At 50.7% G+C, this 283,880-nt stretch overlaps 4 protein-coding genes, 1 non-coding gene and 1 pseudogene across 20 annotated transcripts; 4 read left to right on the forward strand and 2 right to left on the reverse strand.

The window, feature by feature from the left end:
- The first annotated feature begins 3,737 nt into the window (after positions 1-3,737).
- COPS3 (COP9 signalosome subunit 3) lies at positions 3,738-27,129 on the forward strand. Of its 4 annotated transcripts, XM_032841250.1 has the most exons (12): positions 3,740-3,905; positions 7,202-7,331; positions 9,394-9,506; positions 9,600-9,649; positions 11,395-11,487; positions 12,798-12,977; positions 15,362-15,502; positions 17,196-17,369; positions 19,303-19,389; positions 25,324-25,437; positions 26,413-26,493; positions 26,806-27,129. In XM_032841250.1, exons 1-12 carry the CDS (start codon positions 3,851-3,853, stop codon positions 26,857-26,859), a joined length of 1,272 nt encoding a protein of 423 aa, XP_032697141.1. In that variant the 5' UTR covers positions 3,740-3,850; the 3' UTR covers positions 26,860-27,129. The 4 variants fall into 4 exon arrangements, 3 of the variants coding, with proteins under 3 accessions (XP_032697141.1, XP_032697142.1, XP_032697143.1); XR_004380731.1 differs by lacking the exons at positions 26,413-26,493; positions 26,806-27,129 and adding an exon at positions 23,439-23,594 and having other exon boundaries at positions 3,738-3,905; positions 25,324-25,411; XM_032841251.1 differs by lacking the exon at positions 7,202-7,331 and having other exon boundaries at positions 3,806-3,905.
- Positions 27,130-32,078: 4,949 nt separating this feature from the next.
- On the forward strand, positions 32,079-51,164 carry FLCN (folliculin). 8 transcript variants are annotated; one of them, XM_032841241.1, is made up of 13 exons: positions 32,141-32,259; positions 33,495-33,654; positions 36,975-37,247; positions 38,633-38,779; positions 40,255-40,476; positions 41,701-41,861; positions 43,369-43,460; positions 45,010-45,200; positions 46,708-46,821; positions 47,617-47,740; positions 48,695-48,826; positions 48,931-49,036; positions 49,883-51,164. In XM_032841241.1, the coding sequence occupies exons 3-13, from the start codon at positions 36,999-37,001 to the stop codon at positions 50,082-50,084; spliced, it is 1,740 nt and encodes a 579-aa protein (XP_032697132.1). In that variant the 5' UTR covers positions 32,141-32,259; positions 33,495-33,654; positions 36,975-36,998; the 3' UTR covers positions 50,085-51,164. The 8 variants fall into 8 exon arrangements, with proteins under 8 accessions (XP_032697135.1, XP_032697134.1, XP_032697132.1 ...); XM_032841244.1 differs by lacking the exons at positions 32,141-32,259; positions 33,495-33,654 and adding an exon at positions 32,079-32,098; XM_032841243.1 differs by lacking the exon at positions 33,495-33,654 and having other exon boundaries at positions 32,138-32,259.
- A 13,185-nt stretch (positions 51,165-64,349) lies between these two features.
- Positions 64,350-67,463, forward strand: PLD6 (phospholipase D family member 6). The gene is made up of 2 exons (XM_032841302.1): positions 64,350-64,889; positions 67,127-67,463. The coding sequence occupies exons 1-2, from the start codon at positions 64,448-64,450 to the stop codon at positions 67,372-67,374; spliced, it is 690 nt and encodes a 229-aa protein (XP_032697193.1). The 5' UTR covers positions 64,350-64,447; the 3' UTR covers positions 67,375-67,463.
- A 1,569-nt stretch (positions 67,464-69,032) lies between these two features.
- Positions 69,033-69,201, forward strand: LOC116857357. The gene has a single exon (XR_004380737.1). It is a non-coding gene; the product is annotated as a U1 spliceosomal RNA (small nuclear RNA).
- A 1,842-nt stretch (positions 69,202-71,043) lies between these two features.
- Positions 71,044-72,184, reverse strand: LOC116857333 (annotated as a pseudogene).
- Positions 72,185-80,913: 8,729 nt separating this feature from the next.
- MPRIP (myosin phosphatase Rho interacting protein) lies at positions 80,914-222,165 on the reverse strand. 6 transcript variants are annotated; one of them, XM_032841273.1, is made up of 24 exons: positions 221,490-222,165; positions 191,574-191,651; positions 189,461-189,526; positions 139,627-139,778; positions 136,137-136,221; positions 129,783-130,002; positions 128,144-128,657; positions 117,262-117,403; positions 116,275-116,388; positions 114,671-114,727; positions 113,350-113,418; positions 110,730-110,819; positions 107,836-107,945; positions 104,224-104,788; positions 102,365-102,481; positions 95,851-99,717; positions 92,159-92,306; positions 91,266-91,383; positions 90,245-90,404; positions 89,099-89,218; positions 88,269-88,355; positions 87,043-87,205; positions 85,989-86,074; positions 80,914-81,408 (listed from the first exon to the last, which is right to left on the reverse strand). In XM_032841273.1, the coding sequence occupies exons 1-24, from the start codon at positions 221,610-221,612 to the stop codon at positions 81,337-81,339; spliced, it is 7,323 nt and encodes a 2,440-aa protein (XP_032697164.1). In that variant the 5' UTR covers positions 221,613-222,165; the 3' UTR covers positions 80,914-81,336. The 6 variants fall into 6 exon arrangements, with proteins under 6 accessions (XP_032697164.1, XP_032697165.1, XP_032697166.1 ...); XM_032841274.1 differs by having other exon boundaries at positions 128,498-128,657; positions 221,490-222,163; XM_032841278.1 differs by lacking the exon at positions 95,851-99,717 and adding an exon at positions 85,370-85,435 and having other exon boundaries at positions 80,918-81,408; positions 128,498-128,657; positions 221,490-222,147.
- Between the last annotated feature and the right edge of the window lie 61,715 nt (positions 222,166-283,880).

A 283,880-nucleotide genomic window follows, 5' to 3' on the forward strand; every position in this document is an offset into this window, starting at 1 on the left:
GGAATTGCACACCAACTCTTAAAACTCCCACCCCAAAAGCATCACATACCACTTCTATGTGTGTTTCATTGGCCAATGAAGTTACACAGTCACACCTAACTTCAAAGGAGAGTGGAAGGAAAATAAATACAATATTTGTGAATAGCCCCTATGTCTCCCACAATAAAATCTGCCTCGAAGGATTTTTGCGGGGACCATTAAAGTGCTGTATCAGGATGCTTGTGGCTACACATAAGAGAAAATGCCATGGGAACTTAAATAATAAAAGTTTAAACAATCAAGGGAATTTTTTGACTCATACTTTTTGGCAAAATATCTAGAGGCAGGATTATTGCAGGTAAGACATCCAGTTACTCAAAGATGCAGAGGACTGATTTCTTTGCCTCTCTTCCCCATATTTTGAGATATTAGTTCCATCCTAAACCTTGCTCCCCTCAGAGCTCCATAGTGGTTGCCAGAAGCCAGAAGATTCCCTACTCAGTCAAGCAGGGAAGAGCGGTCACAGGAGTCCTAAGCTTTCCACTGACTGGATCAGCCTAAGTCATATGCCCAAGATGCCTTAAAGCAAATGGTGATGGCATGTAAGGATTGTTTCCCCGGGTCATTTGCTCAGATCTCCGAGTCATTTTCCCCAGAAACACATGGATCTCCAAGTAGAAGTGGAGTATGTGGATGGTGCTTACACAAGTGCCTGATATTGTTTTTTCTCAGTATTATCTGCTATTCCTTTCCTATTTATTTATTTATTTATTTATTTATTTATTTTACTATTCCCTTCTTTGAAGTTTCTTCACTTGATAAAGCTATTTTCAGTGAAGGTCATGTGGCTGGCTCAATTGGTGAGTGACTGATCAAGTGACTCTTGATCTTTGGGTTGTGGGTTCAAGCCCCACATTTGGTGTAGAGATTACTTTTAAAAATTAAATAATTTAAAAGGCCATTTCAGTAATGAATTTGCAAATATCTACTGGATTTGAAAATGCTTTGCAAATTGAAAACACTAGACAAATCTCGGAGATTATTACTATTGTTATAGACAAGCAGTATTCAACTGAGATACACCAGCACCTTCCTCATTCACCATATTTTAGGCACAGTGGCATTTTTTTTTCTTTTCCAGAAACACACCAAGCTTATTTAGGTATTAAGATCTTTGTATACCATGTTTGTTTCTCTTTCTTTTGAATTCTATTCCCCTGGGTTTCTTATAACTGGCTCCTCTCATCCTTCAGACTTCAGAATATTTCCTGACCTTCCTGTATTCAATCACTATGTGACTTTCTTCATAGCATGTATCAATTACCTGAAATTATTTTGTTCATTTGCTTGTTTAGTGTCTTACTCTTCAAACCCGAACTTTGGGTAGGCAAGGACTTTCTGTCTTGTTCAGGACACATCCCCCCATCTAGCACAGGACTTGACACATATTAACCACAAAGGAGATGTGTGTTCAAAGAAAAAAGGAACAAATGATTAAATGTAACATCTCCACCAACTGCTGGGCCTCTGTTTGTTGTAAGGTGCGTCTCAAGTAATTGCCAGATTTTACAAAAGACTAGCTTAAAAAAAGACACAAAGAACATATTCAAGGCTATCCTTGTAAGCACATCTCTTTTAGTCACTTCATTCTGGAGAGGAAGAGAGATGGGTAGAAAGTCTTAGGCATTTTGAAATGAGTGTAATTTGTCTTGTGGCTCCTCTGTTTCAATTTAGCGTACATCAAAATTATCTGTTTATTTACCACCTCAGAGTTTCTGGTGCGTAAATCTTGAGTGGGGGTTCAAGAATTTGCATTTCTAAGAAGTTCTCAGATAGTGCTGATGCTACTGGTTGCAGAACTACGCGGGGGAACAGCTACCACAATCTAAATGGACAACACATTTTAAAGTAGGATTAGTATCTGCGGCTATTTTAAATTACTGTAGTGCTTTACTCCTCTGCAACATTTTTTGACTTTCACTAAAATCCATGTACATCCACAGACGTGTGTCCTAAAAGTCAAAATATCTGTCTTGTGTGTTGCAAGATCAAAGATTCAGGGCCAAATGCTGCCATAGAACATTCAGGGTCATTTCCATCTTAGAGAGCATGTGTTAAAACCATTCATCTAAATATGTCCCAAATTCACCAATTTATTTCAATCCATACTTTCAAGATAAAATTATTATTATTATATTTCATGTTGACTACTACAATATCTTCCTAAATGGCTCTCTAGCATCATCCATGTGAAGCCAGACAACTTTTTCTAAATACAAATCCAATGATTCTACTTGTTTATATAAAACTCTAATTTCCTGATCTTCTCAAGGAGAAGCCCAGTATCTTTAAGACAGCTGACTTAACATGGTCACTGTCTACCGTGTAGCCCCATCTCATACCACTCCCCTTCAACTCTCCTGAGCTCCTTTCAGTTCATTGATGTCAGATAGCAAACTGCCTCCCACAACAAGGTCTGACCATATGCTGTTTTGTCAGGAAAATTCTATTTCCCTTACATTACTAACTCCTAGTCTTTTTTTCAGAGCTCAGCTGGTATCATTTCTTCAAGAAAGCCTTTCCTATTGTTCCCAGGCTAGGTCAGTTTCTTCTGTTGCCTGATCCTATGGAACTTTGTTCCATTCTTTCAGAGCACTACCCTCTTTTTTTTAGGTCTTTATTTGTTCATTATCTTCAGGGAAGAAGGATCATGTCTGTTTTTACTCACCAGTGTATCCCTAGCACCTAGCACAGCACATTGCTTATGCTCAATAAATGTTGGATGAAATTTATTTATTTTTAAAGATTTTATTTATTTATTTGACAGAGAGAGATCACAAGTAGGCACAGAGGCAGGCAGAGAGAGAGGAGGAAGCAGGCTCCCTGCCAAGGAGAGAGCCCTATGTGGGACTCTATCCTAGGACCCTGAGATCATGACCCCAGCCGAAGGCAGAGGCTTAACCCACTGAGCCACCCAGGCGCCCGATGTTGGATGAAATTTAAAATGTATGCTTATTTGCTCAGTCCCTACTATGCACGAAACGCTATGGTAGGCCCGTAGAGGATACAGAGATGAGTAAGACAGATGCTCGAATTTAAGGAACTCCATGACAGTTAAGAGCAATTGATATGGTGTGGACTTTGGAGACAATTTTCTGCTACAGACTGGATGTGCCTATATGAGAGGAACAAAGTGCTTTGGGAGTCAACTGGAGGAAGGATAGATCAATTCCAGACGGGGAGACTCATTCATTCAACATATACCTTAAATGAAAACGCAGTTCTCACTCTGTGCTGTGCACCGTTCTAGGTGTTTTCCGTGGCTGAGGTCATTGTAAGAATCTTACAGATGAGGAAAACAGGCAGAGGACGGCCAAGTTACTTGTCCAAAAGCACACAGCCGGTAAGTAGTAGGAAAGGGATTGAATCCAGGCTACCTGCCGGGTTCCAGTCTTCATGACAGGAAGAGCCTCATGGAAGAGGTGGGAGTTAAGCCAGGCTTGAAGGATTTGGCCGGATGGAAAACGGGACGGCCATTCCGAGCAAAATCCGAGAAATATGAGCCTAATTACAAGTTTAATTTCTTCCTTTGCCCATCGCCCCATTAAATACCAGGAGGAATTTCACAAGCACACGGGATAAAAAGAAAAGGAAAAGAAAGAGAACTTCCGGCTACAGGGAGAAGCGGAACTGTTTCCATGGGAACAGTAACTGGTTCCCAGGTAGGTGTGCTCTCGCGGTGCTTGAGCCGGCGGAAGTGACGTCCGGCCGCTGTTGAGGCCCTGTGGAGGATCCGCGCGGCCCCTCCTCCCAGAGCGGCCGCCTTTTCCCGCGTGAGCTGCCTCTGCTGCTCCGGCCGCCGGGGGGAAACATGGCGTCTGCCCTGGAGCAGTTCGTGAACAGTGTCCGACAGCTCTCAGCTCAAGGTGAGGCCCTGGGCCGCCGGGCTGGGCCTGGGCGGGCCCTCCGGTCTGCGGGGACGGACTTGCAACCTCAGCCGCCAGGGCGGACGGCTGGGACCTCCCTGTTCGTCCCGAGCCTCGTCTCCGGGGCCGGGCGCGCTCTCGGTCTCCGTTGCTATCTCGTCTGCCGCTCCGTGCGCTCGGCGACCTGGCCGCCTCCCATCCCTGGGGTTGGCTGGACCCTCCTCCCCCCGCCCCGGGCCCCTTACACTCGGGCGCTTCTCTTGACAGTTTTGGGGGCGTGACTTCCGCTGGCGCCTTCCCGAGCGCCGGTTGGCCGTTCGGCCTCCCTTCCCTGTGGTGATTGGTGCACAGCCTCGTCTGTCACGGTGGCGCCTGGCCGCCTCTGGACTAGGCCTCGGGCAGCGGGCGCGAGACGAATCCTTTCTGGGTGCCTTGGCTCGGAGGCTTGCCTTGGCCGGCCCCTCAGCTGCCCGCCCGCGCGCCCTCGGGAAGCCTCCGCGCCTGTTTTAGTCCGGCAGAGTGCCGAGAGAGCTCTCGCTTGTAGGGCTCCATTTCCAGGGATGGAATGGTGACCAGTATTACTTAAATGTTCATGCCCTTTGGTTCATTCATCTCATCACCTGAATAGAGAATGCTGGACTCAGAATTAATCAGCTGCAGGCTGTGAAGGGCCCTTTAACCACACCTTTTCTTCGTCTCTAGAATAAAAATATGTCCCTACTTCAAAGAGGTGTTGGGATTGAATGAGAGGATGCCTGTACAAGCATTTGAAACAGTACCTATTATATGCGGTGCAGTAGATGCAGTTATAAGTTATGGCTAGCAGCTGTTAACTGTAAAGTTCTAGGAGCTACATGACCTTGGACATGTCACCTTTAATCTCTTGAGTCTGTTTCCCTTTGTAAAAACGGGGGAGTGCTCTCACTGTTACTGTAAGTTAACTGATCGGGTATGAAGCCATGCTTAACGAAATATTTCTGCTTTCCCTTATTATAGATAGAAAGGAGGTTCACAGGGAAGGCACAGACTTGCAGTCTCGGGAATGAAGAAACCGTTCTTTCATTCATTCATTTATGCCACCAACTATTTGGCTTCTGCTTCCTGGGATGTACTATAGCTACTTAGATTTGGGTTGGAATCGTGTCAGTCACTTCCTGTGTGAGCCACTTAATTTCCCTGGGCCAGTTTTCTCACAGAGTGGAACTACTTAGCGTCAAGTGAGATTTCTTTGAAAGCTTTGTATGCTTGCTGTGCAAGTCACTGCTTTAGGCACAGTCTGCCAGGCAGAGATGAACATGATACTTCCACTGCCTGTGGCTTCTGTGCCTCATGCTCACTGCATAGTAAATGTTTATGTGGTTTCTGTTTTTTCTGTTCTTACTCAGAATTTTCTAATGTGGACCTTAAGCAAAGGGAATTTCATAATATCCAGCTTTCTTTGAGTAGAGGAAATCTCATTGGCCACCTCTCTGATTGGGCTCATGTCAGAAGCATCCTGAGGCAACATTCTGTTGCCTCTCTCTTTGGCCCACACTAGTTAACTATCTTGGGATTTCATAGTGACCCAGCTTTTCTTTTAAGTCTCAATTCTGCACTGGTTACTTAATGGGGGGGGGAATAATGGACTGAAATGCTTATTTCTGTGTGTTTCATATCATCGCAAGTTTATTTAGAGTAGTGAGTAAAAAAAGGGAGGCAAATTATTTGACTAGAAGAAGCTATTTCACATTTACCAGTGAGATTTGTGATAAAATGATGGCATTTCCCCCATTCAACTTGTGTTATCTTGAAAGATGATAATTAATTAGATCACAGATTTTTTTTTTAATTTTGCAGTGCATGTGATATAATATTTCTTTATTTTTGGTGAAAATGTTAAATTATAGTAGGGAAGCCACAGAAACAAAATTACCAAAGTTCCTAGCTATAGTCACTTGGATTTTAAGTATTATACTATTTAAGTGCTTTTGGGGTTTTTGATAAGGAAAAAAAGTCCCTTGGCTACTAAGTACAAATAGCTGATATGTATAGCTTCAAGTTCAAAATGCAAAAGAGAACTATAGAGGAGGAGACAAGAGGTTGTTGCCCGTAGACTTATATAAACCCCATACATGCCAACCCCCCCCCCCGGGAAAGACAGCTAGTAGTGTTTGGAAGTATAGAGTGTGGGCATGGTGTCTGTTATCCGTATAACCCATCGAAATCAGTGAGTCTCCCGCAGAATACCAACTCAGGCCTAGTTAGATTCTATACCTTTTGTTAAAACATAACATTTTGGGGTGTGAGAAAAATTAGTGGATCAATTAGGAGATTAATTAACAGGCTGTTGATTGACAGGCTAGTAAGCACTGTATTCTGAAACTGGAGAAATGACACGGCCCATCGGCCTGACTTTATGTTAAATTACTTCACCTCCACAACCCCAGGTGATGCAGAGAGGACACAGAGAGAACACATTTTCAAGTTAGCTGGGAGAGAGGGAATGAGATGAGGGTCCAGAGAAGGCCCAGACTGATTGTTGAATGAAGTGTATGAGTTGGTAGAGGAAGACCCAGGGGAAGAGTGAAGGAGGGAAGACCAAGCATGTAGAACAGGATGTGTAGAGGCATAAAGGTTAGAGAACATGACACGTTGTGTGAATTTTCCGAGCTTGGTATGACCAGAGTAGGTGTGTGTGTTGAAAGGGGGAGAGCAGCAGGGGGTAAGGCTGGGGAGGCTCTGGGCCCTGTTAGCCAGCTGAGGGATTATACTTCTTAAAGCATTTGGAGTTATTTGATTGAATTTTACATTTTGGAAAGATCCCACAGGTGCCAGTATAGAGAATGGGTTGGAGGAGAGAAAGAGAGAAGCAGGGGGACTGTTTCAAAGATTTATGATATAGTGCAGGCAAGAAATGATAAGGGTCTGAATTAAGACAGGGGAGAGAAAAAGGAATGGAGCTAAGAGACTTAGGAAGTAAAATTAAAAGTAAAATCAAATTTGATGACGTTTTGGATACAGAGAGGGAGATGAGAGTAGTGGTGATAGTAATGTGTACATTTTTGACTTGGGGAACGGAAGAGAGAACGGACAGAATGGGCAAACTTTGAGGGGCCAGAGGGAAATCGGAGGTCTGGTTTTGAGGTCATAGTCAAGGCCATTTCACGTCTCTGGCCTTTCTGAGTCCTCATCGGAAATGAGGGAGCTACAAGAAATCATCATTAAGTTATTTCTTGCTGGGGTATGAAGTCTGTGGTTAGAGTTTCTGTAGTTTCTTAGTGCCGTAACTGAATGATAGTCTTATTCCTGTTTTCCAGGGCAAATGACTCAACTTTGTGAACTGATCAACAAGAGTGGGGAACTCCTTGCAAAGAACTTATCCCATCTGGACACTGTGCTCGGGGCTCTGGATGTACAAGAGCACTCCTTAGGCGTCCTTGCTGTTTTGTAAGAGGCATCTTCTTTTACAGTTCTGTGCTTGCTAAACCTGAGCGCTCTGCACTTTCTGGCTGTCATTTTTTTTGGTGTAGAAAAGTAAACCGTGTAAACAACATTGCGCTCTTTTGCACAAGTATGCATTTAAGTCACTTCACCGTAGTTAACATTTTCCTCATCCCAGCCAATCATGGTGTGTTGTATTTTCAGTTTTATAATTTTTCAATTGTTGTTTATGTTTATACACATTTTGAAATTTATTTTTAAAAGTCAAATGGCTGTCTCAATTGTGGGCTCTATGGTTTGCATGTATCTGAATACTTTTCTTCACGTAATCTGTCGAATTGTCCACATTTTCTACCTCAAAAAGCAAATAGGGAAGAGTGATGGCACAGGGCACAGTGGGACGTGTTGAGTGAAATTACCAATGATCCAAAGCAACATTGCTTCCAATTCCCTTCAAACAAGGTCAGGCTGGTCAAGACCAAATTAAATAGATCTTACTTCATTTAGGGTTCCTTGTAACTCTGTGTGCTTGACAGAATTCTTTTTCTCTTGATGTTTTAGTATTACAAATTGGGATGTTATGGTTGTTGTGAAAGTTGAAAATACTGTAAATAAACCCAGAGGAAATGGACTTCAAGCAGGGGTCTGGCTCCACTGGCCCAGCAACTCTTAGGCAAAGATGTGTTAGAATAGAGTTTAGAGAGGAGACCATCAGAATAAGTCTGGAGCTGTGGGCTACAATATGGTAGCCATTAGCCGCATGTGGCTCTTGAAATGTAAATTCATGAATGTGAACCCTTCGGTTCCACTGGCCACTTGTCAAGTACCCAGTAGCCATATGTAGCTGCTGTGTTGGACAGCACAGGTAAAAGAATATTTCTACCGTTGCAGAAGGTTCTTTTGGGATGGTGCTGGCAGGTAAAGATTTCTACTGTGTGTGTTTGCTGGTTAAAACCAGATAGCACGCGTGTTTTATGCACACACACACTTCCATGTTGATGCGTATCAAGGGAAATCAAGTACAGGAAAGCATTTCGAAGCTCGAAGGTATATCTTAAAAGAAAACCTGGAGAGAACCCTGAACTTGTTTCTGAGTACCCTGGATTTGAATTATGAGCTTTCATTTACAAAGTGTGGGGCCCTGGGCTTCATATTTGTACTTAATAAAATGGAAATCACAGGGCCATACGGGCCAATTTTGGAGCCCAAATGAGATCGTTTGAGATACATTTTGACGAGACGTTCGGTCACAGATGCGTGGTGACACTGTTAAGTCAGGTAATAAACACATAGACAGGAGGACAAATGGAAACATGTAGAAGCAGGTGGGTTCAGGCAGTAATATCCATTTCATTTTTCTTGAAGTTAGTTTCAGCAATTCATTTATTTGCAAAAAAGAAGAGCTTGTAGTTTACTTGTATGCAGTGCAGGAGCAGTAATAGTGTATCTGATTTCCTCCCCAAACCTGTCTCTGACCCCCTCAGAGTGTCGTTGAAAGGTCCCATCTGCCAAGTGACTCAGGGTGGATCATCCGTGTCCCCCCCCCCCCGCCCTTTTCTGGCTGTCCCATCAGCTGGTTCTTTGTTCCAGATGGACCACAGCACCCTGTGACCCAAGGCCGCAGCCTCCAGCCAGTCTGGCGCTTTTAGTCCTTGTCCCCCTTTGGTCTGTCCTCAGAGCAAGAACAACAACAACTGCTTTTCAAATGAATGAATAGCCCTAAGTGCCTTGGAGCTCCAAAGAAAAATGGTTTTGAAAATTTGGGGGTAGAAATTTATATTCAGTTCCCTCGTGAATATTAGACCACATGGTGTTTGGCCTCATTTGAGGGAGTTTTCTATTTTCAAAGTTCTTTTTTAAGCATATTTTTCTCAACCTTTATTTGTGCCTATGTTCTGTGTCTTGATTGTGCCAAGAATTAGGTCAGTGCATTTCTTAGTTTTTTAAAAGACTGTGGCTCATTTACCTTCACCGAGCACTGGAGATAGGCTCGCCTTCTGGCCTCAGTTGCTTCTTCGTTTCCCCAGTGAAATATCAGGTTGGATTGATGCTTTTCTCTTTCTTCCAGATTTGTGAAGTTTTCCATGCCTAGTGTTCCTGACTTCGAAACGCTATTCTCACAGGTTCAGCTTTTCATCAGCACCTGTAATGGGGAGCATATTCGATACGCAACAGACACTTGTAAGCTCAGTGACACTTTGTTTACTTCCCACCGAATGTATTTTGCCTGACTAGCCACTGATGTTGTCAACATTTTGTCATTGCTCTCTCTAGTTGCTGGGCTTTGCCATCAGCTGACAAACGCACTTGTGGAAAGGAAACAGGTAAGCAATGTTATTCAAGTATTTCTGGTTACATTTTTTTTTAAGATTTTATTTATTTATTTGACAGAGATCACAAGCAAGCAGAGAGGCAGGCAGAGAGAGAGGAAGGGAAGCAGGTTCCCTGCTGAGCAGAGAGCCCAATGCAGGGCTCAATCCCAGGACTCTGGGATCACGATCTGAGCCGAAGGCAGAGGCTTAACCCACTGAGCCACCCAGGCGCCCTCTGGTTACATTTTAAGATCTAACTTACACAGTGAACTGAATTGTTAAAGTTCCAGCTTAGTACTGAGCACCCTGGCAAACGTGTGTAGTAGCCAAGCATTGGCTGTGGGGACAGCTAGCTCCTCCATCAGGTGAGGCTCTGAGACCCAGGGAGGAGGAGTACCTCAGGGCAGCCTGCTGCTGCAGGTGGATGTTTCTGGAATTACTATCCTAGCGCCCGTGTCGTTGTAATATACTGGGGTTTTGTTTGTGCGCCCATTTTGTTTTAATATACTCGGGCTTTGTTTGTTTGCTAAAACTCTTAACTTTTGGTTATGACATTTTAGCTTTACAAAAAGTGGCAGGAATAATATGAAGAATCCCCATGTACCTTTCACCCAGATTCTCCAGATGTTAGTATTATTTTACCGCACTTACTTACCTTTTCTCTCTCTGGTTTTTTGGGTTTTTTTTTTTTTGAGCTATTGGAAAGAAAATTGCAGATAACGTTGCCACTTACTCTAAATACTTCAGTGACTGTTTCCTAAAAAGTAGGACATTCTCTTATATAACCAGAATACAGTGATCAGTATCAGGATCCTTTAAACAAATCTACTGATCTTATCAGATTTTGCTGCTGGTTTCCCTGACGTCCTCTACAACAAAAGAAAATCTCAGATCATAAATCGCATTGGGTTGTCCTGTCTCTTTCATCTGCTTTAATCTGAAACAGGTCTTTGGTCCTTACTTAACTTTCGTGATACTCACAAGTTTTCATTTGGGTTTTTTTTTTTTTCTTTTAAATTATTATTTGAAATTGAACTTTCAGATAGTGCTTGGAAGGACATCAGACAGAAAGAACCATTTGGTGTTTTGTCAGAATATTAAATTGTGGTTTGAAAGAAATGGTTAAAAAAAAAAGTCTTTATTGAAAAACCCACATAAGTTATTTAGTGATTTTAGTCACATCTCTTGTCCAGAAACTGACTACCTTACTTGAAACTCGGTCTTGTTATTTATAATCCAGGCAGGAAACGGTCTGTTTATAAGTTATGGTATCAGTTTCAATAGGAATTTATTATCAGGTAAGAGATGGTGGTGTTGGGCTGATCACTAGACTGCCTTGTGGGAAGATGCCGACATCTTTCTCCACAGCTAAGTTTACTAAGCCATAGGCTCTTTATTATAAATAACTTGGAATTTTTTGTTTGTTTCAGTATAAATATAATGAACTGTTGATAAAGTAATACTCCTTTTTTTTTTTTTTGGTAATACTGCTTTTGATTATTGATCTGCGTTGACAAAAAAAGCTTTATGATTTAAAAAATGGTGCCGAATTACTCTAAAATAGCATAAGAAACAGCTTAAGAAAACGTTTACTGATTGAGTAGGGACAGAAATTTCCTGAAAGAGTGTGGAAACCTCATATTGCTATTTAAAGGAACCTATCAATTAGTGTTATTTTTTATTTGTAAGTGACAACATAAGATCCAATGTGCTGCCATCTTTGAGAACTTATCTGAAAGAGATGTCATTTCTGACAGCCCCTGCGAGGAATTGGCATCCTAAAGCAAGCCATAGACAAGATGCAGATGAATACAAACCAGCTGACCTCAATACACGCCGATCTCTGCCAGGTGAGCCACCGAGGAGTTCGAGTCACCCTGAGGCAGAGGTGGGAGGTTGGTCACGGGGCATTATTGGTGGAGACTGTGATAGATTCTAGAAGTTGAAAAATATACTCACTAACGTTGTTAGGAAGGGAATTTTCAGCTGGCGGCTGCTGAACACATGCTGTAGAGTGGGGCTCAGCCAGTAGGTTTGTGATGTGAGGAAACTGAGTCATTATTGGGTTTGATGTTAAGAATATCCCAAGTCATTTTCTTTTTAAGGCATAATGGACCCTGAGAACAAATACAGGTAACTTCTTGCACCTCGAAGTGTCACTCATTTTATTTTGTGTGGTTACAAGCCCAGAAGGCAAAAGGGAAGATGTGGAATGAAGTCTTCCTGCCACCCTGCTCGCTAGCCACCCATCTCTTCTCTGCAGAGGAAATCCGTGTTAGTTTTTTGTGTATCCTTCCAAAGATATTTTGTGCACATATAAGCAAATGCGTGCACTTTTTCTCTCTCTCTTTTTTTTAACTCAAATAGCAATGACCTGTATGAACTCTTGTCTTTTTTCTACTCACTGTGTATTAGAGAGGACTCCACTTCCATGCTTTACAGCTCTAGAGTATTCCATAAGACCAGGGTGGGGGGGGTTTCAACCAACCCCACAGGTTGTAGATTGTGTCTTTAATAACATGGCACCCAGATTATTCCAAACACATGGTCTAGTATCACATCAAGGTGCTTTCCTTTTTCTTTACTTTTTAGCTTTTAAAAGCCTGTGCTGATTGAGGTATCACGTACACACAGTCAAGTGCACTGGTCCTAAACGCACAGCTCTGTGTCTACACCTAGATCCGCCCCTGTGCCAGCATCGCGCAGTCACAGGACGTTGCTGTGTGCTCGCCTTCTTGAGTTCGAGTTGAACTATTCCCTCTAGTTACATACAGGATTCAGCAATTGAAAAGAAATAATTGAAGAGAAACTTCCATTTTTATCATTCCGTACTGATCTCTTTCTCTTCTCTTCAAAGAGAAAAAGGACTCACTTGTCTGGGCATCTGTGAACAGAATGGGTGCTAGGTGGGCTCTGAATAGGTGCTTCCATTCATCTGTGGAGTACTTTATCTCATAGCTGCTTTGTCCTTGTATAAAGAAGTGCTATTTTATCCTGAATTCTTAAGAAAATGGGGTACTGTGTCAACAGTTAAAACATTTTTAATCAATAAAATGGTTTAAAATATTTTCTTGACCTTTCTGGAATCATGAATTTGCTCCTTCTGCTACAGCCTGCCAAGTACAATTAAAATGATGATGTAATATAAAATTTGTCACAGCTTTGTTTGCTGGCAAAATGCTTTAAGCCTGCCCTTCCATACCTTGATGTGGACATGATGGATATCTGTAAAGAGAATGGAGCCTATGATGCAAAGCACTTTTTATGTTACTATTATTACGGAGGGATGATCTACACCGGGCTGAAGAACTTCGAAAGAGCACTGTACTTTTATGAACAGGTAATCATCTCTCTAAATGCCCCGAAGTTGTGTTGAACTTGTGTGATCAGAGATGTGTACAGCTGCAGTGGATTGACCTTAGGCCTCTGAGTTTCGGGTGGAGGTCCTTTCAGACACTGTTTCTCTGTCTTCAAGTAAACAGTGGTAAACTGTTCCTTAAGTTGAAGGGCAGTGGCAGTGGAGGGAGGAGCTCTGCTGCGTGGGGTCTGATAGAGGCTTGCCGTTCACACCCTGTATGATTCGGGTTAAGTTCTGTACATCACCTGACCTTTATAGCTTTGCAGAAAGGGGAGAGAGCAAACTGAATGATCTCCGAAATGTCTTTTTGTTCTAAAACCATGTGTGGTGTTCTGTTGAGTTTTATTTATTCTCATAAGTAAAACATACTCTTTTTTTTTTTAAGGTTTTATTTATTTATTTGACAGAGATAGATCACAAGTAGGCAGAGAGGCAGGCAGAGAGAGAGGGAGAAGCAGGCTCCCCGCTGAGCAGAGAGCCCGATGCAGGGATTGATCCCAGGACCCTGGGATCATGACCCGAGCCCAAGGCAGAGGCTTTAACCCACTGAGCCACCCAGCTACCCCATAAGTAAAACATTCTTATGTGGAAAACCCTTTCCTGCTTTGTGTCTTTGTAATGGCCACTGCTGTGTGCAATGAGATACATTACAGAATTTGGTAGAATTTTTTAGATTCTGAGAAAGAGACACAACATTGGCTAATACTAGTATTTTAAGAAATTTGTCAGAAGTTTATATTTCTTATTATATTCATAGCACATATTAAGGTAAGAAAGGATAAAGGAACTTAAAATTTAGTTGAAATGTTAACACATAAATAGGCATGCATGGCATGCGTCTCTGATGGAACACTGCCTCAGTGAGTGGGGGGTTGATTAACACTTAAGGGGACTGAGGGAAGAGTCACAAGAAGGTGCTGTTGGGCTTAGATGGTGTCCTTAAAGGATGTGTGTTGTCAGGGGCAGCTGGCTGACTCAGTTAGTAGGACGTGCCACTCTTAATCTCGGGGTCTTGAGTTCAAGCTCCATGTTGGATATAGAGCTTATTCAAAAAAATGACATCTGGTCAGGTAAAATCTTCAAGGTAGGGGTGGCTGGGTGGCTCAGTGGGTTAAAGCCTCTGCCTTCGGCTCGGGTCATGATCCCAGGGTCCTGGGATCAAGCCCCGCATTGGGCTCTCTGTTCAGCAGGGAACCTGCTTCCTCCTCTCTGCCTGCCTCTCTGCCTACTTGTGATCTCTGTCTGTCAAATAAATAAATAAAATCTTAAAAAAAAAAAAAAAAAAAGATACTCACCATGGCTAGTGGTCAAGGAAATGCAAATCAAATCCACAGTGTGGTATCAGTTCACACCCCAGTAGGACGGCTAGAATGAAAAAGAGACAGCCAAGAAGAACTAGCGTTGACCAGCAGGTGGGGAATTTGGGATCCTCATAACTGCCTATGAGAGTGTAGAATGGTGCGGCCACCGTGGAAAACAGTCCGGAGTTCCTCAAAATGTTCAACCTAGAGTTACCACCACAACCCAGCAATTGCACTCTTGGGAATATACCTGAGGGAAGCGAAGACAAAGGGCTCCAGCAGAATCTGTACACTGATGTTCACAGCTGCCTTATTCTCAGTGGCCAGGCGGTGACACAACCCAAATACCCATCAGCCGAGGAGAGTAAACAAAATGTGGTCCAGCCATGCAGTGGCGTATGATTCTGCCACCAAGTAACCGCTACAACATGGACGAGCCTTGACAACAAGTGAAAGAAGCCGGTCCAGTCACAAAAGCCCCTATATAGGGCACCTGCGTGGCTCAGTGGGTTAAAGCCTCTGCCTTCGGCTCAGGTCATGATCCCAGGTTCCTGGGATCGATCCCCGCATCAGGCTCTCTGCTCAGCAGGGAGCCTGCTTCCTCCTCTCTCTACCTGCCTCTCTGCCTACTTGTGATCTCTGTCTATCAAATAAATAAAATCTTTTAAAAAACCAAAAAAACAAAAGCCCCCATATTTATTATGATCCCCTTTCTACGAAATGTCCAGAATGGCAACTCCATAGAGACAAAGTAGAATGATGGTTGCCGGGGGCTGGAGGGAGGAGGGAATAGGGAATGACTGCTGAGGAGCGTGGGGTTTCTTTTTAGAGAGATGGAAGTGTACTGAAATTACGTAACAGTCATAAATCGTCGGACAGCACGGTGAATATACCAAAAGCCACAAATAGTATACCCGAGAAGGGTCATTTTACAGCATAAGAATCATACCTCAAGAAAAATGCTATTTAAAAATACAGGACATGGAAGAATTGTTATTTAATTCAAGTGATACTTGTGGCTGATTGCCCTTTCTGCTGTGTTGTGCTCTCTCTCCTATTGCTCAGGCTATAACTACTCCTGCCATGGCGGTCAGTCACATCATGTTGGAATCCTATAAAAAGTATATTCTAGTTTCTTTGATATTACTTGGAAAAGTACAACAGCTACCGAAGTATACGTCTCAGATTGTGGGTAGATTCATTAAGGTGAGTTTTTTGAGTTGATGTCTTAGGTGGCTTGTTAAGTCTATAAGGAGATTATAATGATACCTAATTCTGCAATTTTCTTTCATAATGACGTAGCTCTCCCAGCAACTTCAAGTTAGCAGACTTTTGATAAACTTAATAGTAGACACTTACTGTCTGGAGCCATACGCCCTCTGATCACCTGATTGGGGTGGAATGTTTCTTAGAAATTTGTTTTCAAACTTTAGCTTTGAGTGATTATTGCCATAGATGTTTAGGCTTCTATAAAGGTTGTTTAATTGTTGTCATTGTTATTCTTCATTACTGTTTAGCAGAAATGCTAAAAAGGCAGTTTTGATTTTATTGAACGCAATCTGCCCAAGCGTGGGAAATCTTTCTAGAGCCCCTACATGAAAAACCATAAGTTCTGTTCACTGAACTTTTGTTTCCACTGAGGACCCAGGTTTGGAATCACATTAAAAACAATTATTTTAAAAAATTTTTTTGAAATACATACTCATGGGTTATAATAAAATTGGGCAGTTCAAGAGGTCGTGAGGTCACAGTCATTTAGATAACAATTTTAACCCTATTCTTTGTGGTATAGAACTCAAAAAAATTTCAGGATATCAATTAGAAAATCTTCCCAATGAGAAGATTTTTATGCTGTCCTGTTGAAGATAGCCCAGTGTTCTTTGCTAAAGACCCTTATTGTGGTTCTTAGGGCTCTAGGCTGCCCAGTCACAGATTGGGATGGGGGAAGAGGTGGTTAAGAGAGGTTCCTCGAATCCCACGGAAGAGTGATGGGCAGGGTAGGTTTAGGGTAGCCATTCTCAGATTGTTTTGGAGAACTACATGGCCCCTTCAGGTGGCCCTTGAGCTGGCCTATTTTAGTAAGAGTGTTGTTGTTTTTTAAAGATTTTATTTATTTATTTGACAGACAGAGATCACAGGTAGGCAGAGAGGCAGGCAGAGAGAGAGGGAAGCAGGCTCCCTGCTGAGCAGGGGGCCCAATGCGGGGCTCGATCCCAGGACCCTGAGATCATGACCTCAGCCAAAGACAGAGGCTTTAACCCACTGAGCCACCCAGGTGCCCCAGGAAGAGTGTTTTTATAAAGTGATGTCTTCATGACTGCAGGATGTCATTCATAGGCATTAGTAGTTTTTTTATGAGGCTGTCATTCTCGGTAAAGAACACAGACTTCAGAGTAGAGACAGAGGTTTGAACCCAGCTTCTGCCTGTGCCCCTCATGACCACCCCACATTCTCTCAGACCTCTGCCCCGATTTCTTAATATTTCAAATAGAACATAATGTTTGTAAAATCCCTAAGGCAGCTCAGGGTCTTAGTAGGCCCTCAGCCGCTGTTAGTTCTCTTGTTCTGTCTTCTTTTCTCTTATCAAAAAAGAACAGATGGTCCTGTTGCATCCGGTGAGGGCTGTGTGTGTGTGTATGTGTGTGTGTGTGTGAGAGAGAGAGAGAGAGAAAGTGTGCAAGAGATTTGAGAGTGCTGGAAGATTCTGCCTTCTTTTTTTCCCCCAGTGTAATCACGTATAAAAACTAGGCATTCGCCTTGGGTAAATTATAAGTTGTTAGGGAACAGAAAAGGATATTGAATGTACTTGTTCAAAACATAGTAGCGTGTCTTCTTTTGCTTCCTATATGAAGTGTATATCTCTACTGCTTTAATCCGATTTTTTCCTTTAAACCTGTAGCCTCTTAGCAATGCGTACCACGAGTTAGCACAAGTCTATTCAACCAATAATCCTTCAGAACTCCGCAACCTGGTGAACAAGCACAGTGAGACTTTTACTCGTGACAACAACATGGGCCTGGTGAAGCAGTGCCTGTCTTCTCTTTATAAGAAGAATATTCAGAGGCTAACGAAGGTGAGGCAAGTGGCACCCTCAGATAGCCTCTCCTCTTCCCCTGGGGCCTCTCCTTCTTCTCTCCTCCTCTTCAGGGCTGAGGAAGCAGAGACAGGGACAAAGTGTGGCAGGACGTCTCTCCTAAGCAATAGCTCGCACAACTGATGACTTAGAAAGAGTTTGATTTATACCTTTTGGTCTTTCCAGGGCTAGAGCAGGGTATTTGAGAAGAGGAACAGGTGACGAGGAAGACAGGTAGGAGATACGGCTCCATGGGGAGGCAGAGAAAGGTAGCCTGAGAGGTAAACAGTGCCGTGGGCGGAGGGCATGGAACTAACAACGTACACACGAGTACCCTGCGACCAGCGTGGAGCCTGTGTGGGCTGTGTGATCTCTGTTCGAACTTCTTACCTGGACGTGGCACTGCCCTGACATTGCCACTTAGGCACAGCTGAATGGGCTCTGCACAGAAGGTAGGCCAGTCACGCCGTATTTGGTTTGAAAATGGAAGTAAGCTGATGGTTTCGGATGGTAGGAAACATGCTGATTACCAAGCGTTGAAACAGTACAAAAAAGTATAGAAGAAACACTGAATCTCAGGTGACCTCCAAAGGCCCAGGCTTACAGGTAATAGGAAACGGAGAGCAGCTTCAAGCTACAGGATTGCTCTTACCTCCCAAGGAGTCTAGTCAGATGCAGCACTGGGATGGGGTGTCGAGGCAGAGGAGCCAGAATAGGGGTGTCTTTTGCTAGGCGACCTAGTGGTGGGAGGGCTGCTGGGCTCTGGGTGGAGGATATGACAGTGGGAGGACCTGGACAAGCCAGAGAGTGGTAAGGAGGGACGGTCGTGGAGGCAAGTAGGCCAAGCAAGGATATAGGAAATTTAAGTCTTCACTTGGGTTAAACTACTGTGTACTTCTTTAAAAATTAACAATAATTTCATTTTCTTGGATGCTATTCTCTGAACTAAAGTAGATGTAGATTTAAAGTAGATGTAGATTGGCTTATTACAGATTCTCAACCTTAGGGTTTTAACATGCCCTGCTCTGAAAAGGCCATTGCTATAAATATTGCCAGCTTTCCTTAAAAAAGAGCTCTCTTAATGTCTTCCCAAAAGGGGACATTTTCCAGTCCCCAATGGAGCAGAGGTAAACACTGACTTCCTCCTAATCCCCCATGTGGTTCACACATTTTAGCTTTGAATTTTGAAGAATGACTGTGATATTGTCAATTACATTTAATAGGTAATACATTTACAATACAACATTCAAAGATACAAAAACCTCCATCCAGTTCCCATACCCTAGCCCACCCCTCTTCTTTCTTCAACCTGCATTACCAGTTTCTCGGGTGGCCTTCTAGAGCTTTTCTGTGCAGAACACACACACGCGCACACCGCCCTCTCTCACAGATACACACACTCTCTTTCCCTTCATTTACATAGCGCACCTTGCACACTATTCATTCTCCTTTTTTATATTTAATGGTATACATTATCATCTGAGATTCTCTTTCAGTCCGTGAGAAGTACCCTTGCTTTTTCTTTTTTTCTTTCTTTTTTTTTTTTTTTTTTAACAAATGTGTAGGAGTCTGTTGGTGCCATTGTACCAGACTATACCAACCTGCCCTCTGTTAGTGGACATTTAAGTGGTTCTAGGCCTTTGCTCTCACAGACGGTGCTGCAGTAAATAACTGAGTGTGTACGAGGGTGTACGTGTCTCAGGCACAGAGGGAAGTGTGTGCAGGACACATATCTGGAGGCCATGACTCCTCTAGGAAACTGATGACCACAGCCACAGGCTTCATCAACTTCAACTCATCTTCATAACAAAAAATTACTTTGCACAGTAACGGAAAGCAAGTTTTCAGTGATTAAGTAGAGCTCTGTACACATGTAGTAAAGTGTACGTCCTCAGTTGTTTTACCTGTGATTAATTCTACTTCTGAATTTCAGACCTTTTTAACATTATCGTTACAAGATATGGCAAGTCGTGTGCAGTTATCTGGACCTCAGGAGGCAGAGAAATATGTCCTACACATGGTGAGTGTGCTTTCACTTTTAAAAACTGAATTAGTGAATTTTTGTCCCTATAAAGGTCATAGATATTCATTATAGGAAATACTGAAAAAGAGAGAGAGAGATGCCTGTGGTTCAGTTGGTTAAGTGGCTGCCTTCCGCTCAGGTCGTGATCCCTTAGCAGGGAGTCTGCTTTTTCCTCTGCCTGCCACTCCCCCTGCTTGTGTGCTCTCTCTCTGGCAAGTAAATAAATAAAATCTTAAAAAAAAAAAAAAGAAAGAAAGAAAGAGAGGGACATCCAAAAGTCAGAGTCGACCTCTGGACATTTTGGTTTACTTCCTTAAAAGCTATGGGGTTTTTTAGTCTTATGTACTCATATGATACGTGATATGATACACATGGAGTGTCCTATTAAAATTTTAAAACACTTCTGAAATAGTTCATGTGTACCAGGAGTCCTAAAGCAGTGCTGCTGAACGAGCTGATCCATGAGGAAGTCATGAACTTGTGCCCCTGTGTAGGGCAGGGCATTGCTGCCCACATCAGGGATGTCCTGTTCAGCTAGAGGGTGACAGTCGTTGACTGGGATCTGACTGGAGCCCCTCCTTGTGGGCCGTCATCCGTTCATGACCACACTTAGAGCGATGGCGGCAATAAAGGGGGCTAAAGCAGGCCCCATCTCAGTACCTGCCTTCAGAAATCAGATATTACTGTTATCCCTGCTGGTAACATCCCAGTTACATCTCTCCACTCCCCAAATTCGGATAAGCATCATTTAAATGAGTACGTGGTAGGGGCGCCTGGGTGGCTCAGTTGGTTAAGTGTCTGCCTTCAGATCTTGGGGTTCTGGGATTGAGCCCCAGGTTAGGCTCCCTGCTCTGTGGGGAGTCTGCTTCTCCTCTACCCCCATCCCCGCTCATGCTCTCTCTGTCTCTCAAATAAATAAATAAAATCTTTAAAAATAAATAAGCGAGTACATGGTGGCCCAGCAAGTGGATACTTTGTAATCCACCTCCCTGTTCAGTTTTGAAGATACATGGCTCTGATCTGATCCATCAAACCAGACTGGCATCGTCCGCCCAGGTCAGGCAGTCTTGAGTGTAGCCGGACAGCAGTTCACATTTTTCTGCTAATGGTCTCCCCTCTGATTTCAGGAGCGTTGCCGTATCAGGGTTAGGGTAATGGTCATAGTAAAACTATTTTCCATTGTGATAATGGAGTATTTTACTTCCATAGTGCGACGTACAGATGTTGAGGTATTTTTCTTCAGCCCAGTTCTCAGAGCACACACACTCGTTCCAAACAGACAAAATCTGTCTGACATGACCAACCTTGGAGTGCCTGTCAAGAACACCTTGCTAAGTAAACCCTGCAGGGCTTACACAGACTGAGTGTGCAGAGTGCCCCCAGGAAACTCACTCTTGGGTGAGTGAGAAGAAATGCACGAATGTGTATGACACCTGCACGGACTCACGAGCTAGGGACATGCTTTGAGGGATCAAAGGAGAGGGATGGGTTTTGAACCCTGTGTGACCAACCCAGACAGAGCCTCATAGGCTCTGGATCAACCAGGAGTGTTTTGTCTGACAGGGGACATTTGCCAGTGTCTGAAGATATTTTGGCTGTCACAGTTAGGGGTGCTAACATCTAGTGGATAGAGACCAGAGATGCCACTTTCCATCCTGCAATGCAGAGGACTGTCACACAGCAGACAGCGATCCGGCCCAGGAGATCCATACTGCCGAACAACCGTGTGAGCCCAAGACTCGCTCTAGAGTATAAAGTCTATGAGGGCGGGGATTTTTTTTTAAATAAGACATAATTTTTCTAAAGCAGTTTGAAGTTCATAGCAAAATTGAGGGGGAAGGTAGAGATTTCCCATATGTGCCCCACACGTTCTCAGCTTTCCCCGTTAGCAGCAGCCCTTACGGGAGTGGTGCATGTGTTACAGCGGCTGGACCTCTCCAGTCGCATGGTCATTCAGAGTCTCTACGTGAGGCTCACTCTTGGAGGTGTACATTCTGTAGGTTTGGACAAGCGTATAATGACATGCATGGAGCCATCGTTGCGGTGACACACACAGCTCTTGTTTACTGCCCAAGAAATCTGTGCGCAGCCTTTCCATCCCACCCCTGGCACCCACTGATCTTGTTTATTGTCTCCACAGTTTTCCTTTTTCCAGAATGTCATGTAGTTGGGATCCTACAGTATGTAGCCTTTCTACATTGGCTTATTCCGTTTAGTATCAAAATTTAAGGTTCCTCGGTGTCTCTTCATGGCTTGATAGCTCACTTCCTTTTAGTGCTGAGTGATGTTCCATTGCCTGGATGTGGCACAGTTTATCCGTTCACCTCCCGAAGGACATCTCGGTTGCTCTCAAAGTTCGGCGATTATGAGTAAAGCAGCTGTAAACATCCATGTCAGGTTTTGTGTGGATGTATGTCTTCAGCTCGCTTCGGTAAATGCAAGCAAGTCTGATTGCTGGGTCATGTGGTAAGATTATGTGTAGTTTTGTAAGAAGCTGCCGAACTGTCTTCTGAAGTGGCAGCACCATTTTGCGTTCCCACCAGCAAGGAAAGAGAGGGCCGGTTGGCCTCTCAGTAACATTTGATGTGCCTTCTTTGGTAAGGTATCTCTCAGGGTCTTTGGCCCATTTTTTAATCTATTTGTTTTTTTTTGTTGAGTTTTAAGAGTTCTTTGTATATCTTTTTCTTTCTTTCTTTCTTTCTTTCTTTTTTTTTTTTTTTTTAAAGCTAATCTCTGTGCCCAGTGGGAGGCTCGAACTCACGGCCCCTGAGGTCAGGAGTCACATGCTCCACTGACTGAGCCAACTACGCCAGTTCTGTGTGTATTTGTGTATAACAATTCTGTGTCAGATGTGTCTTTTGCAAATGCTTTCTCCCCATCTGCGGTCTGTCTTCTCATCTTGACATGTGTTTTTCAGAGAGAAGCTTTTCATGTTAATGGATCCCAGCCGATCAATTCTTTCTTTCATGAATTGTGTCGTTAGCATTATATCTAAAAAGTTACCATCACACCCAAGATCATCTAGGTTTTCTCCTACATTTTCTTCTGGGAGTTTTGCAGTTTTGCATTTTACCTTTAGATCTGTGACCCATTTGAATTAATTTTTGTTAAGGATGTAAGGTCTATGTTTTGCACATGGATGTCCAGTTGTACCAGTATCATTTGTGGGGAAGGCCACCTTTGCTCCGTTGTCTCGCCTTTGCTCTTTGTCAGAGATCTGTTGACTATTTACATAGGCCAATTTCTGGGCTCTCTATTCTTTTTTTTAAAAGATTTTATTTATTTATATGACAGAGAGACAGAGATCACAAGTAGGCAGAGAGGCAGGCAGAGAGAAAGGGGGAAGCAGGCTCCCTGCTGAGCAGAGAACCCGATGTGGGACTTGATCCCAGGACCCTGAGATCATGACCCGAGCCAAAAGCAGAGGCTTATTAACCCACTGAGCCACCCAGGTGCCCCTGTATGGTTCTTTTTGATGCATTGTTGGATTTGCTTTTATTTTGTTGAGGATTTTTACATGTGTGTTCATGAGAGATACTGGTCTGCAATTTTCTTTCCTGTCATGTCTTTGTCTGGTTTTAATATTAAGGTAATGCTGGCCTCATAGAATAAGTTGGGAAGTATTCCCTTTGCTTCTGTTCTCTGAAACAGACTGTACAGATTGGTATAATTTCTTCCTAATCATTTGGTAGAGTTCACCAGTGAGTCCTTCTGGGTCTGGTGCTTTTTGTTTTCGAAGGTTATTAATTATTGATTCAATTTCTTTTTTTTAAAGCTTTTATTTATTTATTTGACACAGTGAGAGAGGGTAAGCAGAAGCAGGGGGAGCAGCAGGCAGAGGGAGAGGGAGAAGCAGACTCCTCACTGAGCAGAGAGCCCAATGTGTGGCTCGATCCCAGGACCCTGAGATCATGACCTGAGCCAAGGGCAGACACTTAACCCACTGAGCTACCCAGGTGCCCCAGATTCAATTTCTTTAATAGATATTAGCCTATTTAGATTGTATGTTAGGGATTTTTTTAAGGAGACATTTTTTTGAAATACAGCCTGCACAGAGAAAAGTTACACTGCAGTGTATAGCCAAACACATTCCACAAAGAGAAGACATCGGTGAAAGCAACACCTAGGTCAGAAAGCAGAGTGTTTCAGCACCCCAGGAACATCTCTCCTTTCTGCTTCCAGCCCTGCCCCTGGCTAGAAAGGTATTACCCTAACTTCTCACATCTTAGTTTGTATTTGTTTTTGAGCTTTATACAAAAGGATGCATACAGGACATACTTGTTTGGATCTGGCTTTTTTTGCTTGATGTTATGAGCGAAATGTTGCATGTGGTTTCCTTCATTTTCAGGGCTACAGTATTTCACTGTGTGAGTATACTTTCCTGTTAATTAGATGGACATTTGGGTTGTTTCTAGTTCTGGTTACTATGAAAAGAACTACTGTGGTAAACCTAGGTTAGTGTTTCATTCGGGTATAGTCTACCCACGTTTTTGTTTTTATTTTGTTTTGTTTTTAATATCTAATGTATTGTTTGCTTCAGGGGTACAGGTGTGTGACTTATCAGTCTTACATAATTCACAGCGCTCCCCAAAGCACGTTCCCTGCCCCGTGTCCCCCACCCAGCCACCCCCTCCCTCCCACCCACTCCCCCAGCAGCCCTGTTTGTTTCCAGAGATTAAGAGTCTCTTACGGTTTGTCTCCCTCTTTAGTTCATCTTGTTTCAGTTTTCCCTCCTTCCCCTATGATCCTCTGTCTTGTTTCTCAAAATGCTCGTATCAGTGAGATCATGGGATGATTGTCCACCTGTGTTTTAAAGAGGTGTCTGTCTGTGATCACACAGAGAGTGATGTATTCTGTTGACTACGTGGGCCTGGTTGCCATTGCATAAGTAGCATCTGTCCTTTCCAAAGCTAAAATGTGGAGCAGTGTGTTAAGAATCCTAATAATACCTTCGTGAGACTTCCTGGCTTCTCACTGTCTAACTTCCTCGACAGGATTTAAGGGCCAGTCAAATAAATCCCCAGTCACTGAGGCAAATAAACGAACATAGACCTTGAAACTACCTTGGAATCAGCGTTAGCAGAAAAATTTTTCTGAAGGATCCAAAGAGAATTTATAGTGGGGTGAGACAAAAATGTCTTAGGTTTTCGCAGTTGAAGATGCAAGGCCCTTTACCAGCACTGTGCTGGGTGATGCGGGAAACAAAAGAAGCATATGCGGTCTGGTATGATATGTCCATGTGTCTGATACAAAATGTCCAGAGCAGGCAGATCCACGGAGCCACAAGTAGATTGGTGGTGGTGAGGAGCGAAAGAAGATGGGAAAAGGAGACACTACTCCAATGGATAGAGGGTTTTCTCTTGGGTGACGAAAATGTTTTGGAACTAGATAGAAGTGGTTGTTACACATTACAAATTACACTGTATTGTTCGCTTTCTTATTTTTTTAAAGATTTTATGTATGCATTTGAGAGAGAGCATAAGCAGGCAGGGGTGGGGGTGGCAATGAGAGAATGAGGGAGAAGCAGACTCTCTGCTGAGCAGGGAGCCTGACGCAGGAGCCTGACACAGGGCTCAATCCCAGGACCCCAGGGTCATGACCTGAGCCTAAGGCAGACACTTAACCGACTGAACCACCCAGGCACCCCTGAATTGTTCACTTATAAAATGGTTATTTTTATATTATGTGAAACTTACCTCAATAAAAAAAATTGCAAGGGCAGATGTGTGTGTATGTGTGTGTGTTTTGTACCCCTTAGCATCTATAATGGTGCTAAGCACATAGTAGGTGTTCAATAAATACTGAATGAACAGATAGTGCTTAAAAATTCATACAAATTTATTGCTATTTGTCCTTTCCCCTGATTATATTGAAACACTGTAGATCTATAAAGTGGGCCTAAACTACTTTCCTGATTTCTTTTTTTTACAGATAGAGGATGGTGAAATTTTTGCAAGTATTAATCAGAAGGATGGTATGGTCAGTTTCCATGATAACCCTGAAAAATATAATAACCCAGCCATGCTTCATAACATCGACCAGGAGGTAAATACGAACACCAGGTTTTGATTTGTTTGTTTTGATCGATGTTTGAGATGCTGTATTTGAAATACTGCCTCTGTGCTCCAGGACAATTTTAGTTTTAACTACAGGTGGTTCCCAACTAGTTTCTAGGAACATCTTCGTTCCTAGAAAGTTACTTTGAAAACAGGCATTGCTTCAACCTCTCCCAGATTGTATGATTATGAGTAAATGGTGGGTTGGATTTCCCGTCAGCTCACCAGAGCCTAGTTTAGCTACTAAAACACTTTAGGGTCTTACAATGGGTACAATTTTATTCATACCCAACCACCATTTATGATGTAGAGCCTCATTCCTGCAGGAAAGTGCACTGAGGTTCCTGGTCCAGGTGGGAGGGAGTGGGGCGGCTGGGAGAGGAGGGCCATGCCGCTCTTCCCAGGCAGCAGCCGAGGGCTGGAGCAGGGTCCCCTTTGCGGCTCCTGAGATCGTGCTGCTCTGAGTGCTCCTCTGGGTTCAAGCCATGAGTTGGGACTGTGTGGCCAGTCTGCGTTTCTTACGTCTGACATTAAATCTCAGAAGCCTAAAAGCAAGGAAGAGTAACACAGTATACTCCCACACTCCCTTTTTTGCAGTTTAAAATGCAAAAGCTCCTGAAAACTGAAGGTTTTTGGTAACTCAGTGTGATGGCGAATTTCACCCGAAATGATGTATGGTCTTTATCCTGCTTAGTGTGCATATTTGTAGGTTTCACGGCACAAAATATTAATGTGTTTGATTATGGGGTGCCTCCATAGATCCTGCTGGGGTGTTAGTTAATATATAGAATTTATATTCTGTTAACTTTCTGCATTCAAAAAATTCTGATTCCAAAACCTGTGTAGCCCCAGTGTTTCAGATCATGAGACTGTGAACCCGTAGGACCCATATTAATACTCAAGGTTAAAAAGGAGGTAAGTGGACCTAAACTCACTAACCACCTTCAAACGTGTCTCTCACCAGATGCTGAAGTGCATTGAGCTGGATGAGCGACTGAAGGCCATGGACCAGGAGATCACCGTGAACCCCCAGTTCGTACAAAAGGTGACTAGGGCTCCCGTCATTAAATCGAAGTGGCTTGGGTAGAAAAGGAGAGGTATTTCCTCATCAGGAATGTGAACTTGATTTGAGGTTAAATGTTGAATTGCCCAAAGTTCTTGAAAATCTTTGTCACTAAGTTCACAGAGAGATTCACTGAGAGCATTTTCAAACTACGGTCTGGAAGTTTGCAAACTACAGCCTTTTCATTTGCACACAGGGTGACTGTCCTTGGGAAGGAGTGGGTGTGCTTGTTCGGGGCTGGTGGGAAACCTTTGACTAGAGCAAACATAAATGCATTGTCTCTCTCCTTTACAGAGCATGGGATCACAAGAAGATGATTCTGGAAACAAACCATCTAGTTACTCTTGAAACTAACATCCATCCTGAGTTAGATGAGAGAAATTTATCACCTTGGCCAGTGGCACGTGTTAGGAGGGCAGCAGGGAGGACCAAGCCTGTTTGACCTGGACATTAAGAGATTACATTTTGTTTTGACATCTTCAGTCCTATGTGCTTTAAGAAAACCATTCTCTCTGCCACGAAAGGAAAAAAAATCCAAACTTCAAAGTCTGTTGTGGATTTATTTATCCTCAGATTAATGTTGTATTGCATTAAATCTACCTTTTTGTTTTAAATTACTCGAACATTGATGTGTCTTCTGTATCACTTTTCCCCCCTCTGAAAGTTTTTAAAGGATATATTCTGAAAAGTTTTTTTTTTTAAAGATTTATTTATTTATTTGACAGAGATCACAAGTAGGCAGAGAGGCAGGCAGAGAGAGGAGGAGGAAGCAGGCTCCCCACTGAGCGGAGAGCCCGATGCAGGGCTCGATGTGGGGCTCGATCCCAGGACCCTGAGATCATGACCTGAGCCGAAGACAGAGGCTTAATCCACTGAGCCATCCAGGCGCCCCTATTCTGAAAAGTTTTTAAAGGATATATTCATTGTGAACAGAAATAGTTTAACTTCAGGGATTTTTGGAAGATTTGAATCTAAAGTTTGATATTAGTTGCCTTTAAAGAGAAAAAACAAAGTCTGGGAGAGTTCATAACACAGAAGCTAATTTTTCATAAATAGAATCAACATGCATTTTGGTGACAATGAACCGAATTCAGGAGATGCTATTGCGCTCTTTCTAACCTGTGGTGTGTGCTACTCTTCTGTAGTCTTGGGAATGGCTTTTTAAATTTATTTATTTATTTATTTGACACAGAGAGAAAGATCACAAGTAGGCAGAGAGGCAGGCAGAGTGAGGGAGAGGAGGAAGCAGGCTCCCCACTGAGCGGAGAGCCCGACGCGGGGCTCGATTCCAGGACCCTGAGATCATGACCTGACCCGAAGGCAGAGGCTTAACCCACTGAGCCACCCAGGCACCCTGGGAATGGCTTTTTTTAATGAGATCAATGCCGGACTTTCTTGCATTTTCTTCCAGGAGCATTTTCAGTTAAGCTACAGGGCTGCCTTTTGATTATTTTGTTCAGAGTCTCTTGACAAAAGTCTGAAAATGTGTCTGACGAGGACTCACTGATTAAGCCGGGGAACGGTGTGGGGTCTTCGTAAAGTGTGATCAGATTAAATTAGAATTTGGTCCTTAAAAATGTCTCTCTCTTGCTAGAAACATTCACTTTTTAAAATGTCAATTTGTCTAGTCAGTCACCTTTTCATTTTTCACAGAAAGAAAGTGACACCTCATGAGTCGTGTAAAAAAGTTGTCCCTAAAGAGGCTTTGGGGTCATATGGTCTGGGGTGGCACCTACTCTGCTTTGCAGCAGGAAAGCAGCCACAGACCGTGAGTGCCAATAAATCAGATTCAAAAAGAGATAGATGGCTGGATTTAACCCTTCATCAAAACTCAAATTCTCTAGCTCAAATTAGTGCCGCTTGTGGGCCACATCATTCCCGCTTAACATTTATGTGGATCTATAGTTAGGAAAGGAAGAATATTTCACGAATTTTTCTTTTTATCAGCATAGTGAATTACAGACTTTTTAAAAAATAAATTGGACAACTTTCTAATTTACCTGGATCTAAATTAAAATCACCTAAAATGTGTTTGAGAATCCTAGTAGTTATGAGTCATGACTACTTTAAGAATAATTCTCTTGTGGGATTCTAATGAAGTGGTCACGGTTCATTTTTTCCTAAAATAATTCATTAAAACCCCACCATCTGTGAACCACACATCCTTGCCCCTCCTCAGTGCTGCTCTTAGCTTCATACCCACCTTAACGTATTTTCTGATTCTGGGGCAAGACCTCTGCATACCATGTCTCTTGCCAGCAAGAGGCAGACTGGAAGGCTAGGGAAGAAAAAAGCATGGGCTCCCGCTGTCTGCTTCCCGTTGAAGAGTAAAACCCCAGCAACAGCTCTTTGCCCCTAATAAGGATGGTTCGGTGCAACAGTGAGGCCCCTGTTGTGTTTCCTGTGCTCCTAGAATTAGGCTCCTCATACCCACTGAGAGATGCTGACCTCAGAAGACGCGCCTCCCTCACCTGCCCATGTAGCTTGGGGACCCAGCTCTACTGGGCACCTCCAGCCTTCTAAATGCTGTTAATGCCAACCTCTTCCCCCTGTCCCGCAAGCCCTCCAGGTGGGATCTACTTCCTGCAGTGTCTACCTCGGTGAGATGCTTCCCCGATTCTCCAACACCTGGTTAAGGCATCTATTAAATTATTTCTGTTAAAGAAACTAGGGAATGGTTTCTCTTGACAGAAGTTACTCCTGAAAATCTTGGATCAAGGAGATGAGTGGCCTCATTTGTTACTAAGAGAAGACTTCACACATGCTGCCTCTGGAAAACATGTGGCCTGGCTATGCCTGTGTTTTGTTTTTGAAGAGTTAATCGGAATCTGTTTGCTAAGAAGTCAGCTTGCTGAAACTGTTTGCAAGAATAGTTAAGATACCCTTATCTGTTTCTCTGAGTTAATTCTCAGCAGCAAATTACTTTGTGAACAGGTTTGCTTAAGAATACCTGTTGTGTTTTGATGGCACCAGAAGATAGTGAGTTTGCACCCAGGGAAGTAAGGCAGGAATGTAGCCTTGGGTTGGTGTCTATTAGCAGACCTACCAGGTTTCCGCGGACTTTTCTCAAGTCCGTCTTTTCATGGTCATATCAAATGTTAATACTCTGGCTTAACGAGAACGATTGCCCTCAGATGTCAGTATTTGCTTTAGGTATTTAGGTTTCTATTTCTACTGGTACCAAGTAAATCACCCAAAGGGATGAGGTTTAACTTTTAGTATAGACTTTCTTAAATGTGTATGCTTGATCCGCATTAGCTCCAATTTGGGATATACTAGCACAAGGTATTATTTAAAGAAACACCTGGTTGCATGTTTTTTAAATGGTGGGAGAAGTTTTCTGAGCGTCAAAATGGTACCAATGGGCAATAAAGCAGTGGGATTTTTCTGCCTTGTATGGATGGCACCTCCTTTGTTTAGCAAATTAAAATCCCAAACAAACGTAGGTGATAGAATAGTACTGTAAAAGGTGCCTTAATAACAGAGAAGTGCCTTGTAATCTAATCATGGACAAATACTTTTCTAACAAACAATTTGGGAGAGGGGGAAACCTAAGTCGTGGGTTTTTAGGAGCTGAAATGTTGGTGTTCATTCAAGTTCCCTCCTCAAGTTATGCCAAGGGTCCGTTGTATTCTAATTCTCTCCCCCCTGCTTGCTTTTCACAGATGCAGTTTGGGCTTTCTACATTCTAAGTTTCTGGGCTGCGACTTGAAATGGTAACCAATTTGTAGAAGAAAACATTATTTGTACACAAGTCTGAGCAACTGCAAAAGGCCCAGAGAAAATAAATGAATGGGTTAATGTGTGGGTAAATCAATTATTGTGAAAAGAAAAAATTAGTGGTAGCTTTATAGGCAGGTGAATTAACGGTGGTAAACAAAGAATAAATCCTACACTTTCCTAAAATCAAAAGTTGAGAGCAGAGAACTTCTGCTAATTGTAAAAGGCATTTAACAAGCTTGAATCCATAATGAAGTCGTAAAGTTTATTATCAGATGGAAAGGAAGCGCTTGGTATTTAATATTTAACAAGCAACTAGTATTAAATTAAAACACCAAAGCAGATTTGGATTTAGCAGTGCTGCTGTGGTCATTTTCAAGGTGAATCCTGTACACTCTGACAGATGTTGAAATGATGTTTTCTCTTAGAAATTGTAAAGGCACAGCCACACCAGGAGGCTGCAAACAGTTTTTGCACCTTTCCGCTAAGGCTTTCAAAGAATTTTGCAAGCTCAGTAAAATTCAAGTATCTGAACTGTTGACGGCAAAAATAAAAAACAGAATTCCAAATCAGTATATCCTTGCGGGTTTTCTTTGGTTCAAAAATTATCTTGCGACTTACAAGCCAATATTAAGTCTGTGCTGTCCAATATCACGAGGAATTGGGTTGGTAAGACTAAACATATAAAGGCAACGACTAGCCGCCTAACTCCCACACTCCTTAATCTTTTATCACACCACTAAAGGAAGACAGAAAACAAACTGCAATTTCATTCTTTGCTCTCTTCAGTGTAACGCGGAAATTCAAAGAAAGAAGTGACCGCGGTGATTAAAAAACAAAACAAAACATAACAACCGGCTACTTCTACTTCCTAAAGGTGGGGGCTTATTTCCCCAACACTCGACGACGACCACCTTCCGGACACCGCCTGCGGGAGCCACAGGGACCAGGAGTCCGCGGACAGGCGCCCAGAGCGGAGGTCAGCGGTCTTTGATCCGACCGGACACAAGGTGGCAGCACCGACTCGCAGCGCAAACGAATTTCCTGCTGTCCGGGGTGCGATTCAAGTGCCTGTGGCTCTTCCCTCAGAGGGCCCACATCACATCATGCATGCACCGAGGGCTTCAAAATTAATCTTTAAGTGGACAGGCTGACTAACAGGCGCCCAGGTGTTATGTACTACTTAATAACCGACACATAGTTTTAAAAACCTCGGACGGATTATTGTTCGGGTAGGCGAGTGTGCCACGCACATGCGCAGTCAGCCGGCCCCCCCAACCCGAGTTACCCACCTAGCTTCCCAACCGCGTCGCCCGGTAGCCTCACATCACGTGACGGCCCCTCCCGGCCACCTGCCCGCACGTCCCACAGAAGACGGGTTTAATCGGCAATTTAATGAAAGCCAAAGGTGAAACCACAAGCTGTTGCCCCGCTCTTTATAAAGTCGAGACGTTATGTTTCTTTTCCTATTCGATGTGGACCTCGTGTACTGGGCTGGCTACATTTTCCCTCAAATCTCTTTTTTAAATGTTTTTTAATTTTAAGTATTCCACCCCCCGCCTTGAAATGGTTTCTTCCACTAGCCCGGCCGGTGCGGCTGGAACCATTCCGTACTTCTCGGTGGGTGGAGGCGCGGAAATCCGGCGGCGGAAGAGGCGGGTGTCGGGCAGCCGCTTCAGGTTCTCCGCCAGAGTTCGGAGTTGTCCGGCTCTCGTGGTCTTCTTAGGTGTGCGGGCTGGACAAGGCCTCCCCTCGCTTTGCGGTGCAGAGGCGCGCCTGGCCAGCCCGCGGGCCCCCCCGTGGGGTAGGCGGATGGTACGTTCCGTTCGAGTCACGCGCTTCGGGCTCAGCGCCGACGCGGTCCCGGGTGAGTGAGGCGGCCGGGACCCGAGCTGAGGCTTCCTGGGCGGACGGGAGGTGCGGGGTGCTCGCGAGGCCAGGCTGGCGTTCCGGCGGGGCTGGGCGCCCGGGGAACGACAGGCTCGAGGAGGGCACGCAAGGCGGGTCCTGTGAGGAAGACGCTGTCAGGTGCGCCGCGGCCGGAGCACCTGAGCCGGCCTCTGAGCTCTCCCCGCAGGTGGGAATTCGGCTCTGCCGCGCCCAGGGGGGGTTAGTGCCCGTGCGGGAGCGAGTCCCTGGTGCGGCCACCTGGCTTGTCCAGGTCGTTCGAACCCGGGCTGTGGAGCGGCTTCGTGGAGGTTGAGGAGAGCCTGGCTTCCGGGAGGAGGGTTTAGGAAGGGACGGGTCGTGGCGGCGGGCGGGAGTCGCTGGGGGCGAGGAAGGGGAATGGTTAGGGCCTGAGGGCCTTGGAGAAGCCTGACAGCCTTCGGGGTAGCTTTGGGGCACCACCGCTCTTCGAGCTGGTGTGCGGTGTTGGCGACCGGGTTGCTTAGGGGCCAGAGTGGAAGGGGGTGGCTAAGAACCTGAGATGTAGGGTGGGGGGCAGATCCACGGACGGTAAAGGGATGAGGAACGTGACCTGGGTTCAGACCCCGTCAGCGTCGTTGATTCGTTCCTTTTTTTTTTTTTTTTTGAAGATTTTGTTTGTTTATTTGACAGACAGATCACAAGTAGGCAGAGAGGCAGGCAGAGAGAGAGAGGGAAGCAGGCTCCCCGCTAAGCAGAGAGCCGGATGTGGGGCTCGATCCTAGGACCCTGGGATCATGACCTGAGCCGAAGGCAGAGGCTTTAACCCACTGAGCCACCCAGGTGCCCCGATTCCTTCCCCTTTAATGTTGCCAGGAGACTGCACCCTCGGCTGTCGTCGTGGTCCCCCCACCCCCACCCCACCACCCAGGTTTTGCCTTGCCTCTGGTTTAGGGAAGAGGGTGTGTGTCGGGACTCCTTTTCTCCCAGGCTGGCGTTCTGAGGCTGGCACTCTGATGAAGTGATAGGCCCAGATCAGTGCTCTCTGGGGCAGGTAGGAGACCACATTTCTCTCCAGTTTGTGGGTCTTGTTGGACACAGCCTTATCACCTGGAGGAAAGTATTTACCCAAAGACTGGCGCATTGTGGATTGAGGTTCCAGGTGATCCCCAGCAGCCACTGGAGGCAGAGAAGTAGGAGGAAGGAGTTTGCTGAAAAGAGGTGCTGCTTCTCCAGCCGGTGGACAGCTGGCACCACCCATGGTGTCCAGCCAGGGTGGCAGTAGGGACTCCCTGGCACAGCAGGGAAAGTGCTCCCGGCATTGGATTATCAACGTTGTTATGAAGAGATTGAGAAATAGTGGCACGTGACCGTGTTTGCTCTTCGCGTGTCATCAGGGAACTTCGTGAACAGAAATCCAGGTGAAGCTGGTAGAAATATTGGAGCCACCGCGGTGTGAATGGGTTTGAGTTGGAAGTCATGCCCTGTGGAACGTTTACCCTTGGACTTGCTGGGATCCAGCTGCTGACCTAATGAGAGTCCCCTGAAGAAGACTAGGTAATGAAGCAGCGGGGAATTTCGGGGCTCGTTGCTGGCTAAGAGCCGTTGTGATGCTGTGTTTATTGGCAAAGTACTCTTTGAGCCTCCATGGTCCTGTGAGAAGACCACACAGGAAGTGAGAATGAAACAGACCCAGGACCAGGCCAGCACCATGGAAAGGGCCCCACCCCTTTGAGGTATTTGGGTCTTGCTTTGGGTATAAAGTTGAAGGGATGGGGGCAGATTGCTGCTGCTGCTGCTTTGGATTCTGGAAAGCTCGTTAGAAGGAAGGGAAGCACTGTTAGGTGTACTCAAGCCAGTTCATTTTCTTCCGTAAACATCTGGCACAGATTGGAAGTGGGCTGGGTAGAGGAACTGACCACCTGCTACTCAGAATTCTGTTGCACCTGTTGTGGGGTTAACCTGACAGAGGTGCGGGTTGGCCTCTGTTTCTCAGCTTAAGGGTAGTTGTCAGGGTAAGAAAGATGTTTGACATCATCTGGCACGTAAAGGCTGGAGACAGGCTTTTTTCCGTGTGGTTTTGGAGGTAAGTGATACCTCCCTGTCTTCCACTAGCTGTCTGGGGCTGTGGTACTCCTGATTGGAACTGCTTTTCTTTAAAAAAACAAAACAGAACAAAAAAACTATTAATGAAAGTCTGCCGTGTTAACCATGGATGCTGAGAGGTAGCTTAGCGACCTCACCTCTGGTCTGTCCATCCCATTCCAGGAGGAGGGAAACTTGTAGGCCTAAGGTCTGAAGGGTTAACTTGGCATGGTGCTGCCAGGGCAGTCCCTCGTAACCTGAAGTAGGAAGGATGAGGACCTAACGTTTGTCAATATTTTGTATCTTTAAAAGAAGTCAATATATTTATGTTTAAAGAAGTCCTTTATGAAATAACGCTGTAGGGGTGCAGAAGTTCAGCTCAGACTTCGGCTGCAGTGCCAGTTTGCTGTCACTGTGCAGAAAGCAAGAAGCCTGCTAAGCCATTCGGAGCCTCGGGAACCCCCAAACCGGGTCTGATTTTAAGTTGGCAGTAAGCTGCTTGATGGTGGCTCTTCAAGTAAGCTGCTAAGTGCGTTGCTCTTAGAATCTGTTTTTTTTTTCCCTCTTACCTAGAAAATGTCAGGCCTTAGAGCTGCAGTGTGGCCGCTGCTGCCCTGCACGACGCATTTGGACATGGCCTTGTGCTCTTGTCTAGGCGGGATGGTATACACATAATTTTGCTGAGCATAGAGGCTCGTGTGGGTACTCTATGGTAAACAGGGTGCGCCCTTTGTCTCGTGCCATGTTCGCGCGGGTGTTTTGCTGGAGGGAACCTTATTTCCCTTTTATGCCTCTGAAGGGAAGACGCGGCCTCTCTCCAGGGTTAATGCTCTGCCTTTGGGTCTCAAAGCTTCTTCCTCTGGGATTCCTGCTCCATTGTTGGTTGCCTCGCTCCTCTTCCACAGCACATGCTTAAACCATCATTTTCCGTGATCTCATCAGAGTGAGCCTGGTGGAACCTCTGTTTAAATTTGGCTCTTTGATAAAATCTTAAAAAAAAAAAAAAAAAAAGAAGTGAATTTGGCTTATTTGGGTCTCATGACACTAGGTGCTCAGAATCCGGTGTTCCCATGCTTGTGCTCTTGAAGCTGTCCTGCCCATAGATATCTTTGAGGACCTCTCTGCTTTCTGTGGCAGCGACTGTCCTCTCTCCGCGGGCAGCTCCTAAACCCACTCATCTTCAGTACACACCCCCGATGTGTGTCAGGAACTAGACCCCCATCCCCACCTTAGGGAAGGTTCATGCAGGGGAAACACGGGTGATACAGTTTCCAGGAGAACTGACATAAAGCGGAGGAGGGGAGAGAGTGATGCGGTGTAAGTGGGCAGCTGTTCTGGGGAGCTGGTTTGGGAGGCCCGTCAACAGGGACGTGCGAGGAAGAAGTGAGTGGTGAGACGGTGAGTCAGGCAGGTCTGTGGAGTGTCCTGGACCTTCGTCCTCCGCCAGCCCTCTCTGCTTCTGTGGTCCAGAATCTCCATGGAGCTCTCAGGACTTTCCAGCTAAATGTCCTGCTGTCTCTCAAACTCTGTCCTCTGCCCACCTCTCTCTAGGAGTATCTTGTGCCCCAGCTCTCCCTGCGTGCTAGGCACCCGCAAGTCCCCCTCTGATCCACCTGCCTGACTCACATCAGCCCAGCTGACTTTGTCTTGAGTTGTCTGTTTTGTGTTGGCCTCTGCTGTTCCCATTGTCACTCGAGCTCCAACCCCTTCCTCAGGAGCACAGTCGGGAGCAGCGGTGGTCATGTCAGCTGAGCGGTGGTCTGCAAGATGCTGCGTGGGTGGCAGAGTTAGTGAGCAGCCTGGAGAAGGGAGTCTGCTGGGAGGATGCGGTGACGGACAGACCATGTGGGGTTTTGAGGATGCGGTTACCTGCGACTCGCTCCCCATCATGGGAGCACTGGGTTCGGGTTTCTGGGCAGGTGTGTCTGACTGTCACGCCTTGGTCACACCCATGTTGGAGAATGAGGACAGAAGATATCTTCTTTGGCTGCACAGTGGGGGAGAGGGTCCCCAAAAGAGAAGGGTTGAATCCTGGCCACTGTCTAGTACTCACATTTATCATACTTTTCATCAGAAGTATCAGAGACTCTCCAGTCTGAAGAAAATCAGTGTTCACTGTGGCCTAGAAGGGTCCCTAAAGTCCACCTCCTTCTAGTCTTCTGCCCTTATCCCCCAGCTGTAGACACACCCCTTGACATGCCCTCTCCTTGGCCCCATGGCTCCCTTCTTCCCTTCAGCTCTCACTCAGAGAGCTCCTGCGTCCAAAATCACATCCCACCTCCTCCAGTGAGTCTCCCCCCACCCCCACCTGCCATACATTTCTTCCCAAAGCTGTCACCACAGGAGAGCAAGCAGTTTGTCATGTGTCCCTCCCCTCCTAGAAGGTAAGCGCCATGAGGGCAGTATCATACCACCCAGCACAGCAGCTGTTGATAGAGTAAATGAGTCTCTCCAGACCCCCTTGATATGTGTCATATTTGCCGCATTGTCCTCATCCTTGTGTCCTTCTCTGGACTGGCCACCTCCTAGCCCTGTCGCAGTTCTGACAGAAGGGTTTTCTGTGTGATCTTTGATCGTACTCTCCCTCCTCCACTGCAACCCCTGGTAGGCAGGCACCATGTTCTGTCTGCTGAGGCCGGCCGGCTGGCTGGCCGTCCGGGTGACCCGCCTTGCTGGCCGGGAAGCCTGCTGATGACACCCGCCCAGTCCCTGTGCTCCAGAGCAGCGGGTGCATTCTGTGGCGTGAACAGAGGCTGGCCGGCTGATGGTGTTTCCTCTCCTCCCCCACGCAGGCCTCCTGCTGTCTCCAGGACACCATGAATGCCATTGTCGCTCTCTGTCACTTCTGTGAGCTCCACGGCCCCCGCACTCTCTTTTGCACGGAAGTTCTGCACGCCCCGCTTCCTCAGGGGGCTGGGAATGGGGACAGCCCTGGCCAGGGCGAGCAGGCCGAGGAGGAGGAAGGCGGCATTCAGATGAGCAGTCGGATCCGCGCTCACAGTCCGGCGGAAGGGGCCAGCGCAGAGTCCAGCAGCCCAGGACCCAAAAAGTCAGACATGTGCGAGGCAAGTGCCCCTCAGGGTGTTGGAGATGTTTCTTTCTTGCCTGGGATTCATGCTGATGTTGTGAATTTGACCTGGAGGGTGGGCAGAAGACCCTGTGGAACTTAACCGTGGACATGACCTCACAGAAAAGTGTGCACTTCCCGTGATGTGTGCAGACCATTCTTCGTGGGCCCTGTGGAATGTGATCACTTCTCTCCGTGTCCCTGTAGTTCTTTCCCGTGATCCCAGCTTTAGCTTTTTCCACCCGTCCTGTGCCAGCAGTTGACGCAATTGACAGTTGCCATTTGCTTTTTGGCCCTTCCCTCTGCATGCTCCAGTCTACACACTGGCCCATCCTGGGCTCCACTTCCCTCAGTCCAGTGTCTTGGAAAGCGTCCTCCTCGTGGGGGCCTAGCTATTACTTTCGGTGTCATTGTGTGAGCTTTAGGGAATGAAGTTGAAGTTCCCTTAACAGGCTGCTGCTTTTCGTGACAGACCTGGGTTGGGCCCTGAAATCAGGAATGGTGTTAGACCTGCCACTGCAGGGTGGACGGGAGTCTAGCTGCTGTAGCTCGGTTGCACTGAGAAGCAGACCGCATGCACAAGATTGCTCTTTTTATTGCTGGACACACCTGTGAGGCAGTAGAAGGTGGGGAGAGCCTTGCCGCTTTGAGCCAGTCTGACATCTGTGCAGGAGAGGAAGGAAGGAAAGAGAGTGCTGGATGGAGAGAGTCCTTGAGCTCGCATTGCCACAGGAAGGGTCCCGCATCTCACAGCGAGGGGCTGGCCTCATCCCATCTTGTGCGCTCTCTGGGTGGGGGTAGCCTCTGGGATGTGTGGCCTCGGTGCCAGTGTGGTGGTGGCTTCCAGGGCGGGGGGGGCAGCAGCCAGGGCCACCAGTCCAGTCCTAGCACAGGCTCTGAGTTTGTGTTCTCAGGGTGCCACACCCCAGGGAATGCAGGCAGCCTCCTGAGGCCCCTGCGAAGTGGTTGTGTCAGGACCAGGGACAGAGGCTCACACACTCCCTGTGTGAGCCGCTTTGCAACCCTGGTCCTGAGCTTTGCCTTCTGTAAAGTGAGGCTTCTTGCTGTAATTATCACATAGGGTTGCGCTGTGGGTTAAATGAGACTGTGTATGCAGAGCCCTTCATAACAGCTGCTACGTAAGTGTCCAGGAGATCCAGTCTCTTCCTCATATTCTGACATTTCATACCCGTACGTTGACGGTCTTTGTGATCTGTGTGTTCGGTTTTCCTATTCGGGAAACATTGAAATCTTGAGAAGCGTAACTCTAGAAGGCAGTTATTTTTATGTGAAAATAGATTGGTTTTTTTTGTTCAGGTGTGCATAAGAAAGTTTGTTTCCTGCTTCTTGACTAATTGGTTTTCTTTTCCTTCTCGGTGGCAGGGCTGCCGGTCCCTGGCTGCCGGACATCCTGGGTATATCAGCCATGATAAGGAGACCTCGATTAAATACGTCAGTCACCAGCACCCAAACCACCCCCAGCTCTTCAGCATTGTCCGCCAGGCCTGCGTGCGGAGCCTGAGCTGTGAGGTGAGCCCCGTGACCCTGGAGGGAGCTCTGTGGGAACGTCACACACTCTCCCAGACGCCCTGAACAGGTTCAGTACCAGTTAGGGGAAAGAAGGCAGAGGTCAGTCCTTCACTAAGAGGATGGGGTGATCAGTGAGTAGGGAGCGCGCAGCAGCCCCGGTTCTCTCGAAGTAAGTTGGGCTAGACGTCCGTGTTCTGAATGGTTGCTAGCTTGTCATTCAAGCACCAGACTTTCGTTATCTCAATTTTTTTTTTTTTTAAGATTTTATTTATTTATTTGTCAGAGAGGGAGAGAGAGCGAGTGAGCACAGGCAGGCTGAGTGGCAGCAGAGGCAGAGGGAGAAGCAGGCTCCCCGCCGAGCCAGGAGCCCGGTGTGGGACTCGATCCCAGGCCTCTGGGATCATGATCTGAGCCGAAGGCAGCCGCCCAACCAGCTGAGCCACTCAGGCATCCCTCGTTATCTCAATTCTTGATGAGTATATTTCTAAGACGTTAACTGTTTCTAGGTTATGTGGTTATCGTCTCCATCATCATCATATGCTTTAGTGGGTCACCACGTATACCTTCTGAAGGGTGAATCAGTTTGTTCCCTAACTACCTGGGTCCTCTTGTTGAATTCAAGTCTTAGCTTTTATATTTTTTGATTTTCTGGGTTTTTTTAGATTGATTGATTTATTTTAGAAAGAGAGAGGAAGTGCACGTGTGTGCACGCATGATTGGGAGGGGAGAGAGGGAGAGAATCTGAAGCAGACTCCGTGCTGGACATCAAGCCCGATGCAGGGCTTGATCTCACAACCCTGAGATCACGACCTTCGCTGAAACCAAGAGTCAGAGGCTCAACTGACTGTGCCACCATGGTGCCCCTTAGCTTTTCTGTATCTATCTGTCAGGAAGAATTCATGATTCAATTACAAATCTTCCCTTCTCCGTACTCACCTGATGGGACACGCTGAGCCCTCCTCTCAGTTCTAATGTATGGTGGCAGGGTGCCTGTCTTCAGCTGGTTCCCTCTGGTTTCCTGCTGCTAATCTGCTAGAAGCAGATAATTGTGTGACTTGTGTGTGAAGAGTGAACGTGTCATGAGGGAGACCTAACTTCTGTCCTGTAAGTAAAGTATGCAGATTTTACAGTGACTACTCTGATCTTCTCCAGTGTATGCTGAATGAGTGATGTTGGCAGATTGGAGTCCAGAATAGATAACAGTACTTGAACAGGAGTTTTTCATGGCTCAGGGTAGGAAAAAAGTCATGAACCTACTTGACTGGCCCTTGCAATCCATGGTAATAAATGTTATCTTTAGAAAGTTTGATTCCAGGAGCAGATGAAAGCAGTTTTCTTGTCTTGTCCCCACCTCCCCCACTCTTCCCATAATTAATGCTAGTTACTTAGTGCAGAAAGCTAGGTTAGAGAAGGAGGGGTTGTGTCACTAGAGCAGGTACAGGACTGTGTCCTGCAATGGCTGTTGATTTTCACAGGTCTGCCCTGGCCGGGAAGGCCCCATCTTCTTTGGGGACGAGCAGCATGGTTTTGTGTTCAGCCACACTTTCTTCATCAAGGACAGCCTGGCCAGGGGCTTCCAGCGCTGGTACAGCATCATCGCCATCATGATGGACCGGATTTACCTCATCAACTCCTGGCCCTTCCTGCTTGGGAAGATCCGAGGGATCATTGATGAGTTGCAGGGCAAGGCGCTCAAGGTGACCCCACGTGGAGGGAGCATGGGTGGCAGTGGGGGAGGAGCCTGGCACTGACGGGGTCAGGGTGCGGGTGGTTTTATGATCTCCAGGTCTGGCGGCTGTTGCTCTGTCTGTATCGTGATCTTCCGACTCCAGAGTCGGGCTGTGGCCATCAGTCCTGCTTGCTTCACTGGGCTCTCTTGAGTCCACTGTTGTCCCCGTTCTTGTTCGGCTCTGGCTTCTTCGTTGAGCTCACATGTCCTGCTTCCTCCCTGGCGTCTTTGCTTCCTCTGACCTTCATCTGAAAGCCTGTGCATGAGTCGTGTTGTAGACCCATCGCCAGCGTAGACCTCTAGCTGTGGCCTCGCGTCACTCAGAACGGGCCAGGTTATGCTATGATGACAAACAGCCTCCAGACCTCAGTGGGTTAAAACCGCAGGATTTGGGGGGTTTTTTGTTCGTTTTATTTTATTTGGGTGTTTTTATTTTTTATGTTTTGTTTTTTGTTTTGATAGAGCAGGGTGGGAGCAGAGGGAGAGAAAGAATCCCAGGCAGCCTCCATTTCCAGCCAGGAGTCTGACCCAGGGCTTGATCCCATAACCCTGAGATCATGACCTCAACCAAAATCAAGAGCTCAACCGACTGAGCCACCAGCGCCGACAGTTTATTGTTGTCGGTGTTGGTTTATTGTTGTCGGTCGTATTTTGGTCCGTTGCAGGGACTGCGAGACCTGCTCATTGTAGTCCGCCCAGCAGGTGGGGCGGCAGCCATGTTGGAAAGTTGCGGATTTCCCTGCGACAGGGCATAGATGGAGCTGGAGGGCCTCATTTCTCTCTCACCTCAGTGCCAGGACAGTGCACATGTCCCCCCAGTCCCCCCCACACACAGAGTCTTACAGTGAAAGCCTCCATGTGCTGGGATGGGGGGAGACTGGAAGTGTGTGGAGAGCAACGGTAGTGACCACGCAAGCATGTGTGCCTCCCGAGTACCCGGCAGGTGCCCGGTGCGTTGGTTGTGGAATAGGGTACAGGAGAAATCGGTGGCTTGTAATCAAACTATGAGGCAGAGACCATTCTGTTTGGAATGAGGGAACCGCTGGCGCTTTCTGTGCCCTGCATCAGGACAGCAGAACGGGACAGAGTCTTCCGGAGCAGGAGCCGGGAAGTTGGCTGTGAATGAGCTGGCTCTGCGCTGCTCCGCTGTCTTTGTTCGGTTCAAAGACCGCCCCTTCCCTTTGCGTTTTAGGTGTTTGAGGCGGAGCAGTTTGGCTGCCCACAGCGCGCCCAGAGGATGAACACGGCCTTCACGCCCTTCCTGCACCAGCGCAATGGCAACGCGGCCCGTTCGCTGACGTCCTTGACAAGCGACGACAACTTGTGGGCGTGCCTTCACACCTCCTTTGCTTGGTAACGAGATTTGCAGTCTTTTAGCGCCCGTTAGAATGAGAGCAGTCATTGGTTGGTTGCTGCATGAATCTGGGGAAGCCATTGCTGGCTGAGTGCCCTGTGCTGTGTACCTACCAGTGGGTGCTGACTGCGTCCTTCTTTTCCTCTGGGCCTCTTCCCCCGGGCACGTGGAAAATGGATTTAGGTGGCACCCCCTTCCCCGTGTGTTTAAGGTGATGCTCTTGCACTGAGAGCAGTGATCCCCCTTTCTTGTCTCCAGCAACAGACTTTTCTCTCACACAGTGTTGTGGGTCAAGGATTTGGGAGTGACTGGCCTGGGTGGTTCTGGCTGAGCTTCTCAGGGGTTTGTCATTCGGGGCTGCAGTGGTCCAAGGTTTGCCGTACCCTGGCAGCTCGGTGTGGGCTGCTAGGGCCCTTCTGGCACAGGCTGTTAGGATTGTGCTGTGGTGCTCTGACCTGCCTAGTCAGGAGGAAGGGATTGTCTCCGTCTTCCGACAGTCGCCACAGTCTGTCCTCTGGCCTCAGATTGTTTCTCTTCCTTCCATTGCAAAATGTACCTCTCCCAGAGACGCCCTCAGATCCTCCTCCTCGTGCAGCCGTGGCTCTACATCGTCTAATTCGGTTCTGGGTGCTTGTCATCTATTTCGGTTCTGGGTGCAGAGGAGGCGCCTCAAACGGAGGTCTTTGAGGGAAGCTCCTGAGGACCTGTGAACTAAAGAGTCTCTGTCTCCCATGCTGACATAAAATCATCTGGAGAGGTTTTCAGACCCAAAATAGAAGAAATAATACAATGAGCTGCATTCCTTCATCATCTAGCTATAGTGGTTGCCAACATTTCACTGCTTTTTCTGTCCCCTTTTTTCGGAAATATTTTTTAAAACAAATCTTAGTTGTAGCATTTCAAACGTAAAACCATATCCGACAAAACTGACAAATTCCTTAGCATCATCCAGCCCAATCCATATTTGGTTTTCCTGTTTTGCCTCAGGATTGAGTTGTTTTTTGTTTTTTGTTTTTTGTTTTTTTAAGATTTCATTTGACAGAGATCACAAGTAGGCAGAGAGGCAGGCAGAGAGAGAGAGGAGGAAGCAGGCTCCCCGCTGAGCAGAGAGCCCGATGCGGGGCTCGATCCCAGGACCCTGGGATCATGACCTGAGCCGAAGGCAGAGGCTTTAACCCACTGAGCCACCCAGGCGCCCCAGGATTGAGTTTTCAGGTGGGATCAGGTCACAGTGCACAGCGCACACCTTGTGTACTTAAGTCTGGAGCAGTTTCTCTGATGCCTCTGCCACGGGTTTCCCCAGGGCTTTTGTTGGAGGACCAGAGTCCTTTGTCCTGTAGAATTGTCCTTTTGGATTTGGCCGATTCTGTGTTTGTGGTGTGTGCAACATGATCTTTTGTGCCCACATTTTCTGTGAACGAGGAGTGCCATCAAAAAGGTGTGATAGGCTTCAGGTTCCCTTTACGTCAGGCAAGAAGACATCACAGGTGGTGCTCTGTTCTGTAGGCTCCTGAAGGCGTGCGGCAGCCGGCTGACTGAGAAGCTCCTGGAGGGCGCGCCCACTGAGGACACCTTGGTCCAGATGGAGAAGCTTGCAGGTGAGCCGGGAGTGCTTGTGCTGCACGTCTCTGCCTGCGGAGGCCGTCCGGGCCTTCTTGCAGCCACCCGGCCCTCTACCCTGGTGACGGGGACCCTAGGATCAGTAACCCAGGGGGAGCATCTGCGAGAGCTTGTCCTTTAGCCTTAGTGTTTTTACTGGAGTTTCCTGGGTCCTTTTCCTTGACAGTCACGTGAAGGAATCTACCACCCTGGGCAACCCGGGAAGGTCTGCTATTTAGGGCCGCTAGGCTGTGGAGAAGATGGGTTGATGGAGGGTTTCGTCCCTGTTTTAGGATCCCCAGGTTTTTGCCCTCTCTAGACACTTGAACAATAAAGTGTTATGCTTTAGGTAGACCCAGGGTTTCCATCAAGGGTGATTCCCAAGCCTCACCAATGTCTGGGTAGTGCTCCCCAGGTTTTTGATCAGAGCTCTGTGTCTGGGGTTCAGGATCCTGTGTGTTTTAAGTAACTGCGCAGGGGTTTCTGCTCTGGTGTGCACAGGCCTAGGAACCTCTGGTCTTGGCCCTGTCTATGGTCTTCCTCCGAAGATGATTTGATTCTTGGTGACCTAGGTGAGCAGCCTCAGCGCTGGGGTTGGGTAAACCAGATTTGCAATGTGCGTAGTGTGTAGTGTGTTACTAATAACACTTGACATGCTACGGGTCGCAAATAATTGGCCTTCTTAATGAATTGGAGCTGTTTCCAGGTTATTCCCGCACTCAGGTGACTTTACGTGCACTTGGATTCAGTGTGCTTTCCTGAGGGCGAGAAATGGAGTAGTTTCAGCGAGGGCAGAGTATGCTCCGAAAGACAAAACCTTTGCAATGTACCTTCATGCCCTCGCAGATCAGCAGGGCCTAGAACCATTTACTGAGATTTCAGATTTCTAGGCTAGTGAAGATGGCGTGGATAGTCTGTTGGTGGGAGCTTCTGGGAAGGATACATGTGCAGGCACGCAGGGCTCTCTGTCATGGGCTGGACTGTATTTTAGGTCGAAGCACACACTTTGGACTTGGACAGATCTGGCTTTAGATCTTGACTCTGCTGCTCTCATGCATTCTGTGTGACCAGACAAGGCCTCCTCCCTGTGGATCTCCTTGGGATCATGGAGAGATGTCCTTATTTGTGGTTGTCCCAGAGATTCATGGGAATAACAAATACTTCTTTCTCTGTAAAATGCGGAGAGTAGTACTGACCTCAGGACAGTTCAAAGGATGAAATGAAATAATGTGTGGAAGCCTTTAGAATAGCGCCTGAGCAAGGAAGTGTGCAGTGACCGAGCTAGGCTCTTGACATGGCTTTGAATCATCCCACGGTCCTGAACAGCTCATCTCACGGGTGCCCGCTTCATAGTGCAGCGTGGGGCTCTGGGCTAGGTGAATAAACAGACTGATCCCTCCCCACTCCCCCCAGGGCTCCGGAGACAAGCGGTCTAGGTAGCTGACCCAAACCAGCAATCAGGAGTGCCTTGGGCTAAGGTGGACAGCACGACACTGTCACATCCAAGGACCGCATGTTTCATAAATGTCTTTGTGGTCTGTCCTGCAGACTTGGAAGAGGAATCCGAAAGCTGGGACAACTCTGAGGCTGAAGAGGAGGAGAAAGCGCCTGTCCTGTCAGAGGGTGCCGAAGGCCGGGAGCTGACCAAGTGCCCGACAGATTCGTCCTTGCTCTCAGACTGTGGAAACTGGCAGCCCCGGAAGTTGTCCGTCTTTAAGTCCCTTCGGCACATGAGGCAGGTAGGTGACCGAGGGGTGGACCCGCCTTCAGAAACTCTGGAGAAGAGCCCGGTCCCCACCTTCTCATCCAGCACACTTTGTCCTTTAGGCCCGTGACGTTCAGATCCAGTGGGGACTGACTGGTTAGGAATAACCAGAAACCCTCAGTGGCTGGCCAAAGACAGCTGGGCCCGTCTGGGTTGCCTTGGCCACAGGCACAGTGCTCCCCTTCTAGTGATGACTAGGTGTCTGTTTTACAAAAAGCCCGCATGGTTGGCTTCTCGTGGTCCTTCCTCTGATCTTGTCACACCGGAACCTTTTAAAGGCAGCACTGCTCAGAGCACTGTTGCTTTGCATGCAGCATTGAACGCTTAGCAGACTGGAAATGCTGGCCCTTCGTACAGTAGATTGGGGAGAATCTGATATCCAGCCATAGGAATTGCACCCAAACAGTGGCGTGTCCTTGAATACAGAGAGGAAAGCATCCAGTGTCATGCAGGCTGGTACGCATGTTCGTATACACGCAGGCTGGAGACACGAGTCTCACACAACGGTTTTGGCCATGGTTATATTTGGTCAGACGGGAAGAGAAGATAAGATTACAAGGGCAGCCCCTTTTCCTGTTTCTCTGTGACTGTTTTTACAATGAGCATGAGTTTTAACAAAAGATAGTTATTTTCTTTTTGAAAAAGGGAGTAAAGACTGATTTAACGGCATATGCTCTGTGGGCCTTCTGAATGAGGAACATTGACCCACCAAAATCATATATTTGGCTAAGATCATCCTTGTCCATTGCTTACGTGGATTAAAGTAAGAAGAAATCTTCAGTCCCATGGGAGGTGGGAGTGTTTTGAAACTATAGCAGTTTTGTAAAGTATATTTCTAGCGTCCCTTTTTTTTTTTTTAAAGCCATATTATTAGTCATAGAATAACAGACTGAACTCTCCAGAAACGGCAGTGTCAGAGAAGTTACAAAAAGTCAGGTGGAGAGAGGTACTGTTCTAGCATCAAACAGGACGGACAGCAGAATAAATGAAATAGTCATTGGTCCTCAGGTGACTCCTGGATTGAAAGAAAACAGCGATCAAGGACACCGTTAGAGAGTTGGGGCTGCAGATACTGGGTTGATGGCACATCTGTGTGGTATTTCTGGTGGTGGTGTGTCCTGGGGTTCTGTGGGAGAGCCCTTGTCTGTCCTGGGTCCTGAGGTGCCATGCTGCTTGTCCCTAACTTGGAAATGATTTAGCAAAGTAGTGAGAGAGAGAGAAAGTGAACGTTACAGATTGCTAACATGTTCTCTGCTTCGAGTTTTTAAAAATAAAATTGGGATCTTACAGTGTGCCAGGGCTTTGGGATCGGGCTGCCAGGGGCTCATCCAGACCTCTGCCTTCCTCCTCCTGACCACGGGCAAGTCAGCCAGTCCTTCCCTCTCGCGACCCATCTTTCTTCACTGTAAAGAGAACACACAGATAACTTCAGTTGCACAAAAGAAAATTCAGGGCAGAACGCACTGAACTGTGTCTTTCAGGTTCTGGGTGCCCAGTCTTTCCGCATGTTGGCCTGGCATGTTCTCATGGGGAATCAAGTGATATGGAAAAGCAGAGACGCAGACCTTGTCCAGTCAGCTTTTGAGGTTCTTCGGGTAAGAGTAGCTTTTCTTGTAAGTGTTTTGTAGTGGGACAGTGTTTGTCTGGTGGTTTTTGTTTTTCTCTTTTTTAAATCCTACGGTGGGTGTGAATGTTAGGGTGCAGGGATGGCTCAGCCCGGACGTTCATGCCTGAATCTGAGATCCGTGCTTTTTCTGCACTGTTGAAAGTGGCAGTCATCAGTGGTGCTTATTTCCAGTGGAAGGAGTCTGTGCTGCCTTGGTAGAGTGATAAGTCCCCTGCCCCCACCCCCAGATCCCTCTAAGAAGCCATTGCATGGTTCACAGGTGCCCTAAAAGCAGCTTTGGGTCCTCACACGTCCCTGTGCACAGAACATTCCTGATGAGTCATGTGGGTGCGTGTCTGCCATGGTGTCTGCACCTCAGAGGGGTCGTGGGTGCCAAGGCCCAGGCCTGGCTGATGATGTTTATGTCCTCAGAAACCTCGTTCATGCCTGATAACTGCCTAGGCCTGTGAGGGCACAAAGTGAATATGCCAGAATCCCTTAAAAAGTTTATAATCTCTTTGTGGGATGAGGGAAGAGACAGACATCTCAGAAGTCAAAGAATAATAGATTAACACCACAAAGCAAGAGGTAGCACAAGTCCTGTATCACCGATTGCAGGGTTAGGAGCTGGGGCCACGTGGGAGACACCCCAGTAGTGCCACGTGATCGGGATGGGGGGAGAGAGGCTTTGGCCCGAGCTGTGGAGGGCACGTGGGGTGTGGGTGATGGATTCGGGCGGGGGATGTTCAGCTGGTGCAGGTCTGCGTCACTGTGTCCTCTCTAGACGATGCTGCCAGTGGGCTGTGTCCGCGTCATCCCTTACAGCAACCAGTACGAGGAGGCCTACCGCTGCAACTTCCTGGGGCTCAGCCCTCACGTGCAGATCCCCGCCCACGTGCTGTCCTCAGGTTTGTCCCTCTCCTGTCGGACCGAGCCCTGCACCTCAGGGCTCAGAAGTGGAACTGCGTCTTAGCCATGGATCTGAGGACGCTGCCTGCTCAAGCAGGAGGACCAGTTTTCCTGGTGGCTTCAGGCCTCCGTTTTCTGTCTTTAAAACGGGTGAGGGTTGGACAGAACAGCCTCCGAGTGAGGGTAGCCTGCTGGGTGTGGTTCTCGGCGGAAGGCAGGTTAGAGTCACGGGAGTGGAAACAACAGGTGTCAGAGGTTTGTCATGTTGTTACGCTGAGTCGGTGATGACAAAATTCGGAAGGCGACTGTTTTATGTGCCTTAAATCCTATCCAGCCTTGACATTCACCAGTGAGAGCCAGTAATCTGACGAGCATCCTTTTCTTTTGGTTTGAGGAGTTCAGGAGTCCGCCTGGGTGTGAATCCCAGCCTCCCCCCGCGAGCCAGTGGCTTCTCCGAGCGCACTCTGAGAGATGGCCAGAAAGTTGACTGTCAGAGCGTTGGGCGCTCAGCAGTCCCGAGCTGCCATTCCGTTCAGTGTCACAGTCTGGGTCCTGAGTCCCAGAGACACAGCACCTTTTTTTAGAACACAGGCTCCCGGTTTTGAAGATGAGCTTGAAATTCTTAACCAATGTTGGCAGTGTGAGGGAAGCACTTAGCAGTCTTTTTCCCTGTCATAAGGTGGGACTGACACTGGGAGCGCCATCACGGGGCTGTTTGGCATTAAGTGAGTTCAGATATATAATTAGTTACTGGAATGTAATACATTAACTGAGGCAAGAATTAATCCTTAACTCTACTGACAAACACACTGCAAGAGGTTTTCAGTGGCCAAGCATGAGAGAGGTGGGTTTCCACTCTTTGATGGGAGACGCCTTGGGAGGGGCAGCAGCGGGAAGCAGGTCCCTGCGGGGCACAGGCGCGCTTCCAGCACCTGCACTTTGTGTTGCTGCAGAGTTCGCTGTCGTCGTGGAGGCCCACACAGCCCCCCGGTCCGGCCTCCACCCAGCCGGCTGCGAGGGGGACCAGTCCCTCAGCAAGTATGAGTTTGTTGTGACCAGTGGAAGTCCCGTAGCTGCGGACCGAGGTGGGTGCCGCCAGGCCGGCCGGCCTTTCAGCCCAGTGAGTGGGGACGAGAGCGCTGAGGCTGCCTCTCGCTACCCGATGCTGACGACCCGCCCTTGTTCCCAGTTGGCCCCACCATCCTGAATAAGATGGAAGCCGCTTTGTCCAACCAGAACCTGTCTGTGGGCGTGGTGGACCAGTGCCTCGTCTGCCTCAAGGAGGAGTGGATGAAGTAAGCACACCGCTGCTGGCCCCTGGAGTCTGCTTCCTCATCGGGGGGTGCTGGCCAGCCAGGAGCGTTGAGTTCGGCTGGCAAGAACCAGGAGCTGTTTTCAGAAAAAGCTGTGGCCTCCCTGAGAAATGGGGTAGAATAGAGGTTAAGAGCATGGGTTCAAGTAGCATCTTTGCTGCTGAGTCACTTTGTGCAAGGTCAGCACTTCTAGTCCTCACGATGCTCCTGCGTGAGATGCAGTTATTTTTGCTGCTTAATTAACTTCAAAAATCTGAAAGCCAGGGGCGCGTGGGTGGCTGCGGTTGGTTAGGCGTCTGCCTTCGGCTCAGGTCATGACCTCAGGGTCCTGGGATCTATCTCGTGTTGGGCTCCCTGCTCAGTGGGGAGCTGCTTCTCCCTCTCATCCTTCTTCTCCCCCCACCCCCACTCATGCTCCATTTCCATCTCTCTCTCTCAAGTAAATAAAATCTTGAAAAAAAAATCTGAAAGCCAGATAACAGATGTTTCTTTTCTATTAAAGTTAACTAGTTACTTTATTTCCTTAATAAATTTTCGTTAGTAATTTTTAATCCAGTTCAGTCAGACATTGTCCTGATTCCCAGCAATACAGTGAAGCTGAGGAGCAACAAAGTCCTTAAATGAATTGAAAGAAAATGGGCTTTTCCCCCATTTTGAGGCAGCGGCCTTATGGCGCGGGGTTAGAACTGCTGGGCCGGGGAGAGGTCCTGGAGCACGCAGCTGTGAGCGGCCACTCTTTGTGCTGGTCTTGAAGCCCTCAGGCCTCGGGACCTGAACTGTGGTGATTTTGCTGTGGCGTCTGAGAGTTGTGTTTTTGTTTTTTTTCAGCAAAGTGAAGGTCCTTTTCAAATTCACCAAGGTGGACAGTCGACCCAAAGAGGACACGCAGAAGCTCCTAACTATTCTCGGAGCATCTGAGGAAGACAATGTCAAGCTGCTTAAGTTCTGGATGACGGGCCTGAGCAAAACCTACAAGTCACACCTCATGTCCACAGTCCGCAGCCCCACAGCCTCAGAGCCTCGTAATTGACCCCACTGTGCGAATCTGACCACGTGTTCACCTTCGGAAAAGTGCTGATGGCCATCTTTGCCACTGAGCTCACGGACGGGTCTCTGATGGCAATCGCAGACTGCTTTCGTCTCTGAACTGCAGGCATGGAGCCCTTTCCGAGCAAACAGTGGAAACTTTCGGGGCCAGACTTTGCCCTCTGTGTGGGATTTGGACCCGGTGTAGTTTTCAGCACCCTTCCAGAAGCTATTTGAATTGCTCTAGCCCTAAAAAGGGCTGTGGGAGATGTGGGACAGTGGGTCCCCTGTGTTTGAGCACCCCTGTGAGAGAAGACTGAGGAGAACGTGCATCTTATGGCTCTCAAGGATTTAGATCTCAAAATTTACAGGGGAACATGCCAGGCCAGTCCCAACCTGGGTATTTTGGCCGCAGTAGCAAACCTCTCAAGGCTCATGGTCGAACCTTTCTATTCTGAAATTCAAGACTTTTCCAGGTTTTATAATATGAATGCATGTATGTTTTGCTGCAGTTCTGAATTTTCATGTAGTCATTGTTAGCAGTCTGGTTTTGAGCTGGGAATGGCTTTTGGGGAGGAGTAGATGTTGCCTCATCTTTGGGATTCATGTTCTGGAACCATGTGACTACGAAGTCTTCTGGCCGTGCTCTCCTGTGGTTGCTTTGACATTTCCCTGTGGCTTGCAGACAGGCCCCTGATCCTTTTTACACAAAGACGATACTTTGCTGACATGTCAGATGAAGCCATTTGACTTGCCTGACTCACTGGACGTGAAGTTTAGAAACCAACTGTAGTTTTATTCCAAGTCACTTTGCCCTTTATTGCTTCGTTAAACATTTAGATTTGGCTACAGGTAACAATTTTCAGAGTATGGCGGCTTAAGATAGTTTAATCATCCCATTGTGCACTTTTAATAAGGATTCATGGCTTGGAGGGATTTTTCCAGCAATTTTGCTGATTTGTTTATAGTTTTTTGTGTGTGTGTGTATTTGCTTAACTTATATTTAACATGGAAACTAAGTTTATATGACTGGGTATCTATCATGCAGGAACATTGAAACACAACAAAGATGTATTTTTATAAACTGTTGACTACATGGTTTTATTGATTTGATAACCTAGAATTTTCATGGGGTCCGTCACAAAATATTATGACTAAAATAACACTGGTGATAGAACTATTTTGAAACTGAGGTCTGCTAAAGGGTTGTAAATTCTAGGAGACTTAGACGGTACATTGTGGTTACTTCTGATCATTTTCAGCTCAGAGCGCAGTAGCACTACCTGTCCCCCGCCCAGCCACCCAGCAGGTGTGCTGGCGTTCCTGGAGCAGGCTGCACATACCATATGGGAGCTGTGGTGGGTGGAAAGAACCCTAGACTACACCTGTGGGGGGAATCTGTGCTCTGATCACTGGTTGCTGCTTCTGATCATGGCAGTCATTGTTGCAGGCCCCTCCCCCTCTGGCCGCCAGGAGACTTAATGGTCCAATGCCCTTCCCCTTCCTTCAGTTGTGCATGTGTCTTTCCCCTTTCAGGAAATTCAGGACAAAAAAACAACGGCATTCAAAAACAAGTGCATGTACAGGGGAAATTAGAAACTGCATGTGCAAGGAAAGGCTCAGAAAAGACCTGAGAAAAATCTAAGTTTATACCTCAGTCTGATCCTTGGCAAAGAGAAAGCTTACAACCATAAAAATAAAAGACAAAAAACAGGGAACCTTGGGGAAGGGGGAATATCTGATTTTCAGTTATCACATTATTAGATTTAAATGTCCACTGTTCAGCAAAAAATCACAAGCCAGATAAAGGAAAAGGAAAGTGGGGCACCTGGGTGGCTCAGTCGGTTAAGCCTTTGCTTTCAGCTCAGGTCATGATCTCAGGGTCTGCCTCGGGCTCTGTGTTTGACAGGGAGCCTGCTTTCCCCGCTCTGTCTCTGCCTGCTGCTCTGCCTACTTGTGATCTCTCCCTCTCTGTCAAATAAATAAAAAGAAAAAGTATGTCCCATCCAAAGAGAAAAAAAATCCACAGAATCTGTCCCTGAAAGATTTAATGGCAGATATATTGAACAAAGACTTTAAAACAACTGTCTTAAAAATGCTCACAAAACTAAAGGAAAATGTGAAAAAAAGCCAAGAAAATGTGTGAACAAAATGGAAATAAAAAGAAAATCCAGAGCTGAAAACTACAACTAAAATGAAGAATTCATAAGAGTGGCTCAAAGGCCAATATGAGCAGGTGGAAGAAAGAATCAGTGAACTTGAAGATAAGACAGTGGACATCACTGACGCCTAACAGAAAAACTGAAGAAAAGTGAACAGAACCTAAGAGAACTATGGGGTACCATCAAAAGGATCAACATGTACATTGCGGGAGTCCCAGGAAAGAAAGGGGCAGAGAACATTCAAAGAAAGAATGGCTAAAAAAACTACCCAAATCTGGTGAAAGACAGGAACATAAATGTACAAGAAGCTCAGAAACTCTCAAGTAAAATGAACTCAGCGACAGAGTGAAAACATTCTAATCAAACTTCCAAAAGACAAGAGCAAATCTTGAAAGCAACAAGAGAGAAGCAAATCATCCCTCACAGGAGATTGTCAGAATACATAGAGATTTCTCATCAGAAATGTTGGAGGCCAGAGGACAGCATTGCCATTATATGTAAAGCACTAAAGCAAACAACAACAACAAACCCTATCAACCAAGAATCCTGTATCCAGCAAAACTGTTCAAAATGGGAAAGAAATCAAGATATTCCCAGATGAAAGGGGACTCTTTGTGACCACTAGACCTGCCCTGCAGGAAATGCTCACGGGAGTCCTGTAAGGTGAAAGAACAGGATGCCATCAGCACCTCAAAGCCATGTGAAGAAATAAAGATCTCAATAAACATAGAACCTGGGCAGTTATGAAAGCTAGTATTGTAGCAATTGCTTATAACTGTACTCCTTGTTTTCCACTTATTAATTTAGATTAATAAGACTTATTAATGACTTTTAGTAATACTTCCTAAATCAATACTAAATCAATTAGTATTACTAATAACATAAAGTAAACGTTAGTATTATTTTTTCATTTTTTATTTTTTTTATTTTTTATTTTATTTTATTTTTATTTTTTTAAAGATTTTATTTATTTGACAGATCACAAGTAGGCAGAAAGGCAGGCAGAGAGAATGGTGGGGGAAGCAGGCTCCCTGCCGAGCAGAGAGCCCGATGCGGGGCTCGATCTCAGGACCCTGGGACCATGACCCGAGCCAAAGGCAGAGGCTTTAACCCACTGAGCCACCCAGGCACCCCAAAAGTTAGTATTATTTTAAGTTTAGTTTGTAATTCCAGATCTTGTTTTCAACATAATGTAGGAGACTAATGCATTTAGAAGAATTAGTTTATATTTTGAAGTACACAGTGTGTAAAGATGTAATTTTGTGACATCAGCAACCAAAAGGAGTGGGAAAGGAGTCGAGTTTTTTTATGTTATTGAAGTTAATCTGCTATAAATTCACATTAGAGCATTCTAACTTTAGGATGTTAAATGTAGTCCCCAGAGCAACCGCAGAAAAAATAGCTATAGTTTATACACAAATGGAAATTAAAAAGGAATTTAAACATTTCACTACAAAAAAAAAAAAAAACACTGAAGACAGGAGTGTAGGAAATGAGCAAAAAAACTATAAGATGTATAGAAAACAGCACAATAACAGAAGTTAGCACCTCCTTGTTAGTAATCAAGGTAAATGGATTAAACCCTCCAATCAAAAGACAGAGGTTAGCAGAATGGATAAAAATACATGATCCAATCCAATGCCCTCTACAAGAAACTCATTTGAGATCCAAAAACACAGTTGAAAGTGAAAGGGGGGAAAGGTTATTCCATGCAAATAACCAAAAGAGAGCAGGAGTGGTTATACTAATACAAAGTAAAATAGACTTTGAATCACAAAAGGCTGCAAGAGACAAAGAAGGGTTGTTTATATTAATAAAAGTCTCAATATGGCAAGAAGATATGACAATGACAAACATTTACACGACAGACAAAATATATGAAGTAAAAAAATGGAATTGGGGGTGCCTGGGTGGCTCAGTGGGTTAAAGCCTCTGCCTTTGGCTCAGCTCATGATCCCAGGGTCCTGGGACGGAGCCCTACATTGGGCTCTCTGCTCGGCGGGGAACCTGCTTCCCCCTCTCTGGCTGCCTCTCTGCCTGCTTGTGCTCTCTGTCTATCAAATAAATGAATCTTTTAAAAAGTGGAATTGAAGGGATGAATAGACCATTCTATAATAATAGATTTAAATACTCTACTCAACAATGAATAGAATGAGACAGAAGATAAGGAACTAGAGGGCCAAGCACAATGAACCAGCCAGATTAACAGACACAGAGCGCTCCACCCAACAACAGTGGCACATAATGCTCTTCTCAAGGACACTTGGGTCATTTGCCAGGATAGACCATATGTGATGTCACAGATTAAAGCTCGGTAGATTTTAAAAGATATGCAGAGTATCTTTTCTGACCACAGTGGGATGAAGTTAGATGCCAATAAGATGAAACTGGAAAATTCACAAAATTGTGGAAGTTAAACAACATGCTTTTCATTTTTTAAAGATTTTATTTCAGAGAGCACACAAGTGGGGGGAGGGACAGAGGGAGAGAATCTTTAAGCAGACTCCCCACTGAGCACAGAACCTGACGGGCTTGAACTTTTGGCCCGGAAATCAAAACCTGAGCTCAGATCAAGACTTGGAAACAAACTACTGAACCACGCAGGCGCCCCAAAACAACATGCTTTTAAACAACCAGTGGACAAAGAAGGATTCATAAGGGAAATTAGAAAATACTCAGAGGTGAATGAAAATGAAGACACAATGTACCAAAACATGGGATGCAGCAAAGCAGTACTGGGGAAATTTGTAGATAAAACTGCTTACATTAGAACAAAGCAAAACCAAGATCTAAAAACAAAAAAGTGTTGTGTCTCTTCTACCCTTTTTCAGTTGAAATAGCGCTATGTGTAAAATGCAATTGATGTTCTGACTTTCAATCCAACAAGCTTTTGCAATGCATAGACTATGTCGTAAGCATAGTTCTTTCAAAACGTTCTTTTTGAACTGTTAGGTAAGGAACGATTTCTGGGACAGCTGAGGGTATGGTGCCTTGAGTGACATCTGAGTCAGTGGTTTATTCTCTATTCCTGTCCTTTTTTAATGTGTGACACTATTTACTTCTTCCTTCTTCTTTTCCTTTCTTTTTTCTTACTGATTGAATTCCTCCATTCAACAATATTTTTGAGTGCCTAAGAACACCACACGTTATTCTGGGACTAGATATACAGCTCCCTGCTCTTTTGAAACTTAACATCTTGTGAGAAAGTTGAACAACAAACAATTTAGACAAGTGAGACTATTCACTGTGACTAGAACAAGAGAGAGCAATGAGAGAACAATGTGATATTGAATTGGAAGGTGCAGGAAGTCTCACTTCACAGGGAAGCTGAAACCTGAATAAGAAAGATCAGACTGTTTCTTCCTTTTTGTGTCTTTCTTTTTCCTTCACTCCGGCCTCTGGATTAAAAAAAAAAAAAAAAAAAAGCAGAGATCAATGAAATAGAGCATAGAGAGACAATAGAGAAAATTAATGAAACCAAAATTTGTTTCTTCAAAAAGATTAACAAAATGGACCAGCCTTTAGCTAGATGAATTATAAAGAGGAGAGAAGACTCAAATTACTAAAATCAGAAGTGAAAGTGACATTATACCTATTCTAATAAATAACATATATATCTAAAAATAAAGTGACATTACTCCCTCTAACAAAGAATATATATATATCTAAAAATAATAAATAATAAAATTAAAATGATTATAAGAGAGCATTATGAACAATTGTGTGCCAACAAATTGAATAACCTAGATGAAATGGACAAATTTCTGTAAACACAAACCTACCAAGACAAAGTCATGAAGAACAGAAAATACGAGTAGACCTATAACTAGTAAGGAGAGTGAATCAGTAATAATAATAAAAAAAAATCTCCCAAGAAAGAAAGTCCTTCTTTTTACTGGTGAATTCTACAAAACATTGGAACAACTAATACCACATCTTTTCAAACTTTCCAATAACTTGAAGAGGAGAGAATACTTCCTAGTGCATTCTGAGCCACCATAATCCTAACACCAAAGCCAGGAAAACACCACAAGAAAACGACAGATGAATATCCCTTATACACACTGATGCAAGAATCTTCAACAAAATACTAACAATTAGCGTAATAAAAGGACTGTACATCATGCCCAAGTGGGATTTATTCTTGAGATGTGAGGATGGTTCAACATAAGACAATCAGTATAATATGCCATGTCAATTAGATGAAAGGGGAGTGCGCCTGGGTGGCTCAGTGGATTAAAACCTCTGCCTTTGGCTCAGGTCATGATCCCAGGGTCCTGGGATTGAGCCCCGAATCGGGCTCTCTGCTCAGCAGGGAGCCTGTTTTCCCCTCTCTCTCTGCTTGCCTCTCTGCCTACTTGTAATCTCTCTCTGTCAAATAAATAAATAATCTTAAAAAAAAAAAAGATGAAAGGGGAAAACCATACTCATCTCAACTGATGCAGAAAAAGCATTTGACAAAATTTAACACGATAAAAAAAACTCAACAAAATAGGAATAAAATATAATTATGTAATAAATACAAAATAATGTGTAATATATATTATAAATAATATACAATAAAACCTCAATATGAAAAACCTGCAGCACACCTAATACTCACTCGTGAAAGATTGAAAGCTTTTCCTCTAAGATTAGGAACAAGGCAAGGATACCCACTTTTACACAGTACTAGAAGTTTTAGCCAGAGTAATTGAGCAAGAGAAAGAAAAATCATCCAAATTGGAAAGGAAGTAGTAAAACTATTTATCTTTGCAGATGAAATGCTCTTATATACGATAACTCTAAAGACTCCACTAAAAAGCTGTTAGATCTAATAAGGGAATTTGGCAAAGTTGTGGCATACAAAATCAACACACAATAAATAGTTGCATTTCTCTACACAATGAACAACCTAAAAATGGCATTACAAAAACAATTCCATTTATAATAACATCAAAAAGAATAAAATATTTAAGAATTAACCAAGGAAGTGACAACCTGTAAAATGAAAACTACAAGAAATTGAAAAGAAATTAAAGAAGACATAAATAAGTGGAAACACATTCCATGTTCAAGGGTTGGAAGATTTAATATCGTTAAAATGTCAATTTTACCCAAAGCAATCTACAGATCCGATGCAATCCATATCAAAATCCCAAAAATGTGTTGTGTGGTTTTTTGTTTTGTTTTGATTTTTTTTTTTTGCAGAAATAGGAAAACCCATCCAAAAATTTATATGGAATTTCAAGGGGCTCCAAATAGCCAAAACAATCCTGAAAAAAGCACAGCTAGAGGACTCACACTTCCTGATTTCAAAACTTACTACAAAGATAACATAATAAAGGGCACCTGGGTGGCTCAGTGGGTTAAAGCCTCTGCTTTGGGCTCAGGTCGTGATCCCAGGGTCCAGGGATTGAGCCTCACATCAGGCTCTCTGCTTAGCAGGGAGCCTGCTTCCTCCTCTCTCTCTGCCTACCTCTCTGCTTACTTGTGATCTCTGTCAAATGAATAAATAAAAAATCTTAAAAAAAATAAAAGAATGTCCCATTAAATACTAGTAGTATCTAACACCTCTTTTTAACTCCTGCTAAAATTAGTGTCTTATCTTTTTATTTTGGATACTGTTTTACAGTCTGTTTTATCTGCTGTCAATATGGCAGGTCCACCTCTTAGGGTTGCCATCTGCGTGGTGCATATTTTCCCATTCTCTGACTTTGAACCTATTCGTGTCTTTGAGTGTACAGTGTGTCTCTTGTGGACAGCATATGTATGAGCTTGCCTTTTTAGTGTGTCTGACAATCTCTGCTTTTTGATTTGGAGTTCTGGGTCTACCCTCATGTAATGGAATCCTTGATGTGGTTAGATGCACAGCTGCCATTTTGCTGTTTTCTGTATCTCTTATTATGTCCATTTCTGTATGCCTGTATGTTTCTATATGACATACAGAAAATATTTAAGACTTAAAAATCTTTTTTTTTAGAATTATCTATTTTTTTTATTATTTGACAGAGACGGGGGTAGAGGGAACACAAGCAGGGGTAGCGGCAGGCAGAGGGAGAAGCAGGATCTCCACTGAGCAGGAAGCCTGATGTGGGGCTCCATCCCAGGACTCTGGGATCATGACCTGAGCAGAAGGCAGATGCTTAATGACTGACCCACGCAGGCGGCCCAAGACTTAAAAATGTTTTTACTGTGGTAACATATGTAACCTAAAATTTGCCATTTAAACTATTTAGAAGAGTACACATCAGTAGCATAATTATATTTATGCTGTGTCTCATGTCTTTTGCTCCTGTTTTTAATGTCCTCATATTTTGTTGAATAAGGAATATTTTTAGTACATAATTTTAATTTCTTATTTTAAATCTCTTTTTTTAAAGTTTTATTATTCATTTGTTTGTTCACTTATTTATTTAAGTTGCTCTGGGGATTAAAATATGCATCTTTTAATTTATCACAATCTAGGGGCACCTGGGTGGCTCAGTGGGTTAAGCCTCTGCCTTCAGCTCAGGTCATGATCCCAGCTGAACTATTTGGATTCCCACCAATAGTGTAGAAAAGTTCCAATTTCTCTACATCTTTGCCAACGTCTTTTGTTATTTTGATAATAGCCATCCTAACACATGTGAGGTGACATCTCGTCATGGGCTTGATTGGCATTTCCTTGATGATTAGTGACATTAAGCATCTTTTCATGTGCCCATTGGCCAACTGTATGTTTCTTTTAGAGAAGTGTCTATTCCAGTCTTTAGTCCATTTTTTAATATGAGATTTTTCTTCTGCTATTGAGTTCCAGGGGTTTCTTGTATCTTTTGGAAACTAACCTCTTATCTGATACATGGTTTGCATAGACTTTCTAAAAAGACTTAATTTTTAAAATTTATTTTGTTGGGGCATCTGGGTGGCCTAGTCTGTTAAGCCTCTGCCTTCAGTTCAGGTCATGATCTCAGGGTCCTGGGATGGAGCCTCGTATTGGGCTCCCTGCTCAGCAGGAGTCCATTCTCTGTCTCCCTCTGTGATCTCCCTCACTCTCACTCTCTCTCAAATAAATAAATTAAAATCTTTAAGAAAATTTAAAAAATAAAATTATTTTATTGAAGTATAGTTGACACATGGTGTCACATTAGTCTCAGGTGCACAACATAGTGATTGGACGCATGTGCACATTATGCACAAATGTAGCTACAATCTGTCACTGTACAACCCTACTACAATATCACTGACTATATTGTCTATGCTGTGCCTTTCATCCCCGTGACTTACTCACCCAAACTGGAAGCTTCTATTTGCCACGTCCCTTCACTCATTTTGCCCATTTCCCCATCTCTGTCCTTCTGGCAACGAGTGGTTTTGTTCTCTGTATTTATGGGCATATTTCTGCTTTTGTTTGCTTGTTTGTTTAGATTCCACACATAAGTGAAATCATATGGTATTTGTCTTTCTCTGCTTGACTTATTTCACTTAGCATAATACCCTCGAGGTCCATCCATGTTGTTGAGAACGACAAGATCTCGTCCTTTTCTATGGCCGAGTAATATTCCATCGTATATACATACCACATCTTCTTTATCTGTTCATCATTTTTTAAAAAATATTTTATTTATTTGAGAGGGAATGAGAGATAGAGCATGAGAGAAGGCACGAGATGGGGGAGAATTAGAGGGAGAAGCAGACTCGTCACTGAGCAGGGAGTCTGGATCCTGGGACTCCAGGATCATGGCCTAAGCCAAAGGCAGTCACTTAACTAACTGAGACCCCCTACGTGCCCTATCCATTCATTTGTTGATGGACCCTTGGGCTGCTTGCATACATGACTATTGTAAATAATGTTTCTATGAACATAGGGAGATATATATATATATATATACACACACATATATATATATATACACACACACACATATATATATATATATATACATATATATATATATATATCTTTTTGAATTAGTGTTTTCACTTTCTTTGGGTAAATACCCAGTCATGGAATTACTGGATCATATAGTATTTCTATATTTAATTATTTAAGGAAACTCTATACTGTTTTCCACAGGAACAACACCATTTGTACCAACAGTGATCAAGGGTTCCTTTTTCCCCACATCCTCACCAACACTTGTTATTTCTTGTCTTTTTTGTTTTAACCATTACGATAGATGTGAGGTGGTATCTCACTGTGGTTTTGTTTTGCGCTTCCCTGATGCTGAGTGATGTTGAGCATCCTTTCATGTGTCTGTTGGCTGTCTGGACGTCTCCTTTGGGAAAATGTCTATACAGGTCCTCTGCCCATTTTTTAAAACAGATTTTTTAAAAAAGATTTTATTTATTTATTTGACAGACAGAAATCACAAGTAGGCAGAGAGGCAGGCGGAGAGAGAGAGAGAAGCAGGCTCCCTGCTGAGCAGAGAGCCCGATACAGGGCTCGATCCCAGGACCCTGAGATCATGACCTGAGCTGAAGGCAGAGGCTTTAACCCACTGAGCCACCGAGGTGCCCCAAAACAGATTTTTTTTTTTTGGTGTAGAACTTGGGTATTAACTCCTTATTGGATAAATTATTTGCAAATATCTTCTTCCACTCAATAAATTGCTTTTTAATTTTGTTCATGGCTTCCTTTTCTGTACAAAACTTTTTATTTAAGTGTAGTTCCGATAGTTAACTTTTACTTTTGTTTCCCTTGCCTATGGAGACATATCTAGAAAGAAGTTGTTACAGCTGATGTCAGAGAGATTACTGCCTATATTCTCTTCTATGAGTTTTATCATTTCAGGTCTCACATTTAGGTCTTTAATACATTTTGAGTTTATTTTTGTGCATGGTGTAAAAGACTTAATTTCTTTATTTTTTTAAGATTTTATTTATTGATTTGAGAGACAGAGCATGAGCAGGGGGAGGGGCAGAGGAAGAGGGACAAGCAGACTCCATGCTGAGCACAGAGTCTGATGTGGGACGTGATCCCAGGACCCCAAGTTCAGGACCTGAGCTGAGGTCAGACACTTAACTCACTGAGCCACCCAGGTGCCCCAAGACTTAATTTCTTAAGAACATCTTAGGTTTGCTGCAAAATTGAGGGGAAGGTACAAAGATTTCCCATATATCCTCTGTCCCCATACAGGCACAGCCTCCCCCATTATTTTTTTCTCAATTTTTTTAGAGAGAGAGAGCCTGTGTGCATGAGTAGAGGGGCAGAGGGAGAGGGAGGGAGAGAATCTTAAGCAGACTCCATGCCCTGTGTGGAACCCAGTGTAGGGTTCGATCCCATGACCCCGTGGTCATGATCTGAGCTGAAACCAAGCATTGGATGCTTAACCAGGTGCCCCTGCTTCCCCATTATAACATTTCCCACCAGAGTTGTTGGTTACAATTGAGGAAACTGGCAGTTTGCATAGACTTTAAAAATGATTTCTATTTCTCTAATGAGTATCTATTGATTCATTATCATTATATTTTCTTTAATTCTTTGAACTTATTTATAACACGTGCTTCGAAGTGTTTTTTTCTACTATTTCCAACACCTGTGTCCACTCAGGGTCAGTTTGCATTGGCTGCTGTGTTCCCCGCATGTTGGTCACACTTTCCTGTTGCTTTGCATGTCTATTAAGTTTTGGTTGCAAACTGGACATCTTAGATAATATAGCAGAGCAATTCTGGATTCTATTTTTTTTTTTTTCTGTAAGGTTGTTTTTCTTTGAAAACTTGCCTGGACTTAACATGTAGAGTCTCTCCCTCTGTAGGGTGGCATTGGCGTGTCTGCTTAGTTTTTTTTTTAAGTCTTAGTTTTACTCATTCCTAAAGGTCACCACTGGGTCTTCCTAATGTGGTAGTCAGCCAGTGATTTATGTAGAGGTTGAACCCAAATATTTTTGAGCCTATAAGACTCCCCATCCTCTGCTGACCAACCTGTTTGTGGGTTGGGAATCCTTTCAAACATCCACTGGCTCTCATTTTTCCCTGGCTTCTCCCATTCCTGCACAGCTGCCCAGTTAGCCAGGGAGGGGTGGAGCATGTAGGTCAGCTTTTCTATGGTTTTCTCCATTTCGGGATCTTGTTGTCATATTCCTGGCTGGTCTGGAGGGTCAAGCTGGCAAGGCTGCAGGTTTGTTTGTTCGTTTGTTCCCAACTGAACAACCACTTTTTTCCAGAAAAACTAAAAACCTAAAAGGTTTTTGGAGCCAGTCCCACATTGATAAGACTACCATTTTTGCCAGACAAACTGGAAGTGTGAAGAGATGGGAGCAGCCTCAGTAGACAGGGCCAGGGACTCCCGCTACTCCTATCCTCAGCTGCAGCAGTTTTTAAAAAAATGATGCTTCTCATTTGGTTGTCTGCCTTTGGTGGATTTTTGGTGCCCTGAAGCAGTGGGGTGTGTGTGTGTGTGTGTGTGTGTGTGTGTGTGTGTGTTTAGTGGGATTTTTTGGTTTGTTTTTTATTTTTTATTTTTTTGTGTGTACCCAGAAGACTTGACTACCTCTGTATGCTGCCATAACTGGAGTCCCTCTTCTCATTCTATATTATCATTTCAGGTGAAGAAAGTGAGGCTCAAAGAGATAAAGCAATTTGCTCTTGGTCATACAGCTAGGAAGTAGAGGGTCCAGAATTAAACTCAGGAGCTCTGTTTTAAAGAAAAGCAAAAAACAAAAAACAAAAAACCCAGTGTTATTGAAGTATAATTGGCATACAGTAATTTATACTCATTGAAACCATCCAGTCTGACAAGTTTTGACATATGCAGCTGCACATCACCACTAAGATAATGAACATATCATGGTGTGTGTTTTTGGCAACCCCCTTCCCTTCCCACCACCTCCAGGCAACCACAGATTTACTTACTGTCACTCTAGTTGGCCTTTCCTAGAATTGCATGTCATGGAACCATACAGTGCATATGTTGTTGTGTCTTTTTTCACTCAACCTTATTGAAATTCACCCATGTGGTCGTTTATATTGGTTTATATTTATTCTTACTGCTACATAGTCTTCCGTCCATAGATGGGTGAAGATTTGGTTATTTATCTGGTGATGGACACTGGTGTTGTGTCTCGGCTTGGGCTATTACTCATAAACCTGCTGGGAACATCTGAGTTCAAGTCTTTGTGTAAATACATAGACACATGCTTTCATTTCTCTTGGGTGAGATTTAGGAGTGGGATAGCTGGATCAGATGGAAGGTGTAAGTTTGATATTTTTTTTAAAGATTTTATTTATTTATTTGACAGACAGAGATCACAAGTAGGCAGAGAGGCAGGCAGAGAGAGAGAGAGAGAGAGAGAGAGAGAGAGAGGAGGAAGCAGGCTCCCCGCCGAGCAGAGAGCCCGATGCGGGGCTCGATCCCAGGACCCTGAGATCATGACCTGAGCCGAAGGCAGTGGCTTAACCCACTGAGCCACCCAGGCACCCCGGCTTGGTGCTTTCTAAGACAGGACCAAGGACTTCCCAGTTTTCACTATGTTTATGCCTCAAGCAGAACGGGCATCTTCACATAACAAGTTGGTACCGCGAGAGGTGGTAGAAATATAAGGGGCCTAACACTGGACTTAGGCCGTCGCCATCACACCACGGTCTGCGACATTTCGGGTTCAAACCCTGCCACCGGCTAAGTGTTCCTTATTTGACATTCTCAGTGTGTTTCCAGGCCTGTCAGTCCTCCCTGGCTGTACCCAAAGCAAAAGGGGAAGTGTGAACTGCGAGGTCAGCCCTGCTCTACCACCCTGCAAAGGGAGGAGGGCCTGGGTTGTCGCAGGCCCCGCGGGGCGTAGGCGGTGTCTAGGCGATAGCGGAATGCATAGATCTCAGTGGGGCTGGAAGGGCAGGGCCTGGAGCACGAGACCAGCAGGTACGCAGACGCAGTGGGGGAGTCATTGACTGTGTAGGCCCAGAGCGCAGGCGCAACTGGGAGGCAAGCGCAGGCGCATTGGGTGGTGTATGCGGGTGGTAGAGGGGAAGGTCGGGTGCACGTGGCTGGCAAGTGCGCAGGCCCGGTGGGCGGTGCTTGGATGGCGGGCGCACGTGCCTGGGGTCGCGCAGGCGCGGTGGGCAAGGAGGCAGCTGTAGAGGGCTCCGGGCGCGCATGCGTGTCGGGTGGCGTGTGTGCTGGAGGGCGTCGCACGTACGTGGCCGGCGGGGACGCCGGCGTGTGGGGTAGCGGTTGGTGGGGGGCGGCGGGTGTCCGTGGTTGCGGGAGTGCAGGCGCGGTGGGCCGCGGGCCGAGGAGGGCCGAGTCGGAATGGAGCGGTTACGTTGGCAGGTGGTGGCCGTGGCGACCTTGGGTCTGGCGCTGGCCCTGGAGGCGCTGCCCTCCGTGCTGCACTGGCTGCGGGCCGGGCGCCGGCAAGAGCGGCGAAGGTCGCCGCGGCGCGAGGTGCTCTTCTTCCCGTCGCAGGTGACCTGCACCGAGGCCCTGCTGCAGGCTCCCGGTGAGGGGCCGTCGGGGCCCCCGGCAGGCTGCCCCTGCAGCCTGCCCCACGGCGAGAGCTCGCTCAGCCGCCTGCTGCGCGCCCTGTTGGCCGCCCGCGCCAGCCTGGAGCTTTGCCTCTTTGCCTTTTCCAGCCCGCAGTTGGGCCGTGCGGTGCAGCTGCTGCACCAGCGCGGGGTGTGCATCCGGGTCATCACCGACTGCGACTACATGGCTCTCAACGGCTCACAGATCGGCCTGCTCCGAAAGGCAGGTAGGCCAGGCCGCAGAGGCCAGGACCCAGGTTTGGAGCTCAGGTTCGCGGAGCCCTCTGGGGAGCACACCCCACCTGGCGCGTGACCTGACCCAGGGGGCAATGTCAAAGGCGGATACTACTGGGGTCTGAGGATGGGTGAGACCCTTTCATGTCCCATGGTGGCCTTGTGAGGTCGGGCTGGTTCTACCCTGGAGGGACTCCAGGGCCATCCGGAGAGAGCACCTGCTCTAGCCCCGTGGTTGCGCTTCTGTGCTGCGGATATCTGAATGTGTTCCCCAGCCGGTGGAGGAAGATCTGGGGCGTTCTCAGAGGCTGGGGGCCTGCCCGGTGACACTGGGAAAGCCACCACACTCCTTTGATTCCCACATTCTCGTGATCCATGTTGGCCTTGGGACACTGGGGAAAGCCTATGGCAGGTAGAGCTGGGCATGCAGCCCGGTCAGCTGTTTCTGACTGTTGCAGACTGAAATGACAGTGGCCTAGCGTGACAGTCCTAAGGAGATGAAGGGTCAAGCCTGCCCGCTAACAGACTCTCAGTGACTATGTGCTTGGGAACAGGTGCCCCAAGACGGCAAAGATTGGGCTAATACAACGAGGGGCTACAGAAGGAAAAAGGCATTTCATTTTAACTGCACTAGTGAATTTCATGCTAGAGCTTTTGAAGTGAATAAAAATAAGATGCTAAAAAATGCAGTTAAAATGTTTAGTTGGTGAATAGTTAACTTGTTCCTCGAGCTCAAAAAACAGGGATGACATACACCTCTGACTGGCCTTTCTCTGCCTCTGGGGTGGGGGCAGATGAAGTGGGAAGTAGGAATGATTTCGAAGAGGGTCTAAATTCAGATCCTGGGCCTACCTGTGAGTTCTGTATTTCCTCCTCAACTTCAGTGTAACAGTGTGCTCTGGGTGTCCCACTGGATGGGAGAGCCTATGGTAATTTGGAGGGGGGCAGAAATGGTCAGATATGGGAGGGCAGAAGGAAAGATGGGAATGTTAGTAGGCTCCAAGCCCAGTCTGGAGCCTGACACAGGCTCGATCCCACAACCCTAAGATCATGACTTGAGCCAAAATCAAGAGTGAGGTACTTGACTGACTGAACCACCCAGGTGCCCCCAAAATGGTCAGATTAAGACCTGTTTTGAAGGTAGAGCTGACAGGATTTGGTGGTGGGGTCGATTAGAGGCTGTGGGAAGTGGTGTCCAGGTCCTCTGGGATAGGAGGGTTTAAGGCAGGATTGCTGGGCAAAATCCCCAGGTAAATTTGAAGTTCATATAAGCCATGAATAATTTTTAGTGTACGTCCCAAATATTGCATGGGACATAGTTATTTTCCAAAAATTATTTGTTTATCTGATATCCCATCCTAATTTGGACATCTTGTATTTTTATTTGTGAAGCCTGGTGGCCCCATTGCAAAGCAGCCTATTTTAAACTGTTGGTTTTTTTTTAAGTCCTATTTCTAATGGTCTCGTTCACCGAGCAGATAGCTTGTCAGTGAGTTTGGCATGACTCCAGGGTCCATGCAGAGGGGGATGGACAGACAGGTCCTGCCCTAGGGGAGGCTGAAAACCGTAAGAGAGAGACAAATGGGAAAACAAAAGGCAGCCATTACTGGCTTTGCAGTGAGCCGCAGAGGCACAGCCAGGGAGAACCTGTTTTCTCGGCAGGTAGGCCCGGTGCTGCTCAACTCCCTCACCCGAAGCACCCAGGGCCTGGCTTCTGCGGTCCTTCTTTTCAGGCTCACCCCCTCCCCAGGGGGGTGCAGTCCTGGCGTGCATGGTGTTTCCTGGCATGTTCCGGTCCCGGGATCGGCAGGGCAGGAGCTCGAAGGTGGGAAAGCCCTGCCGGCGGTTGTTCTGGTTGCCCTGGCCGGATTCAGAGGCGGCTAGTCCCGGAACCAGCAACAGGACTGTGCTGGCTGGGTCGTGCTGGAGCAGTGGGGGTGGGCAGACCTCCCTCAGATTGCAGGGCTGGGTGCGGGCAGGGTCTCTGCGCAGGAAGGCAGATTGTGTGAAATCAGTATGTGCGTGTCTGCGTGTGTCCCCTGCTCCTGTCCCCTCGGCCCTCCCTCCTCTGCTGGTCCCATCTGGCACAGCCCCCACCCCCTGCCTGAGGGGGACCCAGCTTCCCGTTTCCTGCCAGATGAGAAGCAAACAGGCAGAGTCGTAGCCACTAGCGAGGGTGGGCGCAGGGGTGTGGCGGGCGGTGGCGAAGGCTGACTGGCCCTTTCCGCAGGCATCCAGGTGCGACATGACCAGGACCTGGGCTACATGCATCACAAGTTCGCTATCGTGGACAAGAAGGTGCTGATCACCGGCTCCCTCAACTGGACCACGCAAGCCATTCAGAACAACAGAGAGAACGTCCTGATTATGGAGGATGAGGAGTATGTGAGGCTTTTCCTGGAAGAATTCGAGCGTATTTGGGAAGAGTTTAATCCGACCAAGTATACCTTTTTCCCACAAAAGAAGCAGAGTCACTGAAGCTGTGCTCTCTCCTCTGTCTGCGGAGTTGGGGGGCGAGCGCTGTCCAGTATCAAAACTTTTTGGTCCCCGGAGTGGAAAGCAGACCGAAGCTGTGGAGACTGGGGCTCCAGACTGGCGTGGGCCGCACCCAGCGCTGCGGCTCCTGAGTGACATCTCAGGAAGCCACCGCTCACCCTCTGTTCTCGTCCACACGGCACTAACGTGAACTCAAGAGCGTTTGGGGTGACAAAGCACAGGGACATCCCTGCAACACCGATGGGTTGTCACGGGCCCGCTTGTTTCCTGCCCCGGGGCCCGTGTGGCCGCAGCTCGCCAGCTCCCACCCAGCATGCAAGCTGACCCCCAGCCTGATTCTAGAGACTCTCATGCTTTGGCCAACCGCGGCAGCACCCCCGCCAGTGGCTCCGGAATGCTTTCTGCTTCTCCTGGTGGCCCGGCCACTCCCATCGGCACCGGCACCACTGCCTGGCTTTGGCCAGAGGCGGCAGGCTCCTCGTGTCTGCACTCACCAGCTCCTCCGGGCTTCTCGGCGGGTTTGAGTCTGCAGAGGGAATGGGGAGAAGTCGGGGAGGAAAAAAGGCAGGAGGAGAGAGGTGTGGGGCGGGAGCGGGGAGCTGCCTTCCAGGCCCCCTCGTGAGCATCGCTGGCCCCCGCGGCGGGCAGGTGGTGCTCTTACCCGGGTCTCCTTGCATGATGACCCTTTACAACAAATACACCTGAAGATGTTCATGCTCTGCCGCTTCCCCTCTGTGCTCACTGCGGTCAAGTGCAAGGTCCGCCAGCGAGGACTGCGAGTGGCCAGAAGCTTCGGTTTCCTTTCCTTATGCCTTTAATTGTTAACATTCTCGAATTCAAGTTGATGTTGTGTGCTTTGAAGTGACCTTCAGTGTAGTTCCCATGAACTTGGCTCATTGGCTGTTTTGGCTCACCGTAATCCTGAGTTACCTGACCATCTGGAGGAGTTGACTAGGAGGGAGGCCAGTGTTGGGCTGTGGCGTCCCACAGATGTGTTCTTACTGTCGGCTCTGGGATTTGCTCTCGCTGGTGATTAGGAGAATAGCTACCTTATGGACATTTGTGAAAAGTTGGATTTTTTTTGTAACATGTACCTTTATTTATAGATAGCTCAAGTGGCCCCTGATGGTTTTGCCATCTTGTCGTTTGTGTCAGTGATACGCTGCGTGACTTGTCCTACGACTCCTGGTGTGCTCACGCCCGCCAAGCCGCCCGCGCAGAGCGGTCACGCTGCGTGTTGTTGCCCGTCTAAAGCGATCTATGACTTACTGTGTTGGGCAAGTAAACCTCAAGTTATTTTTTCTGATGTAATTGAAGCTATAAAATTCATAGGTCGGAAATGAGAAATGCTTGTACACTGAACGTGCTTTTTCACCTGTGTTTTCCCGCACTGTGTGTTCTGAAGGGAGAGCAGAAGCTGTAGCCCGTGTTCAGAATGATGAAGCCGGGTTGTCCTGGACTTCTGGCACACTTAAATAAATATGTTCTTGTTCTGGAATGGTAGTTCTGGGTGTTTCTTTGCCTTTGCTCAGATAGTGGGTGCTGTTTATTAAGTAACATTCTGGGGGGCGTGGACGACCTGGAGCCGTTTCCAAGCCATCGGTCACGATGGGAGCCGCCAACAGGAGCCAGACCCGAACGTGCTACTGGGGGGAACTTGTGTTTTCCACAGGTAAGGCAGGTGCTTTTCCCAGGGTGGGGCTTAGCCACTGCACTGCGGGCCTGCTCACCCCTGCGGTGTCCCCTGTGTGGGAAACGCGACCGCATCATTTGTGTGGTAGTGTGGCACTGTGTGCACGCTTTCTCCTGATCCAGCCGGCCAGCCAACAAGAAACCAGGAAGCGTTTTCCAACATGTCCCGGCTGCTGGTGGCGGGCTTTCCAGCGTTTTCCCCTCCACCCTGTGATGGTGGGCCCACAGGCAGCCCGCTGTCCCTGCAGAGTCTGTGTCTGCTGTGACCGCAGCCCTTTCTGGCCGGGCCAGGCGGGCACACGTTAGTAACAGGGTGCAGAGGTGACCTAGCCGAGCCACCTGGATGAAACGTTTTCAGAATTCCGAAAGGATCTCATCTCGTAACGTTTTTTATTTAATAGTTTCATTTATATTGCTATCTTTATCATTTTAGCAGCGGGATATTAAATCTCACAAGTTTCGGGTGGTAGTTAATTGGTTGGAAAAGAATTGCAGTGAAGATAAAACTTCCTCTTGCAACACTTGAGATGGAAAACCACTGTCATGGGAGTAGTGTGTGTCAGTGACTGGCTGCCAGCAAGTGTCAAACCCCCTGGGAGGGTTTGAGTGAACCCATGCACCTGTATTGTAATTTAAAGCACATATTGGTTCTTTTGAATTATTTTTTTAAAAAGCAACTGATTGCACTTTTGAAAAGACTTCATTGGGATTTATATATCCTAAGATGCACCCCTGTAAAGTATGCACCACTCTGACTCAAGAGCATTTTCATCACCCCAGAAAGAAATCATGTCCCAAGAGCAGTACCTCATTCTCTCCCACTCCCAGCCCCTGGCAACCACTGACGTACTTCCTTTCTCTCTGGATTTTCCTACTGTGGACATATCATATACCTGGAATCCTACAGTTTGTGGCATTTTGCACCTGCCTTCTTTCATTTAGCAGGCAAAAACAAATTTTTATTTGGTAGAGCACAAGCAGGGGGAGAAGCAGCCTCCTCTGTGCTGAGCAGGGAGCCAACCCCAGGACCCTGGGATCATGACCTGAGCCGAAGGCAGATGCTTAACTGACCGAGGACCCAGGCGCCCCAGCATGTTTTTGAGGGCTGTCCCTCTTGTAACACGTGTCAGTATTCACTTCTTGTAGCTGAATAATATTGTCGTGTGGACAGACCACGTGTTTGGAACCCATTCATCAACTGATGGACATTTCAGTGGTTTCCACTGTTACACGTAAAGGAAACATTCACATGTAAGCGTTTATGTGGAAGCATGTTTTCATTTCTCTTGAGTATATGCCTTGGAGTAGAATTTTTGGGTCCTAAAACTCTACCAAGAACCTGCCAGACTTTTCCAAAGCGACTGCACCATTTTACATTCCAACCAGCAAAGTCTGGGAGTTCCTTCTTCTCTGCATCCCTGCCAACAAAAAACCACCACTGACTTTTTTTTTTTTAAGATTTTATTTATTTGACAGAGATCACAAGTAGGCAGAGAGGCAGGCAGAGAGAGAGGAGGAAGCAGGCTCTCCGCTGAGCAGAGAGCCTGTTGTGGGGCTCGATCCCAGGACCCTGGGATCATGACCCGAGCTGAAGGCAGAGGCTTAACCCACTGAGCCACCCAGGTGCCCCCAGACATGTGATTTGCAAAGATTTTCTCCCATTCTTTAGGTAGTCTTTTCACTTTCTTGGGTATTGTGTGTAGCTATGTGTTAGTAATTTTGATAGAGTTAAATTTGCCAGGGTTTTTTTTTTTTTTCCATTTCTGCTGTTTGTATTTTGGTGTCCTATCTAAGGAACACTTGCACAGCCCAAAGTCACAAAGATTGGCTTCTGTGTTTCTGAGTCGTATACTCTTAGCTCTTACGTGTCAGCCTATGAAACTTTTTTTTTTCAGATTTTATAGATTCAGAAAGTGACCCAATTACGATTCCACTATGCACTTTTAGCACTGTGCAATCCAGTGTTTTCAAATACTTTCCCCCTGCAGTTCTGTTCATAACAATTTTATAATTCTGAAGAAATTCTCTTACCTGGAGTTTCTCATGCATTCTTGTAATCATGCAGAATGTGTGATGTGCCATGAAATAGAACCTGTGATCGTAACCCTCTCGTAATCAGAAACAACAGACGGTGAGGAGGTTATCAGGAGGTGACTGCCCGTCTGAAAGGAACCGGTCTTCTCCTTGATCAGGTGGTCAGGACTTCACAAGATGGGTCCATCATAAGCCTTCTGCTCACTTTGCTCTGTCTACAAATATCCACGAGAGGCTCTTTACTCCCCCAAGGACAGAGCACAGTGGTGCAAAATGGAGCAAATGCTGACCAGGTTTATGTTTTCCAGGATTCCTCCAGGCACAAATCAGCTCCATGGCCTCTGACGGGGTAGCCAAAAATAGACCTCCTTCGGGGGTCTGCTGGAAAATTCGCATTTATGAGCTGGGGAAGCCCCTCGGTTGCAGCAGAGTGCATCCTGCCCCTGGTTTTCCAAGGCTCCTCAGCAGCAACCCCACAGAGCCCAGCTCGGGTGCCAGAGCCGCAGGCCGGGCATTGCAGCCACGAGGACTGGTATGTGGGCCAGTGCCGACAAGGCCACATTCCGCAGCCACTTGATGACAAACAGAATTTCATATAAAATTTGGTTCTGTTTGAGCTGAACTAGGGCATTTCCCAGTTTATGCCTTTGGTGGTAAGTGGACAGCAAATTTCATTTTGCATTTCCGTTCAGCACTGTCATGTTAAAAAAAACTTTCTGAAATCCTCCAAAGGACTTGTTGCTGGACATGTTTCAATGCCATTCTTGTCCGCCCAATTGCTACTTGCTCTTAATCTGCACCGAAGGGCAGATGATCCTTGGGGGTCAGTGGTGGCGGGAAAGGCAGCAGAATGGAAAGGTGAGGCGTCAACATGGCTGTCTGTGCCACGTCCTCCTGATGCTCATTCTCATCCCTGTCTCTCACTGGGCCTGCCCACTTCCGGGCCAGGTCTGTGAATCATTTCGAGTTACTTTTTTTGTACGGTGTGAGGAAGGGGGTTCAGCGGCATTCTTTCGCATGTGAATAGTTGTCCAAGCACCATTTATTGAAAAGACTATTCTTTCCCCGTTGAATGGTTTTGGCACCCTTGTCAAAAATCGATTGATTACATAAATATAATCACTTACTTCTGGATTCTTTTTTTTTTTAAAGATTTTATTTATTTGTCAGAGAGAGAGAATACACACAAGCAGGTAGAGAGGCAGGCAGAGAGAGAGGAGGAAGCAGGCTCCCTGCCAAGCAAGGAGCCCGATGCAGGATTCGATCCCAGGACTCCAGGATCATGACCCAAGCCGAAGGCAGTGGCCTAGCCAACTGAGCAACCCAGGTGTCCTTACTTCTGGATTAATTATGGTTCATTGACCTGCAGGTCAGTTCCTATGCTGGTACCACACTATCTTGACTACTTAGCATTTGTGGCAAGTTTTGAAATCCAGTAAGCAAGTCCTTTAACTTCGTTCTTTCCAACATTGTTTTGGCTGTTCTGGGTCGCTACATTTCTATATGACTCTTGCAAAAGCAGCTGGGGTCATGGTAGGGATAGCGTTGAATCTGTAGGTCAAGGTTGGGAAGTATTACCATTCTAACAATAGCACATTTTCCAATTCATGAACATAGGATTCATCTTTTTTAAATAGTCTTTCACAGTTTCAGTGTCTAAGTATTACACTTTCTTAAAAAAATTGATTCCCAAGTATTTTATTCTTTTTGATTTTATTCCAAATGGAATTGTTTTCTTAATGTGTCTCAGATTGTTAATAAATACAATTCATTTTTGTATATGAACCTTGTATCCTGCAAAATTGCAAAACTCGTTATCAGTTTTAATTGATATTTTTTTGGGGGTGGATTCCTTAGGATTTCTCATATACAAGATCATGTCATCTACAAATACAGTTTTCTTCTTCCTTTCCAATATGATGTCTTTCCTTTTTCTTGCATGGCTAGAATCTCCAGAATAGACATGGTGAGAACAGATATCCTTGTTTTGTTGCTGACCTTAGGGAGAAACCTTCCAGTTTTCTACCCCCCAACCCTTTTTAAAAGATTTTATTTATTTATTTGACAGAGAGAGATCACGAGTAGGCAGAGAAGCAGGCAGAGAGAGAGGGGGAAGCAGGCTCCCTGCTGAGCAGAGAGCCCGATGCGGGACTCGATCCCAGGACCCTGAGATCATGACCTGAGCCAAAGGCAGAGGCTTAACCCACTGGGCCACCCAGGCGCCCCCAGTTTTCCACCATTAAGTATGGTTAGTTGTCTTTTTTTTTTTTTTTAATAGCTGTTCTTTATATTGAATAAGCTCCTTTCTATTCCTAGTTTGCAGAGTGTTTTCATCATGAAAAGGTGCTGGATTTTCCAAATGCCAACTGATGTTCATAACCGCGCTTACAGAGCTTAAAAAACAAAAGTGCATTAGATGTATTAGAATACCATTACATCGGACCAGTGCCTAGAATTTAATGGATAAAAATTATTGAAACATCCTTAAATAATTGGAATAGCATACTGGAAGTATGTATCCTTTATATGTCTGTACTCTATTTCTTCTAAGTTTTGTGAATTCCGTAAGCTGATTTCTAATAGGTAGAATCCGATTTTAATTTTTGTGTATGTGTATTTGAATCACACTTTGGATTTCCACATAATTCCACATTTCCACATAATTCATTCCAAATGTTGTGGCAATATTGGAAAACTCGTTTCTTATTTTAAATCCATTCAGTAGGTCACAATCAGAATTTTAACAAAATTAAATAGAATGTAGACATAATAGCATATTCTAGTAAGGGTGTGTTGTTTTGTGAAATGCTGGGTTGTTCCTGGGGGGTGTGTGTGTGGATTTGGTCATGAGGTATGTTATATATTCTCTCTTTTAAAACCAAGAGTAACACTTTACTGTAGATGAATGTAATTATAAAGGGGCAGAGATGAGAGAATTCGAGCTCTTGGTTGCTAGTTATGTAGCTCCTTGTTCTCCTCAGGACTTCACACGGTGCTTCTGGCCTCCCCTGGAGGTTTCTGTTACGAGCCAATGTCCCCTCAGTAGATTCATGATGTAAAGTCTGATTTTAAAACGCTGACAACTAATCCTGAACTCTGCAAACACTGTTTAAAAATAAGCAGATGAAGGGCGCCTGGGTGGTTCAGTGGGTTAAGCCTCTGCCTTTAGCTCAGGTCATGATCTTGGGGGTCCTGGGATCGAGCCCCTCATTGGGCTCTCTGCTTGGCAGGGAGCCTGCTTCCTCCTCTCTCTCTGCCTGCCTCTCTGCCTACTTGTGATCTCTGTCAAATAAATAAATAAAATCTTAAAAAAATAAAATAAGCAGATGATAAAAAGTAAAAGCAAAACTCCAGTAGAAGTCTCCAGGCTACCGACGAGTTTCTGAATGTTGACAATGTTGACCTCAATGCATAGTTTGCATGTCTCTGCACTACACAAAACCTCATTCACAGCATGCAAAGGGTGATGCAAAAATAGTTTATTATGATATAGTTTATGTAAAGTTAGGTAATATTTACAAAGTAGAAATGATCAGCGACATCCGTGGGAATCTAGCATGTCACACAAAGGAATAAATATTCTGACAAAGTAACACTTCAAATTGTAGCGAACAGTCGTTCAGAAACTCTGTTAATTAAAAAAAAAGCCGCAACAACACCATCACCGTCTTGGATCGTCCCAGAGGGCGGGCGGCTCGGCTGGCCAGGCTCGTCTGTTGGGGAGGAAGGTGCAGCCCACGGGATGCCCACCAGCCCCGGGCCCCGCCGCACCTGCGGGCCGGCACGCAGGGCTCGCCCGCACTCCATGGGCCTCTGTGCACCTCCGCACGGCACTTTGGGTTTGGTGAACAATATCGTTTAGCGTTAGTACAGAAATTAAACACCCGTTAGAATCATACACGCTTGTGGCTGGAATATCACCCGACGGCTGAAAGAATTCGCTGTGGCAGAAACCAACGCTGTGGATTATGTCCCGACTCGTCACAGAAAACAGCGTGCACACACTCCACTCTGTCCCTGCGTCAGCTCCCCCCACGGCTCCCCGTTGTGTCCGTAACAGCTGACCTGAGACATTCAAGCCAATAGAAGAGTCTAGTAGTGAGAAAAGTTAAAGAATTACAGTCGTTGAGGAATCACTTAGAAACTTTACATTTTATAAATATTACTTAGGAAAACCACATGAATTCTTACCACTTAACTGGTTTTAAGTCCTAACAATCAATCAGTAGATAAGTCGTTAATACTAAAGGTAAATCCTAAAATCCACTTTAATTGGTTTTGTGATAGAAACGTGACACAATAATGACTTTAGTGTTCTTTATATGACCTATTCCTAGCTTCCTATGAAACAAAACTGCAATGTGTGTTACTAGTGCAAAGGGCAAAGACAGAGGCCTGGGACAAGTGACGGGGACAGGTGCACCGTGCTGGTGACCACGGCCTTTCCAGAACTCCGCTCCTTCGCAGTGTTCCAACTGTGTCCTGGGAAGTCTCCCCCCGACCGGCCGCCACGGACTGTGTGCCTCCCCCCGCACGCCCTCCTGGCTCAGCCTGAGTACCAGACGATCCAGTTCTGAGATGCTGTGGCCGCACATGGCCATGGATGCCTGCAGTAAAACGACAGTGTGGCCAGGTTGGTGCCTCGATGCCGTCCCACCATAGAACCCAGGAGCTGAGGAGATGCAGACGCCCAGCCTGGCAAGAGCTCCCAGGTCACCCATTCAGGCCAGTCCTGCCACAACTGTGTTCGAAATGACGTCTCCCTCCAGGTCGTCCACGAGCCCGGCCAGGGCAGGGAAGACGGCCCCACCAGGTTCTTCCCCACGTTGCTCTCCCTGCAGAGCTCGGAGTGCTCTGGCGGCGAGCATTGCGGCATTCTTGCACGGCCAGCGGGCACGGAGGCAGGCCTGCTGTCATCCCAGAGATGGTCATATGCTCTTTACAAGCCCCCCGTGAAGTGGCCACAGCTTTTAAAAAGATACATCAGTCATGAAAACATTTCCTTGTATGTTAGGTGGAGTTCAAGGTTGTACTCAAAGCCATCCGCCCTAGCTTACAAAGGGAGGTCTGCATAGGATTTTATTTTTTTAAACCCACACAAACTTTGTCACACGCACAAAAAATCCCTGCGGTAACTTCCGAGTAATATTTACACTGCTCACTCTAGATAATATACAGGTTATTTTAAACAAAATAAACACAGCTGCTTGTCAATGCAGAGAGGCTGGCGTCCACACAGTGCGCACAGCGGCTTCTCTTCCCAAAGCCTGTGTAGACGCGGAGAGGACCAGGGCCTGGGCTGCATCTGAGCGGCCGTCCTGGCTCCCTACACCGGGGGTGGGGGACTGACGGATTCCTCCTACTCTGCTGAAACACTCGGAGACAGGAGCCCTCTTCCCTTTACAAAGAACCAAGAATACTCGCAACTTGTTCTCCAAAGGGCACAAGAATGAGGTGGGGTCTCTCCCAGCAGAGCCCTCGGGAAACGGCGATACTGTTTGTTTCCACTCTGCATGTGGGTCATGGCTTCCCAGCAAAGGATCCCAAAGCAGTGGTTTCACCAGACTCACTGCAGGGGGATTCTTAACTTCAGTCTTCAACTGAGGAAAGCATGAGCTGGCTAAGAGTGCGTCCGGGCATGCGACCAGAGCGCACGGTTCCCAGCTACGACAGGCCCCACGTCCTAACAGCACTCTGAGGACTGGGCGGATGTGGCCATGGAAGACGGGACGTGGCCACAGTGTCCTACTCGGTGCTGAGAACAGTCAAGGACTTTAGCTTTTGGCCCAATCTCAGGTGGGTAAAAAGACCTTTCCTAGGATCAGACGTGCAACGTCTAAGCACACACCTTTTAGGGATCTGGTGGCAGGGAAAGGCCGGAGAAAGTCCCAGGTGGGAAGCGCGTGGCAGGCCCACTAGTGTTCCTTCCCAGTCGCCGGTGGGCTAGCTGGGTGCCTAGGGCCTCCTCTCTCAACAGGGACCCGAGGCAGAGGGGCCCAAGAGGAAGAGAGCAGTGTGCCAACACTGGAACTTTCAGAAGCCTTTGCACCAGCCGGTTCCCGAGCCAGTGGGAAGGGCGGGGCTGTGGGGCCGGGCGCTGGGACAGAGGTTCAGACCCGGTGACCCAGCAGACGCCTAACAGAAAACACAGCCATGGCGCAGTTTCGGTGTGTTCAGGGTGGGAGGGATTCCACGTGACTGAAGCTTCCGGTGAGTATGCCAAGCTGTTTCCCTTTCAGTATCTAATTCCTGCTAAGTGGAATACTATACATACTTCCCTGTCCTTTGTGAACCTCTGAAAATACCCCCCCCCCAATCCAGGCTCTCCTGGTGATAAAAGCAGGGGGGTGGCACTGAATTTGGTTTTAGTTTTCTGGCTTTCTAAAATTGTGTCTAGAATGGAAAGTGTTAAAAATTCCAAGCTTCTTTAGAACAATGAGGAGGAAACTTCCTTCCAGGAATCCTCTTACATTAAGAGCATGGGCTGATGGGTTACAGTCCTTCCACTCTAACTGAAAACGGCTTTGGGTCCCTGGAGAACCGCCTCCGAACTCAGGCATGAGGTCAGCCATGAAGCTGGCCAGCGGGCACGGAGGAGGGGAGAGGAGAGCTGTCCCCGCCGGGAGCCTGCAGGGCGAGGCAGCCCAAGGAGCCAGGGGCCTTCCGGAGTAGGGGAAGTTACCAGCGGTGGGAGGGAGGAACCTTCTGGAGAAGTTCCCTGCCGGCTGGCTCAGGAGAGTGGGGAACAGCCCCGGGGGGTTAGCCAGCAAGCGAGTGGGGCCTGGTACAGCTGTCATTGTATGGCCACGGAGAGGGGGTCCAGGGGGAGGCCCTGAGCCGCAGGCCCAGCGGGGGCGGCCTCATGAGCTGCCTCAGGCCCGGGATGAGCTGAAAAACAGACTTGCCAAGGGGAGCACCAGGCAGCAGTGACAAAAGGGGTCACGTCCCATCCTCAGGCCAGCAGTCAGTGTTCCAGAGTATTAATGAGATCTTTAAAGAGGTTTATTTTGTGCCATCAGTTTCGACTCCCGGCCTCATCTGTCAGCCTCCCCTTCAGGCAGACTCGGAGGGTCACAGTTCGGTTACACACTGCAATTCCCCCCTTCCCAGCCCGGCTCTCGTGAAACCCCTGCTGGCTCACTGTTCGCCAGTGAGCGGGTGACACACTTCCCTTGTCCTCTGCCTCTCTACTTGCTGGAGTCCTAGGGAGAGGCCTCTGGTCTGGTCTCCTGACAAACCACACATCCCCACTGTGGCCTCCACCTGTCACCCCAGGACGGCCCCGGCTTCCTCCCTCAAATTCAGACCCATTTTGATGCCTAATGGCACATGCCTCCATTTCCAACGGCGGAGTGCTCCGTCTGCCACCTCTCGTAGCCACTGCCACGGTGCCGACGGGGGCCACAGGCAGCCACTGGGCCCGGAAGGCTGGCTCTCACCCCCGGACAGGCGCCGCCGAAGGAGCCCGAGCAGCAGGGCGCGGGCCCTGAGTGCGGCCGTGTGCACACCGAAACATCCGCTGCCTTCCCGAGAGCCGCCAGCGGAGCGGTCTCCCCCTGCATGTGTCTGGCAGGGCTGACTTGCAGGGGCCAGCGGGTTACAGATGAACCAGTGACCAGGAAAGAAAACATGACTGCACAGACTCGATCCCTGTTCTCATGTCACCCCCCTGTCCCCAGGGCAGGGCGGACACTCCCGCTGTGCGGTCCACCCCAGGGGCGGTGGGAGTGCCCCTGACAATCACCCACATGACCCCATCTGCAGCCCCTAAAGGACCCTCCTCCACCAGCACAGAAACCAACTCCACCTCCTCAACTGTACTCTTTTCTTTGGAACCTGGTGGTTGAATTCTTCCTGGGGGGCTTGGGGGCCTGCAGGGCGGAGTGGGGACTGGGGTGGGACACACAAGTGCTCATCGGAACCCCTCTTTGTTCTGTTCTGCCTGCTCCCTCCAGCCAGAGGACAGGCCCCTCAGTAGGCAGCTTGTCCCAGGCCTTAGAGTCCGACAGCCATGGTCACTGCGACGCTCGGCAAGACCAGGCTCGGCTCGGGGCTTCTTCGGGAGGCTGCGACGGGAGCAGCCTCTTGTTGGAGAGGAGCCAGAGTTCCCCCAATTCTAGCCCGCTTCCTGGTCACCTCCAGAGGGTAGCAGCCCCAGCACCATGACTTCTTGTCTCTGGGGCGAGGAGGAGGAGCCTTCAGAGGCTGCGGTGAAAAGAGGGGTTTCCCTGTCTCTGCCTTTGACCTCCACATGCTGCACTCATGTTCCCAGAATTTAGAGGGTGAACCCCGAAGGGAAGGGATGAAGACGAGCGCATATGGTGCTCTCTGACCTGGTCAGAGCGCTGCAGCCACGGGCTGACTCGGCACAGTGACCCTGCTGGGAAGGTGGGAGGGCCGGAGGCAGGGAGCGGGCTGCTTGGAGGAGAGCCAGAGTACCCAGGGCAGCAGGAGCCGGCAGAGAGGCCAGGCGACACGGCCCCTGTCCCATCAGATCCTGAGGGACAGCACACTCTCTGCTGCGAGAACACACACATTAGACAGCGTTTTGGGGAATGGGCCCCGGGGGCCGAGCATCCCTTCTCTACGCTCCCATTCTGAGAGGCACACGCGCAAAATCATGGTCCCTTCTAAGAGTACCACCAATCTACAGGGGGGTGGTGCAGGGAGCAGTGTCTGAGCAGCAGGATGAAAAAAACCAGACCTAATATTCTCTTGCTTTTGAAAACATGGAGAAAAGCAGTCAAGGGGTGACAGGTGTGGGTTAAGAGTCTGGAAGCTGCTGAGGGAAAGGCTCAGTGCCAGGGGGAGCGCAGAGATTATTCCAGTGAGAAGAGGGCATGCCCCAGGCCCTGCCAGGGCTTTCCCGGGTGACCCTGGCCTTAACTGAATCTAGAGACAGGGCATGGTGCCTTTTCCAGGGCCCGCAGACCTAACAAGCGTTGACACAGCGAGACCAGAATAGGACCCCCGCGCACTCTCTGCCGATGCTTCCTGCCCACCCTGAAGGCCTCGGCACCGCTGCCGTTCGCCTGGGCTCCTTGTTTTAACACGATGCTGGTCTTCCCGGGGCCGCGATGGAAACCCCAGGGCAGGAGACTCCTGAGAACCACTGCGTTTCCTGACAGTTCCAAGGTCTCACTCCAACTGGTAGAAAAAGCAACTCTCTTGGTTTAGGTTTACTTTGGGCTCTCTGAACACTGCCAGAGAACTTTTCAGAGCTCAGGTTAGAGTTAAAAACAGGTAATAAGGGCAGTTTTCATCTGATTCCAACATCCTCTCTACTTTCTTCTTGACTTAACATAGGGGTCTTCACTCAACCTTCTCAAAAGCAACGTGGAGGTTTCTTTCAGAAAGGCTCAGCGCCCGAGCAGGCTTCCCCCTCAAGGACTGAGTTCATCACCGCTTGCAAGCTCCGTCTGAAACCCTGGGGCCGCAGGGCAACACTTACAAGTCTTTACGGAGAGAGCAGGGCTGCCAGTGACCAAGAAAGCAACGAGCGTAGGAAGGAATGAGAGGGGCCGGGGTTTTGTGCAAGATTTAATAAAAAACAAACAAAAATAGGAATGGCTGCTTTCGACATTTTCCAGGTCGTGAAAGGTTCCCCACGATGATCTGGGGTGTGGCTCTAAGCTGAAGGAGTGGGACGAGTACAAAGCACTGTCCTCCCAAGCCCGAGGCGGTGAGTGCAGGTTCCGGGCCACGGCCCCACCTGCTCCTCCAGCTCCTCCCGAAGGCGCGAGAGTGGTCGGCGCGGCCACCTGATGCCCTGCTCTCTCCCCGCGACGACCACACGCAGCCCAGCGGGAGCCGCCTGGGCCGACTCCGCACCCTGCACGCGGCGGGACGAGCTAGCTTATCGACAGGCTGCTGGGCCTTAATACTGACAGCGAGTGCGGTGGACAGCGGCGGGCGGGGGCTCTGCGCAGACCCTGGCTGGGAGCGGACGGCCCTCCTGGCCCCCGCTGCTTGGCTAGTTTGAGAATACCATGGGAAAAAAAGCTTTGACAAAGACGTAGGAAGCTGGAATCAACACAGCAGGGAACGGTGTGAACAACCCATAGACCAGTCTCTCATGCATCCATACCCACAGTTAATGATGACAACATAACAACAACAACAACAATAATAAAAAATAAAGGTACAGACAAAAAGCAGCGTTCGGGTAGTGCTGCCGCAGGCTGGGAGGGGTGTGAGTTCAAGTGGAACGGGACGCGGCTAGTCTTTCTTCAAGTCCCTGGATTCAAAGAGCTTCAAGCGTTCTTGCACCGTCAGGCCTTCCTTCAGACTCTGGGTGGAGATGAGAGCAGGAGAGAGAGACCGTTACCGCCCGGCCAGCGCCGTGCGCGCGGCTGCAGTCAGGCAGAGGTGCGGGTGCCGGGGTGCGGGGGGGGCAGGAGGGGCTCCTCGAGAGATTAGTGGGGCATGCTAAGGAGAGAGCCGTCCCCTGTGAGATGGTGTTATCCGGATGAGAAAGGAAAAACCCAGAGAAACAGACCACGTGTGTGAGCAGCTGAGTTCTGAGCTTAGGGCTCTTCAGACAAGCAGCGACCAGATCGGTTCAGCCAGGGGCAAAAGCTGTGCCAAGAACTAGAAATCCGCCCGTCCACATCCTTCTCCCGGGGTGCGGGGGGGTCTGTCCACCTCTACTTCCTCCGTGACCGTGACGCTGAGCGTTGGGAGGCGGCCTGCAGACCTTGCCGGCCGTGGCTGGCGGCGTGTGGCTGCGGAGCCCTCCTCCCCGGGCTGCCCCCACCCCGGCCGCGCCTGCCCCCTAAGGCCAGCTCCTGGCACTCCCCGAGCAAGAGCCCGGCGGGATTGGCTGTTACCGGGGACCTGGGAACTCGTCAACATATTTACTACAATTTTCAGCATGTGAAGCCAATACTCTCTTCACGCGTGACCTCAGCAAAGTTTATATCTGTGGGTTCCAGGATGAGTGACACTTTGCTACCAGGGGGACAAAATATGTCCCGCTTTACTCTTAGAGGCTTTGCCAAAGATCTGCTCTCTCGGTGAGGGCAGGAAGATCTCCTCGGAGCATGGCTGGGGAGACTCCGACACTGGTTCGGATAGGACTGGTGTCTTAGCGGCCACGGGATCTCCGCGGCAAGTCTCAACTCCAGCCTCAGACGGCCAGTTCCCGGGGCTGGCACGGGCTAGAGCTGACCTGGGTACAGGCCCCCGATGACCACGCCAGCTTCACCCCTGAATCAGAGCACCAGGCTGCTCCGTGGGCCTGGAGCACCCAGCCTGCCATTTCCAGCTGCAACACGCTCCTCGGGGGTCCCGACGTGGCTCGGCCTGATGTGTCAAAGCCCGTGAGTGGAGCCCGTGGGACCTGGCCGCCTGCAAGGGGCTTCCCCCCACGTCACAGAGAACAGTTCTGCTTGCTTTCTATACCGTGGAGCTGTTATGTGTGTAAATGAATAAAGCCAACTTTTTTTTTTTTTTTTAAATAAAGGGCTCTATGGCGAACCTTTCTGAAACCCACTGGTCCACATGGACCTCTACGTAAGCAATTGGTTAGGGTCACTGTTGAAGCTTGCTACTCGGTGGGCTCAGCAGGTAGGGGATGGGGGCAAATCCATGTCCCATTCTGAACCTGAAACCTGAGATTCCCTTAATGCACGTAATTGTCTCAGATGCTCTCGGGTCTTCTCCCAAGTGCTTCAGGCCAAGCTGCCCTGTGCACAGCAGGTCGTCTCAGACATGTGCTGCGCACGCATGGCCACGATGCGGGAGGCCCCACACCTAAGTGCCAGGCACACAGGCAGGCCTGTCCGGTGCCACACCACTCTGTTCTGCCCGTTCAAAGGATGGCGAACGTCCTGCCCGGCGTGTGCTCCCCCCATGCCCTGTCAGAGTCCTTGCTGTGCTCATGACTGTAGCCGGGGAGCAGGGCGATGAGGGGCAGCCCAAGCTGTGCGCCCAGTGCCACATACCATGTACACTAGAGCTGTAAGGGTGGGAAGAATGGAGCCCCACAATGGCCTTGTGCATCCAGATGAGGGTCCTTGGGTACACCGTGGCTCCCCGGACTCGTTCCTCCCACACGGCCGGTCTCCCCACCAAGCGCCTCTGTGACCCCATACTCACACTACCAGACAGGGGCCTTCATGAGAACCCATGGGGAAAGGTTCGCTCTGGTCTCAATACCAGAAAAGCCATGAAGCTCTTAAGCAGAGCCTGCCTTAACGGGCGCTGAGACTTTCCAGCCTTCTGAGTGAGGCAGGATATAGAAACAAAAAGTCGATAAAGGACAGAAGACGGTATGCGTAAGATCCCATATCAAACAGCACCAAGGACAGGTTCCGTTTCTGGGCAGCTTCATTCCCCAGTCTTCCTGTGGCGGCGGCGGGGAACTCCGAACACGGTCAGGGAAAGGACAGCCATGTGTGAGAGTGAGCGCCCGCTGACACTGCGAACAGGTCCAGCCTCGCTTGGCATCACAACATGAGTCCCGAGGGACTCTGCAAGGTCCCGTCTTTCTACACGCACTAGCGGGACTGTGCCTGCCCACCGACACACTGGAAACTCGGCCAAGCTCAACGTGCACTCAGAGACATCTGGAAAACCCCACTCCTGGGCTTCTTCCCACTCCTGTCTGGGCCTGGCACTTCTGTGAGTCTGAGGGTGTCCTGGAGGCCCAGTCAGACCTCTGTGGGTGTGCCTGACAGTTTCCCCACTTTCTACGTTGGTGTTAGCTCTTCCCTGGCTGGCATAAAAGGTTTTCCCAGCACAGCCCCTGAGAAGGCCCTTATTGATAAAGGTCTTTTCACTGATTTTCTGCCCTTTTGTCCAGAATCTTGTGTATTTTTAATCCCCCACAGGGACTCGGACACACCCAGTCGGACACACACACATACACACACACATCTGTCTTGCGGGGGCGGCCGCACTGCCGCAAGGGTTTCCAGAAGGGAGAGAGCAGAAGTTTTTCACTGACTGTCCTTTAGAGGCATGGGCACACGGCCTAAATCACTAACAGCGAACTTACAATAGCTCCAGTTCAATCTCAAATAGAAAACAGAATCTTTGATAAGAAAACCATAAAGCAAAGAACAAGTTCTACTTCTACTAACTAGAATGTTTTTCATGTTTACAGAAAAAGCCCAAACCAAGTTTATAATCAAGCCTAAGCCACATTTGGTTATAATGATTTGTGGCTATAGAAGAACAAATATAAGCCAAACCGACTAGATTCAAGATACTTGAGATTTTCTCAGAAGAAGTCTTCCTAAAGCAGACCCACGTCACCGAAGCCACTGCGCTCGCGCCCCTTAGCCAGAGGATGTTGGCCTGCGGCTCCCGCCTGAGTGAGCCGTAGGCACATGGACAAGATGAGCCGTGCTGTGTGGCCCTGAGCTCATGTCAGTGTCCCCTGTTCCAGGAGCACGGCCCAGTCCTGGGGTTCTTCCTGCTGCCCTTAACCTTCTCGTCAGAGCATAAGATGAAGTCAGCTCGGCCGGAAGCACGCTCTGGAGGGAGCGGCTGTGCACCTGGGGGCGTAGCCTGGAGTGGGGACTGGGGCGCTCTGGGCCGGGGCCCACCGTCCTCCTGCGTGTTTGCCAACAGGCAAATGTTTCTCATTTCTCAGCCAGCACCTCCGTGCCCCTGCTTCCTTTCTTTATACCTCTGCCATCTGTGGCACCCAGAGAGAAGCTTTCGTTTTCCTCCAACAAAAACCAAAAAAGTGCCGGTAACCCTACAGCCCCAGTCCCCGCGAGTCCTCTCACTCTGCTGAGCCGCTTTCCCGGCTATGCCCACAAGGCACTGGCTCCCTGAAACCCAGGTTCTGTCCTGCCTTGGCCTGTGAACTGAGTCGGTGGGGGTTCTGAGCGATGGGACACTCTGTTTGTCAGTGGCTGCTGGGTCTATCTGCGCCGTTCCTGACAGAGGGCAACATGGGTTTCCCCAGAGAACGTGGAATGCACATATCAATCGTCACGCACGCTGACCAGTGGCGGGGGCCGCTCACAGGCCCATGCCTACCCAAGACGCTGCTGCTATGGGCCACCTGTCAAGCTGGGGGGAGCTCCCCTCAGCAAAGGGTCAACTCTGGTAAGAGATTAAAGGGCCAGTGAAGTCCCCAGAACAGGTTACAGAGACTGACCAGGACGGTGTATGTGCTTGCCGGAGCAGATAAAGGAACAATGACACAGGAGCTTGCTGTGGAGGTGTGAGCCGTGCATGCAGGCAGCCGCCCCCTCGAGGGTGGCAGGTGGGTGGGTGGTGAGAGGTGGTTTACCTACACGACAGGGGACCTGGAAGCGGGCTCGTTTCAGTTATCCCATGAGACCTGCTCAATTACGGACTGTCAGAGGAAAGAGCAAAAAATAAGACACACACACAATAAATCCTAAATGCAACATGCTCATCACTCCCACCCTCCGCCCGTCCTTCCCGCAGAGAGGCGCGCAGCGGGCAGGGGACACGCTGGGGGGCGCTACGCTGTGGCTGGGAGAGGAGGTGTAGGCTGCTTCCTCTCTGGAAGGTAGGCGGCATCAGGATTAAACGAGGGCCACGTGAAGAAGTACAGACAGAGTGGGACAGGCCCAGGGGTTTCTGGGGGAAAAATCTGGCCTCGGAGGTCCAAAGTCGAATTCGCTCCAAGCCCTGCTTCTTTCTTGTAGGCCTGGACCCTCAACCGTCACTGTCAGAAGTCGGTTCCACTTTGGCATGAAGGAGACACAGCGCTCGAAGCCACCAGAACTGGCCTGCCAGAACTGGCCCAGAAGGTAGGCATGTGGAGCCAGAGGAGTTCTGGGACCGGGGACCCCCTGTTGCAGCCCGTGGTGGGCTCTGACTCTGGCTCCTCTCTAACGTCCGAGAGCCCCACACACCCTGGGGCTGCACCCCAGACTCACCTTGGACCTGATGTTTCGGAGTTGCCGGCTGACACAGGATCTGTCTTTCTTTAAGAAGTCAGGGTTGCTTTTAGATTTCATTATATCTGAAGGGAAAATAGATCCATTACTTTCGTTTTATAAAACCTGTGGAACCAGACAGAATGTTTAGACATCTCCCAGGCTTACTGTTACCACCACACAGCTATGGCATTTCCTTAAACAACTTTAAGAGAAAACAAAGCCAATGACCATAAAACACACTAGCTCCTTCTGGGAGCACGCAAAGCACCAGATCGGCCAGAAGGCACGCGTGTGGCCCGGCACCAGGCTCCTGCTGCCTGTGTCTGCACGGCGCAGGGCGGGCGGGCGTGGGTTAGGACCTTCTGTCTGGGGCTGCTGCATGGACCCACTGCCCCATTACTTATTTACTGCCCACCCGCCCCCGGCGACCCAGCAGTGTCATAAAGCAGAAGAGCGAGAGTCGCAATCCACTCCCACTGAGACAACCACCACTCAGTTTGGGGTAAAGTCCTTCGGACTTCTTAAAAACGGCTTCTAACCCAACGTACACTGGGTCCCCCCATGCCATGTGTCCTGCTGGGGTGGGGCTTCTACTTTGTATAGCTATCGATCTTTTTCCACATCCAAACAGAAACCTCTACCTGGTTTCTCTTAAGAACCGCTGGTATTTCACTGTATCGTGAAGCCACCGGCCTCCATCTGCGGCAAGTTTCCTTGTTCGCACATTTCCTTGCACTTGTTCTTCAGAAGGTCAACTGGCAGCTCACAGGACCTCCGCGCTCCCCCCGAAAATGCTAAGCCTTCTTCTCTCCGTGGCCCGGGCCACCCTGGGGTCCCCCTCAGGAGCAGCCACTGTTGTCACCTGGCGACCTAGCTTCCGGAGTTAGTCTATAGTTTGATTCTGAGTGGTGCCCGGGTATCGCCTGATTCCAGAAAGACAGCCGACTCGTCCTCCAACAGCTACTCAAGTGACCTTGGTCCCTACCTACCCTCCAGCACCACCGCGGTCACAAACGCCTGGCTGGCTGAGCGGAAACAGTCTGGAACTCACCGTATCCTGACACGGGGGTGTTTTCTGGGGATTTTTCACCCAGTGCTTCCGTCGCTGCTTTCAGCTGCTCTTTCAACCTGCTGATGTCACAGTCGGCCTTTGCCCTCACAATACTGAGCTCTGTGTAGATGTCCTTGTACTTGTCACTAGCGTACTTCTTGTCCTTGGGGATAAGGGCAGAAGCAAGCGGAAGTTAGGGCCAGGCTGGGCAGTCTGTCTCCGCGGGGCGGGAACGCGCCGCAGAATGACTGGGGGCTGCCATCTGCAGCCGGACGCCCGTCTTCCAGAGACGACACTCAGTATGAAGTGAACCAGGCACAGCCCAGAGTCTCTGTCGGACGCAAGGCGAGCAAGCCCAGGAGCTCTGGCAAACACAGGAATGGCCCTGACCCACCGCAGACCTCCTGGAAAACCCCCTCTGTCTTGGATTTCCTTTTTTTTTTTTTTTATATTTTATTTACTTATTTGAGAGAGAGAGAGCGTGTGAGCGTGAGCTGGGGGGAGAGGCAGAGAGAGAGGGAGAGGCAGACTCCCCACTGAGCAGGGAGCCCGACGAGGGGCTCGACGCCAGGACTCTGGTATCATGACCTGAGCTGAAGACAGATGCTCAACCGATGGAGCCAGCCAGACGGCCCCGGTCTTGGACTTCCTAAGTGACTGAATGGCCACTAGGGCCGCCATCATCTCCTCCAAGAATGCCCTGGTGGAGGCAGCTGGGCTTCGCCAAGCTCTCACCTTCCAGGACGACATTTGTCTCTGGTCTCTCGGTCCCTGCCAAAGCCCAGAGGAGGCACGGAGGACAGGGACATGGTGAGACCTCAGTTTTACTACACCTGCTGACAGGCTGGTATTTTAATTTGAGCTGAAAAAAAAATTTTTTTTTTAAAGATTTTATTTATTTATTTGACAGAGAGATCACAAGTAGGCAGAGAGGCAGGCAGAGAGAGAGGGAAGCAGGCTCCCCGCAGAGCAGAGAGCCCGATGCGGGGCTCGATCCCAGGACCCTGAGATCATGACCCGAGCCGAAGGCAGAGGCTTTAACCCACTGAGCCACCCAGGTGCCTCTTGAGCTGAATTTTGAAATCACATTCCCCATAAGAATGAAATCTGCTCCAGAAGAGCCTACAGTTTGAGCGCACAAGGGCCTCTGTGAGCTTCGGAGACCGGTGTTCCCCTCAGCCCCGAGCCCATCCTCAGACTTGTCTCCCACCAGGAGGCACCATTACCCGCAACGCCGTCTGTAGCTCATCCTTGAGAGAGCTGATCTCCTGCTTCAGGTACTGTATTTCTGACTCCTTGACCCGCAGTAAGACCTAGAATAACAGAAATTAGGAGCTGACATTAGGAACAAAGGGACTTCCAGAGTCTTGAAAGCAAAGATGAGGGCATGAGGGCCAAGCAGGGAACCCACCCCCTCCCCAGGGACATGCAACCACAAATGCCAGCAAATACACTGACCGCTGCTAACAGGTGGCCCATCACATACAGAAACAGCGAGAAACCACTGCTATTCCTCCTGGACCCGAGCACCCTGTTCCTCAGCCCGTGGGGCCGCAGTGAGTGCCCGGGCTGGGGCCCAGGAAAGCACCCTGCTCAAACTGTCGGACTTGCTCAGCCTCTCTCACATCACTGAGCAGATGTTCACGATAAAATGAGAATTAAATAGGGAAAAATCCAAGTGCTTTTATAGAAAGACATAAGAATCCATCATTCTGACTTAAACCTCACTGCCCTGAGTAACACAGCGCTCAGGACTGTGAGCAGCTGTGGTGCTCGCAGGGCTAGTACATGTTTTGCTTCTGTGGTGAGGCAGGAACTGTGGGTACGGGGTTAGATCACCCTGTGGCCTCCTCCCGAGGGGACCCCACTCCTGCCGTGCACCCACAATGCCTGGCAGCTATTCTCTTTGGCCGCCTGGGGGATTTGCATCCTTCCACATCCTTCTTGCTGTCTCCAGCGCTCATCCCTGCCATGACCCCATAAGCTGAGGCCACCTCTTGGTCCCCGCTTGGGGCACGTGCGGTTCAGAGCGGGCTGAAGGGGCTCCGAGCAGTACCTCTAACTCATAGGCATCCTTGCCCTGTGTGAGCGGGGAGCCGGCGGCCTCTCCGCCCGCGTCCCCGGTCAGCAGCGTCCGTAACCGTGCGATCTCCGCAGCCAGGCGGTTGTTCAGCTCCTGCGGAACAGCAACACAGCAAGGACGGAGGCTTCACAGAGCCACCTGGGGGCAGCACTGACACCACACAAGCGGGAGAGGCCGGTTTCTCACGGAAGAGGCGGACGGGTGTGAGTAGAGGAACCCCGGGCAGGGCTGATGCACACTGCGATCACAGGCAAGGCAGCCACTGCCTGTGACGGACGACCCTGTGACAGCCATTCATGTGCGCTCTGTGTTTGTGGAATAGTGTACACGGAGTTCCATAACCCTCACTACCTCTCTGTCACTGTAACTAGTATCCATGCGTGTCACGGCTTGTCCAACTTGAGTTTCTGTAGGGTTGGGCCCTCTTGGCGCCTTCCCTGCTCCCTTTCTGTACCTTGTTTCCAACTGATATGTGGTCATTAGGCCACTGCGTTGACTAGCGGGAACCAGTCCTGCCAGAGCGCCCTCATCCGGGGTGAGTGTGGGCCCAGAGGCCTTGAGCCTGCAGCTGGCCAACACGTCCGTGTACTCAGTGCCGGGGGAGGATGAGCCGGTGGGTCATGCACACAGTGGTCCAAAAGTCCAAGCTTTTATCAAACTAAACCTACCTCGAGTCTTTCCCCTCGCCAGGATTTTAAACGCACCCCAATTCTCTGAAGAACAGGCAAATTTTAAGAGAATGATCTGACCCAAAAAAATGTGAATAGTGCATGGGTTTGACTGGGGGACGTTTAAACATGGTCCCAGCCTTGGGGACAGGAGGTCTGGACCAGGTGCAATGACCCTCCCTCTCAGGCCCCGCCCTGCAGTGACGAAGCAGAAATCCAGAAATGCTCAGGAGACATCTCAGAGATCCCAGAAGGGCTAGAGCCCAAAGGAGTCCAAATTTAAACAGCTCGTTCACGAGCTCCCCCATCTGCAGTGAGTTTCTGTCACCGTTCTGGGCAATGTCAGACATCAGGGAGATGCCTGCAGATGGGGCGGCCACTCCGACCCAGGGCCGCCTCAGGTAAGGCCCAGCCCCCGACTCCGGCATGGCGCCCCCGGGCACAGGCTCACCTGATTGTGGGCATTGAGCTCCTGGTTCTCACGCTGGCACTGCCGCAGGGCCTGGCGCTCGGCCTCCAGCGCCTGGGCCAGGTGGGCATTCTCCAGGCACTTCTGGGAGTACTGCTCCGAGAGGACCTCCAGCTCCCGCTGCACCGACTGCAGCTCCTCCCTGCAGAGAAGGCACGGCTCACCCCTCTGCCCCCAGCCCTGGGCCAGGCCTCTAAAAGGCCCTGCGAGTCCCCATCACGAAACTTGAGGAACGACGAGACACAACGCAAAGAGATGAGCAGAGGGCAGGTACCATTCATTCTGTGGTCTCAGCGAATTTGGACCCAGCTAAAAAAGGGACAACCTCGAAGTACTGCAGGCTTACAGACTCTCTCTTGCATCCTTCCCTGCATCTCTCTCTTTTTTTTCTTTTTTAAGATTTTATTTATTTATTTGGCAGAGAGAGAGAGATCACAAGTAGGCAGAACAGAAGGCAGACGCAGAGGGGGAAGCAGGCTTCCTGCTGAGCAGAGAGCCCGATGCGGGGCTTGATCCCAGGACCCTGAGATCATGACCTCAGCCGAAGGCAGAGGCTTAACCCACTGAGCCACCCAGGTGCCCCAATCTGCACCTCTTTCAAGGAGCTTAACGGTCCCACACACAGAACCCCCCTGATGCCCGGAGAGAAGTCACACTTGTGATATGTTTTCAACACTGACTTCTGAGATGCCCTGTGTCTGATAAGCCAGGACCAGGCTCTATCCATGCTCAGAAAATCAAAGCCTCGTGACGTTGTTCTCGGTCACCCCGGACCCCTTGGAAAAGACTGCTTCTTCCACTTGCAGAACCAAAGACAATTCTGGGATGGTGCTCAGCCCCTCAGGAAGGGCGGCTCGGAGCTGCCTCAGAACCCTCAGGCCTCCACCACTGCCCACCCTTGAGACCCATGTCTTTGTGGCTCTTAGGAAGACACAGGAAAGGTCCCGCTTCCCTCCAGCCTGGCCCACAAGGGCCGCCTCCTGTGGGCAGGAAGCTGACTCACAGGTACTGTCGTCGTAGGGCCTCGATGTCGGAGTTGATGCTGCTGATCTGGGACCTCTGGCTCTTCTCCAACTCGCGCTCCATCTCCTCCCGGTGGGCATTCTTCATGGCTTCAATGGCTGTAGTCAAGGATGTGGCCATCAGCACAAGAGGCTCGAGGCGGGGTGGGGGGGAAGCAAGATGGACAGGACGGCGTGTCTGCCCATTGTTAATGCGATGTCCACGAGTGGTCAGGCTGGGCTCTCCCAGACCAAATTTCAGCAGACACCAGCCAAGGAATTCCCGGGGAACTCCCACCACAAAAGGGATGCAGGTACTTTTTTTTTTTTTTTAATGTTAGAAGTAAGCCAAACTGATGAAATAAATGTCAATGTTAAAATCACGCACAAGTTTATAAAACAAGCAAGCTGTTCAGGCTGGTAGGTTTTGTTCTTCACCCCGAAATGCCAGCACCGTAAAGCGCCATCACAGAAAGGGAGGGTAACACACAACCAACGGCACCAAGCTTGCTCGGGGCAGAGCGTGTCGGCTGGGTGGCCAAGACTGTCACCGGGCAGGAGCGGCAGCAACGCTGTGCTGATGTTCTCGGCACTGCAGGAGGAGGTGGTCTTATGTGGTCTGAGGGCAATGGCACCGATGGGACTAGCGCGGCTGGGGACAGCCCTTCAGGTGTAGCTGGGGGTGCCAGGCCCGGGCTCGCAAGCTCTCAGAGGGTTCCTGAAAGCAGCCTCTCCCTTGGAAGGAACCGTCACAGGCTAGCCTTGGATAACCAAGCTGCAACCTCAGCCAAGAGGCAGCTCCAAGGCGGCTCGTGGCCAAACTGTGCGGTCAGCTAGGGAAGCCTGCTGCCATCCTGCCCTTGGGGGGAGAGTGGCCGCCCAGCCGGACTCCCACCTGAGATAGTGGCTGCCGTCTCCTCGGCTAGGAGACGGTCCTTCTCCTCTCGAAGCTTCTCCAGCTCCCGCTGGTGCTGCCTCTGCAGGTCCTCAATTTTTTTCTGGTGCGTTTCTTCCATGGCTGCAAAACCTCGCTCGCACGTGGCCTGTAAGATGCAAAAGGAACTCCATGGATTTTTTTCTTTACTCCCGCGATGGGTGTTCTGTTTATCACGAAGCCAGCAGCCCAGCCCCTTGAGGCTCCTTGGTCAGACAGCATGCTCCCTGACACTGAGCACGGAGCCAGCGGGGCTATCCGATGGCTGTCTGCACACGCTCACTGACGCTACTGGGCATTTTATGCTACCGGAGCATTTGGGAAAGAGAGTTTACACCTTATTGGGGTGATTGTTCTGAATCCATGGAAAGTCCATACTGTGGGTGGGAAGCGGCTGCACTGGAATTTAAAATAGCTGATCCCGGGTCTTTACAGAATCACAGCTAGGTGGGACTGACCAGAGGGAGCAAGAAGAGAGTAAACGTACGGAGGCTGGCTGGGTCTGGTTTGAGTTACACAGCAAGAAGCTTTCAGCACCAAACTGGGCATTTCATAAATGTGTCTTTCTTGGCTCTCGGAGGGAGCAGACACCATCCTGTGAATGAAGGTATCCCGGTGGCCAAGGCCCCGCCACTAACGAGCTAGCCACCTTTGCCTGGCATCCACTGAGGGAATCAGATTAGGCTACCTGATCTCTTCTCTTCCAACCTTCCTTCTTCCTTTTTCAAGGAGTACAAACAAGGGCGCTAATTAACTAACTGAAAAGAGATACACAGCAGAACTGCTCTCCACACTCGTCCGTGCTGTGTTACAATGCAGGCTGGATTATTACCTACACATTGATTTAGGGGAGGAACAGAGGTCCCCCTAAGATGGGACCCTAAGACGGGTCCAACCATCCCACAGGTTGGTTGAGAAACCCAGGCCTGGCTTAGCAGAGTGCTCTGACCAAAGGGGCAGGGGACTGTGTCATAGCTGTGAAGGCGTACGTGTAGCTGTTCTGTGCACAGAGGCACACTTGTACATAAACCCCTTGCCACATCTCTTCCAAAGTAGGGATCAGGCTTTTCAGTGATTTTTAAAACACCAGAAGAGTATGGAGAACGGCCAGGTTACATTCCAAATGCAAAGCGGGGTGGGAGCTCCTCCCCACCGACCTATGCTACTTGCTCAGTCTTCTTGCACCTGGATTCAAGAAAGGGTAAGAAATCAAATCACCACACTTGGGTGTCCTGGTCTGAGCCCCCACAGTAACTGATGGGCCTGTATGAGATACCCCAATGTTTTCGAACAGTCTGGCCTTCACTCAAACAGACTGGCTGCGACTGGGCCAATGGTCTTAACTGTTCTCCACCGCTAACTGCGCGTTCCTTCTCCCTGGCAGCTCCCACCTGGAAGCCATCGGCCTCCTCTCACTGCCGCACAGGACAGCTGGAGGAGTCCTGGGGCTGTGGCTCCCAGCCCTCGGCCCGTCCGAGCCCCACATCTTCCCTCCTTCGTGCTTTCGTTCACAATGAGCACACAGCTAGTCGGTCTTTCAGGGTTTAGTTGGATTGGATGGCGTTAGAATATTTAAAGCTAAGGGTGAAAATTCTTCCTACACAAACACTGAATAAGCTTTAAAGACCAGCTGCTTCCTTGGACAGCACACGTGTTAAAATCATTCACCCAGAAACACATTTGGATTTTTAAGCAGGTATTCCCGGCCCAGTTCCTGGATGGCTACTGTGCAGAGTTGTCAGAGAAGGTGGCAGCCTGCAGTGGTCAGAGAGGGGCTGTCAGCCAAGACCCTGGTCTCCCCAACCCTGGGCAAAACTGCACCAAGCCCTGGCTACTGACTGGAGACCCTCGAGAGCGCTAACTGTAATTGCTGGGTCTCTAGGGCCGCAATGAGGACAGCACGGACGGGCTGGATGCTCACAGGCAAACGACAGAGGCGGCACAGAGCGCAGCAGCAGCGCAGCCCCCAGAGACAGGCGATCAGAAGCCCCCAACCCCGTTTCTTGCTAACTAATCACACCAGGCCACCAGTGTGGGCCTTATCTCTGTCCCGCTGACTGAAACGGGGGCTGAGACTGCCTCACCGCCCAGGGGCTCTGTGGAGCAGAGATGAAGCCGTTCACTGGAGGGCAGGGAGCCCAAGGCGTGTCTGTGCTCGGGCCCCTGGTCACACAGACCTGCGTGGTGTCACAGGAAGCAGCGGGATGCTCTTTTGGGAGGGCACTAGGGGCCGGTGTTTGTGCGAGTTTCTTTCAAAGGTGGGCCTGACCCATCTGAGTGCTGCGCTCACATGCACGGGCCACCGTGGGGGCACCATTCGTGCACTTCTGGAAAACAGCCCTTGAAGCTGTCTCACGATTCCTAACCATTTTCAAAAGGTTTTGACTTGGGAAAGGAACAGTGAGAATGGGCTCTTGGCCGTCCGAGAGCTTGCTGATGACCACACGTGCTCGGCTCTGGCCAGTGGGCTGCGTTGTCGCCCAGAGGTAAAGAAGACACTGCTGCTGACTCCCCGCATGTCTGTCCCCCACTTTCAGAGCGACAAAAAACAGCAGCACGGGCATCCTGCCAGAGAGCAGCATTAGCGCCACGTCTGGCAGGAGTAGCCGAGCAGCTGCCTAAACCCTGGGGGCCGGCTCTGTGTACGGGCAGGCTGAGGCGCCACTGGAGCAGGGGCCTGACTGGGGATGGAGGGCTTTCGAGGAGCCCGGCCATCTATTGTGCCGCAGCAAGGGACGGTGCGGAGTTCAAGAGGCTAATGTCGAGAAGCTGCGGGGAAGTTCTGGGCAGCCAGGCAGCACGCACGCAGGCCTCTCTAGCTCTGAAGGGGCTGGATGAGAACCTGGACCGGCCCACAAAGCCCACAGCCCAAAGGAGCCTGGGAAGGTCACCTTTACATGCTAGGGCCTGGGTATTCTGCCGAATGAGGCGGAGTACGAAACGGGGAAGGAGAGCAGGGGATAGTTACTGGGGACAGGGCATTTCTCACAGCCCCCAGGGAAGGAGTACCAGTGGCCGAGAGGCATGCTCAGGAGGAAAGCCGTTCTTCCACAGAGTGCCCATTAAATGCCAGTTCCCCACAGGAAGTTGGACAGGAGAGTCCAACTTGACACTGTTTTGCAAATCTCCCCATCTTTTGGGAACCCCAACTCTGCCCTCTTAGGGCAGTCAGGAGATAGCTCTCTAAGGGAGCTTCTGGCCTATCTCTCCTGAGTTCTTCCCAGGTCTGCATCTATACTGGCCTGGAGTAGGTTCTGTGGGAGTAGAAGAGAGGGCGAGGCTGTGACCAAACAGCAAAGGCTTCCTCTGCTGGAGGCACTGGGAGGGACCAGGCAGAAGGGTGATGGCGGGGGTGAGCATGCTCCCTCTCTCATGGTGCTCCTGTTCGCCTTCCAGCAGTCCTCCTTGGGGGTGGGGCGGATGTCGAACAGGAGTCTAGACTCTTGCCCAGACCTTGCTCTGAGACCACACCACACCAGCGAGGAGTCAGGGGAGGGACAGTATCAACCGGACTCTGCTTGCACAGTAACTCAGAGCCGAGAACCGTGTCTCGGCTCTACCCGAGAGCCCTGTCTGCCAGACACTGCCACCCCCCCACAGCAGAGCAACGCCTGCCCCTCCACTGCCTTGAAAATCAAATGATGCTGCAGAACCTTAAGGTTCTCAAAGTCCTTCTGGTACTTCTCCCGCAGCGTGGCTGCGTCGCCCTCCAGGTCCTTGTGCTCCAGCTCCTCCCGCATGATGTCCATCTGGGCCTCCAGCTCCTGGATGCGCTCCCTCAGCCCCGTCATGGAGTCGGCCTCTCCCTTGGTGGCCTGCAGGGCCCCCCGGGGCTGGCTGGCAGGCCAGCTGGAGGAGGGGCACTGATGGGGGCTGCCTGGGGGCCCGGGGGCCGGCGGGGCTTCAGGCAGCTGGCGCTGGTAGTGGCGCAGGGCCTCCTGCAGGCCCCGCAAGCTTTGTGAGTAGTGCTCCTGCAAGGTCCGCAGCTCCTCCTCGTGGATGGTCTGCAGCTCTTTGATCTTGAGCTGGAACTTGTCCTCCAGGCTCTGCATCTGCTCCACGTGGTGCCGCTCCATGTCCTGCCGGTCTCTGACCGAGGCATCCAGCTGGCTCAGGACCCTGCTGTGCTCGGCCTGCAGCGTGTCCCCTGCTCGGTTCAGCTGCTCCACCACACACCTGATCTCTTCCTCGTACCTCCCCTGCAGGGCGAACATGTTCTCACTGTGCTTGCTTTCTGCTTCTTCCAGATGCCTCTGCTGATGGCCCAGCTGGGTGACCTTGGCCTTGAGCTCGGCATTTTCCCTCTCAACAATGGCTATCACATCCAGGTACTCGCTCTTCTGCTTCCGGAGAAGGTCCTCGTACTCCTCCCTCAGGGCCCCGACCGCTTGCTCGTGCTCCTGACAGGAGGCCCTCGAGCCCTGCCAGGACTCCTTGTAGCACCGGAGCTCCTTTTCATACTCCAGCCGGATTTTGCAGGCTGCGTAACACACCTGTGCCTGAATAATTGCATCCTGAACTAATAATGAAGAATACTGACCGAGGCCCCCCAGGTAAGTGTTATAGGAGAGATTCTGGGACGCCTGGAGAAGCTTCTGACAATCTCTGACCGACTGCACAGGGGGAAGCGAGGTTAAAGCGGCAGATATCTCCCCCAAGAGGCTGGCCTTATCTTTGAGCTGCAGGGCAAGTTCTTCCTGAATAGCAACGAGGGCTCCAGAGCTCTGGTTGGACATGTAGAAGGGCTCCTGGGAGCTGGCGGCTTCCTGAGGAGTCAGTACTTCTAATGGGCTCGGGTCCCAGGATGCCTGCATGCCTCCTTCAATGCCCGCAGGAAGCTTGAGAGCTTCTGAGACCTGCTGCATCACTCTCTCAAAGTCGGGGGTCCGGTAGGCTCCCAGGATGTCCCCCAGCATGCGCTTGTGCTGTTGCAGGGCCACTTGGGTGCCCTGGAGGGTCTCCTGGATGCTCTGTAACCGTCGGTGGAAGGACTCCCTCACCGACTGCAGCGCAAAGCTGAGCTCTGCCCTGACCCACGTGGCATCAGCCAGGGCGGGGACCAGGGCTGGTGGGATGCTCTGCTGCCCGCCTCCCGCTGCGCCGGCGGCCTCTCCGCCCAGCGTTCCCAGGTGCTTACTCAGGGACTCGACCTGGCTCCAGAATTCGCCATCTACAAGCACCTTCTTAGCCCAGGTGTCCGCTGGGGCCCCGGGGCAGAGAGCAGCACTTTCAGGTTCCACAGGCCACCTTCCCGACTGAGAAATCTCGTGGAGAACGCGTGAGATATCCGATGTTGTGTTTTTTAAGGAGTCCGCTATTTGGTTTATCAGTGAGGCTTCCAGAGCTATCTGATGGGAAAGGAGCTTCAGCTGTTCCTGCTCAGTCAGTTCCGGCCGGAGCAGCGGCTGCGAGATCGCCTTCCCTAGCTCCACGAAATGAGCGTCCTCTGGCTGGGCCTGGGCCGCGCTGTCCACAGGAGCTGGCCAGGGGCTCGGGGCCTGGGTGGCGCTGACGAGTGCGCCCTCCACGCTGGCCAGGGGGCCCGCGCCTGCATCCTGCACACCCTCTGGGCTGGCCGCTGGCAAGGATCGCAGGTGTTCTCGGCAGTTTTCTAAGCAAGCCAGAGCCTGGCTGTTTTTCACCTGGAAGTCGCCGAGCTCCCCTACGTGACTGTCAACGAGCTGGGCCCTGAGCTGTCTCTCCTGCTCCAGCTGGGAGGCCAGCGCTCCAACCTGCAGCAGGCTGGCACGGAGCTGCTCGCGGAGCCGCGCCTCGGTGGCAGCCCACTGCTGGTGCAGCGCGAGCAGGGCCTCCTGGCTCTGGCCCTGCTGACTCTCCAGCTTCACCGTCACATCCTTGAGCTTCTCCTCCGTGATGTAGAGCTTGGTCTCCAGGGAGTGTATTATGGAGAGATACGTGTCGGAGTCGCTGGTTGCAGGGAGAGAGCTGGGGGTGGCCTCTGACGACATGCTCTCCTCTGAGGGCGAGCGGTCCTGGCTGGTGTCAGAGGACGTGCTGCTGGTCCAGGTCTTCTCGGACCCATCAGGGTGCGTGTATTTTTGGCACTGAATCGTGGAGAACCGGATCCTTTGCCTTTTGACGCCAGGAACTCCCTGGTCAGGTTTTGCTGTGCTTGGAGGGTGTCCCTCCCTGTCCGGCACCTCCGACTTCAGAGAGCCCATGCTCTCTTCTCTCTGGGGGCTGCCGCTGCCACGCTCCTCCCCTAGGGCCACCCCTGGGGCCTCATCCTCGAGCCTGGGCTGTGGGAAGGCCGGGGGTGTGCCGGCAGCTTGGAGCTGCGGGCCCGACAGCAGGGTGCTGTCCTCTGCCTCTTCCGGGCCGCTCCGTGGCTCCTCCACGTCCTCTGAAGACTCCTTTACAAATCTCCTTAAAACTTCCTCCTTTGCCTGGAGCTTCATTTCTGTTTCCTCTAAGCTGCTCCCCAAGGCAACCATTTTAACCAAAGCCTCATTGAGGTCCTGATCTTTCTTTTCCAGAACCTTCTCGTGCGTCTCCTTGATGCACTTTAGCTCCTCCTCCTTTTCCTTCAGCAGCGTGTGCATGCTGTGGAGCTGGCCGGCCACCCTCCTGTAGGAGTGCTCCAGGCTCTGGTAGTCGGCCTCCCTTCCCCGCAGCTTCTCCTGAAGCTCGGCCACGTCCCCGTCAGACAGGGCGACACGATCCATCAGCTCTTGGAACCGCTGCCTGATCAGGTCCCGCTCATCTCTGAGGCTCTGGACGTGCTCGGCCAGCTTCTGGATGCTGGCCTCCTTCATCTCCAGCTGCTCCTCCAGCTGGTGGACCACCTCGCTGCCCTCGCACTTGGCGCTCAGCTTCTCCTTCTGGAGGACCTCCATCTGCTGCTCGTGGTCCTGCAGCTGGTCCTCATAGGCGCTGGCCTTGTCCTCCACCTCCTTCAGGTTCTGCAGCAGCACCTGCTTCTCCTTCTCGCAGCTCTCCAGCAGCAGCTCGTAGTTCCTCTGCAGCTTCTCCTCCATTAGCCTCTGGGCCTGCTCGCTGGCACCGAGCTGCTGGCTGAGGTCGGCAATGCGCTCCTGCAGCCTCTGCACCTCCTTCTGCCGGTCCCTCTGTAGCGCCTGCTGCGTCTCCAGGTCCCGCAGCTCCTGCGTCTTCTCCAGCAGCAGGGCCTCGGCGCTCTTGAGCTTCTGCTCGCTGGCCTGCAGCTGCCCGCTCAGTGCGGCCTCGCTCTGCTGCCATTCCTCCAGCTGCTCCCGGACCTTGTCCTTCTCCAGCTTCAGGTCACCCTTGAGCTTGGCCAGCGCCTGCTCCTTGATGGCGAGCTCGGCTGCGGCATTGCTGAGCCTCGCCTGGAGGCTCCGGATCTCGGCCTCATGGTGCCGGATCGCGTCCTTGGCCTCCCCGTAGCTGCGCTTCAGGGACTGGATCTGCTGCGTGACCAGCTCCTGGCGCTGGCACTGGGCCTCCAGCTCGCTTTGCAGATCCTGGTTGACTCTATGGAGCCTCTGCCAGGCACCGGATGGGGAGGTGGCCACTTCAGTCTTAAAAAAACCGATTAAATACTGGTTAGTACCACTCGGGCCTCCCAGTTCTGAGTGTCACACCTCTGGCCAGGGTCAACCACAGAAAAGCTTCTTGGTGGCTTTGCCTTTTATCCTTGGCATAATTTTCTCTTTCTCAATTAAAAAACAAATCCAACAAATCATCTTAGCTTGTTTTGGCAAGTAGCTGCTTTTAGGTAAACGGGACACATGGACAGTCACATCGAACAGCTCTAACCAAGCAGCTTCTAGGACAACGAAATCAAACAGAACTGAATAATGGAGCACACTGATGAGCAAAGGAAGACGAAGGACAGGAGAACGCTGGGAAGGAGGACAGGGGGAGGAGCAGAGCTTCGGGATCTGTTCGTTTTGCAAAAACAAAAGGTAGAGGACTCTAGGCAACAAACCCTAACAAAGCCGGGACGCGGGGGGGTTGCGGGTGGCGGTGCCACTTCCTTCTAGGACGGGGAGAGAAGGAAGGGAGGCAACCGCCCGGGATGCCAGTGAGGTGACATCTGAAGCATTTTCCTTTGGGAAGTGGAGCCCGTCCTCTACAGTAACAGGAAGAACTAATCTCTACCTGCAGGAAGACAAAATGAGGGGAAAACGGAAACCACGGAGTAAAACATGATAATCAACAAAACAAGCAAACCTTCGTGGAGTTCAAAGGAAGAGAGTGAAGTATGCAAGACAGAAAACACAAATGAAACAAAACTCCCCAAACTGAAAGGCATGCAGAAGAGACAGAACTAATTAATGCCGGGGCAAAACCAACATGAACGAGAGTGAGAAGAGCCCAGCCTAAGAATTTGGCCTGCCTGTGGCTCGCTCTACGTCTGGTCTGCTGGCAGGGAAGCCACAGATGTGACACTCAGTTATAGTAAAGTTACACACACTCCGCGCTCCACATCCAAACCATGCAAGCTCCTCCTCCCAGCACCGTTAGTGCAGTGCCCACCCTGAATGGCTCTCCTCCTGATGAACCCCAAAGGCCCCTTGCTCATTCCGAATGACTTGGGGATAAGCATTTTCAAAGCACAAAGGGAGGTTACAAGTCACCCGTTGTTAGACCTAGTGGGGAGGTCTGAAGACACCAGCCCTGCCCAGCTGAGGCTGCAGGGGATGGCCCCGGGCCCTCTGCCTGGGGCTCTGCTGCAGGCTCATGCAATCATCCAGGTTAGACATAGAGACAGGTTCTTAGGTTAGCAATGTGCAAAATCTGCTGCTAGTATCTTTACCACCAGATGTGAAGTGAATTCATGCAGGTTTAAAAAGATGCTCCCCAAACCTGGAAAGTCTGCACAAAACGACCCAGGAAACATACACAGGAAAGGGGGATGCCCACCACCACCAGTCCATGGTGCCCGAGAATAGGACCTGGGCATGGCCATTCCTTGGCTGAAGGGGCTGGGGAGGACCAGGGCACAAGGGGCGCCCAGGGCCATGGTCAAAGCCAGGGGAGAATGAGGAGGCAGAGGGAACATGCAACAAAAGACGGCACGGAGACAGGAGGGAAGGTAAACTCTGCCCAGAGGCTCGCATGCTGCCTGGGATGACTTGGCCCAAGGCAGCCGGGATGCTGTGGTCTGCAAACGTCAATGCAGACACTTATCAGAGAGACTCGGGGTCCCTGAGAGCTTGAAAGGCCCTTGGGGTCAAGTTCTAAGTCTACACAGGCAAGGAGGCTGAGGTTGCAGGGGATGGCACCAGCTTCTACTGGTCGGTGGCAGGACCCTGACTGGAGTGCTGTGTCCTCAGCCTTGGCTGGGAGCTCGAGTTCCCTATTCCCTCAACCCTCTGCACTTCTGCAGCACTGCTCCATCTGCCACCTCTCCCCATCAGCATATCAGCGTGATGGGGCACGAGTGTGTTGTTTTGTACCCCAGAACTCAGACGGGGCCGGAATGGTACAGGACAATAGGCTCCCGCTGGCTAGACGCCAGGGCAGCGCCCACTGCTTCCTGGCTGGCATGTGGACGTGGAACTCGCTGCCGGAGCATGGGTTTGGGTCTCAGCTCAGGACTCAGGCTGCTGCCCTTCTCATTAGACTCTCCATCAGGCTGCTGAGAGAGTTGGCCGATGGCCGGGTGGCCACACTTTCCCCCGGCACCTCAGCCGAGGCAGGAAATAAGGGAGCCACTAGGCCAGTGCTAATGGCCCCAGATTGCCCTGTAGGTGTGGTACACACAAGGTCAAGGATGGCGAACCGGTTCTAAGTCTGCCGCCACCTTAGTCGTAAGAAGGCACTTGGCTGCTACTACTCAGGTTCCTCAGTGGGTACAATGGACCTAGTACGGCTGTTTGTGAAAGCACGTAGAAATGACACGCAGACATGTGATACCGATAATGAGTATATACCGGGTACTCTGAGAGCCAAGAGGAAAGATGATCAGGATGATTTCATTAGGAAACAAAGAAAAACCCTGGGAAACAGAGGTTTCAGGCAGATTCTCCACAACGTCCTACGACGGTGAGGCTAGAGGACCCGCCAGCCTGTGGGCCGTGGCGCTGTGGCAGAGCTCGGTGGGGGCGGCCCTAGGGACAGGCTGGCCCTGCTCAGCCAGGTTTTGCACATTCCTAGCCTGCCTGGGTCGTCACACCGAAGCCCAAACGAACAAGGGCCGCAGCAGACCCTCAGCCCTACCTGCAGCACATAGCCCTCCCGGGCGCTCTGCTCCCGGCCCAGAGCCACCCTCAGCTGGTCCTGCAGGAGCCGGTTCTGCTCCAGAAGGTCCGAGGCCTCCTTCTGGCTCTGCTCCAACTGTTGGGAAAGAGACACGCAGTTTTGAGCACAGTGACAGCAAGGACCAGAGGCAGCAGCTCAGCATGGGCTGGCAGTGGCATTTCTGGCTCTCGTCAGGCTGGAGCACACAGGACACCTGGGCTGGCCTTCCCTGTGGCCACGTTTCAGGGCACGTGCTGATCTGGTCTTTATCTGCGGCATCTGGAACTGAGGGTTCCAGCTCAAGCCGTATATGACAGCACCACACCTGTTAACCGGGGCACCCACGGAATTCCCAAGTGCCCGTAAGGATATGGGGAGCAGACCCCACCAGGAGATGGGGGCTTTGTGCCTGTGTCAGAAGAAGACCACCCCGCTGGGTCCTGCGGTTTCCTCAGTGTGGTCAAACAGGCCGGAGCTGCCCCTGGAAGCCCTCACTCCAGGCCCTGCCATGGCTTCCGCTCAAACGGCTGCTGTTGACCCCTCTTAACGTGACGGATTCCATGCCAGCTGTTTGCAGGAAGGGTTCCATGAGATGTGTGAAGCGAGCAAGCTACCTCCCACTCTGCCTGCTTTCAGTGGCTTTGAATTGAGTCATCCGTCCATCCACTCTTCCCTGAACCCTCCCTCAGGTGCCTACTGGATGCTGGCTTGCAGGGGTGGGGGTGGCGGCGCTGGAGGGGCAGAGTGCAGCCGGGCGCTGCTGTGGGCGGCACTGAGACGCCTGGCCCCCAGACTCTGCTGTCTGTGACAGCTTCATGGTCCAGTGTGTGACCTACAAGCCAGCAGGCCCACTCTGACAGTTTAGAGCAATGTGAGTGTGAAGCTCTGTTGCCTCTTGCCTTTACTATGTCTAGAAATGGGGAAAAATTCGAGTCCTGCTGTTAATCATCCATGTTAGCTTCAAAATTTAACGAGGGCAGGGCCACGTGCCGCTCTTCACTTTCGTTAGCTACTTCTGCAAAAGAACACTTGCAGAACGTACTCCTGGATGTCCCTAAGAGGCCGGTACGATGCTGAACCTCCTTGTCCGGGAAACTCACTGTTCAGATTAACAAATCCACCACCAAGTTTCCCAGATCTGATCTCTGGATACGCTACATCCCAGAGGGCCTGCTCTGGTGCCTAAGAACTAGTCAAGTTGGTGGCATGACGGCAATTGTCTGCCCAGCCTGCCAGGCTCATGCCCCCTTCTCCCCCACGGCCTCTGTTTCACATTTTGAATATTCCTTAACATCCAGAATCCAGCCTCTGCCTCCTGCTGCATGACCTGCACCGCCCACCCCAGATCCCATCAATGGTTACTGGGCTGCTGCAAAAGCCTCGGGGCTGGTCTCTGCCTCCAAGCTTTGGCCCCTCTGATCCAGGGCCGCCCACTGCATACGGAAACCTAACTCTGCTCATGAGCCTCTCCTGCCTCAAATCTCTAGTTCGTGCCTGTAACAGGGTAGGACAAAGTCTGCTCCTGGGTCCTGCATCCCACTGGCCTAGTCTCTGGCCATTCCCGGCTCTATATGGCAGTGTCCCCGCACGGCAAACACCTTTTCCTTCTGGAAAAGCCTGGCGCCCCGTCCCTGCCACCCTCCATGACATGGCACCCTCCTGTACCTCATACCTGCGCTGTACTCTAAGGACCTGTCTGTCCATGTGTCTGTCTCTCTGAGCAGTCTGGACCACATGTCCCTCAGTATTATGTGGCTGAACAGCTCAGGCCACCACCAGGTACAGCGGGTACTGGGAAAGGCTGCTGCATAGAACCCCACCACCTGTCTGCCCATTACCTCCTTCTCCAGCAGAGAGGTCAGCTCGTGAGTGGAAAGCCGGTCACTTCCATCCTCGGAGGAGGACAGGTGCAGGGGGGCAATGGGCACCTGCTTTTCTTCCCGGAGAGGAGTGGTCTCCACCTGATGCCACCGCTGCTCGATCTCCACGTGGACGTTCTGTGTCTTGAGGTCAGCGGTCACAGGCAGCCCCGGGCTGCGGTCAACCTCCATCCGCAGGGCTGTGTCATCTGCGGCCGGCCCGTCCGTAGCATCAAGCATCCCGAAGCGCTTACGGCGCTCTTCCCGCCGCCGTGCTCGCTCCCGCTCCAGCTCTCCGGCCTCAGCCTCGGGGTGGGCGTCAGAAGCCCCGGTGGCACTGGCCCTCTCCTGAGCCAGGGCCTGCTGGATGGGGCGGAACTCGGCCCAGTCAAAGGTCTTAGAGCGGCCCTCCCGCCTCCGCTCCCTAGCCCGGCTCCTCTTCTGCTCGGGGTCTGGCTCTCCACGATCCCCCTCAGGCTTCTCATTAGGCCTCAGGCAGGTCTCAAAGGAGGAGCTGCTCCGGTTCTTTTCCTCTGGCAGTGAGCTGGGGGTGAGGGGCAGAGAGCCTATCAGGTGCAGCTCCTGGTGACAGCCACCTGCCCCGGAGGGGTGCCTAGCTCCACCACTTCCTCCTTCTACGCTGCTATGGCTCCCACAGGAGAGGGGAGGAAAGGACATTTTGCCTTTACCTGTGTCCCTTCCACAGGGGGAACCTAAACCGGTTCTGAGTGGGGACAAGAAAGGAAGAGCCGCCATAGATGGCTCAGAGTTTCCAGTCTCAGACCTCAGAGGAAACCTGGACCGAGGAGGTGCTGTCGCCAAGTGTCACAGTGGAGGCTCCATCAGGCTGCACCGGGCACGGCCACCATCTAAATGAGGTCATGTGGGAAGCCAAGCCTGTGGCGTGTGTGCTCCGGGCAGTGCTGACAGAATGAGTGAGACCAACCACTTCTCCCCAAAGGCTCAAGGGTTCTTTAACAAGTGGTAAATAACCCAGTCAGGTCTGCATTTTAAGAAAACCACTCTGGTGGCTGTTGGGACAGATCACAGCATGAAAGGCCAGAGCCCACTGTGCCATGGTGAGAGAGATGGCCCAGGTGGCACCTATGTGCCCCCACCACACAGGTGAGTAGGGAGCGGATTCAAGGGCACCCCTCCTTGCCCAGTAAGGAGTCCATGCCTTTGTTCAATTTGTCCCAAAGCAAAGATTCCTATAGAGGATGTCCCTGAGCAGAGGTGAGGTGGGAACATCACTTGTGGTTTGAGGCCCCGGGAGCAGAGTGGCCTCTGTCCCTGGCCAAGGCGGAAGAACAGAGTTGGAAGCCACCCAGGGTCTTGAGGGCCAGCAAGGGCGGTGCCAGGGGCACCTGTCACTAATTTTTTTTTTTTTAAATAGGCTCCATGCCTAGCGTGGAGCCCGACACAGGGCTTGAACTCACAACCCTGAGATTAAGAGCTGAGCTGAAATCAAGTGCCAGACGCCTAACGGCTGAACCACCCAGAAGCTCCAGGGAGCGCCGGTCTTCAAATGGGAATCAAAGAGAAAGGAGCCTGGGGAAGAGGCACCCCAGGGAAAGAAAACATGGTCATCATCATGCTTTGGGTCATTTGTCTCAAGTGCTTTAGGGCGGTGGGACCTGCAAGGTGCCAATTTAAGACCATTTGAATAAAATGGTCTGTGCATTTGAATAAAAGTTCTCCAGCAGAGTTCTTCCAACACCACCCAACTGAGAGCTGACCCAGGCTCCCAACTGTGTGGGGCGTTAGGGCCACATGGACGGCTGGCAGCAGCAGCCATAGCTCTATGGGAGGAAACCCCTCCAGCCCCAGGCAGGAAGGCCCTGCAACCCCACCACCGAAGCAGGGGTACTATGGGGCACTGCTCAAACCTGCACCTCTGACCTTTATGTTTGCTTCCAATACCTCCTTGGGACTTGGCCCCGTAAGCACTAAAAAAAGTCAAAATTTTCCTCAAACTATGAAAGCCCACAGAAAACCAGCAGAGAAGCTAAAGACAAACTAGGGGAGGGTGAGGACCCCCTAAGTTTGAGATATACCAATTCTGAAGTAAATTCCAGGAAGGCAATCACTAAGTCCACCTTCCTACACAAAGGAAAGACCTGGTCCCCGTGGGCCTGTGGTCCCTGCATGGACCCAGCGTCTGAGTGCGGCAGGGAACAGTGAATGCCAGCCTGGGACGTATGTGCACGTGCACATGCGCCAGTGTGTCCTCCTCACCTGTTCTGAGGCCAGTGCCATGTGCCGGCCCGGCGACGTCCCAAGCTGACTTCCTCAGCTGGGCCCCTCAATCTGCACAGGGCCAGGCTCTTGTGGAGGCAGCCGGGGCTGACTGGGACACGGCAGGCAGGGGAAGGCTGGCGGCCAGGACAGGACCTCAGGCCCTCTCATGTCCACCACCCGTGTCACTCTTGCAGCAGCCTTGCCTGAGAACCTTGAGCTGCCTTTCTTGCTTTGCTAGCCTCACAAAGCTTTGGCCTGGGCTCCTGGCTAGGAGAGAGCCCCAGGATAGCCAGCGAGGCTGCCCCATGAGGACGAGGGCGCCCCGCTCATCTCTGCAGGCAGAACGCACTCCAGTCACAGATAAGCTCTCATAACAGGACACTTGAGAACTTGTCCCGGCCACCAACACCTTGACTTACTGACAGGAACAATCAACCATATATTCTGTTCACTTAATAAATGAGGGAATGAACAAACAATGCCAATAGGGAGAGGAGATTCTGTTCCCGCTTTCTTGCTCAAAGAGCTGCAGTGTCTCTAGGAAGTAGGCAAGTCCTTGACAAAGATTTGGCATGGCCATGGCTGCCCCAGGCCACTGGGGGGCACATAGTGGGCCCTGGGACGCCACTCCACGTGTGACCAACAACACAAGAAAGACACTTGAAGAGTCATGCAAAGTACATGACCTGAAAAGCATAAATGGGACGTTCTCAGAAGAGGCAAAGGCTCCGAAGCCTTCAGCTGAGAATGACAGAGTTCTGGGCATCGTGGAACCAGCCCCACCCACCAGAATCTTCTCTTTTTCTTAAACTAGAAACGGCAGGTTTCTAACTTCAGGGCAGGAGGAGGAAGGCACGTGGCATGTCATGAGGTGTGCGAGCCACAGAGACTCAGCAGGAGGGAAGAACAAGAGGTCCAACCCGGTTCTAGCACTGAGTCTCAAAGAAGTTTTTCCTGGTTGTACAGAAATCCAACAGATGGAGGCGTGGAGCAAAAAGACCAAGAAAAAGGAACATTCTGGCGGCCTGTGAAGGCAGCCTCCAGGGCTGCCCTTGCCCTACCATCAGAGAGGCCCAGTGCCTGAGCTGGAGGGGCTTCTCCCACTAAGTTCAGTCCCGACAGGGGCACAAACGTCCCTTGCACAGACAGCTCCACTGGCCAGGCTTAAAGGAGGAAAAGGTCACCGGAGACAGAAAAACCAGGAAGCCAAAGGGAGACTGAGTGGGGCCAGTCAGCAGTGGGACGAAGGAGGAAGAAGGCTGTGCTGGGCCAGAAGAACCACAGACCCACGAAGGAGAGAGCCGGTGGCTGGAAGGGAAGGGGGCTCCCTTAGGCACCTGGCTGTCTTACCTCGTCACGTCTGGGGCAGAGGTCGGATGCACATGCTTCATGATGGTCTGGATCCAATTCCGCCGAATTCCAGATGTCATGGCAGAGAGAGTGAATTCGCCCTCCTTTGTCTACACAAAAGACAAGATGTCATCAGGGACTGTCCCCTCCCTGACCCCAGAGGACATCCTACAGGGAGAACTGCAGCCAGGGAGGGGGCTGTGGTAGGAGTACTGTGTGTGTCCCCCTCGAAGAAGGGCCGGAGAGCAAAGGAAAGAGCAAATGTGCTTCCGTGGTCGCCTCAGCCATCATCCTCGGTTTCCTGTGTGCCTGCAATGTACCTGGCCCTGGGATGGTTTGCCCTGCTCTCTCACAGACTGGGAGAGGGGGCTCACAGACTGGGGGAAGGAGCATGACCCAACAATGAAGCCAGTGTGTGGGGAGCCGTGCGAAGGGGCCCCCAGGCCGGGGAAAGCTCCATCCCAGGCCCAGCGCCACACAGCCACGCACACCAGGTGCACAGGGTGATGGCCTGGAGAGTGGCAGGCACGGGACTTGGCGGGTGGGTCGGGCCTGTCGGGGGCCGCATCTGAAGCCCTGCTGCGCTACCGCCTGGGCCGTCGTAGTTAGATTTAGCACAGAGTGCTAGTGACAGAAGAGGGAGGTTCTGGGGCAGCAAAGGAGGTGGTACACAGTCCCTCACTGATAGGGCATGGGAGCGGAGGGGGTGCTTCTAGGACAATCCCTGGACCACCAGCCCCTGACCCGGGTTACCTGGTGGGACAGGAGTCAAGATGGAGGAGTACGCTGGTGGTGGCTGGGGGGGGGGGGGGAGTTGCACTATGTGGGACAGAAGGCGGACAGGAGGACAGGGGAGCCAGGCAGCAGGGCCAGCAAAGGGAGATGCCTCTGGGCTGCAACCCTTGTATCATTAAGCCACACTGCCAGACACCTCCCAAGATGGGAGGGGCATGACACGCAAATGGTGGTCTCCTGAGAGGCCACCTCCCAGCTTCTGCACCTCGGGCTCCCATGTCACAGAAGAGAGGGCATCAGTACTGTTCTCTAGGCTTCTCAGGCTACTGATCAATGGGCCTGTGAGACAAGTCAGCTGGTCAGCTGATGGGAAGAGAAATTCACCAAGATGATTTTGGGATGGACAATGGCAGAGCCAAGGGCCAAAATACGAGAGACCACGTGCCAGCCCAGCATGCTCAAAGCACAGCTTGGACCTGACCTCATCCTCCATGTTAGGCCCCCACTGGCACCCCAAGTCGAGAAGTCCCATAGCCCAAGTCCCTCCCCATCTCTCCCTCACCGTTTTCCTCTCTGTGCAAGCCAAGGGCAGGGTTGCCACCTCAGGGCTCTCTGAAGCACCGGCCCTCCCCATATCCCTGGAACCAACCCCCCCGCATCCCTCCATCCTCTGCTTCCTTGCACTCCAGTGTGGGTATCTGCAGTCTGACCTCAGCATTCTGTACATTCTCTCCCAGGAGCTCATCTCTCACGGGCAGAGAGCTCCTTCCCGACCACGTTCATGCCCGTGGCTGCCTACTATTCTTAGGGAGACCTCCAACACAGCACAGGCCTGAAGTCCAGAGGCTCCCCTCCTCTGCCGCCCCTGCCGCCCGACTGCAGCACAAGGCTCACCATGCTCTGGGGCACAGACCTCACAGCTGCCTCCTCCTCCCCAGGCCACAGCCGTGCCCAGATGCTCTTCTGCCATGGCTCTTCTCACCACTGCCTCTGCCCCTCACCACCTGGCCTTCTGCCTGTACCTTCCCCTCCTTTTTAAGTGAGCTCCATGTCCTGCTGGTTGTGTCTTACTAAGGCACAACTGCCTTGTGTCTTCCACCACATTCCAGGGCTTCTCCCAACCTCAGGATGGGACTGACTCGTGACCCGGCCTGCAGGGCTCTCACGGTGCCTCCCTCACCTGGCTTCTGCATTCGGCCGCCTTGCAGGTTTCTCCAAGTCTGGTGGCCAGGCAAGAACACGGCAAATTCAGCACTCCAGCTTTACCTCGCAAGACCCTAAAGCTCCTTAGTGGGCCAGGCTGATCCCCTCCTGGGACCCACTCTCCTGCACTGACAGCAATCTCTCCTGGTGGCTTAGATCTCTGAGTCCGTGGGGCTCATGGAAAAGCATCAGAACTGGTGCTAAGCTCACACTGCCCTGCCCAGAGTAAACTGAACAGGGGTCCGAATGACAGCCGAGATCAGCTAGGGAACAGAGGTGACTCGGAAATGTAGCCTGTGATGGGAAGAGCAGGTGAGTTCTCAGAGACAGACTGGCACCTTTGCGGTTCGGGCCATGGACTCATCATACAGAAGAAAGCCCTAGAACAACGAAGCTGTAACAAGCCCAGTGATGGGTGCTGACTTAATGAGAAAACACTTCTTACCCCTGGGATGCCCTACCCAGAGAGACCTGCTCTTTAAAATGGAGAGGTAGTGGGGAAGGGGGGGTGTTTGCACAGGCCTGGAAAGCCAGACTCCACCACTGTCTGACACGCTGGCTTATCAAGCATGTGTATTCCTCCTGTAGGGACAAGGGCAGAAGAGCATCATAGCAGGGCAGCATGGGCCACCAAGCTCATGCCCTGGCCCTGGTGACGGGCCAGCAGTGCCATCTCCGCCTGGGCCTTGGTGTCTGCACACTTGCCCTGCATGGAGGGACTGCCATGACCAGCAGCCCAGTGGGCTGCCGCCTGGACTACTCCTTTTAATAAAATTATCGACCTTTGGGTCTGAACCCTGGTCTCCCCTGGGTTTGGTTAATACAAGTTAGGAGGTCAGGCTTGTGCACAAGTGTCCCCAGACCAGGACATCAGGTTCTTGGAGAAATGTTCCCACAGGAGCCCGTGTCCCCCACCTCCACGCCCAGCCAGTCCCCCAACTCCACCCCAGGCTCACATGTATCTGGAAGCCATAGTTTCTCTGGACTGGATACTCGGTGACGTCATAACACGTAGACAAGTCAATTTCCCCGTCCAAGTCAGCAGCCTACAGAGAGAGAGGAAAAGTCTACACCCGGACAAGCGGATTTCCATGTTAGCTTTATGCTCATGGGTGTAGACGCTGATGGGTGAGGATTCCGCCTATCCCTGCTGCATGGAAGCATCCATGCCATGTCCCCATCCTGCCAGACATGGCCCATGCCAGTGGTTCTGCAACCTGATGCTTGGACTCTCTTTTATTCTTAAAAATTGAGGACCCCCAAAGAGTTTTCATTTATGTGGCTTTTATCTATTGAGGTTATTCATTATATTAGAAATAAGGCAGAAGAAGGTAATCATATTTGCTCACTTAAGAACACAAATGATCCATTTTATTTTTTCACAAAAAAATATTCTAAAAAGTCAACAAGGGATTTTTGCAAATCTTTCTTTAAATGCTTGGCTTCCAATGACAGCTGGATTCTCACGTCTATGGCTACGCTCATCCTATACAATATACCATTTTGAACAAAGCATGGTTGACCCTTGAACAATATGGGTTTGAATTGCGTGGGTCCAGGTTACACATGGATTTTTTTTTGATGTAGTACAGTACGATAAATGTATTTTCTCTTCCTTATGATTTTCTTAATGGCCTTTTCTCTAGCTTACTTTATTCTAAGAATACAGTACACGATACACACGACATGCAAATGTTAAGGCTTGTGATCAACAGTAGGCTCTTAGTTCCGTTTGGGGGGAGTCAAAAGTTATATGCAGGTTTTCGACTGCAGAAGGGGACGGCACCCCCAATCTCTGTGTCTCTTCAAGGGTTAACTATATATGCAGACAGTCCAACCTTACATAGATACAGACTGGAAAAGAGAGATGTATTTTAAGACATTTCTTTTTTTCTGGCTCTGTTGAGGAATAATGGACATGCATCACCGTTGGAGGTGAGCGGCACAATGGTCTGATTGACTCGCACTGTGAAAAGTTGTACTCTCTTAAAGGTTAACTGCAAAACGAAATCTGAAATCCCATCAAGGGACTTTCCATACTATCGTGTTAAAATCCATGTTTTTTTGCTGCCCTATGAATGGGCCTTTACTCGTGCGTGATTTTGCAACTTTTGCATATTGGTGATTTGGAAGACATTAAGTTATGGGTATCTTTCACAAGTGGATCCATTTCATTACATGAGCTCAAAACAAGTTAGTATTGGCACCCACATGGTCAGGATGCGCTGTAAGGAAAGGGAAGCGGTCAAGTCTGTGATGGGGAAAACACCTTTCTCCGAAGTTCCAATTTCACCTGAGGCTCAAACTCTATCACTGGCAGCACACTGTCAGCTGTTTTCTTTGAAGGGACAGATTCACTTGGTTCACTTTTATGAAAGCGCCAGACGCCTGCAGCGAGCGAGCAGTGTGTGTCTCAGCAGCTCTCTCTGGTGCAGCTGGTACTGCACGAGGAGACGCCACTGGCTTGGCCAACTGCGTAGACAGGGTGCACGTGCCTTCCCACGAGGCACCCCGGACTCTAGTATGCAGAAAAAGTGACTTACTTTCACTGTCGATTTTGAATCATGGGATATATAAGAGTTTTCGAGAACTGAGGCTTTAAATGGCATCTTAGTTTTGTAACAATGGTTTTGGGTAGACCAGCCCCCCAAAAGGGCCTCCAGGGGTCCACAGGCCACACTCAGAACTGCTGGTCTGTGCACACACTACCAACCACACACGCTTCTGTGTTTCCTGACGTCAGGCAGCACTAGGGGCCTGTTGCTCACACCACCCTCAGCTCCCCTGTATCACCAACATCTTTCCACTAAAGTCCATAAAGAACTTCTTTTTCTAAGGTTCACGGTATATAAATACATATAACGAGCCCCCTAATGACAGATAATTAGATCCTCGCCAATCTGCGACTCTGACAAAAGTGCAGCGATGCCTAATCTTGGGCACAGATCTTTTCCTATTCGTGGAAATGTATCTGAAGGATCCCTGGAGTGGAATGCAAGGGGAAAGGTAGGAACACAGACTTGCCAAATTGCTCAAAAGAGAGGATTTTTTTTGTAGGTGAAGAAAAAAGAGCCCCTTCTGGTTGGTCTTCAAGCAAGGAATCAAGGCAGTGTACTGGGCCAATCAAATTCACTTGTCATATCCCATCTTTGTCCAAAAGGTAAGAGACAAGATTTAGTTCTGTTTCTTCAAGAGACTCCGTTCTCCATGAAATCTTTTGTAGAAAAAACAAAACTGCTCATCCTCGGTTTTAAAATAAGACATCTTTCAGTGTTTTCCAAAGAGCAGAAAAAAGAGAAGCCACTGAAACACACCACCTACGTGCCGAAAGCAGGGCCTCTACACAGCCAGTGTCTCAGGAAGAATCAGTCACGACAGCATCAAAAGCTGGTCACACCACGCTCAGCCCTCCCCCCAAATCTAGACCGGGAAACCCACGATGGCAACGTAGACACCAGTCGACAGACAGAAGGGGCCTGGAGCCCGGAGAAGCAGTGGCTGGGAGCCAGAGCTGCCGGGTGCCACCTGGACCGCTTTAGCTGTCTCCACAACCGGGAAGGAAACCAAGACACTCACCTCCTCAGCCGCCGAGTCCCTGTAGTATCTCAGACTTTGATCAGCGAGGACAAACCAGTGTTTCTTCCACTAAAAGGGAAGGGAAAAAGCAGACTCAACTAGAGCAGAGCAGCACACTTACTGCTCCACGGTGATCCACAGCCAGAGTCCTGGCGGAACCTCCCAGAGCGCAGGAAAAGCAGAGGGCAGGCGGCCCCTCCCTCGAGTGGCAGACACACACAGGACTCTGCCCCGGCCGCAGGCAGCCATGCACTCAGGACCCCAGGGCGCTTGCTAAGCTGCGGCTCCCGTGACCAGGCAGCATGGAGAGCTGGGTGGGCCGCAGGCTACGACTCTCTGTAACCCACAGCGGTGTGGCTGGTGAAAAGTGCTTCGCAGTCCTTAATCTCAGCTCCAGAGGCTGCAGACAGGGGGCTGGGCCCTCAGAGCTGAAAAGTGGCTGCGGAAACAGCATCTCCATCCTCAGGTGGCTGGCTGTGAGCCACAGCCACTGGTGGCTAACCAGAGGGGCGCGCCCACCTGCAGCCAGCAGGAGCAAACCAGCCAGCTAGCTTCCCAAGTCTTCGCTGTGAGTAGCAAGGAGGGAGACTTGAGTCTTCAGACAAGGCCAGGGGGATTGATATGGAGGAGAGAGAAAAAGAGGACGTTTCGGCACAGTCACTCAGGAAGCACGGAAGGGAGCTCAGGAGGGCAGGCTTTTGGGGCCTCTCTTGGTATGGGCTAGCAGGCTCCCCTTCATGCCTTCTTGGAGGCCTGGCCTTCCAGCCCCATGCAGGGTCGAGGTGGGGCTGACAGGTCCGGCTGCAGAGGGCTCTTTCTGCTTGAGTCTGAAGGCCAGAATGTACCGCACCGGCTCCTCCCAGGACTGCAGCAGAGCTGGAGGCTTTGGTAGAGTCTAGAAGCCCTCGGCTGCTGTCCACTTGTCCTGCCTTGTAATCAACCCCAAGCCAACCACACAACCAGAGGCTTCCTGGGAAGCCTGGGCTCCCGGGGAACTTTGAGGAAAGAGTAGCAGGTAGGGAGCTAGAGTTGGAGGACGCTCTCCTGGCCTGAGGCTGAGGCCCTTGTGGGGTGCAGGAGGGCATCCTTCTCCAGAGACCCCTGCCCCCCAATACAGAACGGAGGCTGGGGAGGCTGTGCACCTCCACTTCCCTGAGGAGAAGGAGGTCTCGGCCATACCGCCGTCCTGGCCCAGTAGACAAGAGGCCGCGCTGACACTGGTGGATGGAGCCGGTGTTCCCACACCTGGCGGGGACAAGGCCGGGGAGCCCTCACACTTGCTCCGAAGTGCCTCAGGGGCCCGGCAGCCCTGCGTGCTCACCTGGCCGTCCTCGTACTGCTTGGTCAGCCAGCCTTTCTTGAAATTCAGCAGGTCGGGCTATGAAAGGGAGAAGAAAAGAAGAGTTCAGAAGAAAGCACACCGATACCCCAGTCATGTGGAAAGGGTGGCTGAGGCACAGACATTTCTGTCCAGATGGTGGGCAGCAGGGAGAGGGCTTTCTCCGCCTGCCCGCAAACACTCTGCAGACCCGTGTGTCATCACAGGACAAGATGTCGGGCTTGGCGGGCTGACGAAGACGGAAGGGGAAGGGCACGGCCCCAGCCCCCTGGGAGCAGCTGGGCGGCCTGGACTCTCTGAGGGAAGCCCTGGTCATGTCCGCGGCAGCTGCCTGGCAGCACAGAATGGCCCAGAGGGAGGGTCAGGTAGTGTTTCCCAGGAAGGGGAAAATCTGCAGTGAACCCTAAAAGAAGAAATCAGAAGTTCTCACAGAAGGCACAGAAAGACTGAGAAAGGAAGCCTGAAGAACAGAGCCCACGTACAGTGCTGAGCAAGGATGTAGCAGCAAGCTTGCCGAGGCCTGGAGGCTGCGTATCCAACGGGATGGGCTTTAGGCTCCATTTCCTGGCAAGATGCAAGCCCCGGACAGCGGACAGCAAAGCAGGGGGCGCTGTCCTGCTGGGGTCTCCTGCACCCATGTCCCTGGGCCGGAGGAGGCGCCCGGGGACCGCCTGCAGCACAGCAAGGCCTGGCCCGTGTTTCACGCCTGGACACCTGAGGAGCCAGTGCCTGAAGAGATGTGGAGCGCCCTTCCCCTCGCCCTGTGTGCTTGCTCTCCGCTTCCCTACTACCGTCTCGGACAGAAACAGGCTGGGACGTCTCTCTGTACTTGAAGGACTCAGGGGTTATTAGGAGAACGGGTGTACAGTGGCAGGACCACCACGAGCAACCCATGTTCTGGGAGTCTCTGTTCCAAATCTCTGAGCCACACCCAGACTCAAGAAAAAAACAAACCTCCTCCAGGTAAGAAGCCCTCCTGCCCTCGCTCAGGCTCATGTCGCTGTGGGTGGTGGTTCCACTCCCTAGGGTAGAAGTGGCACCTACCATGGGCTTCTCAGAAGGCTGAGGAGCCCTAGGTCACCCAGTGAGCAGCTGTCCTCCACTCCCAGGGCCTCTGCTCTCAGCTCCCGGAGGGAGCAATGCTCCTATCTGACCACACCCCACTCACACCCCCACTGCTGCAGCTCAAAGGACCTAGGGCCAAGGCCTTTCTCCTCCTGTGGTGAAAACACCACAAACAAGGCAAGGGCTCCAGGCAAGAGGGGGCTCCTGCCTGCAAAACGTGGCTGAAACAAGCACCCAAAACAAGAAAAGAGGTTCCCTGCTGTGGCCCTGGTTCTCCGAAATCAGGATCTTGCTGCCTTGACCAAGTGGCCTCCTCCACCAGGGACTTCAGGGCTCAGGATGCCCATGGAGTCCAGAAAGGGGAAAGAAACACAGCATCTGCTTCCCATGCACAGACACAAAGGCCAGTGCAGAGGGGACAGCCAGCATGGACGCACGGACATAAGCAGACAGTGACCCCAAGTGACAGAAGCAGCAGGAGCAGCATCTCCAGGCCTCGGTGCGCGGGCGCCTGGGCTCACCGTCAGGGAGGACTCCGTGGACCTCCTGTCCAGTGACTTGGCTCTTCGGTGTGGAGACAGGGGGGAGGCCGAGGTGTCCGGGAGAGGCGCTGTGGGGGCTTCGCTGGGGAGGTCCTGTGGCAGAGAGCAGCCGCCAGTCAGTACAAGCCAGTATACTCCGGCGGGGCACAGGGACACCAGCAGCCAGAGCTGTGGGAGGGTCAAGACTGTTCCCAGGCAAGGATGAGAGCACTGTGTCTGGGGTCCCGTGGCAAGTCTGGGCCAGCATGGGGACCGGAGCCAGCGTCCTGGGACTCCTCGTCCAGCGCCTCCCGCTTCAAACGGCGGGTTCAAAGACACGCTAGCTGTTGAAGCAGCCTTTTCTTTCAGATGCACTTGCCACCATCGCTCTCCTGGTGGCGCCTCCGTTCCCTGGCTGCTTGGGGTCACAGAACAAAGAGCCCCAGACTCGGTGGCAGCTGGCAGCAAAACACCTCATGAGGCCAAAGAGAAGCTGGAGAGGAAGATGAAGACCAGACACAGCAGGGCCACAAGAGGCGGGTGGGCTGCTCGGGAGGAGGAGGAGGGTTCAGAAGAGGGATCTGCCCGGGGACTAAGTAGAGAAGCAAGGGCTATGGCCGCCACTCGAAAGAAAGAGGAAGGAAGGTGCTCAGCCTCATGGCTGGGCTGCCTCAGAGAGGAAGAGAGCAGCTCTAGCTAAGACCTGAGATCTAAGGCTCGTCAGACTAGCACTGAGCAGAAATGGATGAAGTTCTGACAGGAAGATGCAGAAGACAGACCTTGATGTCAAGAAAGTCACTCACTGGAGGAGAGGAGAGACACGAGCAAACGACTAGGCAACGAGAGCGGGAAGCCCAGCAGCAGTGCGTCCAGGTGCGTGTTTGGGGGGGCCCGTGAGAAGGTATGGGGCCACGTGCTGACCATGCCCCATGGCCGCACACGGCACTGCCTGGGCCTCAGCATTGGCCCCGGATCCCAGGCGCTCACCCGTTTCCGGGGAAATGCCCTCTTCTCACTGCGACCCTGGCGTGTGTCACTTGATGGTGAGGGCCCGGCTGACGAGTTCGTCTCCATGTGCTCTGCCTTCTCAATGTCCAAGGCCTCAAACTTCTCAATGACCTGGGACCTCCTACAAGAGAGGGCACGAGGCTGCTGAGGGGGAGACAGGGCACCCCCCAGCCTGAGGTGGGCTTGGTGTTGAGCTGCAGCGGAGCCCCTTCAGCCCACACTGCCATGCCTGGCCCATCCCAGCCTCCCCTAGGCCTCCCCTCCCACACGGCGCGTAGGCTGTGCACACAGCACGATGGCCCAGTCCACCTGACTCCCCTCCCCGAGCTCCCTGTCCCACCACCATGGAGGGGGAAGCCATGCAGGGGCTGGCAGCAGCTCAGGGGCCAAGGCCTTCCCTTTCCCCAGGCCTATCCTTGACCTCTGCCCCCCACGCTGGAGGCCCCTGAGCGATCTGTTGACAAGCTTGGCAATCACACAGCTCATCGCCTGGCACCCTCTCCTGAGCCACAGATGTGATCGGAAGGCAACCACCACCTTGGAGGGTGACAGCCTCTGTGCTCCTGGCATTCATTCCTCAGTGGATCATGATGCAGCCCCTACCCCAGGGCACCCAAAATTTAGCAAGAAAAAGGCCCATGAATTAACATCGGTTCTGCCAACAGTAAAAAGAATCAAAACCAAATTAAAACAAAAACAAAGCAAGTTGATTTCATGTGAAAAGGCCGGTGCGTCATCAGGCCATCTACGGCTGGAGACGGAGCGGAGATGGGAGCGAAGCAGGCGAAGGAAGGGCGAGTAACGTCACACAGCCACACAGCAGGAGAAGGTGGAGAGGGGCAAGACCTGAAAGAAAAGAAGGCTGGAAAATGAATACACGGAAAGGGACGGCTTTTTAAATCAAATAATGGTAAATCAAAATTATCCAAAGAATCAAAGAAACAAAAACCTGAGGTGATCGCTGAGAAGGGGGAAGCCATCCTTGTCCCTGAGTCACAAGGAATGGCCATGGCGGCCAAAGGCAGGGAGGCCAGGTGGGGCATGTGGTCTGAGGCTGAGTCCTCACCTCTGGGGACCGCCCACGAGGTGGGGGGGGTTGGGGGGTTGTTGAGACTTAGACATTGTTTTAAAAAGAGATAAGGCGCAAATGGGAGTCACTCGTGCTAAGTCCACTCAATAAACTCAGACTTGACATCTAAATTACAGAATTACACTTGCAACCTCTCCCAGGAGTGGAATCTTAAACTTGTATCAATCTGAAGCCACCTGGTCAGCACTGGTGAGGTAATCTGCCTGAAAGACCCCTGCTGTCTCCCAAAGGAAGGTGACCTTGCCTGAAATAATGCACTTTGCCAGGAACTTCCTTGTCCCACCCCCATCTGCCTATAAGTCTTTCACTTTGCACAGCTCCACAGAGCTCCTTTCTCTCTGCTAGATGGGGGGAGGCTAAATCACTGAATAAAGCCAGTAAGATCTTTAAAACTTCCTCAGTTGAATTTTCTTTTTACAGGGTTGGTGGCAGTGGTGGGACCTGAAGGAAACTTCAGACAGCTTCGAGGACAACGAGAAACAGCTAGCTGTGGTATGTGCGAACCCTTTGAGGTCTCTGTCTTTCTCACCATTTCTGAGGGCCACAAAAAGTTCCTTCTAGTTCTGAGCTCTGCTCTCTTGGCGTTGAGCTCCTGATTTAACTGGCTTTCTATGGTCCCCCACTTGACTAGACCATGCTGGGAACTGTAGGCACTTCAATCTGCAGTTCCCCATTTGATGGGAATCCTGGGCCACGGCTCCCATTCTCTGGGGTCTGCCAGTTCAGTAGTTCCTGAGTGCCCAGCTCCACAGTGAGAACTGTTGGTGGTACAAAGCCTTTCTCTGGTTAGTCACATCGCAGAGCCTGCTGGCGGGTTAAGGTGCATACAAGGTAAAGGCTATTGCGGATGAGACTCTCAGAAGCCAAAAGCTACAAAACTGATGGGCACAGGCTGAGCATTAAAAACCTATTAGAGTGTTCGCCAGCTAACCCTAGGACTCCTGTGTTAGGGTAAGCTGGTCATACAACGGACAATACGGTGACACTGGGTTACCTGCCACCCTCAAAAAATTTCCATGCAACAAGGTACGCTGTAAAACACCACAGAATTCCTAACATAGCAGCATAGCCCTTTAGTTATTAATTTGGCTCTGGGAGACTCACAGGCTTAGCTAGAAGAAACAGGATCTTCAAATTCTAGAGTTGAGGAGTGTCTGGGTGGTTCTCAGTTGGTTAAGCGCCTGCCTTGGGGTCAGTTCATGATCTCAGGGTTCTGGGATTGAGCCCCATGTGGGGGTCCCTGCTCAGTGGGGAGTGTGCATTTCCCTCTGCCCCTCCCCGCCTGGCTCATGTTGGCGCGCATGCTCTCTCTCTCCCTTAAAAAAAAAAAAAAAATTCCGGAGTTCAGCACACCAACTTTTAGCACATCTACTTATTTTATGGCTAAGAACTATAGTCCCAGAAGCTATAGATATCTACAAAAATGCAAAATCTTGCTAAAGATAACCTAGATTTACGATGGCCAATATGGGAATATTCCAATTAGACAAGATCATTTATTTAAGAAGCACACTGAAAAGCAAGGGTTCTAAATCAAGCAAACAGAATGGAGTAACTATTTTAATTGGTATGCAAAAGCTTCCAAAGGCTTCAAGATTCCAAAACAGCTTCATTGCAGTTTTTTTGGCAAAGGCTAATGAAAGATTAAAGATACAAAAGATACCTAAAACAATACGTAGGCCTCCCCCTTACACTCTCCTAGGAGTACAACATCAAAACACTTGCCCAGACCTCAGCATATCATTCGTAAGCAACTGGGCCATTATAAAAAATTTTGTCCTCAAAGTTCTGATTAAATCCTTCAATATCAACTTGAATACCCCCATATCTGCCTTTGAAGGAGATTCCCCCCCACCATATGGGCACCTCCCAGAGTTGGTGGGATTCTGAGGGATTTTCTGATAAAGTGTTATGTTATTCTCTTAAACAGCCAAGAAAAACTAAAGTTAAAATTAACAAAAAATCTTGCCAAATTCTGGTAGATACCAGAGACTAAAGAGGGGATCCTGGGAAAACTAGTAGAAGCCAGAGAAAAGTGAGAATTCTTATACCAGAGTCACCTCTCCCGAATCGCCGTCTGCAATACCCCACCCCATTAGCCCAAAGACAAAAATAAAATGTCACACTGTCCTTTTCTTTCCAAACCCAAACACACTGGTTCTTGATCCTTTCTTCCTCAGGGACAGCTACTGCCTTCTTGCTTATCTTGTGTCTTAAGAATCTGGCTTGGTTTTCTGCCTGAATAGGACATGCAGGCTGCTGGTTCTTTCCTTTGGCTATCTTAGAGTAACTCTGGATCTTGGGAAGATATTAAGTATTCTTTTATACCCCCGTGGGGTCCCCTCTTACATCGAAGAGGGGCTATTCACTACCACCAGAAACATCTACTGTATGTCCTGGTTGAAAAGTGACAAGATATTTAGAAGGAGTTTTTAAATAGCTCTGTGGTCTGAAGTTGGCCAAACTAGAAGCTGATAATCAGAGCCTGATAGGAAGTTTTTTCTTAGGCCTTCTTCCCTAAGCTAAACTAAACCATGTACCTGGACAAAACAGCATCTGAAGCCTCTGTGAAAGGATTTATTAAACATTCCACAGATGAACAGTTCCAAATCCAGAAAACAGGAATATTTTGATTTCCATCTCAGTTGGAAAGCTCCTCCCTGATATAAAGAAGCAAACTGAGGATAATGCAGTTGGATAGGTGAACCAACTTATTAGATATCATTTAAGTTGCAACCCAATTCTTTGAGGAATTAAAGCAACTGTCCACATCTTATAAATCTTCACAAAACAAGAGATTCAGCTCCAGAAGCAATCTGAAGTCCATTTCTTTCTTTCTTTTTTTTTTTAACCAACATCAAACCCACCCCCATATCTCTTTAAAGCCTTCTAAGTATTGTGAAAATTTTGGCCTCTGGAAACAAGTCTTTCTTGGAGGACTTTACTTTCTTTCCCTGTGCCTCTGTGATGTAAACGGTCTACCTGGTCTTCTCTGTACCTCTTATCTAGGCCTTCTCTGACCTAAGCCAAAGGCAGAGGCTTAACCCACTGAGCCACCCAGGTGTCCCCCAAATGATGTCTTCTTGACCTAGAAGTAACTTTGGGATTTTTCAGAGGATCCCTGAAAATCCTAAAAATAAGAGAGATGTTCCCAAATTAGGCTTATTTGTTATGTTACATCATCATGGGCAGCATTATCAATTCAGTGATACTAAACCTTCTTAGGTTCTGATATGTCCTAATGCAATACTGTCAGTCATAATTCCAGCTATTATCTTAAATGGTGAATATCACAAAATAGCCAAGTCTCCTGTTATTTCCATTACAATGAACTCTCATCTAATCTTTAACTCTGGGCAATTTTAAGTCTTCTGTCACTTACAAAGAGTTATCGTTTTATTCTGATGCTTTCACAGAAGTGTTCGACGAAAGGACTATGACAAGTAAAGATTTCTTCCTTTCCCTTTTTTTTTAAGAGAATGGGGGAGGGGCAGAGGGAGAGAGACTCTTGGGCAGGATCATTAGCTGAACTGTAATCAGGAATCAGCCGCTTAACCGGCTGAGACCCCCAGGTAGGTACACCAACAAGTAAAGATTTCTCATAACTTCAAGGCCATAAAACTGAATTGAGGAAGAATTTCTAGAACTAATGGAAACACTGGATTCAAGCAGAATTAGTATTAATTACATAGGGCTGAATGAACTGAGGATGATTATAATTTTACATGATCTTTTGTGTGAAACACTGCTAGTTCCTCAGTGTTTTGCTTTCATTGATTTAGGGAAACATTTTCACTTAAGTGATCTATGACCTACAGCAATTTGGTAGGGCATACTTTTGTAAACAAAGATGAAACATTTACTTTTTCTCCCTACTGATCCCTCCAGAATTTGTAAACTCTACGGTATTCTTTTCATGGTAATTTACTTGGTTATTTGTGTAAGTTCAATAAAAATCTGTTCTCCTTGTAACAGGATACAGATGGAAACACTGGCTATATTACCAAGGCTTTGACTGGAATGTCCTATTTTAGAAATATGCATGGACTCAGATATGGCCAAAGAGCTTTAAAGAAATGCTTAGACAAATCGGGCTGGTACCTTGCTTACGGGGTTCCTGGAAGCCTTCCAGGTGAGTAAAGAAGGTCAATTCCTGGCAGGCCTATGAGTCTCCGAACATTTGGGGGAAACTCTGAGAAGAGAGAAAGTCACCCAAACTAAAGATACTGGAGATAAAATATAATGGGGAGTCCTTGGCTCAGCTTCCTGGCTTCAGACAAGAATTCAATCTGAGATTCCTTATGCAAAGTTCCAGCAAAGCAGTCTTTAAAAGGGCTTATACGGTCAATCGCTATTCTTGCCGCACGTATAAAATCAGGGTAAGTTTAAAGCAAACAAAGTAATTTTATTGTGATGATCTTTAAAAAAATAGGAATAACTGTAGAGAGAAAAACTGTGTTTGCATCTTTGTAGATATTGGATTCTAAGCTGTAAATGTTTTTGAGGTTTTGCTCCATACCTGTTTATAAATAACCTGGACTGGCTCCTGATTTCTAGTTTTTGCAAATATCTGGCTAGGACTCTCCAAACTAATGTTTCCTATTTTCTGCCATCCTTCTGATTTGGAATCACTAAGAACAAAGACAGTTCTCAAGGGCTATTCCAAGTCCTCCTCACTCCCTAGATGGCAGGCACCTGAAACTTGGGTCCCCATCTCCCAATTAAAAAGGGCCCCTTCAGACTCTGGGAGCTACAGAGCAGCTGGAGACCTCAACATCAAACTGATGAGGAAGTAGCTGACATCAAAGTGGACTGCTTCCACCCAAGATGCTGGATCAAGACTTCATTCTTTAAACATGAAATTCTTTCCTCTTCCTTTACTCTACTCTGGCACAGGTCTGGAAAGAAAGCCACCACCCGTATCTCTCAGGCCATTACTAAGGGAGGGCAGGGGGCTGGATATCTTTCAGATTGCTGGATTTAATAATTAAAAGAGCTCTTTACCAGTCCATGATACTAGAGACCCCGTGGCCCTCCCTGTGACCAATTTCCCTTCTATTCCCAATGGACTCCCTGATCTTAGGAGTCACTTACACAATCCGACTTTTACAGCCAGAACATCTAGTGCCTTGTTTTCACCTTTCAACGATTATAATTGTACTCGCCCAAATGGACACAAATTCCTAAGCAAATCGTAGTACATTTGTATTCCCATGTTCTTGTGATTACCTAAATCAGATCCGCCCCCAATTATAAAAAGATCTCAGCAGCAGTCCCCATCTGTGCAAGGCCAAAGTTGTTCTTCGTAATAGGGTATCCTCTGATAAGCCTGCAGCTAAACAAGGAACTGTCGGTGCTGTGGTCAGTGCCACTTACGCACCTAGATGAATAGTTCTGGGAAATCTGAAACCCAGCTATGTGAAAATCATTGAAAAAGACACTTCATTTAAAAACAAAAAAAAAGGTGACTCCTTCAGGGGAGGGCTTTCTCTGAGTTACTTGATTTTGGTCGGTTTGGGTCTTGGGGACCATGGATCCAAAACACACTGCAGACACTGGAAATTATCCTGCTTAAAATAACCATAGTAGTCTCCCTCGTGCATTACAGTCTCTTAAACATGTGTTTGCAGCCGCTAACCACAAAGTGAATGATCTCCTTAAGACTGGACCATCAGAATGCAACGAAGAGGATAACTGACTTAAAAAAATGTGAACATGAAATTGTGATTTGTGAGTACCATAGAGATTCAGCAAAAAACATCATGACCTGTGACGACCACGGAGAAACAGCAAAAACTCCAAGAATTTGAGCAGTAGCTGGGAGTGGTGCTAAGGTTTTAAATTTTGATCATGCCACTCGGTTAAGCTGAGAATCTGAACAAAAGTGGGGGGATTGTGGGGTACCTAGCTGGCTCAGTTAAAGTGCCACTCCCGACCTCGGGGTCATGAGTTTGAGCTGCACACTGGGTAGAGATTACTTAAGTAAATAGGTAAATAAATAAAATTTAAGAAAGGGGAGGTTGGGGGCAATTGCTTAAAAAAAAAAAAAGAATAAAAAATTTTTAAAAAGGTAACAGGCCCAGAATAGAGTCAATTGTGCTATGCCCAAGTCACCAAATGGTGGTTAAACTTACAGTTTCAACTTCTCCCAGGAGTAGAATCTTGAACTAAGCAAATTGGAATTACTAGTCAGCACCAGTGGGGTAATCTATCTGAGAGACCTCTGCTGGCCCTCAAAGGAAGGTGACCTTGTCCGAAACAATGCACTCTTTGCTACTGTTAACTTGTTCTGGCCTCTTCTGCCTATAAAAGTCCTTTATTTTGTACAGCTCTTTGGAGCTCCTTTCTGTTTGACAGATGGGATGCTGCCTGATTCATGAATTGTTGAATAAAGCCAAGAAGATCTTTAGAATTTACTCAGTTGAATTTTTTTTCTTTTCTTTTCTCTTTTCTTTTGTCCTTCCTTTTTTTCTTTTACACAATATTAACGTGTCACCAAACCAGAGGCCTGTCCTCCCAGGGACACCCAGGCAAGTGCCCCAAGGTCACCTCACAGGAAGGGTTTTTACTTGCATTTTGGGCTAGTGGCAGAGAGTCAAGGGGAAGCAAGGGCCTCTGAGCCCAAAAGATTGAAATCTAACCGAAGACTAATGTCTAACTCTATAAGGAAAAAGAGGAAAGGGGCTCAAATTCTGAGACCCTGCCAAGAGACCAGCTTTTACTCTGGGAGGGCTACCGTTAAAAATGGATCTCTAAAGATTTCTGCATCAAAGAAGGCTGAAGCCCAAGTGTAGAAGGCTCGGGGCTCCTAGGCCCTCTGCTCCTCTCTGAGCTCTGGTGCCCTAAGTTTCTGGAGAATCTCCTCCAGGCACAGAGCTTGTTCCCAGGCCGGCGGGGGCCGTAGCTGAAGGAGCACAGCAGAGGTCGAGACAACGCGGGAAGCTCAGGCAGCAGCGGCAGCGCCTGGGAACCACAGGAAGCTCTTGTCAGCGCTCGGCCTGGTCAGGCAGAGGGTGTCGCGTGCCCTGCCATCCTAGAGGGGTTTGGGGACGGTTCCAGGCCCACACACAGAGCTAGGTACCATCACTTGCAGAATGAGAGGCCCTCCAACCGACCCAGAAAGTGGCAGGAAGGCCTCGAGGAACAGCGGCCCACCAAGGCCCATGCGGCTCACATGCTGCAGGCCTGCAGGGCTGCTGAGAGAGGAGTCGGAGAGGAGGAAAGGGAAGTGGCGCTTAGTGCAGCCTCCACACACAGCGGGGGTTTCTGGGCCGGTCGGCCATGGCTTATTTCGGCTTATCTGGCAAAGCGAGTGAGCGGCCTGTATACTGGCTCCCGAGGTACTGCAGGCGTGGCTGCAGAGGTCTCCCTGGGCTGATGGACGGCACAGAAAGGAGACACCTGCACCTCGGCTCCGCTTCCCCTCCCCAGGTTCCCAGCCAAAGGGACGTGAGGACCGCACAAGAGCCAGTGCCGGTGTCAGTCACCAAGAACTCAACAAGGGCTACGTCCTCCCCAGGCTGGTTCAGCAGTGACTCACCATCCAGGAAACATTCTAAAAGCTCTGGAGCAAACGCGAAGAGCAGAGAGGATCGGCCTGTAAAGGCTCCCTTCAGGGCCACGGCTTGTCAGGAAACCAGCCCCCACTGTCTCCCCAGCCGGGCTCCCGGGCAGCCGGGCTCAGTGGCCACTCTGGATAGCTGCGGCGGACGTCCTGCCAATATGCGGTTCTGCTCTATTCAACCAGGACCCAGGGATCCAATCAAGCACAGGGAGGGCTACTTGGGGCCAGAGCGCAGGCCTCGCAAAGTGACAGCAGCCAGTCAGATGTCATTAGGGTAAGAAAGTGACATTACAGTGTTAGGATGCAGAACTGCTGGGCTCCAGGGGTGCCCGTACCCAGTGAAAACCCATGTCATGGTTGCGAGGAGCATGCAGAAAGTAAAGTCCCGGAGATGCCGTCTACCCCAGGAGGCTAGACAAGAACAAGTTCAAAGCCAAGCAGGTGTGCTGAATGTTAATTCTTTGGTCTGCTGCTACCCCAGGGCCTAGCTGCCCACTCAGGAGCCTCCAGGACCTTCGGTCTACCTGCTGGCCAGCGTGAAGTCTCCCCTGCCCTGGCCCACAGGCCTCCTCAGTGTTGGCAAGCCCCTCCACTGATATATTTACTCAGGTGCTTGAAGGACAGCCTTGGCCCTCTCCTGGTCACATCAGGGAGAGGGCACTCCCCAGTTAAAGACCCAGAGTGGAGGTATGTCCTGGCTCTGCTGAACCAGGCTGTTGCCTTGAGGAGTCTTCCCACTTCTGAGCTCCCATCTCTATGTCCACACACTGGGATATGACACAGGACCTCTCGGGTTACTAACCAAACAAGAAGACAGCCAAGTGCTTGGAGATCACCTCCCAGGCAATAGGTCAGCTTCCTTCTCCCTCTGCCTAGGAATTAGGCACATCTGCTTTCTTCTCTTTTTAAGACCAACAACTCTGGGCATCTCCTCCTTATTCTGGAGGTGGTCCCCGGGGCTTTGGGAGAGCAGGTGTGTATTAAGGAAAGGCACCCTGCTTGCGGCCAGCCCCTCAAGGGGGGAAGGCCGTTGCCACACTGCCCCGTCCCTATAGCATGCCCCAATTCTGAGCTTTACTTAGGCTTCAGCAGGGTGGAGGGGACACTCGGAACGCTTTTGGAATTTAGGTCTGAATCTCCCCCCCGCCAAAGTGAACTTCTTTGGAAACCTAATGAAAATTATGGCTTTTCTTTTCCCAGAAAAATGTACATATGGACTCTTGAATCATTTAGAGGGGTTCGTGGACCTTTGGCAGTTCATCCCTGGACCCGGGTGAGAACCCTGTTGTCAGGGCAAAGGCTCCATTTACTAACTCAGGGATGGAAGCTCCTATCAGAAGAGGGCACTCTAGCACTCTGGTCCAGGACAGGGCCTCAGACATGGAACCAAGCTCTCTCCCCAGCTCTCTGGGAAGCACAGGACCAGTGGAACAAGAAGAGAGGATAGAGCACTCCTCTCTTCAGACCATGCCTCTGTCCCAGTCCCTGTCCTAGGTCCCCTCCCTAAAGCTTGTGCCTTTCCAGGAAACTGCGCTCTGCCAGTCTCCTGGTTTCACATTCCAGCCAAGCCTGGATACAGTGATGTTCCAGGGCACCTGGGAACATCACAGGCTGCCCACCCCACTGCCTTTCATGTCCTTCACCCGTGCCCAAGACTGGAGGGGCAAGGGGCGCTTCTGCCACCATCTGCCTCTCCAGACTCTTCCTGCCTCCATGGTCATCTCAGAGGACAGACATGGGCCAGGAAGGAAAAGATCCAGCTATACAAGGCCCAGGTGGCTGAGAACACACCGGGGGGTGGGGGGGGGCTTAAGGTCTCAGTGCCAAGAGGCACTCACAGGAAGCAGCCAGCCTCTGGCCCAGGGGTCTGGGTGTCCGGAGATGCTATGTTTCTGGCTACTGGGGCCTGAGAGTTCCGTGACTAGAATCTAGGGTCAAAAGGGAAAGCTTCCCCACATGCTCTGAACGGAAAGGGAGGACAAGTGCACTCCTGCAAGGAAGGCTTAGGGAACGTGGAAATGTGTATGTCAAAGTGTGTGTGTGTGTGCGTGTGTCTGTGTGTGTGAAGTGTAAAAAGCATGTTATAAGGACACAGGAGAGAGTGAGTGAGCATGTAGTGTAAGGGAGAACGTGAGTATACACGAGAGACTGCGTACAGGTGGGGGAGTGTGTCCATGGCACGTGTGGCCCTATAACCCACTCCTTACCTCCTCTCGTTGCCAAACAGACGGGCCACCTCTTCCCTGCCAGGGCTCCGGGCCCGAGTCCTACGCTCCAGCCGCCTTCTCTCCACCTGGAAGGCTTCTCGGTGGCTGATCCTGACGGCCTTAGGGACGTCGGCCAGGGTGGCATACTGCCTGCTGGCTTTAAAGGCAAAGGTGTGCCCCGGTCTCTCTGTTCCCCGCCCCCCAGCGCTGTCGGAGTCCATGTGGGTGGGGGGCCGGCTGGCCACGTCCAGGGAGCCAAGAGAGCTGCTGCAGACCATTCGGCTGGGGGTTCGAGAACCTGGGGAAGGAAGGGGATGACCAAGCTCCTGGGAGGGCGGTCTGGGGCCACTATACCTGTTGTTGGGGGTGCCGGGGCTGGGAGGGGAGAGCGGCGGGGGCAGCTGCTGCTCTTCGGCCTTCAAGTCCTGCTTGGTCTTCTCCAGGGAGAAGTAGCCGCTCTCTACCCGGACTTTGCGGCCACAATCCATGCGGTCGCTGCTCGTGGTGCTCTCCTCTGAAAGAGAGAAGGGGGAGTCAGGAGATGTACTTAGCCTGTTGCCACCTTTGGTTTCTGGGGACTTTTTAAAGAGCCCATGTAGATCCAAACAGGGGCCATCTCTCTACCTCCCATCTCTGCAACCACCCATACAGGGCTCCCCCAAAGGCAGAATCACGGGACAGAAACAGAATGTCCTTCCCACACATGCGCCTCATCCGTCTCCCTCTAAGCTGGCTGTATCTGCTACACTGTCAGGGGGTCCCCAAGCTTCTAGTCTGCGGGCCAGTTTGGGAGAGCAGGACCCCCGCCAGGGAGAGATGCCCACTAACAACCACTTCTTACCAAACATCAAGGAGGAAATCAAGGGCTAACTGGCCATTCAGCCTGTTACGGCATTTGGGGAGGGAAGAGGCAGAGGACTTTCGCGGGAACGAGAGGAGTGCATGGGACTACCCAAGAAAGACTCAGGCTGCTTCACCCCCAGCTGCTGCTAAATGCTTTTTGGCCTGAATGAACTGGGTCAGTCCCAACTGTCCCCTTGTCTTTAATGAGCTGGACAAAATGCAAATAGGAAAAGCCAGCCTATGTCATGCAGAGCCCTCCGGGGCCCAGAACGGGGAGGCAGAGACTGCTGCCCTGCTTCTGCTTGGACGATTCCAAAGTGCTAAGTGGAGAGAGCAGAGCAAAGCTTCCCAGGCACCTGGGGGCCTGGCAGGATGGCACAGTGAGGAGAAGGACGAGGCTGCGCTCAGGACACACTGAGCTTCCAGGTTCTAGGCCAGGAACACAGGGCGGCCATGGGGGCAGGAACCAGAGGCTTCCCTCCACAAGCCTCATTCCAGAGGGTCTGATTCTCACAACACACACCCGGGGCTGAGACAGCAGGTGCTACCTTCCTCCTTTACAGATGGGACTTAAGAGCCAGAGGGGCAAGGCCAAGGCCAGAGCCCAGGAATCCCAGCCCCACCCAGGCCCAGGCCCTGCCAAGTACTGATGGACACAGGTGAAGGAGCCTGAGGGCCAGGGCTCAGTGTCCCTGAGTTCTCAGTGCCAGCTGCATTGGGATGGCGGCCTGCTCCAGCACTGTGAGGCTGGCCACCAGAACAGGCGTGTAGACAAGCCATTCCGGCTCCCACTTACCATCTTTGCTCTCCAGCCCAGGTTCCCTCAGGGTGCTGGCAGCAGGAGGCTGGCTCGGGCTGGGACTCTGAGCGGGACTGAGGCTGCTCCCATCGGGCTGGTCCTTGGCCCTCATTTCTTCCTGCCAGAGTGTAGACTTGGTGGTGGGGACCTTCTCAGCACTGGGAATACTGCTGCTACTGCTGCTGCTAGTGACAGCCACCTTGGCTGGCCCTGGTTCCTAGGGGAGAGAGCAGTGTGTGTGTGTGCAGCCCCGGGGCACATAGCCTGGGCTGGTACACAAGTCCTGGCTGCCTAGGTGCCTGGCTACGGGGGATGCCAAGGTCAACTACACCGTGTCGGTGGCCTGGAATCCCCAGAAGTAGAGACTCAGAGATATCTTGGTGAGGGCAAAAGCTCCACCTGGATGGCCCTGTGGCCTTTTGTCTTCCACAGCCCTAGTCCATACACCCAAAGTGCCGGGTCCCACCAGCCTCAGGCCAAATTCAGCACCTACATGGAGCGAATACACAGGGTTTCTGCTTGGAGCTCTGATGCCAGACAAATGCAAGCTCTCCCTGCCAACAAAACCACAGAGCCCAGAGCAGCTGACCAGGCATTAAAGGTGAGATAACAAGTGACTGGCTCAGAGTTCATCATTTCCAGACTTATAGGTAATTAAGACACGACTCAGGAAAGATGGGACAGGGCAAAGAAAGAACACACCATTGAGATGGCCTGCTGGGTGACTGCAAAGCAGGTGTTCATATAGATCCTAGGCCGGAGCCAGCCCTATGGCCTTCCCTGCCTCCCCCTTCTGGTCCTAGAAAGCTAAAGTGCGACACCTGGGACACTATGTGAAAGAAAGAGTCATCAGATATAACCCAAACATCCAATCTATACTCACGCCCTCCCACCTGCTCAGCCACACAAACTAGTTGGCAGCTTGTAGCCCAGATGGGAACGGTGTCCATCCCATCTCTCCCCAGATCAGAGCTGGTGCTGCTCTGTGGGAGAAGCATTCATGCGGAGGTACTTGGCCAGATACAGAAGTCCATTTTCTGAGCATGCAGAGAACCTTAACTCAACAGCCCAAACCTAGAGTCCAGACTAGGGCAGGGCTGGGATCCCAGCTGTCCCACAGTACTACCTCACACCCTGAGTCCAACACCCCTGGCTTGGCCCAGGGTCCAGGATGCCAGCTGCAGAGGGCACTGCCAGCAAGAGCAAAAATTGGGCACCTGGGTGGCTCAGTCATTAAGCCTCTGCCTTTGGCTCAGGTCATGATCCCAGCGTCCTGGGATTGAGCCCCCTCATCAGGCTCCCTGCTTGGCGGGGTGCTTGCTTCTCCCTCTCCAGCTCCCCTGTGCTTGTGTTCCCTTTCTTGCTATCTCTGTCATAAAAAAAAAAAAATTTTTTTCAAAAAAAAAAAGGAAGACCTATCCTAGAGCTGTCTTCCACCAAACATGGGGGATAATATACAAATCCTCACCTTCCACCACATCCTGGTGGCCAAACCTCATTTTTAGAAACCTACCTTAACCCAATTCTGAGTAGGGGCCGTTGGCAAGGCTGACACGGGTTCTGTGTCCATGAATCACCCGCACAGACCCGGTATCGACCAGCAGGCTATCTGACAGCCACTGAGCATGGACTGTGTCCTGGGCTCTAGGGCATCACTGCACCATCCTGTCCTCCCCAATATACGCCGCAAGGGAGCCTGCCTGGGTCGAGAGAACAGCCTACCAGGCTCACAAGGACGTACCCACCAGAGTGAGACTTCAAGCCCCTTCTACCACCTGACACCCTCAGGAGTGGCAGGGGGTGGCGGGGGTGCTTTGGATGGGCAGTCTAAAGGACTCACCGAGAAGCCATGTCACCAGGTATCACAATGGGAAAAGACAGGCATTTTATCAGGTCCAAAACTTTCCTTAGCCTTGCAAGGATTCTAGGCCTCATGAGATGGGGTAAAGAAAAAGAAGCCTCTTCCCATAGACCCAGGACATGCCCGACTGCCCATTCGGTCAGAGCCACCAAAAGACTTGGCTCCCAGGAGAGTCCCTATAGCTCTGACCCACTTTGCAAGAAGTGGACTTCTTGAAATATAATGGCAATGGTTTTGGACAGTTTCCTGAGGGCTCCAACAGAACAAGGCTCTCACGATCTCAGGAGAGCTGGCCCTAGGGCCACCTGGACCTCCAGTCAACATATTGCCCTCAATCCATGTCCCAGCAATGCTTCCCTCAAGCAGAAGTCACTCCACGTCCCCCTACCATGGCCCCTTCCAACAACGGAGTCTCCTGTTGAAAGGCCGGAAGCCAGAGGCTGGGCATGCTCTGGTGGGCTCGGGACAGAGCTGCGTGGGGTGACGTGAAGACTGGTCTCAGTGAATCCGTCCCCTCTGTGGAAGACAGGCTGAGCCCAAGTGTAGGAAGAGGTTGCCAGAAAGGGCCAAAGAGGAAGAGGCAGGTGGCTGTGCTTTGGAGGGGGGCGGCCTAGGCTGCCAGAGCCCTTAGCCCCATGCTGTGGGTCAAGTGCCCACGGCATATGCACACCCCTTTCTGGTGCCTGGGTGACCCCCACAGTGAGGGGGTGGGCCGGCAGGGATCCCCAACAGGTAGAGGAAATTCTAGGCCTGATATCCGATGAGCCATGACAGGGAACTTGGGAAACAAATACATTTCTCAGCACCACATGGCTACATACCCACCTTCCGGCCCTGAGGCCTCCAACCAGGGCTGGCTGCACCCACAGATCCCTCTCTATGCTCCCCACTTCTGGAGAACTTGTCCCAGAGAATGATGGCCCTGAATGGTAGCAAGGTTCATAGGCAATTCTCTTTCTCTCCTTCAGAGCCTCTGCCTTCTACTGCCTCCATGCCAAGCCTTATCGCATGAGTGGAGAGAGAGGAACAGTCTGGCAGCAGGAACAAAGCCACACTGGCTTCCAGGAGAGGGGGTGGGTGGGTGACACAGGGAAGCCTGATCTCTGGGTAAAGTTGCTTCTCTTCTCCAAAGCAGATGTGTGGTGAGTAAGACTTGGCACAGGCCAGGTTGGGGCTATGCGGCACTGCTTCTGCTCCCCACACGGTCACTGCTGTGGTGGGGCGGTGCTGGGATTCAAAACGACAGAGACCACAGGTACCCGCTAAAGAGGAAGGAGGGAGAAGTGCCAGGTCCCCTACATGCTAGTCCCTGCATGGCTGGGACACCTGCACTGCTCAGGGTGATTGATGCTGCAGTGAGGTCTGTGTTCTTTATTTGGCTGCTGAGAAAGGGTTTTCAAAGTAGGGAGGAAAAGAGGATACAGGACAGGAAGGCAGGCCCCGGCCAATCGGCTTCTGTAGCCTCTATCTACGAGCTAAGCAGATACCCTCTCTAGAAGGGGTTTTATAGAAAGCCTTCCTTTCTACTTTCCGGACACAGAAACCAAGCAGAGGCCCGACCTGAAGGAGGGAGAAAGCCCAGAGTGGGTGTAGCAGCAGGCGCCCAGGTAGAAAACATGACTCTGGAGAAGAGTGAGCAATCAGAACACACGGGGGGGCCTGAGAAGCAGCAGGGTACTGGACCAGGAGGGACGTTCCTCCCGGCCTGCCTCTGCTCACACTGAGACATCTGTTGTTTTACAGGTCTCTGAAGAAAGGCCGAGAAGGGGGCGCCTGGGTGGCTCAGTGGGTTAAGCCGCTGCCTTCGGCTCAGGTCATGATCTCAGGGTCCTGGGATCGAGTCCCGCATCGGGCTCTCTGCTCATCAGGGAGCCTGCTTCCCTCTCTCTCTCTGCCTGCCTCTCTGTCTACTTGTGATCTCTGTCTGTCAAATAAATAAATAAAATCTTTAAAAAAAAAAAAAAAAAAAAAAAGAAAGGCCGAGAAGTTAAGGGCCCAGCCTGGGAGGTTGGGGAGATGGGAGGAACCAGCATTCCCGAGCTCCACCTAATGAACCAAGCCTCCCAACCCACACACCTGGCAGGGGAGACAGGCGGCCCAGGTCTGGGATTTGGGGAGAGGGTGGTAAGATCTCCATCCTTCCTGTCTTAGTCACACCCAGAGTAAATCTCCTCCTCCTTCTCTCCAGACATCTCAGTATCGGGGAAAGTCTTCCCTCTTGGAGTAAACAGTGGCTAAGCAGCAGCTCTGGAAACCACAACTCTCAGGCCTCAGAGGCCCTGGTCAGGGCTAGACTGTTTCCTTGGTGTCCTGGCTCTGCTGGGGCCCCTGCCCCCAGCCTATAGGCTATCTGCTCCCCCTGTAGCCTGACCCTCACCCTCCCGCAGGGCCTGCTCTCAGAAAAGCACTCGAAGAGCGGACTATGACCGGAACTCCCAACTGCTCAAGACGTCCTTGTTCAGGTGGGACCCTGTGGTTGCTCCTGCCTGCGTTCCCAGGGCACGGCACGGCACGGCACAGCAATGCTTCCTCACCATACTGATTTTATCCAGAACTCCCTCAGGCCACAGAGAAATGAGGCCAGATACGGGGTCTTGGGTTCCGGCCTCTACAGGGGCCCTGAAAGCTTTTAGGCTTCCCTCCCTGCTCCATTTGGGGCATCCAAACACCTTCAGCATCAGACTGTGGAGCGGAGGCCTGCCCAGAGATCCCCAACTCTTCTCTGGAGAGACCCCACGTGACCTTCTGACACTGAGTCCCAGGGAGATGGGCCCCAGATGAAACCAGTGGAATCGTATGTGATATTCCTGGGAGCAAGGGGCAGAAGGAAAAGAGCCCTGCCAGGCTGGGTCTGCAGGGCTCAGAAGGGGAATAAGCAGAGCAGGCGGGGACACCTGGGCTCTAAGAGACCTCAGAGAAGTGGGTCAGCTCCTCACCCTGTGATCACGGGGCTCCCACCACCGACTACAGAAGTGAAGCGCAGCCGTGGCTGGCCAGCACTGTCTGGGGGGAGGGACACAACCAAGTGCCCTGGTCTGGGCCGAACATGTCTCCTGCACGCAGTCACCTGACCTGGAGGCCGGAGCTCCGCTCCAGCACTGCTTCCACAGCATCACTACAGAAACGCAGAGCGCGAGCCTACACGCCATTACTCCGCTGGGGTTATTCTCTCAAACCGGGCAGCGCTGGGGCATTTGTGTGCGTATCCGCCGTTCCCCAGCAGAAAGCCCACTTTCGGTCTCCAGGAAGGTCTCTGACTGCATTTTGCTGACTTCTTGCCAGGTATGCTACCCTCCAGGGGATGCTGGCCTGAGGCTCGGTGGGGAGGGTGGACAGAGGGCAAACAAGGACCATCAGCTGAGAGGGCGCCCAGGGCTGCACTCCCTCAGGGCCCGTGCATGGCGGGGCCGGGGCAGATGGGTGTGGGCTGGTGGTGGTGGTACCCAGGCCAGCACACACCCCCTGGTCCCGCCTGGGCGGACCTCTACCACTCGGTGAGGCAGAGAGCAGCCACTAAGGACTGCTGAGTCCCCAGGGGTGGCTCAGGTTCCATCACGGGCTGGCTCGCTGCCAGACTCTGGGCCTCGCGAGATGCCCAAGGGACCCCCATTCCCATCCTGCTCACTCTTGGGGGGTTGCTGTGAGGCTCGTCAGGCAAGGCAAAGCGCTCAGTAACACTGAAGTCTGGAGCAGAGAGGAGCATTCGCTGAGCACCCATCAAGGGCTCATTGCTTCCTTCCATGCCCACAACAATCCTGTAACTGGGTGTCCAAAGGCCCATTCTGTAAAGCAGTTCACTGAGGCTCAGAAAAGTTAATTTGCTCCACCAGGGCCGCAGGAGTGTGAGGAGCATGGAAGAAGACGGAGAGCCCTTCTGGGTGCCTGTGTCCCTGCAGACAAGGAGAGTGGCCTTTAGGGAAGGATTAGAGCTGATGGGACCTATCCAAGCCACCCCCCACTTTGGTCAAATGGGAGTTAGGGCAGGGGCACAAAAGTCAAGGTCTTACCAGTTTTTTGGTCAAAGCCCAGAGCAGGAACAGGGTCCCCTGAGAGCTCCTCACTCAGCCAGGATGCTCTACGACCCTCCCTGCCTGCACAAGGAAACCCACGTACAGCAAGCAGCCCCTCTGAGCAAGCCCTCTGCTCGCTAGCAGCTGGCAGGACAGCCAAGGAATGGACACGCTATCATACCACCGCTGCGCACCGGCTCCCTCACTGCAAAGCTCCTGGGGTGGCCCCGGAGCACATGAGTGAGGCCACCCTATCCTGCGGGGGGTCCTGCCCCGCGGCCTGGAGAGGAGCATGCAAGTCTCAGCCTACAGACCACTAGAGGGAAGGAGAGCCCATGCAGGGCTCATAACCACTTTAGCTGCACTCCCATCTGGATCCTTTTTCTCACCCCTGATTTTAGGCTGGGTTCTGAAGTCTCTTAACCTCCTGGGGAGCTCTCACTTCCTCCTAGCCCCACTGATGGACACCACTCTACCTACCTGTGGTGTGGGAGGCTCCACCTTCCGCTTCTTCTTTTGGTTTTGCTTATTGGTCCTGGGATAGACCATGAGCATCTCTAGCCATCTGGGGAGAGAAGAGGAGGGATCAGATCCCTGCGCTCAGGACTTGGGAACAGTACTGGGTGGTCTAGGCAGCAGGCCAATACTTCCTACTTGAGGGTGCCCATCCAGTGGCCAGGCCTCTGGGCAGTGGAGCAGGGCAGAGCATGACCCAGACTTGAGCCAGCCACCGCTGGGGAAGTGCCGACAGTGCAGACCAGGACAAGCACAGGCTGTGCTGGGACCAGGCCCAGATGCTGACCCCACAATGACCATAGTGCAGGTTGGAGAGGGCCCTGTGACCGGCCCTAGATGTGCAGAGCACATCAGGGTTTCCATCACTGACCCTATCTTTGGGTTTAGATTTGGCTTTAAAACTGTCCTCCCACGGTAGATGGGTGGTGGAAGTAAGTGCCAGGACACAGTAGGGTGGGTTCCCCAACTCTGATGGCAGAGCCAGGATGAGTGAGACCGAGGGGGGCAGAACTGTGAGGCAGGAACACAGAGAAGGGGAAAGATCAGGCCCAGCTCAGCTGGAGTCCCCACCCCACCCCACCCACTCCTGCTTATATCCCACCTCCTCTGAAAGACCTGTGCTAAGTTGTACCCCAAACATCCTGAAGGCCCATCCTGGTACAAGAGAGTGGGAAAGAGAAGCACCAACTCTTTCCATCCAGCTCTGGCTGAGAAGCCTCAGGCGGCTCAGAAGCCTCTGTTCAGAGAAGAACCCAGAAAGAAGTCTGGATGGACTGTCTCTAACTACCCCTGCTCTAAGTCAGCCCAGAGGAAGTCAGTACCTCATTAGGGAGTTGGGTCTCAGGGTCTAAGAGCCCACAGGTGAGATTATCTGGCAAAGGAACTGTGCCAGGTGGTGAGGATGCCAAGGGAGGCATGTGTCCAAAGGTGAGAGGCAGAGGAAGGAGAGGAGATGGAGGCAAAAGAAGTCTGTCCCCAGAGCACAGTACCCGACATGACTCTGTAAAGGAGGCCTAGTGTACCAGTGGGTGGTGAGGAAAAAGAAGCTGCTGCTGGGGGCCAGGGACAGGTTGCCATGGGGCAAACCCTTCCTGGTGGAGAGGGATGAGCTAGGCCCATCCCCAGGATGAGGACAGGGGAAAGCTCTGCGTATGCCTCTGAGCCACCACACAAACCTAGATGTCCCAGCCAACATGCGGGACCCAGAGAACACACACATCTGGTGTCCTGGTCCACCGATGACCTTGTCTACTCAAGCTGCACAGGAATGGCAGTTCCCCATCCCTGTACTTGCAGTGTCCTTAGGAGAGGGGATCAGGACAGGCAGTCCCCTGGCTTGTGGTAGGTGCCCGATGGTAGGATTTGGGCCACTTGGCAGAGGCTGCGTCAGCTGTCAATTTCCTCATGCCATGTAGCACACCACGACATCAATGACCTGGGTCCCCTGGCTCACACATGCTCCAGCCTGTCCTGGGGACCCTGGACACCCCTTCCCATACCTCATGCTAATCAGGATCCTCCACCGGACCTAACTCCTCAGGGGAGGACTAGGTCTCCCCCGAGGAATCCTGCCGGGCAGTGGCACCTCAGTGCAGGCTGTCTGTCTGCCAGACAGGGCTGCAGCAACAGGTGTGAGCCGGGAAAAGCGAGTGTTTCTCTGCTGTCCCTCATGCCTAGAGACTGCCCTTCGTCAGGGTTCTTGCATTTCCAGAGCTTCAGTCTCCCAACTGTAGAATGAGGGCTCTGTAAAAGTCCTCTCTCCGTATACTTAAAAAAAATTTTTTTTAAACTTATCTCCACATCCAGTATGAGGCTCAAGCCACGTTCCCAAAATCAAGAGTCCTATGCTTCTCTGATTCAGCTGGCCAGGCTCCCTGAGCCCTCTACACTCCTAAACCATATGGTTCTAGAATTAAGAACAGGGAGAGGGAGAGGCCAAGCGGTCCTGCTGTTTGCCCCTAGGAATTAGAAATGCAAACCCTCTCTCCAAGAATGAAGGACTCAGGCTGAGCTGGCAGCCCCAGCATAGGGTCCGCTGGTCACTCTGCAGTGCAACTCTGGCCCTCGGCTCCAGCCCGGCACAGCGTGGATTTAAACTTCTGAACTCGGCAAAACCTGGGGGCCTTCTGACCACTGTTCTCACTTCCTCATACAGCAGCCTTGGCCTGAGATCCTGAAGCTCAGCCAGGGCTCAGAGTTTTTTTTACTTGTTGAAACCAAAAGGCTTCACCTTCTAGCTCCCTCTACTCTGCACTACAATAATCAGCCCAGGAGGATCCCTAACGGCCCACCCCGACCACACCCCAATTCACTTTCTCTCAAAGCTTTCTCGGCCTTAAAGGACCAATGGGATTCTCCAAGATCCAGCGCCCGAGCTCCTGGCCAGGCATGCTGAGCCTGCTCACTGCGCATGTACTGTGGGGCTAGGTCGCATAGAGCTGGTAACATGCGCCTCAGGAGTACGGACTTCCGGAAGGCACACACTGTATGAGCTCAGCAGCATGGAGCTCTGCTTGCCTGGACTGTCAGCTACCTGAAAACCCGGTCCCCTTCCACCTTCCAGGGTTTCCCCTAAGCTTCTGACCAGGGCAAGGCCAGGGCAGTGGTGTGACTCAGGGACTGTCTATTCTTTCCACCTGGACAAAGAAGCCAGGGTCTATAGCAGCACTGGAGTGACTGCTGTGTGTAGGCCCTGAGTATGAGGAATGAGACACAACCCTCCACCCTCAAGGACCTACTGCTGGCTAAAGGAGGCCAGATGTGCGCCCAGACAATCTGCATCTTTCATAAAGCCAACTGATGGTGCCAAGTGCCTCACGGGGGCAGGTTTCCTGCAAGAGCGGACACTCAGGCTGAAGGATGGGGGGGGGGTCATTCCAAACTGAAGGCAAGGTGGGAGGGAAGGCACAGAGCTGGTGGGCAGCACAGGGGTGTGCAGTGATAAGCAACTCGGTAATGAGGGACCCAAGGGTGGTGGTGGTGAGGCTGGAGGGCTGGGAAGGGGCCTCCTGGGCCAACCAAGGAACTTGCACTTCACTCCCAGGTGATGGGGCTTCGGGCAGGAGAGAGGCAAGGTCAGGTGTGCTCTGGGGACTGAAACCCTTGTGGTCGAATGATACATGGGTGGAGGGTTGAGAATGGAGGTGGTGAGACCATTGAGAGGCTGAAGGAAGCTGCAGCAGCCCTGGAGGTGGGGCAGCGCCAGCAGAGGGAGGGCCCCGGGGAAGTGAGACACAAGGAGAGTATGAGCACACAGGAATGATGCAAAGACAGGTGCAGGGTGAGGCCAGTTTCTGGTGTGGTGACTGGGTACATGGTGGCAGTGTGAAGACAGAGGGGACTCAGAAGAGGGAACATGTGTGGGGAAGAAAGTGATGGCAATCTTGCCAAATTTGTGCCAGAGAGAACTGGCCCAAGAACCTGCTGGTATGCAGAGGTGCTGGGGCAGACTCACCCGCTGATGATCTCCTTGGTTTCTGCCCGGATGAAATGTTCCTTCTCAGGGGTCAGAATGCACAGGGAGAACTTCTGACCTGTCCGGCCCTCCCCATCCACCACGTCTGTGCACTGGTTCATGTTGATAGTGCCCTGAGGCAGGGTTGTGGGCTGCAAAGAAGAAGATGGGGCGGGGGTCACGCAGAGACCAGCACTCAGGGGTCAGAGTATGGCAGCATGGGCTGTCCCCACACCCCCAGGCCCTCCCGGCCCTCTGGCAACTGTGTGGCTCCCCAGTTACAATAGGGGCACAGGGTGGTGCTCTGCCTCGGCCCCACCCTCATGGCCCCACTTCTGTCCTAGCCGTCCCAGAGAGGAGAGGTGACAGGCCTGCTCTTCTCAGAGGACATCCAGCTGGACATTCCCTCCTAGCGGGAGAACAAGACCCCAGCTAGTAGTGGGGGAACGGAGAGAGGCAGGAAGGGGACAGCTCCGTAAGGACAGCTGGGAGGACAGAGGAAGCCAAGAGTCTGGTCTCCCAGGGGTTACAGCTCCGAGAGAGAGAGCAGTGAGAAAAAGCTCCAGAGGAGGTGGTTCCAAAATAGCAAGGTTATTTTTAGAGGCACGGAGGGAGCCGGAGAGAAGCCACATCCTGGAAGGCGGGCTGCGGGGCTGGCAGGCTGGAGCCACAGTTATCAGAGATGCTGTAGAGGCAGGCCAAGCCCACTCAGGGCAGGTGACCCCACGCCACCTGGTGGGACTGCCCAGCCGACGCCAGAACAACGAATAAAAACTTTTTCCTTTTCTGACACTGTCAGACACTGAAATGAGGAAAAGAACACTGAGAACAAGCAAAGAAGACATTTAAAGGTTCCTGCTGGGGTGAGGGCAGCAAGGAGGACGATCCTGGAGAGGATCTGTTAGCCCTGCGCCCTCTGGTCTCTCACCTTCCCCCAAACAGGGAGGCACTCGTGGGAGGGAAGTGAAGCACCAGAGCTGTCACCATCCCAAGAGCAGAGAGCTCCTGGCCTGGGGTCAGGCAAGGCACCACCTTAATGCCCCGTTCTGGTGGCTCTCACAGCAGGGGAAGCCTTGGCCAGGACCCCTGGTGGTGTGGGCGACAAGGCGGGGAGGCTGCCCGACTTCCCCGGTAGCTGCCAGCTTCCCTACTGAGTGGCCCCCAAGGACTCAGCACTTCCTGAGCTGGGTCCCTGACAAAGTGGCAGGGGAAGAAATAGCCATGGTGGCCAGCTGGTGGCTGCTTTATCAGATGCCTCCCTCCTAAGGCTCGGAGGTAGGTCCTAGCCCTGCCTGGCTGCAATCTCCCTGTCGCCAGGGCATGGGGAAGAGGCCTGCTCTGAAGGTCAGGATGCTGGGTTCGGTGTGAATGCCAAGCTCAGGCCAACTCTAACCGCTACCGGAAACCCTTCTTCATCTGCCAAACGAAAGGAAGCAGGAAGCTCCTAGACCCCCTCCAGCTGGAGTGCATATGAGCTTCCTGGTACTTTCCAGGCCAGCCCACCAGCATCTCTGATGCACTGCTACCTCCCTCCTCAAGCCCTGATGTCCAACTACAGAAGTCGGACCAGAGGAGCACTGAGTGCCAGAGCCCTCACCCAGCATGGCTGCCGGCTTTCTGGTCCGCAGGAGGGGAAGGAAGTAAGTTTCCCAGCTCCCAAAACCCTTTCCTTATGGACCCTCTGGGCGCAGCTCAGAATGGAGGTAGCAGGGCAGGTGAGCCAGCCATGAGAGAACAGGGAGGCTTCTGTCTTCAGCTGGGGCCAGGGGAGGGGCCGGAGTCCCACTTGTGAGGGTGGGCCACACGCATGCTAGGATGCTCTTCCTCAGGAAAGCAGCCTTGGAGGGTCTCTCCTGGGCACTCCTGAAGAGTCCTTGAGCTGGGAAAGGGGGCTTGTTGGGTTATCCTGCAACCAACCAAGGGAGTTCTTCAGGAGCAGTGAACAAGGGGGGAGGCCTGGGACCCACCCACTGGTCTTCTGGCTGGGGAGACCCATGAGCATGTAGAGGCTGAGCCCCCCTCCCCAGACGAGTGCTGCTCCCACAGCTTCAAGAGCGCACCCCTCCAACCCAGGGCAAGGCCCGCACGGTACTCCTAGGCTTCCCCACCACCTTGTTCCAATTCCAGTCCTTCCACTCTTCAGAATTTCTAACCCCAGGTCTTCTCTGGCATCATGCCACTGCCCCATCTGAACCCTCTTTGGGCGAACTAGGGGTCGTGACCTCTGCTCTCTCAGCTCAGCCTCCCTACGCAGAAGCACACGCTCCCCGTTGGTACCAACAAGGCTCACGGATTCTCTGGGGTGTGTCCTCTCGTACATGAAACAGGGACACTGATGCCACGGGCCACTGTGAGGATTAGGGCCATGAGTAGGAGCACAGAGCCCAGAGAGGGAGAGGGGAGGGCAGAGGAGCTTTTCCAAGGTGACTTTTCCTCCTTTGTCCTTGATGGCCCACCCAATGCTTGGACTCATGGGTATCACAGGTGCCAGTGTATGCCCACCTGTGATGCAGGGATGTGGTAAGTTATCTGTGCCAATACCTTATAAATTATCACACACACACAGGTAAGCTAAACATGGACAGCAAAACACGCCAACAGAAATTCTAATACTTTCTTCTCCCTATGCTCTCTAGTGGGCCATCTGAAGGCACGTGCTCATCTTTAGAAACTACCGTTCCAGGGCTTGGTGGTCATGAAACTGCTCGCCATCCCCTCATGGAGAGTCACTTGGTTTGCTGGACACGTGGCCATAAGCTAGTGATAAGATTTCCCAGCTAGCCCTGCAGCGGAATGCGGTCATGGGACCTAGTGACAAACCATGCCCTTAGACTTCCGACAACCTCTCTGGGCCTCAGTTGTTTACGTATACAAAATGAGTTCTCTCCCTCCTTCCAGAAGAGCCTTCAGAGGTGTCAATCAAAGGCAGACATAACAAGCTACAGCTGCAGGAAATGAACATTTATTTACTACCTGTGTGTCTCGTGATTACAACCTCTCTCATGCTTCCTTAAACACTACTCATGAGGTGGGCATAATCTAATCCTGTCGCATACAGGGAAGAGGGAAGAGAGTCAACAGTGGTCAGAAAAGAAGGGAGAACTGGAAAACCGACCCTGGCTGGCCCTTGGCAGGCGCTGTGGAAATAGTTCCTCCTGAGTCTCAACGGTGCCACCTGCCGTGAAGCAGCTCACTATCCCAGGTGGGTACCGAAGGCCAGGCTCTGGGCCAGTGCGTCCTCTCACGGACCACTCCCACGCCCCTCTGACGCTGTCTGTACCGCCACCCTCATCTGCCCCTTCACTAGGCTGCGCTCAACCTCAGGTCCTGCACCCAGAGCTTGGGTGCTTCAACCAAGGGCCTCCAGAAAGCCCCCAGGCCCAGGTGTGACCCTCCCCACCTCAGGGCAGGAGCAGGTCATACCCGTCCACAATCTCAGCACGGAGGAGAGAACGGATCCTTGACAACCCATCTCCGAGCTGGCCAGCCCCTCTGCTTGAAGAGCAAGGGCAGATATCTAGGCTGCAACCCAAATCCAGCCAGAGGGCACCCCTTGCCCCCATGCCATCTGCAGAGACCCAGCTCCATCCGACAAGCTCCCTGCTCTCATTCCCCACCTCCAGCTGTGAGGAATCCAGGCCTCCTACCAGGCTGAGCGGCACCCAGTTTTGCTCGATTTCAAAAAAGGGATGGCTGTCTGCAGGACTTCGATCTCGCTGTGTTGCCAAGTTATGGGTTAACTCTTTAGCCAGCAATGTCACCAGATGGACCTCTAGCCATCTGGGGGTTTCCAGTCCTCTTCTGGTCTCCACAAGACACCAGCTAAGATGGCAGAGCTGCAGCAGTGTCAACGAATCCCCAGGCCGGAGAACACGTAAGCATGAAGTGACCAAGCCGGAGGACTAAGACAAGGGCCTCTCTCCGGGGATGTGATGACATCCTGCTGAGAACCCAGCCCTCCTGTCATCCGCCCAATGGCCCACAAAAGGCCAAGGAAACCTCTGTCCACTGTAGCTGGGTACTTGTCAGACGCTTGCTTTGAAAGATCCTCCCACAGCAGCCTTACCCCCTAGATACCCTCCACCCCCATCCCTGGCCCAAGCAGATGCACTTTGGGGAAAACAGGTAGCCTCCACTTCTTGTTGGATCCTGGAAGTTTGGAAGGTAAGCTTCTCTCAGACAGAAAGAAGAGGAGAGTAGGACAGAAGTACAAAGAGGTGCCCTTTAGAGCTACAGGTGGGGACCCTTTCCTCCAGGAAGCTGTACTTATACAACCAGAGGTCAGGTAAAACTTGGATAGAATGGCCCACTTCTCCATTCAGAGGGGAAAACAGAGACCCACAGAAACAAAGGCTTTCGCCCAGGGCAAGGAAGGGCTCACAGAATCTCAAGGTCAAAAGTGCCTTTCAAGGTGAAGGCCAACCCAGCGCACTGCAGGTCCTGCAACAGTTCGTGTATTTCAAACCTGTCTGTCCACGACTGACTGAGAACCACACATTTCACGCTGGGAAGAACAGGTGTATGGGCACGCACACACACACAATGAAAAATCAGGGATCAAGACTTTTCCCACCTGTCCTGCACTCCGTATTATTGCTCCATCACACTCCCCACGACCCACTTAAGGAACAGCACAAGCAGTGCTACTCGGTGACAGCGAGCGGTCAGCTAGCACCTCTGCGCACTGCCGGAAGTAGGCCTGAGTACGCTCCAGGTAGGACAAAAAGACTCTCCTTGCAGGAGGAGCCACTGCGGCAAGAATAATCCCAACTGTCTTCTGGGTCCGCCAGGGCCCTGGATAAGAACTTACAGGTTCACCCTGCTGACAGCCTCAGGAGGAAGGCACTGTGATGGCTTTTAAGTGGGGCCCAGACGGATAAAGGGCCCTGGAACCACTGGGGTACCCAGGACAAGTGTGGCCCAGGGTTACTGCAGAACCTGTCAGCGGGCAGGATCAGACACGGCCTAGGCAGGAACATGAGCTACTTTGCCCTCCCCAGAGAGGGGGAAAGCAGCTCCCATAAGCTCCTGTACAGAGGCTGGCCGGGCAGCTACACCAGAGGCTTGGTTAGGCCACCTGAGCCAGGTCCAGGGAGAGACCACATACATCTTTTGAGGATTAAAGGAGGTCAGTCCAGAATTTTCTGTGGAAGGAAGGTGTCCCATAGGGAGCTTCCCTAAGTACTGCACCCCATCTCAGGCGTTCCTGGAACCCCATGCCCTGAGAGGAACACGTGCTGGTCAGGACCACAGAGACTGTCTCTGGCTCTTCCTACTACCAAACTGCTCAGAGTCCTGACTCGAACGAATCATGAGTCCCTCTCGCAAGAGGTGGACACCAAATGCCATCCAGGTGTAGAACAGGCCACCTGATGCTCCGCCCTCCAAGGCCACAGTTCTCCCTAGCGTGCAGCTCTCTTTAGATGGATAGCCTCAAAGTCCAAGTTCTCAGAGAAAACTGGAAAGACTCATGAAAAAGGAGTCTTGAGACATAACCACGAAACCACCCTGAATCGGAGAGCAAAAGCCCCCACTGGCCCCTCTGGCAGCTCGGAGAAGGCTTCCCCCAACCTCAGCAAGGGGCCTCAGGGCAGCGGGGAGGGACGAGGAGCTGCTGTAGGTGCCCGCCAGGGCCAAACTGCTTTCCTCCCGTTGCCTGCATGGCCAGAAGCCAGTGAAGTTCCCTGGCCAGGCATGTGGCCAGCCTCCCCTGGATCCTGCAGTCCTCGTGGCTTACCGGGCAGTTTGACAGCCATCCCCCACACTGGGGCTGCCAGCCGCACACAGCAGCCCCGAGGCCGGGGTGCGCCTGCAGCCTCGCTGCCCGGCCTCGGATGCCAGGTCTGTCTGTGCCTATGATCTCACACGGCCTCCTCTGGAGGAAGCAGTGACTCTGCACCCCTTCCTGCCCTTCAGGACTCCAGCATGAACCCTAACTGCTGCAACTCTGCCCGCAGGAGGCGGCCGGGCCAGCCGTGCTGGGGGCTATGGCATGGAGAACTTATCAGCTATGGACCCATCACCCTGGGACGGGGGGAACCAAACATGACCATTCTCCCAGGCCCTTCGTCCCCACAAAGGCTCAAGAATCTAATGTAGCCTTTGGGCTTTACGTTTCCAGTGCCTATGAGCCTAGAAGAGCACCACCCTCAGAACAGAATCCTAGCTCTGCCAATCACCATGAAAGTCACTTTGGGCAAGCTGCAAAGTTTAAGCTTCAGCTTCCACAAGTGTAAAATAGGATTAACAATATCCTTTACTTCAAATGCAAAATGGAGCAGCTGCTGTGGACAGCAGTCTGGAGATTCCTCAACAAGTTAAACATGAAGTTACCATATGACTCAGCAGTTCTGCTCCTAAGTTTACGCCCCAAAGAACTGAAAAACAGGTTTTTGAACAAAACATACACAAATGTTCGTAGCAGCACTATTCACGACAGCCAAAAGGTAGAAACAGCCTAAATGTCTATCAGAGGATGCACGGATGGGGCGCCTCGGTGGCTCAGGCGGCTGAGCACGCAACTCTTGGTTTTGGCTCGGGTTGTGATCTCAGGGTCATGGGATCGAGCTCAGCGTTGGGCTCCATCACTCAGCAGAGAACCTGCTTCAAATTCCCTCCACCTCCCCCTCTGCCCCTTCCCGCACTCACACTCTCGAGCTCTCTAAAATAATTTAAAAAGAAAAGTCAAAAACAAGAAGAACAAAATGTCTAGCCATATAATAGAATGGTATTCAGCCATAAGAAGAATGAAACACCGACACACACTTCAATGTAGATGAAAACATTACGCTAAGTGAAAGAAGTCAGAGACAAAGGGACAAACATTGTATGATTTAGTTTCGATGAAATATCCAGAATAGGCAAATTCACAGGGAGAGAAAGCAGATTAATGGTTGCTAGGGGATGAGTGGGGGAGGGGGGAATGAGGAGTGACTGCTTAATGGGTATGAGATTTCTGTTTGGAATGATGAGAAAGTTCTAGAACTAGACAGTGGTGATGGTTGCAAAACATTACCAACATACTAAATGCCAATGAACTATACACTTTAAAGTGGTTAATACAGTAGTTTTTCTGTTATGTGTGTTTTACCACAATAAAAGAAATCCCTCACCTCACAGAGCTTGCCACGAGACTAGAGAGGATACTGTTCAGATGAAGTGAGGGCTCAGGGTTGGCACAAAACTCAGGCTGCTTCCCCTGCTGTTTCTCAGTGCACACACACACACAGTCCCCACGAAGCAACGGGGTGGTGGTAAGAAGACAATTTATTCAATACATTTTCTCTGAATGGTTTCCACAAGGAAAAGGGAAGAAGGCATTAGGCACATCTGTCTCCTACCTTGGGACAGAGAAGAGGCCAGCAGGGTGAAGACAGAGAACTGGCCTGGCTGGACTGGAGGGAGCTCTAGGCACCACGGGCCATCCTCTCCCTGAGAACTGAGGCAAAGCCAGGCCTCAATGCCCACTGGAGGCCAGCAGCTGGCCCAAGATGGCCACCAGGAGGCTCTTGAAAATGACGGGCCAAACCAAGGGCAGGAGATTCTCTGTGCTTCCCGGTCCCTATCTCAAGGCCCTGGGGTGTTCGCCCTTCTCTGAAGCACCCTTCACCTGCACTGTGGTCAGCCTTCGTCCCCATCCACTCCCAGGTACAGACAGGCCCATGTCTGAGTGTCGCATCCACGTCTTTCCTACTGCCCACCGTACAGTCACCCCACTGCCCACTGGTCCAAATCGAGTCAGGGAGATGGGAGTCTCAAACCTGTGATGTGTTCTGGGGGAGGCATGGCAGGAGCATCTGGCATCCAGTGGTAAGGTCTGTGGCTTCTCCTCTCCCGGGCATGGCACTCAGTTCCTCAGCACTGTTCAGCAGTTAGAACCCGGGGCGAGGTGGGCCCCCTGTGGCTGCCAGTATTGGCCCCAGAACCTTCCATGAGCATGAACATGGCCGTGCCTTAGCTGCTTCCCCAGGCTCAAACCCAAGCTCTCCGCTCTGTGTTTGAGGCTCTCGAGAGCGCCTTCCTCATGGGCCTAGGTGACCCACGGAGAAACAGGCCAGCTTCCTTCAGAGTCATCTCCTGCCAGATGTCTGCCTCACATCCTTTACCTCCTGGATGGTCACCCTGTCCTCTCTGAAGGGAAGAGCCCTACATGTAGCCCTGAGTCCACGTATGGGTCTGCCCATCTGTTCTCCATGCTAGCTGGTGAGGTCCTCAATAAAATGAATTTGATTTTCCTTTATATGTCTACGCTGGCCCGGCTTTAGCACATATTTTTGAATAATATATGAAACAAACCAACCAGTCTAAATGTATACTGCAGGTTCACTGTACAAACATTATGCTTTGTTTATAAATATTTTAAAGCATATGTAACATAATAAATATTATACATGTTTCACTTATCAAATTGGAATACCCAACCTTACCAAATTCCATGTTTGTTAAGTGGACAGCGGGATGCTCCTCGTGCAAAGGTGAGAGGGTAACAAATCCTCCACTGTCTGAAGGGCATGAGGGCAGGAGCTGGCCTGAAGGAGAGGCAGGGCCCAGAAAGGGAACCTGACCTCCAGGGGCCCGCAGTCTGTAAGTACGACTCCTGGGGCCGGGGCTGTTGCAACCAGCAGATGATCAAGTTGAAAGGCAAGAGGTGGGTGCAGCCATCCTGCGTAAGTCCGTTTATAGGAAATGGCCAGAACAAGTACATGGATAGAGACAGAAAACAGATTAGTGGTTGCCGGGGCTGGGGAAGATTAGGGGTGATGGGTAAGGGGTTCAGGGTTCCTTTGGCTAGCATGGGGTAAGGGGAATGTTCTGAAAATTAGACAGTGGCGATGGCTGTATAGTCCTGTAACTACACTAAAAGAAAACTACTTGTATACTTACAAACAAAACAAAACATGGCTCAGGTAGAGAAATAATCACGATGTGCGGCTGGCAGGGGAGGTGCTTCAATTCACTGGGACTCCCGCAGGAAGAAAACGCACAGCCTGCTGCCTCCAGCCCAGGCCCGCAGGGTGTTTGAGACCTGTCCCTCTGCCCCGCATTTCAGACGTGGAAGCCAAGGCCCAGACAGGCACAAGGACTGGAGCCCAGCTTTCCAAATCCTAACCTACTCAGCACATGACCTCGACTGCAGCGGCTAGAGCCAACCAGCCCCGAAGATCTAACATCCCATCTACCAGGCTCTGACAAAATGCGTCATCGGCACAGAGGACAGGGCTGAGCATTTACTCTGCTGGGAGGTACCTCCTGCCAGCGGTGATACTCAACGAACAGGTGGTCCCGTCCCTAGGAGGTCCCCTTCTCAAGATTTAGCTCTGGCCCCATCCAGGAGTGGGGTGGGCTTTCTGAAGCATTCAGCAGAAAGGGGCCCAAAGACAGGGGAACATCTGCTCATCCCAAGCAGCACCGGGAACTGCTGTGCCCCGGGCCATGGCCACACTGGGGCTGTAGCCCAGGAGCTGCAAAAGAGAAGAGGGGTTGCTTAGCCCAATGCGGTACGTGCAGAGGTGCTATGGAAATGACCTACTGGGGGCTTTGTCAAGCAGCCAACCTCCCTGCCTTTGTGGGGCCTTGTTAGGGTTGGCTAAGATTCTTTTTTTTTTTTTTTTTTTTTTTTTTGAGGGAGAAAAGAATATAACAAGGACCTTTTTCACTCGCTGCCAATGCCAGGAAGTTCCTTCTCATACCTGCTGTGCCAGATGGGCCTGCTGGCTTGGGCCACTGACTGTGCAGCAAAGCAGCACAGGCTCCTGCCAAGCAGTCAAGGGCCCTCACAGCTCTCCTTGGGAAGCCATCACCACTCGACCAAGGCTCACCTTGCTCCTAAGACTGGAGGCAAGAGAACACAGGGAAGAACACCTTTTCTCCTCCTCACCCCACCAACCCGCATGGCTGCAGGATTCCACAAGAATCAAGGGCCCACTATGCCATACATGACCATTAAAGTGAATCAAAGACCTAAACGTAAGAGCAAAAAATACACAACTCTTAGAAGAAGACAGGGCCAACATCTTTCTAACACTGGATTTGATATGATTCTTGGGATATGACACCAAAAGCAGAGGCAACAAACTTTTGTGTGTTGAGGAACGCCTGGGTGGCTCAATTGGTTAAGTGTCTGCCTTCGGCTCAGGTCATGATCCCGGGATCCTGGGATCAAGCCCCACATCTGGCTCCCTGCTCAGTGGGGAGCCTGCTTCTCTCTTTCCCTCTCCCCTGCCTGTGTGCTCTCTCTCTCAAATAAATAAATAAAATCTTAAAAAAAAACCCCACAACTTCTATGTCTCAAAGAACACTATCACAAGAGTGAAAAGGCAACCCACAGAATGGGAGAAAACAGTTGCAAATCACGACCTGATAAAGAATTAATGTGCAGAATATATAAAGAATACCTAAAACTCAAAGGCAAAAAAAACAATAAATGGCCTAAAGACTTAGACATTTCTCCAAAGATGATAAGCAAACGTCCAATAAGCACGCGAAGAAATGTTCGACACATCATTAGTTATTAGGGAAATGCAAACTAAACCCACAAAGAGATACCACTTCACACCTACAATGATGGCTTTAATTAAAAAAAAAAAAAGAAAATAACTATTGGCAAGAATGAGGAGAGACTGAGACACTGCACTGCTAGTGGGAAGAGAAACGGTAGAGCCACTGAGAGAAACAGTTTCGCAGGTGCTTAAAAAATTAAGCACAGAACTACCATATCACGCAGCAATCCCACTTCTAGATGTATACCCAGAAGAACTAAAGCAGGGGATTCGAGGAGAGGTTTGTACACCCATGCTCATTTTAGCATTATTCACAATAGCAAAAAGGCAGAAACAACCCAAGTGCCCACTGATGCATGAACAGATAAACAAAATGTGGCATACACGCATACACATATGAGAGACTATTATTCAGGCATAGAAAGGGATGAAGTTTGGATACATTGGATATCATGGTTGAACTTAAAAACACTTTGTTAAGTGAAATACACAGACACGAAAGGACAAACATTAGTGTTTACCTGCTATGTAGTTTCGGTTCGGGAAGATGAAAGAGTTTTGGAGATGGGTGGTGGTGATGGTGAGGGTTGCACAAGCATGTGAACACACTGAATGTCACCGAACTGGACACTGACAGGATAGCGTTGTGTTATATATACTGCACACACACACACACATGCATTCACACTCACAAAGAACCAACTGTCCAGGCCAACTTGGACTCCCACGCCGGGAAGAAAGGCAACCTGCACAGTAGAAACAGGACAGTGGACACAGGGAAATGCCTCCTGTGGGCTGACGTGCTCCTGTTGAAGTGATCACACGAGTGATGGAGCCTGGCCAAGGCTAGCCCAGCTTACAGCGGCCGTGCGTGAGGTCCTCCCCAGCAGAGAACAGAGGCCTCAGTGGGCACAGATCTCAACCCACCCCCGCCCCAGCTTCCTATCCCCACCTCTCCCCATTTCCAATCCTCAGCTCAAGGGCAGGAGGGACACCTCTCCCCACAAAGCATGGGGCCCCAGAATCCTGCCGTTCTTTTCTCCTATAGGGTATCAATACTTCATACCACAACTGGACCTGGACAACGTAAGAACTATTTTCCTGGAAGGTATGGTGACCTCAGGTACAAACTATGAACAAATGAGCACCTGTTACAGGTATGAGACTTCTGACTTGAATAGGACTAGTCTGGTTTAGTACACTGGCCTAGTTTGACGCAGAGCCAGCAAGCTGACTTCCTGAACTGCGCGGCCCTGGAATTCAATCAATCTCCTTCCCCCGCAACAGAGCCACTAGACCCCGCCTTCATAGTTTTGCCTTCTTGGTTTCCACCTGGCACCTGTGCCCCCTCTTACTCCCCAGTTCTCAGCCAGCCTGCCTGCCTGCCTGCCTGCGCAAATGTCCCTTGTCTCAGCCCCTTCTCCTGGTAGGTCATACAGTCTTTGGGGGCCAACTTAGAAGACTCCTGTCTGACTCACACCTGGGTCTGTGGGAGTGTGGCCCCTGCCTAAGCTCTCAGGAACCAGACGCTACTTCAACTTTACACTTACAATCCCATCTACTGAGAGTGAAGGAAGTCTTCAAGGCCCTGCCTACGAGTCCATGCATCACCTTACAGACTTGTGGGACAGATGTTTAGGTACAGAGGACAGGTATTGACTGAGCACCTACTGCATGCCAGGCACTGTGCTAGGGGGGTGCAGCTCCCAAGAATCCTCGGACCCCAGACAAGTGAGGCAGGCAGAGGAAACGACGGCCTGGACTGGAATGCTGACGGTGTGTGGGGTGCAGAGTGACTGACTGGGATATGCGGAAAAGAGCCAGAAGGACTCAAGGTCTATGAGGCTGAGAACAAAGAGCAGCCAGGGATGACGCTTGGGATTTAGGCCTCTGATTCAGGGCTAGAACAGGTACTAAAGAACGAGATATTTCCTTCCTTCCTTCCTTCCTTCCTTCCTTCCTTCCTTCTGATGTGGGAAACAGAGGCAGAAGAATAGTTATTAAATTTCCTTAACCTTTGACAAGTCCTTGAAACAGGCAGAGTGGCATTCCTCTAGAGACTCAACTGCCTCCGCCTTAATACTTTGCTGAGGGCAAAAGGCAATCCTAGCCTGACCGCACGCCCCCCACTCCAAGCAGCATCCTGTGGGTCTGCTTGAACATATACAAATTCCTTTGGAAACTTCCTTTATCTCTAAACCCTCCAAGATACATGCTGGGGATCATCCCCAAGCATATGGCCCACCGATAGATATCTGAAGGGTCTCATGACTAAGGTTTTATTAGACGGTAATAAATGATCTTTTCCCAACAACTGCTAGCCCCTGGAAACCTTGCTTCCAAAATTCCTTAGAAACCTATGCCATCCTTGACTGCCTCCCATCTTGCAAGCATATAATAGACCACTCCTCACAACCCCAGGGCAACAGCTCTTTCTGCCCACAGGTCCTGTCCCCATGCGCTAATAAACCACCATTTTGCACCAAAGATGTCTCAAGAATTCTTTCTTGGTCTTGGGCTCTGGACCTCACCCCACCAAACCTCACTTATATTCTAAAAGTTCATTCATCCTTTCCTTTCCCTTTTCTCCTTCCTTCCTTCCTTCCTTTTGTGCTCCGCCTATATTCCAACGACCTTTTTTCTACTTCCCTGCCTTCACAAAAAACAGACCCTCCTAAGCTAATGCCTCAAGTAACGGGACTTGGGCAGCCAGGATGAGAAGGCAAGTGGAGTTGTAGAGGCAGAGAGACAGCAGCCTGTTTAGACTGTGGGAGCTGGAAAGTTCTCAAGGAGACCACTAAGGGCTGGCCGAGAGGACAGCCTGGCTGGAGCAGGGGTGTGGCAGGAAAGGGAAGAGGATGCATCCTGGGGTGAAGGACGAGGACACGTCCAGGGGTGAAGGATGGAGCAGGAACACCGGCGGGGCAGAGTCTGAGGAATGAGGGAGGCTGAAGGGGGGGGTGGCAATCAAGAAAAGGACTTGAACTCAGCTTTCCTCCTCTCAGGTTCAATGGAGACAGAAACAGTGACAGTCCCTGTCAACAGTCATGTCACTTCCCAACAGAAAGAGCTTCCTTCTGGGAAAGGATCATGTCCATCAGAGTGGAAGGCCTGAGACACTGGGTACCCAGCAGGTGACAAAGCAGGGCCCTGGGGGATCAGACGGCCCAAGGGCACTCAGGCAGCTGAGCAGAGCTGACCTCAGCCCCAAGAAGCCCAGGGCCACCAGGCGGCCTCCTGGAGCCAAAGGATCCCAGGTCCTCCCTTGTGCGTCAGGGCGGCCCAGGATTTGGCAACTGACACAGAGCCCCAGCAGGCCACTTGGTCCTCCCGTGATCTCTCTCAATCCCCACCTGCTCTGAAATGCCTCTCAAGGCAGCCCCAGCCACAGTCCAAGGAGGCCATCTTCCTCCAGAGGAAGAAGCAGAGAAGGTGACTTGAGGATGGGGCTCACACAAGTCAGGACTTAACAAACGCCAGAAATAAACAGAACTTGGTTCATAGGAGTGACAAGCAGAGGAGAGAAGGACCCTAAATAGAGGCCTGCAGGAACCAACTGAAAGACCCAGGGCTGTGTAATCTAGAGAATGAGGGATGACTGAGGAGGGGCTGGGCCTAATAGGGCCACGGTCTCCAAAAATCATTAGTTCAACCAACGTGCACCGGACACCAGGCCCCAGGGGCAGACATGGCACCCACCACACAGAGGGCAGTGCAAAATGGAGGCATCAACACAGCCTGAAGGAAGCATGGCATGAGGAGGCCAGGACAAGGAAGTTCAATGTCTTGAAGGCTTCTCGTGGCACCAGGATCAGACCTGTCCGGCAAGCTCATCATGGGAAGAGCCAGGCTCATGGAGCAGGAGCTGCAGACACGGAGTTCAGGGGGAGATGAGGAAGGGCATTTGCTAAGGCTCTTTCAATACATGAACATTTTGTCCCTGTAAATCTGAGGCTGGCATCATCTCCACTGGCATCACCTCCCCCGGGTAGGGAAGCAGGAGGTAAGGAGTGAAGCACAGGGAAGGGATGGGGGGCGGAGCCCGACAGCAGGGGCTGGAGAACGGGTCTGACCTCACAGCAAGACCAGGGCACAGTGGGGAAGCAGGAAGGTGAGAAAGCTGCCAGTCCTCCCTGCGAGTGCTGAGGGACCAGATGACGGAGGAGTCCGGCCTCAGTTCCCCGGTTTTGGTCCTGATGCCTTGGTTTAATCAGACAGAAGATTCTAAAAGAGTCCTCTCACTAAAGCACAGCTAGGCCTGAGAAGGATGCCAGGCCTCCATGGTCATTCGCTCCCCACCGTCATCCGTCGCCACCGCCACCAGACCTCCCGCTGCAGAGGCAGGGAACAGAGGCTCCTGGCTCAACAGGTCACATGGCAAGGTGCCTGGGGCCACGGGGAGATGGAGGGAAGCCCTTGGTAATGCTGCCATCGTGACCTGAGCCCACCCACTGTCTAACTTTGCTCCCACCACCCCAGCCCCACTTGTTCCGTGCTGCACCCCTGCCTGGGCTTCCTGGCCGGGGGGCTAGGTCTTCTGTTCCTTCAAGGGCAACTCCGCTGGCCCCTCATTTAGCGGCCTTCCCTGGCTTCCCAGTCTAGAGAGACTTCCTCTTTCTCCAAGTTTCTACAGTACTTCTTGTATGTATGTATGTATGTATGTTTGTATGTATGTATTCGAGAGAGGGAGAGGGAAAGAGAATCCCAAGCAGACTCCCTGCCGAGCACGGAGCCTAATGTGCGCCTTGATCTGATGACCCTGAAATCACAACGGAAACGAAATCAAGAGTCAGATGCTTAACTGACTGAGCCACCCAGGCGCCCCTCTATGGTACTTCATTTAACAATATTTTTTTAAATAAACTTTTATTTCAGGATAGACTTAGATTTACAAAAAAGTTGAGTAGTACAGAGAGTTCCCACATACCCTTCACCCATTTTACCCTATAATTAACGCCTCACACAATGTGGTACATTTATCATTAATGAATCAACAGTGCTCTAGGATTTTTATTTTATTTATTTATTTGACAAAGAGAGAGATCACAAGGAGGCAGAGAGGCAGCAGAGAGAGAGGAGGAAGCAGGCTCCCCGATGAGCAGAGAGCCCGATGTGGGGTTCGATCCCAGGACCCTGGGATCATGACCCGAGCTGAAGGCAGAGGCTTTAACCCACAGATCCACCCAGGCGCCCCCAGTGCTCTAGGATATTAAGTGAAGTCCCTACTTTATTCCAATTTCCTTAGTCTCCTCGTGACATACTTCTTCTGTGCCAAGACCCCACATTACATTTAGTTGTCAATCACCTTAGGCTCCTCTTGGCTGTCACACTTTCTCGGACTTGCCTTATTCATGATATCACTGGTCAGATATTTTGTAGAATATCTCTCCATTGGAATTTGGCATTTTTCTCCTGGTTCTACTGCAGCTCGGGGTTTGGGGGAGGAAGACCACGGAGGTGAAGCCCGCTCGTCTTCCGTCCTATCCAGGACACAGGACTTCTCACTGTTGACGGTGACTAGGAACACCTGGCTGAGGTTGTGTCCACTGGCTGCGCTCTGCGCTCTAGAGTTGCTGCTTCCCCTGGGGTAGGAGGGAAGTCTCTGTGCGCAGCCGGCCCATAAGCAGTGGGGAGTTAGCTCCAGCTTCCTGAGCGGGGAGTCGCCACCCAAGTTATTTGGAATTCTGCAAGGAGATTTTGTTTCTTCTCCTTTACTTGTTTATTTCTTCAGCCACTTACTTACATGGATTTGTGGGCATTTATTTTATACTCTGGATTATATTCCAACTCTGCATTATGTATTTTTTGTTGCTCGAATTATGTCTTTTGTTGTAGCTTCAGTCAGTGAGGGGGGCCTCCTCGGTCGGCTCCCATGTCTCTGACAGATTATGTCAGTGTGCACACAAGCACATTCTCCACGTCCTCCCCTGATGCCTGGCACTAGAAGGTGCTCCAGGCCCAGCCTGTGTATTTCCGGCCCAGACCCAGAGCCAGGCACTTCTCTGAGCAGCCCGCTTAGGAGCTTCGAGAAGGTACTTAGAACCAAGACCCGGGTGCTAGGGATGCTCACTGCTGCTGGGGCATTGTGGCCTCCAGGCCTTCTGAGCCAACAGCACGGAAATGGAGGCGCACAGAAGCTGTCTGTGTCCACCCACCTACATCCACCCTTCCCTCTCCCTTTCCCTCTCTCTCTGTCTCTCCTTATATAACGCTATTAAACTCAGCATACTGCAAGCTCTGCCTCTAATCCAGCACCACATGGATCGTGCTAGCTTCTCCCCCCCGCCTTTTTTTTTTCTTTTTGGCCTGGAAGCACCCACTCCAACAGTGGCCCCACTGTCTACCATCCAATTCCTTAACTGTCCGGTCACAGTGCACATACCCAGAAGTTCTAGAACTGCTAGCCAGTCCCCTACAGGAAAGAATGTCATCCACAGAAGCACAGTGCTCATGGGCACTCCCTTCTGCCTTTAGTCTTGTACATTCCGCTCATTTCCGGGGGCACACACCTCCTTTCTTCACCACTGCCTGCAATCTTATCCCAGTGAAGTGCTAGGGAGAGAGCGCCTGTCTGAGTTCCCCACACACCCAAGACCTCAGCAGGGAGCAGAGCAGACACTAGGTGAGCATGTTATGCCTGCTGTATGAGTTCTTGAGCCCTCTCTCCCAGGACATGTTAGATTAGGAGGGAAAAGAGAAGACCAAAGACAAAAGGGAATGAGGGGGGACTCAAGGCACCCCTGGCAGAAGCGGCCCATCAGGCCTATGGGAGCTGTCTCTAGGGAGCCCTCCAGGGGCAGGTGGGCGGGAGCCACAAAGGAGGCGGAGGCTGGCACACAGGCAGGCAGGCAGGCGGGCTGGAGCATCAGTGGCCATATATGGAGATTCCCACATCCCAGCTCCTAGCCTTCCACTCTGCCTTAGCTTGGAAGGGGGTGCTGCTGTCCCATGCAGTTGAGCTGCTTTCCTACCTACAGGCCTGCCAGGTAGATCCCAGGCAAACAAGCTGCTGTTCACTGCGGCACCCTTGTAAGGCACTCGGCTGCCAGGAGCAGTGATAGCCCCCAGAGCCCATCCACAGCAGCTTCCCACTCACCCCTGGTGCTGAGGGGCAGAGCAGGGAGGAGAGGCTCCTCCGGGACCACAGCCTCACCAGAAAGCCTAGAAAGAAGGCAAGCAGTCTTAAAGCGCAAGGTCTTAGAGCTTAAAGCAGTGGTTCTCCACTTCTGCTGAATCATGGAATCACCAGGGAAGATTTTTAAGTAGACATTCCATATCCAGAGACTCAGATTTAAATTTTCTGGGGGCGTCAGAGTTATTTAAAAAGTCCCCTAGTGCTCCTAACGTCCATGCAGAGTGGGGAACAACTGCCCCAAGGGGGGACCCGGATCCGCGTGGTGCCGCAGCAGGCTCGCTCTGCGGCTGGCTGGCTGGCTGGCTGGCCCGGGGCGGCCATCCAGCTGGATGAAGTCACTCACACAGCTTTTGGCCAGGCCCAAGAGGACCCGATGAAAGCAAAGACAGAGAGGGGGAGCAGAGACAAAACACAGCTGGGCAGAGCTTGCTGGTAGAGGAGGGAGGTGGGGACAGAGGGGGTAGAGACGAAGAGCAGATCCCACTGGAGATGTGATTTTATAAGGTGCCCAGCACCCAGTGCTCGGGACAGTACCCCCCAAAACCCTACCAGCCGCAATGAGGCAAGAAAATGCAACCCTCAGACACCCAGAGGGGATACGGCAGGCAGGGGAGAATGGCAGTTTCCCCTCTGGTGACCCAATGAGACCCCTGGGAAAATGGAGGCCATGCCAGGCAATGATGCCGCCTGTGAGGATGTGGGGGGTGGGGAAGGCAACCAGGACCACAGCATTTCTGTGTGATGACGGGGGCAAAGCCCCGAAGAGCCCTGGCCGTGGGAGGAGGTGCCGTGAAGACAGCAGTTCAGGAAGCAGACTCCTGCCTCCACAGCCCCTGCCCTGAGCTCTGGGCCCAGCTCCTTGGCCTCTGCTGGGTGCAAGTGTCGGCGGGAGCCCAGCGCATGCAGGGGAGCTCGCTGCCCACGTAGGCAATGTGCTGAACCGCAGGGAACCCACAAGCAGTGCACCCCCCACACACACACACCCCTTCCACCAACCATGCTGCCGAGCCCCTGCAGCAAACAGGCCTGGGGCCACCACAGGGCTCATCTTAACAAGACCAACTCAGACTGGAAGCTCAGATTTTAAATTGCCCTTTGGGGATAAGCTCTCAGATTTACTTCAAGAATCCAAACGTGCCAGAGACAGAGAAACACAAGCTTGTCATGTATCAGGAATCACTGGGCCTCCCTGGCTGTCCAGGTTCTGGAAGACCAGGCGAGAAACGGGTATGGGGGTCACAAGAGGCATCTGGCAGGAGACCCTCAGGGATGACCTGGGCCTGGGGCTTATGCTCCGAGTCTACAAGAATACAGACCAGGCCAGAGCCACAGCCCTCCCTGTCTCCCCTTCCCACCAAGGACACCAGTCTCCAGGCTTCCCGCAGGGCGCCCAGGACAAACTGCTGAGGAACCTGCCAAGCGTCCACCAGCGGCAGCAGCCCCGGACTCAGAGCGCAGGTGCTGCAGCTGGAGAAGGGAACCAGCCTCAGACTCAGGGCCCAGAAATCCCTCTAAGGACAGACTCTGTGCCCAAATGCCACAGAGTCAGGAGCAACCTGAACGGGGCCCAGTCGTCACTGGGGGGGGGGGGGGTGCTACCTGGAAGAAGCACCCTCTTCTTCCCAGACCCACATGCTTCTCCTCAGTCCACAGAAAAACCCCACCAGCACCAACACCCTCCCTCGGGGTAGGGAGCCTGGAGGACATCAAAACCTGACAGCCTTCTGGTTAGACTTCCAAATCACAGAAGCAGGAGTAAAGAAGTAAGTAAATATGGGGAAGATGGAATGCCTTCCGAGAGGATGGGGCCTGACGTCAAGTTTCTCCTCAGCGTATCCTCCGCTTTCAAAGATGGCAGCACCGCAGTGAAGGGACTTGGGACGAGGAGATCCTCTGTGAGCGCCTGCCGAAGGCTCACATTGCCAAGGATGTCCTCACCCTGGAAGTTCTCTCTGGTCTCTTTCTTACTGACAACTGCCAAGCAATCTCAGAAACCCCCACTTCCTGGGGCTCTGCAGTGACAACAGCCATGTTTTAAGACCCATTTTCAAAATGTGCCATTCCCAACCTGTTCTTCCCAGGCTGAGCAGACTTACGTACTGCTCAGTTACAGAGGCTTAGCCGCAATTCTTATGCACATGTGGGGCCTTTTTTTTCATGACGCTCATCAACCCTAATGAACACCCGGCCGCTGAGATATGCTCATGACAGGGGCTGACACATCTCCCCACGAACAGCTCTCCTCCTGGGTCTGTCCAGAGGGCCTGGCAGAGCCTTCAACTGGCCAGAGGCACTGGGAAACTCAGGCAGCCGAGTCCTGGACCAACAGCAATCCTGTCGTGGGCCCTCTTCGGGCCCTGTGAGGTGTGTGGGTGGGCAGGGGGACGGCGATCTGGGAGGGTGGTCTCCAGAAGCATTCCCGGAGGAACAGCCCCATCTCAACTCTCTGGACACCACAGGCTTTCTCACAGCAGGCCCTCCGTGCTTCCCACTGCTGTCTGCCACCATCAAGTCCTCTGGCAGAAGCACTTCTGCAAGTTGACCACAAAGGGCCAAGAGGCAGAAGTGCCCAGAAACGACCACAGGTTTGCTGGGAAGGACCCACAGAATTGGAATCAAATTTCCTTTCACTCATCAACCATTCAGTGGACTAGTAACTACTGAGTACCTCTGCTGTGTCAGCAGGGTTGAAGGGACACGACGGCCCAGAGCAGCACCCCATAGACACTTACCCTGGAGGAGCTCCCCCAACCCATCTGGAGACGCCACACATCCTGACTGAGGTGCTGGCTACACAGGTCTGCTTGGTTTGTGAGAACTCATCCAGCTGTACCTTGTGACAGATATGCAGGCTTTTCTGTATGTATGGTTTACTTCAGTAAAAGATTTATTACAGACCTCCCTTTGGGGGAAAGATGTCTTATGTCATATACTGTCGTTTAAAAAATTGCTAGAACTGTCATTTAAAAAATTAAAGTGTAAAAAAACCAATACCAAAACCAAAAACAGAAAACCTACAGTGTATTAAAAAGGTCCTGCCCAGGTCACTGAGCATGGCCCCTTCTGGAGAGCTGCATGGTTTCCAGAGGAACAAGGCCTGACTTGAAAGCATCTCCTCCTTACTGGACTTCAGATGGTCCAAAACAGCCTCTTTTGTGCCAGGGCCTTCAACAGAACTGCCACCGCCAAGCAACCGACCCTCCCCTTCTGCCTCACAGGATGTGACTTGGAGGCAAAATCTGCCAATCTGGCCCTGGAGACGCGTGCTTTCTCATCCCAAGGGCCTCACAAGGCCAGAGCAGTCCTGCCCCAGGAAGAGTAGCATGGGGATGGGGGCTCCCCACACAGTTGTAAGAGCAACCTGCCATAAAAATGGGCCACAGACAGTGACTGGCACCCCGGGGACTCGAGGCACGGCTGGCCCCACCATCGAGGGATGGTGGCAGAGGCCACTGCAGAGCTGGCCCAGAGCCTGCAGGTGAAGCAGTCTAAGAGAGCCATCCAGCACTCGCTCTGCTCCCTCCAACCACAAGGGCAGGCAAACCCACACTGTGGGCAGAAGACAGCGCTCCCCGACCCTGGGGGAAAGTGAGGCCCGTCTCAGGTTATGCTGAACGAGATTAGTGTCCACTTGAGGATAAACAACAAAAGTCTATTTCTAGGCTTTTGTGTGAGGCTTACGTAACCCTCAAGTAGGGAACCCTGATACAAGAGGAAATACAGGAAAAAAAACAAGCACACACGGTGGGCATGTGGGATTGTTCCACAGATGGACTTGAAAGTAACAAGGCCCCTCTCGGCTCCAGCATCTGCCAACCACTCCCCAAACCAATAAGAACCCCAAGAGAGCAAACCTCTACCGAGACAGAAACCTTACCAAGTGTCCTAGAACAGGCTGTCTCGGGGAAATAACAGAACAGTGGCTGAAGAACAGAGCTGGTGGCCCAGGCCGCTGGGCATCAAGTTCTCTTTTGGGGGACAGACAGAAAGCAAGACTGGACGGGTCAGCCCCGGCTCCGAATGGAGGGAGCGGCTGCCTGGGCCTGCAAGGGCCTGCTCACCGAGCCCTAGGGTGTGACCTTTGGGGAGAGGCTCAGAGAAGACACAGCGGAAAGAAAACAACTGGGCCTCTGTCCCTGTGATGCTCTGCCAGCAGCCAGGGGAGGAAGGTGATAGGGACAAACAAAGGATGGAGAAATAGTTCTGCTTTGCGGCTTCCCACCCAGACCTGACTGCAGCCTTGGACTGTTCAGCAGCAAGGAAGGACGAAGGACACAGCTGCCCAATGGGCAGAGAACTTGTGCCCATTCTTCATGGCACGTCTCCTCTACCGGGGACGCAAAAGCAACTATCAGGAAAGGAAAAATAAGTTCTGGTAATTCACCATCAACTAGCTCACACAGCCAGAGGCTCAGCGCCACAAACCCCATGGACATCTGGCCCCCGCAGGATCAAGGCATAGCCCAGCACGTGCACCCAGGAAACCACTGCTAGCATGCCAAGAAATGCTGGGCATGGGTGACAACGGATTTCACACTGTTTCATAGTAGTGTGACCTCAGGCAGGTGACTCAAGCTCTCTAGGCCTTAGTTTTTCTCGTCTACAACACAGAGGTAAAAACATTCGTAATTCCTAAAGGCTGTCATGAGGGTTAGACGAGCTAATGCATACAGGGCACTTAAGAACAACAGAGGCCACACAGTATGTGCTTATAAGAATATCTACATTTGATCTTAGCCAAAAGGCCAAGAAGTGATGTGCTTATAAGAACACCTAACAAGTAAAATACACATCCTTCATCATCGTCCTACATTTACTCACAAGAAGACACGTGCAGAGAGGTTAAAAAACTGGCTCGACCATTGAGGAAATGCAAATCAAAATCACAAAGAGATACCGCTTCCCCCAACTGGGATGGGTATGACGAGAAGATGGACAACGTGTGGGGAAGGCATGGAGAAATCAGACCCTTCCTACATTGTTGGTCAGGATGCGAAGTGGTGCATCCTGTGGAAAACGGCCTGGCGGTTCCTCAAACTTACACATGGAGTTGCCATGTGACCCAACAATTCCAGTCCCAGGTATACCAACCAAGAAAACTGTAATCTCAGCTTTTAAAACTGTACATGACTGTTGACAGCAGCATGATTCTTAACAGCCGCAAAGCAGAAGCCCAGATGTGCGCCAAAAGATGAATGGACACACAAAATGTGGTAGATCCATGACAGAATATTATTCAGCCTTCAATGGGAACGGCTGCCTGACCCCTGGTGCAACACAGGTGAGCCCTGAAAACCTCCTGCTGAGTGAAAGCAGCAGATACCAAGGGACATATATTGTAGGATTCCATTTATGGGACATGTCCAGAACAGGCAACTCCAGAGAGCAGAAAGTTGTCCAGAGTGAGGGGGCGTGGGAGGCAAGTGGGGATGATGGCTGTGGGGACAGGGCTTCTCTCTGAACGATGACCCACTGTTCTAGAATCAGCTGTGCTGATGGTTGCACAACTCCATCAAATACACTGAACACCACTGAACTGGTTGCTTTCAATGCAGGTATCGTTATGTATGGTACATGAATTCTATCTCAATAAAACATTACCCGAAAGAACTGTTTTTACTTGAAGTTACACAATTAGCAGGTTGTTGCGCCAGGGCCCGGAGGCAAAAGTTTCTGCTCACCCAGCCCTCTGTGGCCTCTCACAGGCCTCATTCCTGGGTGTCTGGGCATGCTGGCCTCCGCTACGCTGGTATCTCCAAGTATCAGAATTTATGAGAACGCACGCAGCTTAGGCCAAAGAGAAAGTAAAAAAATGTTATGTTTGCCACAGGGAGATTTTGTAACAACCAAACCTGCCATCTTGACCTCAATTCATGTGTCTAACCTCATTCCTATTCCTGAGGGTTTCAGCAGACCACTCCCCAGGTCTGGGGTTCTGGACTGGGTCCTCTCTGAAGAAGTATAAGCAGGTTCTCTTCCAGAACAAGGTGGTCCAGAGAAGAGGAGATGTGAGAACCACGTGTCCGTACACGCACTCACACACTCCCCAACTGGCTGAACCTATAATGTCCAGAATGTAGACAGGAGGGGCAAAAAGGAGTTTCCACCTTGTCCTCCCCCCACAAGGACTGCATGATCCCGAAACTCTCCCTGGCAGGCCAGTGTGTTTGCTGCGCTCCACGGATCTGAAAGCTCCTACCTCTTTGGAGGGCTGGTCGTGCTCCCACATACACCTCTCTCCAGGTCCAAGTCACACCCTGCCCCCAGTGGGAACCCCACCAGCTGCCTCCATCTCTCCTCCCTCCCCACCCCTCACCTGGTGGTATCTGCGTGGAGGCTCAGTATTGCCTTCCTTAGGTGTCCATGTGTCCACCCCCCAGCAAGGCCTAGAGCTCCCTTATCAGGAGAAAGGGCTTGTCCAATTTCCTAGCTCCCTAGCAGAAACATAGTAGATGCTTAGAGATCACCAAATGAATGAACAAGTGAGGAAACAGCAAGGTGCCTCCTTTCTGCCAGAAAAGTTAAAGTCCTGAGTGTCCAGCTCATGGATCTAATTACAGGGTACTGGTCAAGGCCATCATGGAAAAAATAAGGTACCAAACGGAATGGCCGAGAGAGTCACTTTCTAGAAAGTACCCCTTAGAACAGAGTCAGAGAACAAAGACACCCCACTCAGGGAGCTAGGTCTACTTGCCCATAGGCATCAGCTGACATTTATTTCTGTTTCTTCAACCTTCCAGAAGGTTGGCACAAGAAGTGGCAGGTCCCTGTCTCCATGATGAAGTAGGCACCCCAGCATGCCCCAGCAAGGAAGCTGTGCTTAGGTCACAGAATTCTTTTCAAATTTACTCCTCACAAAAACCATACACAAGGTAGGTAGGACCCCAGCATCAGTGTGGAGAGGCGGCGAGTCAGACTCCGTGCGGAGCTGAGAGCTGTGCAAGTTAGGAAGGAGTCGAAGCAGGCGTGGGGCCCTGGTCTTGCTTCAGAACTCTGCACCCACACAGCGCCAGCCAGCCAATAAGGCTGTCTGGTGAGCAGTCAGGACAGGTCACACATGGCCAGAAGTGTCCAGAGGGCTGCCATCGCGCTGCCAGTGAAGTCCTCCTTGCCCTAAACGGTCCTCCCAACCCCACAGGTCCGGTATCTCTCCCCAGCACCGCACGAGCTCAATCCACCTCCCCTGTGAAGCTAATTAAATGCCTTGAGTTAATTTTAGTCCCAGGATTTCTAAATTTGGGGTGAGCTGAGATGCCGGGGTCACTGACTAGATGACCTCAATTGTCTCTGAAATGTCGGCCCTCAACTGCAGACGGCGTTGCGGGCAGCAAGATGAGACCCCTCCCTCAGGTTGTGAATGTACTCTACACGCTAGCCCCGTAGCTGCTAAAGTCATAAAATGTTCCCTCTGTTTGGGGAAAAGTTAAATGATGATTGTTACCAAGACAACACCCTACCTCATGTTCTATGAGATGTCCTGTTGCTAAAAAGGAACAAAGAAGCTTTACTCAAAGATTTGATTATTCAAGCTTAAAATAAAACGAGGGCATCAGAAGTCAGGGAAATCATGTGCAAAGGGCCATTGTCTGAGGCAGGATGTACGGACAGCATATTTGAAACCAATCTGTTTTCCTGCAGGGAATTATGCTTCCATCATTTTCAATACTCTTTTTCACTCCTGTGATGTCCTGATACAGCAGATAAGAGTGGGAGATGCTCATTCACCATGAGGGACCTTATCAGGAAGGAACCAGCATCAATGCTGACAGCCTGCTGGAAATTACTTAAGAGAAAACAGGGGCCGTGAGAGGGGCAGGGTTTTCACAAGGAGAGCCTCTGTCTCCAGCAAAAACAGATTTGCTCTGGTCGGGGCATGAACTTCAACTTTTTCCATGTAAAGAGAGAAGGCCAGACAGAAGGATCAAAGCGTAAGGTGAGCGGGTTAAGTTCCACCAGGCCTCCAATCAGGCAGCTTACTAAAAATAGAAGCTACTGCTTCCAGAACAGCCCAGGCGGCTGGATCCCAGGGAAGCCACTGCTGTCCTGGGGTCAAACGGACACCCCGAGCTTCCCCCTAGCACTGTGGACAGTGAACCCAGGGCTCCAGAGCCAGCGGGGCTGAGGACAGGGTAGGCTAGGGTCGATGACTGGTTCCTCTGTACAGGAAGCTGAGGGGACAAGCGAGGCGTCTGTAGCTCTATACTTTACCAATATGTCTTTACTCTAGACTTTCACCAGAGCATATCTGACCCAAGCCCGGAAGTAACAGTCCGCAGCTGCATGGAGTCACCAAGCCTTTGACGCCCGGTCCAATATGTGCTTTACCACCTCACCCTGCCTAGAGGGAGACAAGACCTCAGGGGGCAGAGGGGACAGAATGCACATCTATGGGTAGGCAGAGGAGAGGAACTCGCAGGAAGGACTCAACAGGACAGACTGCACCTAGAGGCAGGCACACGTGGGTTTTCCAACCCATGGGCATCTGTGTACACGATACGGACACACGCCGCTTCAAGTGCATGAGTTCCACACGTACTCTCAATTCCAGGGGCACATGGCAGACAGACTGGCTACAGAAGGAATAAATAAATGAGGTCAAGCCACAGAACCGCACAGGGTTCGGCTGGATAAAGGCAGGAAGAAGAGGAGCGGCCAACTGTTTTTCCAGAGGTAAACCCAGAACAAAGGGCGCGGGACATCTGCCTTTCTGCTGCCCAGCAGGCTCCAAGAAACCGGAGAGAAGCTCGGGAGGGTGGTGGTGCCGGCAGCGGACGCTGCCTGGCCCACAGAGGTGCGCACACTCGGCACGACAGCCACTCGACACTCCTCTCGTTGACTCCTCAACGCTCTAGGCTGGGGGCTGTCGCCAGGGCACGAGGGAACTCCAAAAAATAGGAAATAGTATGCATCAAGTCCTCACTGCTGTCACTGCTCTTCTCAAAATGTTTCTGAAGTTTTGGTTCTTTTTCTAACATGGAAAAGATATGTATCTAAAAACCTGGGCATAATATTACCAAAGTGTTAAACTCAGCTTTATAAGCAGCTGGCAGGCTCTGCTGGGTCTGAGAGCAGGAAGGGCCTGCATTCAGGGGGAAGCACGCCTATGATGAGTAGAATGGGACATGGCCGCCGACCTCCCTCCCTCCCCTTAGCACCGGAGATGAATTCCCCGGGCAGCAGGAGTGGGCAGGGAAGACAAGGAAATGCAGCTCCCCCGAGTTCTTGTTTAATGTCCACAAGCCCAAGAGGCTGTTATTATTCTCCCCATTGCACAGATGAGAAAATCTGGATTTAGCAAGGTTACAAAAAGTGTTCCCGGTCAGCTAGCAGGCGGTAGAGATGGAACTGAAACCCACACACATCAAACCCTATTATTTTCTGGCAAACTGCTGGAGGACAGATTAATTCAATTTAGTTTTGTTTGAATGGGTTCCACAGGGGGTGAAAAAGCCCTGCTTGAAACAACCAGTGAGCCTAGACCGCGCGGGCTGGCAATGTTGTCTTCCCCTGTATGTTGTACACGCGGGGCTCCCCCCACGCCAGACTTTCCCAGGGCGTTCAGGAGGGCCAGCAACCTGTACCTCCAATCAGAGTCCCTTTGGGATGGAGAGCTCCACGCTTCAGGTTTACTTGCCAGCACCTAAATCTGTGTCCATCTGACCCTCTGCCCAGGATGGCTACAGTGAAGAGGTAGAGCCCAGCCGGCATAGCTGGAGGGCTTCTGCACCGGCCCGAATGTCTGGGCCCGAATGTCTGGGCCCTAATGTCTGCGTCTGCCCCACGCCCCCTCTAAATTCCTAGGTGAAACCCAACTGCCCAGTAGGATGTTATTAGGAGGTGGAGCCTTTGGGAAGCGATTAGGATTAGATGAGGTCATGAGGGTGGAGCCCTTAGGAATGGGATTAGTGGCTTTTAAGAGTCACAAGAGAGCCCCTGTCCTCTCTCTGCTCTCCGCCATGTGAGGACACGACTAGAAGTCAGCGGTCTGCAGTCTGGCAGAGGCCGTGAGCAGAGGCTCCCTGTCTCAGACTTCTAGCCCCTGGAACTGCGAGAAATCAAGTGCACTGTTTGAGGAGCCGTCCAGTGTGTAGCACTTGTTACAACAGCCTGAACAGACTAGGCCAGGCTCCCAGGGTCAGCCCCTGGCCCTGCACCCCTGAGGAGGGGCGCCCCCCACCACAGAAGGATGGGCCCCACCCCCCTCTGCTGCCTGCCCTGTGTGACAAGCTGACGGTGGCGAGGTGATGCCTGGAAAGATCTCTCCTCTGGGAATAGCTCTAAGCAAGGAAACCAAAAAGGGCCTCTCATCATTTAAACCCCAAAATGTTCACAGCGGATGATTTTTCTGGACATTCGGTTTATCTTTCCATCTTTGTGCTTTCCTGTTTTTACAAACTTTGCTCAATCAACATGTTAATATCATAACTGGGGAAAACAGTTGTAAGAGTACACGGTTTTAGTGGCATTTCCTCTCTTGCATCTGAGCAACCCCTCCTGTTTCAAGATGCAAATACCGTCTTCATTTCATTTCTTATTGTGGACATTTTAGCCATAGATCTGCTTCAAGAAATCTGAATGGGAAAATTCAATTATTAAAAAAAGTAAATGACATTAGGATATGGCCACCTGTGAGGGTGCCTAGGCGTGAGCCGGTTACACTTGGGAGTTCCCTGATGGAACCAGTGAGGGTGCAGTACTGGGTGGCCCAGTTCTTCCACAACTGGGCAAGAGCTTAGAATGAAGGGGCCTGGGTGAGGAAGAGCTGAGGAAGAGGGAGGGCTGAGAAGCAAATGGCTTTCAGCTGGCTCCCCATTTACAAGGCTTGTGCCTTTGACATGGCTATTTTTGGGTCTGAGTGGGGGGAAAAAGAAATTCTTCCCACAACTGCCTCACTTGGCAGCTCCTCTGCCCTGGTTCCCCCTCCCTGCGCCTTCCCCCTCCACAGCCCCTCTAGGATGAAGGAAGCAGACCCTTGAGTATTCCTCTGCCCCTAGCCACCCTCTTACCCCCTGCCCCATGCTCTTAGAGTTTCTGTAGGCCTCACCCACTTGCTTGTCTCTTCATACAGAGCTGGGAAAATGTGGAAATAAATAAAGCCTCAATTAGGCAGGCATCCAAGGTTTGGGGGGTGGGGCGGGGGAGGGGTCTGAGGCTCTGTCCCAATCCAGGAATGCCTGAGAAAGCTCCGGGAGCCTCAGGCAGCCTCTGAGGTTGGAGGCTTCCCACAGACTCCTTTTGGGTCTGTGCTGACCAGGCGGGGCCAGGGGCCTGGGAGCCCGGCTTCATTCCCACACCGAGACTCACTTCTTACTGCCCGCCTACCGCAGGAGGGCCTGGCCTCCTTCTGCCACCCCACACACACAGAGGGGAGTGAGGGGTCTTCACTCAGGTCCCCTTCTCTCTTCCTCCTTGATTCCCTTCCCCGAGCAGGAGCCAGGACCCTCCAAATGTGAACCTGGACCCAGGCACGGTGGCAGCTCTCCAGACCAAACAAAGGCAGTTTTCCCCTTTTAACTGTGGAAACAGCGTTTCTTATTTATTCCATTCTGAGCCTGGAAAGAGCAATGAGAGGGAGATCTTATTTCTTCCCCCAAGTTGAGGGGTGGGGAGAGAAAGGAGGAGATTCTGTAGGGCGGAGACTGGGCGGGCAGAGTCTCACAGATATTTTTAGAGACACGGGAATTAAGCAAACCCTTTCTGGGGCCGGAAACAATTTTGTTCTGATCCCAGTTCTGAAAGGCAAATGGGTAGTGGAGAAGGGGCCTGGAGGAGGCAGAGCATGGCAGGGGCAACATCTGACTCCAGGGAAAAGGAGAAATCAGCAGGGCTAAGACCCCTGGAAGCCACTTCGCTCTCTGTGCTACTAACATCTGGGCCACTGTGGCCACTTCACAGCAGTGCTGGTAGCACTGAGGGAGAATGGGGGCTGCTGGGCCCCAAGCAGAGCCACCCCTCACCTGCCTGCTCCCAGGCCCCTAGCTCTCAGAAGTACGGGGCAGGGGCAGGGGGACGGGCATCTTGAGAGGTCAGTCCCCAGCTCCCTTTGCTATTAGTTCTAGTTTGATAGTGGAAGAATAAAATGGGATCTAGAACAAGATTTTTCAATGATCTGCAGGCTTCCAGTGAGTCAGGCTAACTCAGAACTAAGACCACAAATTTGGTCTTAACTGTGGGGTGCCTCACTCAGAAAGCATCACCCTACAACCTCTGGAACCCACACAAAATCTGGGTGTAAGACACGTTGAAAAGAGAAATGTGAAGAAGGTGAGCAACGAGGACACCCGCCTGGTGCTGAGGAAATCCAGGCTTTCTGGAGTGTGATCCAGCCTATTCCTCTGGGAATGTTTCCTGAAGCATCATATTAAATAAAGAAAAGGAAAAAACTCTGAAAACAACATGAATGTCCAAAAGTATAGAATGAGGCCAATATAGCCAGCTGATGGGACAGTATGTATTAAAGACTTTGCCTCAAAGTTTACATATAAAACTACACTAAGAAGATACACAAACCACGATATTAACAGATTTTTATCTCCGGGTAATAAGATTTAATGGGCAATTTGTTTTTTGCATGCCTTTTTGTGTTTCCCGCATTTCTCACCATGACCATATTTTGTTTCTGGCAGGGGCAGGGGGTGGGGGGGACATCACTGGGTTTTTTTAGCCCCATCTCCTACCACTGTCTGTGTGCTTTGACCAATCCTGCCTTCTGTACCGATCACTCCCTCTCCCTAGAGGCACCTTCCCACCTCTACCTCCAGATTATTCCCGAAGTGTTCTTTTCCAAGGAGTCCCAGAGCTCATCAGACTGGCTCCCGTGCCTGGCCAGGATGTGCACATCTCTTTCTGCCCTGATGCTCCCCATGAGGGCCGATGCTTCTCTTTTCCTGGCCAGAGACTATGCAAGCCTGGAGGGCAGGCCTTCTTCACCTTTATTTTCACAACTCCCAGCCTGTCCATGGCGTGCAACAAAGAAGCAATAAGCCAATGAACGAATTCAACCTCTCTCCTGGTTTCCAAAGGTCCCAGGGAGAGAGTCACTGGGAAAACATTTGGTGTAGGGAAAAGGAAAATTCAACAATGCTATGTGATCTTGGGGTAAGGATGGGCCTGAGCCCCAGGTCTCCCTGATAGCATTTCTCAAGGTAGGCAGAGTATCAGTTGCAGAACCTGCCTCCTCTGTGACAAGGGTCTTATTGTTGGTGTAAGTAGGTGACGGTGCTGATCAGTAAAGGGCCTTATTCAGCAGAGGGAGATTAGATAAACGTCTCCCTTCAACTCCTTTGCAATAGCAGTCATCATTAACCCTTGGCTTTCCAACCAAAAGAATTTGGAATTTCAACTATTTATGAAAGTATTTCTTCCTTATACAAGGTGTTGAGGCAAATCACAGACAGCACATTCAATTCAGGGGGCAAAGGCACATACGCTACACCCCCCAGCAGGCATGTGTGCATTCGCTCTCAAACACAAGCACAGAACCCCCCCACCACCTGCCCAGTACACAGAAACAGCCATACAGACCCAGGGTAACAATATGACCCACACAGGACAACACAAGGACAGAGAACACCAGGGAACAGTAGCACAGAAACAGAGGGCTGTGGAAGGCAGGAATGACTTGCCAACAGGGGAAACCAGCACACGCCCTCAGTCTTCCTGGAATGCATGAGGGGGGCCTCCAGTTAAACATGGCCAACTGAACACACCAGTGTGTTCAAGGTCCTGCTAAAACCCTAATAAAAATGACCACAAAGGAATCTGTAAAAGGTATAAACTCTCAAGGACGAAACACTAGAGAAGAGACAGCAGCAGATGTGGGCTACCATTTAAACGATGGAACACAGGAAGTGGCTGCGTACACGGAGAGTGACTGGGTCGAGCAGAGGAAGCTTCTGGCCCACACCGCCCTTAACACCAGCAAGCTCAGGGCCTGAAGCCCCAGGCATCTGTGACCAAGGAGATGAGACTGAGAAGAGGACTGGTTAGTGCCTGTGCAAGAAGCGGCCAGACCAGGGGCCAGCTCCCATCAGTAGTAACCAGAGGGTACTCTCTGGAAGGGCTCTGGACCTGGGGTAGCAGGCACCACTGCGGGGAAGGAAAGGGTGTGAAAGTCCTTCTGCAGCCCACAGGTCTCCCTACACTGGAGATGAGGACTGTACCCGGGGAATCTGACAAGGCCAAGAGAAAGACCTCCTAAAGCTGGCATCAACTGAGATGAGAGAATTTATAGGTGGGGACATTTGAGGATCCCCCCAAAGTCATCAGTTTCCTGCCTGACTGTCCGTATAGGGTGAAGCCAGCCAGTCACCCCCACATACATTCACACAGGCACGCTCTTATTCTTAAATACAAATGTACAGCCAGGGGTGACGACTCATTTGAGAGTGCCCAAGACCAAAACAGGGGCAGAAAGGGAACTAAGAAGAAAGGGAGTCAGACCATATACAGAATGGCACTTTCAAAATAACTTAAGTTATAAAAGAAAGCACTGCATCCATGCAACATGAATAAGGTTCTATAAAAAGGCACAGAGAACAAAAAACGAGCCCTAAGAAACCAAAAATATGATAGCTGGCACAAGAATCAGAATGAAAATAAGAAAATGGGATAGCTGGGATAAGAAATAAAAGGGTGTAAGGCAAGGTTAACGCAATCTCAGGCATGATAAACCAATGCAAGAAAACAGCAAGACCGGAGACTGTCCAAAAGAACCAACAGCCACATGTTAGAAGTTCTAGAGGCAAAGAGCAAGGAAAATGAAACAAAGGAAATCGCCAGAAAAAAAAAATATATATACAAAACAACTTTCTGGACCAGAGAGACAGAACTTTCTGTGTTGAAAGGTACACAGGCTTCTAACTTAATGAAAGAGAAAAGATTCACACCAAGGTAAATCTTCATGAAATTTTAGAACTCAAGAGATAACAAGAAACTCCTCAAGGTTTTCAGGGAGAAAATTCTTCTGTTTACAAAAGATCAGGAATCCAATCCTTTGTACACGAGCTTCTCAAGAGCAACGCTGGAAGTCACAGAGAACTGTGCCTTCAAAATTCCAAGGGGAGATTACTTCCCGCCTAACAGCCTACAGCCAGGCCAGCTACTAATCAACAGTGTGGGTAGGAAAGGGATGGGTCTCCAAACTCGAAAGGCTCCACCAAAACAGAGAATTAAACAAAAGAGATGGAACTAAGAAACTTGGGAGGAGAAGGGAATTCCCAGGATGATGGAAACGAGCCGCTGGTCAAGAGCTACATAGTAGGCCTGGAGAAGAGCCAGTCCAAACTGGAACCAGGGGACAGCCAGCTCCACGTGGGATGCTACCAGGTAAGTAAGAGAAAAAGAAAAGAATCACAGCATCAGGTACTTGCCCACATCAAGAGGAATTTTACAGTTCTGTCAGAATGTTTAGGGTTCAACCAAGGTTATACAGACAATGAAATGAAGGGGGGAGAAGGCAATTATTAACTAAGAGAACCCAAATGTAAGAAAATAATCATAGTTTACTACATGGCTTGAGTGTGCATGCTTTTCACACTCCGTCATATTTTATACACTGCTAACGTAACCCTAATATTTAATGTAACTCTGTGGTAGGACAGAGGAAGGAAGACAGGAAAGTGTACATGTGCCCGCACACACACACACACACACGTGTGTGTGTGTGTGTGTGTGTGTGTGTGTGTGTGTGGCAAAGCCATGCAGGTGAGACAACTAAATCCTATCTTATGGCGTACACAGGTAATAGATAATACCTTAAAGAACTCAAGAAATAGCAGTATAAACATGTTACAAACAGAGAGGGAAGCACTAGAATTCTCTAGCTCTAAGAATGAGAAACAGCCTCTTCTTCGAACAGGCTCACGGTAAGAGGAATGGAACAGAGCAGTGTGCTCCTGTATTCTGGTTATGTATCTGACTTTTTAAACTCCATACTTATATTTGGGGTGCCTGGGTGGCTCAGTAGGTTGAGCCGCTGCCTTCGGCTCAGGTCGTGATCTCGGAGTCCTGGGATCGAGCCCCGCGTCGGGCTCTCTGCTCAGCGGGGAGCCTGCTTCCTCCTCTCTCTCTGCCTGCCTCTCTGCCTGCTTGTGATCTCTCTGTCAAATAAATAAATAAAATCTTTAAAAAAAAAACCAAAACTCCATACTTATATTATTTTGAAAAAAAAAAATTAAAGGTCCCACGATGCCTTCAAAACTCCCGCCTGGCCCATTTCCAGCTTCCAGGTCTATCAGAGAACACAGTAAGATCCCAAGGTAAATACCGAACTATAGGAAATGGATACAGGACCCTCTGATACACGGCCTTGTTCTCACACCCACGAGAAGACAACTTCCTCCGGTCTGGAAGACTGACCCCCAGGGCCCTCAGCTGACACAGTCAGCTCTGGCTACAGCTTCTCTTTAGGGTGCGTTCATATATTATTCTGTCATTGGGCAAGGCCATCGGAAATAAAAGACCACTCCTCCTAAGTTGAAGACCTCAAATAGGGCGTCTGCTGGTACGGAGTCCATGTGGTGCCCACAGGAGTTATGGAAAGGTCATTTCTCAGGCTGTTAACAGTTTCAGTGCTTGATTTGGGGTTTCATATAAAGTTTAAGCCAAATAACTGGCTATGTTCTAGGCTAATGCTTTTCTCCCAGATGGGAAAAGGCTAACAATATATGGGGGGAAACAGCATGGCCAAAATCGGTACCAAGCTATCAGAAGTTCACATATGCTGTTACGTTAAAAAACTAAAGTTCAATACAGAAGACCTCTCCCCTCTTCCATCCGTCAAATCACTGCACAGGCCACCCTTACAGCGTCCCTTCGGAACAAACACCTGTGACCTCTGCAGTGGTGAGTGAATGGACGAGTGAGCAAATGGAAGAGATACGTGCTTCCATGTCCACTCCTTTCCACAGATAACTGGGCCTTCCTGTTCCTCTGGGCAATCGTAGCAGCCGCCACCATACCCTCCCCGCGACTGGCCTGGCGGGCTTTGCTCCCCTTGCCTCTGCAGAGGCCCACAGCAGTAGGACGAGGGGTTCCATCCAAAGAGGACCTCCTGACGTCCATCAACACCACCTACATGAGCTTTGTCTTTCCCTACAGGGCCTATGAAGAAAGAAAGATAAAAACGGCTGAGTGGCCCTATGAGGAAATGTTCTCTCCTCTTCCTACCTCAGAAAGGCAGGACTTGAGTTCATTTCAGCAACAGAAAGGCAGTTAGGAAGCTGGGCACAGTGATCTGATCCAGTGGGCCAAGGCAAGCAAATGAAGAAAAAGACAGGAACACGTGGGGAACCTTTGAGAATTCCCACCAGTCACGTTCTGGCCCCTCCATCCCCAACTCCCTGGCAAGCACAGAGAGAAGACACGGGCTTAGAAACATGCTCCTTTCTAAAGCCAGTGCTTGAGGCCAAGCTGCAGTTCGTGTCAAGCAGGTGACAGCTGTTGTGTATCTGACATGGATTCTTAGCACTTACCCGTTTCCTGATCATGTACCATGAGCTTTCCACATGATTGTAACAAGCCTCAGCATATGAAGCAGAGGAAGTCGAGTCTGGCTACACAGACAACACAGGTTTAGCTGGAAACGGTGTCTGTGCATGCGTCCCACACCTTGCACGTATGTAACACTGCCTACCCTCAGAAGAGGGACAGAGGATGCCTTGGAGGACATTTTGGGAGAAAGCAATGAGATATTATTATGGGCAACCTGAGAGAGTGTGAGAGAGCGAGGGAGGGAGACCAAGAGAGAGCAAGAGAGGTGTACACCAGGCGGGAGCAGGAGAGATGTTCGTGTTATTCTGGCTAAGGCTGTGTTTGGAAGCCCAGCCCAGCCGTCGTCTCCCAGCACAGGCTACCTTCCACCCCCGAACGACAGTCAAACTCCATTTACAATGATACTCTGATTGTACTTGGCTCTCCCCAGTGTCAGTGTTGATGTAGAAACCAGGCCCAGGCATACTTGGGCTGGGGCTGACTATTTTTCTAACCTTTCCTCACTGGAGCATGGATTGTGTTCTCTCCTCTGTCTTGGAATGGAGGGATCTGAAATAGAAGAAACCTGATGTGTTCTCTCACACAAGCTGCCACTCTGCTACGCAAAGCCCAGGTCCATCACACCGCCAGCCTCTCGGTGCCCCATCTTCATATCCTCAGCTTCCCAAAGGTGGTAGTCTCAGGGGCTGCCGCCTTCCGAGGCCAGGTGGGACAGGGGGAAGGACTGTGAGCACCGTGGCGCAGTGAAGAAGGCCCTGGACGAGGTCGGCTGTCCGGCATGGTGCTGTGCCAAACACCTGTGTGACCCTGGAAGAGGCAGTTCAATTCCTGCCACAATCACTGGAAACTTCCCACAGACACGAGGAGGCTCTGCTGGTACAGAAAATAAGGAAGCGTGTCTGTTTCTCGGTAGCTCACAGCTCATTAAGGACATGGCCCCGCTCCCACACAATCCCAACTCCAGGCAGTGAGTACCACTGCAGGGAGGCAGAGATGTGTCCCTGAAACCTCCTGGTGGGTGACCGCGGGGACCCCTTCTCCCCTCTGGCTTTCATTTTCGTTTGTCAGAGGTGAGGGCTAAACTCCAGGACATCTCCAAGGACCCTCCCGACACCACACTACATCCACATTCCCCTGGTCCCTTCAGATGTAGCCATCCATGGTGGCCCTGTGCCTCTCTGGGACCAGAATATGTGGCCTTGCGGTTAGGTCTCCTGAGAACACACTAGAATAGAAGTCAGGGCCAGGCACGCCCTCCACACCCAGACCTAAGTAAACCTCACCCCACCCCAGTGGATTCTCCAGACATTAGCTGCCTTAGGGGAACGAGGAAAAAAGGTGGCCGAGACCTTTACAGCCCCTGTGACTGGGTACATAACCAGCTGGGTACATGGGAGCACTGGGTGCCAACAGGTGTTAGCAATCCAACAGCTTTAGCACCAGTCACACCACAAAGGTGTAAAGCTTCTGCTATCATTTATCCTGCCATACCAGGACTCGTAAACATTAACCAGGCAAAGCTCTGGAATCCCGGAGTCAGTAAGGTTGCCTGGGCCTCAGCTCAGTTATGGGAACTGAGCCAGAGCAGCTCCCCAACCAGGCCTTTGACCCATGACTGGATACAAGCAGCCCAGCTCTGCCGGGGGGAAAAGCTGACCCTTGGGCAAGTTACTACTCTCTCCATGGACCATGTTAAGGATTCAGTGTGAACCCAGTGAGAAAAGCTAGCACTGTGGTACGTGACTTTTCACCTCTGCATTTATCACAGAGGCTAGCTGGTTCCAAAAGAAAAAAAATGTACATGGCTACCTGAAGGCAGGGAGCCTCAGGCTCCTGTCCCAGTGACAGCCACCACGGCCTTGGATCAGCAGCCTGGTGCCACTGGTAAGCACCTGCACACACTGATTTCCAGCAGGGGTCTGGGCACTGCTGAGCATGGTCAGGCCACCATATCCTCACTGACTGAGGAGGAAACAGGTTACAACCCGTATCAGCAGGTTCAAGGGAACAAAAGTGAATCATTCATATTAGACTTCGAAGGGCAGCCCATCCATTTGCCTCCCATCCAAAGGCACAGAAGTCCAAAGCGAAGGTTACCTGACAAGAGACAAAGAGTGGGTAAAGTACAAGCTGGGATGCCAGCCCAGCCTTGGAATCATGTTCAAGACCCTTCTCATCTGTTCTAAGGGCAGGGGGCTCCCACGTGGCTGGAAGTGGGTCAGGAGTGGGACTGTACAAAGTCCTTCAAAGCCTCCACGGCCTTTGGGGAGTACCGGTCCTCCTCCACCCGTATCTTCCCGCACCATAGTGTCCCACGGGCTCGGCAAGCAACCCCACACTCACTGGACGTAAACAAAACCAGGCTCGCCCACAGGAAGACAGACTCCTCTAGGACACAGTGGAGATTCGTCCCCCCCCCCCCGCCCCTCCCCGCAGGTTGGCCTGATGAAAAGGACAGCCGGCTGCGCGGTCTGCAGCCCCTTCCACTTTGAGGAGCTCGTCTCAAGGAGGTGACTTGAGTCAGAGCAACTGTGAGAGCTCGGCAATGCCAGTCTCTATGCTGCCGTGACCTGGGCAAAACCACTTCTTTATCAGCCTGCCCTGGATAAGGGCTGGTCCTTTTGGGCCCTTCCCTACACGGCCATTCCATGACTGACTCACTCTGAAAACACAGACACGCAACACTAGGAGAGGTCCGTGCCACCAGCGACAATCTCTGCTGGCCCCATCTTTTTGCTTCCCTCCCCATGTTCCGCCTTTCTCTTCTTCCATTCCTAGTGCCTCTATGTCAAGAAAGAAAGGCTAAATGACCATTAGCTACTGGTTTTCTCTACTGAAGTGCTCAGCCTGCCCCACACAGGAGCTGGGGAGAGAATGGGCAGGAAAACAATGCGAAGGGGAGGCAGCCACACCCCTAGTCACTTGGAAGTCCAACTTCTGTAAAGAAGGTGGGCAGCCCTCCCTACCATCTCCCGGACTGGGCTGGGCAATGACACTCAGCCGTGCAGACCTGGCCCAGCTCATTTCTTCTGTGAAACCTTCCAGGTAGACTCAGCTCACCCTCCTCTGTTTCCAGAACACTTTGCCTCAGCTCCCTTTATCATACCCTCTGTGTGGGCTAAATAATGGCCCCCAAAGATATCCATGTCCCAATCTCCGGACCCTGTGCCTGTGATCTCAGAGGGCAAAAGGGACTCTGCAGGTATGATTAAGGAGAGGGTCTTGAGATGGGAGAGGTATCACTTATCTGGTGACTTATCAAAGTCATCACAAGTGTCATAGAAGAAAGAGGCAGGAGAGGTGACAACAAAAGCAAGGGTAGCAGTGACGTGAGGAAGGGGTCACAAGCCGAGGAGTGGAGACAGGCCCCGGAATCTGGACAGGCAAGGACACGGTTTCTCCCCTGGAACCTCCAGAAGGAACCAGTTCTGCCCAAAGTGACTGGCTCTGGACTCCTGACCTCCAGGACAGTCAGAGAACACATCTGTATCATTTTCAGCCACCAGGTTAGTGGTGTTTGGCTGGCAGCCGCAGGCAACCAGTAACACCTACCATGTCGGGCATTACTATCAGTGCCCTCTCCCCAGAACGAAGCCGCCTCGGAGTTCACTTCTGACTATTCCAGGCAGCCAACAGATGCTTGTGAGTCAGTGACTCTTCGACACACATGCACATGGCCTGAACCAGACCTTGTGAAGGATCCCCCTACCTAACAACCCCCACCTGCCTACCATCGTTCTTGCCACTTTACCACTGGAATCACTCCCTGGCATGTAAAGAACATGCCCTGCCCTTCCCTGACAAAGAAAAGATGCTTCTGAAAATGTGTTTTGTGGAGAGAAGGGAGGGCGGGAGAGATTAAGCCACAAACATATTAAGGTGCCTACCCACAATAAACACCTTAAGTGGCTTGGCTTATCAGATGGCTAGCGTTGCCCACTTCCCAGGGAAGTCCAAAGCAACAGACTCAGGCCAGGAGAGCACGTGCAGCGGGCACCTGTGCAGTGGTTTCCTTGGGGGGGGGGGGGATGCTGGTGTGAGAGCCCAGGAGGTCAGGGTGCAGGGACTGTACCCCTGGAGGATTCTGTGGCCTGGCTGTGTGCTACCCAGCCCCACCTGCGCATGTGTGATTGCGCATCGCATGTAAACATGTAAACATACTAATACCACTTGCTTGGCTTTGTTTTTTCAACCCCAAATGTTTTCTTTTGCTAACTCCCATAAAATGACTCTTTTCCGACAGTTCTTTCTCTGCTGCTACTTAATTAGTTTCCTAACCAATTACTGCAAGCTGTTCGCTTTCCTAATACCCGAAGTCATTTCTGTCTCTGCAGGAGGGAGCCGCCCAGCCCACTATCAAAGACTCCCCCGGCAGACCGGCTACAGCTGCTACAGAGAAGTCCACCCCCAGCCCTGAAGATCTCCAAAATGGGTGCCAATCATAGCCCATCCTAGGCTGCGATCCCAGTGCAGAGCGAGGGCCGCAGAAATCCCTCCACCAACTCAGCAGAACAGCTGCTCCAACCGCCCCCATCACCTCCTCCTGCCACTATAGAGCCGTTTAGTCGCAAAGGGCTGGGCAGATGGCACTCAAGTGGACAAGAGGACATAAAACCGTCCTCGGCCTCCTCTGTTAGCCTCCTCCTCCTCACGGCCTCCACAAGCCTCCCCACTCAGTACCTGCAGGCACACCCAAGGGAGGCAGACGTAGAACGTGGGTACCTCACTACGGCTCACGGACGCTGGATACAGGCAGGCAGCTGATGACTACTTTGCCATCCCTGACTCACCGTTTATGTAACTGGGAAGGAAGGTAAGCACACCAGACAGTCCCAGTGAGATAGAAAGGCACTCACTGGGCAACATGAGGTGGCGAATTTCTCAGTCGAGTGAAAGGCAAAGAACTTGGGTTCTCAGTGGGAGGTCTTCTTAAAAATGTTTACAGCAAAGAATCAAGCACCAGAGCTAAGGGGACAGTAGACCCACTCACCACCCAGTCAGCATCACTCCCACCTGGGCATGTTACTTAATCTCCCAGGTGTGCAGGCAAATAGCAGCCTCCATCCTGAGCTGCTCGCTGTCCTATAGAGGGAGACCCACATAGCCTAAGTGTCCTAGGAGAAGGGACAGAGGAAGGGGCGGCCCAGCTGACCTGGGCCCACGTGGGCACGGCACCGGTATCTTTTCTTGGTTCCTTTCTTGTGAAGGATTCAGGGTTACCTGCAGAAACGTCCTACCACACCTGACAAGTATTTATTTGTTCCCGTCCACCTCACCCCCTCTCCCCACTCATCCCTGCAGGTCCTCTGATTCTTTCCTCTACAGGGCTCAGATTCTAACTCTGGAGGCATGAAACATTCCCACCACCCCCTTCTCAGGCCCCTATACATAAAACAGCCCTTTCCTCCCCACCTATTCCACTCCCTGAAGGGCAGCCCACAGACTGCAGATCAGGACCTGGCAATCGGAGAACCTGGCTGCTTAGCCCACAACTACTGGTTGAGCCCCCACGGTCACACTGCTAACCCCCTGCACTGGGTTTCCCCACCCATAAAACGGAGGTCTGGACCGGGTCACCTCTGGAAATCCTTGTGCTACAACAGAGTCTGCTCTGTTCTCCATCCAAATAACACCATGGTTCACCACTGCTGGCTTCCATGCCCCAGCTGTTTCATGTGTGCGATGTGTCACTTGGGCCAGCATACAGAGTTGTAAATGACAAGAAATGACAAGGAAAAGCTACCAGAGGCAGAATGCTGCACTTCATAATAATGCCAGGCTCAAATGTCTGAAACAGCCCATGTCCCCAAGCTCCTCCCTGACTTACTTTAAAAGGAGAGGAGGGGAGGGTCTTAAAGTCTGGTCCCAATTCCAGAGAACAATGTCTATACTGAAGGTCCCAGAGAGACACAAAGAAAATGTCCCTGCATCTACGTGCTTCTTTTTCTTTCTTTCTTTTTTTTTTTTAAGATTTTATTTATTTGACAGAGAGACACAGCAAGAGAGGGAACACAAGCAGGGGGAGTAGGAGACGGAGAAGAAGGCTTCCCGCAAAGCAGGGAGCCCAATGCGGGGCTTGATCCCAGGACCCTAGGATCATGTCCTGAGCCGAAGGCAGATGCTTAACAACTGAGCCACCCAGGTGCCCCACGTGCTTCTTTCTAATGGGTGAAGTCTCATGCATCATAGTGAATCAAACTTAAGGGAAAATGGCACGTGGCACCTGTAAACTTCGCCACTGACCCTCCAACCTTCTGACAACAGAATTCCACTGTCAGCTGGGAAGAGTTCCCAATGCCATCTGGGTTCATCTATGTCATACCCTGCTCAATCACTTCAATGTTTCAAAATAACTTAAGGTTGGCCCAAAGATACTCTAAGGCAAAGTGGGCAGCAGGAAGCCCAGAGGCCAGGCACAGAGGGCCTTTCCATGACCCATCCCCGATTGTGTCATTCACTCTCTGCATCCAAGGAAGCACCACACAGACTCACCAGGACTGCCCTAGTGCCTCACCTTCCAGCCAAGGGACTGTTAAAATGGCACTCCCAAAGAGATGAAAACTATTTTTAGTTGCCATGATGAAGTAAAGATGGGTTAAGGGACTCATCAAAGGCCCCCATGTCCAGTTGGCTAATGCAGGGGGCAGCAAAGCACCTCAACACCTGGAATCATCTTCCACACACCCTGGAGCTGCCAGTGGCCCACTTCCTGCCTCGCTGCTACTTGCCAGTTCTCCCTGCAAACAGCAGCCCCAACATGGGCCTCCAAGTTAACCTAGAAAGAGGAGTACTGTTCACACTTCAGCCCACATTAGCAAAGCACGACTTTTGCAGATGTTTGAAGACGAAGTCCATTATTTTGGAAAAAATAAGTGAATTACACGGTCGACACAAGAAGAAGTGCCTTGTCTATGCAGGCACGTGGCCTGGGCCTTCAGACACCTGGATAATTCTGCCACAGAAGGAGGTCCCTCCAGTCAGGGCCCAGTCCTCAGTATAGCTGAGGGCTGGGGAAGGAGGGCTTGGGATTATTTCACAACTTGAACTCAAGGGGCACCGGACTGCATCCATTTTATACCTTCTAGGAAGGTTCTGTGCAGAACTCAACTTAAAGTCAGAGGTCTCCCAACTGTGGGTGACAGCACCCACAACATGGTGCGTCTGCGGGGCCTCAGCACTGGCTTCCCCTAAGGGCTCCTCAACTTCCCCAAGGGGCTGGGTAAGGAAACACTTCCAAGTTCAGAGTTCTTTTTTGGACTATCGAAGAGCAGCGGAGCAGAAGAGGAGAAGGAAGGAAAACGGGCAGCAAGGAGGGTCCTGCTCAAGGCCACCCCACCAGAACAGAGGAAGTGGCTTCAAACCCACATTTACTGCACTCCCAAACCAACACTCTCCCTACACCCTTCAGGCTCTTGGCACCTGACACAGCAGGCCTGCCTGTTTCCTGGAAGCCGAAACCGTGTGGAAAAGAATGAAGGCCAAAGCAAGGCTGAACACATGACAGACTTAAAAATATATCTAAAAACCTGAGACTAATCCATAAAATATCTTCTCCGGTTCACCATCTCACCCCTCCCCTTTGCACAGGAAGTTTCCCTTGCATCCGAGGAAGCATCTCGGCCTCTCAGCACAGACACAGGAAGGCTGTTCGGATTCCACATGTCTCCAGCATGCTCATACACCCGGACTGTAGGCCTGAAGTTAGTTTCGTCTGACTAGCTTCAACACACAAGGGAAACTACTCTCGCTGCCAGTCTGTGGCTACAGACAAACTTGAGGGGTGGGCAGGATGCCGGGAGCCCAGCCTGGCCCTTGGCCGGCACCATTCCCTGCCCACATGCAGGGAGCAGATGCTGGCTGAGTCGGCCATTGCCAGACACTGTGAAGGACGGGGCCACTGGGGAAAAGACACCATCTTTCTCCCAGAAGGTGTGTCACCTGTTTACAAATCTCAGTAGGTTGCTCAGAAGTTGAGTGACCCCTACTGTATCTCTGGGCCTCAGCGTTTTCATCTATGAAATGGATACAACAATCTCTCTCAGGGAGACATCAGGAGGACCACATTAGAGATCGTGCCTAAAGAACCAACACAGCACTGGGCCAAGCCCGCTGCTCCTCCCCAATCTCTGTGACAAGCAGGAAGGTGGCCAATGTTCTCTCTTTCCTTTCAGAAGACTTCTCTGACTTCCCAAATGACCCACTGCCTTGAACAGTACGCACATCATGGTTTTGTGCATGTGGATCCCAACAGACTATGAGCTTCACCACGAGGGAGACCTCCTCGTGGCCATGTGTTTCTACCCCATGGACACAAGAGCCAGGGACACCACAGCCACAATGGTTACTGATGAATCAGACACATCAGCCTGCCTCTGCCTAGGAAAGCGCCAAGTGAGGCAGAAACAAAGCCAGAGCTTATAGAAGAGGTTCTCAAACGTTAGCACTTCCTGAAAATCCCAGGATTGGTGACTTAAACTGTGGGAAGTTGGGCCTTGCCTTCAGGAGGTTCTTAGGGGAATGTCTGCAAACAAATGCGATGGGGGACATAGCAAAAGTACCTCAGAGACCGTTCGTAAAGAGAATAGGGCCAAGCTGTGCCAGCCCTTCTAGGGCCTGGCCACCTGGGCACTACTCAGGGCTTTGACAGGGCCCCAGAGGAGCAGAATTTGTCAAGAATGAAGTGGGTAAAGGTCCTGAGATTGAAGCAACCTCCAGGACCCTGTCTTATAGGAAGCAAACCCTTACAAAGGAGCCAGAATCCCACTCTGTGAGCACGCAGCATCCTCTGAAGAATGTTCCCGCTGAGCTGACCTCTCAACACAAAGACAGACCCTCCAAGCAGAGACATCCCAGCGTAACTGTGCCAGCTGGACCTGTGCATTCTGTGGGACGGACAAACACATGGCTGCCCCTGAAAAAGGCCTGTACGCAAGGACTAAAAGTGTTTTCCTGATTATGGCTGGGGAGGTGAACTAAGGGAAGGGTCCTCGGCTGCACAGTCCCTACAGTGTCATGCAGCTCTGGTCTGTCCCGACTCCCAAGGCAAAGAATGGAGAGAAGCCCCACACAGTGAGAGGTGACCACTAATACCAACCACTTGCCACGGAAGCAGAGGTACAATCCCTCCATGGTTTCCACGCAGGAGAAACCCAGGGCCAATGTGTTTTAGAGCAGACAGGGTTCAACACCATTAGACCACTGTATCTTAAAAAAAAAAAAAGGAGATCTGACACATGCTCCAACCTGATCAGCCGTGGGGACATTACACTAAGTGAAATAAGCCAGACACAGAAGAACAAATACTGGGTGAGTCCACTGATATGAGGATCCTAGAGTCGTCCGAATCACGACAACAGGAAGCAGAAAGGGGCTGCCAAGTACTGGGTATTTACCGCAATGATACAGATGTATTGAAAAGAAGAGCCATCTGTACCCCAATGTTCATAGCAGCAATGGCCACAGTCGCCAAACTATGGAAAGAACCAAGATGCCCTTCAACGGATGAATGGATAAAGAAGATATGGTCCATACGCACTATGGAGTATTATGCCTCCATCAGAAAGGATGAATACCCAACTTTTGTATCAACATGGACGGGATTGTTAGAGATTATGCTGAGTGAAATAAGTCAAGTAGAGACAGTCAATTATCATATGGTTTCACTTATTTGTGGAGCGTAAGGGATAACAAGGAAGACATGCGGAGATGGAGAGGAGAAGGGAGTTGGGGGAAATTGGAGGGGTAGATGAACCATGAGAGACTATGGACTCTGAAAAACAATCTGAGGGTTTTGGAGGGGCGGGGGGTGGGAGGTTGGGGGAGCCTGGTGGTGGGTATTATGGAGGGCACGTATTGCATGGAGCACTAGGTGTGGTGCATAAACAATGAATTTTGGTACACTGAAAAGAAATTTTTTTAAAAAATTAAAAAAGAAAAAAGAAAGGGGCTGGCAGCGAGGGCGGTGGGTAGTGGGGGGAGAGAGGCTGAGATGAGGAGCTCTGCGGACCGCTGAGGGTGGCGGCCACACAAGTGTCCAGGTGCTTGAGGCCACAGAACCACACTCTTAAAAAAGACTAAAACGGCAACTTTTGTTATATATAGCTTATAATATAAAAACAAAACACAAAAACCCGAGACAATCTTTTTGTCTGGCTCCCGAGAGGGAAAAGGAAGAGAACATGAAAGCAAGAGACCAGACTGCTCACTGGGTCCAGTCCCAGCGCAGAGCCCCAAAAGCCTCACGGCCCAGCATGCTCCACCTACAACTTGGCCGTGCTTCCCCTCTGGACTTGCTCTTTTCTGAGAAAGCCTTCTAACGACCTTTGGGCTCTGATAAAACCAGCACCTTAGCTGTACATCAGTCCCTGAAAGCTCAGAGAGGTGGCAAATGTGCTCCAGTAATGGGCAGGTCCCAGAGGAAGGAACAACAGCGGAGGAGAGAGGGAGCAGGGTAGACTTCGAGATTCTTACTCTTGTCCTCTCCGGAAAAACCAGAGGCCCAGCCAAACTGCTCAGGCCCCCACTTGTCTGTGAGGCTGCCCTGAGCCCACCTTACCTCAGCTTGCGTTTGGTAAATTTCTTTTCCTTTTTTGGGAAATTTGTCTCTCTTCCACACCCACCAGTTACAGGGTATGTGGGTGTATCGAGAAAGAAATTTCCCAAAAAAGGAAAAGTGATTCCCAGAGGTTAGCCCCATCTCAGAGCTGCCTGGAAGAGAAAGGCCGACAGTCAGCCCTTGGAGCCGGACTTAGGCCTAAAGGCTCCAGACCTAGCACAAGTCTCTGAGCATAGGACACCTCTCAAGGACACCCTCAAGGCAGCCACTGACCCACGCTCTGTAGACCCTCCTCCTCCCGGGCACTCCTGACAACTGCCGTGCCCATGTGGGTCCCAGCTGAGGGAGCCCAGGACAACCTTCCCCACTGCTCTCTGGAGCCTTCTGCAGGAACCAGTGAGAGCTACGACACACAACACACCTAAGCCCTCTCCAGGAAACACCCCAGGTCTCACCTTCTCCCTACACAGTGAGCAGAAACTCTATAGCAACACACTTGCGAAGCTGGTTAGTTCAACTCAACAAATTTTACCAGATCTGTGCCACCCAAGCCCCAGGCCAGACAATGCAGAGATCCCAAGAATTATCAGGGGGGAGATGATGGGGCGGGGGGAGTTACAATCTAGTTGGTAAGATAACACTGAAACCAATGAAAACAAATGGCAATATTGTATAAAAGTCAAGCAACAATTTGAAACAGTTTATGCTAAGTGTTAAGGGAACAGCCTAGCCATAAAGTGCCCCACTCCATCACAGGCAGGGAGCAGGAGTGGGAGGATCAGCAGTGCGTACTGGCTGCCCAAAGCCACTGCTCTTGCAGACACCGAGATGGGGCCATTATACAGCACGCTGCTCTGAGTACAGCACAGTAAGGGGGACCTCTATGCTCCTGAGGTAAAAGCCACACACATAAGCAATCTGCTAGCTCCTCGGTCACCTGATATGCAGGGACAACGCACAGAAACCCCTCCACACCGGGAACACAACCACCCCTGTTCCCTGTCTGGCACTTACCATACCAGCCAGCTGGCTAACCTGGCCCCTCCACCTCCCTCACACCCAGACAATCAGAGAGGGGAGTCCTTCCACACTTTAAGAATCAGGGTGAAAAGGAAGCAAATCAAATTTATATTTTACTTAAACAAACAAACAACAACAACAACAACAAAAAAACAGGGGTGCCTGGGTGGCTCAGCCGGTTAAGCATCTGCCTTCGGCTCTGGTCATGATCCCGGGGTCCTGGGATTGAGCCCTGCGTCGGGCTCCTTGCTCAGTGGGAAGAATGTTTCTCCCTCTTTCACTCCCCCTGCTTGTGTTCCCTCTCTCACTGTCTCTGTCAAATAAATAAATAAAATCTTAAAGATAAATAAAATAAAAAAATAAATTAATTAAACATGCCACTGACCAGATCACGAAGGGTCTCACAGCCTTGGCACTGCTGACATTTGGGGCGAGATCATTCCCTGTCGTGAGGCCTGTCCAGTGCATCACGGCACTCCCGGCCTCCACCCGGAGGTGTCCAGAGCAACCTCCTTCTCCCCCGCACAGTTGCGAGAGTCAAAGAAGACTCCAGACACTGCCACGTGGCTCCAGGAAGCACAGTGGTGCCCAGGTGCAGACCGTGGCTCCACGTCCAGGTTCTCTCAGAGAAGCCTGTCGGCATGGCTGCATCCAGGTCACACACGAGCCTGCCTGAAAAGCTTACCTGCTGCAGGTCTCGAGTCCCTGCTGGCCGGGGAGAGGCGGGAATCTAGGCACCAGGAAAGCTGACCTCTGGGCTGGAGCTCCAGGACTTTGGACTGTGCTCATCCAGGGAGTGGGGAAGAACAAGGCCCAAAAGAGACCAGTGGGGTGGGAGAGACCCCTCTAGAGTCCACCTGCAAGGCCCAGGGCAGCAGCTGCCAATGGTGACCCGAGCAGCTGGCAGTGGCCTGCCCCGGTCACCGAGCCCCTCCTCAACTGAGCCCAGATGTTGCCTTGCCACTTGCCCCAGAGGACTCTCCTAACACAGCGGGGAAAACTCCTACAGGTCTGAAATGTTGCTTTAAATGTATTCCAGTGCAACTGCCACTGTCTTTTTTCACTGGCAGAAATAACGCCACTCTCTTTCCTGGAGGTGCAGCGTATCGGCGCTGCCCGCAGCCTGGGCGTTTCAACTAGCTCGCACGCCAGGTCAGTCTCTTCAGCTGCAAGGTCAGCTGCCAGAAAGTGGCCCGCGGTCCAAAACTCTCAACTCCGGGCGTCCCCCACAATGCCCTCTCGGTAGTCCACGTTTTTCCTGGGGCTTCGTTTCCCACATCGCCGGCACAGTCCCACCTCTGCCCCAGCAGCCCATGAAATAATGCCCACCAGCGATCAGGTCGCTGGGAGACCACGACGTACTGCAACGTGTCAGGACTCGTGGCTCAACAGCCCCCATTATGCGGGAGCGGCTCTTGGGATACAGCATGAGCTCTGCGTTTGTGCACGAGCTACCCTCTCTTTGTGCTCGTGCAACTGAGCTGAAGGGAACAAAGACTGGACTGGACTCCAGTGAGACCTAAAGAAAGATTTCCTGACCAGAATAATCGGTCTCCAAGGAAAGTCCAGTGAACTCTATTTTTCAGGAAGGCTCACGGTGCAGCCCAGCCTGGATGTAACCCAGTGACCTCTAAGGCTCCTTCTCTACCGTTCGTCTCTGCAGGACTTAAGAACAAGTCAGCCAGGCACAGGGAGGACAGGGGGAACGCCAAGGCTCGGAGAAGCCCAACTCCCACCCAGGGCTACCGCTCGTACAGCGGTCAAGTCGGGAAAATACAGAGGGCGGTGCTGGGTCTGCCTCCAGGCCTCCTTCCTTTTCCTGAAGGAATGGGTGTCCTAGTGAATCATTCCTCCTGCTCTTATTTCTAGTGAATTCCACCCCCTCACTGGTGCTCACCTCCAATCTACTCTGGACTACAGATGCTTCCATGGCAAACACCCCCTGTGGCCTAGCACACTGTATAAATACACTCACCACGAAAAATGAGAAGAAAATGATTTTAAGAAGGAACCAATGAGGTGATAGCTGAGATAGAAGTAAGTATCACATCTCTTAATTCCATACCCAAATGTTATACCCATTAATTCATCTGAGAAACTAAAGAGAGGAAGAATCACATTACTAAGATTAGGACCCCCCATGTGAGAATGCACTCACTTGTGGCCTGTTCACACAGCTGTAATGACCATCCTAAAATCCAAGTGTCCCAACAGTCTACGAGGTCCTCAGAGACAACCGTTATCACTGCATACGGTTCCAGAACCCTGTTCTTACTCCTGTAGCAAAACAATGAACTCTGGATGGGACGAGGTCAACCCATTTTACGAAGTCCGTCTAGATTTCCTTGGACGGTCCCAATTAAAAATGCTGCCCACAGAAACGCACACACACACTCACAAACTCAAATGGAACAGGACAAAGTGTTTACGTTTTCCATCTTCAATCCTTTAAAAAGCCTGGAATTCGGTCATACTTTAGATTACTTAGGAGAGACCAATCTCCTTCAGAGGAAAAACTCAGGAGGCAAAATGGACAGTAAAAGAAAAGCCAGAACATTCCCCCTGGGCGGTTTTCAGCCTCACCTCTGGACCAAGAACAGTACACATCCAGCCCAGGAAGCAGGGAGCAAACCAGGTGGATGGCAGCGGGGGAAGGAGCCATATGCCCTGGCTTAGTGCCCAGGAGGCCTCTGAAGGTCCAACAGGACAAGCGAGACCCCCTACAGCAGTGGAACAGAGAGGCAATCCTGGGACTACAGCACGGGGATGTGCATGGGCTCCACGTCCACACATGCTCTGGGCCAGCCTCCCACCTGCTGCTAGAGGCCCACAGCCTATTCTGCTTCTCTCTAACTTGGAGTGGTCTGGCAGGTCTGACTCCTATCAGCCCAGAACAGAAGTGTCTTCCTCCCTCACTGGTTACTCTCACCTGCACCACTAACGATGCCCCAAGCCAGAGGTCTGGGTTTTCAGGACCTTCTCTACCAGACGCTGCAGGTTCTTTAGACTGCAGGCTCCCCAAAGCCCAAGCGAGAGCACACAGGGCTGTGCTCACAGATGACACCCATGCAGACACAAAGAAGGTGCCTCGGGGAGACTCGAGTCAGGGAGGGGGCGCAGCAGGACACTCACCATCTCATCCAGGGCGTAGCGCAAGAGGCCGTGCTCGTAGAGGATGAAGAACCGCCGCTGCCATTTCTGCAATGGAGCACAGAGTGGGTGGTTAGCCGGGCTCTGGCCCGATCTCTGCTCGCTGTGTCCCTGGGGCTCACGAGCCTATGTCAAAGGAATGTGGGCTCCACAGCTTCTATTTCTGGGGCAGATGGAAGAAAAGGAAGGACCCAGGGCAAAAGAACAGTAATTTGTGAGATGGCACTGGGCAAGGGGAGAGACCCAAACTGCCCAGCGTTTTTCCACAGGAGTCACTGAGATGTCACAAGATGTCTGCTTTACTTTAACTGACAAGCTCCTGGAGAGCAGATATGGTATCCTGGTCACCTTTTTGCATTCTCTATGTACCCAGCCCAGAGGTGATCACATAACATGTGTCAGTATTTATTTGATGAACTGTATGGTACAATATGGAATAACCGGAGAATGGCAGGCACTGATTTCCCGCTTCTGACAAAATTGAGGAAACTGCTATGAAAGGGTCGTTCTGAGACCCACAGGGAGTGGGAGACGCGGAAAAAGACAGCCAGGCTCCAGTGTTCACTGAGGATAAGCGAGCTAAGAAAAATCAAAACTGAGAAGGAGGGAGACCTGTGGGAATGATTCTGATGTCCAAGGAGTGACTGATTGACCAGCAAAGTGTGCCCCTCTACTCTCCACCGAAAGGACAGGCCACTGGGGGTCAGCGGGGGCCCAAAGGCCCTGACAACAGAACAGAAGGGACCATGAGAATATGTGCTTTCCTTTTTGTGGGGGGAACAAGAGACTCTTGGTCCCCAAATCCCAAAGATCATCGTGAGTATCTATGACCTATTTTCAACATTTCAAAAAGCCCAACAAAATTCATACTTTCACTGGCAATAAGGCCACAAGAACTATCATATCTCTTTGCTTTGGGCCGAATTATATCATTCATAATTATGTTTTTCCCATCAGAAGCTGGAAATGGCAATTCTGTATGATCTGAATATAGAATAGGAAAGGACACTGCTCCCTTGTTACTGCAGGCATTGGAATAGTCACCCCTGCTGTCCTCCTGCCTGGATGGCAGGACCAGGACGCTCAGATAGCCTTGCAAAGAGGACCTGTAGACAGCTGGCTCCACGCTGGGTGTCCAGGAGAGGATACCTGGAATCTTGCTGAGAAACATTTTCAAGGCTCCTTTAAAGATAGTAATATCTTTAAAGTCAAAACCCACACCAGAAGTAATCCTAAAGGTCCCAGACATAATACAAGATCTGTGGGGCACCAAAGATAGTAATATCTTTAAAGTCAAAACCCACACCAGAAGTAATCCTAAAGGTCCCAGACATAATACAAGATCTGTGGGGCACCACCCTAGATTGCAGCATTCAGGCTAGGGACAGAAGAGATCAAGAGGCAGGGTAGAGGCTCTCAGGGAACAGGGGATAGGAAGGGAGAGGAGCTGGAGCAATTTACAGGGTATGGGTAGCAGCATGTGGAAAAAAAGAAAGACGGTATTTTAACTGGAGTCATCCAAAGTGGCTCCCTGGTAGAGGAACAAACCACTGGTTAGTGACAATGTTGGTTTAATCATCTCCATGCTCTAGCTCAGCCTGGGCTGCTCCCAGCAACCTGTGCACAGAGGGACTCACCCTGGGCTGGTGCTCAGGAGATGTGGCAAAAACTGAGTTGGCCCTCCAGCTTATCACCCCTTCACTAGTGCTTATCTGCTAGCCAGGGAGGACTGGAGGGAAGAGAGTTGGGATAAGGAAGGGAGGGAACCAGAAGCCTAATTAGCACAATGCAAATGTTTCCTGACCCGTTCTTCTGCCTTTTGCATTTATCTGTTTCTGCAGTCAAGCTGACTCGTGAAAACAGGAGGCACCATCTAAAAGCATCTCCTTTTGAAGAGTGGACCTGGCACAACTAGTATCATCGAGATGTTTCCTGTAGGACCAACGAGTTTGCCAAATGGGGGTTCCCTACTGATCGTGCCATCCCAGGATCCATTGTTCAACTCTCTATCTCCCTCTTCTATTCTGTTGACTTGCCCTTAGATGGGCACCTCTTCAGTCCCTCCCACATCAAGAATTCATTCTGAGGACCTTACCCGAGACCGATGCACTGGGTTGTCAAAGTCAGTCCCATCGGGAGCCAGGAGCAGCCAGCCACCATAAATAGGTTTTGCCTGGAGGAGAAAAAATGAGGGCAGGTCATCAGTGGCTTTGACCAGAGACAGAACAGGTTCGATGGTCAAGTTAAAGATTAGTGCTCCCTGGAAACAGAAGTCTCCTCTGATTAGCATACACCAGGCATCTCATTTCCCAGCCACAGGCCAAGTCTCCCAAGAAAGATGTTTGGGAGTAAGGGGCTCCTGGGGGGGAGGGGGTGTTCTGCAGCATCTAGTGTGGAGAAAGGGACATAAAACCCGGCAGGGCTCTGAAAAACCTCAAAGTACAGGAACCCCTACGACACAGATGCCTCTCTCAAGTTCCTGATCAAGGCACGAAGATCAGGAAACAACAGCATTTTCAATCACCATGTGAATACCCGTCACTGAGTGCTGGGTACTACGTATATCACACAAACACAGCCAAAAGCCCTCATTCTGATAGTATAAAACAGGGCCTGGGAGAAGAGACACTGCTTTAGTGCTCACAGCTAGCATGGGCCAAAGAGTCATCGACTTCCTGGCTATGTAACATTGGGCTGAAAACCGTGAGGGTTTCAACTGTCCCATCTGAAAGGTTGGGAAGATGGAAATCATATCCACACCTCATGAGATTTATGTGAAGACTGATGAGGTAATGCAAGTAAAACACAGCACAGGAAATAAAATGGTGCAGCCACCGTGAAAAAGTCTGGCATTTCCTCAAAGAGTTAAAGATGGAATTCCACGCAACCCAGAAGTCTACTCCTAGGTATACACACCTGAGAAGATTGAAAGCAGGTGCTCAAATAAAAACATGGACCTGAATGTTCACAGCAGCACTGTGCACAACTGCCAAAAGGTAGAAACAATCCCAATGTACATCAACAGATGAGAGGATAAGCAAGATGTGGCGCATCCATACAACAGCCTATTATCAGCCGCAGAAAGGTACGAAACACTGGCATGATCTACAACACGGGCGGACCCTGGAGACATTACGCTGAGTGAGAGAAGTGAGAGAACACAGACACCAAAGACCATATATTGTATGATTTGGCTTACAATAGGTAAGCCCGCAGAAACAGAAAGCAGATGAGTGGTTGCCAGGGCATGGAGGGAACGGGAAATGGGAAATGACTGCTAACAGGTATGGGTTTATGGGATGATGAAAATGTTCTGGAATTAGAAAGCAGAGATAGGGCTGGTCGGTAGTGAGTCAACTCAATTGATTGTTCACAGTCAGTTACAGACAGAAAGTAGAGATGGTTAAATGACCTTGTAAAAATGCTAAAAGCCACTAAATTGTACACTTTGAAAGGCTGAATTTTATAGTATGTAAATTTTATTTATTTAATTAATTTATTTATTTAATTTTATTAAATTTTATAGTATGTAAATTATATATATATCCTCATACAAAACTGTATGAGGAAAAAACATTAATCACAGTGTTTGGCCTCTAAGTGCATAATAAATGTTAGCTATTATTATTTTTTTTTGTGAAGGTCCCCCATCCCCCAAGCCGCTGACAGTGGGAGCTCAACATGAGTTGAGACACTAGACAGACACTCTGGCTCCACCTCCCTTTTCAGCCATACCTGGCTGGTCAGAAGCAGCTGGAAAAGGCACAAGCAAGTCAATTTGTCCACTACCCTTTGGAGGGCAGAAACACAAATTAAAACCCAAACCCTCTGCCTGCGGTTTACACACATGACTCATCTCTGGGAAAGCTTTAGGGGTCCCCTTAACATGCTTTCTATTCAATACTTTCCAAACTGGAGCCCTGTCTCACCACCTCATTTTATAGCTATGGAATCAGTGACTCAGAGAGGGAAGGTCACCTGCCAGAGGTCACACAGCATTCTGGGGTAAGCCAAAAACACTCCTTTTTCTTGGCTTCTGCAGGGCTCTCTAGGTCCCCAGGGGGAAGCTCTGGCTTCTCCCCATGAAAAGGAACAGAGTCGCAGGAGCTTCAGGGGTATAGAGAGGGCTGAGGAAAGCAAGTGAGGGACTGGTTTTGATGAAACATGGGAAGTGGGTGCTGGCAGGGAACTTGGGGTTAGAGGAACATAACACAGGAGGCCACAGGAGATGTGGAATGAAATTCTGTCTTGGAAAACAGAAGAGAGCAAGGTCTGTCTTCTCAGCAAATACCAGACCAGTGGCACCCAGCCGTTCCCCATACAGGCAGGCACACTCACTCAGCGTATCTCTCACATCACTCAGTGACATACATACACAAGATGGAAAGGTCAGGGCCAGAGGGGGATCCTGGGCCAGGTGACTTCTGCACTTCGCCTCTTAGTTAGCGGTTCCCTGAGGTGTGAAATCAGGATGCCAGACAAGTCCGTGTCTCCTCCATTTTTGTCAAGCTGTGATTGTATGCTATTCTCCTAGTCTCTGGTCGCAGGGCTCTGGGGAGACTTCAAATTAGCAGCTACATCTACCTGGCCTTCCCTGAGCAGTTGGAGATGTGAGGGACTGCCACAGGTCCCCTCAGAACCTGGCCACAGTCTCATTAGCACCCATCACCAGCACTGTTATTGACTCAACATCTACTCAGGCCTAGTGTGAGCCGGCCTAGTGTGCACTGGCCCCATGTGCTGCAAACCAGGGAGCTGCCAGCACCCACCTCACTTTGCCAGGTCCTTCTGGGACATACCACCGCAAAAGGGACCCTTCTAGGTGGGCAGGTTGTCCTGGAAAGTGGGAAGGCTGCGCCAGTGGAGGGCACAGGGCAAGAAACAAGTGTTCTAGGAGTACCAGATGGCTCAGTTGGTTAGGTGTCTGCCTTTAGCTCAGGTCTTGGTCCCAGAGTCCTAGGACTGAACCCCGCCTCAGGGTCCCTGTTCAGTACGAGGCTGTTTCTCCCTCCCCCTGCAGCTCCCCCTGCTTGTGCTCACTCACACTCTCTCTCTCACTCTCTGTCAAATAAATAAATAAAATCTGTAAAGTAAATAAATAAATAGACTCAGCCTTCCCTCACAAACCCAATAAATCAGAGTCTGTGCTTCTGGCTGGTCTCTGGGAAGAGGCTACTGGTGGTCTGGGTGTCTTCCTCAATTGAAAGTCCTTTCAAAAATGGTTACTTGGAACTTCTGCTTCCTACAAGATAGGTAGATGTAATTTTCCCTATGCCTCCTACTAAGTACAAATCAAACCTTGGACACTGTATCTAAGAAAACCTAAGAAGACTCTGCAAGGTGGAGAGAAGACAGCAGAGAATAGGGCTGGGGGTCCTGAGACCTGAAAACAACATGGAGATATGTACCCTGGCTTCTCTTTTTGTCTCACGGTCCCAGACCAGGTACTGTAAGAATGAACAACCTGGAACTGCCAACAGGTACAAACAAATAAAAGCCCCAATAAAAACTGCTCTTTCTAGCTGAAGAACCAGGGAAGAACAACCTGGTAAGACAGAATATTCTTAGATGATAACTGCTCCATTCCTGCCACATATGACGGGAAAGACTCAGCCCCAGACCCACCCATGCCAGCAAAGGATTCCTTCTTACCCTTGTCAGCTAAGAGGTGCCCCAGCACCACTACCAGCTGGGATTTTTGCCCCCACCCAGAAGTAACAAGGTCCCCCTCCCTCTCCCTGCTGGAATAGAGTCAGAGGAAAAAACGTGGAGAGCTGAACTCTCACCCCGGCTCTGCTGTAACAAGGAACTGCCCCCATCAGGTATCAGTGGAGGCCAAGTGGGGAGCCTGGACTTCTACTCCCACCTGAAAGTAAGAGATGGTGCCCCCCACCCCACTGGAGTAGTGTCAGAAAAAGCCGACTAGAAGAGAAGGGTCAAACACAATCCACAGTCACCTAAAATAATACAAAAATATCCAAGTTTCAATTAAAAAAAAAATCACCAGCATACTAAGAAACAGAAAGGTGACAAATTGAATAAACAAAGACAATCAACAGATGCCAACACCAAGGTGATAGACATGTCAGGATTATCTAATGAAGATTTTAAAGCACCAATGCTGAAATGTTTCAGTAAGAAATTATAAGCATGCTCGGAATAAAGAGAAACACAGAAAGCCCCAGCAAACAACAACAACAACAACAAACCAGGAGATTAAAAAAAAGCAAAAACAAAAACAAATGGAGGGGCGCCTGGGTGGCTCAGTGGGTTAAGCCTCTGCCTTCGGCTCTGGTCATGATCTCAGGGTCCTGGGATCGAGCCCTACATCGGGCTCTCTGCTCAGTGAGCAGCCTGCTTTCCCCTCTCTCTGTCGCTGCCCTGACTACTCATGATCTCTCTCTGTCAAATGAATAAATAAAATCTTTTTTTAAAAATGGTAATTTTTAAACTAAAAAATACAATAAATGAAATAAAAAGCTAAATGGATGGGCCCAACAGCAGAATGATGGGAACCACAAGGAAAGAATCAGGGAACTGTTAGAAAAATAACAGAAATTACTCAATCAGGGGCACCTGGGTGGTTCAGTCAGTTAAGCGTCTGCCTTTAGGTCATGATCTTAGGTCTGCTCAGGTCATGATCCCAGGCTCCTGGGATCGAGCCCCACATGGGGCTCCCTGCTCTGCGGGAAACCTGCTTCTCCCTCTCCCACTCCCTCTGCTTGTGCATTCACTCTCTCTCTCTCTGTCAAATAAGTTAATAAAATCTTAACAAAAACAAACAAACAAACTACCCAATCAGGCAACAGCAAGAAAATGGACTAAAAGAAATAATATGAGAAGAACAGAGTCTTAGAGACCTGTGGAACAATAAAAAACATCTATCATCTGTGTCATCAGACTCACAGAAGGGGAAAAAGAGACTAAGGTGGAAAAAACACTTTAAGAAACAATGGTTGAAAACTTCCCAAATTTGGAAAGAAAGGCAACCTATAAATTCAAGAAGCTGAGTAAATGCCAAAGGACCAATCCAAAGAAATCTAACCAAGATACATCAAAATTAAATTTCTGAAAACTAAAGATAAATACAAACTCTTGAAAGCAGCCAAACAGAAGTAACGGCTTATGGATAGGAGAAAACCAAATATGACAACAGGGGACTTCTAATCAGAAACCTTGTTGGCCAGAGGCAAGTGGTACAATACTTTTCAGGCACTAAAAGAAAACTGTCAAACCGGAATCCTATATGCAGAGAAAATATCCTTCAGAAATGAAAGCAAAATCTCAGATGAGTTCCTCGAAAAATTAAAAACAGAACTATCCTACAATCCAGAAATTTTATACCCAAATTAGAAAACCTCTGATCCAAAGGGATACATGAATCCCTAGTTTATTGCAGCATTATTTACAACAGCCAAACTACAGAAGCAACCCAAATGTTTATTAACAGATGAAGGGATCAAGAAATACGATATAGGGCGCCTGGGTGGCTCAGTGGGTTAAGCCTCTGCCTTCAGCTCAGGTCATGATCTCAGGGTCCTGGGATCGAGTCCCGCGTCGGGCTCTCTGCTCTGCAGGGAGCCTGCTTCCTCCTCTCTCTCTCTCTCTCTCTCTATGCCTGCCTCTCTGCCTACTTGTGATCTCTGTCAAGTAAATAAATAAAATCTTTAAAAAAAAATACGATATATATCTACAATGGAATATTACTCAGCCATAATAAAAATGAAATCTTGCCATGTGTAGCAACATGGATAGAGCGAGAGAGTATTAAGCTAAGTGAGATAAGGCAGCCAGAGGAACGCAAATACCACATGATCTCACTCATATGTGAAATTTAAGAGATGATGAAAGACGATATGTTTTCCTCTAAGATAAGGAACTAGGCAATGATGACCACTCTCAGAACTACAATGCCAGAATTTCTAGTTAGTGCAACAAAGCAGAAAAGGAAGTAAAAGGCATGTAGATCAGAAAGAAAAAATAAAATGTTTACAGATGACATAATTTCCTATGTAGAAAAACAAGGAATCTATTTTTTAAAACTCCTAGCACTAGTAAGTGAGTTCAACAAGGATGCAGGATGTAAGATCAGTATACAAAAATCAACTGTATTTCTACATACTAGCAGTGAATATGTGGACACCAAAATTAAAAATATAATACCATTCACAATCACTTAAGAAAATGAGTACCAGGGTGCCTGGGTGGCGCAGTTGGTTGAGCATCTGCCTTTGGCTCAGGTCATGAGCCGAGGGTCCTGGGACTGAACCCCAAGTCAGTTTCCCAGTTCAGCAGGGAGTCTGCTTCTCCCTCTCCCTCTGCCCCTCTCCTGCCCATGCTCGCTGTCTCTCTCTCAAATAAATAAAGTCTTAAAAATAAGAAGGAATATTTAGTTGTAAATCTTAACAAGGCATGTAGAAGACTTGCATTCTAAAAAGAATAAAACAAACAAAAAACTGCAGATGAAAGAAACCAATGAAGATGATGAAAGAAACTAAAGAAGATCTTTAAAAAAAAAATGGAAAGATGTATGTTCATAGACTGGAAGATTATAAGATGAATAATTTCCCCAAATCGATATATAGAATTAATGCAATTACTAATCAAAAGCTCAGTAAGACTTGTAGATATAGACAAGATTACTCTAAATGGAAAGTCAAAGGAACTAGAATAGTTTAAAAAATTTACAAAAAGAATAGAGGGAAGAATTCACCTACTCAATTACATGATTTATTACATATCCACAGTACTCAACATTGTGTGATATCAGTGGAAGGTGAGATAAATAAATCAACAGAATAGAACAGAGGGGGGCCTCGATGGCTCAGTTGGTGAAGCATTCGACTACTGATTTCAGCTCAGGTCATGATCTCAGGGCTGTGAGACCGAGCGCCATGTCAGGGTCTGTGCTGGGTGTGAAGCCTGCTTAAGATTCTCTCTCTCCCTCTGCCCCTCCTCCCGCTCCTCCTCTCTTTAAAAAAAAAAAAAAAAAAGAGAGAGAGAAGAGAATAGAGAACCCAGACAGAGACCTACACAAATATGTCTAATTTAATTTTGGGAAAAGGTGCTAAAGCAATTCAATGGAGGAGAGACAGCCTTTTGACAAATGGTGCTGAAGCCACTGGACATCCACAGATAAAAAAAAATAAAGCTCAATCTTATACAAAAGCAACTAAAAATGAAACAAAAACTGACAAATCGAACTTCACTGAAATTAAAAACTTTTGCTGTCCAAAGATCCTACCTACCTGGAGGGTGAAAAGATAAGTCCTTTGTTGGGCATGTGGTTTGCAAATATTTTTATCCCACTCACCCAACAAAGGACTAGGATCCAATACGATATAATAAGCCCTCTCGAAATTCAACAGTTAAAAAAAAAAATCTGTTTAGAGCCATGAGCGATATAAACCTATTAGAATGGCTAGAATTAAAAGTGGTGACAATAACAAATGCTAGCAAGACTGTGAAGAAAGTCTATCACTCACACAGTCCTGGAAAGAATGTGAAATGGTACAGCTACTCTAAAAAAGCTTAGTGGTGGGACGCCTGGGTGGCTCAGTTGGTTAAGCAGCTGCCTTCGGCTCAGGTCATGATCCCGGTGTCCTGGGATCAAGTCCCGCATCGGGCTCCTTGCTCAGCGGGGAGCCTGCTTCTCCCTCTGCTTCTGCCCACCTCTCTGCCTACTTGTGCTCTTTCTCTCTCTCTCTAGCAAATAAATAAAATCTTTAAAAAAAAAAAAAAAAAGCTTAGTGGTTTCTTTATAAACTAAGCATGCAATTACCATAATATCCAGGAGCTGCACACCTGGGTACTTATTCCAGAAAAACAAAAGTCCGCATTCACACATAAACTGTACATTTCTGCATGGTTACAGCAGCTTTATTTATAAAAACCAAAAACTGGAAACCCACATGTCCCTCATGGGTGAGTGGTTAGAGAAACTGATACGCGACCACACGGAATACTAGTAAGCAATAAGAAGGAACAAACTTGATGCACACAATCTGGGTGAGTCTCCAGAGAATTATAAGTAAAAAAAGCCAAATCTGAGAGGCTACATGTTCCATTTACATAAAATTCTTGAAATGTGTAATCTACAGAAATGGAGATTCATGGCTGCCAGGGGTTAAGAGGCAGTAGTGGTGGGAGGGCAGGAGGCACGGTGTGAAGGGAACCGAGGGATGGAAACGCCTGGCATCTTGACTGCGTCAGTGTCAATGTCCTGATTCTGACACTGCACGATAATTTTACAAGGTGTCACCCCTGAGGGAACGTGGGTAAAGCATACATGGGATAGCTCTGTATTTTCTCACAACTGCACAGAAAACTACAATTATCTCAAAATAAAAAGTTTAATAAAAACAAAAAACAAAAAACCTGTTAGTTGCTGAATACCGTGTCCACCCACATACAGGCATTTGGCACTGGAAAGGGACCCTCCACGGCCCCAGACCACAGGGACTCCAGCCGTGAAGACCTCTGTGGTCCACAAGGGTCTTCCCCAGGCCAGGCTGGCCCTCCATGGCCCTCAATTGTGCTGAATGAGCTCCACCAGCCTTTCCAACAGCTTCTCCTGGAGGCCACACACACCCACATGTGTGTACCATGTTGGGCCTGTCGACTCGACCATGGTGAGGTCCTTCTGCCCCTTTCCCTCTTGCCACCCTCCAGGCAGGTCTGGGCTGCATCAGGGAGAGCCCAACTGCCTCAGCTCAGGCCAAGCGGGCAGGCCACAGGCAGGGAAAGATGCCATTGTCCCAGCCAGCTTTACACAGTGTTGCCGAGCTGCCACACTGATGCTTCCCGGAAACGCACAAGCCTCTGGACACCACCACCCGATCACGATCAGCTCCAAGGCAGCCAGAACATTACATGCTCGGCTCTCAGAGACATGTGGCCTGTGTGAGGCTCAAAGAGCAGGGAAGTCAGTGACGATTTCTAACAGGGGTTAACCTCACTTTTCCCATCCTCAGATTCAGCCACCAAGAGTGTACAAGGCACCGAGAAAAGCAGTCAGATACATTGCACGCTATGGCACTAAAGGGTGGGTACCCAAAGCGACTGATGCAAAAATGTGGGCCCCTCCCTTCCTAGCCCCTGATAACATCCCGTCATCCTAAAGGCCCTCTATGGGCAGTAAGGGGATGCTAGACCCCTACACAGGCCCCCTCAAAATCCCACATCCCCTTCCAGGACAGGAACTGACCCAAAGCCAACTGCTAACTGAGAACCTACTGTGGCTGCTGCTGCCGTTAATCCAGACACTGCCACCTCCCCGTTCTCTGAACTGCTCTGTTATACTTACACCTCCCAGGGGGAAGAAAAATATTCCAGGCCTCTGGGCTAAGGCACAAGCAATTCTCTGTGCGGAGGGCTCTTTGCCCCATCCTGCCCACTCTCCAAAGTTCCGTATCTCCCAACCCAGGCGATCCATGTTCCTTCCTTCTCACAACACCTCAGCTTGCTGCGGACAGGAATCTCGACTCCACCCAGCACAGCGCCCTGTACAAAGTCAGGCTGCAGTCACTGAAACAAACATCCACAGGAGTCAGCGGGCATGTTTCCAGGTCGCCACCCCACAGCCGAGACTGCTCCCAACCTGTTCTCTGAGTATGGCCAGTAAGACCTTCCCAGCCGGCACCTGGGTGAGCCCAGACCACACTTCCAGCCTCTACACACGGAGCTCCCGGGTTGCTAATCGGTACTGGTCGGCACCTAGCACTGGGGGACAACCAGCAGGCTGAGGAGCGGGCAGACAGGCTGGACTTCAAGCGTCCCTCTCCCTTCTCTGAATCCGATCCCCCGTCATGCGACGTGTGCCACGCTGGCCAAGACACAGGCACAAGTGCTGTGGGAAACCTGGCACCCTCTAAGAGCAGCAATGTGGCCGTATGTGGGGACAACCATGGCATCCCCATGCTCCTGCCCCAGGAACCCCACAGCCAGAAATTAAGCCAAAAGAAATAACACAGAGAAGCAAAAAGCTCCCCTCATGATTGAAGGAGGAACTCAATGTCTAACAAGCAAATGGCTAAATGAATGCTTGATGATCAACTCAGGAAAATATTACACAGCCATTAATTACAAATACCTATGAGGAATTCAAGAAACCCTTGAGAGTGTGTGCCCATGGGATGCCATCAGGCCAGTGCTTCCTGCACAGAGGCAGGTGGCACATTCAATCTGGAGATGTTCAGTGGAATTTCCCCAGTTGCTGCTGCAAAGCTGGAATCACTTGAGGGACCAGAGATAAAAACGTGATGTGCACACAGTCCCTTCTCAAGGAGTCCCTGCTTTAGTGAAGGAGACCAGGCATGGGAACAAGCATCCAGGGTAGGATGTAAAAATGGGGCCTATTATAAAAGGCATCCTAAGGACAGAGAAAGATTGGGAGTCAATGAGGAAACAGCTATAGTGCTGACTGCTGGGATGAGCAAGTCTTGGGGTTTTTTTGTTTGCTTTTCCCATTTTTTGAAAAGTCATGCTACATATAAGACTTATCAGATATTACTTTTCAAAGGGAGGGGAAGATGTTTGCCTGACTATGCATGCCTCTAATATAGTACTAACAGAATACCTTCCAAAAGATGGCAGGGGTGGGATGTGAGGGCTGGATTGCTCCTGGTGGAACAAGAAGTAGATGAAGTCAGGGAATCCCTGTACTCTACGCTCCACCAATGGCATGACCTAACAGCTCTAGATAATTAGTGTAAAGACTGTGGCCTGGGAAGCAGAAGGCCCAAGTTCAAGTCCTAGTTCTATGACTTGGTTGCTGTGTGGCCCAGGGCAAGACATTACCTCTGTGAATCTCAAGTTTCATTATCTACAATAATAGAAAAATACACATAACTTTTCCATACCATTTTTTAAACAATCACGTCAGACATAAACACGTACTGGGTCACTGAACAATCAAGGGTCCAGGGTCAGGGATATACATCCCAGCACCCACATAGGGCCGTGCACACATCTGGTGCTCAGACCAAACTAGGGTAGCGTGTGGGGACCAGCAGTGCTCAGGGGAGTGAGCCCCACAGTGGAGGTAGTGAGTGGAATTCCCCAAAGAGTATGATGGGTAGGACTACAGAGTATTTGAGGCCAGTCCAGGACTGCAGGGCTCCCGACTCCGTGTAGGGGCATAGTGTGCAAAGCCCACACAGGATCCCTCATGCCAGACAAATGCCTGAATTCCAAGCACAGTGACCATCCCCATAAAAGTCCTTCAAGAAGAAAAGTCCCACAGTCCTAAAGGATCTATACATGTGGGGGTCAGTATCCCAGCCTTGGGGAAATTCCTGGGGAAAAGATTTCTCTGGGCCAAAGGTCAGGTACAGGGACCAACACTCAAGCACGAGCTAGAGGGCAAACGGCCCTTGGTAGAGGATTCATTAAAAGATCTACAGGCAGAATGCGTGTAAATTGCAGCCAATATACCTACAGTTTCGAAGTTGCTTCCTTGCCCCCTTTTTCCCCCCTAAAAGAGTTTCTGTGGCAACACTTCCACATTCATAGCAAACAGACTGTTTAATATTTTCTACCTTTCAGTTCTAACAGGAGAAATGATGCCTGGGCAGCAGCCGTCTGGCCATCTTTATAAGCTTATAAATCATGGAAGAATTCAAGGTCACCTGTCTTTTCCGAGACATTCAGAGGAAGTCAGTAAAAGGAGAAGTGAGCACATGTGAAAGTCAGTCTCAGGCCTTAACCTTGCCAAGACCTTACTGTGTCCTAGGTGCCCACCTGCCTCACCTACACTCAGGGAATTAGCACACAACTCTGACCATGCCTCCCAGGGCCAATGACCTCAGGCAAGGTGGGGCATCTCTTTCAGAACAATCCTGCCATCAGTGTGGGTGCTGGCCATCACTGTTGACTCCCTGAGATGCCACACACACACTCGTTCCCCGACAAAGCCGTGTGGAGTAAACCATGCTGGGACTCCTCAAGGCCTGGAGAATACCATGATGGTGCTTCACATTCAGTTCTGGACCCAAAGGACATTCCTCAATACGGCCGCCATACGCCAGCGTGAGCATCTGCCTGGCGTCTGCCTCTGAATGTCAGCAGAGAACCATCAGCCATCACAGAGATACTCACAACTGTGAGTGAGTACAGCCAGTCTATCTCGGTGATTCAATGTGATCAGAACCCAGGGCCCTGGACAGGGTGAAAACCTGGCCTTCTGAGTGAGAAAGGCTGCTGTTCCCCAGCTGGCAGGATAGTATCAGGTATGTGGCCTAGAGGACACAGACTTGATCTGAGTGAGCACACTGGGGTAAAATGGTAAAAATGTCCATTGGTTTCTTCTCTTCGTCACATCTGTCCTGCTTTCCACTGTCCTCAGAGCTAACATCCACAGCTTACGTGGCTGGTCACTGCTCCACGCCCTTCATGTACTCTCTGTTCTTCACAACAAATCTATGAGGTATATGCCATCAACACCTCCATTTGACATTCAAGGACACCAAAATGACCTGTCTAATCAGGCTGTGAACCATGACCACCTGGCCCTCTAGCTGACCTGTAACTGTTCCATGCTGCTCAGATGGCTGGAGCCATCTGAACAGGAAGCATGTTCTCCTGGTGGGTCTAGTCCTGACCCGCGCATCACACAGGGTCTCCCCAGACACCCCTGCAGCCGAGGTCTAGGGCCTGGGCGTGCATGGCACCTGTGAGTTCATCACTAGGGACGAACCAACCACAAACCACCTTCCACAGAGCCACCCACACAGCTTGGCCAGGCACTATGCATTTTTAAGGTGTTCCGGAAGCTGATGGAAATTGCGGGGCTCTTCTTTGGAAGGAGGAAGTCTTTCTTACCTGTGCAAACGTAAGGGTGAGCACAGGCTCCCACCTCCTCCCTACCCCAGAGAAAGGAGAGTAACCCTGTAATTAACCATTCAGACAGGGATACTTTGGGGAAAGAGTTGGGATCCTATTAATTACCAAGACACATGACCCTGCAGGAGAAATGCAGCTTACCAACCTTTGGTGCTAAAGGTCACAATGGCAGAACCATCAATGCAAAAGATAAGAAAGCCACCGGAAATACCCACAATGAGACAAAGGCACAAAGAGTGGAACGAAGGGAAAGGAACTTGGCACCAGGGGCCGAGACGGGAGGTCTGGGAGAAACTTCCTGTGAGAAGTGAGCAAAGGACTAACTTCAGAAACTGAAGTCAGGGACATGCGAGCAGGCAGAACTAAGCCAGCGTCTGGCATGTGCAGAGGTTCAAGCTTCCCTCCAGAGGTAAGACTGCAGAGCCGTACACACAGTGTCACCCCATCTGGCAGTGTCATGGAAGCAAGGGCTTGAGGAGGAGAGCGCAAATCCCAAAAATTCCACAAGGTATGATCGGGGCCCATACCTCCAGAGGTAGCCGGAGGCCCCAAACCTCTAGACAATCTGCAGATGGTCCCACCCTTCGGCCAAATCAGAAGCAGCACAGGGTGGAGACAAAGACAATAAATAAATATTTGGTGAAACAATGACCTGAGCTCTACAAAGTGTTATCGGATGGCCCCTTGCTTTCAGCAGAGAATGCTTCCATGCTGAGGCCACATACTTGCCCAGACTGCACAGACGGGTGCATGAGAGGGTGAGGCCAATAGCAGGTCCGTGCAGTGTGCTCAGGGAGCCCTGGGAGTGCCAGGACAGGGCAGAACAGAGGTGGAATCTGTGCTATCAGCCACGCATGGATAGCAAATGTCAAGCAGAAAAAGACACAAAGATGGGAAATGAACATGTCAAAGATAAGTAAGATGTGAATTATGAGCACAAACGAAGTATAAGGTGGGGCAGTGACCGTCTGGGGTGTTTCTATAATAGCTTTACTGAGGTATAAAACACATGCCAAACAACTCCCCCATTTAAAAGTGAGTACAATTCAATGGTTTGTACTGCATCCACCACCACAACGAATTCTAGAACCCTCCAACTCTTTTCACCCCCCCCCAGAAGAAACCCTGTAATCTTTAGCTATCATTCCCTAAACCCTCCATTCCCCACCCCCACTCCCACCCCAGTCCCTGGAAACCACTTATCTACTTTCTGTATCTAAATATTTGCCTATTCTAGGCATTTCATCTGAATGCAATCAGATTATGAGTGACCTTTCATGACTGCTCTTTCTTTAGTATGATATTTTCAAGATTTAGCCACACTGTAGTATGTGTGTGTCTTTTTTCTTTTTTTAAGATTTTTTAAAAAATTATTTATTTATTTGACAGAGATCACAAGTAGGCAGAGAGGCAGGCAGAGAGAGAGAGAGAGAGAGAGAGAGAGAGAGGAGGAGGAGGAAGGAGGCTCCTCCCTGAGCATGGAGCCCGATGTGGGGCTCGATCCCAGGACCCTGGGATCATGACCTGAGCCTAAGGCAGAGGCTTTAACCCAGGCGCCCGTATGTGTGTGTCTTTTATTCCTTTTTATGGCCAAGTAATATTCCATTTATGAACAGGCCACATTTTATTTATCTACTCATCTGCTGTTGGACACTGGAGTCATTTCTACTTTTTGGTGGCTGTGAACACTGATATACAAATTTGGTGAGTTTTTCAACCTTTTTAAAGAAACCGCAAAGATGTAAACACCACTTATCAATGTAAAGTCTGGACAATGAACTCTTCAAAAGCCACAAAAAAAAAAAAAAAAAAAAAGGGAAACCAGTTGAAGGAGGTGCTGTAAGGGGGTTCCCGAGAGGCTCCCGGTAAGCACATTCAGGGACAGGCAGCACTAGTTACAAAACAGACAGAGGCCTTTCCATAAAGCCTTTCCACACGAATGAGGAAAGAAAGGAGTGGCGAAAATATTTTCTTTAACACATGCCATAAAAAATAAAGTCATAACAAAGACTGTGGTATACCTAAAAGATCTGAGTCCATGTGGGTAACTCCCTGATTTAACACTAAAGACATCAAAATTCCTGTACAGTCACTGAACGGAAGGGGCAGGACCTGGTTGAGGAGCACTATAGTCTTAAAAAGAAGAGGTAATCTTCCTGATGAAAACTCTGAGGGTTGATCCAAATTTCTTCCTAAAAATAAAATGTAGTGAAGGGTGCCTGGATGGCTCAGTTGGCTAGCATCTGACTTTGACTCAGGTCATTATCTCAGGGTTCTGGAATGGAGCCCCACATTGGGCTCCCCACTCAGCAGGAGTCTGCTTCTCCCTCTCCCTCTGCCCCAATTCTGCTCATGCTCTCTCTCAAATAATAAAATATTTATAAATGAATGAATAAATAAATAAATAAATAAAATCCGAACAATCCCAATTGTGTCACTCAGACCTCTGGGGCCTCCAAGATTCCTTTGGATCCCCTCCCCACCCTCTAAGGACACAGGGCCCGACCATCAACTCTGAGATCAAGGAACCCAAACCTCCCTCTCCACCCTGACTTCTGACCCAAGCCCCAGCCCTGCCTCTCCAGGGAAAGGGGGAGTGTCACCTGGGCACTGCTACGCTTCCTTCCAACTCACATGTCCAAAGCTCCTGGTCAGGAACTGGGACGGGGCCCTGGAAATTACCGAGTACCGCTAAGTGAACAGATGAAAAGATCAGGGGTATCTTGCCTTCTGGCCACAAAGCTAATCAGTGACAGAGTGCCAAGGAGACCTGCTGCCCCCGTCTGTTAGTGCTTGGCTGCCCCTCACTCCCCCATCAGAACCCAGCCCTGTTGCTACTCTAGTTTCCATGCTAAAACATTCCAGGCACCTCTGGCCCGTCACTACCAGGAGCTGCAGACTGCGGCGGTGGAATGTAAGGGCAAAGCAACCTCCTTCTCGGAGCCTCAGACGCCTGTCTGTGCACTCAGAATATAACCTACCCCATACTCTTCACCTTGAGTCCCAACCACATGCCGTGTACCTGCATTTCATTTATTCTTCAGAGACCCAGCCCTTGGCAGCAGGACGTAAGGGTGAGCTAGTCCTGGAGTGTGCCTGCTGCTAGAGAGAGCAGGCACTTGTCCCCAGTGGTCCCCTTATCAACTTCTGCCCTTTGCACGTCTGACACCTCACTCCAAGGGGGCTGCCTCGGGCCCGCGCCCGGATTCTGCACCTGCATCAGCTCCATCATGACAGGAGTCCTCCCTGCCTCTCCTATCATGGCCTTCCAGCAAATGGTCCAACTTGAACTAGACCAGTGATTTTCAAAGTACGGCATTACCTGGGACCTTTTGGGGGTCCACGAGCCAAAACTACTTTATGCAGTCGTCATTTCCGTTCCTCACTCTCATGCTCTCCCTAGTGTAGAGCAGGGTTTGCCAGAGGCTATGTGACATGACATCACAACGAGTGCAGAAGACAGGAGAATCCCTTTGTCTTTCATGATGACAGATGTTATGGAGATTTTCAAAAAGGTAAAATAGTATGGCTCTTCTTAGCAGATTTTTGTTCTGGAAAAATCATTTTCCAGAATATACCCGTTATTTATGTGAACATGTAATAGGTTTATTTTATTTTTAAATAGATTAATAAATTTCTAAACATTTCTCAGTTTTAATTTCTAACATAACAAACACTACAAATGTAACCCACATAAACAAAAGCCCGTTGAGGGCCTCAATAATCAAGAGCATAAACGAGTCCCCAAAACAAAAAGTTTGAGAACCACTGACCTAGCCAATCATCCCAGCCCCACCTCTGCAAATCGTCAGGTCAGTGACTGGCCCATCCTGCCCCCACACCCTTGCCTTCCTCAGAACTCTGTTCATGCTTTCACTCTGGCTCTCCCATCAGCCCAAACACAAAGGAGCCTTCAGGTCCATCTCCAAATTTCTACTCAGACTCCTCTCTCCTCCATAGCACTACCTTAAAAGGCTGCCTATCCCCCACCAGACTTACCACAGTGGCTGTACTACATACAGCACATCTGGAAATGGAATGACTCCCGTACGCACCAGGCAGGGAACCCTTCCTCTGGGAGAGGCAAAGCTCTGCTGAGGAGGGGAGGCCTGGAGAGGGGGCTGGGCTCCACACATACAACACCCACTATGGGTCCCTGGAGGCCAGCCACTAAGGGAGGCTGAAACACAGGGACGATCAAGCACCTGGAGTGTTCCTTAGAAACCCTGTACATAGACTCTACACAGATGTGACTTCCGTTCTTTTGTACACATCAAATATTTCATTCTATTAAAAAATATTCACATGGGGGTCAGGGTAAATCAGTGATGTTCAACCCATGAAGACAAAGGGAGGTGGTGCTGCAGGGGCCACTGCAGAGTGTGGGGTGGGGCGGAGCTGGGGGGGGGGTGGCAGTGTCTTACAGGTGGCACCATCCTCTCCTCCCATCCCTCACATATGTGAGTTCCATGTTCTGTTTCAAGGAGCTCTGTGCTCTACTCCTAAAAAGATAAAGTCGGAAAACTGGTATCAGAGTAGTGAACAGGCCAGATCATCTTTTTTCCCTCTAAGTGACCCCAACATCTTTTGGAGGCCCAACAGCCACAGCTCCCCATGCATCTCTCCATTGGAACACCCCAGCATCTCCCTATGTTGTGTGGCTTTCGACTCCTATGCTCCCTCAGCCCCCCTCCCACCAATACGAAAGCCCCCACTTAGCTCCTTCCTGGCAGCTCCACTCATCTTCTGGCTAGACAGAAACGAGGGACTGAAGCGCAAAGTGGCTCAGCCACCCCTGTGCATGGGCACAGCACCTCTACTGCCACCTCAAAGCTGCACACTGTGCTTATAAGCCTGAGGGTGGCCCGTAGCCCAGTTCTCCACCCTGGAGTCCTACAAATGAGGAGCTCGGGTCTGGGCAGCACCATATGCAGTCTGCAGTACCGGCGTCTGGCTTGATGTGCTGATTCGAAACACCGCTCACTAAAAGAACTACCACTGGACCCGGATAGTGCCCTTCCAGGTCTCTACCCAGAACTCAAAGTAAATGTTCAAATAAAATGTGTATGTGAGGGACGCCTGGGTGGCTCAGTTGGTTAAGCGGCTGCCTTCGGCTCAGGTCATGATCCCAGCGTCCTGGGATCGAGTCCCACATCGGGCTCCTTGCTCGGCGGGGAGCCTGCTTCTCCCTCTGCCTCTGTCTGCCTGTGCTCGCTCACTCTCTCTCTCCCTCTGTCTCTGACAAATAAATAAATAAAATCTTAAAAAAAAAAAAAAAATGTGTATGTGAACGTTCATAGCAGCACTATTCACAACAGCCAAAATGTGGAAATAGCATCCAACTGCAGATGAACAGATAATGTAAATGTGCTATACCACAGACTAAAATATTATTCAGCCATTAAAACAACCAACGAGGTATACTGATCCATGCTACCACTGGATGAACTCTGAAAACACACTAAAGAAGCCAGACTAAATGCTACATATTCTAGCTCCATTTTAATGAAACTTCCAGCATAGATAAAGCTGTAAGGACAGGAAAGCAAACCGGTGGTTGCTGAGGACTGGGAATAGGGAGTCACAGCCCAATAGTTATGGGTATTCCTTCAGGATGATGAAATGTCTTTTTTTTTTTTTTTAACATTTTATTTATTTGACAGACAGATCACAAGCAGGCAGAGAGGCAGGCAGAGAGAGACAAAGGAGGAAGCAGGCTCCCTGCTAAGCCGAGAACCCAAGGCAGGGCTCGATCCCAGGACTCTGGGATCATGACCTGAGCTGAAGGCAGAGGCTTTAACCCACTAAGCCACCCAGGCGCCCCGATGAAATGTCTTAAACTATAGACCGGTCATGTTTGCACAACACTATGAATGTGCTGAGTGCAATGGAATTGCACACTCTAAAATGGTTAATTTCGTGTTCTGTGGATTTCACCTTAAAAAAAAAAAAAGCCACAAAACCCCCAAACCAAACCCACACGAAGAGCTCCCTAGATCCCAGGCACAGAGAGGGTGAGGGCACACAGCTGATGGCCTGCTCTCCATCCTCCCCTCCACACTTCCCTGCTCAGCCGCCCGCGCACCCCTCTGCACACACACAAACACACACACGCCCTGCAAGCCCAAACTATGCACAGGGCTCCTCCCGGGGCTGCAACAGCTGGAGGAAGAGGGCAAAAGTGACATTTTAAAAAGTCTCTTCCCTGTTCGGTCTTGACAAGGAGCCCATGGCCGCGGGATTTTTGGAACATGACGCCATTCGTGGCAAAGGGAGGAATGCTAGAGAATGCGTGGGGACACATTTCTGGGGCTTTGCAGGAAAGCTTTGTAGGAAAAAATCTCACCCTCTCCCTCAAAAAGCAGTGCTTCCCATTAAGAAACAGGTAGGACGGGAAGGTGCCATGGGAAGGAAAAAAGAGACAGGAAGCGTAAGTTCAGCCCAGGCCTCGTCCTCTCGCCCCACCCTTCCCAGCACAAACTCACCCTTCCCAGCACAAACTCACCCTTCCCGCAGGACAGCCCCTGGCTCCTGGACAGGAGAGCCACACACAGCCAGAAATCTAATGTTCCGGAGGCCCACCTGCCACACTCAGGACAGGACGCGAAAGTGTGGGAGGAGGAGAACCTGCGTCAGACTGTCTGGGTTTGCGTCCCAGATCTTCCACTTACAGTATTGCCCTTGGGCAAGCTACACGGCCACTTCACAGCTCAGGTTTCTTATCTCTCCACCTCATAAGGCCACTGCAAATGTAAATGAGTTAACAGCGGCCTGCACACAGCAATTACTGTTAGCTACAAATGCCACCGCCTCCACAATAAACAATCCCCGAGTACATCAACGGCTCCTTCAACTTAAGTATAGGAAAACCTCCACATCACAGGAGGCTGCATGACCACCCTAGCTGGTCCAGGTCCCCTGAAAAGGACCCTTAAGCTCACAGGCAGTGGGTTTCGAGGCAGGAAACGGGGACAAAGAGTCAGCAGGCTGCTTGCGGAGATGGCATCTGCCTGTTACAAGAGCTGTCTGCAGGCTTTAGCTAGGAACCACTTCTACCTGTTTAGACCCTAGACAAGGGTCCCCTTGGCAGAAGGCTCCCCTCCCTGGAAGCATGTGGGACCTGTAAAGCCTGGGGATAAGCAGGGAGACTGGAAGGAGGAACCTGCTGGCTGAGGTGAATCAATCAACGCCGGGGACCAAAGGGTCAGGACGTGCCCCGGTCACATCTCCCACCCACCTGCCCATCAGTTTGGGGCAAGACCTGTGCTGCCCTCTACCTCCAGCTGTTTCACCAGGCCCAGAGCACAAGGACTTTGGTTCCCAGACAACTGTTGCAGGGACATGAGCAGGACAGTGGCTTCTCTTAATCCTCTCCTACTTTACTGATGACAACTCAGACACTTCCAAGCAAAGTGACTTCTGAAATCAGGATCTGCCACTGCCATTCACGGGACCTGCACTAGGTACTTCTTGGAGCTTGCAGGGGCTCGGAGGTGGCTGCTGTGCCGACCACTGCCCTCTGGAGCAGCCCACGGCCTCTAAGGGTAAGTCGTAGGCTAACGGCAGCTGGCCTCTTCACTTCAGATCCTCTACGAATTCTTAAAACCAGTTTCATCTTATTTTTAAAAAAACCAAAACCCAAAAAAACAAAAAAATAGTTCAATCTTTATACTTAAACATGTTCTGAAAGTCAAACCCAAAGAAGCAAACCGACCATGGCCTTTCTGATCCCAAGGGGCTACGGTGAGGAAGTTGCTAGGGCGGGGCCAAGCAGCTCAGCAGGAGAGGAGGCAGCCTGGGCTTTTGTTCTGTGGGTGTGGAGGTCGACAAGAAACGGAGCTAGGGGCTCAGCTGTCCCACGGAACCAGGGAGGGGGCGCCCTCTCTGGGCCTATGTTGTGGAAAACGAACCCCACTTCCTGAGCACCCCCCAGGTGGCCCACCATTTACAGATCCGGCAACCACCACTCTTGTACCATCTTCGCCACCATCACAGGCACCCACGACACGGTCATTATATAGTCCCCAGTTTCCAGAAGAGGGACACAGACGCTGAAACTCTGAGTGACCTGCTCCATCAGCATAAAAACAGAGCCGGGATGTGAACCCAAATCCAAGCTGAAAGCCCCCAGTGTCGACCATTCCATTCCCTTACATGAGCACATTAAGTGAAAAGTGGGACTGTGTCAGATTTCTAGGTCAGAGCAGGTCCCCAAGCGGAAGGCAAATGAACGCCCCAATCCCACTGAGCCCTGAGGCTCCCCACACCCCAGGTCACTCACCAGCCCCAGAGCAGAGAAGCTCTGGATGTGGCACCTGGAGACCCAAGAGATGTGGACTCTTTCTCTGGTTCAACTGGGACTCCCAAAAGTTGCTCCCCCGTCCTTTGGCCCCTTTAGCTACCAGCCAAGACCATTCGGAGGTAAGACACTGTCAGAAGGGGTGCCATATAGCCTCCCTGGTCCGTCTGATAAAAGCAGTGCTTTAGGACCTACAGAGATCAAGGACACAATTATTTCCTGATTCTGAATTCCTTAGGGGAAAAGCAGTGCTTCCTGTTCAGGACTGTGCCAAAAGTGTGGTCACTGCCAAAGGTCAGTAGTCTGTTGGGGGACATGGGGCCCCTCTAAGGCTGAGAAGATTTTAGATTTTAGGGCCTACATGATGACCTGTGAAATGTCCTGCCCCACTACCATCCCCACATGTATCCCCATGCACCCCAGCTACTAAGGAATCCATTCTCGGGGCAAGGCCCTGTTTCTGATAGCAAAGGTTAACACTTTCAATTTATCAGACACAGGGAGGTCAAAGAGAACTTTGGAAAAACCCACACTGGCCTTCCTGTGACCCAGGCAGGTCACTGAACTGGGTCTCAGCGGCTCCATCTGTTAATTGAGGACAACCCCTCACCTGCTTAATTACTGGGAGGGGTATCATCCGGCCCTGCAGGCCCCTCCTCCCAGGGCTAGGAAGCACACGTCCATTACAAAGCTTTGATTTTGTTTGCAATAGCCCAGCCTCCTACAGAAACAGTACTAGGTGAACAAGTCCCAGCTGCCTTCCCAAGAGGAGGGAAGACAGACTTCTGGTCTCACAAAGGCCGGCACTGAACGGTGTGGAACTAAGTTCTAGTCCCAGCCCCACCACTGGGCGGATCAGTGACCTCGGACAGGCAGTCCCAGCTCCCTGAACCTCCTGCTACAGGGGCCCATGCTGCCACCAGCCCTCCCCAGCTGCAGAGAGCAGAAAGAGACAGATCACGGCACACAGCACGTGACGCAGCACAATGGAGGCTCCGGAGGATTCGACGCGCCCATCTGCTCACTCTTGCTGTAAGCTGCCCCAGAGATTGGGCAGGCCATCACCCAGCACAGGGTGCAGACGCCACGCTGAGCATGAGGGCAGAAAGGCACTGGAAGGGTTACAGGCTCCAGGCAAAAAGCAAGCTGTGGTTTCATGTGAACTAGGATGACCCTGATGGAGAAAACCAGCAAATGGTTTGGAAGATTCCGGTTCCAGTCTCCAGAGACAAAATGCCAGCGAATCAACCCACTGGCTCTCTTGCCCCCAAAGGAAGTGATAATATAAAGGGAGCGGTGGGGCTGGGCACTCAGGGCTTCCATGCCAGGGCAGCCGGGAAATCGTCCTCGGATCGTCTCACAGAACTCTACACTGCTAAAACTGGAGGAACCACAAAGTCTGGGGCAGGTTTCAAACCTGTCCCCCTGGCCTCCAGAGATGACTAGGGGCCCCAGGGGCAGAAAGCAGAGGTGACTGAGAGGCCAAGTTCCAGGCTCCAACCTCATGTCGCCCAGAACGGTGTCACTTTTTCAGTTTCACACATGGCATTTCAACATCCTTCAAGGGAAGGCTAAATGATTTAGTTCAAGTCTGAAAACTACTGACCTGGTCCAACTGTGGCATTTCAGATGGGAAAGGGAGGCCTGGAGTGTGAGTTGCCAAGCATAAAGGAAAAGCCGGTTTTCTCAGGTTAAATGCTTCTAAATTAGCAGCCAGGGCTCTTCACTGGCTCTGGTGCCTCCTTCCCCCCCAGTCTGAGGATGCTGGCAGTAGGATGCTACCTCTTTCTCGTCTCTTTTCCCTGGTTGCAAGGCTCTCTTCTTTCTTTCAAGACTAAATGGCAGCTTGGGAACAATTGAAAGATAAACATTCCCAGTCAAATTTCTTCATTTCGGCTAAACAGCATCAGGGTTCTAGTAATCAGGAAACAGCCCAAACAAAGGCTATTCCCTACACGACAGGCCATCAGCATGCTTCCTGGAATATTAATTACCACAAAGGGGGTTTAGTAACCTCCACAGGCCCGGCCAGCACCTTCCATCCATTCCATTAGTAGACCACTCCCTGTAAACAGAATGGGGGCACCAGCTTTATAGGTGGGAAACCAAGACTCAGAGAACATAAGTGACCTTCCTGGGTCACCCTGCATGTCTGTGCCAAGAACAGAACATAGGTCTTCGATTGTAGTCCTTCTGTGTAGCAAAGGAAAAAGAACTCGGAGAGAAAGGTCAAGTAGCAGGCTAGAACACAGGGAAAAAAAGCAGCTAGAATACAGCTGCAAAACACGCCCAAACACAAAGGGCTATGTCAGAATGCAGTCACCGAGGCCGGCAACGTGCCGGGGGGGGGGGGGGCATGCAGCCTGCCCCCCCAAGCTCTCACTGGCTCCCTCCAGAACAGGCCCTGACCGCACCCTCCTTCCTCCTCCTTCTAGAGGGGGAGTGGGGATCAGAGCCGCAGAGCCCTCAAATGCCACTAAAAGGAGTCTGCAAGAAGATGTGACGTTCAAAGAAAGAAGCCCCAAAAGTTGGCAAGAGACACCAAGCAGAGGACACAAACAGGAATAACAGCAGGAGAGAACCATTCCGGGAATCCTCAGAACACAGGCTGTCTGCACGACACCCCCAAGAGGGAGGAAAACCCCTCAAACACAGCCTTTCCACTCAGCACTCCCCCCACGAGGGTCTCAAGGGCCCCGCGGTGGGCCAGGCTACTGTAGCTGGAGCAGCCCTGTCCCACAAGGTGGCTCCTGAGCTCCCAGAGAGTGGCCAGCCAGCCTCAAATGAAAGGTGCCGTAAAGGTAAAACAGTAACTTCTTTACATGTTGAAATGGTATTTTAGATATGTGAGGTTAAACAAGATATAATTAAAACTAATTTCATCTATTTCTTTTTACTTTTCTAATGTAGCAAGTAGGAAATTTTTAATTACATATGTGGGTCACGTTATAGTCCTACTGGACAGGGCTGGTCTAACCCATAGGCCAAATCTAGCCCCTGGATTTTTTTTTTTTTTTTTTTTTAAGGTCCCAAAAGCAAGGACAGTTTTTACGTTTCTACGTGATTATGTAAGTACCTTCATGAACTCCTGGATTTTGGCCTACAAACCCTAAAGCTTTTACGATCTGGCTCTTTAAGAAAGAACTGGTCAATCCCCTGGTCTAGACTGTAAAAACAATCAGATATTCACTCTAATGGCACCAGGAGCAGAGGGCAGGTTTGTGATGCCTATGTGTGTGAGTGATTCTTGCACACTCATTTTTAAAAATTAAGGTAAGAGTCCCATGGCATAAAATTAACCATTTTAAAGTGAACAAGTCAATGATGGTTAGTACATTCATAGCATTACGCAACTAGCTTCTCTACCTAGTTTTCAGACATCTCATCACCCCCTCAAAGAAAACCCCGATCTCATTTGCAGGAACCTCTCCCGCACCCCTAAAAGCCCTGGTAATCACTAATCTGCCTTCCATTTCCACGGCTCTACCTATTCTGGACATTTCACATAAATGGAACCATACAATGTGTCATCTTTGTGCCTGATTCTTTCACTTAGCACGTGTCTAAGGTTCCATCATATTGTAGGATCGTCGGTACTTCATTCCTCTTTTTCTGAGTATTCTGTGATATGGATAGATCACAGTCTGTTTATTCATTCGTCCACTGATGGCTATTTGGGTTGCTGCTACCTTTTGGCTAATATGAATAGCACTATTACAAACATGCACGAATATACTTGTTTGAATACTTGTTCCCAATTATTTTGGATATACATTAGGAGTGGAATTACTGGGTCATATGGTAATTTTTTTGAAGAAATGCCAAACTGTTTTCCACAGTGGCTGCACCATTTTCCATTCCCATGAGCAATGCGTGAGGGTTCTAATTTCTCCACATCCACATCAACACTTATGACCTTAGCTTTTTTAATACAACCCTCCTAGAGGGTGTGAAGTAAGTAACTCACCGTAGTTTTTATCTGCATTTCCCTAATGACAAATGATACTGACCATCTTTTCCCGTGGTCGTTGGCCGTTTGTAAGGTCTGGGATTTCTGACATAGCCCCTGCCAAACCATTCACCAATGTGCACATAAATTATAAATCTCAAAGGGGTGGGCATGAAATCTCCCCACTGCTTATGGGATAAATGTCAAGTGAAGTAAAGAACTTCCACGCCCTAGAACTTCTAAGAGGGTCACAGGGAAGGTAAAGGGAAAGTCGATGAAATGATTCACAGAAACCAAGTCCTGACCCACCCACCTCTGTGCCTGGGACTCTCACCCCAATACCCCAAGCAACCCTAGCAGTGGAGTGCCGCACAATTAGACCGAGAGGTCTGAGAGGAGATGCAGGAGGACTAGAAGAGCCCTGCAGAAACCAAGACCAAACTCCTCATTCTTCACATGGGAAAATCAAGGCCTGAGGAGAGAGAACAACCCAGCCAAGATCCCACAACAGAATAGCAGTAGAAAGAACTAGAACTTAAGTTCAGATGCAGCGACTCCTTCCACAAAAAGCATACCTAAAGTCCTACAAGATGACATATCACGAGGGCAATTCCTACCACGAACCCCAGAAACCCACACTGAAGCTGGGATGAGGACCCGGGAGCCAAAAACCCTGGGCTCCAGACCTGCTCCCATTGACTGCCAACCCCTGATTCACCTCCCTTCCCCATCTGCTCCCCGTCATTTCACTCTGTGTGGCCTCCTGAGTGACTGACTACACTGACTCCCATGACTTCAGAATTCCTACTGCTCCCACACCCCTCACCTAGCTCTAACCACCTGCTTGCCTGAGCCAATGATTCCACCTAAGGACCAAACTAAACCTCCAACTCCACAGGGTCAAAGTCACTGTATTAATTTTGTCTCCTCCCCACTCCATAAACCTACTCCTTATCTGTTATTCTCAGTCTTTGCTGAAGATACCCAGGTTTCCTCAATCCCCACCTCCAAGCAACAACCAATACCCTGTCTTTAGTGTCTCATGACTCCTTCCATCCTGGCCAACAGTGACCTGGAGAAGACCTTTACTATCATTTACCTGGACTATGTTAGAGCTTCTAGTTTTATGCCAAAATTATTTTTCTAAGACAAAACTCTGATGGGTTAGAAAGTTAAGCATAAAAATAACTACAAGGGAATTACAAATGTGAGGGAATATTTTATAATCTTGAAAAAAAACACCTTCATAAGCATTAGATTAAAACTACAAACTAAAAAAAAAACATGGAAATTTAACTGCATTCTTTTTTAAAACTACCATATGAAAAAGAAATGACCATACATAACATTAGAATGGACACTGTGGGAGAAACTATGCACAATATAGGACAGGTTCAGATTGAGATCTAGAGCAGGGGTCAGCAAACTAGAGCGTACAGGCCGAACCCTACCAGCTGCCTGTCTCTGTTAACTCTGTAAATACGGTCTTCTCAAAAACAGCTACACTCATAAGTTTACGTATTGTCTAAAGTGGCTTTGCACGATGGCTTTTACACTACAATGGCAAAGTTGTGTAGCTGCCACAAAGATCATATGGCCCACATGGCTGAAATATTTACTATATGGCCTTTTAGGGAGAAAGTCGGTGGACACCTGACCTCGAGTGTAGACAGAAAGCTCCTACAGACCAGCTGGAGTCAGGGCGGAGGGCGGGGGGCGCAAGAAATTAACCCAACAGAAAAACAGGCTCACAGTATGAATGGGCAGTCCACACAAGAAACAAAACATATACCATAAATATTGTAAAAAGAGGCTTAGCCTCATTGGTAATTAGGAAAATTATTAAAGAATTAAATCATCTGATAATATCCAATCCCGGCAATGCTATGACACAGCCTTTTTTGGAAGGCAATTTAGTGATATCTGTAAAAAAAAAAAAATTCAGTGTGCTTGATGTTAACCCAGCCATTCTATTTTTAACTATCTGCCCCCAGAGAAATACTTGCATTTGTGCACGCACACACTCACCCAAAAGCATTTAGAAAACTGTTCGCTGAAGCATTCGCTGTTTTTAACAGCAGTACCCAGAAGTAACCTTGCTGTCCATCAATAAGGGAATGGTTAAATGGTACATCCCCGATGGCACTATTTGGAATACGTATATGTCGCACCATGAAAAGAGCTGTAAGACATATCATTAAGCAGGAAAAAAATATGCTGCAGAGCAAATACAAATACAGTTTGGGTTAAGTAAAGGTTTTAACTGTGTATTCGAGTCCCTATGCATGTAGAGAAACGCACAGGACTGAAGGATACACGCCTTAAAGAGGGGGTGGCCTCAATGATTGCTGATCTATCTTCCAGCCTTGAAGGGCTAAAATAAGCTCAGGGCAGGGAGGGGCAGCAGGAAGCAGGGCCTTGGGGGAGAGTGATGGGAACCAATTGGCTGAGGTTTTCTAATGGAGCCAGAGGATGAGAGTAAGGCTGGGGGAGGCCGGATGCAAAGAGCAGCAGCTAAAGCTGTTGGCAACAGCCCTGAGTCTCCCTCCTTCTCTTTTCAAGAGCAGTTTCTTCCTGAAAGATCCCAGGAGGTAGAGGGCTGGCCTAATCTCTCCCGGCACAAATAACCCTACTCATTATTTCAGAAACTACCATCCCAGTGGTGCCCTGAAGGACTCAAGCCTGTTTAAAATCCACAATTCAAATGTGAATAAAGTTGAAGAGTAAAGTGCTTTAAATCTGCAACACTCTCTTGATCCATTTAATAATCAACAGATTTTTTAAAGAAAATTTAACAGATCCGACTCAAATATGGAGATGCCATTTGTTTATCTAAACCTAAGAATCAGAAAACAGTTCTTATGAGGTGTAAATATCCAATCTACCAATTTTGGCAGTTGCCTGGAATAACCAGGAAACTCTCTCAGAACAACGCTTGCCAAGCCCATAAACTTCCTATATCCAAGTTTATCATTCTGTGGGTGATTTTGTTTGTTAAATTGTAAGAGAAAAGTTTAATAAGATACCACTCCTTGCTTTTCAAAGGGTGAGAGAGGTAAGCCAGGGATCCCTACTCCCAATTTATAGAAAAGGAAAATAAACTATATAAAGGCAAAGGGACTTACTCAAGGTCACACAGCTGATGAAAGTGACAGTGAAGACAAAAGACCTCCTGACTCCTGGTCCAAGGCCCTCATCACCACATAAACTGCGCCCCCCCCCCCCCCCCCGCAAGGCATCCAGTTGAACAGAGAAAGTGTCCCTGAAAAGCCCAACCCAGAACACTTTACCAGGAAAATAAGTTCTACTCTTCCCAAACTGACCTGGTCCCTCATCCCAAAAATCTGTGACTAGCCTCGAGTGCTCGGTTAAGCTTTTGGTTTTAGATGAAAGGAGTTTTTTTCCCTGGGTGTTGGGATTCTGATCTCAGGGGAAGACACCATGTCTCGTGCCATAACCCCTGCCCTGCCAACCTACTCTGGTCTGCCATGTAAACAATTCAAATCCTGTGAGTACTTAAGTAGCATTAAAAGCAGCCGGGCCTACAGTTCAAAGCAATGTTTTCCATCTAAGGGGTTTTTCTGCAAAAGGAGTGGCTACGACTAGGTCACACTGGACTGGAATGTGAAGGGAGCTCCCCTGGCCTCATGGGGGGGGGACGGGGGGGAGAGAGAACGCTCTGAAGAAGACTGAGACTGGGGGAGAGGAAAGGAGGGGCCACAGACACATCCCAAGTGGTGGTAGACAACGCTTGTTCAGGAAGTCCAAGGAATCAGCATAGCCCAAGGGCCTGCAAGTGTTGCAGAGAATCCCTGGGATCCTGAGGATTCTCTGGAATACTGGGGCTCAGGGAGCAACCAGTACAGGGGTTCCCAAAGACCACTGGGAACTGCAGTCCAACTTCTTAGGGAACTGTTACAATATAAATTCCTTCATCTCCTGTATCGCTCCAGGAATGGGGCCCCAGGACTCTGTATTTTTAGCCTGTGACTCTGATGCAGGCTTGGGAGCTACTAAACTAGTCCAAAGACCTCATATGACAGATAAGGCCAGGAGAAGTGAACGGACTTTCCCAAAGGCCCGCAGGTCTCCTTATTCCTTGCCAAGCGACCAGAGAGCTGGGAGAAAGGGTGGGGAGAACAGCCCCCACCTCTCCCAACAACAAAAAGGCCTCCAGTTTAAGTTCAAGAGCAAGACCCTCCTCCCCCCACTTCAGGACCATCCCCCTCTCCCATCATTGACAGTGACAATGATTTAGAAAACGGGCAAACTGGGTCTGCCGAGAGGGAAGCCCACAGTCCACCCGGACAATCCTGTTCCCTTGGCCACTCTGGGTGGAGAAGTCAAAGTCGGGTCCTAAAATGGACTCTATGGGGGGTACTGCGAAGCAGCAAGCAATCCCCAAGCGCTTTGTTCCTCCTAAGAAAAAACAGGCATTTTTGAGTCACCCAAAAAGCATGAATCACACGGCAGGGCTATGGGAACGGGAAAGGATGTTATTTTTCGGCATACTTGAGGATTTTCCCTTTGTCCCGGCTCTATCAATACACTTCCCGCTCCCCCCCCCATCTCCATCCTCACTACCCTCCCCAGGACTCACGTACATTTTTTCTGCTCCGTTTTTATTTTCCCTGGGAGCCTTCAGAGGCACCCCCACCCCCGCCCGCCTCGGGAACTGGATAACGTCCGCTCTCCTCTCCACAGCAGGACGGTGGTCTCACGGGCGTCAGAACTGGGGGGACGCGGCCAGCGCCCCCGGAGAGGCACTCTTGCCCGCCTCGGACGACGGCTTGCAACACCTAGCCGGGCGACTGCGCGCCGGGAAACTTCCAGCCCGAGGGGGCCGCCGGGGGTCGGGGGCCGCCCGGCCCGGGACCCGGGTCTCCACCTCCCGGTCGGCCCCAGGACCCCCGCCTGCTCACCTGCGTCAAGTCCTCGTCGTTGAGGAGATGCGATTCGCGGGGCTTAAAGCAGTTCTGACACTTGCTCTTGTTGAAGATGTTGGCCTGGAATTTCCTGCACGGGTTCTCCTTGGCCGCCGACATGGTCGGCGCGGCAGCCGCACAGGCCCGGCGGCCCGGCCCGGCCCGGCGCGCGCTCCGCGGCGGTCGGCGGACGGCGGCTGGCGGGCGGCGGCACCATGCACGGCGGGCCCGGGGCGGGCTCAAGCCGAGCTCAGCGCGGGCGCCGCGGCATGCCCCCGCCGGCCGGCCGCCTCACAGCCGGACCGCGGACGCAGGCCCGGCCGCGGCCGGAGCGCGCCCCCGGCGGTCAGGGCGGCCTCACGGACGCCGGGATGCGGGCCGGGCCTCTCCTCTCACGACCGAGCGGCGCTGCACGGCGCGCCGGGGCACCTCGGCGCCGAGCCCCGCGCCGGGGCCCTCACAGAGCGCGCGGTCCCCGCCGCCCGCCCGCACAGCCGCCGCCCGGCCGCCGCGGGCCCATGGACGCGGCCTCCCGGGCCAGCTGCCTCCCCGCGCTCCGGCCCGGTTCTCAGGCGCCGGGTCGCTGCCGGTCCCCGGGGTCGGTCCGCGCCGCCACCGCTGCCCTCGGCACCCAGCGGCCGCAGCAAATGGTATCGGAGCGCCTCGCGCACTCCCGGGGTGGGGCGGGGCTGGCGGGCGCGCGGGCGGGCAGGCGGGCGGGGGAGGAGGGAGCGATAGGGGCAGCGCGCAGGGCGGGGCCGCGCCCTCCGCGCGATCGGCAGCCCTGTCGACCAATAGGAGGGGCGCGCTCCGGCTAACAAAGGAAACCTTTGGCCAATGGAAGTCAGGGGCGGGGACAAAGGGCTGCCGGGCGCAAGGTAACTTGTGTAGGCGAAAGAAGGTGGGGGCGCCGGGATGGGACATTCAGGTTTGGTGGACTGGCGCCGAAGCTGGCTGGGTCCTGACAGCTGGAGGGGCTGGGGCGGGGGCCCGTGAGGGAAGGGGCGGAGCCGACCTCCAGGCTGGCTCTACAAACCTCTGGCTCCCAACCTTGCCTTCCCGCGCCCTGTCCCGACGCCCAAGCCCAGCTCTGAGCGGGTTCATTTAGCACCTACTCTGTGCCAGTCCCGCCCTCACCCCCCGCGAGGTAGTGGTCATAGCATTATTAATAGGGACTAGATACTGTTCCGAGAGCTTGATATTCATCAGCTCGTTAAAGTTTCACAGCCTCTCCATCATCATCCTCATTTTACATATGAGGAAACTGAGGCTCAGAGAAGTTAAGAAATAAGAGGTAGAGTTTCAAGGGATGACTAAGAGATGTGAGCCTTGAAGAGCTGTCACTTCTATTATGGGAGATTAGTGAAGGCTGACTTCATGCCAGGTACTGAGCTAGGCATTCTTTCCCCCATTATGTGTTTGAGGAAATGAAGGCTCACACTCCTGAACTAATTTGCGCAGGAGGGGCCGAACTGTCAATCCAATCCTCTGCCGTCCAGTCTCATGGTCAAAAAACTGCCTGGAGAAGACTGTAAAGGAGATACAGGCAGAAGATTCAGGAGCCCAGAAAGGGGGAAAATGCACTCCTTGGGGAAATTAGGGGTGGCTTCAAGGAGGAGGGGAAACCTAAGCATATGATGAGAGGTTGCCACGGGCTGGAGGTGGAGGTTAGAGGAAGAAGGAGCAGGATGAAGGAGGTCATAGGGATTCATGGGGCCAGATCTCCCAGGGCCTTGGATTCCAAGCCCTGGAGCGTAAATGTCACTCTGCTGGCAGCCAGGAGTAGACCACGGGAGTTTTTAAACAGTGGGGTGAGCTAACTCAGCCATCACAGAGGAGGTGACATTGAAGCATGTGTTAACAGCAGCGACAGCAGCTGTTGCTTAGGGAATGGGAAGGTTTTAGGAGAAGGAGCAAATGCTTCCAGAGTTGTGTACTTTTCCACTGATCATATGGTGAATATCCCAGGGAGGTAGATTTCAACTTAGTGTGAGAAAATGCTTTCCTCCAAAGCAAGCTGAAAGAAGGTGGATCAAAGTCCTGTGGCAGCCTAAGGGGGAAGCCCAGCTCCACCCCTGCTAGCTCTGTGGCCTTGGGCAAGTCCCTTCACCTGCCTGCTGCCTCAGTTACCTCATCTACAAAATTGGCATGATTATATGGTTGTTGTGAGCATTACATGATATAATGCTTGTGAAATATTTTACATGATGTGGCCAAATGTTAATTGGTGAATCCAGGCAAAGAGTGTTTATCACACTGTTCTTGTAACTTTTCTGTTGGTTTAAGTTTTTGCAAAAGAAAAAAGTGCATGTGTAGCGGAGGAGACAGACCATTCTTGCCCGCACAGAGTACTCAGAAACTGATACCAACGATGGCCTCTGGGGAGGGGTGCTGGGTGGTTGAGAGGTGACCTACTTTTAATTTTCACTGTAAGCCTTTTTGTTCCTCTTGGATTTGGTATCGTGTGCATGTACACTTTGTTTTAAAATAAGTTTTTAAAGTCCTATCCATGCCTCAAAGCCAACTCAAAGGCCATTTCCCTTAAGAAAACGCTTGGCATGATCTGCTCAAGTCAGTGGACACATCCGGCACCTGCCCTGATCTGCTCAAGTCAGTGGACACATCCGGCACCTGCCCTGATCTGCTCAAGTCAGTGGACACATCCGGCACCTGCCCTGATCAGGAAGGGTCCCCGGCTGGGGGCATAAAGAAGCCTTTGATTCAGGCCTGCCCGGAAGGAGCTCATACTTGAGCAAGTGGAGACAAACAGAAACAGGAGGCAAACAGACAAATTCATTCCAGGGTGTTACAGGGGTCCAGACAAGGGTGTTCAGCTCCATATGCAGCTTATGGGAGGGCTACTTAGAGGAGGCAGTGCCAGGGCTGGTTCCCAAGCTGAAGAAGACCCAGCTAAGAGAAGGTAGAGGGAAGGCTTTCCAGACCGAAGAAGCACCACGAGCTCAGGGCCTTTGAAAACAAAGGGTGTGTCCATGCATAGAAGCACCTCGACATTACTGGGTCGTGCAGGGAAGGAGGAGTAGCAAACGGTGAGACCCAAGGTTTAGCACCTGCTCTATGAATACCTCTTGTGACACATTAAAGCTCGGCCTCCTCAGGGAGACAGGCAGTGGTGGTGGTGTTTTGTTTCTCGTTATAACTATTTTATCTCCATTTTACAGAAAGCACACATGAGGCTCAGGGCATTTGAAGAATGTGGCTGTGGTCACAATATAGACCCTCTCAATAAGGATTCAAGCCCACACAGGTTGAAGCCATTAGCACAGGAACCATTAATTGAAATTTTTAGATTGAGCCCTTAAGTAGGGGCTGTTGGCCTGGAGAACGAGTCAGAGGTGGAGGACTGGAAACATAGTGGGCCAGGAAACTACTCTAAGCCTAGAGAGTAGACACAGTAGGGACCTGAACTAGGCCCTATCAGAATGACTTTGGGAAAAATTTAGGAGTTGGAATAAGTGTATTTAACCATTCATTGTGCTGTGCTCCAAAATTGGACGACTAGACTCTGAGCACGATGAGGGCAGGGCCAGATCTTGGCCACTGCTGCATTTCCTGGGCTGACTTCAGTACCTGGCACATAGTAGGTGCTCACAAAGCACATGCCGAGTGAATGAATGAAAACTTACTCTGCTGTCTTGTATTGTCACATATCCCATTCTGGGTTATAAAACCCACGCAAACAGGATCTGTGTCATATATAGCCTCGACTTCCATTTCCAGGGGCCTAGAAGAGCACTTTGCACAAGGCCAATTACTCAGTGTAAATGTGAAACAATGATCAGTCTGTATACTTAAGATTTGCTCAATTCATTGTATACATCTCAGTGTATAATGTGCATCTCAAAGAAGCAATAACCAAAGGAGCAAGCAAGCAAAGCCCTCTCGAGGGGGCCCCAAAGGCAGGTTAGTCCTGCTGTGTGCATGACATCCTAGGAGGGAGCAGAACACACACACACACACACACACACACACACACACACAGAGTCTTCTCCCCCATCAAGCTCTAGAACCTCCCTCACACACACAGATGCAAACACAGAAGTATCCACTATTGGAGCCCTATCACCACAGGTCAGGCTGGTCTGTCCTTGAACCGAATACTGATAGAACCTGTGCGGTCTGTGTCAGCGGGAGGTCTGGGAGATGCTCCCATACTGTGGTGTTTGTGGCGTGTGTCAGCCCTCCAGGCTTCCTCACTGCTACCCCGTGGTCTGTTGTGTGGCTCTGCTATGGTCCATGAAGCCATGTTCTTCTGGATGGCCACCGGGGAGGTTTCCAGTTGGGGACAATATGAAGAAAGCTTTTAGGGACATCCTGTGCATGCCTTTCGGCAGATGTAACTGCTCATTTCTGCTGGGGACAAAATCCACACAGATAGCTGTGTGGATTGGTTTCAGGTTTAACTCAACAGGCAACTGCCAAACAGCTTCCAACCTGGGAGCTGGCTCTCCTCTCTCCCTTTTTCTCCTAACGTTGATAATAAGATTTACCTGGGGGAACGCATTAACTCTGCAGCTTACCAGGGCCCTCCCATGGAAATTCTGAAGCAGTGTATCTGTTGGAGCTCAGGAATCTGTTTTTTAAAGCGTGGCCTTTCTTTTCTCTAGGCAAGTTTTGGAAACGGTGGATGGTGCCATGTTTCTCAAATCCTGCAGGATTTAAAAAATACCTACTCTGAGCCTTCATTCCCAGATATTCTGATTTAATCAAGGTCAGGGGTGGGGGGCATCCCAGTATCCATGCGGAGGCACAGTGGAGAAGAAAAGCCTTTGAGCTCAGACAGACCTGGGCAAGTCCCAGTAGAGGTCATGTCCCAGGTGGGTGTTGCTGCATTAACGGCCTCCCACCACGCCCCCCATCCCGAACTAGTGGCTTAACCATTTCATTCGCTGTCAGGGTTCTGTGGGATCCCTGGGCTCAGCAAGCAGTTCTGCTGGTCTTGCCTGGGGGATATTTCTTGCAAGTGCAGTCAGATGGTGACCAGGCTGGGTCCCCTGGAGGAGTGAGTGTAAACCCCAAACCGGACCATCTGAGCCACTCCCGTCTCTTCCAGTCTCCCAGCCTCCTCTCTCCCCCACCGCCTTTCCCCACGTCTTCAGAGCCATCCCTGGGTGCCCCAAAGTGTTCCAAGAGGGAAGAAGTAGAAGCTCTCAGTTATCTTCAAGACTCAGCCTGGCACTGGTACACCATCACATCTGTGTCCTATTAGTCAGCACAAGACTGCCCCAGACTTGTGGGAGGAAACCACACGAGGGCGTGAATCCCGGGAGATGTGGCTCACTGGGGCCATCTTTGAGACTCGCTACCACAAATAGTGTCTACTTCATAGGGTTACTATGAGGACTGAAAAAATTAATATACGTGACGTGTTCAGAATGATGCCTGAGACACAGTAAGTGCTTAAAAACTATCAGCATCTTTTATTATGCCTGCAACCTCTATGCTGGGGTGGGCAATTTTTTTCTGTACAGAGCCAGACAGTGAATGTTTTAGGCTTTGCAGGCTACACTGCTCAACTCTATCATTGGCACATGGAGGCATTCATAGACAAAACTTAAATGAAGGAGTACGGCTCTGTTCCAAGAAAACTGTATTTACGGTACCCAATGGTAGACCAGATTTGTCCATCTCTCTTGGCTCCCCTCTTGTCCTGGTGCTTGAGCACCCCTGAACTGGCCAGTCTTTCAGAAGAGTCAGTCTTCCTGGTCTTGGTCTAGCCCCTGTCAGTCATCTTGTAAGCTGTGACCATGGAGCCCTGACAGCATGCTGGCTCTGTGCTGGGTGCTAGGGACCCATGGCGTATCACCTCACTAAACCCAACCATCACCATTTGAAATTAGCTCTGGCATTGCCAAATGGTGCCTAGTAGGGGGCTTTGTACCCTTGTCCCATCCTCCATCAGTCTCCCCAAAGCCACCCCAAATGAACATACGCTTGAATTCAAATGGCACAATGCAGCTTCGACAAAAGCCTCCTGGTCCTTCTCTGACTACCATGTGGGATTCACATTACTCCCAGTTCACAGAAGTGTTACTTCTCTATTGTGGGCACCCAATAACAACAGTCCTCAGATATGTACTGGGAGAGATGGCCAGACATTGGACCTACAAAGTCTACCACAAGGGCAATTTAGTCATTCTATTAAAATTTTAAATATGCACACCCTTTGACCTAATGATTCCACTTCTAGAAAGATAGCTTGTGGAATTACTCATGTAGACACACAAAGATATGGTCTGTACAAGGATGTTCACTGCATCATTGTTCTTAAGAGTGGTAGATTGGAGATGTTCCAACTCTCCACCATTAAAGGATCAGATAAATAAATTATGGTTCTTTGATACAGGGGAGTGCCACCAAGCTATTAAGGAAGGAGAGAGTTTTGAAGTTGCCAACCGTCTGCAAAATATGGCGAAGTTTAAATGCTAGTGGGAAAATGGTGTATACAGTCGTAGCTCATTCCTGTTTTAAGGTTATGTGTGTCTGCAGTATACATAGTATCAATACAGAAAAGGTCCAGAGGCACATACACCAAACCACTGACATTAACCATGGGAGATAAAAGCTCTCGCTTTATATGATCTGTAAAAAAATTTTAAAGATTTAATTTATTTATTTGACAGAGAGAGACACAGCAAGAGAGGGAACACAATAGAGGGAGTGGGAGAGGGAGAAGCAGGCTCCCTACACAGGGAGCCCATGCGGGGCTCGATCCTAGGACCCTGGGATCATGATGTGAGCCGAAGGCAGACGATTAACCCACTGAGCCACTCAGGCGCCCCTGTAAAAACTTTTTAAACAAACTTTTGGCTTTTTACTAATATAGAGAGAGTTGTACATTGAAGGCTGGCCTGCCGATCACACAGCTTCAAAAATCAACTCAAGACAAGTCCTATTTCAGGTAAATCCCACTCACTCCTCCCCTGCCGTGTTGTATTGAAGCAAATCCCCAACTCATATCATTTCTCCCATAAATCCTTCAACATGTGCCTCTAAAGATAAGGATTATTTTTAAAAAGCAGCCACAATACCATGACCACACCTAAAAACAAAACAAACAAAGCCCTGAACCAATAATTCTTTAATATCACTAAATATCCAGTAAGTTATTTCCAGTTATCTCATAAAAACATGACTTCTTTTTGTAATAAGAAGAAAAAAAAAAACTTTGAAAAAGGAAAAAATGTCAATCCAGACAGTAGACTGGTACAACTTTTCCTGGAGGTTTGTTTAGTGATACTTATCAAAAGCCTTAAAAATGTGCTTATCTTTTGACCCAGCATTGCCAACCCATGAATTTCTTCCAAGAAAACAAAATGAAAGAGGTACACAGATACGGTTCACCTGAGTGTGCGCTGTCTGTTGCAGAGAGCTTGCTTGAAAAGTATTTGTTGCCTTGAACTCTCAACACTGTTGGGTCACGGTGCTGTCCTTTGCAGCTTTGCTGGTAGAAGGAAAAACTGAAAGCAACAGAAATCTATGACATCAGGGTACTGGCCAAGTAAATAATGGCAGACCCATAAAATGCAATGTTGTCCTGTCATTTAAAATCAGGTCATGGGGGTGCCTGGGTAGCTCAGTCGTTAAGCGTCTGCCTTCAGCTTAGGTCATGATCCCAGGGCCCTGGGATGGAGCCCCTGCATTGGGCTCCCTGCTTGACGGAAAGGCTGCTTCTCCGTCTCCCACTCCCCCTGCTTGTGGTCTGTCTCTCGCTGTGTCTCTCTCTGTCAAATAAATAAATAAAAACCTTTAAAAAAAAATAAAATCAGGTTGATCAGGCTTTGTCCCCCTCCCCCGAGTGTGGCAAGAAGTTCATGATTGACACCTGCAGAATAGAGACCAGAAGGGAGATACCAGTACTTGACACTGGAACAGTCCAGATCCTTGACATTAATGGTGATAAATCATCTGGTATCAGGTGTTCCCCGATCTGACGCAAAGGCACCTCCCCTCCGTGCTCTATTCTCAAAAAAACTAACCCTAGTTTCATCATAATAAAAACATCAGACAAACCCAAGTTGAGGGACATTCTACAAAATACCCAAGCAGGGCTCTTCAGGACTGTCAAGGTCATGAAAAACAAGGCAAGACTCAATGTCACAGACCAGAGGGGCTGAAGGAAATTACTTTGACCGAATGTCATGTGGGACCCGAATGGGATCCTGGAACAGGAAAAGGACCATCGTGGAGGAATTGGCAAAATCCGAACAAAGTCCCTCGTGTAGCTGATAACATTTTACTGGTGTTAACTTCTCCGTTTTGTCATTCGGGCTGTGGTTATATAAATAAGATGTTCACATGAGGGGAAGCTAGATGAAGAGTATATGGGAACTCTGTTGCTTTCTTTACTGTAAATCTAGAATCATTAAAATATTTAATATTATTATTATTTTAAAAGATTTTATTTATTTATTTGACAGACAGAGAACACAAGTAGGCAGAGAAGCAGGCAGAGAGAGAGAGAGAGAGAGAAGCAGGCTCTGCACTGAGCAGAGAGCCCGACGCGGGGCTCGATCCCAGGACCCTGGGGTCATGACCTGAGCCGAAGGCAGAGGCTTTAACCACTGAGCCACCCAGGCGCCCCTTTAATATTATTTTCTTAAACAATGTAAATATTTATTAGCATTGAAATGTATTTATGATATGTTAAGGCGAAGTCTGTGTACAGTTTAATTCAGTTTCCACCAAACAAGCCCATTTTTTGTTTTTTGTTTTTTGTTTTTTTTAAGATTTATTTATTTATTTGACAGACAGAGATCACAAGTAGGCAGAGAGGGAGGCAGAGAGAGAGGAGGACCAGGCTCTCCGCTGAGCAGAGAGCCCGACACCGGGCCCGATCCCAGGACCCTGAGACCACGACCCGAGCCGAAGACAGAGGCTTTAACCCACTGAGCCACCCAGGCACCCCACAAGCCCATTTTTGGAAAACAAATTTGCTAGCTCACGTACATACATGAATGGATATACAGGCATGTACGCACACAGGCAGGAAAACAAAAGTCTGAAGCATATACTTCTAAGGCTGCGGCCTCCAGGGTCAGGCAAGTAAGGACCACAGTGATTTGGGTGAGCTGCAATGTTCCAGGTCCTTCTAAAACGGACAGTGGTTCGTGGCCCCAGCCAGTTGTCCTCCTACAGGACTTGGAACGGGTCTTGACAGATCCTTTAGTTTTCCAAAGGAACCAACATCCAGGTTGTTACACAAATGTCCAGGGCCACTCCGCTGTGGGAAAGAGTCCTCCAGGGTCACCCGGCCAAGGAGAAGAGGCAGGCAACACGGGCCACTGGCTGGACGGGCCTCGCCTTGGCCTCACCATCTGCACCAGGGTCTGGAGGCTGGCCAGCTGGTCAGGGAGAGGAGAGGCTGCGGCTCTTCCGGCCTGCGGGAGTGTGTGTGGCGAGGCCAAGGGGTGGGGGTTTGCTCAGGGCCGACACGCCTGGGTTCTGACCCTCGGGTTCCCCAGGTCACCGTGTGGGCGGCCGCTCCGTGGGTGTGTGGGTGTGCGCATGTGTCATGGATAGGGCATCTCCTTGGGTATCCGTGTCCATGCATGCCCAGCGGAGGCTGACTATCTTTGGGGGTGTATGAGGGCATGGTACCGTGGTACTGGCATGCCTATCCACGGGTCCCTGGCTGCCTGTGTGTGTTGCGCAGATGCACCCGTCTTTGCATCTGCTGCGAGCGTGTGAGATGAAGCCCGGGTTTCTGTGTGCTTTTGAGCAGCCGCCGACCCCGATGTCCACTTGTCTGTGTTTCTATGAGATTGCGTCTGTGTTTACACCGGGGGCAGTGGGTGCCTGCTCTGTTCAGTTGAATTGTGTTTGCTCGCGTGCGTGCTGTGGGCGTGGGAGTCTCGGTTGTGTCCACGCCTGTGTGTGAGGGCATTTCAGCCTTGGTGGCCGTGTGTTGTGTTTGGCTGAGGATATGCATGCGTGCGCGTGTGTGAGTGCGGGTGAGTGCGGGATGCTGGTGGCTGGGGGTCAGGATTTGAGTCACTCATAATCAGCACCAGCCTCTCAATTCCCTGTTCCTGGTTCTTAAAAGTTGCCGTAAGACGCACATGGGGCCCGAGCACCCCCTGCCAGCCCCTGAGTCCCAAGCACAAGGTGAGAAGGTCAAGTGTGGACCTGCCGCAGGGGCCAGGCGTGGAGGACCCCAGAATCCACTCCTTGTGTGCACACACTAGGCAGCCGCCAGCCTGCCCTGGCCTGGCTCCTCCCTTGCCCTTGGCCTTCCAGAGTCTTTGATCCAGGACACAGCCCCCACAGCCTGCTACCACTTCATCATCTCCCACAAGTACTGCCTGAAGGCCATTTGTTTACAGGAGATGAGTGCAGCCCAGCCTGACTTGATCACTCCCCAAACATAGGCTCCTGGTACAGGAAGGCTGTCCAGCCATCCTTCCTATGATGGAGCTTGGGAGGTTGGGGGAGGGGTGGGGAACCAAGGACACAGCTTGGGCAGAGTAAAAGAAGTAGGAATCCTCAGAGCCTTAAGGCCAGAGGGGCCCTTAGAGACCCTCTAGTCTGATCCCCTGTTTTATAGATGAAGACATTGAGCCCAGAGAAGGCAAGATCCTGACCTGAGGTCACACAGCAAATCTCAGGCAGAACTAGCACTGCCTTCAGAAAACTGGGTAGCTCCAGGATTTACAGCCCATAGGATTCATTCGTTCATTCATTCATTCAACAAGTATATATTGAGCACCTACTTTAGCCAGGCCCAAGCCTGAGCCCTGGAGATATAACAGTGGACAAGACAGACCTGGTCCTTACTCTCCTGCAGCTTATACTCTAGAGACAGACAATCAACAAACAAACTCATCCTCAAGGAGAGAAAATAAAAGTATGCTTTGTATTAGAGTCGCTCTAGCTACTAGCCATATTTACGTTTCTATTAAGTAAAATTAAAAATTCATCAACTTCAGTAGCCACATTTCAGGTGCTCATCGGACACATGGAGTTGGGGGGTATGGTGCTCAGCCACACAGAGAGAGGATATTTTCACCATTGAAGACAATCCTACCAGCCAGTGCTGATCTAGAGAGTGAACAGAGGGGCTGCGGGGTTGGAGGGTGAGGACGGTGACATCTGAGCTGTCCTGATGAGAAGGGGGCCATACAACAATGTGCCAGAAGGGAACGGCAGGTGCAAAGTCTGCAACGTAGGGATGACCATGGTATGTTCAAGGGACAGAAGAACAATGAAGAGAGAGGACAGAGAGACAGGGTTGGGAGTTTAACAGGGGACTTTGGGGCCTTGATAAGGAGTTTCTGTTTTATTTTAAGGGCATCAGGATGCCGTGGGGAGGGGCTTAAGCAAGGGAGTGGTGTGGTTTTTAAAATGTATAGAAAATGAACTCATGAGGGCAGCGGTGGCAAGAATGGCGGGGAGGGGGGGACCTAGGGAGAATGTAATCATGTCACAGAGAGAAAGGTGACTGGAATTTGGGGATAAGTGATAAGGGGAGAAAGGAAAGCCACCAACCATTACCCAAAACCTAGAGTGCTGGAACAAGCCATACCTGAAGCTAAGATTTGCTTGATTCCCAAGCTCCCTTTTCTTGTCTCCTCTTGATTACCAGGCACTGATTTGAGTATCTTCATTAGTACCACCCACCTGTTTCCCTTCCCTTACAGTCTCTAGTCCCTGCATGGAGCTCTCAGACCGGTTCCCCAGGCTTCACTCAGTGCCCCAGGCCCACTCTCTTTTGCAGGATTTTGCCCCTCTCACTGCATCCCAGAGCTGATAAGATAGGCCCATCTGTTGCCTTGGGTTCGTGGGAAGACAGACGCTTTAGGTCATTGGTGTTTCATTAACTTTCCCCACCATGATGGTTATCTTGGAGCTGGTGAGGAGGAGGCAGGAGGAACCAGCTTGTTCTGGTTCCAGGGGGCCCAAAAAGAGAGGGCTTAGGCTTTAGGTACACTTCCTAACATCGCTTTGATGTTAGGAAGAGCTTCCTTTCTAAAAGAAAAAAAACCTGATGGCTTAGCTGTGCATTACAAGAGGAGGGGACCCCCCCAAGGGCCATAAGAATGGCACGGGGACCGACCCCCTAGAGTGGTCTGCTCCAAGTTCATCCTTCCTCAGGATCTTTGCACTTGTGCTCCTCTCTGCTGGAATGTTCTTCCCCCCAGGACCCAGTCTCCACTAATGGGCATTGTCACTCTGGAGTTTCGTTGTTTGTCTCCTGAGCTAGAATGTCCACTCTGTAAGGGCAGATCTCTTGTTTATCTCATCTCCTTCTGCACCCTGAGTCCGAATCCATGCCTGGCACGTGGTAGAGGCTCCTGAGAGGCCTTCTGAATGAATGGGGGGCCTGGGTAAGCATCCCCTGGCGGCCACCGTTTCTACAGCCCTTGCCGGGAGCCACACAGCTCCCTGCAATCTTTCCCCGCGCCCCCGACGGCTCTGGGAGGCTGGAGTCTGTACCCCTGTTGGCTGATCCAGAGCCCGAAGCTGGCAAAAACAAGGTCCCTCGCACAGGCTGCAGCGGGGTCCTGCGCTTCAGAGGCCTGGTGAGGATGCAGGAGGGGCAGAGGCTCTGGACATGCTGGCTTTTCCACATGACAGCTCCCGAGGTCAAGCTCCACCCTGGCACCGCCCCCCCCACCCCGCCCCGTGAAGTCCTCAGCAAAGAAGACCACCGCTCAAGGGCACTGGCGGGGGTGCTCAGCGGCCGGACCTGCAAGCCAGAGTCACACAGCTAAGGCAAGGGACCCTGGGCCCTGAGAATCCATGTGGCTCCACAGTCACAGGGCAGGCAGAACTGCCCTCCTGCGTGCACTTGGCCATGCCCTGGGCTTCCCGCAGCTGGATGGATTTGGGCAGCCTTTCTGACGAATGGGGCTGACCCTGAGTGAGCCACCAGGATTCCTTCCTGACTGGCCCCACCCGGAGGTGGGACTGTCCTGGCTGAGAGGGACTCTGGGGAAAGGATGTCTGAGCAGCTCCAGGAATGAGGACCAGAGTCCCCGTCACTATCTGACCTTTCAACTGCACATAGGTATGACTTTTACAATGAGAGAGTGAAAAAGCAATACATATTACAAAAATAACATCTAGAACACCCAGTGCTGGAACTGTTCTAGCACTAACTCATTTCATCGTCATTTAATCCTCACTCAACTCTCTAAGGAGAAAGCTGTCATCACCCCCATTTTGCGGATGGGGAACCTGAGGTCTCGGTAACTTGCCCAAGTTCACAGTGAGTGGGAGAGCCAGGACTCACACCCAGGGTGGCCCCAGACCTTCCTTGCTCTCTCTTTCTTTCTTTCTTTTTTTTTTTTTTTTTAAAGATTTTTATTTTATTTTATTGAGAGAGAGAGAGAGAGTGCGAGCATGAGCAGGGGAAGGGGCAGAGGAAGAGGGAGAGAGACTCTCAGGCAGATTCCACACTGAGCACGGAGCCTGATGCACGGCTCCATTTCACGACCCTGAAATCACGACCTGAGCTGAAATTCTGAGTCCCGAGACCCTCCTTGCTCTTCCACAGAATCCCAAACAGCTCTCAAAAGTGTGAGGGTCACCAGACCAGCTCTCACTCTGGAACCGCACAGTAGGGCTCAGAGACCCTGAGATTTTCCACGCTTGCCTGTGACCTTGGGCAGGTCTCATTTCTTCATCAGCAGAGGGAAGGGGGACCTACTACCCAAACCCCAGCAGGCTGTTTGTTATGAGAGAGAAATGAAGTTCTAGATGCAAACTATAGAGTATTATGGGCTAGTGAAGAGCACCTTGGGCCCTTAGAGTCTAATTTGCATAGTGGTCACTGGTGCGGGACTCTGATCTCTTCTCCATGATTATAAGTTCCTTGCACATAAGAGACCACATCAAAATCAGCTGTCCTTCCACAGGCCCTGGTCCGGAATGACCACAGGACACAGAGGACCATGCTGGCTAGAAGTGCAGTGATCGACTGGTGCAAGCACTTTCAAAATGCTTTCAGTAGGGGCACCTGGGTGGCTCAGTGAGTTAAGCCTCTGCCTTCAGCTCAGGTCATCATCCCAGGGTCCTGGGATCGAGCCCCGCATCAGGCTCTCTGCTCAGCGGGGAACCTGCTTCCTCCTCTCTCCTCTTTCTCTGCCTACCTCTCTGCCTACTTGTGATCTCCGTCTGTCAAATAAATAAATAAAATCTTAAAAAAAAAAAAATGCTTTCGGGAGAACATCTACAACTAAACAGATGTGCGCCCAGCGACGGAGTCATTCTGCTCCCAGCCATCAACCCAACAGAAACGGGTACTTAACGTCCACCAAGAGAAACGTACAAAAATGTTCATTGCGGCTTTATTTATATGGCCAAGAACTGGAGACAGGAATGGGGTCATTCACACCGTATTATCTTCACACGCCCGTGCACACTGGACATTAAAAAAACAGCTGACTGATCAGTGCAGTGAGGAGCTCAGAGACACGGTGAGCGCAAGGAGCCGAACACATGCTATAGGGACCCAGGGGTGAAAACTTCCAGAAGAGGCAAGTGACAAGACCAGCTGCTGCTGCTGGCAGATGAGGGTGTCATGCGGGTAGGGGCCTGCCAGGCTGCCCGACGTGCCCTGGGAGGTGGTTCAGGCAGCCGTCACGCAAGTGTGTGTATGTGTTCCGTGAGCTCTGTGCTCTGGATTTATGCACTGGGTGGCATGGAAGTTATAGGACATAATTCTTCTAAAAGGTGAATTTCTATGAAAGAAGCAACACGGGCTTTGGAGCCTAGCCTAAATCTTGCTGTTCCTTCTGAGCTGGGTGGCCCTTTCCTGCCTCGCTGGGCCATCCTCGCCCAGTACCAGAAGACCACCGCTACCGTGGAGCTCTTGGGGGAGGGGGGCAAAATGGGGCATAAAGCCCTGAGCGCCGTGCCTGGCCCCAAGGAAGTGTTCATTCCCTGGAAGCTGTTATCAATAATGAAGGATTTACACCACAAGTCTTGAGACATTTATTCCACAAATATTGACCAAGTGCTCCACGTGCCAGACGCTGGGCCGGGCTGTGCAGATAGAGCAGGGAACAATAGACTTAGCCCTTTCTGCCATGAGTTGACATTCTGGTTGTTTCGCCCAGTCAACACACATGGATCGTGACTTGCTCAACGTAACGCAGCCGATAAACGCTTGGGCCAGGACTCACGTTCGGCAGCTTGGGTTGTTCCCCAGGTCCCTGCCCAGCCCCCGGCCCTGGGTGCCTGTCACCATGAGAGGGCAGGTGGAGGTTCTGGGAGTTTTTACCAATGAGGGGTGAGCGAGCGGGTGAGTGAGTCCCCAGCTTCCGTACCTCACCGTGGGAGAACTGAGGTACGCCCCACCTCTTCAGCGCCCCAGGGGGGACTGGGATGAGCGGCAATCTCCTTGTCGGTGGCCTCAGCCTTGTAGGGGGCAGGGCTAGCTTTCAGCAAGACCACTCGTCTAGGGTACTTCTTGGAGAAGACAGTGGCTCGGGTGCCCCTGCTGCCCTTTCTTGTTCCAAGCACCCGTGACACATGGCTCTGGCCCCATGGGGCTCGGGCCTCTGCTCTTGGCCAACTGACAAGCTCTGAGGCCAAGTGTCCTCCCCTGATGGTCTCCGAGGCTGGGTTTTTATTTTTCTCCCCTGCCCCCATGCTTCCTACCTGTGTTCCGTTCCTGTGGCCTCTGGGGCTTTGGGACCTTTGCAGGGCCGGCCAAGCTCTTCTAGAGGTTGTTGCTGGGACCATAGGGCACAGGGTGATTTCTAATCAAGGGTCTGGGATATGGGCGGCCGAGACTTGTGGAGGGCCAGGGGATGCTGCAGGCCTGGATCCTGGGGTCAGGGAGCCTCAAGTCCATCCTTCTTGCCCTGCACCTTCCCAAACTCCACGTCAATAGCCGCGGCGACAAGAACGATAATCACGTCTCCTTATTTGGAGACGGGGTCTTCACAGGGGTGATCGAGTCAAAATGAGGTCATTATTCAGGTGAGCCAACTCCAACACCACTGGAGTGCTTACATAAAGGGGAAATATGGACACAGAGACAGGCATGCACAGAGACCAGAGAGCCATCTGCATGCTGAGGAGACGGGCCTGGGACAGATCCTTCCCTCACAGCCCTGGCGACACTGTCATTGGACTTGTGGCCTCCAGGACAGTGACACAGGAAATTCCTATCAAGGTCTCCGTGTGTGGGGCTTTGTTAGAGCAGCCCTCACAAACTAATATACATCTCTAATGACATGTAATTCACATATCCCCAGATTCACGGATTTAAATCATACAATTCAGGGGCGCCTCAGTGGCTCAGTTAGTTAAGCGTCAGCCTTTGGATCAGATCATGATCCGGAGTCCTGGGTTCGAGACCCACGTGAGGCTCCCTGCTCAAGGGGAGCCTGCTTCTCCCTCTCTCCCCACTCCCTGCTCGTGCTCTCTCTGTCTCTCTCAAATACATAAATAAGATCTTAAAAAAGATAATAAAGTGCACGATTCAGTGCTTTTTATTCTGTCACATAGACTTACGCAATTCTCACCATGATCTCAATTTAGAGCATTTTCTTCTCCCCAAAAGGACAGCTGGTATCCACGAAGCAGCCACACCTCATCTTCTCTACACCCCCTCTGCCCCCCACCGCCCTGGCAACCCCTAAATCCACTCTGCCTCTTCTGTACATTTCATACATGTGGACTCCTACAATGCGTGGTCTTTTGTGACTTGCTTCCTTCACCGAGTGTAATGTGTTCCACAGTCATCCACGCTGTGGCCTGGAGCAATACTTCCTTACTTTTTAAGGCTGAATAATGTTCCACTATATGGGTATACCATATTTTATTTGCCCATCCATCTGCTGATGTGTAATCCAATTTTATTTTTATTTTTTTAATTTATGTATTTAAGTAAACTCTACACCCATCGTGGGGCTTGAACTCAGGACCCTGAGATCAAGAGCCGCGTGCTCTAACCACTAAGCCAGCCAGGCACGCCTAATTTTATTTTACAAGGAGGATTTGAAGTATGGCAAAATGTTTACATTTGTTAACTCCGAGTGTTGAAAACATGAATACCTGCTGTTTTTTTTTTCTTTAAAGATTTTATTTTTTGAGGGGTTCCTGGGTGGCTCAGTCGTTGGGCATCTGCCTTTGGCTCAGGTCATGATCCCAGGGTCCTAGGATCAAGCCCAGCATTGGGCTCCCTGCTCAGTGGAGAGTCTGCTTCTCTGTCTCCCACTCCCCCTGCTTGTGCTCTCTCTCTCTCTCACTGTGTGTCTCTGTCAAATAAATAAAGAGAATCTTAACAACAACAACAACAAATATTTTATTTATTTGAGAGAGAGAGAGCACAAGCTGGGGGTGGGCAAAGGGAAAGGTGGAAGCAGGCTCCCTGCTGAGCAAGGAGCCAGATGTGGGGCTCCATCCCAGGACCCCAGGATCATGACCTGAGCCGAAGGCAGACGCTTAACTGAGCCACCCAGGCACCCCCCTGTTATGTTTCCTTATACTTTTCTGAATATCTGAAAGGATTCATCATTTTTTAATGCTCATCAATATATTTTAGAAAAAATGTATACTGGAAGGGACAGAGAATGAGTCTCCAGCCATCGAAGCGAGATAGCAGTTGCTGACATTGGAAAGGAAAATATGGGTTGAATATTAAGGAGAAAGAAAAAGTGTTCCTGAGCCTTCTTGCTCAATTCCTGCTTCCCTGCAGACCCCAGTTTCCCAGGGACGGGGACCACGTCTGCTGCACTCCCTACTGCCTTCCCGGCAGGGCCCAGCCCAGGATCAGTGCTCAGAGCAACTGTGAACGAGCCCTTGAGTGGGACGGGCTGGGCTGCCGTGGCCCTGCCTAGGTTTCCAGTCCCTACAGCCTTCCTCTCTCTCCATCCAAAGGCTCATTCCAGCCAGACTTTGGTAACCTGCCTCCTGCACTGATGGGGAACTCACTCCCTCATGAGGTACTCACCCAATGCCATCCACTAGGAACGGGCACCCCAGGATCTCCCTCCTTTGGAGAGAGAGTCTGGCAGCAGGCCGTAAGGTAGAGGGGCTCAAAGGTCAAACGTGCTCAGGGCTCTCCGTGTGATGTGATGCATCACCACTGTTTACTGACCAGTGTATGCCAGGCGCTGGCTCTGGGTGTTATGTTCATTCCTTCCTCCCAACAGAGAGGAGGACTAAGACCACCCCTATCTGAAAAATAGTCCTCAGAGAGGCAAAGCCCTGGCCAAGGTCCCAGGGCTGGTGAGGGGCCCTATCACGGCTCAGGTTTATCCTGTGCCCCGTACCCTTCTTGTTAACTCACAGCACCAGCAGCAGACCAAAGCCCAGGACTCTCCAGCTTAGCTGATGGTGGGGTCCCCCGCCCAATCCACAGGGGCAGCCTGCAGGTCCTCTTGTTTACAGACGCTTTCTCTGGGCATTTGTGACCATGCGTGAAAACAAAGCTGTCTGTGCTTTCTCCCGCTTATAATTTGCCGCAGAGAAACCGACATTTTTCACCCAAGGTGATGCCGTAATTGTCAAGGACTGGGCTGTGATGGTGGAACTTTAGGCATGGTGGCTAAAATGCGGTGCTGGGCCTAGAGGAGAGGCTGTTTCAGATTCTCCTGTGGGCTGGAGGTGGTCAGGAGGGCAGTGGTCTTGGTCGTCCCAGGCTAAAGAAAGGGCCATGCTGCCACCCCCTCTCCTCCCCCACCCCGGCCTCGCCCCACCCGCCGACTAGGAGAAGGTGCAAGAGTGTTTTCTGGGAATGAGCCTTGAAGGGAGCCAAGATAGGGGTGGGAGGGAGGCCAGACCCAGTGTCCCCTCCCACAGGACTGGCATTCTTTCCTCGAAACCTTGCAAGATGACTGCATGGCTCCCTGCTGTGGCCCGGGGTTCCGTGGCATCCCTGAAATGCCGGGATGCCAGGAAGGGCAGGCAGGTTGGCTGTCTGTGGCCCACATGGCTGCTGCCCCCATTGCCCTGAATTATGTGCAGCTGAATGGGTGGGCCCCGCCCACTTCATCTGAGTCCCAAGAATGTTGTCATCTGGCCACCCACAGCCTTATCAGCCTGGCCTTTCTCAGGATTGCTGGGACAAGGGGTGTGGGCGTTCTCAGGACTCCGGGGGATTCTGGGAATGTGTCTTTGCCTCCCCAGATCGCCGGCTCTCAAAGTGACACAGGACCCTCATCTCCGTCCTCACTGAAGGGGAAACTGAGACCCGCAAGGGAAAGGGGCTTGCTTGAGGTCATGAGAGATTTTTTTAGCACAAGGGACCTTGGTTTCTCAAACTTCTCCCTAGAGAAGAGCAAGAATCACAGCACTTTGGGCCCATGTCAGGGAGCATGGCCCCTCGGAGGCCCCAGCCTTAGCATCGGAGGCTGCTGGTGATGGGGTTTCAGTGGGAAGCACCAGCTGGAGTCGACTGAGCACTGGGCGAGGAGCCAGCAGGCTGGGCTTACCCTTCCTTGCTGGAGGGATCACAGAGGAACTTCTCTTTCCAGCTTAGGAGCCTGAAGACCAGAGGGGTTAAGCAGGAGGAGGTGAGGTCAGTGCAGTGGATGTCAGATCCAAGGTCAGATCACATTGGGCCTCATGGGTGGAGATGGGGCCGTATGGAGCCGATAAGCAGAGGAAGGCGAGATCTGACTTTATTCCTTCACTTGCCTCTTAATTGGGGCGCACGGTTCACGGTCCTTGCTTCCTGGCCAGGCATACAAGCACGTTAAACAAATCCAAACCCATGAGAACACAGCGGGGTGAGGCAAGGCCACAAGGCCTTGTGCTCCTGAACCGGGACCACCAGGCACGTGGGGGTAAGTCCTTTCCCTTCCTTCCATTTTCCTCCCATCTTCCCTGCCAATCTTCCTTCTCAGAGGGACCAAACATTCTCATTGACAGGAAGGGTACCCCAGCAGCCACTTCGAGGTGTGTGGGATGGCGAGAAGCACACTGTGGGGTCAGCTGTTTGGGGAGCCCCGGGCCATCCCCTCCCCCTCTCTGAGACCCCTTTCCTCAAGTGTAAATAGGGCAGCAATGGGGGTGAAGAGGGGTACTGGCTACCAGGCTACCTTCGTCTTGTTCAGCTTCCAAGTCCTGCCTGCATAGGAGTCTATTAGAAATTTAGCTCTGGCCACACACCCAGAAGTCACTTGGTCACCCGTGGCTTCCTGGCCCTACAGTGTGGCTCTGCTTCCTCCTGCCCTGTTTTTCTCCCCTGCCAGCCTCCCTTTTGGAGTTTCAAAGTGTCTGCTCTTTCCTGCCTCGGGAGCTTTGCACTTACTGTCCCCTGCTGGAACTAGTGTTGGCAGGCCACCCTCTCTGAGCCACCTTCCCCATCTACCCCTAAACCTCTGCCCTTGGCCCTCAGAGCTACCCACTTGTTCCCTGCCCAGAACTCAAGGCTTTGAAGATGGGAACATGGGCTTCACGTCTGGCCCCCAGACTAAGCCAAAAGTCCCATCCTATTAGGCAGGAGATCTGCACTGCCTGTCGCTGTATCATCAGCTCTGGCCTGGCTAGACACGGAACGCTGGAAGTGTTCAGGGAGGAAAATCAGATTCTGGACTCCCTTCCTGGTTTTTGGAAGAGCTAACAACTAAACCAGGGTGTGGCACTAGGGCAGATCTGGAGTGGGCCCTGTCCAGGGAGGGGCCTGGAACCGAGAATGCCTCCATGGCCCTGTCTGAGCCACCTGCCCCGAATGGGTGGACCAGGGTCCCAGGGGCCTTGCACCCAGGCAGACAGGTTCCCCAGCCAGTTTGGCAGGATTGCTGTGGACAGCACGGAGCCCTGCAAAGTGGCCCATGCTGACACCTTTGGCCCAGTTACCTGGTAAAAGGTTTTGGACTCTGGGCCCAGGAGAGCTCACCCAGTCTCTCCTGGCCTCAGTCCCTCTGGCTCCCTGGCCTTCTCTGCATGAGCCTCCCACTTATAGGCGCTCTGCTTGCACTCAGCAATGAGTTCAGTGGTAAGGATGGGCCCCCAGCCACTTGTGGAATTTACAGGGTGGGAATCCCAAGTCACACTCAGTGGGGTGTGGGAATAGGACAGAATTAGATCTCTTGCAAGAGCTGTGCCTTAGGTCCCCCACCCCAAGACAAGATTCTGAGTACAGGTGGCCTGTGTGGAGGTGATCCAGAAAACCCCCATAGGTGTGTGGTGAGGTGAGATGGGGGGTGGCGGAGAGGAGAGCCCAGATGGGCGCCTTGGTGGACAGGCCTCCCCTGTGGGCACCTGGGGCTCCCTGCCCTGCAGAACTTCCCAGAGTGAGCCCAGTCCCATGGCCAGCCTGCTGGGTGCTGAGCCACCAACTCCCCCCAGGCGTTGGCTGCTCCGGGGCTGGGGATGATAAGCTCCATTCTGAGGCTCCCCGGGGGTGCAGCGTGTTACTGAGAACGCACTTCCTGGGTGCAGCCTGGGATGGGGTTCAATGACAGCTTCTGCTACAATTTTTTTAAGAGCCTTTCTGAAGCCATCTGAGGAGTGGAATTTCCTACAAGTCCCCCCTCTTCCCGTCATCCCTCATCATGACAACACACGCAGGTAAAACTTGAACGGACGCCCAGGTATCTTCGGGAATACTCAGAGTGAAATCTCGTCTCCATGGTCCGCGCAGCGAGCCATGACCCAAGCCTTAGGAGACTTGGATCCCACCCGAGTGCAGCCTCACCAGCCTGACTCCCCGCCCACTCTCGCTTCCAGCCAGGCTGACTTCCGGCAGTTTCCTGCACCTTGGTGGCCTCCTCCAGCTTCAATGCCTTTTGCATGCCATTCCCACTGCCTAGCATCCACTTTGCCCTGTGGTTTCAGTTCTTCCCTGGTCTGGCTCAGGGAACAGTCTCCTGACCAACACCCCTTTACACTGGGACGCTCTCCCTGTGGCCTCTCTGTCCCCCATACTTCAGATGGGGTTCGGTGTCCCCTGGTTGAACAGCCCTGTCTGCGTGCCACGGTACCCAGCCGTTCAGGAATGTTTGCCGACAGGATGAACAAACACTCAACAGCAATCCAGAATGAATGTTCCGGGCCGGTGGGTGCCCTTAACTCAGAGCACAACCTGGCGACCATCTGCTCTGAGCCACGTCTCTCTCCACGGAGGTGACAGTGCCGAAACATAATTGTCAAGGAAGATCTGTTCGTATTCCCAGGACCGGAAGCTCGGGCCAGCTCTCTTTAGATCAATCAGTGCTATCATCTTCCAAATGAAGAGAGCAGGACCCGTGACCTAGACGTAAGGACAGGGTAGAGGAACCTACAAATGCTTGCTGGGGTCCCTAGTGACCTTGGACCTGGTAGTGAGACATGCTGCATAGAAGGCAGACAGTCCTGGGTAGAGGAAGGAGACCACAACTCACACGCATCTCCCTGGAACCCTGATCTGGTAAGGGAGGGAATATACATCAGTTTTCCTTAAACCACTGAAATCTACTCTGGTAAGTTAAGCCGAAGCGAAACAAGCAAGGAATGTGTTGAGAGAATAGGAACTAGCTCACAGAAGTAAGCGTAGAACCAGACATTGGAAAGAGCTTTGGAAAGGCCATGAGATTTAAATAACAGAATTCATGGGCAGCCTTTGGGATGAATATACTTCTGCTTCCACCTTTGAGTCATGTTTCTCAAGACTCAAATTTCCTGAATATGTAAAGAGTTCCAGTAAGTCAATAAGACAAATAAAACTGCAATAGGGAAATGAACAAGAATATGAATGGACAGTCCATGGAACAGGAGACACAAATGACTCTTCAACTTATGAAAAGATGTTTAGTCTTATTCAAAATAGAAGTGCAAATTGAAACTACGGCCCAATGCCATTTTTCATGTATCAGATTGGCAATGACCCAAAGCTTCAATAATACTGTGTTGGCGTGGGTGTGGGAGACAAGTCCTCTCGCACATTACTGGTGGGAGTGTAAACTGGTACAGCCACTATCAAAAATTTTAAAATGCACGTGCCTTTTGCCCTGAAAACTCCCTCCTAGGAACTTATCCTGCAAGAACATTTGCCTATGTACAGATGATACTACCACAAGGATATTTACCGTAGTTTTTTTTTTGTTTGTTTTGTTTTGGTAATAGCAGGAGATTGGAAACAACTTACATACCCGTCAATAGAAGACAGTGAGCTCCATGATAATATATCCACTCCGTGAACACTGAGGCTGTTAAAAAGAGAACAGGGCAGTGGTCTACACTCTGGGTTGAACTCCTGGACAAGCTATTCAGTGAGAAGAACAGGATTCAAGGTCGGAGTATTGGGAATGAACACGCGCATCTCTTTTGAAGCCTGTTCACTATCTCTGAATTCCGGATCCACACTTCTGTCCTGGCGCAGCTCCTGTTTCTGTGCTGTGCCCCGGTCCCATCTCAAAATAGGTGCTATTTCCATGCACCTCTGCCCTGGGCTGAGTGTGCTTTGGCTTCTAACTGTCCCTGCCTGATATTCTTCAGAGGGGCCTGTTTTCAAAGGACTGGAGCTATTTGTCCCTTCTTGCAGAGAGCTGGAATTGTCCCTACCCCGGGGTGGCCCTTCACTGGTGACTAACACATTGGGGAGCCTGAAAGCCTAACATCTTAGCTCAGGTTGGAATGCGTGGCTCAGTCCCCTGAGGGGTCATGGGGGGGCTGCCCTGGGGAGATCTCTCCCCGGGCTTGCAGCCTTACCTGTTTTTTTTTGCCTCCTCTGTCTGCGTTCCCCCCTTCCTTTACCAGTCTCCCGGGATCCGCCTCCTTCATACAGTGTTGCCACCTAAATCAGGACCTGCTTCTGGGAACTGCGATTAAGACACTCCTCTCTTCACATGGCCTTATTTTTTCCCTGGCTTTCCTCACGTGCAGAGGGTTTATAATGTGCTAGCTCTCTCCTTACAGTGGTGTTGGGAATAATATTTTAAAAATTACTAAAAAATAACATTAGCAAAAATCAGCTAACGGTATTGAACAGTGTCTATGTACCAGGCCTGGATTTGAGCACTGTGCACGCATTACCCCGTCCAGTCCCCACAATAAGCCTTATGACGTAGGTATCGTGATTATTCCCGTTTTACAGGCCGGGGGAACTGAGGCTCCCAGAGCTCAGCAACTCGTCCCAGGTCCTGTGTGGGAAGTGCAAGTGGCTTCAAAGTCTTTGTTTTGAAGTCCATCTCTACTGCCAAACTCATATCCCCTATTAAATTGAAATCAGCGGGATGTGGTGAGTGTGAAAGTTCCACGTGCAAGAGAAATCTGCTTTTTCAAAACAGGCAAATAGGGAAAGATCACACACTTTTCCAAAGGATTCTCTGCTTTGCAGTCTTTCCTTCAAAAACACACATCCCGGGGCACCTGGGTGGCTCAGGGTGTTAAGCCTCTGCCTTCAGCTCAGGTCATGATCTCAGGGTCCTGGGATCGAGCCCCACATGGGGCTCTCTCTCTGCCTGCCTCTCTGCCTACTTGTGATCTCTCTCTGTCAAATAAATAAATAAAAATCTTAAAAAAAAACAACAACACATACATCCCATCTGAGGATGAGAAATGGGACATTCAAAGTAGGCAGAGCCTCTGGGATCAGCCACTTTGGCAGGGGTAGGAAGGGAGCCCCCCACTGGGAAAGGTGCCCCCAGCCCCACTGCAGCGAGCTCTGGCCTTCTGATTTCCCAGGGGCCACGGGCAGGGTGTGGGACAGAGCAGACAGACCGTGGGTACATTTTGCATACTTTGTGAGTGAGACTCCTTGCATTTCAAGCCTGCTTTTCATCCCTAACCCACGTGCCACCTGGAACCACAGGATTCCATCCTTGGTCCTTAACCTCCTTGTACTGACACCTGGCAGGTGAGTCTGTCCTGGGAGGAAGGAGGATTCCTGGAAACCGATCCCACCCACACTGAGATGGCTAGAAACAATTTACCTATTCAAGGAAGCACCTGTAAACCGTGTCAGTATAACCCACTTGGCCCCAAAATACCCTAGCTCCAGCTTGTCTCCCTGTGGTGTCCGTAGTTCTCCGATGCCTGGGGCCATTCTAACACCACCCTGTGCCAGGGCAAGAATGAAAGGGAAGACAGAGGGCCTGGAGACAGTGGTCTTAACACACTGTGGTTAAAGATCTTTCTTGTGCAAAGTTTCACATAGCATATGCCCTGGCCAGGGGTGGAGTCCATAGACAGAGCAGCCAGAGGCCACCAGCAAACTCTAGTCACTGTGGCCTGAGAGTTCTGCCTGAGGAACCCTCCCCATTGGATGAAGGAGCACTTCTGTCTGCCGGGCTGGAAGAACCAACGCCACCTCAGAGGAAGTGGAGGGCCCCAGGGAGAGGCGGAGAAATCCAGAAATATGTCGTTGTCTTTTGGCAGGGGCCCTAAAGGGACACTAGCTCCCAAGGGGACAAGAGGATAGTGTTGTCCTGCACTTGACCCTCTCATTCTCCTGGAGGCCCTGTTGTGTGGCTCCTAGAAGGAATCTGGGATCCTTTTCCCCTGAGCGTCCCTGCAAGAAGGCACCCAGGTTCTGGCACCTGACAGGATCTGAACAGACGCTCCTTGCCCTTTCCACTGATTTTACTGCTTTTCTACGTCCAGGGTCTTATATTCAACCCCAGAACCTCTGAGTAAGTCAAGGGCTTTTGACCACATGAACTGATAATAAAAATCACCGGATTGTAAACTGCAAAAGAGTGTTGTTCCCCGCTGTTTCTCTGTCTAGAAGCATAGCTGCCACATAGGAGACTTCGGATGTGTGAAGGGCAGTGATTGACTATGGAGCCCTCTGCAGAAACCACAGCACACCTCTGTTGTCGGTTATCTCCTTCACGGCTCAGGATAGCCCCATTTTCCAGATGAGTCCATAAAAGCTCAGAAAGGAGAAAATGCATGTCCAGGCTCACAAGGGAGTGGTGAGACTGGGATTTGCATTCACCTGTCGGACTCTATACTGGTACTGCCTTGCTGTAAGACAGGAAGAGGGAGGGGCCTGACCCCTGTCTCAGGAACCAGGCAGCTGAGAGGCCCAGAGCTCTGGCCCGGAGCTGCGTCTCCCTCCTCTAAGAAGTGAAGGGAGGGCGCAGCAGATGTATGTATGGCTCAGTGGGTTAAAGCCTCTGCCCTCGGCTCAGGTCATGATCCCAGGGTCCTGGGATTGAGTCCGGCATCGGGCTCTCTGCTCAGCAGGGAGCCTGCTTCCTCCTCTCTTTCTCTGCCTGCCTCTCTGTCTACTTGTCATCTTTGTCAAATAAATAAAAAAAATCTTAAAAATCTGAAAATAAGTGGACCTGCACAGTTTAAATCCGTTTTGTTCGAGGGTCAGCTGTAGTTCAAGATTCCTCAACCAACTCACTGGCAAGCATGTCACTTTCTTTCAAAATACAGTTTATAAGGGTGCCTGGGTGGCTCAGTCATTAAGCATCTGCCTTCAGCTCAGGTCATGATCCCAGGGTCCTGGGATCCATCCCCGCATCAGGCTCTCTGCTCAGCGGGGAGCCTGCTTCTTCCTCTCTCTCTGCCTGCCTCTCTGCCTGCTTGTGATCTCTGTCAAATAAATAAATAAAATCTTTAAAAAAAAATCTTTTAAAAAAATACAGTCTTATATCCTGCCGTTTTTGTGTGTCATTACAACCCGTTTAAAAAATCACTCCCTAGTAAATCTGTCCATAATCTCTTTAGTTATTCTCCTTTGTTGGAGTTTGCATATTTTTTTCTGCCTTTTCACCAATGTGAATAGTGCCCTGAACTGCTTTAAGTTTCAATTATTTAAGTAACCTCTACACCCCACATGGGGCTCAAACTCAGGACCCTAAAAATCAAGAGTTGCATGCTCTTGTGACTGAGCTGGCCAGGCACCCCTGGACAGCTTTATATGTTCCTGTCTGCTGTGCCTCTGATCAGTCTCTTCAGGAAGATTCCCCGGAGGGAGAACGGCTGGGCAGAGGGGTAAGGGGTTGGGGGGAGGGGAACTGCTGGCTTTTAAAGGCATTTGGTAGGTCCTGCCAAGCAGCCTTCCAGCATTCCCGAAAGGTTGTACAAATGGACACGCCCACCAGCAGCGGGGCACCTGCTCAAAACCATTCTGGCAAGCTCGGAAGTATTATAAATCATTACAACGTTTACCAATTAAAGTCATCCCCAATGGATAGCATTGATTTCTTTGATTGTGAATATAGTTTGTTTTTGTTTTTTTCCCTTCTGTGCATCCTCTGTTTGTATCCTTTGCTCCTTCTCTGTCTGTCCTTGCCTGGGTCAAGTTCTGGTTCTGCTGGATGGCTGGGCTGCTTACCCTCAGCGTGCCTCAGCATCATCCTCTGCGAAAGGGTTTATTTGCACACAAAGTGTTCAGAACTGCTTCCCTCCTGTACTGAGCAATCAACGGATGCCCCCGTTATTTGTATATGAAGGAAATCAGCTCTTTGTCTTCTTTACTGCCAATCACTTCCTTTTCAAATTCGAAACCTTGTCAGTGTGGCTGAGCCGGCTGCCCCAGGGAAGGGGGAGTGGGGAGGGGCCAAGGAGTTTCGTGTTCGCTGAGCAATGTCTTGGAAGGAATGTCTACTACTTGAAAACATTCTCAGAGCCATAAAGATAGGCTGGTTGGCCCCAAACCAAAACCCAAATTAGTCCCAAGGAAGATTTCGCAACTTCCTTTGAGAGATGCCTCCCAGCACCCCAGGCTTGGGCCAGAGAGTCCTGCTTGATAGCTAACCCAATTTCTTCCTGCTCTCCCAGCTCCCCTCCACCCTCCCTGGGTGGAGGCCGCAGGGACTTTTACCCCCAAAGAGAGCCGTCCCAGGGTTTGGCAGGTGGGACTCACCTCTGAGCCAGGTGAGGCCCTAAGAGGGCGAGACTGGGCCCTGTCAGCTTCAGCCCACGCCCTGTTTCCATTCCCTTCCCGTGAGTCAGTGGGGGCAGGGCCCTGGTGCCACTCATCCCCTCTTTCTCAACCTGCCTCTCCTTCCTGGATTCCTGGGGACCTCTCTGGTCGGTGTGGAGGAGCCGGCGAAGCTTGAGCCAGAAGCAGAATTCCAAGTTGGGGTGGCTTGAAGAGGCCACACCCACTCTGACAGCCCGGTTGGAGCTGTTCGCCTCCTGGCCTCTGGAACGGGGCCTGGAACTTGAAGTTGTGTCTTGGCCCTACCTCTGTCCTCCATCACCTGACCTCCAGGATGACCTTCCTGTTGGCACAAAGACAGCTCCACTCACTGTTTCACACAAACCTCTGCCTACCTCTGCTTGAAAATCAGCCAGCTATACAATGTTTTAGAAACTTTCCCCAGGTTTGAAAGCCATCGCGGGGGGTGGGTCCCACACTGTCATGGGAGAAAGCATTCTTTTTTTTTTTTTAAAGATTTTTATTTTATTTATTTGACAGACAGAGATCACAAGTAGGCAGAGAGGCAGGCAGAGAGAGAGGAAGGGAAGCAGGCGCCCCGCTGAGAAGGGAGCCCGACGTGGGGCTCGATCCCAGGACCCTGGGATCATGACCTGAGCCAAAGGCAGAGGCTTTAACCCACTGGGCCACCCAGGCGCCCCGAGAAAGCATTCCTTACTCCGCTGTGAGCAGAACAGGGGGTCCCCACGCCAGGGCCCCCAGCCCCCAGGAGATGATGGCAACAGAATGCCATCAGCCTCAGTACCCAGCCCACTAAAACCACATGCCTGAGGCCTTCTGGGTCACAGCACCCAGAGCTCTGGCCTGGCTTGGCCCCAGCAGACAGGACTAACCAACTCCCAGCTGAGCTGGCAGAACAGCTCCCTCCGCTGGGCGGGCCCCAGCCCTGCTGGGACTTGGGCTCCAAGTAAGGGCTACACAGCAGGGCCCAGAGATGCACAGAGGAAAACTCCTCACCCTTAGCTTAGCAGGAGTCAGAAAGCTCTGGAAGGGGTCCGGCACTCAAGAGAAGCAAGTGCTTAAGTCCACCCCAGGAGCTACTGCATTCTCTAAACACTGGAAAGGAATGTTCTCCAACAGCTAACTTGATAAAGTGTGGTGGGTTCATACCATGGCAGATGTGCGAAGAGAAGAAAACGAGCAAACTCTTCTTGCACGCCATTCCTTAGACAAATTGCACTAAGTAGGACCACAATCCAGACCCAGAAAGAGCGCAAACTTCATGGTTCCCCTTACATGAAGTTCGCCCAGGCAGGCAAAACTCATCAGTGGTGAGGGGCTCAGGGCGGTGGTCTCCCTGGAGGAGGGGGCATTGTTGACTGGGAGGAGGCACAAGGGAGCCTTCCTAGCCCCGCTGGAAACTGTATCTCCACCGAGGGTGTGGCTGAAGAGTGGTCCAGCTACATTGGTGCACTTTGCTCTAAGTTGCCCCTCAATTTCAATAAGAAGAGAGAGTTAGAATGTGGGACCCGTCAGAGCCTGGGGCTGCCAGCTTTGAGTGCCAGTCCCCTGCAGCCTTCCGGTAGCCCGGAGAGGTCAGAGCTGGAACTATCGAGGCCAGTGCAACAGATCGCTGGCTCTGTCCCTGGGTTTCTGCATCAGCAGGTCTGGGGTGGGGCCCGGGAATTTGCATTTCAGACACTTCCGTCTGTCCATCCACAGGCTCCTGACAATGGCCGGTGTGTGAGAACAGAAGGTGCTTCGGAGACTGCCGCAGGAGCACCCCCAAGCTGAGAAGTTTACAAGCACATTCAGGAGGAAGTGCCCTTGGAGGATACAGAAGATCTGCAAATGCTAACCAAGCAGGAGCTGGGAACTCAGTGGGAGCACAGCAAGGAGGAAGGCAGCACTCCCTTCCCCGGGGGGTGCAGGCTGGGTGGTGGGGACTTTTAGCTTCTGTTTGTGTTCATTTTGTTTTGTTTTTGAGTGATAAGGGTTGAAATTAGGAGGAAGGGCACCACTCTTCTGGAAAACATCCCCCACACAGGGACTCCCACTGTGGGTTTATGTTCCAAAGTCAGAGGGTGAAGCAAGTCACCTGTGGTCATTCACCTGTGACAACCCTGTAAATGCCCCGTGGCGGGGCAGAGCGGAGCCGGAGCCGGGCTCTGTAACAACAGGTGTCGTTTCACTGTTGGGCTCCAGATGACATCAGCCATTGTGCGGGGTGGGCACACTGCCTGACAAACTGGGCAGAGAGGACCTGGTGCTGTCCTGTAACCTGTGAGGGTTGGGGAGGGGGTCGTGGGTGGGGGAAGGCACGTGGGGCTGGGGCAAGGGTCTGCCCCTATTGGTAGATGAAAGTGAGCGCATTGTAAAGGAGCTGCCCTTGACTATCTTCTGTACAGGTCTAATGGCCTTGCTCCCAGCATTTCTCCAGTACTGTTGTTTTTTCAATTTATTAGTATTAGTATTAGTATTAAGTAGGATCCACACCCAGTGCAGAGCCTAAGGCAGGGTTCGAACTCACAACCATGACATCATGACCTGAGGCGAGATAAAGGGTCAGATGTTCAACCGACTGGACCACCCAGGCAACCCCATCTTTTCAGTTTGGTCTTAGAGCTATCATGCTGGGATGTCATTCAAAAAATTGTGAAGAAGTCACCAGTGCAATTAACCTGCTCTCCAGTAATTCCACTTCCAGGTACATAAATACCGAAAAAGAATTAAAAGCAGGGACTCGAATGTATCCGTATTCCCAAGTTCATAGCAGCATTATCCACCCTCGCCAAAGATAGACACCACCGAGTGTCCTGGACAGACAAATGGATAGACAAAATGTGGTCTGTCCATGCAGTGAAATATATTTAGCCTTAAAATGGATGGAAATTCTGGGACACCTGGCCGGGCTGGTCTGCGGGGCCTGTGACTCTTGATCTCAGGGTTGTAGGTTCATGCCCCATGTTGGGTGTGGAGGTTACTTAAAAATAAAGTCTTTAAAAAGTTGTTTTGTTTTTTTTTTAAAGGAAGGAAATTGTGATGCATGTTACAACATGGGTGAACCTTGAGGACTTTCTGCCAAGTAAAATAAGCCAGCGCAGAAGAAGAAATACTGCATGATTCCATTGACATGAGGTACCCAGAGTCATCAGACTCCTAGAGACAGAAAGTTGGACTAGAACTGGGGGGAGGGGGAGGGGTAGTTAGTGTGGAATAGATACAAAGTTTCCATTTTGGAAGATGAAAACGTTCTGGGGATGGATGGTGGAGAGGATCCTGAATGCCACTTGAGCTATACACTTAAAATGGTTAATATGGTAAATTTTGTGCTATGTGTATTTTACCAGGGGAAAAGTTGCTGTGTGCCCCCAAGGAGGTCCTCCCACCGCCTCACTTCCCCACCCCACGTGGTCCCAGCTAAGCTCTGTGCTGAGGGCTGGGGCTCGCGGGCTGATGAAATCTTTTTCCTGGCACTATTTGTCAGACAGTCTTACTGTGAACAGAAAGAATGGAGCCTAGCATTGAGGGTGTCCTCTGAGCTGCATGTGACAGCAGGGACTTGGACAGACGGGACCCCGTGTCTCCCACATCCAGTCTGGAGGCAGGCTGTGCGGGGCTGGCATGGTAACTCTGCTCTGCGCGGTCCTTCAGGGTCCCAGGCTCCTCTTTGGCCATCCCTGGGGCACTCCTCCTGCCCTTGGCTCAGGATGGCTTACCACCATGTCCATGTCCTTGACCACAGGGGGGAGAGAGCAGAGAAGAAGAGGCACGTTTCCTTCCTTTAAGACACTGTCTCTGGGCCTCTCTCCGGGAAATGGCATGCGATTGCTGCTCAGTGGATCGGCCGTCCCCTGCATCGCCCAACAGGGTGTCGGCAGCATCCCACCTTGCTGTGGCTGCTGTCGGGGCGCGCCGCTGCAATCGCCCCTCCGGACAGATGCTGACAGCCTCCAGCTCGGGCACTTTTAGGACCCTCCACCCCTGCAGGCCTTGATCTGGAGCACCCAGCACCCTGGCCAAGGTTCCCTGCGGATCCTGCCTCCTGCCTCCTTTGAGCGCGGGAGCCTTTCCTTCTTGCGCATGCTCATTACAGGTATCCCCCAACCCCCCACACCCCCACCCCCAAACGTTTCTTGCATTTCTAACTCTTGCTGCCGGCTTCTCAGAGGACACGAAATGACACCTTTGCTCAAGGCTGCGTCCCCAGCGCACAGAAGAGAGCCTCACACACGGGAGGCACCTGGCGAACTGTTGCAGGCGGACAGGACCATACAGTAGGCGTTCAGTACATGTGTGCTGACCTCAGCAGACTGCAAAGCAGCTAGGAACCAGCCGCCGGACAGGTCACCTGAGAGTGGAGTTCCCCCGTCCCATTAGCTGGAGCCCTTTGCCAATGAAAACAGGAATGGAAAGTTAGGACCAGACCTGCCCCAGCCACAGGGGCCCCCTTCCTGCCACCTGCAGGGTGGGGTCTTCCTGAGCCCATGGAGGGCACAGAGGGAAACATCTGCTCCCGGCCACCCGGGCCTCCCTGGCACGGACATCCTGCGAGTCCCAGTGGGGGGAGCCAGGAATAACAAGGAGGCTGCGAGGGCTGGAGACCCAGGATGTGGGCCCGGGGCAGAGTGTGGCCCCGTCGAAGCCCGCTGGGCAGGATGGGGTTTGTTGACAGTGACTTTTTTGCCCTACAGCAGCTCCCTCTGTGGAGATATTTTCAAAGCCGTTCGTGTCCCCTACTCTTCCTGCTGCTGGCCAGGAGGCAAGGACAGTGGCCTCCTAATGGCGTGTTTGTTTATAACAGAATGACAGAGTCTGCTGTACAAGGTTGTGTGGTGTCCTTCTCTGGACTCCTGGTCTCTGAGGGCTGTACTAGCCTATCACAAACAGTCTGTAGGTGATATGCCCACTGGTGGGCAGTGGACAGGCCAGTGCGGAGCTGCGAGTGGTTTAGGCCACAGGGATAGACATGAGGGAGTTTGGTGTGAGAGGACAAGAAAGAGGCCCAAGCAGAAGCAGAGCTGGGGGAAGCCACAGATGATTCTAGATCATTCCAGAATCACCTGGATGATTCCAGAATCATCAGGATGACTGGCTGATTCCCTCCTGGTAGAAATGATGACCTTGTATGCTGGACTGGGATGGGGGCGGGGGCTGAGCTGGGAGTGTGCCCCACTTGGCAAGGGATGGTGAAAAGCAACTATGTTGATTGGGCTTAAGAAAGGTGTTGCTGGGGCGCCTGGGTGGCTCAGTGGGTTAAAGCCTCTGCCTTCAGCTCAGGTCGTGATCTCAGGGTCCTAGGATCGAGTCCCGAATCGGGCTCTCTGCTCAGCAGGGAGCCTGCTCCCCCCACCCCGCCTGCCTCTCTGCCTACTTGTGATCTCTGTCTGTCAAATAAATAAATAAAATCTTAAAAAAAAAAAAGATAGAAAGAAAGAAAGATGTTGCTGTCAGATCAAAGAGGTACCACCGGGCCACATTCCTGAGGTTTCAGAAAGGAGGAAAGTGAGAGGGAGACCTCAAGGCGGGTCAGGGAAGTGGATGGGGAGATTGGAGGTGGGGATTCTGGATGGGGTCGTAAGCAAGGCAAAGGGGTACTTGGAGTTTGCTCTTAAGGAGTCAGTGGTAGGTGGTGGCCACTTGGGTTTACATGAAGGACCAGAGAGAGCGGGACAGAAGGAGAGTCAAATCTAGAGAGAATGGCAGGTCAGTCTGAAGAGGGAGGCCAAGCAGCGGAGCCTAAGAGGGGGAATTCCTGACATAGAAACCAGAAACGACAAAGGAAAAGAATGACAGATTTGATTACATGAACATGAAAACCTTCCAAATACCAACATCAAGCAAAACAAACACCCAAATCCCCCTCCACAGGGCCAAAAGTAAAATGATCAGCTGAGAAAGTATTTACAACCTATCACCCATGATGAAGGGTTAAAATCCATTATGTAAAAAGACCTTCCAAATCAGCAAGAGGAAAGCAAACACATAGCGATTTGGAAAAGAACAAAAAGGCCACGTGCAGAAGCGCCAACAGCCATCTGCATAATGTCAAACATTCAATCTTCCATCAAAGAGGTGGGAAGAAAAATGGCAAGGTACCACTTGGCCCTTTTAAAAGTGAATATTTCGTATCACCATGAATGTGGGGAAAGAGCCCTATGGGCGAGAGTATAAATTGGCGCAGTGTTTTCTGTGGGCGGTTTGGCAGTATGTATCAGGTTATGGAAATGTCATATGTGACTTTCCCTTTGATCCAAGAGTCCTTATTCTCTGCAATACCAGGAAGTACCCAGGTGTTACCTGTCCCCACTCTGGTCCTGTGCCAGAAGCTGGAAACTCTCCAATTGTCCTAAGTAGATTTGGGCCCCAAAGCTAGTGTGGTTTTCTCGGTAATGTGAGAGGGTTACCTGCTCCTTGCAGTCAAGTATCTGTGAGCAGGACCAGATGGTCCCATTGAGGGAGAGGCTGGGAAGAGAGAATCCTGTTGTTACACTTAGGACCCAAAACTTGTAGACCTGGGTTACACCTATATTAGTTAGAAATGGTACCGACTGCAACTGACAGAGACCTGGAAAATAGCGGCTTAGCTGAAATAGTGGTTTATTTTCACAGGTCACAGAAGTCAGGAACTCCCTCATAGACAGCATAGTTCTAGAGTATCAAGGAACCCACAGTCCTTCTGTCTTCCTGCTCTATTATATTTAGCGCTTGACTCCATCCTCAAGGTCACAAAATGGCCACAGGAGTATCAGCCATCACGTACGTATTCCAGGCAGGAAGAAGAAGGAAGAAAACAAAAAGAGCACACACTGGTTTTTCGGGTGTTTTCCTAGAAGACCTGCCCAGCAACTTCTGCTTATATCTCATCAGCCACCTTTATTTGCTTGGAAATGGGAAATGAAGTCTCTTGGCTGCTCACCTGGTCATTTCGAGCAGGTTCTTGCTCAACATCCAATCCCAGTTTTCTTTTACCTTATTTGGAATACTGAGGGATAAGAACCTCTCTGATGCTTACAATGGGTAAAAGCAAGTCAGCTTGATTTCTGAAACAAAATGCTTTAAAAACAGGGGCTTTGCTAATGTTTCTGGTTCTCCTCCTTCCTCATAGACATGCAGTGTACTATTGGGAAGCGGGCACAGGCCTTTCCTTAGGAACACGAGAGCCTATTAACTGCAGGTGCTTGCCGAGATAAGGAAAGGTTCTATTACATGGTAAGGTCAGGTGGTTCCACGCTCTGTGGGGTGGGGCGGGGGGAGGCTGATTCTGGAAGCGAGGCCCAGAGACAAATATTTGTGTGTAAGTGGTTTGTTCAGAAGCTCCAGCCTGAGAGAAAGTCCCCTCAGGGCAGGGGAGTTGGGCTTTCAGACTTCTGCACTAATCGGTCATTAGTTGAGGGTCACTGGGGCAAAGGATGGAGGTGAGGTAGCTCCCAGGCATGCCTGGCTCTGCCTGTAGGGAGAAATGGCTCCTGGAGCCCCAGGGTGTCCTCTGGGGAAGAGTGTAGGAGTCAGTGGCCTCTAGGAAGCTGGGCGGGGGTGGGGGAACAGCTGCCCTGTGTATCTGATTTGCATGCACAATCCCTGAGAGGTCAGGTGGGGAGCCCGAGGCTCAGGGAAGGAAAGTGACCTGCTCAAGAGCCAGAGGTGGGACTCTTACCCAGACCTGAGTACCACCAAACACCCAGGTTGCTGCTAAAACTTACATTCCTCTCTTGGTTCTTTACTAAGTCCACAGACATTGGGTGAGTGGCTCGTTCGGGCAAGGCCTGTACCCTGGGCCTCCGGATGGGAGGCTGCCTGCTCCCAGGGCTCCTACATGTCACCTTCTTCCCAGGCTGAGCCTCAGACTCCTCTGGTCATTTTCCTCTGTGGTGTCGCCAGGAAGCAGGCCATCAACAAGGCAATCAAGGTAGCTGGGTGTGTAAACTCGGGGCCTCCCGAGGAGTGGGCTCCTGGAAAGGCAGATGGTTGAGGTCCCGCCCAGGGAGGTCCAGGCAAAGATGCGCCGAGGAGGTCTGTGGTTTGACCCCGGCATTCGCCAGGAGGGAGCTGCTTCTCCTTGGAGGGAAGTAGGTGACTCATCGACTGACACGGCCTGCAGCTCAAGAAGGGGGCTCTGGCACAGGCCTCTGGGAGCGGTGGGCTCCGTCACAGCAAGGTGGGAGCTCGGGGGGCGGCTGGCTGGTGCACGGGTCCCTGGGTCTCCGAGCCCTCATGCAGTCCAGCTTAACTGGGGTTGTGCCGTTTGCAGCCTGTGCAACCTTCGCCAAGGTAACGATCCTCTCCGGCCTACGCTTCCTTTCTGTAAAATGCAAGAAGGCGTCATGGAAGAGGTGGGGGGCACCCTGAGTTGTTCAGGCGGGTCCTGGCACATAGGAAACCCTCCGCAGGGTGGATGGTGGGGGGTTACTGTGCCAGCATCAACGGGGAGATCTGGAGGTGGACGGCTCTTCCTTCCTGGCCTTGGAGAGAGTTCACAGATGCCTCCGTGGAGACTTCCCCCCGTGGGTCCTGCTCCCACCACGCTCCGCTCTCCTGCCTCGCCTGCGGCCACAAGCACCCACGCGGCTGCCTCCATGGCAGACGGCTTGGGCCTCCTTGCACGTTACTAAGGATAGTAACACGGGTAGCTCACGGTTCTCTGCCGTGCCGGACAAGCATCTTCTACAGATTTTCTCAGCTCATCTCCCACCCTAGCCATGTCACTCATCCACCCCGCCCCGGGCCAGTGGTCCAGAGGGCTCTGGGGCCCTGCTGTCTGTCCTGCCCGCGTGCCCCAGGCTGTGTGCTGGTGGGGGGCGCGGGAGAGGCATGGTGCCGAGCCTCGGGCCCAGCACATAGTACGGGCAGAGCACGATGGCCAAGCAAAGGAAAGCAGGAATGAACAAACGCGCGAGGTAATACTCTTTCTGCGCGAATGCTCAGTCTGCTCCATGGCCAGTGCCTCGCTGTTCTTGGAGGTTTGCTTCCAAGTGTTCTGAGCGATGTCCAGCCGGGGAAACTCATGGTAGCCCAGCTGGCATGGGAGGGGACAGGGGCATGAGGGGTGTGTAGCCCGGACTCTGAGATGGGGGGATGGACTGGGTGGGAGGAGCGCTCATCAGGCTCTCAGTGCCCCCCTCCCCGACACTGCAGGTCTCTTCCTCTTCCTGCCCACAGCTGGCAGCGCCCCATGGGCTGCCAAGGGGAGCCCAACCCAGCACTGGCGTCACAGGGGGAGCTTCAAGGGCTTCTGGAAGGCCTTGAGAGGCTTCTGAGAGGGTCAAGGATGCAGGTTGGTGCTGCAGTCAGAGATGAGGGACCCTGCTGGATATGGGGGGGGCAGGCAGTGGAGAGCAGGAGGGAGGTGCTCTCGGAGGCCAGCTGCTGCCTTGATCCACCGCAATGGTCAGCCTCTGATGGGAGTCCTGTGAGCACGGACTCCGGGTCAGACGGGCCCACTTCTGCCCCTACAGTGTGGTGGTGCCCCGGAGGCCTGGCTGCTCCGACCTTGGTTTCCTCCTCTGTGAAATGGGAAGTAGCAGGGCTCCTTTGTGGACCCCTCGGATTCCTGCATGCCTGACTCTGTGTCGGCCACTTCTCAGCCCTCCAGCTTCACTGAGCTCAGGGAGGCTTCCTGATGGGTGTGGCTGCAGGCGCACTGAGAAGCAGAGTAACGGCCTGAGGTCACACAGCTACTAGGTGGCAGCGGGGCACACTATTGGTGCCCTGCCCCCGCCTCCCCTGTAGGACCCATCTCTTCATGCCACAGGCTGGGGATACCTGGGACTGCTCCTTAGGGCTTTCTCCAGCTGCTGCCCAGAGCAGGTGGGTTAAAGCAGCTGGGTGGGGGCGGGGTGGGGAGGTGGTTACAGATTCACTGCTCGGGAAACAGTTCTTAGCCCACACGGGTGTGGGGTCGGTGGAGAGCTCCCCTGGCTCTGGCCTTCCCTTTAGAGACATCCTCCACACTCTCTCCCAGGGCTCCAGAGCAGGACCGAGCACCAGGGACTGGGTGGTGACAGCCTTGATAACACACCCTTCACTGGTTCCTCCCTGTCCTGCCCCGTGCGTCCACTCTCCCAACAGCGCCTCCTAAGTCAAGTCCTTGCCCTTGACTCCTTGTTCCAGGATGTGACTCTGAGGTTTTCGCCCCCCAGGTCAGGAGGTGGGGCCCCCGTCAGGCTGCACAACCCACGTTCTTCAGCACAACTGTGATATTTCCCATTGAGAGGGTGTGACCTATCCCGCCTACCTGTGAGCCGAGCCCCCGGAACAGCCTAACACCGGGCAGAATCTCGAATTCCCTGTATATTGTCGTCTGGGGCTCGGAAACAATACTTTGGGAGGTCCCTCCCGGCTCCTGACTTTCAACACTCATAGCTGTGGGCAGCCTTGCGAGTGGCATTCCCTCAATGAGAGTGAAATGTTTCAAGAGGTTGTACATACAAGATTCCTAAGCCTCCAAGATCCCCAGAGAGGCCTTCCTTCTAGCTCCTCACCCTCTGCCTATCTCATAGTCTCCCTCCCTGATGAGAGCCTGATGAGAGACTTTTAGTCTGTGCTTGCATACCTTCAGGGACAGGGGGCTCACCACCTAGCAACATTACTTCTTTAATCATTTGAAAACTTGTCTCTCTCCTGAGCCTGCCTCTCCACTGGCCTGGCTTTGCCACCTGGATGGCAACGAAAATCCTGTTGGCATGGAGGACCGAGGTCTGGGCACTGTGAGCTGTCACCATCCTTCCCTCGGCTCTTCTCAGACTGTTGAGCTGCAGACAGACCAAGCCCAGCGAGTCTTCACATCTTCCTCTTCCTCCTCAACACGAGCACATCCTCTGCCCCTAAATGCACTGGTGGCATTCAAGTATTCACCTGTCACATGAACACAGTTACATAAATATTACGTGTGCATGATCTTAAGGATCATAAGTATGGAGCATTCAAGGTGAAAAGATTCTTTGTCTCTCTCTCTCTCTCTCTTTGGAAGAGATATTTGAACGTGGGACATTTTCAGAAGAGTGACAGGCGTAGGTGGTTCTGTTTCAGAAACCTGCCTTCCCTGGCTTCTCGGCTCAGCTGGATGGCTGCAGGATTAATTGGTTGCAAATCTGATTATTCTCTCCCTGCTCTGGGTGTAGAGCTCACATTGCAGACACAAGCCCACATTCCTGATGTCAGAGAGTGGGCTTATGCTACGATGATGAGTACCCACGCTCAGAGAGGGTCGTTAAGAAACAGGCGCTGGCAGACAGAGAAACCTCCCACGCCATGCTTCTGACGCTTCTGGTCCAGCGGGGAAGCCGGCTGCTGGCATCACCTGCCACAGCAGTGGCCAGAGCCCCGAGGAAGAGCTGCACGGGACTCTGACGGCTCATAACGGGGACATTTGTGCTAGTCGGGGCAAAGGGTTCTGAGAAAAGAACTGGTTTTATTTTTATTTTTTGTTATTCCACAGATGACGCACCTTTACTCAGACAGCTTGGGGAACCCATTACCAGTGTGTACCGCCATGCAACCAGCATAGAGACCAAGACAGAACATTTCCAGCCCCTCGAAGTCTCCCTGCGCCCCTCCTGCCCCCTCTTACCCCCCCCCACAAGAGGAACCATTCTTTTAGGTTGTTTTGCCAAGAAGACTCCTGCTTCTTTCTGAGCTCCTATGAATGGAAGCACGTGGAATGAGCTCTCCCATGTCTGGCTTCTTCCTTAGACCATGACGTCTGCGAGATGCAGGCTCGTCGTGACACGTGGTAGTGAGCCATGCTTTTTCGTGGTGGTAGAACACCCCATCACACGAGGACACCGTTGATACGTTCTCTTGTTGATGGATATTCAGGTTGTTCCAGTTTTTACCTACTAAGTAGAAGTTAGCGGGATATGTGGAAGTAGAGGGGGTAGGGAGGAACATTCGAGAAGGAGGGAATGGCCCCTGCAAAGGCTGTCAGCAGGAGGGACCCTGCAGGTAGGTGTGGATGATGGGGAGCCACTCCCCAGATTCACATTTGCAGGAGATACTAACGACAGCGATGGGGTCCCGAGCAACTGCTGAGCCTGCACGGTGTGGGGCCCTCGGCGTCTGTTCCCACTCTAGGTGCCTTCCCGGCCTGCAGAGGCTGGGACGCAGAAAGACTGCATTTGCCAGGCTCCCTTGCAGCTCGGCTCCAGCTGTGAGCAAGGGCCCATCAAACAAATGTGCAGAGTGTGGTGAAGGAGGCAGAGGGAGGAGGGGCCCTCTGCTTGCTGTTTTGGCCGTGCTGTCCTGGCTGACAGGGTCACTGGGTCGTGGGATTTTCTGCATCAGCATCCTAGCCTCTGATCCTGGGCTGCTGAGCTTGGGACAGCTCCCTGCACCCAGGGGAGATGTGCCTGAGTGAGGCCCTTGACAGTCCACCTGGCCTTGGGGGAGGGGCAGCACCTCCCCCCTCTCCGCCAACCTGTAGGCAGGTTCTGTAGGGATCTGGGAGGCGCCCCCAGAGGCCCAGCCTGCTCAGTGATTTCGGAACTACCCATCCCTACGTCAAGTCCAGTGTGCTCCAAACAGCTGGAGCTATCAACTCTGCCCCACCGGCGTGGCCACAGTCACAAAGCCAGAAGGTAAGAAATGTCGGCAAGGACTTGGAGGCATTGGAAGCCTTGTACAGGGCTGGTGGGAACGGAAAATGGAGCAGCTGCTGTGGAAAGCAGTTGGCAGCTCCTCAAAAATTAAAAATAGAATCACCGTAGGATCCAGCAATCCCACTTCTGGGGATCTATCTACAGAATGGAGAGCACGTTCTCGAGGAGGTACTCACACCACCCTGTGCACTGCGGAGTAATTCACGGTAGCCAAGAGGCAGGCACCGCCCCAGCATCTGTCCACAGGCGACTGGAGAAACCAAGTGCGATCTGTGCACAGAATGAAATACTATTCAGCCTTACTAAGCAAGGAAGTCCCGTCACAGGCTCCAACACAGACCAGCCTGAGGACACGACACCAGGTGAAAGAAGCCAGTCCCCAAAAGGCACATCCTGTCCGATTCCGTTAAATGCAGCTCCTAGAGTCGTCAGGTCCACGGAGAAGGAAAGTAGGATGGTGGTTGCCGGGGCCGGGGGAAAGGGAATGGGGAATTCATGTCGAATGGGGACAGTTTCGGTTTTACAAGATGAAAGGAGTTCTTTTCATTACAGTGGTACATTTTGTTTTGTGTCTGTTTTACCACAAGTGGCCACCGCCACCACCAGAAAACCTCCGAGACACCTGGAGAAGTTTCTGGGCTCCGAGTTTCACCCTGCAGTCAGAGCCTTTCTGTGTGATGTCCTGAAAGGTTTACACAATCTCCGTGAAAGACAGGTGCACGATTTGGGGCCCATTTTACAAAAAAGAAACTTAAGATCAGGTGAGAAGTGTGATCGTGGTGGCTGGTGAACGGTGCAGCTGGGACGGGTTTCAGATCTGACTCCAGATTCTGGGCTCTTTCTGCTGCAAAACATTTGCCTTTCCCAGCCCCTCAGGCCACCCACCGACCCCATAAAGAACAGGATGAGGCCTTCGGGGAGCCAGCATTTCCCACGTCTCTGGGGCCTGCCCAGAAGGAAGAGGAAGAGGAAATCCACTGCCCGGTGATTCAATAGGAGGAGGGTGGCTGCTTTGCCTGCCCAGCCTCTGCCCTCCTGACCTCCCTGGGGGCAGACCCCCTTCCTCATTCTCAGTGTTTGTGGATCAGGTGGAGTTGGGGGTGGGGTGCGCACCCAAAGCAGGCTTCAGAAACGGGGGATTGGCTGCGCGGACCAAGGCTGAGCCTCTGAACTGCTGCATCTAGGCCATCCCGATTATTTAGGATCCCTGATGTCCCTGTGGACATTTCCCGTGAGGTCACACATCCCGATGCACACCGGGCATTTCTAAGCAAGGACACTAACGGGGACCATGGGGGGACGCGTTGCCCTCCTGTGCCTTGGCTAAGAGGCCTGCGTCCCTGGGAAGTGTCCTTCGCTGACTGTCGTTACATTCATTACATCGTTACAGGAACAGCATGAACTCTTTGGAGCCCACACTCACCCTTGGAAGGGAAAAAGAGCTCATCCCTCTCTGGCTGTGGGGACCAGTGCTCTGCAGAGGGAGGGCAGCCCAGGCCTGGCGTGAGGCCTTGAGAGGGAGGCAAGGGAGTTGGTCGAAGTGGCATTTGGCCACCTGCTGTCCCTGCCTCTCACCTGGAGGCAGCAAGCCCAGGGCAGGCCCCCAGGCCCCCTCTCAGCCTGACTCAGGACCAGGGAGAAGTGCTGGAGTGTAAGCCAGGGATGCCACCTACTGGTGACAAGCGGGAGAGCCTGCGCCCCTTCCGAGAGGGGCCCATCTGTAAGGCAGGGACAAGGTGTCCCTCAAGGCTTCTTCAGTGGTTTCTTGGGACTGCTGTAAGCAAGTACCTCAAATGGGGGCCTAAAGCAACAGAATTTGATTCTATTGATTCTGGAGGTCAGCCTCCGAAATGATAGTGTCAGCCAGGCCACTTGCCAGGCCACTAGGAGCACACTATCCTATAGCTCTACGGGAGGGTCCTTCCTTGCCTCTTCTCCAGCTTTTGGTGGTGGCCAGTGTGTCTTGCCATTCCTCCGTTGCAAACACGCCTCTCCAATCTCTGCCTTCATGTTCAGGTACTCTCCCTTCCTGGGTATCCTCATCCGGATTTTCCTTTTCCTCTAAGGACATGAATCAGTATGACTTTATCTTTACTTGATCACATCTGCAAAGACCCTCTTTCCAAATATGGCCACATTCCCAGGTCCAGGTCGGTATGAATCTGAGGGGCACACTATCGAGCTTACCAAGGGGCCCAACTCAAATGCTGCCTCCTCCAGGCAGCCCTTCCCAATCCACGGGGACCACCTCTTGTTCTGAGCCCCAGCAAGGCATGCGGGGCCTCTGGATAGGGTCTACACTACATTGCACTGGACATGCAAGTTGTGTAGCTGCTTCTCCCCAGTGTCTGTCTCTCAGCACCCAGCTGAGGCATTGTCTCCTCTGGGAAGCATGGTCTGCCCCCAGCCCCTCTCCTGTCCTAGGCTTAGGTGGTATGAGTGACAGTTGCCAGGTTAGTGCTCACACTGCAGCAGGATTCCTGTTTCCTCTCCTTAAGTCACCATCGTTGACATCTAGCCTCGGAGTCCTCAAAATGGAAGTCAGATTTTATAAGACGAACCCTGGAACGAGCTCTCGGATTTCCATGAAGCATCTGCTTCATAAAATGAGTCTCCAGAAAGCCTGCTTCTGTCAAAGTTGTTTAGTGAAAGGGCCACAGTTGGCATGACTTAAAGCAGCAGCACAGTGAATACTGTTGTCCATGGTGCTTAATTCTGGAAGGGGTGCGGGGCCCTGCCAGCCAGCAGTGCCAAAAACCATGTTCAAGATAGTTTTGATTCAAGTGCTTATGAAGAATAGGGTTGCTTTGGGTAGGGGAGCGGCTTTCTGCCCAAAGCAGTTCCTACCTATGACAGACAGGACAAACCAGCATGGCCCATGGATGAAGCAAAAGGGAAATTGGTATATGGAAACGTGCCTTTGAGATTGAAATGTTTGAAAATGTGAATCAAATGTGGAGAATGCCAAAAAGGAAAAAGGAAGTCACATAAGCACATTATGCCAAATTTGGAAACCAGACGAAGGGGGTGGGGGTGTGGGTTAGGGAGAGATGGGCAGATGATCTGTTGTTGAGACAACCTAACCCAGTTGGTGGGGAGGCCTTGGGGATCCTGTCTGCTTCCTGTCATAAGAAAAGAAAGCATATTTTCATAGTAAATAGCAATTATGATTATATTGAATGACAAGCAGTAGTGTTCTATTCCCTGTATCTGTTGATGGCATTCCACGGTTTTCAGTAAATCCATTGTAAGTGGCCGCACTACATTTCTTTTGGCCCTTAATCTACCTCTATTGCTGGATACTCAGGAGCTTCCCAGCTTTGAGCTTTAAAAACTTAAGTATATTATTTCTTTTGGATGAATCCCTGGAAGTGGAATTCCTAAGTCAACAAAGAGAAGAATGATTCTTAAGTTTCTTTATCAGAGATTTCAAACTCTTGGCCATGGAGCCAATTTGGCTCTTAGCTGAGTTGGACTTGGCCCATGCAAATTTTTTTAAATGTATGTCAACGTTTGAAAGTAAGACTATTTCCCATGAGAATTCAGATTTCCACTAATCTTGGAAAATCGGAGCTGCCTAATCAATCAATGTAAGACTCCACCGTAATAGAATAAAGGGAAAAAGCCACATAATCCTCCCAATTAATACAGAAAAGGCATTTGACAAAAGCCAACATCTCGTATGATAAAACACCAAACTGGGAACAGAGGAAACTTCAGTGTGACAAAGGACGTTGTGAAAAGTCCACGGCTGACATCACACTCAGTGGTGAAAGATGAGAGCTTTCCCCCTAAGACAGAAACAGGACAAGGATGCCCGCTTTCACCACTGCTACTCAACAGAGTGCTGGAATTCTAGCCAGAACAATTAGGCAAGAAAAAGAAACAAAAGACATCCAGATTGGAAAGAAAGAAATAACTATCTGCATGCACAGATGACATGATCTTATGTGTAGAAAATTCAGAGAATCTACTGAATAGTGCTAATAAGTGAATCCGGCAAGGTCGCCAGGTGGAGGGACCGCACACAAAAATTAGTTGTTTTCCTAGACTAGCAATGAACAACCCCAAAAGGAAACTAAGAAAACAATTCCACTCATAATGGCATCTGAAAGAATACAATACTTGGGAATAAATTTAAGCAGAGAGGTTAAAGGTTTGTATACGGAGAATTACAAAATATTGCTACGAGAAATTAAAGAAGGTCTAAATGCATGGAAAGATGCTCACGTGTATGGACTGGAAGGCTTAGTATTGGTAGATGCAATCCTACCCACCCAAAGCAATCTACAGATTCAAGGCAATCCCCACCAAAATCCCGATGGCTTTTTTTTTTTTTTTTTTTTGGTAGAAATGGAAAATCTCATCCTAAAATTCATATGGAACTGCAAGGGACCCTCCATAGAGTAAAAAATCTTAAGAAAGAAAAACATAGAAGAATCACACTTCCTGGTTTTAGAACTCACTACAGGGAGCCTGTGTGTCTCCGTTGGCTAAGTGTCCGAGTCTTTATTTCAGCTCGGGTGATCTCAGGGTCGTGGGATCAAGCCCTGCGTTGGGCTCCACGCTCAGCGCAGAGTCTGCTTGGGAATTCTTTCTCCATCTACCTCTGCCCTTCCCTCTCATGCTCTCTCTCTCAAATAAATAAATAAATAAAAATCTTTTAAAAAAACTTCCTTCAGAGCTACAGTAATCCAAACAGTAAGGTACGGGCATATGGTTTGACATAAAAATAAGTGAAATAGCTTGAGAGTCCACTAGTAAATCTGTATATACATGGTCAGTTGATTTTTTGACAGGGGAGGCCTGACCATTTAATGTGGAAAAAAAAAGTCTCTTCAACAGATGGTGCTGAGACGATGGAATTTTCACACAGAAGAATGAAGTTGGACCCCTACCTCACACCATGTATGAAAACCAGTTTAAAATGGATCAAGGACTCTCTCATGCTCTCTCTCACTCATTCTCTCTCAAATAAATAAATAAATAACATCTTAAAAATGTTTTTTTAAAAAACAAAATGGATCAAGGACCTAAATGTAAGAGTAAAAATTATAAAGGTCTTTGAAGAAGACCAGAGGGGCAATAGTGTCTTCCAAGAAATAAAGATTTTTTGGATATGACACCAAAAGCACAGGCAACAAAAGAATATGTAGATAACTTGGACTTCATTAAAATAAAAAATGGGCAACCAAAGACACTATCAAGAGATAGGCTGCCCATGGAATGGGAGAAAATATTTAAAAGCATATAGCTAACACAGGTCTAGAATAAACAAAGAATTTAACAGTCAATAACAAAAAGGCAAATAATCCAATTTTTAAATGGGAAAAGGACTTGAATAGACCAGTCTCAAAGAAGACATGCACATGGCTAACAAGCCCAGAAAAAGATGGGTAATGTCATCAAGAAAATGTAAATTGGGGCACCTGGGTGGCTCAGTGGGTTAAAGCCTCTGCCTTTGGCTCAGGTCATGATCCCAGTGTCCTGGGATCGAGCCCTGCGTCGGGCTTTCTGCTCAGCAGGGAGCCTACTTCCCTTCCTCTCTCTCTCTGCCTGCCTCTCTGCCTACTTGTGATCTCTGTCTGTCAAATAATTAATAGATAAAATATTTTTTAAAAATGTAAATTAAAACCACAGTGAGCTACCACTTCAAACCCACTAGGGGAATAATGAAAAAACAAAAACTAAAAACTAAAACAGGGGCACCTGGGTGGCTCAGTGGGTTAAGCCTCTGCCTTCAGCTCAGGTCACGATCCCAGGCTCCTGGGATCAAGCCCCGCATTGGGCTCTCTGCTCAGCAGGGAGCCTGCTTCCCTTCCTCTCTTTCTCTGCCTGCCTCTATGCCTACTTGTGATCTCTGTCTGTCAAATAAATAAAATCTTTAAAAAAAAAAAAAAAACTAAAACAAAAAACAAACCTTGGCATGAATATGAAGAAATTTGAACATGGGGAATGTGGATGGTGCAGCTACCATGGAAAACAGCTGGACCGTTTCCTAAAAATGTAAACATGAAGTTACCCTATGACCCTATGTTCCCATTCTTAGGTATAACCCCAGAAGAACCAAAAACAAACAATTATACACAAATTTTCAGCATTATTCGCAATGGCCGAAAGGAGGAAACAACTTGTATGTCCATCAGTTGACAAAGGGATATACAAAGTGTGGTCCTAAAAGGGAATGAGCTGCTGATACAGGCTACCCCAGGTATATGTCTTACAAACATTCTCTTAGGGAAAAAAGCCAGACACAAAAGATCATATGTTGTATGATTCCGTATTAATGAAGTTTCCAGAATACGTGATAGAGACAGAAAGCCGATTAGTGGTTGCCGGGGCCAGAGGGGTGGATAGAATGGGGAGTGACAGCCAACGGGGATAAGGTTTTCTTTTGAGGTGATGGAAATGTTCTGGAACTAGCTAGTGCTGATGGTAGCTCACTGTGAACTCTCAGCCGGGTGAGACACTGCTCAGGCCTCTGTAAGCTGGTGTCAGTTAGTTTCACCGTGGGGCCATTTTCTTCCAACATTCTATGCAGTAGGACCTGCCATGGGGCTTGTGCATAGAAAAATTACAGTGGGTTTTGCCAGTAGCATTTTCCTCAGTCTGAGTAAGTGCGAACGGCTTATCTCTTCTCTTTGCAAATAAATATCTTTGTATCTTCCATAGCCTCTAGGAAATGCCTTGCACTATAGCCGCCCAATATAGTTGTGTTCATTTCCATGATTTAGATCTTCTCGTTGTCCCCCCCACCCCATGGAGGGATAACAACCAGTAGCCAGCATGTGGGGCGAGCCCAAAAGAGAACTGTCATTCATTCATGTGTTCACCCAACATTCATCAAACATGCGGTAAGTACTAGCCTCTGTGGGCGGGTAAGAGCTGGAAGAACGTCGCTGTGCATTTATCAGAGTCTAATGAAGAGACAGAAGCCAGGGGCGCCTGGGTGGCTTGGTTGCTGAACGTCTGCCTTTGGCTCAGGTCATGGTCCCAGGGTCCTGGGATCAGGCCCTGCACCGGGCTCCCCGCTCAGTGGAGAGTCGGCTTCTCCCTCTCCCGCTCCCCCTGCTTGTGTACCCTCTCTCTCTGTCGCCCTCTCCCTGTGTCAGATAAATAAATAAAATCTTAAAGGAGACACACCATCACTGCAATAGAGAATGTTTAATACAAAGGACTACTAACAAAGGATTGGTGTAAAAAGGGATTCAGTATCAAGAAGTAAAGATAATTCTAAACCACACAGAGAGCAGGATAGGGAGCAGCCCCTACACCCGCGGCCGAGATGGAGCACCCGAGGGAGAGCCCCCCGCGGTCCCTCCCAGAGCCAGGGCTGAGCCCCGACCTCATTGGATGAGGCATGGATGTGGTCCCCTGCACGGCAGGAGGAATGGGGTGTCTGCAGGGTTTGCTGGATGGAAATCCACCCTCCAGAGTGCTAGGGGAAGCCGCCCACAGGGGGGCGCCATGCCTCAGAATCTGGGGAAAGGCTAAGCCAGAAGGTGCCCGGGGAAGCTAAGCTACTGCCTCCGTGTTAGCGCACTGTGGGGGATAGGATGGTCAGGGAGGACCTTTCTGATAAAATGGCATTTGAACAGAGACCTGAAGGAAGACAGGCGATGCCGATGTGGCTGTTGGGTGGAAGAGCGTTCTGAGCAGAGGAACAGCCCCTGAGGAGCCGCCAAAGCGGGACCTGCCTGACGCCTTCAGGGAACTGCGGGGTGGGGGTGGGGGTGCGGTGAGGAGGGGAAGTGGGGGGCGTGCTGCTGGAGCTGCGGAGAGGGCAAACAGGGAGGGAGGAGATGTGTGCAGAGATGACGCAGGGCCTTGAGGCCAACATGGGAACGTTAGCTTTCGTTCTGAGTAATGTGTATGCAATTCAAAGTAATAAATTCACAAGTACCCGTAAGGGATCATGGGAGTTTGGAGGAAGGAAAGATCGCCTCTGGTTTGGGTGGGGCTGAGAGGAGCAGGAGATTCTAGAAAGAGTGTGGATGAGCCAGGAGGAGGGAAGACAGCGTTTGGAGGGGCATAGGCACGGCCTCCCCCCAGCCCCGGAGAAGGGGCTCCCTGTTAGCGCAGGCGTTCCCTGAAGACCTGCCCTGTCCTTGGCAGCCCTGCGTCAGGGAGAGGAGACGCAGATCCCTGCCTTCCCATAGACCTTCCTGGGACGTCTGCGGTTGGTCTATGTCCGCACTGCCCAGCATGCTAAGCACTAGCCACTGTGGCTACTGAGCTCTTGAAACTGGGGTCAAGTCCAGACTCTGGGTGCATCTACATGCACTGCATAAAGGGATTCCAGCTGACGCCTGCCCCCCGCCTGCCCGCTCCCCTGCCTTAACCGAATAGAACTCACGCGGGTGCTACTGCCGCCAGGCCCTGCCTTGCTGCCCTCCTCCCCCTGTCCTGGCCAGCTGTTTGGTCTGGACCACACCGGTCAAGGTCAGCTCATCACCACATCTCATTCTGAGTTAGCAGCGGCAGATCTTCCCATTCGACTGAGAACACTGTTTTCCGTTTGCATGTAAACCTCGTTCTCTGGCTGCACAGTTCGTCATCTGGTCTCCCAAACATCTGCGCGTCTTGTAACAGGCGCGGGAAGGAGCCGGACAGAACAAAACCGCGGGGCCGCAGCAGGTGGCCGCGACTGGCGCTGGCGCACACCTTTTCTACCGGGAGCCAAGAATACGCAGGTTGCTAATTTGGACCCAAACAGTGAAGTTCTCTCCCTCTCTCCTTTCTGGGTTCTTATTCTGTAATTTCAGTTTTCAAAAACAAAACCCTTCCGTATGCAAAGTTCTTAGAACGGTTGTGGTCTCTAGTATGTTCCTTGTAAAAAAAAGAAGAAGAAGAAGAAGAAGAAGAAGAAGAAGAAGAAGAAGAAGCAGCAGCAGCAGCAGCATCTTGCTTGTGGTTTTACAGTTTCCTAATCATCCCATGTAGGAGTCGGGCCGTTTGGATGGAAGGGTGGAGCAAAGCTGAACGGGAAGGGGACCAGATGTGGAGCACTTTTTTTTTTTTTTTTAAGATTTTATTTATTTATTTGACAGACAGAGATCGCAAGTAGGCAGAGAAGCAGGCAGAGAGAGAGAGGAAGGGAAGTAGGCTCCCCGCTGAGCAGAAAGCCCGATGCAGGGCTCGATCCCAGGACACTGGGATCATGACCTGAGCCAAAGGCAGAGGCTTTAACCCACAGAGCCACCCAGGCGCCCAAATGTGAAGCATTTTCACTCAGCGACCCTTACAAAGCAGGGCTTCTCCCTATCAGCACTATCGACATTTTGGGCCAGGTAACTCTTTGCTGTGGGGCTGTTATGTGCAGTGTAGGATGTCTGGCAACATCCTGGGCCTCTACCAACTGGACGCCAGTGCATAGCTGCCATGCCCCCCATGCCACTATTGGGACGACCAGAAAGGTCTTCCAACATTGCCCCGTGTCCTCTGGGAGGCAGAGCTGCCTGGGTTGAGAACCATGGGGGGGCAGATAAAACCTGAATGAGGTGAGGGATGTTTAAGACTCCGGAGTCACCCCCCTCCTCCTTGGGGAGGAAAGCGTGAAGACTCTGGCCTCCCAGCATGTGAGCATTTCATCAGACAGTGTTACCTCTGGGTTTCGAAGCCGCGAACAGGAAGGGTACATTCTGTGAGATACTCATGCCAGCCTTCTTCATTCATTGTCTCTGAGTGTCATGTCCTGGGGATGTGGTAATGAATTTAACAGACAGACTTATTAATTCAGTCAACAAATATTTATGCCTGCAATGGGCCAGGCATTGTTCTAGGCACTTGGTGTATTAGACTACTCCAGAGAAACAGATTTATACATATTTGCATAAAAGAAAATACATATATTTTTATATAGATTGTATGGAATACCATACCATGTTTCCAAATACCATCGATCATACAATATTTGCAATTCATTCTGCCTTTCATTTTGAGTCTCTCCACTTGAGTCCTTCAGCTGGTCTTAGCACTTAGCCTCTGCTGGCTCTGGCCTGAAACAATTTTGTATATATATAACTTTAGTGTATAGATATATTTGTATTTCTGTATATCGATATATAGTTAAAGAGATGTACGCATAGATATGTATATGGTTATATAGCTCTGCTTCTCTTTCTCCAGAGAAGTCTGTAGACTTATATGATATGTATAGAAATACAAGGAGCCTAGAATATCCAAAGCAACTTTGAAAAAGAATGAACCTGGGGAGCTGACCCTGGCAGGTAGTGTGGTAAGGCTAGGGAGCGTAGGACACTAAAACCATCCATAGCTACATGGGATAATTGCAGAGGCTGACCACGGAACAGAGATCAGAGGAACAGGATAGAGAGTTCATTCACCATGTATAGAATTAATCCCGAATGGATCATAGACCAAAGTGTAAAACCTGAAAGTATAAAAGTTCTAGAAGAAAACGTACCAGAAAACCTTGCTTAGGTGAAGATTTGTTAGATGCGGTAGGAAAAGCACAATCCACAAAAGACAAAGCAGATCAGTTGGCTTCATTCAAATTAAACTCTTCTGCTCTTCCACAGATGGTAGTTAAGAGAACGAAAATACAAGCCACAGACTGGGAGAAAATCTTTGTAAGTCATTTAGTGACAAACGACTGGTATCAGAACATACGAAGAACTCTCAAAAACCCGACAGTGAGAAAACAAACAACTCAATTTTTAAACACGGACAAGAGCCCCTGGGTGGCTCAGTGGGTTAAACGTCTGGCTCTTGATTTCAGCTCGGGTCATGATCTCAGGGTCCTGAGATCGAGCCCTGCATCAGGCTCGGCAGTGGGATTCTCTCTCTCCCTCTACCCCCTACCCACTTGTACACACTCTCTCTTCAAAATAAATAAATAAATAATAAAAACAAGAAATAAGGGGCGCCATGGGTGGCTCAGTCAGGGTGCCTTCGGCTCAGGTCATGATCCCAGGGTCCTGGGATCGAGCCCCGCATCGGGCTCTCTGCTCAGCGGGGAGCCTGCTTCCCCCCGCACCACCTGCCTCTCTGCCTCCTTGTGATCTTTATCTGTCAAATAAATAAATAAATAAAAATCTTTAAAAAAAACCAAGAAATAAAAATGGGCAAAAGATGTGAACAGATACTTCATCAAGGAAGGTATATGGATGGCAATTAAGCCTACAGGAAGAGGCTGAACATTATTCATTAGTCATGAGAGAAATAAAAATTAAAACCATAACAAGATACTGCTGCACACCTGTTAGAATGGTTAAAAAAATTTTTAAAGATTTTTTATTTATTTGACACAGAGAGACACAGCAAGAGAGGAAACACAAGCAGGGGGAGAGGGAGGAGAGGCAGACCCCCCACTGAGCAGGGAACCCGATGCAGGGCTCGGACCCAGGACCCTGGGATCATGACCTGACCCGAAGGCAGACACTTAACTGACAGCCACCCAGGCACCCCCAGAACAGTCAAAATTAAAAAGATTGACCCATCCCAAGTGTTGATGAGGATATAGAGCTACAGAAACTCTCATCCCTGCTGGTCAGAATGTAGCCTGTAGGACTATTTTTTATATTAATTTGGTAGGTTTTAGAAATTTTAAACATATACCTACGGTACGATTCAGCCATTCGACTCCTAGACGTGGACCCAAGGGGAATGACACATGTCCATACAAACGTGTTTACACTTTCCGCCAGCTTTGTCGGTGAATCATCAAAAACTGGAAACAACGGAGGTGTCCATCCCTGGTGAGCGGATATATCCAAAGGAGGATATATACAAAGGAGTAGGACTTGGCAATAAAAAGGGACAAGGATGTCCTGGAAGGCTGTGTCCTCCAGAAGCTGGGGGCCAGAGTTTTAGAGACGAAGTCAGACCCCTCGTGGGGATGGCCCACGGCTGCCGTCTCACGTGGGGAGAACTGACTTCCACCCACTGCCCAGGCCTTCTGGACTCCGAAGCCGTTCCCTCGGCTGCTTCCCTCCCTCACTGAGCTGAAGTCCCCGGGCTCCCCTGCTGTTCCCTGTGCCCAGAATACTCTTCCACAGAGACTGTGGCTCCCTTTTCTCCTCCCGCAGGCCTCTATTTAAAAGTCAGTCCGTGGGGCACCTGGGTGGCTCAGTGGGTTAAAGCCTCTGCCTTCGGCTCAGGTCATAATCTCAGGGTCCTGGGATCGAGCCCCGCATCGGGCTCTCTGCTCAGCGGGGAGCCTGCTCCCCCCCACCCCCGCCACCGCCTGCCTCTCTGCCTCCTTGTGATCTCTGTCAAATAAATAGATAAAATCTTTAAAAATAAATGAATAAATAAAAGTCGGTCTCTCATGAGGTCTCCTTTCTGACCCATGGGAACTTCAACACTGACCCCAGGACATGCAGGGCCTCATGTCTGGACACTGTGAAGCTTCCCTCATCTGGCAAAGGGACCTCGCAGATGTGGCTAAGGTAAGGACCTTGAGATGGGGAGAGGACCCTGGATTGTCCAGGGGGCGCCCTCAGTGTGACTTCGAGTGTCCTCTGAGAGGGAGACGGACAGAGATCCGACACAGAAGCAGCAGGCATGTGACGGAAGCCCGATGCTTAGATTCCTGCCTTCGAAGAGGGAGGAAGGCGCCACGAGCCAAGGAATGCAAGGGGAGCGGCTCTGGAAGCTGAGAGAGGCCACCATGGATTCTCCCCGGGAGGTTCCAGAAGGAGCCAACCTGCCCACACTTTGACGTCAGCCCAGTGAGACTGACTTGGCACTTTTGAACTTCAGAATTCTAAATGGAGGAAGGGGGAGGGGGGTATGGATAAATAAGGGGAAAAAATGTGTGTTGGTTAAGTCACCAAGTTCATGGTGGCTTGCTGACCACGGCAGCCCCTGTGCCCGCAACACCCGCCCTGCTTCCTCCCCGCGGTGGCCCTTACCAGCACCTGACAGGCTGTATGCTTTGCTCATCTGTCTTGTGCATTGTGTGCGTCTCTCAAGTGGGCATCGATGCCAAGAAGGCACGGATATTTCACCTGTTTTGTCTGCGCTGGCATGGAGGAGGGCTCAGCAAACTCTGGGTGGAAATCCAGCAGGTGAACAAGTACACCCGAGATTTCACTATTCAGAACGTCACGAGGAATGACTCAACGGCGCCGCGTGGGTCTTGTCGACAACCGGTCAGGTCTGCGCCATGTTTCTCTTTCTTAAGATACGAAGCCCCGCACGTATGGTCACAGGCCCTTTGGACCGGGGCCACCAGGGGGGTCCCCTCCCCCGGAAGGAGGCATTCTCGTGAGCTGGCCTCCTTCGGCTGGAGGGCCTGGCTTCCTCTGTTTTCCTGCGGTAGCAGGTGCCACGGTAGGAACATGTTAATCCACTGACTTTTCAGGCAGAGTCTGGCCAGGAAACAGACGAACTGCTCAAAACAAGAAGGAACTCAGTGACGAGGCTCTTTAGAAAGGTCTGGGCAGGGCTGGGGAAGGCAGCTCACTTCACCATCTTTGCCTCTGTCTGCTGTTTCCAGTGGCGCCGCTGCGGAAGGCTTTGTCCTCGTGCCCACCTGCCAGAGCTCCTCCAGAGTCCCCTGGGCAGGGCCTGGCGTGGCTGGGCTGTTCTCAGACACTCAGCCCCCTGGAAGCTAGTGTCACGGAAGAAGGCAGGGGATGGCCCTTTTGGTCTGTGAGTGTGTGCACCTCGCGGAGAAATTTGCCCCCTGAGCCGCCCCCTCCTAGAGTTGCCCCAGATGACTTCCCAAGGGCTTTCTTCATGCAGAGATGTCCCCTAGGGTTTTGTCTGCATGTCCCTGTTGAACAAACTGCCATCCACAGCAAGATGTAGGGCAAGGAATCCCGGGTCCGGCTCAGCCCCCTTGCTTGTCCGCTATGACTTTGCCTTTGTCTCTTTGTCTGTCAGGGTCAGCGACAGCTGGCGGATGAAGCCCCGCTTTTTTGGAGCCCCGCTTTGCCGAGCCCATGGACAGAAACGGTGGGTGGTGGGGGCCGCGTCGGCCCCGGGCCCTGGGAGTGGCTGGCAGTTCTTTTCTGCACGAAGAACCAAAGTGCCCGCCTTTCTCTCACTTCCTTTTTGGGGCCTGGGAGGGTTGGCTTGTGAGCGGACGGCTGCTATTTCTGGCCCTTGGCTGCTCTGTGTGAAACCCCAGGCCCTCCCGAGAGGAAAGAGTGGAGGAAGGAGGGAGGTGCCAGGTGACCTTGCCCTTGGTCTGCGGTGCAATGGGCCCAGGTGTGGTGGTTAGAGTCTTGAGTGAAACCTACCCCAGGAGGTCAGGCTGGGTCCGGCGTGGCAGGTTTCCTAGCAGATAAGCACGAGACCCACTGTATTTATAGAAACTCAGAGTAGAGTGGGCGGCTTGCTGGAGGGTGGTGTCCACTCTCCCTACTTTTGACAGGCAGGAAACTGAGGCCCAGGACATCAAGTGCCAAGTCTGAGGTCACCCACTGGGCTTGGGACATCAGCAGGACGAGAGCCCCATGTCTGGACTCTCTCTTCAGGCAGTGGCTGGGTTCCCTATTTAGAGCAGAAAAGAGATCAGATTTGAGGGTCATGGAGCATCTTCCCCCCACCCCCGCCCCTCCCCGGGTCCTGGGCCTCCTGGTATTGTCCAGAGTCCAGAGTGGCTGGGTGAGGCTGAGAGGTGAGGGACAGACGGCAGAGAGAATCCTCTATGCACCTCGAGTCTCCAAACCTGCATCCCTCCCTCTCCTGTCCCCGTTCGTGATTCACGTCAGCCTTTTAGAATCTTTGTTTCTGCACCACTGGGTTGCTCTTTGGCATTCATTGTGACCCAGTTTCACTGGGATGACATGGCTACATGGTATTCCTTCCCTCATCCTTCCTCCCTCCCTTTCTTTCCTGCTTCCCCCCACTTCTCTTCTTTCTTATACTTGTTGATCATATACTATGCCCTGGATACCTTTCCTGGCATGCTCAGGGCTCTCCTCATCGATAAGGCAAGATTGGAGCATAGATTAGTAGGAAGTGATGGGCTAAGCAGTGGTCTGGGCCAGGAGTGTTCCAGGCAGAGGGAACAGCAAGTGCCAAGGCCCTGAGGCAGGGAAGTGATTGACATGCTTGAAGCCCAGAGGAGAAGTCCCCTGTATGAGGTGGAGGGAGAGAGCAGCAGACAGCTCAGAGAGAAAGAAAGGCCCAGGTTCAGTGGTCTGAGTCTGTTGTAAAGATTTCGGCTGTCACTCAGAGTAAGCCGGCAGCCAGCAGAGGGCTCTGAGACAGGAGCGCTAAGCTCCTCTTGGGCTTAACAGGTCCCATGGGTCCTGGATGGAGATTGCGTTGAGGAGGGACATGGGCAAAAGGACGGAGGCCAGTGAAGAGGCCGCCTGGCTAGTCCAGGTGAGTGACTACGGTGGCTCAAACTAGGTAGGGAGCAGGGAGGTGGTGAGAAGGGGTGTTCTGAGGATCCCTCTGAAGGCAGTGCCTGCATGACGTGCTGCTGCGCTGGATGGGAACGGGGTGTGGAGGGCTCATGGCCGTGACCCTGTGCGGTGCAGGGGGCCAGACTGATAAGGCTTCGGTGAGGGCTCTGCCAGCAGCTGGCCGTGGGACCGCCCTGGCCGGGCCTCCCGCCTTGATTTCCGCCCCCGCCATCTGCATCCCCTGGGCTTCAGACCACCCGTGTCAGCGTCCGCTCAGCCACCGGCATGCTGAGGTTGTCAGGAAGTGGCCGCTCTGATGATGACGGTCCCAGGAGGAGCCATGCACGGCGACCTCACCCACATGTCCCTTCCTCTCCCACTTGTCATCTTTGTGGGGAGCATGAGGCCACAGGACGAACACCGATTGTGCTCCTCCTCCTCTCTACTTGGGATACATCGCTGAACTGAACATGTCCCAGCCCTCGGGCTGCATTCGCCTGACCAGGCGGACAGATGCTCCTCAGGGGCTGACACGTGAAGTCATCATAAGCTCCAAGGAAGACGAGCAAGGTCTGGGCCGGGGGGCTGAGTGAGCCCCACTTCACTGGTGGGGGCGCGGACAGACCTCCGCCCATGGGGATGTTAGAATGAGGCACAAAGGCCGGGAGAGTGTCAGGCAACTGGAGGATGGGAGGGAAGAGTCTTTCCAGCAGAAGGAAGGGCATGTGCAAAGACTCTGAGCCGGCATAAGGTGTGGCATGTGTGAGGAACTGTAAGAAGGGTGTTGGTTACTGTTGGATGAAGGCACCCAAAGGAGTGTGTAGGCAGAGGGGTGCTGCCTGGGTGGGCCCGGTAGTTGTGGCACAGGTGTGGTGGCTGTGACACAGATGTGGGAGGGGGACACAGGTGTGAGTGGTGGGGGTGACACAAGTGTGGGAGGTGGTTGTGACACAGGTGTGCTGGTAGTTACATAAGTGGGGGAGATGTTGGTGACACAGGTGTGGGAGGTGTGGGTGGTAGTAGGGACACGGGTAAGCAGTGGTGGGAACACAGGTGTGGGAGGTGATTGTGACACAGGTGTGGGAGGTGGTTGTGACACAGGTTGGGGAGGTGATTGTGACACAGGTGGGGTAAGTGTGAGTGGTGGTAGGGACACAGGTATAAGTGGTGGTGGGAACACAGGTATGGGAGGTGGTTGTGACACAGGTGTGCTGGTGGTGACAGGTGGGGGAGATGGTGGTGACGCAGGTGTGGGAGCTGTGAGTGGTAGTAGGGACACAGGTGTAAGTGTTGGTGGGAACACACGTGTGGGAGGTGGTTGTGACACAGATGTGGGAGGTGGTTGTGACACAGGTGGGGAAGGTGTTTTTGACATAGGTGGGGGAGGTGATTGTGACACAGGTGGGGGAGGTGTGAGTGGTGATAGGGACACAGGTGTAAGTGGTGGTGGTAACACAGGTGGGGGAGGTGGTCGTGACACAGATGGGGGAGGTGGTGGTGACACAGGTGAGGGCGAGTGGTGGTGGTGACACAGGGGAGGGTGATTGGTGGTGATGACACAGGTGTGGGAGGTGGTGGTGACACCAGTGGGGAGGTGGTGGTGACACAGGTGTGAGTGGTGATGGGGACACAGGTGTGAGTGGTGGTAACATAGGTGTGGGAAGTGGTTGTGACACAGGTCTGAGTGGTGGTTGTGGCAGGTGTGGGAGCTGGTGGTGACACAGGTTGGGGGAGGTGGTGGGGACTCAGGTGTGAGTGGTGGTGGTGACAGTAGTGTGGTACTGTGACACAGGTGTGGTGGTGACACAGTTGTGGGAGGTGGTGGGGACTCAGGTGTGAGAGGTGGTGGTGACCCAGGTGTGGTGGTGGTGGTAGTGACACAGTTGTCCCTGCTTCTGGGGAAGCACTAGTGGTGGGGGAGGATATGGAGCTCTGGGGAATTCAGAGCCATCCTGATCCCAGAGGTGGGCTGTTTCTGGAAGCAAAGATGTGGGCTTATCCTCCAGGGATGATAAGAACTGGCACCTCGTGTCCCCCTCAAGGCCTTTCCATTGGACCATGAAGGCGTGTTCCTTCTAAGGATGGGACAGTTGGGCCCCTCGCGGTCATGCACACTGGGTCAAGAGCCTAACACGCTTCACCCCACACAGTCCTCACCACAGGCCGGTGGGGCAAGTCCATCATCACTCCCTCCACCGCCATCACTCCCTCGCACAGATTAGACCCCTGAGGCTTGGAGAAGGTCTGTGGTTTGCCCAGAGGGTCACAGCTACTGGCTGCCAGAGGGGGACTTGACCCGGGTCTGCGATGCAGCCTGAGCAGCCCTGGAACCCTCACGCACAGCTGCTGGGAGGCCAAGGGCGGCAGCACTTCGGAAAGTGACCACACGACCTGGCAGAATTCGCTGGAGCAACAGGACCGCCTCCATGAGCCAGCTACCTCTCCCGGGGGACGTGCCCTTCGCGGACGTGTCAGTCCTTCTGCCGAGAGATGCGTGAGAGAGCGTCCCAGCCGCTCTGCGAGTGATCACCGCAAACTGGAAGCTTCCGGAGCGCCGTCAGCGGGACAGTGGGGAGGAACCGTGGGGAGAGACGCGGACTGGATGGAGAAAGGCCACACGGCAACGGCAGCGGGTGAGCCACGGGCTCACACGACACGAACGAGTCTCAGGCCCGTGGAGCGAAAGAGCTGCCCCCCCGACCCCCAAGAATGGGCCCGACGTGACTCCGCGTACGTGAAGCTGAAGCTCAGGCCGAGCTAATCTCTCGAGACGGGTTACCCTGTGGGAGGGCAGGGCGGCCGCCTTCTGTGGGGCAAGAGCTGCACACTGGCCTCAGTGTGTCCTGACACAGCCCGCACACCGGGTGGGGGAAGGGCGGGGGGTGGGGGGAAGGGCGGCGGGAAGACCGGCACCATTGGGGGCGCAGAGCACGTGCGTGCCCGTCGGGGCTCTCGGGGATCCCGTTTTACAGAGGGGAAAACCAGGACTCGTGCTCTGGGGACCCCAGCGGGACCCCAAGGCCTTTCCGGGAGACCCGCCAGATCGAAGACCCGCACGGGGCGGATGTCCTCCGCTGTTTGCGCCGAGCTGCTCGAGCTGCTCGTGGCCGCAGACTGGCTGCCGGCAGCTGTCGGAGCCCCGTGGCTCTGTCTCAGCCAGACTTTAAAGAGATTCGAGAAAAGGTACAACAGTGCTGCTCTTGTTGCTAATTTTCTTTCTACACATAGTGCTTTTCTCGTAAACCTATGCCATCTATCTTAACAAGTCACGATGGAGCTAGAGGGTGTCATCCTAAGTGAAATAAGTCAGATAGACAAATACCATACGATTTCACTCGTAGGTACAATCTAAGAAACACAACAAACAAGCAAAAGGGAAAAAAATACAGAGAGAGAGGGAAACCCAAGAAACAGACTGTTCGTTATAGAGAACAATCTCATGGTGACCAGAGGGGGGAGAGGGAGGATGGGGGAATGAGGGATGTGGGGGATGGGGCTAAGGCGTGTACTAGTGAGGAGCCCTGCGTCATGTATGGAGGTGGTGAGTCACTCTGTGGTGCACCTGAAACTAATATAACACTGTACTGGAGTTTAAAACTTAAATTAAAAAAATTAAAAAAAAATCAATAGATAAGTCCTTAACTTCCCAGTTTTGATTTTCAGTGCAGTCACTCTTGAGAGGTGTGCCCACACACAGCAGCTCCCTCGGCTCCTCCGCTGTGATCAGGATCAGGTGGGGGTCCCCAGGGATGCTGCAGGTGCTGGGAGGCTGGTTGGGGGGTCATCCAGCTCGGGGGGCAAGGTGCGGGGCCGTGCAGCCATACCCTTTGTCAGTGTGTGCCCAGCCAGGCTCTGAGACCCTTTCTGTCAGTACCACCCGTGGTCTCAAAGCTGTACAGGTCATGGAAAACAAGGGAAGACAAGTTGTCAAGGGCTGGAGGAGACGGAGGAGGCCGTGAGCTGTATGTGGGGAGCCCGACGGGCCCCTGGAGCACATACGGGACGGGAGAGATCAACGGGAGAAACCCAATCAGGGTGGCAGTCTATGTGACCGTTAGAGTTCTGTGAATAACTCTAGTTGACAGCCAACTGGATTATTTAGCTAAAAGCACTACCCCAGTACTGATGTCTTAGTCCTGATCAGTGGGGATGGCTCTGGGAAGGATTATTACTAGGGAAGGCTGGATTGAGAGTGTTTGGGAACACTGTAGTGTGTTTTCAATTTTTCTGCAACTCTAAAATCATTCCGAAACGGAGGCACTGCCTTTTCCATTGATGTCCAGTCCAGCACCAGGCAGACCTAAGGTTTGGTTATGCTAGGGGAGCCTGGGAGGGGCTGGGCACTTGAACTGGGGCTGGGGTCTGTGAAAGTCTTCCAGGCTGCCCACTTGCAATGTCTGTATCACACCACATTGGGTTTCCAAAATTTTAAGTAATAGCAACTCTAGGGCAGCAGGAGTTTGGTTGGGCTCTGGGGACTCAGACTTTGGTCCGGCTGTGATCCTGGGCCTGGAGCTGCCCATGCTTCTCCTGGGGGTCCAGCAGTGGAGGGATGTAATCTGACAGTGTTCACAGGACGCCTCCCTCCCAGCTTCCAGGCCGGGAGCAGCTATGGGGTGTGGGTAGGGAGCAGTGAGGGGGGAAACCAGGACATGGGTAAGAATTCGATTGGCATGATCTGTGGGAGAGATGCATGGCTTGAGGAAGGCATGAGCTGGTGAGATGAGGTCAGATGGTTCTGGTCACATTTTGAAGGCATAGCCAATAGGGTTTGCCACTGGGTTGGACTCAGGGAGTGAGACACAGAGGAAGAGAAAGAGAAAGAGAAAGAAGGTTGGAAATACCAGCTACCAGGATGGGGATGACAAGGTGGGACAGGCCGCGGAGGTGGGGTCAGAGCTCACTCTCATAGTCTGAGATGCCTATTCAGAAGCCAGGAGGAGGCCAACGGGGGCCCGAGTTTGGAGTCCAGAGGAGAAGCCTGGCTGAAGGCATGGATTGTGTGCTGTCACTACTATTACACACCCAGCACAGGCCAAGTGTGTTAGTCAGAGTTCCCCAGAAGAAGGGAAGCAGCAAGAGCCGGATGCATAGATTGATTTTAAGGAATTAGCTCATGCAGTTGTGGGGCCTGGCAAGTCTCAGATCTGCAGGACAGGCTGGCAGGCTGGAGATGCAGTGAAGCTAGGTGTTGCAGTTTCAAGTGTGAAGGCAGCCCGGAGGCAGAATTCTCTCTTCATGGAAACTTGGTCTTTTGCTATTAAGGCTTTCAACTGATTGGACGAGGCCCACCCACGTTGTGGCAGTCATCTGCTTTACTCAAAGTCTACAGATTTCACTGTAGTCTCATCAGGAAATACCTTCACAGTGATATCTAGTATTTAACCAAATATCCAGGTACTGTGGCTCAGCTGCACTGACACAAAATTAACTGTCACAATGGGGAGATGGCAGGCTCAAGATGTCAGAGATGCAGGTATGGTTCTTAGGAACAGCCCCATTTTCCTTTTGGTTTCTTCCTGGGCTGGTCAGGATCTCGTTAGGGGGTTCAGGTGCACAGAAACTGAACAAGAGCCTCTCATAAAACAAGGTACCAAACTGAATCAAGCAGGACCCTTGGAAACACAGCACTGTAAGATTACACAGAAAAATCAAACGGGATTATGCCCTCCTGCCCTAGTGTGAGCTCCTCCAACTGGCAGCTGAGTTTAGTCCTTTGCCCTTGAGTTGTTGTATTTAAACCTTTATACAACTCTCTGCAGAGTGATGTCTTGTCCTCTCCATCAGACAGTGGACACTTTGAGGACAGAGGCTATGATTTCCTCTGAAGTATCAGTGACAGTGAGCTCACCCCTCAGTGGAGGCAGCCTTTGAATAGTGCTGATGGAAGGAGTTCCCCTCAAAGTTGCACTGAGCACTGTCTTCCCAGGTCCTTCTCCACCCATGGAGTCTACACAGGATGACCCCCAGGCTGTGTGAGGACTGTCAGCAAGACCTGCCTTCACGGGGTGTTCAGTCTTGCTCCCCATAGGTGACAGGCTCCAGGCTGCTGGGTGCCCTCCTCTGATTATATCCTGTTCTGGAAAGCTCCTCCCCACCCTCCACGAGGACTGGCCAACAGCAGACGCTCATAAATTGTCTTTAATAATATAGTGAACCCATTCAAAGAGCAATGTTCTAATCCTGGCATGGAGTTCTGAAAAACACTTATTAAATAATTGTTTATTATTTCCTACTATGTACCTTGCCCCATGATAGGGGCTGGGAATAAATTGTGCCCCAAACAAACAGGATCTTATCCGGGCCCTGGTGAATCCCTCTCAGGATGCTTCATTGTGCCCACCTTCCAACAGCCAGGGTCCACAGCTCTAATTCCAGGAAGCCGCTATGCTTGTTGGCAAGCAGGGTGGAGGAGCTATTAATATACCCCAGGGGCAACCCTCAACCAATACGTCTGGTAGGAACTGGTGTATAGATACTCTTCCCCACCCCTATACCCCAGACATAAGTCTTACACCATTTCCCAGAGTCACCTTGTGGTATTGAGCTCCAGGTACATGCCCGCCATGGTAGCTGGCATCATAACACCCTTTCTTGGCTGCTTTTCCTTCCTTGTACAGCTTCTTGAACAACTTGTACTTAATCTTCTTCTCAGGGTCTGCTCATGAGGAGTGTAAACTAAGACAGCTCCAACCCTCACAGGACTTCCAGCTGGTGGGAA

The sequence above is a fragment of the Lontra canadensis genome, unplaced genomic scaffold, assembly GCF_010015895.1.
Source record: "Lontra canadensis isolate GAN:19392208 unplaced genomic scaffold, GSC_riverotter_1.0 scaffold122, whole genome shotgun sequence".
NCBI classification, from domain to species: Eukaryota; Metazoa; Chordata; class Mammalia; order Carnivora; family Mustelidae; genus Lontra; species Lontra canadensis.

What these genes read in the sequence shown, in the direction of transcription:
- PLD6 (XM_032841302.1), top strand. Translation starts at nt 64,448, where the DNA reads ATGGAGCGGTTACGTTGGCAGGTGGTGGCCGTGGCGACCTTGGGTCTG. An exon ending in CGGCCTGCTCCGAAAGGCAG is followed by an intron (nt 64,890 to 67,126) that starts GTAGGCCAGGCC and finishes CCCTTTCCGCAG; the next exon opens with GCATCCAGGTGCGACATGAC.
- MPRIP (XM_032841273.1), bottom strand. Translation starts at nt 221,612, where the DNA reads ATGTCGGCGGCCAAGGAGAACCCGTGCAGGAAATTCCAGGCCAACATC. An exon ending in AGCAGTACGAGGACGGCCAG is followed by an intron (nt 113,419 to 114,670) that starts GTGAGCACGCAG and finishes CTTCCCTTTTAG; the next exon opens with TGGAAGAAACACTGGTTTGT. An exon ending in CCTCTCTGCTGGAGAAGGAG is followed by an intron (nt 102,482 to 104,223) that starts GTAATGGGCAGA and finishes CTTTCCCAACAG; the next exon opens with TTGGAGCAGAGCCAGAAGGA.
- COPS3 (XM_032841250.1), top strand. Translation starts at nt 3,851, where the DNA reads ATGGCGTCTGCCCTGGAGCAGTTCGTGAACAGTGTCCGACAGCTCTCA. An exon ending in TTAGGCGTCCTTGCTGTTTT is followed by an intron (nt 7,332 to 9,393) that starts GTAAGAGGCATC and finishes TCTTTCTTCCAG; the next exon opens with ATTTGTGAAGTTTTCCATGC. An exon ending in TCGATACGCAACAGACACTT is followed by an intron (nt 9,507 to 9,599) that starts GTAAGCTCAGTG and finishes TGCTCTCTCTAG; the next exon opens with TTGCTGGGCTTTGCCATCAG.
- FLCN (XM_032841244.1), top strand. Translation starts at nt 36,999, where the DNA reads ATGAATGCCATTGTCGCTCTCTGTCACTTCTGTGAGCTCCACGGCCCC. An exon ending in TGCGGAGCCTGAGCTGTGAG is followed by an intron (nt 38,780 to 40,254) that starts GTGAGCCCCGTG and finishes TGATTTTCACAG; the next exon opens with GTCTGCCCTGGCCGGGAAGG. An exon ending in CGCCCACGTGCTGTCCTCAG is followed by an intron (nt 47,741 to 48,694) that starts GTTTGTCCCTCT and finishes GTGTTGCTGCAG; the next exon opens with AGTTCGCTGTCGTCGTGGAG.